The sequence below is a fragment of the Heloderma suspectum genome, chromosome 6, assembly GCF_057233095.1.
Source record: "Heloderma suspectum isolate Gila_16-S chromosome 6, 16-S_ref, whole genome shotgun sequence".
Taxonomy (NCBI): Eukaryota; Metazoa; Chordata; class Lepidosauria; order Squamata; family Helodermatidae; genus Heloderma; species Heloderma suspectum.
In genome coordinates, this window is record NC_139463.1 from 12484224 (window position 1) to 12769998 (window position 285775).

The 285775-nt window shown below is 46.9% G+C and overlaps 7 protein-coding genes and 1 long non-coding RNA gene across 17 annotated transcripts in view; 4 read left to right on the forward strand and 4 right to left on the reverse strand.

Annotated features, from left to right (window-relative positions):
- Positions 1-51778: 51778 nt before the first annotated feature.
- On the forward strand, positions 51779-72705 carry B3GAT1 (beta-1,3-glucuronyltransferase 1). 2 transcript variants are annotated; one of them, XM_084803623.1, is made up of 5 exons: positions 51779-51800; positions 51927-52073; positions 58144-58652; positions 69006-69302; positions 72585-72705. In XM_084803623.1, exons 2-5 carry the CDS (start codon positions 51962-51964, stop codon positions 72669-72671), a joined length of 1005 nt encoding a protein of 334 aa, XP_084659749.1. In that variant the 5' UTR covers positions 51779-51800; positions 51927-51961; the 3' UTR covers positions 72672-72705. The 2 variants fall into 2 exon arrangements, with proteins under 2 accessions (XP_084659749.1, XP_084659748.1); XM_084803622.1 differs by lacking the exon at positions 51779-51800 and having other exon boundaries at positions 51887-52073.
- A 5816-nt stretch (positions 72706-78521) lies between these two features.
- On the reverse strand, positions 78522-164161 carry LOC146340474 (beta-galactosidase-1-like protein 2). 3 transcript variants are annotated; one of them, XM_084803620.1, is made up of 20 exons: positions 163888-164137; positions 147433-147630; positions 145302-145370; positions 143214-143309; positions 135778-135886; positions 132928-133020; positions 127212-127293; positions 112436-112500; positions 104693-104777; positions 100415-100552; positions 98881-98961; positions 97526-97632; positions 94423-94569; positions 93357-93428; positions 92108-92186; positions 89807-89894; positions 85151-85265; positions 83381-83497; positions 82020-82089; positions 78527-81097 (listed from the first exon to the last, which is right to left on the reverse strand). In XM_084803620.1, the coding sequence occupies exons 1-19, from the start codon at positions 164097-164099 to the stop codon at positions 82042-82044; spliced, it is 2001 nt and encodes a 666-aa protein (XP_084659746.1). In that variant the 5' UTR covers positions 164100-164137; the 3' UTR covers positions 78527-81097; positions 82020-82041. The 3 variants fall into 3 exon arrangements, with proteins under 3 accessions (XP_084659745.1, XP_084659746.1, XP_084659747.1); XM_084803619.1 differs by lacking the exon at positions 82020-82089 and having other exon boundaries at positions 78522-81097; positions 163888-164161; XM_084803621.1 differs by lacking the exons at positions 78527-81097; positions 82020-82089; positions 83381-83497; positions 85151-85265 and adding an exon at positions 87067-87200 and having other exon boundaries at positions 163888-164136.
- A 166-nt stretch (positions 164162-164327) lies between these two features.
- Positions 164328-169692, forward strand: LOC146340475 (uncharacterized). The gene is made up of 4 exons (XR_014783712.1): positions 164328-164454; positions 165829-165941; positions 166086-166394; positions 166625-169692. It is a non-coding gene; the product is annotated as an uncharacterized LOC146340475 (long non-coding RNA).
- Positions 168477-182074, reverse strand: ACAD8 (acyl-CoA dehydrogenase family member 8). Of its 4 annotated transcripts, none has more exons than XM_084803624.1 (11): positions 181932-182074; positions 180782-180882; positions 179878-180047; positions 179691-179800; positions 178565-178641; positions 175977-176114; positions 175669-175804; positions 175434-175531; positions 173603-173755; positions 169944-170046; positions 168477-169406 (listed from the first exon to the last, which is right to left on the reverse strand). In XM_084803624.1, the coding sequence occupies exons 1-11, from the start codon at positions 182029-182031 to the stop codon at positions 169354-169356; spliced, it is 1239 nt and encodes a 412-aa protein (XP_084659750.1). In that variant the 5' UTR covers positions 182032-182074; the 3' UTR covers positions 168477-169353. The 4 variants fall into 4 exon arrangements, with proteins under 4 accessions (XP_084659750.1, XP_084659753.1, XP_084659752.1 ...); XM_084803627.1 differs by having other exon boundaries at positions 181644-181945; XM_084803626.1 differs by lacking the exon at positions 181932-182074 and adding an exon at positions 181733-181814.
- A 361-nt stretch (positions 182075-182435) lies between these two features.
- Positions 182436-193302, forward strand: THYN1 (thymocyte nuclear protein 1). The gene is made up of 8 exons (XM_084803628.1): positions 182436-182509; positions 184594-184675; positions 186327-186550; positions 187991-188059; positions 189289-189381; positions 190308-190403; positions 192042-192192; positions 193002-193302. Exons 2-8 carry the CDS (start codon positions 184627-184629, stop codon positions 193046-193048), a joined length of 729 nt encoding a protein of 242 aa, XP_084659754.1. The 5' UTR covers positions 182436-182509; positions 184594-184626; the 3' UTR covers positions 193049-193302.
- A 3918-nt stretch (positions 193303-197220) lies between these two features.
- On the reverse strand, positions 197221-221277 carry VPS26B (VPS26 retromer complex component B). Its single transcript, XM_084803635.1, has 6 exons — positions 219848-221277; positions 211122-211278; positions 207675-207839; positions 205886-206061; positions 203002-203144; positions 197221-200953 (listed from the first exon to the last, which is right to left on the reverse strand). The coding sequence occupies exons 1-6, from the start codon at positions 220068-220070 to the stop codon at positions 200807-200809; spliced, it is 1011 nt and encodes a 336-aa protein (XP_084659761.1). The 5' UTR covers positions 220071-221277; the 3' UTR covers positions 197221-200806.
- Positions 221278-221430: 153 nt separating this feature from the next.
- On the forward strand, positions 221431-276895 carry NCAPD3 (non-SMC condensin II complex subunit D3). 4 transcript variants are annotated; one of them, XM_084803633.1, is made up of 35 exons: positions 221431-221517; positions 226434-226588; positions 227215-227377; positions 228144-228316; positions 229079-229249; positions 230057-230118; positions 230365-230452; positions 233883-234016; positions 235164-235236; positions 236249-236374; positions 236549-236804; positions 237276-237338; positions 238443-238523; positions 240556-240629; positions 243556-243690; positions 245571-245791; positions 249168-249363; positions 249459-249552; positions 249690-249805; positions 251416-251523; positions 252127-252241; positions 252326-252433; positions 253503-253741; positions 254533-254612; positions 261015-261152; positions 264114-264247; positions 265169-265368; positions 266011-266121; positions 267518-267694; positions 268554-268711; positions 269873-270000; positions 270145-270222; positions 274464-274538; positions 274652-274709; positions 275915-276895. In XM_084803633.1, the coding sequence occupies exons 1-35, from the start codon at positions 221451-221453 to the stop codon at positions 276024-276026; spliced, it is 4467 nt and encodes a 1488-aa protein (XP_084659759.1). In that variant the 5' UTR covers positions 221431-221450; the 3' UTR covers positions 276027-276895. The 4 variants fall into 4 exon arrangements, with proteins under 4 accessions (XP_084659759.1, XP_084659760.1, XP_084659755.1 ...); XM_084803634.1 differs by having other exon boundaries at positions 268557-268711; XM_084803629.1 differs by lacking the exon at positions 221431-221517 and having other exon boundaries at positions 226239-226588.
- Positions 276896-278632: 1737 nt separating this feature from the next.
- The window catches only part of JAM3 (junctional adhesion molecule 3), a 48821-nt gene continuing 41678 nt past the window's right edge, over positions 278633-285775 (reverse strand). Inside the window, exons 8-9 of the mRNA XM_084803636.1 lie at positions 285255-285309; positions 278633-283443 (exon numbers count right to left, since the gene is read on the reverse strand). Of these exons, the coding sequence (XP_084659762.1) occupies positions 283408-283443; positions 285255-285309 (91 nt within the window). The 3' untranslated portion in view covers positions 278633-283407. The remainder of the gene's footprint in view (positions 283444-285254; positions 285310-285775) is intronic.

The window sequence follows — 285775 nt, forward strand, 5'->3', positions numbered from 1 at the left end:
TGTTAGTTTACCTCATGATAGGACCAGGAGACCTAAAGCCTTTTGGTGGGCCGATTGCAAAGGCTCCCATCTGAGGGATTGAGGGCTGCCTTATCTTATGGAACAGGATCCTGTAATCAGAGTGGCTAACAAGCAGTTAAAAATATGGCTTTTATCAACCATTTCAGTGCATGCAGGGAAGAAATGGTTATTTCAACTAGTGGGTGGTAATGACTGTTGTTCCATTCATGCAAAATGAAAGGGTTTGATCTTGTATAAGTGGCTTACTCTACCTCCACAGGCTTGATCTATTGTTTCACTTCACCCTCTCCTCTTTCTCCCACTCAAGCTTTTTTGGACACAAAACACATCCCTTGCCATCTTTCTTAAGGTTCATTGATATGTACAGTGTTGAATGAGCAATTATGAGTTGTGACAGACAACAGTAATATCAGGCGAAGGCAGCAGTTGGCATCCTGACCAATGAAACAACTCGCCAGAAAGCGAGCACTTGCAATTATTATACATATAGATAAGTGGGGATTGGGGGATTCTCCCCTCCATCATAGTATTTGGAAAGCTTGCTCTGAAAGAGCAAAATAGCTTGCTTTTAAAAAGAGGAATCAGTCTCTCTCTCTCTCTCTCTCTCTCTCTCTCTCTCTCTCTCTCACACACACACACACACAGTAATTGCTACCATGACAATGCCATACTTTGAACTGCAACATCAGTTCACAAAAGCAACATCATTCACTTAAGCGGAGTGGAAAAAGTGGCCCAGTCTACCCATCCAGCAGAATGAGATGGTTGAATCATGAGTCTGCAGACGAGATTATACCATTTCATACTGCAAATAGGTGAGGCCGTTTTTGAATGCTCCACCATGTTCATTTTTTTAAACCTCCCTGCAAGACAAAACTGGTACATTTGGAAGCACTGTGCTCGTTTACTACTTGCAGGACCTTTTTCACATATGGAAGCATTAAAAAAAATATGATTCCCCACCTGATGTCGGAAGCGGTACAATCCATTCACCCATGTCAGAACTCTGCCACCTCATTCCCACTTCATTCTGCTGCATGTTGTAGACCATGAAAGGGCTCAACATAGATTATTTGTTGGGTGTGTTTTATTTTGTGTTTTGTCTCATCCTGAAAGTCTGTTTGCCATAGACATAATAAGAACATCCTTGCTGAATCAGACCAAAGGCCCAGTGACTTCAGCATTCTGTTTCCAGCAGCGACCAGCCAGATAAATCTAGAAATTCACAAGCTTCTAGATGTATGGTGACAGACATTGCCCCAATAACTGGTGTTCCAAGATATCCTGCCTCTGTACATGGGGTTTCCATTTAGCTATCACAATTAAATACTGTTGATGGCTCTGTCTTCTCCTGATTTGTCTAACCCTTTGAAAAGCTATCTTTGAAAAGCTATCATCGCCGTGTCCTGGAGAAGTGAATTCCATAACCCAGCCATCTCCAAGCTAGCATCCTCCAGATGCATTGGGCCACAACTCCCATCATTCCCATGGTGTCTGGGGATTATGGGAGTTGCAGTCTCACACATCTGGAGGACACTAGCTTGAGGAAAGCTGCCATAAGTTATAGCTGTTCAGGTTTAGAAACATATTGTAAATCTAAACAAAGAGAGCTGGTTTTGAAGGATTCTAGACGTCAGGGGCAGTTCTTTTAGATATTAAAAGCCTTCATGTGCTTTAATTCCTGATCTTTTCCTCTTGAAGTTAAAGGCAAGAGCAAGAGGTGAATAATCACGTTTTGGGAGCAAAATTCTTCCAGACAACAAAAATTGTGGCCCAGTAGCCCACCCTCTTTCTTTCCTTCCTTTCCTCAGTGATTTTTTTGCTGTTACATGCAGAGGACTGGAACTGCTTTGTCTCTGTCTGGAACAGAGTTTCAAGGAAACGAACCATAACCTGGCATAGAACAGGGAATGGTTTTTAACCAGACAAGAGCAATGGATTCCAAATGTGCAAGAATTGCATCCATCCTCTTTAGCCAATACAAATTATGTGAATGCCCAGAGAATCAATTTTATGTTCATTCATTTACCTTGCCTCCGTTGAACTCAAACCTTCATCCCTGTACATGACCATTTCTGCTGAATGTGAGCCAGGCTACACATCCAGCAGAATCATACAGGACATTTGTTGGACTGTACCACTTCAGGCTACAGGTGGGAATTGCATGTTTGAATACTCCCCCATGCCATATATTCAGTGAAAACACTCAGCTTCCTCTCAGAAGTCAGTAAGAGCTGCAAACCCTGATTTTGCTGATTGGGTAGTTTGGCTTGGTGGCTCCCAAGAGTTTCAGTTAATTTCTGCAAACTAGCTTTGTTCCTAAAATCTCCTATTAATTCTAATATCATCTACAGGAAAGGTTTCTCTTCTCCCCATCTTCTGTCTCTGTATAGTCTAGTTCAGTTTCCATTGTGCCAAGCAGTGCAGTGAAAACCACCCCCACCCCCTCCACTGCCTGCATTGGAAAGAAACCCACAAGCTCACAGGTTTTGCTGGCAACCAAACCTCCTTTAACCCTCAATGTAGTCAGTTTAATTTTTCTTACATTAGCGTTGCTCAAAAAAGGGGGAATATAAACATGAACACCAGGAAACTAACCCCAAAGCTATGCACCAAAATATCATGTCAAATTTGCAGGCACGAACACAGGGGATTAAGATCTGGTTTGTAAAGGGTCTGGATTTTTAAAAAGATGAACCAAATATTTGTGGTGTAAAGGAGGGGATTCTAAATCAAAGTCGGAGCAGATGTTTGTCAAAAAACTGGCGACAGTCCCAAATCTTCCCAAGCGATGGATTCCGACAATGCAATTTGCATGCACTGCTGAAATCTGACAATTGGGCTCCTGGAAAAAGCTGGCATGGGAGCTGGCGAATGCTTGGAATGGGGGGGGGGCATTGTCTGACTTAAGGCCTTCAAGAGAAGGGACTCCAGAAAAGCCAAAATCAGCAATGACTGGAAATAGGAGACCACTACTTTGGCCTTCAGTGCCAAGTGGGGATGTCTCATCAACTCATATGGAGTGCCTGTAGAAGTCACCCATGTGAAAGGGATTAAAGCTGCAATCCTATATCCACTTGCCTGGGTACAAGGCTGGCCCTAATATTAGGCAGAGTGAGGTGACTGCCTCAGACAGCAGGTGCTAGGAGGTGGGCAGCAGTGAGGTGTTGGAGGACGCCTCCTGTGGGTGCTCTGCAGCTTCTCCTGCATCGCCTAAGATACGTAGCTTGCTGCCCTCACATGTGGTGGAGAATAGGGATGTGCACCGCTTCGGCCCGAGGCCCAAACCCCAAGTCAAAGCAGGCCACTTCAGGCTGTTTCGGGCCCCTTCCGAGGTGAAGCGGAGGGGGCATGAAGCAACCCCAAGTGGGCTGGGGGCTCTCTGAAGTACGCTTTGCAGCTTCGGCAGCCCAGCCCGGCCACCCTGGTGCCTCCGGCTCCTTACCTGAGGTGACTCGCAGCAGCCGCAGCTGCCGCCATCGCCACCGTCATTTTTAAAATGGTGACTCCCTGCCACCAGAGCCGGCACGCATCCAGGGCTCAGGAGCCAGCGGTGACGGGCAGTGATGACGGCAGTGGTGGCAGCGATAGTGGTGGCGGCAGCAGTGGAGGTGGCAGAGGCGGCGACAGTGGAGGAAGAGGAGGAGCAGCTCAGGTAAGGAGCTGGGGGTTTGTGCGGGAGCATTGGGGGGGGGCCCGAAGCATGATTAGGATGGCCGAATCCTGCTTCGGGTTAGGGGCCAAGTCGGATCAGGGGGGCCCCGAATCAGCCCAATCCGAATCAGGCCTGCCTCTGAAGCATGAAGTGGATTCCAAGTCGGATCAGGGGGTCCCTGCACAGCCCTAGTGGAGAACACTGTCCCATCAACAGTGTGGAAGGATCTCCCTGACGAGGCCCGCCTAGCACCACACTGCTATCTTTTTGGTGCCAGGTCGAGTGTTTTCTCTTTTCCCAGGAGTTTGGCAGCATGTGATGAGTTCTAATCAATCCTGGATTCGTTTTATGTAGAGATGTTAGAGAAATCCGCCGTGGATTCAAATGAGGCTGGATTCTTCAGAATCCGGCCTCAGGATTCCGCGGTGGATCAGCTTCACTCACCTCCTCTCCTGGAGGATTCCACACGGGACGTCACGGCTGCTTCGTGTTGTATCGGGAGCCCTTCGCCTCCGCGCCAATCGCCATTTTTTTCCCCAAAAAATGGCAATCGGCTATGTGTCAATATAAGTCTATGGATACATAGACTTATACCCCAAGATTCACAGCTCTATTTTGCATGTAAGTCTATGGGGACATCCTGCTGATCGCCATTTTTTTAAAAAAAATGGCAATCGCCACGGAGGCGAAGGGCTCCAGTTGCAGTTAAGCAGCCGTCAGCTCTGCGGAAACCTTGCGGAGCGGAGCAGCTCCGCGAGGATTCCAGAAGGGAGGAACGGATCACCTCCTCCCCACCCGGAAGATTCCCCACTGGAATGGACAGTGGGGGATCCATACATCCCTAGTTTTATGGTTTGGCTGATTGTTCAAAGTTGTTTTTAGATATTTGTTGTCTCTGTGTATACCGTCTGTTGTATGTTTTTTATGTTTTCAGATTTTGCTTACTGTATTTTAAATTTTGTAATCTTTGTAAACCACCCAGAGATCTCCTGCTATGGGGCACTATATAAATATTTAATAATAATAATAACAATAACAATAACAATAATAATAATAATAATAATAATAATAGAACCAAGATTCAATTATCATGCTAGTTGGCTTCTGTATGTAGAATGGGAAGCAGCACCATTTTATTCTTTGCTTCAAGCAGTAAAATGTCTTGGGCCAGCCCTGCTTGGGAGTAAGCCTCGCTGAACTCAGTGGGGCTTATTTCTGAGTAGAAATGAATAAGATTGTGCTGTAAGATACTGTGTAGGGCAAGCCCAAGCTGAACCTTCTAAGTGATCCCAGTCATAGACAGAAATAGGGATGGATGAACTCACCGGATCCCACCTTGCATGCCACTCACCAGACCCCCTCCGGTCAGCTGCTCTTGTTCAGAGCACTGTGTGAGCTCCTGGGTGGTCTGTGGGCACCCAGCAAGCAGCGTGAGGTGTCCCCGTATCCCATGAGCTGCCATTTTGCATAAACATGGTTGCTCTGCTATTTACATAAATCATCATTTGCGTAAAATGGCGGCCATAAATAGCCCCATCTATGCAAAATTACAGGACTAAATGCATAGATCGGGCCATTTACGGCCGCCATTCTATGCAAGTGGTGACTTATGTAAACAGCGGAGCTGACATTTTTATGCAAAATGGCAGCTCGTGGACAAGCGGGGATCTCTGCCCTTGCCCGACTTGGCACGCACCGAGTCAGAGAAGCACAGGGATCTGCAGACTGGCGTCTGGGAGGCCAAACCGGTGAGAAATTGATGACCTTGAGCCCCAACTGGACTCTCGTGACATCCCTAGACAGAAATCTGGGTTGTGGCAGGAGGGGACATTCTAGGAGGACTTTGTATTTAGCCTCACAATTGTCATTTAGCTCTTCATCATGCTTGCAGGCAAATTCCTGGGCTTAAAAGGACCTTTGTAGGTCTGAATATGAAGTTGCCAGAAGGAAGAAGCCATCTTGTCATCTCAGAGTGTGACCCTAACATACTTGAGGCCCAATTCGCACAGCTAAACTGGCACGTTGAGAAAGAAGGTTGAGTGAATCCAGAGTTTAACATGGACTGGGGGGCGGGGCGGGGCGGGGCGGGGGGTGAAGCAGCCATGTGATTACTTCACTGCATGCCCAAAAGCTGAAACACACCATCAAAAGACTGCACCTTTCAGATACCAATTGGGACATGTTTAAATACGGCCTCATCTATATATTTTTAAAGATAAAGACAAAAAAAAAATCCCCTGCACATAGAAAATTAGCATGTCAAGAAGAAACAGAGCTAGATGTGCTAGTTTTATTATATGAGGAAGGAGATGGTTAAGTGGGGGAGCATCCAAAGACATGAACCTTCCACATGCAGCTGGAGATGTTACAGTTCAGCAAGAGCTATGCCACGTGAATCCCCTGATCCTGTGTTTCAGTGCAAAATCACAGCGCAGCCTATGTTCATGATGCCACCACTTCACTGATTTTTTGGTAGCTTTGCTTTGTCACTGCAAGTGTGGGTCCAGTCACAAGCTGGGCACATGGTGAAGCCATCATAAAAGCATTTAGCCACATGCTGAAGAGATGCCTGTGACTGAACCAGCTTGATGCTTGATGTACCAGTTTGGTTGTGTGAATTCTAATATCATATCCAGTAAAGGATTCTCATCTCCCCATCTTCTGTCTCTGTGAGCAGTCCAGTTCATTTTCCACTGTGGCAGGCAAGGCAGTACTTAAGGCCATGTCACAGCTGCCCAGCATGTAGGATCTACATGTCCTGGATCATGTCCTACCACCCACAGTATTTGGAAGATCACAGAATGCTGGCAAGCACACCACCACACACCATTTATCCACTGCCAGAAAGGTATGGGTGGATCATATGGGTGGTGCATTCATAATGAAAGTGCACATGCCCTGGGTCATGTGTGATGCTCGAAATGGAGTAGTTGCAGGCAAGACATAAGACTTTCTTTCATGCCAGCCCATAATGTGGAAAAGAGACTCTTTGAACTGGCCCTTGTGGGGTGGAGGACCAAGGCAATGTGGCTGGGAGCAGAGACCCAGCTCTTACAAAGCTAGAATCATATCACAGAATCATAGAATAGTAGGGTTGGAAGGGGCCTACAAGGCCATTGAGTCCAGCCCCCTGCCCAATGCAGGAATCCAAGTCAGAGCATCCCTGACAGATGGCTGTCCAGCCTCATCTTGAATGCCTCCAGTGTGGGAGAGCCCACTACCTCCCTAGGTCATTGGTTCCATTGTTGTATTGCTCTAACAGTCAGGACATTTTTCCTGATGTTCCTAGTGTATACCCATATGCTAGGAGCAGCATAGGATGGCTACATACGCACTGCAGCTTCAGTGTACTACCAAATACGTGCCATTGCAGAGCAACAGAAGGAAAGGACTATACTGCCTTCATGTCCTGTTTGTGGCTTCTCAGAGGCATCCCGATGGCCACTGTGCAAAACAGGATCTTGAACTAGTTGCTCAGATGTAGCAGGGCTGTCCCTAAGTTCTTATGTTCGAGTGTGATCTGCCAAGCACGAGGAGCAAAGTTCTCTAGTTTCTTAGACAAGAGAGCAATCCTCACCTGGAAATTGTTGTAAGTAAGAAACACCCCTGATCCATTCTCAGCAGTTGTTAAGAGGTCAGCTTGCTAAGACTGACTGGCTTCCTTGAACTTAGGAATGTAGGAACGCAACCGTCTTATACCAAATCAGAGGATTTGTCCATCTAGCACAGGGGTGGGCAACGTGGGGCCCTCCAGATGTTTTGACCAACTCTATCATCATTGCCTATGCTGGCTAGGGGTGATGGGAGCTACAGGCCAAAACATCTGGAAGGCCACAAATGGCCAACTCCTGATCTAGCCCAATATTATCTACCCTGACTGTCAGAAGTTCTTTGTCTGAAGATGCCAGGAATTGAACCTGGGACGTTCGGCATGCAAAGCATGTGCTCTGCTACTGAGCTACAGTTTCCCCCAACAGGTTCTTCCTGAACATGCCCTCTTTTGATCAGAGTAGAGTAGTGACGCACTGCTGGACTCCCCACGTGGCATCCCTCCAGTCCTAGAGTTACAACGTGCTGCGAATCCAAGTCCTGACACCATCCTGTCCACCTTCCCAGACAGGCGAAGGCCAGCATTGTCTTTCCCCTGTGAGGTTAGACAGCCGCTTGGGGCACGTCCGTCAAGGGCTTTTTTGTCATTCGGAAATTTCTCTCTCAGGTCCTCATGGTACTTTAGCTCTACAGGCAGCTATTTCCAGGAGCCATTAATAAAAGTGACTTATGAGCAGAAAGATTAATTTAATAATTCATTTAGTATGTCTGTGGAAGAGTTAGCAATTCCGACACGCTGTCTTTTAGCAGGCTTGTCCCATAACCTCACTGAGTTAAGTCTTTTCCTTTCCCCACCCTTCATCAGGTAAAATGATTGGATTTTAGTCAATGTGAATGCCTGTAGTTATCCATTCAATGATCCATGAATATATACAGAAAAACATAAGAGCCTAGCTTGTAATTGCATGCATGGTAATAGCGCATCTTGTATACCCATACCCTGGCATGTGTTCATAATTCAGGACCAGTTTATGCAATCAACAGAATTGCATGGGCAAGGTTTTTCCTGGACTGCAAAAGACAATGTTGCAAGTGTGGATCCACATGTCCGAATGCTCCCCCACGGGGAAGAAAATATCCCTGCGCACAGAATACCTGCATGCCAGGGAGCGCCAGACTTCTTCCCAATCTGCTACTATATGGTGTGCAAGAAAGACTGTTGTTATTTACAACAGCATGAAAACTGCTGCATGAAATGGCACAGTGCATTTTAAGCTTTGCCACACAATTCTGCCAATTTGTCCAAACTGGCCCTCATTTTTTATACACATCCCAGGATGCAGAGAGGCGAATAGCATCATGTACTCTGAAGCTGGAGCAATCTGACTTGCGTTACAGACAGGTGTGAGATGTTTAGCCTGGCTGTACCCTTCCAGCCAATGGTCAAAATGCATGTGCCATGACTTGAGAATGTGGCCAGAGCATTAACATTTCATATCTAACAGTGCTGGGGGGGAGGTGTCCCCCCCCCCCGCAGACTCAGCTGTGTGGAGCAGAATCTGGTCATCAAGAATGCAGTGTAATGGAATGGTCTCCATAAATGTTTAATAGGTCTGGCCTGTGGAAGGTCTTAAAATGGAATTTGCGGCTTCAGATGTTTAATTGGGGAACTTTCTCCATTATACACCAGACACCTTTGCAGAGAAACCTGCATCCACAGAGTTCTCCATTTCTCTCATCAGATGGCTTCCTGCTCTCTCCTGAGTGTTTGGCGATCCACTCTTGTCGAGTCACAGCAATTAAACTAACCATCTTGTGTGGTGGGAGCTGGGAAAGACAGCCTGCATTTCTGGCATCTTCCTCTCCAGGGGTCTAAATGGCATGTAAGCGGTGCAACTAGGTAATTTTAAACCCTGGGCATAATGATTGGCGGTGGGCAGGCAGGTGTGTTCTTTAGATGGCCATGTATATTACTTCAGTTGTAAAGCACACAACTCACATTTCTCTCCCGCCCACCCCTCTGCCCTTTCCCACTGCCATTCCGTACTTTAAAACTGTTTCTATATTCCTGGAATGTTAGAAGAGCCCTCTCCAACCATGGGATGATGAAAGTTGTAGTCCAACACATCTGGATGGCTCCAGGTTGGGTAAGGCTGACCTAGGTCTAAAGTGGACATTTATGCATTGCCAAAAAAAAAAAAAGGAAAAGAAAGGAAAGGAAAGGCATCACTCAAAAAGAGAACAAAAGAGGGCATTGATATGCATATGGGCTGTTGTTGTTCAGTCGTTCAGTCGTGTCCGACTCTTCGTGACCCCATGGACCATAGCACGCCAGGCCTTCCTGTCCTGCGCTCTCTCCTGGAGCGTGCTCAAGTCCATATTCATTGCATCAGTGATGCTATCTAGCCATCTCATCCTCTGCTGTCCCCTTCTCCTTTTGCCTTCAGTCTTTCCCAGCATCAGGGTCTTTTCCAGAGAGTTTTCTCTTCGCATGAGGTGGCCAAAATATTTGAGCTTCAGCTTCAGCATCTGTCCTTCCAATGAGCACTCAGGTTTGATTTCCTTTCGGACGGACTGATTTGACCTCCTTGCAGTCCAGGGGACTCGTAAGAGTCTTCTCCAGCACCACAGTTCGAAAGCATCCATTCTTTGGCGCTCAGCCTTCCTTATAGTCCAGCTCTCACAGCCATACGCTGCTACTGGGAAAACCATAGCTTTGATGATGCGGAGCTTTGTCAGCAAGGTGATGTCTCTGCTTCTTACTATGCTGTCTAGGTTTGCGATAGCTTTCCTCCCAATGCATATGGGTAATAGATGCAAATTTGGAACCTATGACTACAATTGAAAGAGCAATATACAATACATCTCTCCATAGTGACCAGGTGAGCTGTGTGCTTGCTCAGTCTGCTGTCCAGGTGTGAAGTGTTGATGGGCTACTTCAAGGCCCCTGCTGCTCTCTCCTCCTGTGGTTCTTTATCTTTAAACCAAACTAGGACTGGACACACCTTGAAATACAGGACACCTTCAAACAGAACAGGGCTGAGCAACCTTTTTTTCTCTTGAGGGCTGCGTTCCCTCATGGGCAATCTGTCAGGAGGTGCATATCAGTGGGGGATGGGGCCAAAGCCAGCAGTGGAGAGTGCCAGTAGCAAAAGTGGGGGTGCATCACCCCTTTTCACTTTCTGTCAGCCTCTTTTCTCTCTCTGTCTCTCTCCTTTTCCTTTTCCATCCAGGTGGCTGCCAAGGAAAGGACAGAGAGTTCTTACCAGAGGTTGGAACTTACTGCATGTACAGGGCTTTTGAAATCAGCCTGAGGGCCACATGAAATCAGCCTGAGGGCCACATGAAATTAGCCCAAGGGCTGCATGAAATTGGGACATCAGTCTGTAGGTTGCCCAACCTTGAAACAGAGGATTGTCCTATGACAGCCTTTCAAATAGAGGACTGCAAAGCTGGACAAGTGGCCACCCTTCCTAGGTCTGTTTGTGCTCAGGCCTCAGAGCCCTCTTCAGCTGCCAAGGGGCAATTGCTAGCCCACATGGAGCCTAAACTTCTATATCAAGAAAGACAGACAGACAGACAGACAGACAGACAGACAGACCAAAAGGAGGCTGGCCTTCTGCCTTTGCCTGGTCAACAGAGCAGTGCCTACTGCTTGCTGCGTGGGATGCTCCAGTTTCTCCACCTGTGGCTGCTGGGCAATGTGACCCTTCAAATGTGCTTTGCATTTCACTCTAGGCCAAATTTGGTGGCAGTTCTACACACATCACAAAGAGCTTTCTGGTGATCTGGTTCTGCTCCCTGAAGATTGTCACTGGATTCTAGCTGTAGCAGAGCTCTCCGCACTTGGGTTTGCTGGGTCAGACATCTTCTTCTTCTTCCCAATAAGCCAAGCAGGCAGAATCTCCAGCCTGGGGGCCAAATCCAGTCCTCTAGGGTTCTCCACATGGCCACACCCATTCCCCTGGTGCCACCCCCTTTTCCCCAACTGCCAATCATTTGGTGCTTTCCCAGCTTTTGTGCAGTTTTTTCCCCATTCTAAAGGGTTGAAATGCCTCTCCCGAGGCACAGTGACTGGCAGGAAGAGCTTTCAGCTAAGATATGCTTGCTTGTTTAGCCCTGCCCCTTTTGCCTTTGGCCGAGCCCCCTTTTTGCCTCTGATCCCACCCACCTGAGAGCTTCTCTGAAATGGAATCTGGCCATCAGGCTAAAAGACATTCCAACACCCCTGCAACAGTCTCTGGAGCACATGTTCAACCCCCCCTGCAATAGTCAATAGACATTCAAAACACCCCTGCAATAGTCTCTGGAGCACACATTCAAATGCCCCTGCAATAGTCTCTGGAGCACACGTTCAAATGCCCCTGCAATAGTCAATAGACATTCAAACACCCCTGCAATAGTCTCTGGAGCACACATTCAAATGCCCCTGCAATAGTCTCTGGAGCACATGTTCAAACCCCCCTGCAATAGTCTCTGGAGCACACGTTCAAACACCCCTGCAATAGTCTCTGGAGCACACGTTCAAACACCCCTGCAATAGTCAATAGACATTCCAACACCCCTGCAACAGTCTCTGGAGCACATGTTCAAACCCCCCTGCAATAGTCAATAGACATTCAAAACACCCCTGCAATAGTCTCTGGAGCACACGTTCAAATGCCCCTGCAATAGTCAATAGATATTCAAACACCCCTGCAGTAGTCTCTGGAGCATACGTTCAAACGCCCCTGCAATAGTCTCTGGAGCACATGTTCAAACCCCTCTGCAATAGTCTCTGGAGCACACGTTCAAACACCCCTGTAATAGTCAATAGACATTCAAACACCCTGCAATAGTCTCTGGAGCACACGTTCAAACACCCCTGCAATAGTCAATAGACATTCAAACACCCCTGCAATAGTCTCTGGAGCACACGTTCAAACACCCCTGCAATTGTCAATAGACATTCCAACACCCCTGCAACAGTCTCTGGAGCACATGTTCAAACCCCCCTGCAATAGTCAATAGACATTCAAAACACCCCTGCAATAGTCTCTGGAGCACATGTTCAAACACCCCTGTAATAGTCAATAGACATTCAAACACCCTGCAATAGTCTCTGGAGCACACATTCAAACACCCCTTCAATAGTCAATAGACATTCAAACACCCCTGCAATAGTCTCTGGAGCACACACAAACATGTGTAACTATCTTATCCTAAGACAGACGACTGGCAGCAGCTTTCAAACAATTCTAATGGAGGTGTTTGCAGCCGTGCTAGCTAAAATCCTTTTCGTTGGCAGAGAATTGAACTCGGGAACTTCTCAATGTATGTCTGTGCTTTTCCACTGACCTATGGCCACTCTCCCATGACTCTGCCATGTAGAAAATCTGTCTCTTTAAAACCAGACTGTGTGGGTTGTATCAATAATAATAAAGCATCCTGCCTCACAGGTAGATCTTTTGCACTGGACCAGGTCGACTTGTACGTCGTACCTCCAAAAGCCTGTGCCGCGATAAATGTGCCGGACTTTAAGGTGTCATGGGACTCTTAGCTGGGGTGGAGGGGTGTGACTAGGGATAGACAGATGTCAGTCTTGGTTTTTCCAAGATTGTTGGTTTTTTGAGGTTGAGTTCATTCCGTCCTGTTTCCACACAAGCTTGCCACTGAAAAAAATCCATACAGAAATTCATATGCATTCTTCGTAATGTGATTTTTGTAATTTTTCACATTAATGTAAGCATTTTTATGTGCATTTTTAAATGTACACATGTTTGGATAAATGCACCCATTGACTAAAGTGTGTGTGATGGATCTGGGCCCCCGGCCTGCAGCACCTGGTGCAACCAAACACCCACTCCCAGATGGAATTGCGCACAGTTTAGGACTGAACGGTAATGCTTACCATTACCCCTTTCCTCCCTTCAGTAGCCCTGGAGAAAGGGGAATCCAAGGTTCCAAGTTAATTTACCTGCCTAAATGGGAAGAAGCTCCCTGGTCCCCATAGGCATGGATCCAATTATGCTGGTAGTGTAGGTGAGTGGGAGGCAAAGTGGGAGGAGGAAATCTCTTCCTTGGTCTTGGTCCGAAATCCACACACTTCAAACCTCAAGTCCAAATTAAGAGAGAACGTTTATTAAAGAGAATATCAAAAGAGGTAGAAAGGGGAGGAAGGATACTCAAAGAAAATAAAACATAAAATGAATCTAGCTACTGCTACCCTTTGCTGAACTCCTGAAAGTCACTTCTTCATGCATAGTGGTCACTGGGAAATATGGCATGTATGACCTCCTGGATTAGGCGGGACTTCAGAGAGGCAGCATGTCCGGTGGAGACAGAAACAAAGAACCTCAGATCCTTTATTAGGTTTGAGCTGGGAGATAGCAGTGACTGACAGCTGCCATGTAAGTCAGCCAATGAGCGTTCAGTCACCTAGACAGGAAGTGCTGGTTTTCACCGTGCTGGGCTGGGACATGAGCTCGCAAGGTGTTAATTAAAGAATGGCTATCTTGCTTATCTCTGACAGATTGGCTGGCTAACAAAGGCATTCTGGCTGTGGATTTAGAAGCCTGGGAAAGATATGACCGAATGGCATGCAACTCATGGAGGTCACTGCTTCAGCTGTTTATAGGGAAAGCTAACATGACATCAGGTTGCAGGGCATTGTGACACTGTGTATGTGTGGATTTCAGAAATGAATGCCTTTTTCTTCACTCATTCTTTCAAATGTGTGCATGCCATCAAACGTATTGGTTTTGTTTTGCGGAATGCCTCACAAGCTCGGAAATGTATGGATTTCTGACTGCAAATTACATTCAAGTCTGGGGGGTGCGAATTCGGTAAATCTATTTAAAAAAAACTTGGAGTTAATTTCTCACACATCTCTAGTTGCAACAACAAGCTTCTGTGGTTACTCTTCTTGGTCATGACTTTGTGACTGCATATGAAGGTGTTCATGTGTGTATGCTTTGGTACTGCTGGGCATAGTTCAGGCTCCTCAGTGTGCCCTTGCATCAACAGATGGAGGGTAGAAGATATGGAGGAAGATGTACTGAGCACACTGTAGAAGTCCATTGTCTCAGAGAAACACTCTCTGGCCTCACGCTGAAAAACCAGAAGCGACAGCTGCTCCAGGCCTGGGTTATCTCGCCCAGGGCTGGGGTATAAATACCAGACTTGGTGCTCAAGCACTTCAGCTAAAATCTTAGATTACTCCTTTGCCCTCTCATTTCCCCATCTGCTTTTCTCCAGCAAATCCCAAAGCAGAAAAGAATCCCATACAAAGCTTACGTTATGCAAAAAACTGGTGACCCCATTGGAACCAAGGCTAAAAGTATAGGAGATGGCTCAATTTGTCCTATGGCAGAAGGATCCAGCTGTTTGGGAAATTGGGATTCAGAGGTCTTGGGAATATTGCTCCAGAGGATGACTTTGGGTGGTACTGAGTAGGGAGATAGGAGAATTTTGTTACATTTTGCAAATCACTCAAAACTGCACTGTTTGCAACCCTGAATGCAAACAGCAGTGCGTGTTCTCCGAAAATGTTCTCAAATTCCTAAACTTGCATTTACATTTGCAAACTGTGTGCTTGAAAAATGCACAGCTTTCTCAAGAGATATTTTTAAATATGGTCAGTGGTATATACATCTATTAAATAAGTTCAATTAAAAAAAACACAACTTTTCCCATTCGAACGAACCAAAAAACGGGTCGCAAATGAGAACAGGAGCAAGCTCAGGCTCAGCTCAGTTTTGAAGTCAATATCAGAGAATTTCAGTGAGCTCAAGCATGGCTGGTTCCCCCATCCCTCGTACTGAGTGACTTTATTGGTGATGGAGTGCTTCTTTCTGACTTACACAAAATATGCCAAAGAACCACCTCAGTGAAGAGGAAGAGAGGCAAAGACAAAAATGCAAGTCCACTATTGGGGGGGGGGGAGTCAGTCCGCAGCTCCATTATTTTATATGATTATTAGCAAGATGCCCACAAAATTGTGGTGTGGGATTGATATTTGGAATCTGCAGTTTGGTTCAGCATGGCATGTGGAGCTCAGACCTTTCAGACGTGCAAATAAGGGAGACAGCAGAGTGATGTGATTGGTCTACTCACCAATGTTACAATGGCCCTTAACAGTGCACAGAGGGAACATTTTCTCTACTGCTGTTCCTAGCGGGAGCTGGCATTTGCAGGTGAAACGTCTCTGATTCTCCAAATGCAGCTTCTATTACCTCCTTGTCCCTCTCAGCTTCCCTCTTCTGCCCACACCAATGAAGCACAACAGGGGGAGAGGAGGAGGAGAAGAATGGAATTACACACTCACGGACATCTGGAACATTACAGAAGATTTTAAAAGTTCAGAGGTCTCTTTTCCTCAAATACATCTTTACAGCTATACAAAAACTTGGGATGGGTGGAGCTTTAAATCTGTAGATAGATGAGATAGATAGATAGATAGATAGATAGATAGATAGATAGATAGATAGATGATAGATAGATAGATAGATAGATAGATAGATAGATAGAGATGGATGGACGGACGGACGGACGGACGATAGAAAGATTAACAACAGAGTATTCAAAAAATATATTTTACACTAAACATTTCGGCTTCCACCCTCAGCAGTAGCTGTGCTGTTAAATGGGTACCAGGAGATGAAAGCTCCTTAGGCGAAAAACAAAAACCAAGGTATGAGTGGTATAATGCCTATGAATTGTCCTCCAGATTAAGTGTGTGTGTGTAATATCATGCTATATTTCATTAACTACTTTCAAGACTATCACCTTTGCAGGCACGTTTGATGGCAACATGAAAGAGGGCCTTCTTGGTGGCCACTCACTAGCTATGGAACTCCCTGCTGAAGGAGGCTAGGTTTGCTCCCTCTCTGTTCTCCTTCCGTAGGAGAACAGCTGGATATTCCAGCAGGCAAAAACAGCTTTATTCAAGTGGGCCTTAGGTGTGTTAATAGATCTATTGAACTGGATGTCCTTTTTATTCTGTTGTTGTGTTTTTAATTGTTTTAATTGTGCTTTAGTGTATTTGCATATTGTTGTTTTTATCAGTGATTCTAAGGTACCTTGATTGTCATTTTTGGTAGAAAGGTGGGATACAAATCAAATAAATAAGTGAATAAATATATTTAATTGTTGTGGACTGCCCAGAGAGCTTTGGCTATTGGGCAGTATAGAAATGTAATAAAGGATGATTGATGATAGATGGATAGATAGATAGATAGATAGATAGATAGATAGATAGATAGATAGATAGATAGATAGATGATACATTAGATAGATGATACATCTGCAACCAGTGGCTATGGCACTTGGAGGCCTAGATGGTCTCCCTGGGAAGCCTTAGTCCTCACCACCTTGCCAGAGGTAACTTTATGGTCTTTTGGGGAGTAAGGGGGCTTGAAGTACTTGTCTCTCCCTTATGGCAGCTGGTTTTCCTGCCACTCTCAGGAGCTTTTACCACCACAATCAGGAATAGGCCTGGGTAGGGATGGGGAAGAAATCCGCCACGGACTCCAGTCCCCCCAAAGTCCATGGCAGAACGGACTGCTCCCCCCCGCCACCCTGCGAAGTCTGGTAGGGACAGAACCTACCTGGTGCCAGCCAGTCTGGGTCCATCCGCTGCCATCCACAGCCATCCACTGCTGGGCTGCGGATGCAAATGGCGTCCAGCATAGCCGACACCATTTGCATCCCTGCCCTTGGCTGTGATTGGCTACGTAAATAGTTACGTAGCCTATCACGGGCAAGGGCAGGGATGCAAATGGCATCTGCTACGCCAGACGCCATTTGTGTGGCAGCGGCCAGAAGCCCAGCTGTGGACGGGCCCGGCCGGCAGCTCCGTGGACTCGCCACGAAGCAGAGCTGGCTGGGAAGGATTCTGGGGGGAGGGACGGATCACCTCCTCCCCCCAGCGGATGCCCCAGACCAGACGGGTGAGTGGGGTTCATACACCCCTAGCCCTGGGCACTGTGGTGCTATGTGAAGAACTGAAGCTCAGCATTCCATACCCCTGTTTTAAAATATGTTGTTATGGTTTTAGATCTTGACAGTGCTGGTGTGTTTATGCTGGTTTCTTACTTTAGTTTTATTCCCATTTTAAACTTTCAAAGGTTCTATATTCTGTTTTATCATGTTATATTAATTTTAGGGTTTTAATTTCTGTGAGCCGCCTAGAGAGCTTTGGCTGTAAGGCAATATAGACAAATAAACTTGCTGTACTCTCCCCAGGATTGGGCATTTGAATAGTCAAGAAAGATTTGGCCTTAATGCGGGGGGGGGGGCAACCTGTGGCCCTCAGCCCAATTTCAAAAGCCCTCTGCATGTCATCAGTTCAGAGCTCTGGCAAGAGCAATCTGTCCCTTTCCTGGCAGTTCACTGGGTGGGAAGGGCAAGGGAGAGAGAGAGCAAAAGGGGGTGGCAGAAAGGGAGAGAAAAGAGAAAAGAGGTGACTTTGGCTCTGGCCCTGCCTTCTGCTGGAGTTGCCCCCCCCCACTGCCAACATGCAGCCCCCAGCAAATTTACCCACAAGGGAATGCAGCCCTCGAGAGAGGAAAGCTTCTCACCACCAGTGGTGTAGTGGCCAGTTTTGAAGTGCAGGTGCTCATCATGACAATACTCATAGCCACGCCGCCAAAATAGCCCAAAAATGCAGGCAGCTGTGTTGACCCATATCAACAAACCAGCTGTAGCAGTTTTCATCTCCACCAGGAGCCGGTCTTTTGTAAAGCTAATGCATCTTAACTGCCCATTCAAAACCAAGACATCCCAAAATACTTTGCATTACAACAATGAAGAAGATATTGTTGCTAGAGAAATTGATTTTCCCCCAGCGACTGTGAGGATCACAGCTAAGCTCAGAGGGAACAAGAAAGTGGGGGGAGGCAGATGTCTTCAGCATCCCTGCTAATAAAAAAAAGAAGGGCCTGTGCTGCATCCCTGTGAGCCCTGATTCCCCTGCAACACTGCTTACCTCTGGGGAATCCAAAGTTGTGAAGTCGGGGTGGGGGATGACAACAGAACACTGGTTGGCTTTGCCAGTGATTTATCTAGAGACAAATCTACCTTGAACAGGGCAGTGACTGAGTCCGCAGCTTAAAAAATGCTCAGGGTTTGAAGTGAACCACATTTAAGATTGGAAAAATTCTTAAAGTTTAGGTCGAACCAAATTTAAGACAGGGAAAATGAGAAACTGAAATTGACAGATTCGTCCATCCTGTTGCCTGTTTCTCTTTCCTCACTGCCCCTTGCTCTTGTTCTTTCGCAGTTCATGCATGGAGCTGTGTTGGTTTCCTTACACCCTTAACCTCCCATATCTCTTCTTCATCCCCCATGGAAGGGAATATGAGATGCTGTGATGAAAAAAGGCCCAAGAGAGAGGCCAGGGTTTGTGGGGCATGTGAGAAAGCAGGCAATGTGCCGCTGTGGCTGTTATTCAGGCACATTAACCAGATGATAAGGGAGAGGTTTGCTGGGGTTATTAATTCTCATCTCTCGCTGGAATACAGCCATAAAACCAACCAGCAAGATCAGAAGCTAAGCAGGGGAAGAGCCAGCAATTGACCTGAAAAAGGAAGTACTGGGATTTCAGGGCCCACTGAAAGAAAGAATGTAGAATGAAGACATGTTTTTGTTTTGCAGAATTTGGAAGCATCCTCACCCCATTCAATCCAAATACGCTTCTTCCTCACCAGAGTCCACCTTTGGGAGTGGGAGGAACAGCCTTGCATGTTTGCAGATAAAATCAGCTATGAACAGTGCTGATTAACTTGCTATGATCAGGTATGGGTGAGACATTGGTTTGGTTCTCATTTCAAGGCAAACTTACCAAATTTGCCCTTGGCAAATTTAAACATGAACTGGAATGCAGTTTGCCACTGAAATTCATGCATTTCTGAAGTTTGCATTTGCAGTTCACCCTCCCCCCCAAGAACAATGCATACAAAAAAGGGGCACCAGAAATGCTCAGTTCAGTCTAGTTCAGTGTATTGCTTGATAGCCAACCTGGCTTTTGTACATACATCAGCCTACAAACACAGAACAAGACAAAACAGAGTGTCAACATACAAGAAAATCAAGCTACATATAATCATAGGAAAATATTCAATAATTTAACAGACCATTAACAGTGATTTGTATACTGAAAATTATTGATTTAAGCACCAAAAATGCATATATATATATATATATATATATATATATATATATATATATATATATTTAAATGTGCACAAAACTGTTCTATTCCATGGGGGAAATACATTGCATACATTTGCAAATGTGCACACAAAAATGCATACATTTGGGAAAAACACATCCCAAACCATGTGAATACACACGCATGCACGCACAATTGTACTTTGCATATACAAGGTCCAAAGTTCAAAACCTGACCTTATCTATTGAAAGAATCTTAGGCGATTGGACTGGGACCAACATGTGCTGGAGACCCTAGAACAAGGGCATGCAACCGTTTTGGTCTGTGGGCACATTTGGCAATTTGAGAAACTCTTTGGCACCAACACAAAATGGCTGACATGGCAGGCATGGCAAAGGATAACCAACCTACCCAAAAGTATGAGTATGAGGCAGAGGTGGGGTCTAAGCCCCAATACATGAAACAACTCCTTTGAACCCACAGTTTTCAGCACCAACAGATACGAATTGCACAGCAACCCTTCTTGCCAGTAAGAACGCATGATTTGCTGTTGTTTTTGAAGTGGGAGGGGTGGGGTATCTTAATGGGTGCCAAGAAAGGTGCCCAGGGGCATCACATTGCCTACATTTGCCCTAGAAAGCCACTGGCAGCCAAAGTAGACAGTGGAATCTGACTTCATATGTTCATAACTGATGGGAACTTTCTTATTTCACACCTAGCCAGGACTGGTATATTTTGTGCCGTTTCTTGCCCTCCTGCTGCCTCATCCTCCCTGGTGCTGCCAGAAAGCACTAGGTGGTCACAGATTTGTTACAACTTTCTAAAGCCTTCAGCCTGTCTTCCCCTGCCAATTTATCTTTTAATAATTCTGCCAGCATTATTTTTCATCTCGGCTTCATGTAGCGCTCTCGGTTTGCGCTGCACCCATCAGTCCCTTTCTTGTGTCACCCAGCTTACTCACACAACGGTGCTCTAATGGGAAGAGACACCATGTGTTGCAGTTAATAAACTTATGGCGCAGGCTGTATCAACCCTGTTTCATGCAACAGATTCGGTGAGTCAGGCCCAGGCTGAGAGCTGGAAATTAGGACAGGCAGAACCCCCAGCCCACCCCCTGATAAATCCCACTCGTCATAGTGGAACTCATTTTCTCCCACCAAAAACCCTCGGATGCTTCTTTTAAGAGGGAACTTCCAAACAGAACTCACTCTTTTGCTTTAGGGAAAATTTGGTACCATCTCTAGACCAATATCTTGCCAACTTTGCACACCACTGGAGAGTTTCTTCACCAGTGCTGGGCCGGGGCCTAGTTTTGTGATAGGCTGCAACAGGGTCTGACTGTAACACAGGCCAGCAATGGTCGAATGGGTCAGAGGCAGGAGATATGTTCATGGAAGTGCTGGAGATTAGAGATTAGATTCGGTAAGGTGGAAGAGTCTGCATTGCTACTCAGAGCCAAAGAATGGGCTTAGCTAGAACAGTGTTATAAGACCTGGTAAGTCGCCATTGGTTTGTCCATCTTCAGGCTATGGGGTCAACTGACAATACTCAGGACAGTACTGTAGCCTGAAGGATGTCTTTGGCCTCGGTGCTAGTCCAAGACATTTTGCTGCCTGAGGTGAAAGACAAGATGGTGACCCCTTCCCATTCCACATATGAAAGCTTCTGGACTGGCTGTTGAATCCTGCTTCAATATTGGCAATAAGACAGTGTCCTTCACCACACCTGAGGCAGTTGGCTAGTTTAGGGACCCCAGGACAGGTTGTGTGGCAGAGGGTAACTATCCAACAGAGGGTAACAGCCAGCAGGCTGCCACCACTGCGCCTCCCCCAGCATCTGCCACCTGAGGTGTTCACCTCACTCTGCCTAATGGTAGGGCTGGCCCTGCTCGGCCCACAGATTCTGGTCCATCTAGGTGAGGGACCAGACCACTGGTGGCACAGGAGGTAAGATACTGAAGGCTAGCAACTGGAGAGCCCAGGTCAAGTCCCCTCTTGGTGCCCTGTAGGCAGCCCTGGACTGCCAGCAGAACACCTAGAGCTGGTGAGAGACAGACGATACCTATAGCACAGGTTGATTAATATATTTGCAGAACTTTTTCTGTGGATTCCAGGTGGGGATGCACAGAAATTTGCCTAGACTTCTCAAAACTTGTAGCGTTTCCAACAAAATCCCTCAGGTGTTCCTTCAGCAGAAACCTCCACATTCACCTCAAGAATTCCGCTTTTGGCAAAATTCCATGGTGACTCCTTTCTCAACTAATAGAAAAGGATGGTATCTCAATTCAAAACATGCTGCTGGTATTAATCCTTGTCTGTTCAGTCAGTCAAGACTCAGGGGCTCCTATCCTAGCATAGTTATTTATTTATTTATTTATTTATTTATTTCTATACCGCCCAATAGCCGAAGCTCTCTGGGCGGTTCACAAAAACTAAAACCAAACAACACACAATAAAACAATTTAAAATATATAGAACATTAAAACCACAATATAACAATACAACCACAATAAAACCTAGCAGCAGTACAGGAGTTTAAAATACAGATTTAAAACAGCAAAGATAAAAATTTAGAAAGCTAAAATGCCTGGGAAAATAAAAAGGTCTTCACCTGGCGCCAAAAGGAGTACAATGTAGGCACCAGTTATTTTCAGATAAAATTCTCAGTCTATAACAACAAGGAATTCCATGATGCTGTCCATTCATGAGTTGTTGCTAGGGTTGCAGCAAATACTTGTGACTTAGTTCCAGGAATGAAAATTGCATCTTCATATCTGCAGATAAGTGTCTCAAACTGAGCAAAAGGTTTCCAGAAATATCTACTTGGGGAGAAAAAAATCAGGAAGATTTGTGGAGTAATAAGTGAATTATTTATTCATTTATTCTTATTTATTTGTTTGTTTGTTTATTTAACAGATGTGTAACCTACCTTTCCTTTAAAAGTCCCGTTTAATTCCCACAAGACAGCCATTGGAAACTCCAATCAGAGCAAGGAATGCAGGGGCTTTATATTCCCTTCTCAACCTGAAAACAAAGCCCATTTCCTATAGGGAGGTGAGATGGGTGTCTTTTACTTCCTCAGCTCACAGTGGTCTCTTGACTTGCTCCCTGCCTCTCTTTGCTGATGTAACAACCCATCTCCCTCCTGTGCCAGGATGGTAGTGACAGCTGTAATAATAGCAATATAATCTGCTGGGTTGATTTGAGATGTTCCATAATTACTGCATGATTACAGTATTCTTACACAGCCCATACCAAAAATACAAAACTCCTCAATAGTCATTTATAGAACCCTGCAAAGGCTCATCTTGATGGCACATGCTTTGTCCAACTTGCAGGAATTCATCTGCTCTAGCGATGTCTGTCTGTCAGCTGCACTGCCGGATGGTCTCTACATCTGACTCATTCAGAATTCCTTCCTTGCACCATTCAATGCACCTCATCCCTTAGGAACATAAAAACATCAGGATTTATTTACAGAATCAAATCAAAGGGCTGCCTGATCCAGTTCTCTGTCTCCATTTATGATGGTATTTGGGATAGACATATGCAAAAGCCTGTCCCTTTATTTCATTAGATATCCCTGCTTTCCTACAAACTGGCATTGTGTGGGATACATAGCTTGTGAAAGCAGATATGCAATTTTGGCAGTGCAAGTCCAAATTATTTTTGTGCATTGTATATATATGAAACATTATCCAAAAATCAGTTTAACATCACATCACATACCACATTCAAAAGCAAATATCTCTCTCAGCGGTGCATTATATTGCTTAAGGGTACGGATGGAAGAGAAATTTGTTCAATTCAAATTTTTATGTGAACTTACCAAATTTTGCACTTCCAGACCACTATGTGAACCAAAACTCAGTTATTCTCTAATATTTGCACTTCTCCAAATTTTGAAAGTGAGTTCTTCAGTTAAAAAATTTGTTGAAAAATGCATATATTGGGGGAATTAATGTTTTAGTAATGCATTATATTAGGAAAATTGTTTACAAAAATGCATACAAAATGGGGAAAATGTGCACAAAAATGCTTATGAATTTTCATGCATTTTTTTTAATCAATGTTCAGAATGAACTGAACTGGAGAAATTATTCTCAAAGTTCAAGACAAACCAAATTTAAGATTGGAAAAATGAGAAACTGAAATGGACAGATTTGTCCATCCCTACTTAAGTGCTCATCCAATTGCACATCCAATTGCTGTTTGTTTTTCCACAAAGCCAATGAGCATTTTTTCAAACCTGCTACCACTCTGGGACTGATCTTCCTCTCCCTGCACCATCAGTCATGCACAACCACTTTTGAGTGAAGCATGGCTTCTAGAGAGCAGTATATGCTGGAGGAGAAGAGAAAGCATACAGGAAGAACTGGATTATGTCCTTGGGTCAAAATCCAACACAGATTTCTGGGCGCCAATTGTCTTCCTGATGATTGAATTCTATTTCAAATATTTTTTTTAAAAAAATGTATGGATTGACCGGCAAAGGGTTTTGCCAAATGTTGAGCAGTTTGTTCTGTGCAGTCTGGAACTCTGCAGACCCTTCCAGTGAGAGAATTTGTTTCAGTAAAAGACATTCCCTCCCCTTGCCCATCTTCCTTGTTTGGCAGGCAGAACATAACGATAGCTGGCTGGAAGAAGAATGTGGGAAAAGGGGCTCTGCAGTAATGGACTAGAAGATGGTCATGCTGGGACTGATCGTGGTGAAAACCAATACATTATTGTTGAGCCATTTCCTTCCTGTCTGCGCCTTCCTGCTGTGGCATGAAAGAATCGGTCGCCCTCCCTCAGCCCCATTCGTGACTTTTGAAGGAGGTCACACATCCAGCACTCTCTGTAGTTAAACAGGGCAGGTGAGCTTGTGTGTTGCAGGGTGGGGAGTGGGATTCTGCTCCCCTGTTGCTGTTGAACAAGTGTGTCCTTCTTCCAGGATACAACCATCATTGCTACAGCCTCCCCCTCTGGTGCAACTCTTGTTTGAAGGGCGTGGAGGAAACAAAAGAACTAATTCTAACCCTCAGTAGCAAATGGGTTTAGCAGGACATGGTCTTACTCCTCAGTGTTTTAGCTGAGGTCATCTGAGAGTGTATCTGTATTGCAGGTTTAGACTGCTTTTCCCATTCTCTCTTCTCACAATACACTGTAGAATATAGTTGTTCTGGAAAGGGCAGGCAATTCTTGGCACCCAACAACAGTTTGGATAGCGCTCACCCAAACATGATGATGATTTAGATTTCTTAGGCACAAGCCTGTGCAGGTTTAGACCCAAAAAAGTCCTACAACTCCCAGCATTCCCCAGCCAGCCATGCTGGCTGGGGAATGCTGGGAGTTGTAGGACTTTTTTCCACCTAAACGTATATAGGATTGCATCCTTAGACGCCTTTCTCACAAAATATTCAAAGGGTCTTACAGCAGGGATTGTATAAGGGACCTCTGCTGACCTGCCCCCTTCCAGAAATGAGTGCTTCCGCTCATTTCTGGGCTTGCCCCGGGAGCGCTAAATTGCAGTTCTGTGAATGGTGGGAGCTGCTTGCGCAATGGAAGGAGTGGGGCTGGCTGCATGCCCAAGGGCAGCATGGGATTCTTCCAGTGATGCCCAGTCAGCGATTCAAGCTTGGGTAGCACAATACTTGGAATAAAAGGGATCACTGAGGCTACTTGGAGCAGTTGGTCTCATGCTCTGAGGTCGCTGAACTGGCACGTAGGCAAGGGAGCTTCAGGAGTGGATCGTTTATCTCGCCGGGACATTTAATTGGCCAATTGACAGGTCTCCTCATGTGTTAGCCAGCTGGGTGGTGGCATAGCAATTAGGTAGGCATTTTCCTGCTTTCCCCAGTTGCAGGGAGACACTCCCTTTAATTAAATCAAAGCAGAGTTGCATATGCTGTATGGTGCCTAATTAAGCAACATTCCAGAGCCCTAGTCTCCTTCTCTGCAGCTATTCAGGCTGTGCTTTCCTGTACAAAATGGATTTCTGAGTCAAGGTTTTAAGCAGCGGAGACTGGTGGCTCTGATGTCAGTCGAGTGAAGCACCTTGGAGAGCTCCTTTAGAGTTCTGACTGGTTCTGACTGAAACCCGGACCAGATTCACGACACCACTGACATCAGAGCCATCAGCCTCCACTGGTATTAAGCCAACCTTCCCCAGCCTGATCTCCTGCAAATGTTTTTTACTTCAACTCCCATCCACCCCAGCCAGCATGGCCAATGATAAGAGACTCTGGGAGTTGTAGTCCAAAACGTCTGGAGGACACCAGGTTAGGGAAGACTGCATTAAAGTAATGTCCAATAAACGGTGCACCTGAACAGAGCCAGAACATCTGGAGCTCTTCTGTAACAAGCTTGAAGTAGTCGTGATCTATCCTGATTGTCCTCTGCACACCCCAGTTATCAGTTTTACTCAGTGTGGGCTGACCCAGGCATGCAGAGAAACTGTCATCCACCTGTTTCACCCCTCCGTCAGATTCATCCCAGGCCCAATCAACCAAGCCACATTTCAACTAGGGATGGACGAAAGTACCTTACCTGTTCTCGAAGCTTGCTTCGCGGTGGGGGGGAGGCGCTTCGGTTCTCCCCCCGAAGTTCAGGCGAGGGGGGGAGGCGCCCTGACTCGCCTGGCCGAAATTCAGGCTGGGGGGGAGGCACCCCATCCCTTGCCGGCGAAATTCAGGCCGGGTAGGAGCGCCCCATCTACCTGGCCGCGAAAAAAAAGTTAAAACACACACACACACACACCCGTGATAGGCTACGTAACGATTTACGTAGCCTATCACGGCTAGATTTCCAAAGTCAGCCGTGATAGGCTATGTAAATCGTCACGTAGCCTATCACGGGTGACTTTGGGGGAAAAAAAAAAGCGCGTACGCAAATGGCGGCTCCCATGGGGACCGCCATTTGCGTTCCTTATTTTGACACGTCTAGTCTGCGTAAAGATTTACGTAGACTACGGCGAAAATAAGGGCAACACAAATAGCGTTCCCTTATTTTTGCCATAGTCTACGTAAATGTTTACGTAGACTACACGTGCCAAAATAAGGAATGCAAATAGCGGCGCCCATGGGCCGCGCTTTTTTTTTTCTTCAAAGTCACCCGTGATAGGCTACATGACGATTTACATAGCCTATCACGGCTGACTTTGGAAATCTAGCCATGATAGGCTACGTAAATCGTTACGTAGCCTATCACGGGTGTGTTGGGGGTTTTTTTTACTTTACTTTTTTTTTTTTGCAATGGCGGCAGCGGCAGCCGGTCAGAAGACCGGCTGCCGCCCCCGCCCCCAATTAAATGCTGCCGAACCACCGCCAGGACCCGCCGCCGAGAGGGACATTCGGCCACGGTAAGTCCCATCTTGGGGGGGGCAGGGGGCCGGCGAAGAATTTCGCCACCAATTTTGGGGGGCCGAATGCGTTGGCATTTGGCCTCCCAAAGATTCGTGGAGAAATTATCCGCCATCCCTAATTTCAACTTGCACAAAGGGTTGCCTGAATTGGGTCCCTTAGAGTTGATTCAAGTGGTGCTCTGCATACAGCAAGATGGGGCTTGGTTTTCCAGACCGGGCAGCATTGTGCATGTGGGGAACAGGTCAGTGGCATCAGTCACCACAGACACATTTGCCGTCTACCACACAACTTTCTAAAGCAATTTAGGGCACGATCCTATGGCCACTGGACAGCAGCTTGATGGCCATAGGATTTTTCGGTTTTCAGGAACCAACCCTGGAGCCAGCGCTCCGAGGCTGGCTCCCAGAAAACCACCTCCCTGCCCCCTCCCCCATGGCATCATAGGTCTGTCCCTAGCTCCATGCTCAGAACAGCAGCACAAAGCAGGGGGAAAAGGGGCGTTCCTGGGGGCAGGGCGGGGATGACAGAAGCACCGTTATGACGCTTCCTATGCACTGTCTGACCACCACCACCACCACCCCCTCCAAGCTGCTCTGGCTAGACAGCCGAAATCGGTCATCTAGCTGCAAATGCAGGGCAGCCAGAGTGCAGAGGAGAAGATCCCCTATGCGCTCTGCCCACCCTGCATTGGATAGTCGGTCGCCTCTGAGTTCGGAGGCAGCCAACTATCCCCATAGGATTGTGCCCTCCAGCAGTGACATAGTCAGAGTGAACAAGTCACCTACAGGCTGCACAATCTAGGCTGAAAGCAAAAAGCATTGGACCATGTACCTAATGGTTGCATGGGTCAGCTGTAATAGGGAATTGCCACATTTTTCCCCAACAGGGCTCCTATGTCTCTCACAGCTACATGACCAGGTTGAAATTCAGCAGGTGCAGCTTCTTCTTGCATGGAACTAGGAAGATGCTTCACCTGTTGAATCTCTGTCTGATATGCAGTTTTCAAAGGCATGGGTACTCTGCCAGAAAAGAAAAGAAGGCATCCCTACCCCACAACTTAATTATAAACCACAAACCTCACAGCCATGAAGGATCAAGTGCTCTTTCTATTTGACAGTGTTTGTGAATTTAAAGGCACAAATGTTGCTGCCAGTATATTATCAGACTCACAAAGTCCCCATTTGGAATGTGTTTGTTTTATGCATGGGCAATTTACTGTTCATCATTCATTATGCCCATGCACAATTAAGTACTATAGCTCCTTTGTGCTACCAAATACCTGACTGCCTATATTAATATTTGTGATTTCCAAAGTCATCCTGTGAAAAATGTGAATGAAGACTCTGCAAATTCCAGCCCGAAGTAAGCTGTTTAATTCTAATGTATCAAGGGGGGGGGTGATATTCAAGGGGTAATATCAAACATTTGAATTTGACTGGTGGTTTGAGCAGGTGGGGAGACACTCTTCACTCCAGCTTGGAAATTAACCCAGTGGGTTGGATCTTCTAGATGGACAGGGCAATTGTATTCATGTTTACTCAGAAGTAAGCTTCAGTGTGTTCAATAAGCCCTCTTCCGGGGTGTGTATGCAAAGGACTGCAGCCTATGTTAGAGTGCTTCCAGACAGATGACTCCAAGCGTGACCAGTCCAAAGGCGCTGTGCAGCTGTTTTGTCTTTTCCTCCTTAGTGGAATATTTGTGGTAAGAAAAAAAGGTGGAAGAAGCAGTGGGGAAATGGGAAGGTTACAAATTGAAGCCCACCCAAGTCAACTTCAATGAATGAGGTACTGAGATGGATTACAAAATAAGGGCCCAATCCTTTCCTCATAGTCATCAGCTTCTGAACTCAAAGGCTGCTGAGTCTCCAATGCAGGACAGGAGGAGAGCAGAGGCGATCATCACCTCTGTGCTCCAGCCACCCTGCGTTCCTGCTGGACGGGCAATTTATCCCATCTAGCAGTGGTGTCTCAGAGAGGAAGGAGGCTGATTAGGGATGGGGGAGAATTTCTCCCCGAAACTTCGGGGGGCCGAGCGCCAACGCATTCGGTCCTCCAAAGGTTGTTCGGGGAGAACTTCTCCGCCCCCCCGCCCCGCCCCCCCGGGATGGGACTTACCTTTCACGAATGTCCCTCCCGGAGGCGGGTCCCGGCGACGGTTCGGCAGGTCTTCGTTAGGGGCGGGGGCAGCAGCCGGTCTTTCGACCGGCTGCCGCCGCCGCCATTACAAGCAAAGTAAAAAAAAAAACGCCCCTGTGATAGGCTACGTAACGATTAACGTAGCCTATCACGGCTAGATTTGCAAAGTCAGCCGTGATAGGCTACGTTAATCGTCACGTAGCCTATCACGGGTGACTTAAAAAAAAAAAAGCGCATACGGCTAATGGCGGCCCCCATAGGTAGCCGCCATTCGCGTTCCTTATTTGGTCCCTGTAGTCTACGTAAAGTTTTTACTGTAGTTTTTTTTTTTCAAAGTCACCCGTGATAGGCTACGTGACGATTAACGTAGCCTGTCACAGCTGACTTTGCAGATCTAGCCTTGATAGGCTACGTTAATCATTACGTAGCCTATCACAGGGGCTTTTTGTTTTGTTTTTTTCTTTTGAAGTTCGCGGCCGGGGAGACGGGGCGCTTCTCCCCAGCCTGAATTTCGGCCGGGCAAGGAGGGAATCCTCCCCCCCCAGCCTGAACTTCGGGGGGAGCAGCGAAGCGCCTCCCCCCCACCGCGAAGCAAACTGCGAGACCAGGTAAGTGACTTTCGTGCACCCCTAGCTGAAGTGGCCTAGGATATGTTGTATGGCCACCACCCCATCTCCTCTCCTCTCCTCTCCTCTCCTCTCCTCCTCATGGTAGCGAATGCCTTTTTTCCCCATCTCCACACTCCATTTCTGGAGTTCTCTCTGTGCTGGCTAAAAGGGGGCAAGGAAGGGGGCAGAGAGTGTGGTTTCCTGGCTCCAAGGTCAATGCCAGGAAACCGAACTACAATCTCCCCAAGTCTATCTTAAGGAGCGCCTCCAGCAGCACCAGACAGGCCGCTTAACAAGATCAGCCTCGGATGGCCTTCTCTCTGTCCCACCAGCCAGGACAGCTAGACTGGTGGGGACGAGGGAGAGGGCGTTTTCTGTGGTGGCCCCCACTCTGTGGAACTCCCTCCCTAGGGAACTCCGTCATGCCCCCTCTTTAATGAGCTTCCGTCGTGCATTAAAAACATTGTTGTTCAGGCAGGCATTTGGGGTGGGTTAGGGTATTTTAGAAAATGATTTTATTGTAGAATTTTATTGATTTAAACTGTTTTTATTGTATGTTGTACATCGCCCAGAGTGGCTGGGTGACCAGCCAGATGGGCGATTAATACATTTAATAATAAATAAATAAATAAATAAAAGTCTCGTCTGGAACCACCCTCCATTGAACTTAGAGTTCCCACTGAAATCGACCGGATTTACGTCAAAACTGATCTATCCCATTGATCTCAGTGGAACTAAGGGAAACTAACATACAGTCTAATCCTATGCATGTCTACTCAGAAGTGAGTCCCATTGGCGTACTCTTCAAGTACTTGAAAGGCTATCACAGAGAGGAAGGCCAGGATCTCTTCTTGGTTATCCCAGAGTGCAGGACACGGAATAATGGGCTCAAGTTACGGGAAGCCAGATTCTGGCTGAACATCAGGAAAAACTTCCTGACTGTTAGAGCAATACGACAATGGAACTGATTACCTGGGGAGGTAGTGGGCTCTCCCACACTGGAGGCATTCAAGATGAGGCTGGACAGCCATCTGTCACGGATACTCTGACCTGGATTCCTGCATTGAGCATGGGGTTGGACTCAATGGTCTTATAGGCCCCTTCCAATCCTACTATTCTATGATTCTACTTCTAGCTGTGTGTGCATAGGATTCAAGCAGCCCTAGTCTGGATTCAACCTAGTGCCCCAGAAGTGAAAATGTTTGTTTTTAATCTTTTATTGTACCTTTTTGTATCTTGCATTTTAATTTATTGTGCACTGCTCCAATATCTTGTGATGTGGAGAGGTTTATATAGTCAGGGCCGGAAATACTGGAACACGGATAACTGTTTTGGCAGTTGGCCTCTGTATACCACCACATTGAAGTTGAAAGGAAACACACCCAGATGGGAGCGAAGTCAGGACTTCCAGCTGTAATTCAAGGGGTTTGACAAAAGTGGGGCACTAACCATTCAGGAAGGACAGCCAGTGGCATCCACACACACCCGTCGTTGCTGGCAATAAAAATACAACAATAATAAATTCAGGGCACAATCCTGTTGTAGGGATCATAAGCCTCCAAACTTGGAGGCTTACAGTCATCCAGTGCAGAGTGGGAGGAGTGGCGGAAGCGATCTTCGCCTCCCTGCTACTCCCGCTGTGCATTTTCACTAGATGGGCTTTTTTGCCCAGCTCACTGGGGTGCTTCAGAAGGGGAGGGAATGAGGATGGGGAGGCCCCAGGATAACTCATATCCTTGCCTCTCCAGTCTCCTCCCCTTCCTACCCACCAAAATGTCCCCTTACCTCATCCTCTGAGGTTGACTTCCCCAGCTTGGAGAGCAGCCAGCGCAGTTCTTTCCATGCCAACTGCAAAAAGGGTGGGGGAGGTCCAATTCCCAGCTCCATGGCCGGAGTGCTGTCTCCAGCCTTGGAGCTGGGAACCTGAAATATCCTATGGTCCCTCAGACGCTGTCTAAGAGCCATAGGATTGCTCCCTAAATAACTATTTTTTTCCCTTTCATGACACCCCAAATCAGCTGCCTGAGGCACCCACCTCACTCTGCCTAACAATACGGCTGGCCCTTAAGGGATTGCACTCTCAGGGGAGGTGCTTATAGAAGGCTCCTATCTCATTGTTGGAAAGCCATAGGCTGCTAGAAGTGCTAATCAGACATGGTAGCCACTGACATTCCTGTGTTCTTGTCACATGGTTAGAAGGTGGCAGTTATCCCAGGGCATGGATAACAGATTCCAGCTGTTGCTCAACTTCAGTACATTTTGCTTATAGCAGGGTTGAGCAACTTGTGTCCTTCCAGATGTTTTGACCTACAACTCCCATCAGCCCTAGCCAACATAGCCAATAGTGAGAGATGATGGAGTATGTAAGCCAGAACGTCGGGAGGGCCACAAGTTGCCTACTTCTGGCTTACAGAATCATAGAGTTGGGAGGCATCTCACAGGTCATCTAGTCCAAATGTCTGCCAGTGCAGGAAATCCACTATGCAGCGTCTCCGAGAGGTTGCTATCTCTGTTGCATTGGACCTGCGTATTTAAATATAACTGGCATGAAATGAACCATGTCTGTTAATTAAGGCTGTCAAACGATTTTTTAAAATTCCAACTTACCGATCATCTGCCTTTTCACTGATTTACTGCCTGAGTGCAGGGATTTGATTTAAATGGGCACATTACCAAATGTAGGTGCCATTTTAGAGATATCAAATCATGGAACAAATAAGAGCTTCCAGCTATTATTTCTGGCATCTCTCTTTTTAGAAGTTCAGCACACCACCACCTCCCTTGACAGCATTCTGGGAACACAGCCCCAAGTATTATTTTTATGTTGAAACTGTGAATACTGATAGCTTATGCTGGCACTCCTGTACCAGTGCTAAACCTTATGCCCGTCCTGCTCCACTCATGTTCATGACTCGTCTAGCCTTTGGCCTTTGTGGAAATATCCAGCTTGCCCTGCTGTTATTAAGTCAGTGGCCATCCTATTATAAAAGATGACTGTCAGTTATTAGGAGCACCGAGTCTTACTACACTGAAACAGTAGAGAACAGCAGCAGTCCAAAAACAGATTCGCTTTTTAAATTGCTGTTGTTGTTGTTGTTGTTGTTGTTATTTTAGGGTGATTATTTTTAAATATTTGACATAAGCTACCTGGGCATGTGTACTGTAATGGAAAAGTGGGATATAAATGTAAAAATAACAATCAGCCCCTCTATTTCTGATGTTCACGTTGTGAGTGCTGTTGTTTATGTAGCAAAAATGGCACCATCCACATGCAAAAGGAAGGTTATAAACAGACTTGGGGGAGCACCAAGATTTGCAATTCTTTCCCAAAAATTATTTGGGAAAAAGCCATCAGAAATAGCCAAAATAGTCAAATGAGGCTGCTCGGTAGCTATGGAACACTGACTGTTCAGGCAGGGGGACAGAAAATGGAAGAGACGGAGGGGGGATGGAGCGGAATGGAATGGCTGCAACGTGCTCTTCACACTGAAAAGTTTTGTTGCAGGACCCACTTGTAATAAATAATAATATATTTGAAAAGCCTTCTAAAAGAGAACAGAAGGCAGTGATGGAGCCAGGAAAACTTCTTTTGGCAACACATTCCTCTAGCTCGGTACTCCCTCCTGCCCTCCGGCCACACCTCAGATGGTGAGGGGACACAAGCAGGATCTCACTAGATGATCTCAAGGATCAGGCAGATCCATATGAAAAGGGCAATTCTTAAGATACACTGATCCCCAGACATTTAAGACCTTGAAATCAGCACCAGCACTTTGAACTATGTCCCAAAACAAAATGGTAACTGGGCCAGTGCAGATGACACAATAATGAAATTGTGCACTCTGATCTGCCACATCCAGGAAGCATTCCGGCGGCAGCCAATCAAATTTAGCAAAAGTAGGGCCAGTGTAGGCATCGTCAGGCACCCACCAAGCAGTGGTGTTGTAAATCTGGAAGTGTCTCCATCCCAGCTACTGTGAGCATTGCAGCTAAGCTCAGAGGGAACAAGGAAATCAGGGAGGGGGGGTAGATGGCATCAATCTCCTCGCTAACCCCAAAGGCCCAGTGCTCCAACCCTGGCACCATGACATCACTGCTGCCAAGAGCCCACACCTGAGCAGGGGCCCACAGACAAGAGACCCCTGGAGTTGCTCATCTTTGCCATTGCAACCTGCTTGTTCACCTGCCTCTTGCTTTGGCCCAGACAATGATGGTGGTGAGAAGGATGAGTAGCAGAGGCCACTGCCTACTTGCCCACTGGCTCTCTGCCTGTCAGGCAAGCAAGCTGTAGTGAGGAGGAGGAGGAGAATGGTGGTGATAAGATAGATTTGCTGAGGGCCTAATGAGGGTGTCTTGCCCAAGGATCCTCCAAAACCTGGAGCCAGTTCTGAGCAAAAGGCACGCGAAGGGCTGGTCTTGGATTAGCAACAGTTACGGCTTGTTTTCATGCTAACACACCTTACATTTTTTATTAGGCGGAGTTCTTAATAAATGTTTAAAATAACCCAAGAGCAGGCTAGTAGTGTTTCTTCCCCACCCACCCACCCACCCCACCCCCTTTTTCACCCTAATGAAAAATAAATGATGACAGCTGGTTACAGCAACCTCCCACAAAAGAGAGTTTCAGGGAAGCTTCGGCAGGGAAGAGAATCTCCCATCTCCCCAGGAGATCAGGTTCATGGTACGATAGGCCTTTCTGGAATCACCAGTCCACCTCAGGAGGCAAAGGGAGGCAGGGAGGCAAACGGCACGGCGGAGTGGGAGATGGGGAGTGAAGGGCCAGAGACACAGCCAACAGGATGCAGGGCCACCTGGGAGATGAAATGAGGGGAGGCAGACCTCGGGGAGGGGAGGACAGGGAGGCGCAGCTTCTGTCAGTGGAGGCTGGTGGCTCCGAAATCAGTGGAGTGGTAAATCCGCTCCGGGTTTCAGTGAGAACCAGTCAGAACTCTAAAGGAGCTTTCCACGGTGCTTCAGTCGGAACCAGTCAGAACTCTAAAGGAGCTTTCCACGGTGCTTCAGTCGGAACCAGTCCGAACTCTAAAGGAGCTTTCCACGGTGCTTCAATCGGAACCAGTCCGAACTCTAAAGGAGCTTTCCACGGTGCTTCAGTCGGAACCAGTCCGAACTCTAAAGGAGCTTTCCACGGTGCTTCAGTCGGAACCAGTCCGAACTCTAAAGGAGCTTTCCACGGTGCTTCAGTCGGAACCAGTCCGAACTCTAAAGGAGCTTTCCACGGTGCTTCAGTCGGAACCAGTCCGAACTGTAAAGGAGCTTTCCACGGTGCTTCAGTCGGAACCAGTCAGAACTCTAAAGGAACTATCCACGGTGCTTCAGTGAGAACCAGTCCGAACTGTAAAGGAGCTTTCCACGGTGCTTCAGTCGGAACCAGTCCGAACTCTAAAGGAGCTTTCCACGGTGCTTCAGTCGGAACCAGTCAGAACTCTAAAGGAGCTTTCCACGGTGCTTCAGTCGGAACCAGTCAGAACTCTAAAGGAGCTTTCCACGGTGCTTCAGTCGGAACCAGTCCGAACTCTAAAGGAGCTTTCCACGGTGCTTCAGTCGGAACCAGTCCGAACTCTAAAGGAGCTTTCCACGGTGCTTCAGTCGGAACCAGTCAGAACTCTAAAGGAGCTTTCCACGGTGCTTCAGTCGGAACCAGTCAGAACTCTAAAGGAGCTTTCCACGGTGCTTCAGTCGGAACCAGTCCGAACTCTAAAGGAGCTTTCCACGGTGCTTCAGTCGGAACCAGTCCGAACTCTAAAGGAGCTTTCCACGGTGCTTCAGTCGGAACCAGTCCGAACTCTAAAGGAGCTTTCCACGGTGCTTCAGTCGGAACCAGTCAGAACTCTAAAGGAACTATCCACGGTGCTTCAGTGAGAACCAGTCCGAACTGTAAAGGAGCTTTCCACGGTGCTTCAGTCGGAACCAGTCAGAACTCTAAAGGAGCTTTCCACGGTGCTTCAGTCGGAACCAGTCAGAACTCTAAAGGAGCTTTCCACGGTGCTTCAGTCGGAACCAGTCAGAACTCTAAAGGAGCTTTCCACGGTGCTTCAGTCGGAACCAGTCAGAACTCTAAAGGAGCTTTCCACGGTGCTTCAGTCGGAACCAGTCAGAACTCTAAAGGAACTATCCACGGTGCTTCAGTGAGAACCAGTCCGAACTGTAAAGGAGCTTTCCACGGTGCTTCAGTCGGAACCAGTCAGAACTCTAAAGGAGCTTTCCACGGTGCTTCAGTCGGAACCAGTCCGAACTCTAAAGGAGCTTTCCACGGTGCTTCAGTCGGAACCAGTCCGAACTGTAAAGGAGCTTTCCACGGTGCTTCAGTCGGAACCAGTCCGAACTCTAAAGGAGCTTTCCACGGTGCTTCAGTCGGAACCAGTCCGAACTCTAAAGGAGCTTTCCACGGTGCTTCAGTCGGAACCAGTCAGAACTCTAAAGGAGCTTTCCACGGTGCTTCAGTCGGAACCAGTCCGAACTCTAAAGGAGCTTTCCACGGTGCTTCAGTCGGAACCAGTCAGAACTCTAAAGGAGCTTTCCACGGTGCTTCAGTCGGAACCAGTCAGAACTCTAAAGGAACTATCCACGGTGCTTCAGTGAGAACCAGTCCGAACCGTAAAGGAGCTTTCCACGGTGCTTCAATCGGAACCAGTCCGAACTCTAAAGGAGCTTTCCACGGTGCTTCAGTCGGAACCAGTCCGAACTCTAAAGGAGCTTTCCACGGTGCTTCAGTCGGAACCAGTCCGAACTCTAAAGGAGCTTTCCACGGTGCTTCAGTTGGAACAAGTCAGAACTCTAAAGGACCTATCCACGGTGCTTCAGTGAGAACCAGTCCGAACTGTAAAGGAGCTTTCCACGGTGCTTCAGTCGGAACCAGTCCGAACTCTAAAGGAGCTTTCCACGGTGCTTCAGTCGGAACCAGTCAGAACTCTAAAGGAGCTTTCCACGGTGCTTCAGTCGGAACCAGTCAGAACTCTAAAGGAACTATCCACGGTGCTTCAGTGAGAACCAGTCCAAACTGTAAAGGAGCTTTCCACGGTGCTTCAGTCGGAACCAGTCAGAACTCTAAAGGAGCTTTCCACGGTGCTTCAGTCGGAACCAGTCCGAACTCTAAAGGAGCTTTCCACGGTGCTTCAGTCGGAACCAGTCAGAACTCTAAAGGAACTATCCACGGTGCTTCAGTGAGAACCAGTCCGAACTGTAAAGGAGCTTTCCACGGTGCTTCAGTCGGAACCAGTCAGAACTCTAAAGGAGCTTTCCACGGTGCTTCAGTCGGAACCAGTCAGAACTCTAAAGGAGCTTTCCACGGTGCTTCAGTCGGAACCAGTCAGAACTCTAAAGGAGCTTTCCACGGTGCTTCAGTCGGAACCAGTCAGAACTCTAAAGGAGCTTTCCACGGTGCTTCAGTCGGAACCAGTCAGAACTCTAAAGGAACTATCCACGGTGCTTCAGTGAGAACCAGTCCGAACTGTAAAGGAGCTTTCCACGGTGCTTCAGTCGGAACCAGTCAGAACTCTAAAGGAGCTTTCCACGGTGCTTCAGTCAGAACCAGTCCGAACTCTAAAGGAGCTTTCCACGGTGCTTCAGTCGGAACCAGTCCGAACTGTAAAGGAGCTTTCCACGGTGCTTCAGTCGGAACCAGTCCGAACTCTAAAGGAGCTTTCCACGGTGCTTCAGTCGGAACCAGTCCGAACTCTAAAGGAGCTTTCCACGGTGCTTCAGTCGGAACCAGTCAGAACTCTAAAGGAGCTTTCCACGGTGCTTCAGTCGGAACCAGTCAGAACTCTAAAGGAGCTTTCCACGGTGCTTCAGTCGGAACCAGTCAGAACTCTAAAGGAGCTTTCCACGGTGCTTCAGTCGGAACCAGTCAGAACTCTAAAGGAACTATCCACGGTGCTTCAGTGAGAACCAGTCCGAACCGTAAAGGAGCTTTCCACGGTGCTTCAATCGGAACCAGTCCGAACTCTAAAGGAGCTTTCCACGGTGCTTCAGTCGGAACCAGTCCGAACTCTAAAGGAGCTTTCCACGGTGCTTCAGTCGGAACCAGTCCGAACTCTAAAGGAGCTTTCCACGGTGCTTCAGTCGGAACAAGTCAGAACTCTAAAGGACCTATCCACGGTGCTTCAGTGAGAACCAGTCCGAACTGTAAAGGAGCTTTCCACGGTGCTTCAGTCGGAACCAGTCCGAACTCTAAAGGAGCTTTCCACGGTGCTTCAGTCGGAACCAGTCAGAACTCTAAAGGAGCTTTCCACGGTGCTTCAGTCGGAACCAGTCAGAACTCTAAAGGAACTATCCACGGTGCTTCAGTGAGAACCAGTCCAAACTGTAAAGGAGCTTTCCACGGTGCTTCAGTCGGAACCAGTCAGAACTCTAAAGGAGCTTTCCACGGTGCTTCAGTCGGAACCAGTCCGAACTCTAAAGGAGCTTTCCACGGTGCTTCAGTCGGAACCAGTCAGAACTCTAAAGGAACTATCCACGGTGCTTCAGTGAGAACCAGTCCGAACTGTAAAGGAGCTTTCCACGGTGCTTCAGTCGGAACCAGTCAGAACTCTAAAGGAGCTTTCCACGGTGCTTCAGTCGGAACCAGTCAGAACTCTAAAGGAGCTTTCCACGGTGCTTCAGTCGGAACCAGTCCGAACTCTAAAGGAGCTTTCCACGGTGCTTCAGTCGGAACCAGTCCGAACTCTAAAGGAGCTTTCCATGGTGCTTCAGTCGGAACCAGTCCGAACTCTAAAGGAACTATCCACGGTGCTTCAGTGAGAACCAGTCCGAACTGTAAAGGAGCTTTCCACGGTGCTTCAGTCGGAACCAGTCAGAACTCTAAAGGAGCTTTCCACGGTGCTTCAGTCGGAACCAGTCCGAACTCTAAAGGAGCTTTCCACGGTGCTTCAGTCGGAACCAGTCAGAACTCTAAAGGAGCTTTCCACGGTGCTTCAGTCGGAACCAGTCCGAACTCTAAAGGAGCTTTCCACGGTGCTTCAGTCGGAACCAGTCAGAACTCTAAAGGAGCTTTCCACGGTGCTTCAGTGAGAACCAGTCCGAACTGTAAAGGAGCTTTCCACGGTGCTTCAGTCGGAACCAGTCAGAACTCTAAAGGAGCTTTCCACGGTGCTTCAGTCGGAACCAGTCCGAACTCTAAAGGAGCTTTCCACGGTGCTTCAGTCGGAACCAGTCAGAACTCTAAAGGAACTATCCACGGTGCTTCAGTGAGAACCAGTCCGAACTGTAAAGGAGCTTTCCACGGTGCTTCAGTCGGAACCAGTCAGAACTCTAAAGGAGCTTTCCACGGTGCTTCAGTCGGAACCAGTCCGAACTCTAAAGGAGCTTTCCACGGTGCTTCAGTCGGAACCAGTCAGAACTCTAAAGGAGCTTTCCACGGTGCTTCAGTGAGAACCAGTCCGAACTGTAAAGGAGCTTTCCACGGTGCTTCAGTCGGAACCAGTCAGAACTCTAAAGGAGCTTTCCACGGTGCTTCAGTCGGAACCAGTCCGAACTCTAAAGGAGCTTTCCACGGTGCTTCAGTCGGAACCAGTCAGAACTCTAAAGGAGCTTTCCACGGTGCTTCAGTTGGAACCAGTCCGAACTCTAAAGGAGCTTTCCACGGTGCTTCAGTCGGAACCAGTCCGAACTCTAAAGGAGCTTTCCACGGTGCTTCAGTCGGAACCAGTCCGAACTCTAAAGGAGCTTTCCACGGTGCTTCAGTCGGAACCAGTCAGAACTCTAAAGGAGCTTTCCACGGTGCTTCAGTCGGAACCAGTCAGAACTCTAAAGGAGCTTTCCACGGTGCTTCAGTCGGAACCAGTCAGAACTCTAAAGGAGCTTTCCACGGTGCTTCAGTCGGAACCAGTCCGAACTCTAAAGGAGCTTTCCACGGTGCTTCAGTCGGAACCAGTCCGAACTCTAAAGGAGCTTTCCATGGTGCTTCAGTCGGAACCAGTCCGAACTCTAAAGGAACTATCCACGGTGCTTCAGTGAGAACCAGTCCGAACTGTAAAGGAGCTTTCCACGGTGCTTCAGTCGGAACCAGTCAGAACTCTAAAGGAGCTTTCCACGGTGCTTCAGTCGGAACCAGTCCGAACTCTAAAGGAGCTTTCCACGGTGCTTCAGTCGGAACCAGTCAGAACTCTAAAGGAGCTTTCCACGGTGCTTCAGTCGGAACCAGTCCGAACTCTAAAGGAGCTTTCCACGGTGCTTCAGTCGGAACCAGTCAGAACTCTAAAGGAGCTTTCCACGGTGCTTCAGTGAGAACCAGTCCGAACTGTAAAGGAGCTTTCCACGGTGCTTCAGTCGGAACCAGTCAGAACTCTAAAGGAGCTTTCCACGGTGCTTCAGTCGGAACCAGTCCGAACTCTAAAGGAGCTTTCCACGGTGCTTCAGTCGGAACCAGTCAGAACTCTAAAGGAACTATCCACGGTGCTTCAGTGAGAACCAGTCCGAACTGTAAAGGAGCTTTCCACGGTGCTTCAGTCGGAACCAGTCAGAACTCTAAAGGAGCTTTCCACGGTGCTTCAGTCGGAACCAGTCCGAACTCTAAAGGAGCTTTCCACGGTGCTTCAGTCGGAACCAGTCAGAACTCTAAAGGAGCTTTCCACGGTGCTTCAGTGAGAACCAGTCCGAACTGTAAAGGAGCTTTCCACGGTGCTTCAGTCGGAACCAGTCAGAACTCTAAAGGAGCTTTCCACGGTGCTTCAGTCGGAACCAGTCCGAACTCTAAAGGAGCTTTCCACGGTGCTTCAGTCGGAACCAGTCAGAACTCTAAAGGAGCTTTCCACGGTGCTTCAGTCGGAACCAGTCCGAACTCTAAAGGAGCTTTCCACGGTGCTTCAGTCGGAACCAGTCCGAACTCTAAAGGAGCTTTCCACGGTGCTTCAGTCGGAACCAGTCCGAACTCTAAAGGAGCTTTCCACGGTGCTTCAGTCGGAACCAGTCAGAACTCTAAAGGAGCTTTCCACGGTGCTTCAGTCGGAACCAGTCAGAACTCTAAAGGAGCTTTCCACGGTGCTTCAGTCGGAACCAGTCAGAACTCTAAAGGAGCTTTCCACGGTGCTTCAGTCGGAACCAGTCAGAACTCTAAAGGAGCTTTCCACGGTGCTTCAGTCGGAACCAGTCAGAACTCTAAAGGAGCTTTCTACGGTGCTTCAGTCGGAACCAGTCAGAACTCTAAAGGAGCTTTCCACGGTGCTTCAGTCGGAACCAGTCAGAACTCTAAAGGAGCTTTCCACGGTGCTTCAGTCGGAACCAGTCAGAACTCTAAAGGAGCTTTCCACGGTGCTTCAGTCGGAACCAGTCAGAACTCTAAAGAAGCTTTCCACGGTGCTTCAGTGAGAACCAGTCAGAACTCTAAAGGAGCTTTCCACGGTGCATTCTGCTTTGCGCCTTGGATAGCTCCTTTAGAGTTCTGACTGATTCTTACAGAAACCCAGAGCAGATTCCCTGCCCCACTGACATCAGAGCCACCAAACTCCACTGGCTTCTGTTGATCTGTTTGCACCCTCTCCTCGCCATTCTGGTGAAAGGCAGCTGGCCCCAGCTCTGGGGCATTTTGATCTTCTCCAATTTAGGGTGCCAGGGTGCCACCCGGAAATTGGCTGTTTACTTTTTTAATCCCCCAGTGAAGCAGGAGGCGCAGCAGTGGTCATATCCGGCCACTCTGCACCCACTGATCTGCACCCATTCTCCACCTGTTGAGCAGCCCACCCAGGGATGGGAGACCCAGCCATTTTCAGCCTCATCTAAATGCTCCCCAGATCCCTTTCTGAGCTTGTTTCAGCTTGTTTCCGACCTCTTTTTTGGCTCGTTCAAACAGGAATAGTGAGCATTTCAAACAGGAAAAGTGCACATTTCAGTGCACATTTTTCAGAAGTGCACACTTTCCCCCCATCAACTAAAAGCATGAAAAAGCTTTTTTTTAAATGCACATTTCAAAGAGTGCATTTTTAACAAATACACATTTTACAAGCATGATCACAAATCCTGGAATTTGCAAACATTTCTCGGGAAAAAAAGCGTTCCTGCTCACGTTCGCATTCAGGATTGTGAATGGGCCATGTTTGCATGATCTGCGAACAGAAGCAAAATTCTCATACATCCTTAAAAACCCGCCTGGTGGCCACCTTATTGCTAGTCAGGTGTTCTCTGTCAGATCGTTTTGCCTGCCTTGCTATCGGGCTATCTAAAAAAAAAATTGTGCCTTTTCTATCATCCCACTCCCTCCCAGAGCAGCTAACAAACCCTCAGGTTCATCCCCACCCCACAGCAACCCTGTGAGGTAGGAGAGGCTGAGAGAGTGTGACCAGCCAAGGACATCCAGTGAGCTTTGTGGCTGCAAACATTCAACAAGAGCTGGGGTGAAGTAAGTCATCCTGGTTAGCCAGAAGTCAGTCATTCCAGTGAGTTCATTGAGACTTACTCCCCAAATAAACATGTATAGGATTGCAGCCTAAAATACCTGACTCAAAAATAGCCAACCAATGACAAAGCATGTGTTGCTCCTGCTAGTGGCTAGATTTTCATATATTTTGCATGAATTAACATCTGTGAAAGATTGATTGCTAGTGTGTGAGAGTTTCCGTTCTTGAAATGGCCTTGCCCAATGGCAGTGGTGGTTCAAATCTTTTTCCTTTGCTTCTTGGCTGTGTCATGGCTTTCTGTCCCTGGCAGACCTTGCATAAGAATCATTTCAGGGTGAAAGGGGCAGGGGTGCAAAACCAAACAGTTCTTGGGCCAGTTATTGGCAATGAAAAACCCTAGCAAAAGTGCTACTGTTCTGTTTAGGGAGAGTGGGACAGATATCAGCCATATTTATTGCAGGGATCCAGAGGAGAGGGCAACGTGTCTATGTGCAGACACATTGCACCCCTCAGTGGCATCTTGGTCAGTGGAGTCCGAGTCTATCCATGCAACCGAATGAGATGGTAGGATGGAGGACTGTACCACTTTGAGTTACAGTAAGGCAAAAGCAATTTTGAAGAGTGCCCCACCTATGAAATTTTCTGCAGATAGAAAACCAGCACCTCAGGGAGAAAGATTCTAATCTAGCCCTTGCTTGCTTTGGGGGGTTTCTACTTGCAAGGAAGTGTTTTGGTTTGTGTTTTTTTAATGCACAAGCACATTTAAAACTAGTGCTGTGCCAAAAATTTCTCCCACTTTTTTTACCATTCTCGTGCAATTTGATAGAAGAGAAATTGCTTTCAAAAAGAAATTCAATGGTGGAGAAATTTCGGAGAAATTCTCATGGGTTGGGTTTGGGCTTACCTTACCTAGGAGGTGGCCAAGGAGTGAGCACAAGTGTCCTGTCTTTCATTGCATGATCATCTCTCTGGCAGCCGGCAGCCTCCTCAGCTTCCTACACTTCAATTAAAGCCCAGTTTAGGGCACCATGAGGAAATTCCTCCCATAGGACTTCTTCAGATCAGGACGTGCAGGCAGCCTGGGAGGCTGGCTCTGATTAGGTAAGCTCAAAAACACCACAAAAATACATTCTAAAACATCCTGAATGAGGCAAAATAATGGTGGCCTCTTTCATGGGGGGAGAAAACTTTCTGGAAATTGAAGGACAGATTTTGTCAGAGCACTAACTCCACCTCATCCCTGGAGCTGGACACAACACTACCCCCAACTGCATTGCAGTAGATGCAAACGGGGGGCCAGCCTGCCAAGACAGTTGGTGCTGTTGCAGCATGAAAACCCCCAAACCTTTTAGGAAAAAAAGGAGGAAGCTGTGCTACAACCGCTGCCAATGGGGAGCCCTACCTGAGAGAAACTGCCAATGGGGAGCCCTACCTGAGAGAAACTGTTGAGTATTTCCCCTCCCCCTGGAAAAATTTGGTGAAATAGTCTCCCAAAATTCTCTGCCCACAAGTAAGGTGGAGAATTACAAGAGGCCATTTGCACACAGCTCTGTTTAAAACTGTGCTCCTCCCACTGGAATCAGGTATTGCCACAGTGCATCCTATCACCTCAGCGGTCCACCATCTCATTCTGCAGTCTAGGTAGACCAGCTCTAGCAACCCTCTGTAAAGGAGGAAGGAGTTTATACAACCACGACAATGGTGCTCAAGACCAGAGAGCTTAATTCTCCCCCATAGGAGTGAATGGCAGCCATTTATATGTCAGAGCAGTGCAAAGGAAATGGGGAGATGTCTACAGCTGTCCTGCCCAGCTGCTGGGCAGTAAGAATTATGCCAGGCAGAAAAGTTATTACTGTGCACTTTGGTTCGGTTCCCCTTTCAAGGCAAGTATGCCCGTTCCGTTGCCTGTAATAACTGCACAGTAATTAGTTTCACAATTTTGCTGCTATACTTTATAATAGCCTCCATTAAAGTTATGGGTTTTTTAGGCAGTAATGGCTTACAGAGTAATTAATGAGCATGAAGCTTTATTGCTACCTTTATTTTTGGCGGTTTCTCCCATTTTTTCCTTCTCCCTCAGTTACTGCCTCTGCCAAACTGTGAAACCTGAAGCAAATCTCTCCTGTGGTGGAAAAATCCCTGGGTCCTTTCCTGTCTTTCCACTGTGCACGCCTGCCTCTTTTATGGACCGTGTGCCTTGAGCACACCTTGGAGTTGCATGATCCACTATATGAGGCTCGTTTTCTGACTATACTGTGGGACAAGGCAGTTTAGCAATAAGACAATAAAATGCAAAGTCAAATCAATAAAACAAAAGCAGCATTGGGTGCAAAAAATAGTACAATAAACCTGAGAGTTTCAAAGCTGGGAGAAATGAAAAGATCCTCATCTGGCACCTGAAGGACATCAGAGGAGGCTGTAGGTGAGTCTCCCTGAGGACAGCTTTCCACATGGAAGTGTCACCACTGAGAAGGCTCCCCCCCTTCACCATCTGCCTGAGCTGAGGTGATGAAAAAAGCCAGATGAGAGCCTTAGAAGATGATCCTAGTGAATAGGCAGGTTCATACAAGGGAAGGTGATTCTTCAACTTGTCTGGGACCCAAGCTATTTAGGGCTTTAAAGACAGGCACTAGCACTTTTGAATTGTGTCTGGGGAAAACACTGGGAGAAGGTGCCATTGTTTAAACATCACCAGGTCCCTGTCATCAGCCTGGCAGCCATACTTTGAGCTAACTACAATTTCCAAACAATCTTCAAGGGCAGCCCCATGCACAACACATTACAGTGGTCTAATCTTCAGGTTACCAGAGCATGGATAAGAGTGGCCATGTAGCTGTTTCTCTCCAGGAAGGGATTGCTGAGCTGTGTGTCCACAGACTGCTGAAGCTGTAACAAGGAAGGATTTGAACGCAGGTTCCATATCTAGGTCTCTGCCCATCCTGGCTTTTGTTTTATTTTCTTCCTAAATGAAAAGCTCCAGGTTCAAATTGTAGTGGTGCTCCATGTCATCAGCAAATCCTGTATAGTTGTACTTCTATCCTGAATGTTTTTACCTCCTTGCTGCTGCCCTTCTTCACAGCATGCTCAGCCTCGACATGTCAGCAATCTCTGACCACATAAAATAACCCCCCACCTGCAATTATACCAAGGCTTGGAATTAATTAGACAAGGCCATCACCCCTTCCTGCCAAAGCATTTACATTGCAGATGCTAAGTGGCAGCATCCATTGCTCCCCATTCCACCCTGCCAAATCCCTGGATCTGTCTGCTTTTTTGCTGCTAAGAGGGCATGATAACAAATGAGGCACCCAGAGTGGAGTGGACTGCATAGGCCCCTCCTTTCTGGGAAGCTGGACTGGCAGACAGTTGACCAGGGAGCAGTTAAACATTCTGGACCCAATCAAAGGAAATCAATACTGCATGAGGCCAGGCAGAAACAGGAAGGCCTCCCTCACTGCCCCTCTCTTGCACAGAATGGGGAGAGGAAGCCCTCCTCTTTTCTTGCCTGCAGGAAGTCATATAAATTCTAGCATCTGTCCACCCATAGGAGGGTAAGGTAAGGTGCAGGGAAATAAGATCGAGGGCAGGAGTGGGGAACCTGTGGCCCTCCAGAAGTTGTTGGATCACAGTTCCCATCATCCTTGACCATTGGCCATGCTGTAAGGGATGGGGGAGAAATTCATTCAGTTCACATTTTCATGAGAACTTCCTTCATTTTGCACATCTGAACTAATACGCAAACCAAAACTCCATTATCTTCCAAAATTCGTGCTTCTCTGAATTTGGTAATCGTCTTCTCCATTAAATAATATGCATACAAAAAAAAAGTGTATATTGGGAAAATGCACATATTGGTGAAAATAGTGTAAAAAATGCATTCTACTAGGAACAATGCTTGTAAAAAAATGTGTATATGAGGCAAATTTGCATATAAAAGCGTATGTATTCAGAGAAATGTGCCCAAAATTTTTCATGTGCGCTTTAGAAAGAAATCTTAAGTTTGGGTTGAACGGACCAAATTTCAGATGGGAAAAATGAAAAACTGAAAGAAACCAAAAAGGAAAGATCCATCCATCCCTTCCTTGCTGACTGAGGCCGACAACATCTGAAGGACCACCAGTTCCCCAACCATGACCTAATCAAATATTCTCTCAAAGGTGGTTCATGACCTCCACACAATATCCCATGGGTAGATGGCAGTGCTCACGTGCATTTTTCAGCATCTGTGGGTCCCTGTCTGTATCTAACAGTGGGCAGGCTGCAATGGCAATTTAGCTAGCATTTCTTAAGTGATCAAATTCAAATGACTTATCTTCTTTGTCTTGGAAATCCTCATTGCAACCCAGTAAGTGAGGCCAATCTTATTATCTTCATATTGCAAATGGAGGACTAAGGCTGCAATACAGGAGCTTTGACTAAGGCCTCCTGAGGAAGTTCAGCAGTGAGATGAAATTTGAACTCGCAGCCTTGAAACAGAAGTTCCTTTGGGCTGAACATGGTGCTGTTTGTGCTGCAAAAACAGCAACTTAGGTCTGAGCCTTCTGAACATTAGCACCTTCATGGGCAAATAGCAGTGAGGATGTAGGATGGGGGAACATTTTCGTCAGGAAACTAACATGGCATCCTAATCCAGATCCATAGCACATTCTGCATCTGGTCCTTGCAGCAACACTCTCTCCCTTTAAAAAGCATGAATCACATAGTGTGTATTTTGGCCTTACAGCCCTGGAGAGTTGCTGCCAGTCAGCGTAGACAATATTGAGCTAGATGGATTAATAGTCTGACTGGGTCTGAGATAGCTTCTTATGCCTCCTATATTCTGATCACAAACCCAAAAATCTTGTTCCCGATAAACAGGCACTTATACTAGTGGGTTGTACCGGACTTGGTGGATCGCTGTTTGGCAGCTGAGCATGCTTGTGCTCAGTCTGTCGTTTGTTTCCTGAAATTAAAGCAGCCCTTGCTTCTTTGAAGGTGTCCCCCAACCTCTGTGTGATGTGGTCCCCACTTCTTGGTGCCCCTTGCCGCCTGCAATGCAGCAGTGCCGTGTTTTAGGCAGCCAGCAAGCATCTCCCACTTTCCCCGTTCCCAAGCAAGGGAGCTTAACGGCTTTTCCGTGTTTGCAAACTGTCCACCCCGCGCGTTGCCATCTAAGTGATGTATGCCGCTTGCCAAGATAACCCCTCGATAAAATATGGCCTGCTTAAATCTTGTGCGTGTTCCTGTTAGAATTGGGAGTTAAGCGTCTATGGCAGCTTAATATACTCCAGCCTTGGCTACTTCAGGGAGAAGAAATGGAAGGAGGTGAGGAAAATTGCTTGAGAAAAGGAAGCAGGGAACAATTTCTAGCAGAAAGCTGGAAGGTTGATCTTATTTTAAAAAGTAATCATGGGGCTTACCCAGAATCCTCGGAGGATAGTAGAAACCTACTGAGAGGTGATGTGGTATAGTGATAGTGTGTTGGACTTGGACCCGGGAGACCTGAGTTCTAGTCTCCACTTAGCCATGAAGCTCACTGGGGGACTTTGGGCCAGTCACTGACTCTCAGGGCCGATCTACACTTACAGGTTTTTTCACTTCCAATGAGGTTTCACCACCTGTCTTTCACACTACGCAGTACCTGGCTCGAATTGGAACCAAAATTTCCTGCTTCCGTGCTCCCGCTTTCAATACCCTGATATCCCGATATTTCCCCTTAATGTGCTCTGATTTTCTGCATTCGCTACTGTATCTGGTCATAGTCCCCTCCCCCGCCTGTCCGTATACGGCGGTGTTTGTATTTCCCTCCTGTCCAATCACAGCTCTCGATGGCTCCATGTCGTCTTCCGGCTACTGATCGCATAGCTTCCTCAGCACTCAATGTTTCCTCAGCAACAAGCAAAGGGCTGGACGTGCGCGCACTTGTCTGATCTCGGAAGCTAAGCAGGGTCGGACCCGGTCAGTAGTTGGATGGGCGATTGCCTGGGAATTTTCTCCATGATTTTTTTTTTCTAATTTAGGCATGATCTTTGAAGATTTGAAGATTCAACGCTTCACATCTTCGAATCTTCAAATCTTCAAAGATCATGCCTGAACTAGGGAAAAAAATCATGGAGAAGCCACAATTCTTCGAAGATAACACCTTAATTAAAAAAAAAAAAAAAAAGCTGAAGCAGGGGATAGAAGGGGGTAAAACTTGGTCTCATTTGAAGGGATAGAACAACTAGGGATGTATGAATCCCTTACCTTGTTTTGTTGTGGGGCTTCCACGGTGGGGGGGAGGCGCTCCGTCCCTCCCCCTGGAATCCTCCCTGGCCGGCTCCGCTCCACGGCGGCTCCACGGAGCTGCTAGCCAGGGCCGTTCGCAGCCAGAGTTCCACCATTTGCGTGGCTGCCTTTACCGTGATAGGCTACATAAATACTTACATAGCCTATCATGGAAAGAGCAGCGGCGCAAACACCGTAGCGGCTGCTGTTTGCGTCCCTGCTCTTTGCCGTAATAGGCTACGTAAATACTTACTTACTTAAGTAATAAATACTTACGTAGCCTATCACAGCAGCTTGGCAGGATACAAATGGCAGCCAAAAGACCAGCCACTGCCGCCAGAGCCCCAGGTAAGTTTCGTTCCGGGGGGATTCCACGGGGTGGCGGGGAGTGGGAGGCCGTTCCGCCACAGGTTTCGGGGGGCTGAATGCCAGTGCATTTGGCCTCACTGAAATCTGTGGCAGAATTCTCCACCATCCCTAAGAACAACCCCCTGCTCATTGCAGGAAGCCTGATTCCCCGGCAGTCACCCATCCAACTACTGACCAGGCCGACATGAAGCTTCAAATCTTTGAAGATGCCAGCAGCCCCACCCCAAACATGAGTGCTGGGTTCCGCCACCACTGCCCTTTCCCTCGCACCAGCTGTCAAGGGCTGGCACAGGGAAAAGAGCATTGGCAGACACCCTCCAGCCGCTCACCCTGGCCTCCAGCAGGTGGGGGGGAGAAGAAGATAGGTGCCTCCTTCTTCCCTCCACCCCCACCTGCTACAGCAGCGGCGGCAAGGGAACAAGCTGGTCGTTTTCCCCAAGGCCAGGAAAACATGAGGAAAATGACAAGCCTCTCCCGCGTCACTGCCATGTGGTGGGCGTGGAATCAGCAGAAACAGGAAGAGTTTCTGATCCTCCAATGAGAGCCACCATCTTTAAGAGCAGGAAAACAGCACAGCACTTGAGTGTGAACTGAGCTTGCGCATTCGATGAAGCACCGCAATGGAGAAAATGGCTGAGTGTGGATAATCACATTTTAATGCAAGAACATTTAACCCAACAGGACACTGAATTCATTGCGATGGCAGGTGCAATGTAGATCAGCCCTCAGCCTAAACTACCTCACAGGGTTGTTGCGATAATTAAAATGGAGAGAGGGTATCATGTACACCACCTTGGGCACCTTGGAGGAAAAGGGAGGACCTAAATAAATGTCATGAAGAAATAATACAGTGACAGAATCCATTGTAACTTCTTCCCTGTAAAGGACGTACAGATTAGTCCTTGATAAGGAGGAGTTTCTGGATGAGAAATCTGAAAGAGGCTGGACCTAAAACCTCCATTAGTCAACTGGCCAGAATTTTATTTCCCTACCCAGCATTTCCTGTTTTGAGCTGGTGGCCACAAGAGTTGAATTTTAAAGCCCAAGCTGTGTGTGTATGGGTGGGGTGGGGATCTGCGGTAGGGATGTAGAAGAAATCTATTGTGAGGGATGGAGTTCTATGGGTTTTCCTAGGTTTGGTTCACTGGACTTTGTTCTGGTTCCCACTGTGGTGCCCGACTTCATCTGTAGAGAGATGGGCCAGTTCATGGATTTTCCAGGCATTTTCTGAATTCCCCCCCCCCGCCCGCAGGTTCTGCAATTTGCACAAATGCCGCCACAATTTGCACATATGTGGCCACAATTTGTGCAAATTGCTCAGAAGAACCTGCAGGGGAAAAAATCCTCAAAAAAGTTTCCTGGAGTTCAGGGGAAAGGCCGCAGCTCACCTCACAAACACAAATTGAGTCGTACGTACCGCAGAACTCCATCGAGTCAAAAAAGAACCAGATTTCCCAGTGACGGATATCCCTAAACTGTGAGCAGTGATGCAGCTAGGAATCAACCTTGAGGCCAAAGTTCAGGGGACCCCACATGAGCACCCAAAGGGCAGCAGATGATGAAGGTATCAGGACAGCAGTTTTATTCCTGTAACGTTTTATTCCTGTAACGGTGGTATGATTTGTGAGTTTAAATTGCAAAACTGGACATGCTCAGAGAGCCTTTTTAAAATTAGGATTGGCAAACAGTTTCATTGTCGCTGCTGTCCGAACATATCAGGAATGTGGAAGCAGTTGTAAAGCATGGAATGACTGTTGCGATTGGAAGAGAAACATGAGCTGTGTGCTTCATGACTGAAGTGATATAGGTGGCCATCTAAAGCCGCCCCCACCCCCTAGGACTATTAGGTCCAAGGTCTAAAATTACCTAGCTGCACTACTGTCTGCGGCTGGGCAATGGTAATATTTACTATAAAATGTGCTTTACAGAAAAAATGGTACACTGAAGAGGAGGCCTTCCACCCATGGTCAAGAGCATTCTGGTCTTTGATAAGTTGTTTGTCACAGCTGTTTCCTATCCAATGGGAAATGCATACCATAAATGCCCTTTGTTTTACAGAAGCACTCTGCATATGCTTAGAGGCACATGGCCTGACATACCTTTTTTTGAAAAATGTCATAACCACTGTTAACACCCAGTTCCTGAGTATATGGCCCAAGCAGCCATGATCAAGCCCACTCACCTTTTTGGCTACTGGAACTACCAGCCACCACCCCACGAGTAGTACTGCCACTTCCCCTGCCCACTCCTGTTTCCTTAATTCCCTTCCCTACTGCCCAGCTGAGAATCACCAACATAAAATAAAACTGCCAACATCATGCAAATCTATGGTGTAACCACACTAGGAATATTGTGCACAGTTCTGGTTGCCACATCTTGAAAAGGATTCCATGGCACTGGAAATGGTGCAGAAAACAGCAGGCAAAACGACCAGGGGGAGTTGGAGCAATTCACCTATGAGGGAAGGTTACAATGTTTGGGACAATGTAGTTTAGGAAAAAATGTGAGTAGGTGGGGATACAGTCGTGGTATATAAAATGATACCTGGTGGGGAGTCCCCAGGGTCATCCTATGAAGCTGAATGGTAGGAAATATAAGACAGACAAAATAAAATACTTCCCCACACAGCGGAGAAACTGTGGAATTCGCTACCACAAGATGTAGTGATGTCCACCAACCTGGATGACTACAAAAAGGGATTAGACAAATGCATTGATGATAAGGCTATCCATGGTTACCAGCCATGATGGCTATGGGCGACTTCTGGGTTCAGAGGAAATATACCTCTGAAATACGTTAGTAGCTGGGAAACACGAGTGGGACGGTGCTGTTGCACTTGTGTCCTACTTACGGGCTTCCTGTTGGAGCATCTGGTTGGCATCTGGGCAACAGGATGCTGGACTAGTTATGCCTTGGGTCTGGCCCAGCAGAGCTCTCGTGTTCTTAGTGCAGACTAGCGGAGAGGCATCTGTGGATTGTGCCTCAATCATGGATCAAAGAAACCGGGGCTGCAGTTACTCAGTGCAGCGGTGAAAGAAAGGCCCTTTGCGCATGTTCAGAGTTCCTCCCCTGTAGCCAACAGGTTCCAGGGCTGAGCCACAAGCCAGATGAAGTGCAGGCGTATGTTGTGACTGCCAGGCAGGGGTTAGGCAGTGAAACTCTCACCCTGACCCTCCTCTTAGTGCTTCTTTCTGCCTATTCCTTTCTGCTTTGTGTTGCAGGCTTCCTTCCAAAAGGGACGCTGACGTGCTCGCTGGCGCCTCCCGTGACGTCCCCTGGAGAAGCATCTCCCCCCAGCGGCAGCCTGCCCCCTCCCCGGCGGCAGCTGCCCCTGCAAACCTGCTTGTGCAATGGGTGGGTTGTGAGCGCTGGTAAGACTTGGGAGACGGGTCGCCTTGGCCGCTGCCTTTCTTCTCTCTCCCTTTGTTCCTTCTTGCCCATTGATTTCTGTCTCTCCATGTGCTCTGCCATTCTGCCTCTGGGGTTTTTGCTGTCAGGTAATGAGGAGCTGTGGTCCCCATCAGCCTTGGAGATGCCGAAGCGAAGAGACATCCTGGCTATCGTGCTGATAGTTCTTCCCTGGACCCTGCTCATCACCGTTTGGCACCAGAGCACCATTGCTCCGCTGCTGGCAGTGCACAAGGGTGAGGAGAAAGCCGCCGGCCCGTGCCAACTGTGCCCACCTACTGCCTCCACCACCACCCACCGCCATTCCCATCTCCCCCCCGGTCATCCTGCTCATTCCATCATCCGGCAGCCTCTGCTCACGCATTGTCCGTCGAGGGTTGTGTGGCAGAAGACATCCTGGAGGCTGTTTGGCTTTGACTTTGGGTGCTTCTAGAGGAGGATTTTATCCTGCAAGGGCCCTGCCTCCAAGACAGAATTTTACAGGGATCTTCCACTTGTACCTAGGAATGCTATGCTGGAGAAATTTGAGACAGACTAAAATGAGCTCGGATTTCTAAGTTTAGGGATGTACGGAAGTCCCTTACCTGAACCCGAAAGTTGATTCGCAGTGGGGGGGAGGTGCTCCATCCCTCCCCCCGAAATTCTGGCCGGGGGGGAGGCGCCCCGTCACTCCCGCCGCGAATCCTGTCCTGCCAGGACGCAAATGGTGGCGGCCGTAGCGGCCGCCGTTTGCGTCCCTGCAGTCAGCTGTGATAGGCTACGTAAATGTTTATGTAGCCTATCACAGCTGAGTGAAAAGAAAAGAAAAACCGCACGTACGCAAATGGCGGCGCCCATGGGCACTGCCATTTGCATTTCTTATTTTGGCACGTCTAGTCTATGTAAACATTTACGTAGACTACGGCGAAAATAAGGAGAACGCGAATAGTGTTCCCCTTATTTTCGCTGTAGTCTACGTAAATGTGGCCAAATAAGTGCCAAAATAAGGAATGCAAATGGTGGCGCCCATGGGCGCCTCCATTTGCATATGCACGGTTTTGTTTTGTTTTTCACTCAGCCATGATAGGCTACGTAAACATTTACGTAGCCTATCACGGTGTTTTTTAAAAATCTAGCCGTGATAGGCTATGTAAATCTTTACGTAGCCTATCACGTTTTTGTTTTTTGTTTTTTTAACTTGGAAATGGCGGTGGCGGCAGCAGGTCGGAAGACCGGCCGCTGCAGCCACCGCCGCCACCGAACCGCCGCCGAACCGCCGCCGGAGCCGCCACCACCAGGGACATTCGCACAAGGTAAGTCCCATCCCGGGGGGGGGCGGGGGGGCAGACCGTTTCTCCACCAATTTCGGGGGGCCAAATGCGCTGGCATTCGGCCTCCCGAGATTCGTGGAGAAATTCTCTGACATCCCTACGTAAGAATGCAACATTCGGAATCCACAGCAGAGCAACCCCTTCAGGCTGTCCAGAGTCGTGGCCTTTCAGAACTTTTTTATTTTAACTTTCCCAAAATTTCCCCAAATTTATTCGTAGGAAAATATGCACGCTTCTGCTGAGAAAAGTTGAATGGAATGGGGGACAATACACTAAATGATACATGCTAAAGTAAATTATATATTACAGAATTATCTGCATATTTTTCCGCATGATGAATAAAAAATTCACATCTCTCTGTGAGCAGATGATGGAACAAAAGGCTCCTGGCAATCAGCAAAACACAGACGGAGCAGATTTTACACAGTCCATACATCCCTACATGTAACCGTCCTGTGGTTTTTCTGCCACTTCTTACATCTGTTTTTCTTACTGTGGGGAAAAGAAATCTGTTAAGGAGGAACAATGCCTTTTGGTCGGTGGCACTGGGATCCCTCCATCTCAAAGCACCCTGAGACCTATATCTCTGAAGTCGCACACTGTGAGAATCCATGGAGTCTGGTGGCTCTGACTTTGGTGGGGTTGTGAATGCACTCCAGGTTTCAGTCAGAACCCGCCAGAACTCTAATGGAGCTATCCATGGAGCTATAGATAGCATCTCTAGAGTTCTGGCTGGTTCTGACTGAAACCCAGAATCAATTCACAGCCCCACTGAAATTGGAGCCACCAGCTTATAGGACTTGCCTTCTGTGATCAGCCCGACACCCCACAAGCTCATAACTGGGAGCCATCTTATGATTTTGATCCCTTGCTATTCAACAGTAGGGATGGGTGAGAATTTTGCTCATGTTTTACCCTCCCCACCAATCACAAATTTCTACATAAGGGGGACAGAAAGAATTTGAGATTTATTTTTTATTTTTTAAACTGAATGTGGGAGGAAGCAGACCTGATAGATTCAGCCATCCCTATTCAAAAGTATCCTGGTGCCCAGTACAGGAAGTCTCTTGTAGAATGGAGATTTCCAATAAGATTGAAATCTTGCACACATTTGTGAAATCAATCTGGGCCAGTGGAAGCTGGTGGTGCCAATGTCATGGGGCAGTGATTCCACTCCAGGTTTCAGTCATAACTCTAAAGGAGCTATCCAGGGTGCTGAATCTATTTGGGTGTGGGTGTGTGTGTGTGTTTTAGTACCTTGGCTAGCTCCTTTAGAGATCTGACTGGTTCTAAATGAAACCCAGAGCAGATTTACCACCCTATGACATTGGGGCCACCAGCCTCCCCTGGCCTGGACATCAACAGCAGCTTGAGGTTGAGGTCAAGGTTCCATCTTGAGCTTGCCCAATATTCTCTTTACAACAGTGGCTATCCAAATGCTCCTGCAAGCTCACAAGCCAGGCTGGGGGGCAATGGCAATCTCTTCTCGCTTGGTCCCTTGCTGTTCAGAGCCCTTGTAAATGAAGGTTCTGTGTAGCTACGACCTCATGAATTGTGTAATCTGTGACTGTCTGAATTGGATTATCTGGCCGAGAACAAGGTCCCATCTTGTCCAATATTCTATTTGCATCAACTAGCAGCCAGCCAGATGCAAGCAAAGTGCAACGGTAATGTCCTTCTGCTGGCGCCTTGTCCCAAACATCTGATGTCCAGAGAAAGACTGCCTTTAAACACAAGAGGTTGCATTTAACATAGGTTAACATAGGACACTGCCTCATAATATACCAGGTCAGATTATTTGTCTGTTGAGCCAAGTCTTGTCTACTTCAGGGATGTTGAACCTTTGTCAGGCTGGATTCAATTTTGGAGAAGCTCTCAGGCTGCATTCCAGTCGTGGGTGGGCCCCAAACACCCCCAAACACTAGCTTACCTTAGCTTAAATTCTTATTGCCAGCATTTCAACAGTTTGGAATTGGGGGGTGGGGGGGAGAGAGACCAGCAGAGGCTGGTGGCTCCTATTTCAGTGGGGCAGAGGATCCACTCTGGGTTTCAGTCAGAATCAATCAGAACTCTAAAGGAGGTATTCAAAGGGCTGGACCATATCCCCACAATGGGTTCAGCACCTTGGATAGCTCCTTTAGAGTTCTGGCTGGTTCTGACTGAAATCCAGAGCAGATTTACCACCCCACTGACATCAGAGCCGACAGCCTCCACTGAAGAAAAAAAACAAACCTATGCCAAAGTCTGGAAACCTGAGGTCTGAGGTTCAACACCCCTGGTTTACAGATGTCAAGGATCGAACCTGGCCCCTTTGTCCACAAAGCATGTGCTCTCCCACTGGGTTATGGTTCCTCCCCCATTTATCTCTCCTGGCTAACAGCCTTTGATAATTCTGTCCTCCATGACTTTGACTCGTCTTTTGTTTTGAAAAGCCATTTAGCAAATTCCATGAGTTCATGGGGTCTTGCTTTGGGGGACCTGGGGAGCTCCAACAGCCATAAAGGAACTCAATGATGAGCCAACCGAGACCTGTGCCCATAGCCTGGCCCACTGCTGTAACTCTGGTCGGCAACTGATTGTACTGACAGACAACTTGGGATTGGGGGGAATGGTGTCCCACACACACATAGTGGCAGGGCCACACGTTTAGCCACATCTTCCTCCAACTCTGCCCCTCCTTGAAATGGGATCCTCCTTCTGTTGTTCGCACACTCCTCTGGGTCCCTTGCTAAGGCACTTCCCTGCTGAAGGGCATGGAGACTGTCAGACTGCACAAAGAAGAACCAAGCTGTTGTTTTTCTTCCTCATCTTTTGCTCTCTCTCATCTTTCTCAGTCAAGGAATGCCTTAGAAAGATGACAAAGAAGATCTCTCTCTCTCTCTCTCTTTCGCTCTCTCTCTCTCTCTCTTTCGCTCGCTCGCTCTCTTTCTCTCTTTCTGATCACTCTCTCGGAGCATTTTCCAAGAAGAGCAGAAGGGAGAAAGAAAAGACAATGTTGCTGGTTCTAGTATATCTCCTTTTTCTAAGGTCTCAAAAGCTGGTGTTTTGTACTTGTGGAAAACTCAATACTTCAGGTTTGGCCTAATGCTATGCACATCCCTACTTGTTATTACTGTATTTAGTCTGTGCCGTAAGTATACCCAGCATTTCACACATTTCACAAGTTCAAGAATAAGTGTGTTCCTGACCCCAGGGAGCTTACCATCATAGATAGACAATGTATTTTCATTTGTACATTCTTGCTAGGATACACGAATTGCTACAATAATGCTGGCTTCTTTTGCATTACGGTCTGACATTTCCAAGCTCTGCTTTTTCATGCTTCTTTCTCACATCCCCTGGGTCCAGTGGAAACCCCTTCTAATTTTCCTGATTGGCATTTTTCAGTCAATAAGCAAGAGCTGTTCCTCTAAAGATGGAGCAATGCTTTGTAGATAGATCTGGACTATAAACTCTAAAGGTAAGCAGAGGCAAATGGCAGGCAGGCACTGCTGCAAGGCAGATCTAGTGATGTTGTAGAAATTCACAATGGAAGCAAATGAGTTCAGATGTTAATGAATCTGTCCCAGAGATTCCTTAGAAGACCAGCTTTTCCCTTCCAGGTGGATTCCATGGACTTGCAGACCATTATTTTTACTTTCCAGAATTTTATGCAAATTCTGTCATAGAAAAATATGCCAAAAAAAAAATTCCCCCCAAAATGTGCATTTCCCCCATCGGGTAAAGGGCAGGGGCTGCAATTTTAGGGGAATTTGCGCATTTTGGGGGGATTTGTGCATTTTTGCACATGTGAATTTGCATAAATTCAGAAACTAAAAAAAAATCCAATTCCGTCAATGGGTGGACAACAGAACGAAAGGTGCCTGACAATCCATGAAACACAGATGGAATGGATTTTACACAATCCATACATCTCCGCTTCAGCTGCTCCCCTCCAGATCCGGCTAACTCCATCTAGAAACCTTTGGCTCTGCCACTGCCTTTCTGCTTTCTGAACACCCAGCTCTTGTTTATCTACTCTCTCTCTCTCTCTCTCTCTCTTTCTCTCTCTCTCCCTCTCAAACCTAACCCTCCTCCAAGCTCCAATGGCTATCTCTTTCAAAACATTCAAGAGAAATCTCAAGGGCAGGAGTGGGCAGAAGGTAATCTCCAGATGTTTGGGACTTCCACTTCCAGAAGCCCCTGCCAGCAAGGCCAATGGCCAGGAATGTTGGGAGTTGAAGTCCAAAACATCTGGAGATCTACCTTCTGCCCACCCCTGCTCTAGGGACCAAGAGACAGGTCCTTGTCACTAGCACTCCTTGTCATTAGCCTTCCTTGATGAAACAGCAGCTGACCATTGTGGGCTGTTAGCCTAACAAAGGAATAATCCACCAGCAGCCCTGAGGATACAGTAAGTGTTTTGCCCAGATCTGGCTGGTTCCACTTTTTGCCCACCACTCTCTCAGGTACATCATCTGATGACTGCAGCCTTCTCCCATGGGGTATGGTTTGCTGCTACAAAAATTAATCCTACATCAGAAATAACTTTTATGTTGTAAAAATGGATAATGGACAATGATGACGATGATGACAGTGATGATTTATATAGCACCATCAAGATACATGGCATTTTCCAGAACATAAGAGGACAGGTCCCTGCCCCATGTCACTTACAATCTAAAATTTGACACAGGGAAAACAACAGATGAAGCTGGGGGGAGGGGAGGGGAGATGGGAAACATGCAATTATTTCAGTTACAGAGTGCAGAATTCAGATTATCTCAGTGCGGACAACTGAATATGCAGGCCAGTGATAAATGTCCATGTTTCTGTCCCCTTTCTACCATTTCCTGCTTATAGCTTCTGCTTCCCTAGCTAGCTTGCTTTACTGTCCCTACCCTCACCCCCATCTCTCTCCCCCCAAATTCAAGGATGGATTCTTGCCTTGGAGCTGCCTTGTCAGTTGTTTTCATCATTTCTTCTCTCTCCTTTTCTCTCCCATGTGCTGCCACAGAGGATGGTGGAGATGCCCGTCGCGACTTCCCCCAAGGCTCAGACTCCAAGGAGTACTGCCTGTCTGACCGCGACATTGTGGAGGTGGTTAGGACAGAATACGTCTACACCCGCCCACCTCCTTGGTCAGACGCCTTGCCCACCATCCATGTCATCACGCCCACCTACAGCCGGCCAGTCCAGAAGGCGGAGCTGACCCGTCTGGCCAACACTTTTTTACATGTTCCGAACTTGCACTGGATCCTGGTGGAGGACTCCCAGCGGCGGACGCCTTTGGTCACCCGGCTCTTGAGGGACACGGGGCTGAACTACACTCACCTCAATGTGGAGACCCCACGCAATTACAAGCTGAGGGGGGACATGAGGGACCCGCGGATCCCCCGGGGAACAATGCAAAGGAACCTGGCCCTACGGTGGCTGAGGGAGACCTTTAATAAAAACAACAGCCAGCCTGGGATTGTTTACTTTGCGGATGATGATAACACCTACAGCTTGGAACTCTTTGAGGAGGTAAGCGGCCGCTGGATGGCCTTGCTGGTTGGGTTGCTGCTCTTGACCTTCAAAAGAGCAGGTTCCATTGTTCTAAAGCTTTGGTAGGCCTCTCCGCTGCCATGATTGACGTCTTTAATGCTTGCGGCACAGAACAGAGGGAAGGTGAGTGAATACTCTGGCACTCGATGCATGCTCAGAGGCTTCAGCTGGCACGGACTGTGCCAGCCCATCTCCTGGCAGGGAAAGATCCCTGGCCAAAAGCATGTCGTTCACCAGTGCTGTGGCTTTTATACTGGATCCTTCCATGTCTTTTTGGCGCAACTGCAGGTTTTGATTTTCACCTCCAGAAACTGCCATTTCCTCGATTCTCCTCATGACCTAGAACCCATTATGTGCACAAAAGTGGCACAAGGTTTGTGTTGCAGGAGCAGGTTGCTACTCACAGGGCACCAATGATGGCATAGGGCACCGGATTATCCTGTGGTGGTTGTGCTGAACTGGCAACAAAAGGTTGCAGTGTCCTCCCCTCTTCTCAGGAGTGCTTCTGTTCAGGGTTCCAGAAAGCCAGTCATGCCCTCCTCCAGGATATTATAAAGCTGCAAGGGGCTTGTGCTTGGCTTTTCACTTCCCCTCATTTTCATTTCCCAGCTGACACACAACATTCTGCAGCTACTGAGCATACTTAGTTCTTATTGGGTGGATTTGCGTGGTGAGTTGCCCCATTAGGATATATGCCCTGTATACAGGGCCAGTGTCAAGGGTAAGCATGGTTGGGCACCTGCTGAGGGCCTACACCCCAGTAAAGGCCCGCTAACAAAAGCCCCCTGGACTTGCTCCTCCTCTTCACCATTGCAGCCTGCTTGTTCATCTGCCTCTTGCTCTGGCTGAGACAACAGTGGTGGTGAGGAGGAGGAGGAGGAGGAGGAGAAGGAGCAGGAAATGCCACGGCCTCCTTGCTCACTGGCGCTCTTCCTCTCAAGCGAGCAAGGCCTAGAAAGAGGATGAGGAGCTACAGCGGCTGGTGACAATGGCAGTGAGAAGCTAGACTCACTGATGGAGGGGGCCCATGGAGGATGTCTTGGCCAAGGGCCCTCCAAAACTTGGAGCCGGCATATATATAGGAACTCTGGAGGACCCAAGGGAGGCTGAATTTGGCCTGCAAGCCTGAGGTTCAACACCCTTGCTTTACCTGGAGGTTCCAGGGGCTGAACCTGGATCTTTTGCAGACAAAACAGGTGCTTTGCTACTACACAGGTCCCTTGATGCAAGGTGCTTTGAATCTATATGATGATAACTGAGGGGGTGACGATAGAAGGAGTGGGGAGAGGGGAGGTGACAACATTTATTTGTTTATTTATTATTGCATTTATATCCCACCATTTTTCCTCTTGCAAGGAACCTAAGGTGGCTTACAGTATCCTCCTCCTCTCCATTTTATCCTCACAACAACCCTGTGAGGTAGGCTGGGCTAAGAGCCCATGACAGACCCAAAGTCACCCCAAGTGCTTCCATGGCTGAGTGGGGACTAGAACCTGGATCTCCCAGCTCCCAGTCCAACACTCTCGCCACCACACCACACTGGCTGTCATGGGGTGAGCCTTCAGTTGGCACGGACTGTGCCAGCCCATCTCCTAGCACAGAAAGATCCCTGGCCAAAAGCACATCATTACACCACTGCTGTGGCTTTTACACTGGATCCTTCCATGTCTTTTTGGCTCAACTGCAGGTTTTGATTTTCACCTCTAGAAACTGCCATTTCCTCGATTCCCCTCATGTGCACATCCCATAATGTGCACAAAAGGAGTATTCCCCACCCTGCAAATCCATGCAATAAGAACTAAGTATGCTCAGTAGCTGCAGAATATTGTATATTGTCAGCTGAGAAATGGAAAGGGGGGGGGGAGTGAAAAGCCAAGCATGAACCCCTTACAGCTTTATAATATCCTAGAGGAGGGCATGACAAAATGAACGTGAGCAACCCCACTTACGTGTATTTAGGTTTCTTTTCATTTGGTGCAAGGTCAGAGGGGTTAAAAAGCCAACTGCTTCATGGAAGAGGTGGATTATGAGAAGGGACTCAGGGGGAAGCCAAAAGGTGACATCTGGGAGGGGTTCCGGGAGGGGGTTCCAGGCATGAGAGGCAGCAAGGGGGAACGGTCTTTTTATTTGGGCAGATCAGGGTGGTGGATTTAGAACAGCTAGCTCCCTATGCTGAGGTGTGCATCTTTCTCTTAAAACAGGAGTGGGCAACTTGTAGCCCGCCAGTTGCTTTGGCCTACAACTCCCATTAGCCCTCACTGTTGGCTATGCTGGCTAGGGCTGATGGCAGTTGTAGGTCAAAACATCTGGAGGGTCACAAGTTGCCCACTCATGGATTAAGGGCAAGGTTTTTGAGGTTGTCTTTTAAGGTTGTTGTAATGTTGTGTGTGAGAGAACGTGTGTGTGTGTGATGTTTTTAAGGTTATTTTTAATATTTTCCTGTTTTTATTTGATTATTTTGTTTATTTTCTGAATAAAAAGTTTATTTTACTTTTTGTAAACTGCCTTGCTTGGCTGCCTTCAGAAATGGCCATACAGAAATACAACAAATAAGAATGACAGGTCATGGCAAGGCCAGCCCTGCCATTAGGCAGAGTGCGACAGCTGTCTCAGGCAGCAGATTTGAAAGGGCTGCAAATGGTTAGCTATTTAATTTGCTAGTGTATTTTTTTTACTGCCAGGGACAGGGAGAGGCACTTGAGGGAGATTTTCTGCTTCGTAGGCCAAAATCACTTGCCTGGCTTTGGTCTCTATGCATCTTGACTAGGGGGGGGCAGTGGGAGCAAGTGTTGCTGGGGGGGGGGTTAATTAAAAAAAAAATCTTCTGGGAGGCAAACACAGCAGCAGCGGCGGCCCCACCCACCCCTGAAATCCTTGCTCATTTGCATACTACTGCAGTTAAAGGGTATTAACTCTGATTCATTGCCAGCGGGGCGGGGGAGCTTTTAAAGAACACAGAAATGACACACTCCTTTCCCGGGGGATTTACAAATGAAGTCATTTTCAATGAGGGCTTTGGTGTTAATTAATTTAAACGCAGGGAAATTAAACATTGCCCATTGCCCAAGCGCAGAGTCCGAGCTAATTTGCAAAGACCAACAGGCGGAGCGAAATTTGAAAAAGGAGATGGAGACAGGAACTGACAGATTGCTCTGTAACTGGCCACGAACCAATCCTAGACTTAGCAGTGGAAACAGGACTGAAGTCCTATTCACACACTGATGAGAACGGTGACAACGATGATGTCAGGGTGGACACTGAGCCCATAGAATCCCAGAGTAGTTCTGATTCGGAGGAAGAGCAGTCGCTCCTGGGAGAGGAGAGCGCCCCTTTTTCCCAGGGCCCGCAGCTGACAGAGATTCCTCCCACCCACATTCCTAGATTAGAAAGCAGTCCAGGGAGTGACCCAGCACCGATAGCAGACTGGTTGGATGCGCGGCGCAGACGCAGAGAGCGGCGCCAAATGGAGAGCGCGGAAAGGAGGCGTAGCACCCGGTTGGCACTCAAAGAACGGTTGCGCCCAGAGGATCCAAGGGAAAAGGGGAGGGATTCTCCCTAGTCCTTATATTCAGGGGTCTGCCAGTAACTGCCCTTCAAACGGGGACCAACTGTTCCAACTTAGGGCATAGGGATGCTGCTGCTCAGATCTAGTTGCTACCTGTAGAGCTGTTAAGTTGTAAAAGAAGAATAAAGCTTTGAAAAGAGTCCCTTTGTCTGTGTCTGGACTTGGCTACTGGATTAGACTGAGAGCCCTCCAAGGAGCCCTTGACAGCCAACAGCAACCAAATAAGAATTATTTCAGGTTATTCCAGTTTGGAAGTCAAGCTGTCCCTATGATGCTCTTGCAAAGCTGGTGCTCTTGCTCATGTGGTATATGAAAGTTTATGTAGCTGCCACAATTACACAGGAGCACAAAACAAATCCAGTAGTGCAGCATTGGTTGCACAATGCAGCACCCGAGACTTCCAGCTTTCATTGGCACACGCAAAAAGGGACAACTCCCCACTCCTACTATGCTTTTGCACAGTTTCAGTTCGTTTCATTGGGGCTCATACAGGAGAACAGGACGTTCTTCTTCACACCTCGCATACTTAGATCATGGAACTCACTATTGTAGGATGTACTGATGGCCGCCAGTATGAATGGCTTTAAAAGAGGATGAGAGAAATTCATAGAAGATAAAGCTATCAGTGGTTGATAGTCATGATGGCCATATATTACCTCCAGTATCAGAGGCACTATGCCTCTCAAGACCAGTTGCTGGGAAACCCAAGTGGGAGGATACTATTATACTCATGTCCTGCTTGTGGGCTGCCTAGGGGCATCTAGTTGGCTTCTGTGAGAAACAAACATTCTAATAAATTAGTTTTTCTAAAAAATAAAGTTTCTATACAACCCAGTAACTGAAGTTCTTATGGTATGTAGTGCTCCTCAGAGGCAGTATTCTGGGGAACATGAGCAGGAGGGTGCTATTGCACTCATGCCGTGGTGGTGGGCTTCCCATTGGGGTATCTGGTTGGCCACTGGGAACAAAATGATGACCTAGATAGGCCTTGGGTCATCTGATACAGCAGGGGTCTTCTCATTTTTTGTAATTGCCTGGAGGAGGAGGCTATCGATGGCTACTAGTCCTGATGGCTCTATGCTACCGCCAGTATCAGAGGCAGCATGCCTATGTGCACCAGTTAGTGGGGAACATGGGCAGGAGGGTGCTGTTGCACTCATGTCCTACTTGCAGGTTTTCTGTCAACAGTCGGCGGGCCACTGTGTGAACAGAATGCTGGACTAGATGGACCCTTGGTCTGATCCAGCAGGGCTCTCCTTACATTTGTATGTTCTGAGGTTGTGCCCCATTGACCAGATATGTCACAGGAAGAGAAGAAGCTGCCTTATACCAAGTAATGCCATTGGTCCATCTTGTTCAGTATCATCTACACTGACTGGCGGCGCTCTCCGGGGTTTGAGACAAGGATCTTAGACCTTTCTGGAGCTGACAGAGATTGAACGTGGGAGCGTCTGCGTGCAAAGTCCACTGAGCTATGCTCTTTTCCTGCTCTGCTGCTGTTTGTTAATTTATATAAAGCATCTAAAATATCTCAGCAGTGTACAAAAATGGGAAATAATACAGGCCTTGACCCCAGGCTTACATCAAAAAGTTAAAGGTGTGACAGGTTAAGGAGGAAAGAGGACTCACAAGGAAGGGGAATCATTGCAGCAAGCCAGCAGGAACTGCAGTGAAAAGAAGCTAATGGGGGGTGGGGTCCCCTTCTCCCTCTGTCACATGAACAGTGGCTGTCTACTGTTGGAAGCCAAGAAGACAGAGGCTGGATGGCCAGGGCTGCTGTCAGCACAGCACTTAGAGTGGCCATGTGCCCTCTTTTACAGAAGACAGACCCCCCATTTGAAGGACTGCCAGAGGACCATCCTCTATTTGAAGGGGTGTCTGGCCCTGGTCCAGTTTAAGGATCAAAAACCATAAGAAGGGAAGCACAGGGGCCTTGAAGTTGCCCATCAGTACTTAGCACCTGGGCAGAAGACAGAATGAGCAGGGAACCTGGCCACAGAAACATCTGCACTATGGTGAGAGATACTGTAGTTCTATGTAAATTATAATAATTGTGTCTAAATTTGCATCTACATATATAAATTAGCATATGCAAATTGGATGCAAATCCATGTCCTCTTCTTTGGTGATCCATAAGTTGCCCCTCTAAACTTGCCTCTGCACATGGAGGCAGTTTCCATCAGCTTCCGCACCAACTGTTTATGCGAAGAGGGCCTCTGTCTTTCCAGTCTGCCCTTTTTGTCCCTTGCTAAATGGAAGCAGCATTCCATCCTCAACCGTACCCCTAGAGGACCTCTCATCTCTATCCTGTCTCTTCTCTCCATTTTTCCCCCCGCTTAGCATTTTTCTCCAGTGCTCCCTCTGGCTTTCACCTTTTCTCTTGCCACTTCTTGCAGCCACTGCCTGTCAAGAACTTGGCTTCTATCGGGTAAAGGGAGCTCCGGCTGGGTGCTACCATATTGGCAGGATGTCTCGCTCAGAGGCACAGGACATGCAGTTGTTTCTTTGAGCCATGGCACTTGCATGAGGACCAGGCAATTGTCAGTACTTGGGGGAGGGGGGTTATATTCAGGAGAAATGGCTTCTGCCGTGGTGGCCATGCTCGAAAGATGTAGGTGCAACACCACCTTTTGAGTGCCTTCAGCCCCAATAGCTGGAATAGGATGACAGACATCTTGCTTCTTTGAAGTACTGATACGCTTGTGAATGGTCCTGGGCACAGAGGATTATTCTGGCAAGACCTGTAACTCTGGACTCATCTCAGCTCTGTGCGTATGCCATGGCCAGTTCCTGGCATGATAAAGGCAATGGCCTCCAGCAGCAGAGGCTGGGGCCTCCCACATTAGTGGGGCGGTGAATCCACTCTGGGGTTCAGTCAGACCCAGTCAGAACTCCAAAGAAGCTATCCAAGGTGCTTCACACCTTTTAGATTTCTGACTGGTTCTGAATGAAACCCAGAGTGGATTCACCACCCCACTGACATCGGAGCCACCAGCCTCCACTGGCCTGCAGCCTGTGGATATTTAAGGGCTTGTTGAGAATGGCTCTAGGTAGGGGTGGCCGTGTGCCCTACTTTACAGCAGACAGTCCACTTATTTGAAGGCATCCTCTATTTGAAGGCCTGCCCAGTCCAAGTCTGGATTAAAGAGAAAGAACCATAAGAAGGCAGAGTAATGGCCTTGAAGTTGTTCATCAAGAGTCAGCACCTGGACAGCAGACTCAGCAGGCACACAGCTCACCTGGTCCCAGTCTTCCCCACTATGGGGAGATGTAGGGATGCTCAAGGATTTTGTTTGGTCTGCATTTTCCAGCGAACCTACTTGATTTGCACTTCCCGGACTAATCCTTTGTTTGTTGCATTTCTCTGCATTTTGCGATTCAAAACACAGCTCCAAAAACATATGCATACAAAATGTGTATTTTTAGGTGAAATGTGTACACAAATGGGAGTTTTCTGAAAAATGCGCTCCAAAATCATGCGAGTTTTCATGCAGGTGTTTTTTTTTAACTGCGGATTGATGTGGAAATACGGGATGGAACAGACTTCTGTGTGAACACATGCAAACGTAGCCTGGATTTGAAATAAACTGATCCCTCCCTCCCTAACAGTGTTTCTATTGATATAGCAATTATTTCTAAATGTGGATATACCCATATAAATGAGCATATACTGTTTTTATGCTGCCATGTGTCACCTTTGGTGCTCTTTTTCGGCGAGGCGTCAGTGGCCACCTTAGCTCTGGGCCAGGCGTAAACCGTCATCAGCCTACACTGCTAGTCTCACTTTAGGGCTGAACAAAACTTTATGAGACAAACGGGGAGCTTGTCTTGTTGTGATGCAAATGTGGTGGTGAGGCATTTGCAGGGGGGAAATAATAAGCAGCTGGGAGGGTGTGCTTAATCTTTCCTATCCACACCAAAAGCAAGCACCGCTTCATACCCTGCATCATTAACATATGGAATGCGCTGCTGTGAGATGTAGTGATGGCTACTGTCTTCGATGGTTTTTAAAGGGATTGGACAAATGTATAGAGGAGGAGGAGGGCAGGTCTACCACTGGCAATAAGCCATGATGGCTAAGTAAAACCTCCATGTTCATTCCCATCCTGGAGGAAATGGCTTTAGGGGAGCAAAGGTCACAGGTGGGGATATGACTGGGGTATGACAACAGGGAAAGGAGAGCCGTGGAGGTCTTTAAAGGGAACGGCAAAAATGGCAGTGCTGAATGTGGCCTGTGGGGAAATACAATACCTCCCTGCAGGTTGTTCATCAGACTTTTGCGTTTTGCTCCTATTGCCGTCGCCGCTGCCATCAACGGATGTTCTTGCATGGGGAAGGCATGAGCAGAGAGGCTTTGCAAAGGCGTGCAGCTGTGTCTCGTGGCACCTCCATCTCCCCTTCCTGCAAAGGCTAGGCTGCATCGAGGGGGAGCGGAAGCCAGCAGGGCCTTGTGCAGAAGAGGAACGGCATAATTGGGATCCTCCCCCGACCCACCCACCCGCCACTGCTGCCCCAGTGGGTTGAGAGAGCGGGTAGCAAGTGCACAATGTGCACGAGCAAGCACCCTGGACTCTTCCAGGCCATCTTGCTGTAATTAGCAGTGACAAGAGAGATGCTGGGAGATCTCAGATGAGAGAATCTAGCCGAGAAGCAGGGGTGGCGGCGGCTTCGGCGGAGACAGAGCTCCCGCCTGTGGCCCTCTGGTGTGGAATGAAGAACAGCGAACCGTCTTTAGTGATCATAGAGGAACCTGCAGAGGTTTCTTTGAGAATCCGAAGTGCCACGCCTCTCAGGACGATGCCCTTACCTCTTTTTCATTTGTCATAATTTAGGTGCCAGATCCGTGCCGCTACTCCTTTACCTACTTCAGGACCCAGAACAACTTGAGGAAGAGTCGACGCTGAGAATCTTAGCTGATTTGACACATTTAAAATAATCACATAGTACGGCCCTGTTGGGCCTGTTCTACTCCTGACTGCAGAAGGGAGTAGAACAACACGCATTATTCAAAATGCATAGCGCATTTTGAATAATGCTCTATGCAAAAAAAAAAAAAAAACCAAAGCATTCCCTGCATGTAGACAACTAGCACTTCAGGGAGAGTGTTGCATTACAATCTTTTCTCATTATTTGGAACACAGGAAGCTGCGTTATACCGAGTCAGACCCTGCTAGCCCAGTATTGTCCACACTGACTGGCAGCAGCTCTCCAGAGTTTCAGGCATGAATTTTTCCAGCCCTACCTGGAGATACCGGGGATCGAACCTGAATCTTTCTGCATGCCAAGCATGCACTCTACCACTGAGCAACATTGCCTCTCTAGTTTTACAAATGCAGGGTTTTTTTAAAAAACAAACATGGGTATAGCATTTAAACATGCAAATATACTCACACACACCCTGTAGAGTTGCCATCACTTGCAGTTAAAAAATCCTGGTATCTGGGCAGAGCATGGGAGCAGAATTGTCTTTGTTATGGAGTTGAGTCCAGAGTGGTTCTGGTGATGGATGGAGCCAGGGTAGGGAGCCTGGTCACTTTTGGCAGGTCCTGGGAGGAGTCCAGCAGTTTTGCATGTCTCAGTGAGCAGCCCTCCAGCCCCCAAACTGGCCATTCACCTAAAGCCGGAGTGGGCAGTTTGTGGCCTACAACTCCCCTCAGCCCTAGCCAGCATAGCCAATGGTGCGGGATAATGGGAATTGTAGGCCAAAACATCTGGAGGGCCACAAATTTCCCACCCCTGACCTAAAGGATACAGCTTTTTAAAATGGGCTATCCAGGGGAGGGGGTGGCTTTGGTTTTAGGGTTTTTCCCTGTCAGCTGGTCCAAAAGATCCCCCCCCCCCAGATTCTTTTTGATCACTGGTACCCTTACCCACCTGTGTTCTGAAGTGGTATAGCCCCAGCAGGATTATACACTGTGATTATTACCAGGTATAGCTGGCCCCTCCTTGCTGGAAGGGAAGAGTGCAGATAAGCAGCAAGGCCAGCCTTCTGTGCCCAAGCAGCACGTGATCCCATCCCTTTGTCCTTCCCTCCGCAGCCAGCCCGCTAATTCACATAACCTCTAACAGAGTGACAAGCAGAGATCAGAAATGTTGCCATGTGTTTTCCTCACCCCCTAATGGGAGTGTTCCTGATCAGGGTTCCTGCCAGCCACATCTTCCTCCACGATACTAGAAGCAGAGAGCAGCACAAGCAGGCCAGCCTCTCCTTCCTCCCACCTCCAGTTAAATGACACTCATCTGTGGCTCCTAGAGGCTACTGAGCATGCTCAGTCCTCACTGGGGTGTTTTTTGGGTGGGGAGGGTGGGGAGAGTTTAAGGGCACAATCCTATGCATATTTAGACAGGAGGGAAATAGCCTACAACTCCCAGCATGCCCCTGCCAGCATGGCTGGCAGGGGCATGCTGGGACTTGTAGGCCTTTTTTTCTGTCTAAACATGCATAGGATTGCACCTTAAATGTTTTATAATTATGCATATCTCAGGGTTCACTGCCTCTTGTTTTTCCCATCCTGTTGGCCCTTGACTACCTACAATTGGTATTAGAAGGAAAGGCGATGGATAGAAACAGACAGACAGACAGACAGATGAGCCTGGGTCCCCGACCCTAGTGGGGGTGTTCAGCTGATGAACTCTGCATTCTGGCTTCCTTAAGAGACAACGGGATAGTTCCACTGTCCTAACAGCTGTGGCATGCTCCTCCTCCTGCCCTCCAAGGGACGCCCTCTTACCATGCTGCTGCTTCTCTCTCTCTCTCTCATCTCCAGATGCGGACCACTAGGAAAGTGTCGGTGTGGCCCGTGGCCTTTGTGGGAGGCTTGCGCTACGAGTCGCCCAAAGTGAACGCTGCTGGGAAGGTGTACGGCTGGAAAACAGTCTTCGATCCCCACCGGCCTTTTGCCATCGACATGGCTGGCTTTGCGGTGAATCTCAGGCTTATCCTCCAGCGACCTCAGGCTTACTTCAAACTACGAGGGGTGAAGGGCGGCTATCAGGAGAGCAGCCTGCTCCGGGAGCTGGTGACCCTGAACGACCTCGAGCCGAAAGCTGCCAATTGCACTAAGGTGTGGCTTCCTTCTGGTTTCACGGCCAACGGGCCTATTTTTACATGAGGTCTTCTCTGCAGGACACAGCATCCCCTGATGGTTTCAGCGTGAGTGGGTTTATCCTAGTGGCACTGCACAGTGGTGTGGGGGAATCCCTCAAACATCACCGTGGCCCAGAAAATATGGTCCCATTTCCGTGCCCTCCATAACTGGGCAAAGGGCCAGTAAGATTAAGAGCTTTATTGTTCCGTTGGCAGGAGGCTTGCTTGGCCTCTGTTCTGGACGCTGCTTAAAAACTATATCTCCTCCTTACCCAGTCTGGTGGCTGCAAATGTGTTGGTGGACTGCAACTCCCATCATTCCCAGTCAGCATGGCCAATGGTATTGCTGGCTGGCACCAGGTGTGGGAAGGCATGTGCTTGTGCATGCATGTGTATAGAGCAGCCTCTTGCAAGATATTTTAACTCCCCTTCATGTGGTCTCTCAGATTTACAATTGCCTCCAATTGAACAAACAAAGGACACTGACATGCTTCAGAAAAAGGAAAACTTCTGGATCTACAGACTCATAACACTTAGTCCAATGGCCTTAATCTGGAGGACAATTCATGAGTATTATACCAGGCATATCCCTGGGTTTTGTGTCCTCGGGAATTTTTATCTCCCAACATTCCAAACTGCCACTCTCAGTATCCATTTAACATCACAGCTACTGATGAGGGTGGAAGCCAAAATGTTTCGCTATAAATATATTTTGAAATTACTCTGTTGCTAGTCTGTCTTTCTTACAGATATAAATAGATATAGATACAGATATAGGAACAGACATAATTATATATCAGGATTGCAGAACCTCCTTTTAGCCCGAGGGCCAAATTCCATTTCAAAGAACCTCTCGGGGGCCGCATTGGCCAGGCCAAAGGCAAAGTGGGGAGGTAAAAAAATACCAGCATATTTGAATGTAAAGCTCTTCCTGACAATAACTAAGCCTTAGGAGAGGCGTTTCAACCTTTTAGAATGGAGAAAAATTCATACAAAAGCCAGGAAACCACCAACATGATTGGTGCTCAGGGGAAAGGAGGTGGGGCATGGGAAAGGGGCGGGGTCATCTGGGAAACCCCAGAGAGCCAAATTGGGACCTCAGGCGCACCAAATTTGGCCCCCGGTTCTGAAGTTCAGCACCCCTGATACAGAGATAGATGTGGAGATATATATACATGCCCACGCCCACACATATTGAGTGAGGCAGGTGTTCAATTCTAATTAGGGAGGGAGGAACTCAGCTTCCCAGATTTCAAAAGTTGGGAACAGTGGATTCCGCCCCACAGGCCATCAGAAAAAGCACCGCTTTTCATCCTCCGTAAGCAGAACTGGCTCTCATTTCCAGCCAGGCGTCTTTCCAGCCAGGCAAAAATGAGCACGGCTTTGAGCATGAAATGGGATCGATTAAACTTGCGGTTCATTGTCATAGCAACAAGACAAGAGGCTTGTCAAGGTGAGGAGAATCAAGGGGACGTGTTGATGAGGAGCAGGAGGGTGTCGCTCCAAAAGGTTGTAATGTCCACAGGAGAGATGGAGAGCAGGCAGAGAAGGAAGCCTTAAGAGAAGGCCTAGGCAGCTTGCAGTAGACATTTGTAAAGGGAGGGGTACAACTGAAGTGGGTGGGCTTGTGGATTTGGCCCAGGGAGGTCATGTTGCTGTTTGGAAGAAACAAAATTTGCTGCCCTGTATCTGCTGTTCCAACACACAAGCTTACCTTGGCTTTCAAAAAATGTATATAAAAACACAGCATTCCTCTCTGTTACGTACAAAGTTACAATTTGTTTTTCAGTGTGATACAAACGGAGTCTATTTTCCAACCACAGACACCAGTTTAGCACCATTTTTGGATCTTGTCTTGTCTGTGTCGGCAATCTTGCATTACTTTTATCAACCATTTCTTAATCATAGGCAACATTGGTGATGTCCATTGCTGAGCACAGGGAGTCTTAGCAGCTCAAAAAAGATTTTGAGGAGACGATCCAGTACAGAGTTAACAAGTGTCCTCAGTTTGGTTTGATAACCAAGATAATGGTTCTGACAACTCCTGTAATTGGAAAGGGGGTATGTAATGGCAGAGACCAGTGGGTGTGAACGTAATTAAACTCCACTACAGAGGAATCAAGTTAGTGTGATCTGCCAAACTGTATGAGCGATTCAGAAACAGGAGGGATAGGCAACTGGCAGACCAAGTGCTCAGCCTGGCCCTCAGAGGCTCCCCTTCCTTTTGGCTGCACATCTGGGCCTACAAAAACAAGGTAGTAGGGGGTGAGAGATAAAAACTGTAGTTTAGTTCAGGCTGCAGCCATAAAGATAGGCCTCCCTCTGAGTGTTCTAGAACGTTGCCCCTTTTGGGAATGTGAAAATGCATTGTAAGCAGATAAGGAGGATGTGCTGGAATGTTGTAAGTAGATACGAAGGGTGTGCTGGAAGGTTTTGTTCCCTGTGCATACATGCTTCCACTGTAGCAGCCCATACTAGCATGTCAGTATCTGATTGGCTGACAGCTATGGCACAGTAAGAAATTCATGAGTATATAAGTATTGTTGATCTGCTTTTGGGTGTGGTCCTCCTGTGTGTGTGCAACCCACCCATACTAGTATACTCTGCTCAGAATCTGCTTAATGAAGGCTTATAGTGTCAGAAGACCCCCAGCCTGCTGTGTTCTTTGGGAAGGTCCAAAAACCTTTCCTCCTCAGGGGCCATCTGGCAGGCCCCAAATCACGACTGGTGGATACATCTCATATGTTGGTTCAAGTTCCACAGATCATCAAACTTGTTGCAACCCTACCTGAGGAATGGATCAGTGAGTGAGACTTTTCTCCCCTTGGCTAATCACTCCACTGGAAAAAGCCTGACAGCCTCCTGCTTAACGTGCTATACAGCTGGTGTCGGTATTGCAAAGTACATGTTAAAGAATAAAGGGCATGTGGAATGGGATCGGGGAATGGATGTATAAACTCAAGGAGGATTGTGAATCTTGATGAGGCAACAGAATAGGTCAGTCAACCAGTGTGCCAAAGGACTGGGTTAATTCCCTGTAACACAGCACCATAAAATGGGTCATTTCTGCCCACGCGTTGTTTCTCTATCTTATCGGCTCAGGATAAGGGGGAGAATTGCCACAAAGCTTTTCACCAACCTGCTCTAAGGCTTGGAGATGCATTGTTAGCCTCTGGGGAATATGGTTACCTGTGCTATCAGTTTAATAATGTACAATGACAGACGGATTTAAATTTCCTTTTCTTTGTCTTTTATTCAGATCCTTGTCTGGCACACAAGGACAGAGAAACCTGTGCTGGTGAATGAGGGAAAGAAAGGCTTCACAGATCCCAACGTGGAAATCTGACATTACACTTCAAAAGCAGAGAAAATATTAGCAGGTATGTTACTACCAATTCCTCTTTGGTGGGGGAAAGAGAAATTTTGGTGCATGTAAAGTATAAACATGACACACACACACTCCTCCATGGTTGGTTCCATGCTCCTTGGTCCATATGCTTTGAAAGGAGAGTGCTGATTTTTAGATGTGTTAAAACATCAATTGTGTCAAGGTGAAAAACAAAACAAAGACTGAATGTTATAGTGTCACATTTGAAGTGTGAACCCAAATATCTATCATGTAGCAAAAATTTCATCGGACAAGTTGCTCAAGTACCCAAAACTAAATCCAGCTAAAACACATTTATTACTTCTCATGCATAGGGATCCTAAGGGTCTTGTGTACCCATCATGAGGTAACAAACTCATTAGCTGAATTTGGATTTACCACACCTTGTTGTGTCATACTAACTGGGAACTGTGGATAATCTTCACTATGGTTAGTTTAAACAAACCAGCTTCATAACCGCAGGTTTGAATGATTATGATTGTTTGAAACTAATCATAGTTAATATTAACCACAGTTTCCCAGATTCAGATCACATATCACAAACGGTGGTTAATCTAAAGTGGAAGCAAAAGCTTTTGAATTCTTCTTCATAGCTGTGCTGGAAAAGTGAGGACCACAACTCTGGGGGAAGATTCCATTTCCCTTAACCAGGGATTCCCAACTTGCGGTCCTCCAAATGTTTTGGCCTACATCCCTCACCATCGCTATGCTAGCTAGGGCTGATGGGACCTGTAGGCCAAAACAGCTGGAGATCCACAAGTTGTCCACCTGCATCCTAAATCATAGTGTAGTGTGTGATGTGTAAATGCACCTCTTGTCCTAGTCCTTGCTGTAGATGGAAGGATTATGGAACTGGGTTTCTGTTATTATTTCTGAGTAAGTGAAAGGATAAGAACTTATTCACACATACACATATTTAGCTATTTAAAGGGGGGGGGGAAGCAGAGCAAGGGTCTGAGTCCACTTCTTCACACAGTGCATAGTTAAACAATGGAATTCGCTACCACAAGACATGGTGATGGCTACCAATTTGGATGGCTTTAAAAGGGGATTGGACAAATTCCTGGAGAAGGCTACTGATGGCTACTAGTCCCAATGGCTGTATGCTACCTCCAGTATCAGAGGCAATGCACTTATGTACACCAGTTGCTGGAGAACATGGGCAGGAGGGTGCTGTTGCACTTGTGTCCTGCTTGTGGTTTCCCGTGGGCAGCTGGTTGGCCACTGTGTGAACAGACTGCTGGACTACATGGACCTTTGGTCTGATCCAGCAGGGCTCTTATGTTCAATCGAGGACTGGTCAGAGCTCAGTGACAGAGCACGTGCTTTGTATGCAGAGGGTCTCAGGTTCAATCCCCAGCTCCTCCAAGTAGGGCTAGGAAAGAATCCTGCCTGAAACCCTGGAGAGGTACTGCCGGTCAGACAATACTGGGCTAGATGGACCAATGGTCTCAGTATAAGGCAGTTTCCTATGTTCCTGTTATAGTGGGGTGGGGGCAAGGGGGAATGCAAGAAATCCATTGTCTTAACCATCCCTCCCCCTCCTGGAATCTGCCCCATCCTCAGGTGTCTAAAATTTGGTACACTTGCAAATGCTGGAAATTCCATACAAATTTTGTGAATGAGTGAAAAAAGGGTATCTCAGGTTTCCACTTTTGGGATGCAACTGAGTAAATGTTGACAGTCACATTTGGGCAACTGCTAACTGCTCTTAATTTTTGTCTTATTTGCAAAATGCATGTAGGACTGTCAACATTCATTCACCTGCGAATCTCAGCACAGCCATGTGTCTGTCTCCCCGTCTCTGCAGTAAGGCTTAGTACAACTTGCCTTGGGTCATGATGCCACAGGGCTGTGTTTCCCCATTCCCTGATGGGGGTGGGGAAAATAACACATACCATTGTGATGTCATGACAACAGGTGATTTGCACTAGGTGTTACAGAGGAGAGGAGGAGAATGAGACACATGGCTACCATTGTCAGTGGTAGCCATGTTACACACGCAGCTGCAGCCAGACTTGATGATGATGATATATAACAATGATGATAACAATGATGTTGATGATGTAGGCTTGGAAGCAGGAGAACATCATCTTGCCATAACGCAGCAAATGTGTGACATTCAAATTGATGTTTTAATTTGCAGTGAATTCCCTCTTGCGGTGTCCTCGAGTCAGGTACCCAGTCTCCAGGCACAAGTCTGGACACTTTTAACAAACTGAGAGTAACCAAGCTGAATTACCAAACCAACCGAAACTGCTTAGACTCTCCTGAACTTCCTCGCAGACTCTTGAATGAAGAAGGAAGACAACACAACTGATCCTCTGGAGACAACCCAGTTAAAAAAAATAAAGCAAAGGGGGGAAAAAAGCACAGAAGCTGTGGATTGGCAACATCACTTTTGGCTGGAGGTGCAGAGACCCATGGGATGCTGTGGGTGGAAAGTGCGGAAGATGCACACAGAAGGAAGTGTGCTGGAAAGCCTCTTCCAAGAGCCAACATCCAAACCAAGAGGCAGACTTCCACAGGACATTAATAAGGACAAGGGTCGTCATTTTGACCCTTGACCAATTTTTGTTTTTCTACTCCTCTCCCATCCCAATAGGCATGAACTACTTCTTTGGGCACAACCAGACAGAGCAGCCCTTGAGTTAGCGAGAGACACTGCCTTTGGCAGTGGCACTTTTGCTCTTATAATTATATTTATTAAACTGTAAAAGATGGTGGGGTTTGGCCAAGGCATGGGGAGCAAGTCAGGAAGAAAGAAAGAAAAAAAAAAAGACTGCCACTTTTAAACTAGCAAATACCCAGCAAAGCTTCCTTTCCTGCAATCCGTACCTCTTTCATCAGCTCCAGGAGGGCAGGGAGGTGGTTTTGGCCTCCTATGTTGGGTTTAACCAAACCTATATTAGAGCCTTTTCTCATCTGAGGTGCCTACTCAGTGTTTCGATCGTTGGGCTGATAATTCTGAACTTGGCCTATCCCAGCTGCACATATCAGTCGATGCATCAGGGTTTCTCAACTTGAATGCCAAACTAAGGTTATAAGATTTGTGAGCTTGCTGCCCCTCCCCTCAAACACACACAGGCTGTGTTTTTGGGTAGTGCTAAGCCCAGCCTTCCCTAACCTGGTATCTCAGAATCTGGGAATTGTAGTCCAACACATCTGGAAGGCACCAGGTTGGGGAAGGCTGTGTTAAGCCATGGCTTTTGTTAAACATGATTTGTTTGCTTTATCCATGAATTGTCTTGCAGACAAGCCAACAAACCACAACTTGCTTTCCCTTTTTCTGGTTTATTTCTCTGCTGTCCATTTTGCCAGTCTTCAGAGTGGTTTTGTTTTCAGGCTGCTCTTGCGGGGCGCCTCAGTTTCAGGGTGGACAGCAGTGCAAACAAGCCAGCGATAAATCACAGTTCTGGGTCCAGTCTTCATGGCAAGCCATGGTTTAGACAAGCCACACTTCATAAGCCAACAACAAACCATGGGCTCTATTTGTGGATTGCAGCTGGTTAAGAAACTATAGTTTGTCTGGGAAATGGGTTTGGACATAACAAGCCAGCTTTCTACAACCACACCGTGGCTTAGCGTTATGTGCAAACCAGCACCTCACAAACACACACAACATCATCAAACAACACTGCAAGGGATCCCAGGAATTGGCTGAAAACCATGTTTTGGCCCTGCTGAAACTTTCAAGGGAAAGATGTTTTTAAAATGGCAGCAGATTCCATCATATCATGAGTTCCTTGCCAAAGTTCTGTAGAGCACATTGCATTGATTTCAGGTGTGTGTCATCCACTCCCAGACAGTTTTGCAACCTTATCATGCTATTGATAGACTGCTGAAAAACAAATGCGGGTCAGGAGGCCAGAGGCCAAAGCCACAGCTTCAATTCATGAATCATCAGACCTGCCACCCTAATGCAATCTGCTATGGGAGGTAGATGGGATCTGGCAACAAAACTGAGGGGGGCAGGTTGGTGCAAACACGTAAACAGTCATCGTAGAGCTGATCAACACATCTGGCAGAATCTATGTCTGTACCGCTTCAGATTGTGAGGTTTGTCAGATTTTTGGATGTTCCCCCATGAAAAAATAATCAATCTCCCCAAATGTAAGCACCAGGGAGAGGGCTACATAAAACTTTTCTCTCCAATGTGCTTCACATCCTACATGCAGTCACCTGCTTCTGCAGAGGAGTGTTCAACAATGCAAATGCACCTGTATTCTGAAGTGATATAGTCCACATTTCTACCACCTCATTTTATATCATGTAGATTGGCACTTTAAAAACATATATCTGGAAGTAGGTGAGAATGTATAACAGAATGTGATGTCCTGTGGCACTAATGAGGACCATCTTCCTTTCTGAAACATCCCCGAGTTACCTTGGTTCGAAAATGGGGACTTTTGTAGAGCAGAGTATACATGGTGCGGCTCAAAGGATGCTGCTCGTGGTACTCAACCACATAAGATCTTTCTGTGTGCCTCTTCTATGAAGGAGGTTCAGTCAAATCCCAGCAGAGACAGGTAGTGCTTTGCTCATCCCAGAGTTAAAAACAAATACGGCAGTCCATTTTTAAGGTACACCAAACAAATTCGGCCCACCAAAAAAGAATCTAATCTGTCTCTAACTTACATGCAGGTAAGACCAGCAGACTGATGTAGAGATTAACAAGAGAAGACATATGGGGCTGTTTCTCTGGTTTATCTTTTTTCCTGCCTGCTGGAGCCAGTGTAGGAGCATCAGAGTAAGTTATGAATTGTGGCCGAGGGTTGTACAAATCCAGCACTTGGAAGGTGTGAAAAATACATTTGTACCCAGGTTATACCTCTGCTCTAGTTTGGTTACAGGAAGCAGGTTTCGCTACCTGCTCCTGGCTTGCCCAAAGATCAGAGAAGGGGATGGTCTCCACAAAGAGAACAGTATGTAGTCCTGGACCACACTAAAGCAGACTGTAAGGTGAGGTATGCCTCCCCACCCCCCACCCTCAACACAAAATCCTTGCACAAAGAAAACTAGAACATTTCTCTCCAAATATCTTATTTTCTATGACTGGTAAATTTGGTGGGAAATGTTATTGTTAATTGGGAAAGCAATTTATTGGTGATTCTGGCATCTACAGGCTAAAGTGGTACAGTTCAGGAACAGCTTGACCATATGAGATGCTGGTGGTGGTGTATATTAGCACTTCTACTTGCTGAGTTGCAGAGGGATATTCCCATGATTCAATGCACCACTATATATAGATGGCCCCAAATGTCTTGTTTAACTTTCACTGCCAGCTAAAGATGGGAGAAATAAACTAATCCAAGCTATGCCCCTATGCAGGATTCAAATAAAGCCATATGTGGTATGATGTGAGCAGGGTGGCGGGCTCTAAGGGAAGTTATCCGCAACTCAATGCATTCTTCTTTGGATATCGCCTGTGTCAAGCTCAACACATTCCTTTGTGGGTATTGCCTGTGCCAATCTTCTGTAAAATTAAAGACCAAAGAGAGATCCACCCATTCTGCCTGCCCCCTCCAAATTTTCTTTTTAAAAATGGCCTCTCTAAACTCTGGTTTTCTTCAAACATCTAATCAACCCCACTGTATCTTGGCTTTCCTTTAAAAATAAAATAAAAAAGCACAACTGTACCTGTCAGCTGAAGGGAAAGTAATGTAAACCTGTACAGGAAAATGCACTTATTTTTTTAATCCTTAACATAACTAGCTAAGATGCATAGACAGTGTGGAATCAAACCATTCTTTGAACTAATACCAGATCTCTATATATTTCGTGATATTTAAAATAATAACAATCATAAGCATAACAATAATAGAGACTATTTTTATTTTTTTTGTCAATTCATGGCACTATTTATCAAAACAATCAACTAGAAAAAAACTGGCCTTTAAACCGATAAGGCTCTTGTTTCCAACTATGAAAAACTGTCATCACTTTTTTTTGGTGGTGGAAAGCATTGACTAAATTTCAGAACTTGACAGCATGAAATTTGAATGTCCAGAACATCTCTCTTTTACTCAGTTATGGCCTGGAGCCTTCAAAAAACGCAGCCCAGATCTTGCTTATAAAGGGGAACTGAGAGACATTTATTTTTCTTTTTTTTTTAAGACTTCAGTTTTGACAGCACGGGAGTCGTTTCCAATGGCTGTCCTCTCCTATTTGCATGTCTGCCTCTTTTATTTACAACTACAATAACCCAGCCAGGTTGCAGCGAATCATGGAGAAAAATAAACAAATCAAAAGGACACATCCTGAGAACCCCCCGTTTTTGCAAAGGCGCTTTGCTGACAGTGGGCTTCAAGCACCCGGGCCTGTGCCATGGATGCAGCAGGAACACATGGGCTCCAAGCCTCTGAAAGTCAGGCAGGGGTGGGGGGTGGGTAGAAATGTTGTGGGCCAGCAGCACAGTCCAGATGGAGGGGGGGGTTGTTTTTGTTTTTTTTACAGCTGCACTGTCTGTTCTCAAGTTTTAATTCAACTGTATTTAATTTGTTAAATAAAACTAAATATGGTTTTTAACAGCCAGAATCCCCTTGAAATCTCTCATGGCTGCGGTTACCGGGTGGTTGCTCTAAGAAGGGATATGGAGCCAGGCTGGGGTGGTGGTGAAAAGGCTTGTTGGATGATGACCGGAACAGCAGTTGTGAGCGCAGATGTCAAATTCAATTTTTTCATGATGAGGGAAGGGAGAGGCAGCCTGCAAGAGACAGCCAGTTACAGGCTAGCAGCAGGAGGGACTGAAAACCATATTTTGAGCAAGAGGAGAAGGAAATATTCCCCAAACGGTCACTAATACCGCTTCTGGTGGTCTCAAGAGGTTGGCCTACTGCAGCATTTGTGCGTATGAATAAAATCTTGAAGGGAAACCGAGAAGCTCTTGGGAGATTTCTATGGGGGAAGAAAGCAGAGATCAGAAAGAGTGCAATTTATCCCTTACACCTTTCCAGATTCTTCCTCCTTCTTTACATTAACTAAAAGCTACTTTTTTACAAATGGCCTGATGTTGAAAACTGCCTAGTGTTCCAGCTGTGAAAGACACTGCCTCCTCTGCACTGCCTTCTAAGGCTATTTTAAAGAGGGTGGGGGGAATGCACAGAAGAAGAACTTCCCCTTTCAAACTGACTGTCCAGGTATTCAGTACTGCTCCAGTCCCAATGGTACCAACAGAATCTGGGCAGAGACTGGTTGAGAACACACACAGGATCTCACTCCCCATGCATAGTATACGAACCTGAGGAATATGTGGAAAGTAGAGCCAGTCAATAGATGACGCAATGCAAGGTGGTAGAACTGAAGCTCTAATGTCCAGAATTTTATCACCTTGTTCTGCGGCATATGTAGATAGGTTCTTATGTTCCCCATAGCTGCCTACAAAGAGGTGCACATCCCTTGCACACAGCACAGATGACTATAGGAGCCCTACAAACTGGCAGCACTCAGGATTACATGCGTCGGTTTTTGTTTGACTGGGTGCATCGAACGCAGCTCCAGCAAGTGTTCTGCATGTCCGGAGGACATCTTGTCGTACAACCTTAAGTGCACAAACCACCTATGTGCTGTTCGAGCGCAACCTCCATCCATTTCCATATGGCTTGCATGGGTCTCCTCGCCCATTGCTGGCATTTATCTGACAAAACATACGGTGGCCTTCAGTTAACAATAAAGAACCTGTGTTTTGAACTCTTAGATTAAGCAAAAATTACAATGACCAAACCAGGCACCTAAGAATGGAATAAAAGTTTCCCTTTTTTTCACAGTAAGGAGGGCTGCAATTGCCTGAAAAGGCCAGCAGGACCCAAGTTCAGCCATTCTAAGTGCCAAAGGGAACATTCCTTTCAAGACCGCTATCAAGCAGGTGCCCAATTCAAGTCAAATCATTCGAGATCAGCTTCTTGAATCCAGTGGATCCTCACAGGCTCTTGCACATTCATTCCCTTGCAAGATTCTCAGCATCTTTTTCTGGGGCAAGAGAACTGGCGGCAGAGTTGAACTCCATGAAGAAAAGATTCCTCGGCATTCTTGGTTTCTTTCCCACTTCAGGTATTCAGAGTCAGCCTCCTACATTTACTGACAAGGTGAGCCTTCACTGACCAAACTCTACCCGGAGCTAGGAAATCCATTGACAAGGGGCACATCTTTCACAAGGGTCTAGAGGAAGAGAGGATTCGCCTGCATCGAGACCTCTGTACCCCATCACCCAAATTCATTTCAGATGTACACCCTCAACCGCTGCTTAAGAGGAACCAGTTGGGGGAGGGGGCAGAACAGCCAGGGAGACCCCCCCTGGCTCAGCTCACATACTGGATCCTTCCTAGGAAAGGCAAGTCTGTGGACTGGACGATCCGGCCCGCAGCACGCTCTTCAAAAACGATGATCTGGGGAAGAAATGGGAAGAAAAGCAATAGCCCTTGCACAGATGTCAGAACATCTCTGCACGTGCACAAAGAAATGTACACGCAACAAATGCATGTGGGCAAACAAATGGAAGGTAGGTCCACAGCGATTATTAAGAGGTAGTTTACTTCTGTGTAGGGGGTGGACAATACTGTCCATTTTGGTTTCTCATTTTTCCAGTCATAAATTCAATTTGTCCCTTTCTTCACCAGTTTGCAATTATTTTTGTCCCTTTCTTCACCAGTTTGCAATTATTTTTTAAAAGTCCACACAAAAATTGGTATGGATTTGCATGTGCATTTCTGCTAATATAAGCATTTTTGCAAGCAAGTTCCCCCCAATACATTATTTTCACTAATATACACATGCATTACAAAATCTAGAGTGTAAATACCAAAGGATAACTGCATTTCAGTTCGTGCATTGGTTCAGGAAGTGTGAATTAGGCAAGTTCCCATTAAAATGTGAACCCCATCCCTACTTCTATGTGGTTCACATATGTTTAATGTTCACAAATACATTCCCCACATCTTCCTCACAAGGAAGATCAGGTTCAATGAAGTCATGGTGAGGGCAGGCTAGTGTTCTCGTTTTCCCACAATTCCATGTAAGCTTTAACCAATCAGATCTGATCCACACCCTGGAAACAACCACCTTAGAGTTTGGGAAGAAGTCATCTTCCCTATGGCAGTGGTCACACAAATAAAGATGAACTACATTAGGTACTTCTGTAGATACAATTCAGGTGTAACAAATTTTTACTGTTCACATATCCTTTATGTAAAAGACATAAATACGCTTCAGAATTCTTCCCCACTAAATCCTTTCTTGGTGAGAAAAGGAGTTAAAGCTGCAATCCTATACAGTCCTGGAATAAGCCCTATTGAGCTCAGTGGGACTTACTTTTGAGTAGAAACGTATAGGATTATGCTGTAAGTGCTGTGTGAACATGGGCTATACTGCAAAGGCATCCCTGCAAAATAATGGAAGGGGCCACATTCTGGTAATACAGATAAACTGTGCAAATGTACAGACTTTCATGTTCTCTTCTCCTCCAGTGAGAACCAAACAAGAGTTAAAAAGTTAATGAAGTATTAACAGCTGAGCTACACAGAAAGAAACAACATGCTATACATAAAATAAAATGAAAAGCAGCCTAGAGAGGCTGCAATTTGGGGCTGAGGAGCTGGGTTGAACTCTTTCCCTGTTCAACACTACCACCCACCTGTGAAGCTGAGGTCCATCTGTGTGTTCACCCTTGGAAAAGCTGCTTTTCATAAAAACAACAATGCTGAGGCTTTGTTACATGCACTTACATGTAACCTGCTGTTTGCCCCATAATGAGTAGAAATTATGTGAAGCAGGGCTTGCTGGACTGGACTGCTTCAGAACGCAAAAGGGGGCTTACAAGTTTGAATGCTTCCCTCATCTTTAATGCCTGCTCTCTGCATATATAAAGCTAGTATGACTGGAAGAAGGCTGGGTTAAAACCGTTAGGAATACTGTTATACCAGGTCAAGTTATTTGTCCATCTAGCCCAGTAGTCTACTCTGAACGTCAGTGGTTCTACAGGGTCTCACTACCCATCTCCTACTACATGATCTTTCTTTCTTTCTTTCTTTCTTTCTTTCTTTCTTTCTTTCTTTCTTTCTTTCTTTTTCCTTCCTTCCTTCCTTCCTTCCTTCCTTCCTTCCTTCCCCCTTCCTCTTCTTTTTACCGACATGCTCGTTTTCAGTGTGCAGGGAATTAGGTTGGTTTTAAAAATAATGGGGCAAGGCATTTAAATGTGTGGCCCCTTTCTCTTGCACTCTGACGTGCTGCAATCCAACAAGAAGTGCTCTGTGCGATTATGCTGATTCCACAGTTCAGCCCTGAGCCTATACCAATAATCTTAAAAATTGTGAGCCCTGTATAATAAGGGATGCATGGGCAAGTCTAAGTTAGGAATTCAAGTCAACCCAGCAGAAACTCTCAGCATTCCCATCCCCTTCCACTGCATCAAGGATTCAGCAAAGTGGAGGACTTTTTACTGACCATTCACACAAACACAAATCACCTGTCACAGCATCTTGTTTATTTAAACATGCTCGTCTTTTCAAAGTCAAGCTGCACTTGAATGGAATCCAAAAACCAAGAGGTGCTAAAACTCCTTTCTGGTAGATGCACTGCTGATGCCAAGGTAGGTCAGTACAAGAGTTGTGAGCTCCTGGCTGTATTTCAACAGATGCAAAGAAGGAGACTATGTTTCAAATCAAGCAACTCACCTCATTCTGCCCTTGCTGGAGCCATGTTCCTGGGAGGTAGAGTGTTTCCTGAGGACCAATTTTCCAGTAGCGACCAAGGTTGTGCCCGTTCACAAACACAACTCCCTTTTCCCAGCCCTAGGAAAGACAAACAGGGCAGGGCTGCAGCAGAGCAATACCTAGGCATTTGACCATATGGCCAGTGCTTTTATATATAGCTTCCACCACTCTAATAAGGCAAACACCTGAGAATAAAGTCTTCGTATTCTTCTCCAGTCCTAATACCATGCCTAAGGAGGCTTGTAGGACCTCAGGTTCAGGATCCCAATCCGACCCTCTGTTATTCCCCAGATGGCCATGCCCCTTTCCCTGCAACCACTGATAGTTTGGTGGTTTCCCAGCTTTCGTGCACTTTCCCCCCCTCTTCATTCTAAAAGGTTGAAATGCCTCTCCCAAGGCTGAGTTACTGGCAGGAACAGCTTTAAGCTACCATAGGCTGGTGTCTTGGCCCTGCCCCATCTGCCCTCAGCCCCGCCCACCACTGGAATGTGGCTGTCGAGAGGTTCTCCGAAGTGGAATGTAGCCCTCATGCTGAAAGAGGTTCAACACCCCTGGGACAGGGTAAGAAACTGTGCTGCAACAATGTGTACAAGACCTAGCCAACCATCAAAATCACTTTGGGCCATGATTGGTGCTGTGCTTTTCTACTGCCATTGCAAAAACTATTTTTTTTTAATTTAAAACCCCATAGTCATTGTTGCATGTAAGTACCGTGAACAGGGAGTCAGATTGAGGGCACAATCCTATCGAGATAGTCAGTCGCCTCTGACCTTGTCTGAAGTCGAAGGCGACCGACCGCCTGTCCAATGCAGGGTAGCCGAAGCACAGAGGAGAGGGTTCCCTCTGTGCTCCGGCTACCCTGCAGTTTGCCTTAGATGCCTGATCTTGGGCATCTAAGTGCAGCTTCGGGAGGGGGCAGGAACGGGGCTGGAGACCACATAGGAAGCTGTCTAAAACAGCCTCTGCAGTCTCCTCCCTGCCCCCAGGAACACCCGTTCTCACCCTCTCCACGCTCCATGTTACAAGCACGAAGAGACACAGAGGGGCAGCTGCCGCGGTTCTCTCTGTGCTGGCTAGGAGGGGGAAGCAGGGATGGGGAGCGCAGTTTCCCGGGTCTGAGCTTGTAGTGCTGTCTATGAGCTCAGAGGTGGGAAACCGAAAAATCCTATCTCCCGCAGACACTGTCTAGGGGACATAAGATTGCTCTCCCCAAATATTATCATCAAATCATATCAAATTATTTTTAGAAAATATTTTCTGTGTAGCAAAAATGTTATAGCTTACAACAATACAGAAAAATAACATCAGCTTGTCCCCCGTTCCCCTCTCAAAATTGGGGACTGGTCGCACAAGCTGATGCACGACTAAGACCATCCCACCTGTAATGCACAACAGATTCAGATGTACATTACAGTGTTGTTTTGAATCAGGATCACGATACACGATCAGGCCAAATTCAGAGCATAATAGTCATGCCAATGCACTGCACAGCAATGACTTTGATCTGCATTGCGAAGATCACCTCAGTTTCCCAAACAGCGTGCAGGAAGGTAAAAATATCTGCAAAGGAATAGGTTTCGCAGATCTCTGGCCATGATAGTCCAATATCCTTGCTGCCAAAGGGCTTGGCTCTAAAAAGAGCCTGCAATCTACCTTCCAGCCCAAAGGCCCCCTTCTCCTACATCTCTTTTTAAGGCCTCTGAAAAAGAAAAAAAAGAATCAGCAACTTACCTCGAGCTTCAAGAAAGTGTCCTGGGGCATATGTTGCACTTGCAGGGTTCCTCGGAAGAATGCAGGGCCCATGGCGCTGTCTGGGACGGCACTCCATGAAGAGGACCCACGCAGACTGTTGGGAGACAGAAACGGCTGAGAAAAGAGAAGCAGACGCTCCCTCAGAGCAGTCAGTGACCTCCAGTGGGGAGAACTCTGTGGCCATTCACACAACCCATTTTATTTATTTATTTACAATATTTCTTAGCCACTTTTCAGAGCTGAAGCCTTCCCAAGGTGGCTTAGAGCAATACAATACATAAAACCAGAAAAATATCAATAAAAACAGCAATAAAAGCGAGTCAGCATGTCCCAGCTCCTGTCCAATTTTAGAAGTTGAGATCCAGCCACCGGTCAAAGATACTTGGAAGACTGACCTAATACACCTAGCGTAAGTCAAAGGAAGTCAGCTTCTTCACATGTACAACAGTTGGGTGAATCTGGCCCTTGTTTGGCTTTCAAACAAACACTGCTCTTTGAGAGCAATCGAACCAGGGTGGCTGAACGCATACTGGTTTGGAAGTAAAACAGGGCCACCTAAAAATAAGGGAGAAGGGAGAAATGACCTCATCAAACCCCTGACAGTATACTGTGGGGATTAGGGTTGGGGGATGTGTGCCGTGATTTTTTTTTTTAAAGCCTCCTTACACTAGGAGGAAAAGAAAGAAAAAGGACCCAAGTTATCTGGCCATAAAATGCTCACATTTGGGGCTGGCGGCCTCAGACTTGAGCCCTCTAGGGCTATATATAGCAGGGCTGCAGAACCAGGGCAGGGGTGGGGGTGTGTGTTTCCAGTCTAGTCCTCTGGGCTTCCCCAGATGGCCACACCCTTCCCACATCCTCCCCGGCCACAGATTGTTTGGTTTCCCAGCTTTTGCGCAGTTCCCCCCCCCCCCCCCCGGCCACTCTAAAAGGTTGAAATGCCTCTCTCGTAAGGCGCGGTTGCTCACAGTAAGAGCTTTAAGCTAATAGAGGCTGGGAATGTTAGCATTTGACTCCACCACTTCTGCCTTCGGCCCGGCCCACCACTGGAATGTGGCCCCTGAGAACTTCTCCGAAATGGTATTTGGCCCTCGGGCTGAAAGGGGTTCTGCGCCACTGCACTATAGGGACTTAGGAAGCCACCTGATACAAGCTTGGACTCGTGTCCATCCAGCCCAGTATACTCTTCTCTAACCAGCAGCAGCTTTCCAGGGGCTCAGGAAGAGGCAATCCCCATCACCAGCTACCTGATCCTTTTAATGCAGGAGGAGGAGGTCTTGGTGGAGGGTGGCAGAGAGACAAAGGTTTCCCTGCCTCCAGCCGTCCCCTTTGACCACCAGGCCTGAACAGGACCACAATACTCCTGTTCCAAGCTGGCCAGAATCCCAATCAGGGGCACTCCTCTCGGGGGCTGGGAATACACACTGCAACATTTTGTTGCAGGTCCCACTTGTTCCTTCTGTTCTGGAAACAGGGAAATGAGTGCACCCTCTTGCATCAAGGAATAAGTGGTGCAGTGCATGTGTGTCTTCAAGGAAGGCTCTTACAACTTGCATTCCCTTGATGCAGCATTCTCTCCCCCTTGTATTCAAGGAAGACAGCACCCCCAATCTTAACTTCACCGTATTAGGTATTCTAGATGCTGTCATTTAAGTGGAACAGAACAGATTTTGCGCATAAAAAGTTATTGCTCCCCATGCTACGGACAAGTAGTAATAAGCTTATCTGGGTATCCTGGAAGAATAATTCCTCATCCCTTTTCTTTTCTACCTCTGCCATTTCTGACACCACTACCAGGTTAAAATTCAAATCCCCAGGTTACCACCTTGATAAAAATTATGAAATAATTTATTGCAGTCAGCAGACCACAATAGGTAAGCATTATGGAACTCCACCTTGGCAGGAATTATGCCATCCATAGGATATCCTGAGAATTTACGCAGGAGCCCCAGCATCACCTTTCAGGGGACAGAAGGAGCATTCTTAAAAAGAGAGAGAGACACGCACCCTCAGCAACCAGCATCCCCATCTGCAAGAAAGCAACGGGAGATGGTCGTGTTTCTTCGGAGGGCTGGGGAATGTCACTTCACATCTAATCTAATCCATTTCAGTTCTCCGGGGCTGTGTGTATTTTCTTATTAAAAGGCCTCATACATGCCCAGAGGCGACAGATATGTAACCAGCTCCAGGGCCCTAATCCAATAAAGGGCTTCCCCTGAATATGCTAAGGCTTGCACTGGCAAATTGGGAGATGCTGCTAGAGGTGTGAGGTGTCTGGCTCAGCAGAATCTCAGCTCCTTGGTGCATTTGCAACACAAACAGGTTTTTAAAACTGTGAATGGATAATCTAAGTTAATTCTGGAGAGAAGAGAACACAGTTGGGCCTTGGGCACTGAACTGATCCTATATTCGCATGCCCCACAGTCGCCACTCCCCCTGTGCTCCTCTCTCAGGACCAGTGTAAGAAAACAACATTATTTTTTATATATTAAACAGTTTAAATGGTTAAGGAACACCCAGTATGGAACAAAAAGCAATCTTCTTATTCTATTAAATGCTATTTTTTTTTCTCTTGAGGCAAGAAGCATTTTATCCAATTCTGTTAAATTTGACTCATTTAACAGAACTGAATGGAAAAGCGAGACTGGTGTAGTGGTTAGAAAGTTGGACTAGGACTGGGAAGGCCCAGATTCAAATCTGGGCCAGTCATTCTCTCAGCCTAACCTACCTTGCGGGGCTGTTGAAACATGTATTCCCCCTGAAAGCCTTGGAGGAAGGAAGGGACAGAATGTAATAAATAAAGCTTTCCCCGTCTGTCCCCGTTTCACACTACAAGTGGGCAGTTGCAGATTTAAACATTCCCTAACTAATTCTCCAATATTCCTGAATATCAGGGAGATAACTAGTCTGAACACTTTATGCTGACATGCTCGTTTTCTGCACGTGGGGAGTTTTCATGGGGAAACAACATTCAAGCGTGGACCGCTCCCACTCAAAATGGTAGAGTTCAGGAAATGCTGTGCCACTCGATTCTGCTGGCTGTGTACACTGACCCTTAATGTCATGGTTCTTGCATGTGTGAGCCGGAACTCCCTGGTATTTATTTCTCCAGCAAAAGCATCATCAAGGGAGTCTACAGAAGAGGATCTGGTGCACTGAATGTTACAGAGCCTTCCTAGAATGTGCCATCAGCCACATGGGATGGTAAACCCCCTTTGATTCAGGGAGAATTACGGGCCCGATGCAGCTGAAGGAATAGTGGCTGCATTTATTCAGCTAAGCCCGGGACAATCATGCTTCAGTGCTATGTGTCCAGCCACCCACGTAGAGATTTCCACCTTATTATATTTCTTTACTAATAGCCAGCACCAGGTAAGCAATCGCACCACCAGCTAATCTGGCTTTCTTTCTGCACAGCAGCTCTCTCCCCCCATCCCCCCATTTCCTTCTCACATTTTCTCTGGCCAAATGCAACTGCGAACAACTTAACAGTTAGGAAGTTGACAACGCACCATTTGTTGTTGGGTTATTTCTCTGGCTTGTCGGGGGAAAGAGAAGCCAGAGTTCCTGGTCTGTATTTCATGATAAGCAACACAGGGACGCTTGTCCTTGGATTGTTTAGCTGCTCCCTTCTAGCAGCGGGAGCAATTGTACAGCATGCTCATACACAACCATCAGGGTTTTAAAACACCTGGGTTGTTGTGCTGTGCGAACTGGGCCATTGCCTTCACGCCCTGCTTGCAAGCTTCCTAGATGCACCGGACTGGCTGGCCTAGATGGACCTTTGATCTAATCCATCAGGATTCTCCTTATATTCTTATGGCCACAATGCCTATTTGGAATATCTGTGTACAGAGTCAGTTCACAGACGGAGAGGGCTATTGCCTTTAAGTCCTGCTTGCCTGCTTTCCAAAGGCATCCAGCTAGCTAGTGTGGGAAACAGGATGCTGGACTTGGTGGACCTTTGGTCCAATCCAGTAGGAGACTTCTTAAAGAGGGAATTTCGAGGCAAGGCCTGAACAACATACGAACCACCAAGTGAACTGCAGCTCACCAACCTTGCACTGTGTCCTGCCAGAATGCAACTGCATGTTTCCCCTGACAGAAGGCCCGCTTATATTCAACCTGTTCTGTGTCAGCTGTGTTGGTTCCCTATTTGCTGCCAGGCCCAGTTCAAGGTAATGGTCATGACCCCGAAAGGGCTTGGGAACCACATACTGAAAACGACCACCTCTCCCTGAATGGCCCACAAATAAGTTGAGATCAGGTCAACAGGTGTTGCTCGCTGTTCTGTCCTTCCAGCATGTATGTTTTACCCATCAGAGTGTTCACAGCTTTGGTGGCACTGGATGCTAGAACCCCCAGCCAAAGCTTGCTTATTGGCTCAAATGAAAACGGGAAAAGACTGAAGTACAGGTATGAGTCAGGACCGGCAGCTACAGTGCTCTGCATGTTTCCGCTTGAGCTCTCTGGTGGTTGGAATTTGTCAGCCTGATCCTCTGCCAGATGCCGGCCTGCTGGCAGGTGGAGTTGCTAACTAGGTTTTGTACCTCTGCCAAAGCATTTGCTGTAAATGAGGGAAAGAGAGAAACAGATAACTACAACAGGGAGGGGGAAAAATAACACCATGCAAACCTTTCCATGAAGCTGGGTTTCATCTCCAAGCTGTAAATCTTGAAGTTCCTCAAGGAGGAATTGTTGAGAAAGATGTCGCCAATTAAGCCTGCAAGAGAAACAAGAGTAAATGCTGGGCTGAGCTGCAGCGAGGCTGATGGATCGCCTTTGGAAGCAGAGGGAGCAGAGAGCGGCTGAGAGCAGCAGCCCTCCTCGACGGGAGAATTAGGGACCTGACAGTCCCCAAGGTTCATACAGATTGAGAGGGGGCTCATGCCTACTTTGGGGGCTCTTTTGCTTCAGCCTGAGCATGAACCACACAGCAAGAGACACTCCCATGGTCTTTTACACTCCCCAGCTGGAGAATAATTGCTGGCACCTAAGCTGGATTTTGTGTTCTGCTATTGGTACACAGGATTATGCCTCTCTTAGAAGCAGCAGATCAACTGGCTAACCTATCAAAAAGAGAACACAGAGCCACTGCTGGCATCCACAGTGCCACTTTAACCCAAACACTTGAGCATACCCTAGTGGGGATTTTCAATTTTTCCTGCCCTTTAAAACAACAAGATTGCTCTGCCACATCTCAAACTGCTTCAGAAACTCTGTCAGGTTTCAAAAACTGTTTGCTATGCAGCATGGGCAGTTGGGGGGTGGCAGCGGCGGTGGGGGGAGAACGCTGCTGTACAAGGCCAAACCCTCTTTGCCATGAGCACCTAGTTGTACAGTTCTTTGAATCCGGGATCTTGCTCTCTTCCAGAAGTCTCCAAGCCACTCTAAAGAGTAAATTAGTCTCAGAAGAAATATGGGCTTGAGAGCAAGTGTAGCCATTGCCCCAGACAGGGAAAATGGAGGTGAGGAAAAAGGGAGTTTGGGTGCAAATCTGAAAAACAGGTTAAACTTTGCCTAACTAGATAAATCATAAATCACTCATAAAGACAGTAGCAGAGAAAGAAATAATCCCAAGTTTCCTTGCTTTTCAAGATGGAGCAGAGTTAGACAACACTCTGCTCCAAGAATGGATCTTCCACACATTCATTCCCCACCTCAAGGCAACCCACATCATCCAAAAAGGCAACCAAGGGGCTTCATGCCTAAAGCAGGCTCAGGATTGTAGCAAAACACTTGAGAAGAGCCACAAACAACCTTCACATTAGATCACAACAAATTGGGCATCACAATGCAAGCTGTACCAAAATCCCCAAGTGAGCATCTCTGTATGGCTTGCCATTCTCTGGACTGCTACGCATCAGTTTTCATAGCCAGCTGCAAAAGCTACAGCATTGACCAAGTGTTGGGTGATGAAAGCAGAAACAGTGAAAAAGCAGATCTGGTAAGCCTGCCAAATCAAACCTTGAAAGGGCCTTTTCTGTGGTGATGCCCTGGTGGTGGAACACCCTATCATGGGACATCTGCCTGGTGCCTTGGATGCCAAGCCAAATCTATCCTGTTTACCTGGGCCTTTGGTAGGTCATTTTAGTGTTAATTCTGATTTGCTGTTTGGGAGTGGGGGCAAGTTGTACCTGGTCTGACTTTATGAGTAATTCAATTTCTCAGGGTTGAATTATTTTGATTGCTGCTTTTATCTATATTTAGCATACAGACATCCACAAGTGAATGGCAAAAAAAAGCTCTGTAACCTGTCTAACACTGTTAGATGGAGACCAACTGTGGCTGTGGGCATCATAATTGCTGGGCCTCAGTTCTCTGTCTGTAAACTCCACAAATCATGACCTACTTCACAAGCCACGATGAGGCAATCGGTGCCATTATCATTACCGTCAGGTAGTTACAGTATGAGAAGGGTCACTGTATGCTGGCATTCTGATAAAGTGCAGGAAAAGTGCAGAATGTTATATCACGCATAGCATTCAGCTTGCTAAACATTTCAGCCCTGTTATTTATTTTTAATGAGAGTTTCTAGCCCTTATGAACACAAAGATATTGAAGGCATGTGGGCAACATTTGCTGAAACCTCAGAAGCCAGAGAGCGGGTAGAATAAGATTTCCAGTGGCTGGGGACAGGGTTTGAACGCTTCTTGCTACTCCCTTATGACTAGCATGAGCAGAATAAATTATGCAAATTAAGAGAAATTATGCAAATATGCATGAATTATTCGCTTCATTTAGGGCAGGGCGCAAGATTCAGCTTTGAGATTGCCTGGATACAGAATTTAATGCTTTAGGGGTTTTTTTTTTAGCATGGAGTAAAACAGAGCCCTGCTTATTAACTATTTGTGAGGGGAAAAGTATTGTGAAATGCTGCTGTAAACATGATTCTTTTGTGTTAAAGTAATGATGGCAGAAAATAGCATAGCCCACCTTTCCGCTGATCATTCAATTTACGCCCATAGTTGACTCGCCCACAGTTCTCTACTAGGAGTCGAAGTTGCCTGTATCCCTGTATGGAATGGAAAAGGACAGAGTGGAATCCAAGAAAAAGTAGGTAGAGAGATAAGAAGAAATATGGGCAAGGAGCAAAGCCAGCTAAATTACTCTAGAGAGGGGACAGCACCAGATGGTTTTCTGCAGCTTAGAGTGAAGACAGATGTTAATATTGGATTGATCTTACTGGGGGTATTCAAGAGCTGTCTCACTGCACTAAAAATTTTATATTTGCCTTCACCCTAATGAACGTAAAGCACTACATCTATCTTCACCCTACCATACCTATTGAGCTCCAGGACTGAGCAATAAAATTCTGGAAGCTTAAGACATAAGCTGTCTGTGCACGGCACGGAGTGGTTTTGGCCACCATGTTATTGCTAAGAAATGTCTTCTCTCAACTCCAATTTGTGGAGCAGTTTTGGACTCAATCCCCCACCCCCACCCCCACCCCAATTTTCCTTTTTTTAAAACAAACCAAAAAAACACACTAATCTGGTAACAAGTGAAGGGATCAGTATATGAATGTTCATGCAGTGTTTTTAAAAAATTAAAAAAGAAGGTGGACAGCCTGTCTGAAGCACAAGGGACTTGCATGACTGATGGCTGAGCTGGTACACACACCAGTTTTTTCAGCACTTACAACGGCGGGCCCACACCTGCAGCTATGGATCGCGCTGTGGTCTCTCTTATATTAAACCTGTCTTCACATTTAGAGACTAGAATGAGGGGGCCACAGCAGCAGACACTATAGAATTTAGACTTGGGCAGCAACCTTTAATGGGCTGAAATCGGGAAATTGACCAGCAAAGTGTTTTGCTAATTGGTTTTGGGGGGGCGATGTTAATTGGGGATGGGGACATTGTAGCCAGTGGAGTTTAGCTGGATTAAGTCTGCAATCCTAAACACAGTTACTAGAGGGTACATCCCAGTGAACTCAGAGGGCCTTCCTTCTGAGGAAAGTTGCTTAGGATTAACTGCATGGACACCATGTTTCAGGGGGATCTTTTGCTTTTGTTACATCTAGTTTTACTCCAGCTTCTCCTCCTGCCACAGATCCTGATCCATCACTAGTCTGAACCGACCTGGCAGCAGAGAGATGCCTTGGCACAGAGAACATTTGGGTAAAAGATACAAACGACACTTTTGCCGGTAACTCACACACTGCATTCTCCCAACTGCTTACCTGTCCATTAGGAATTGACAATTCCTGCGTGGTGTAATCAAGGTAGCCAATATACAGGGTATTAAGAAACACCTGCAGGAAAGGAACAGCCAGAGCCTCATTTGTCAATCATAAAAAGCCAGAGGATTAGGGGAGAATTTAGGGGCTGTAGTGAGGCTGGAGCAGGACTACCAGACATGAATTGGGATCGCTGGTGCTTCTTCCAAGCATTGACTCTAAGCTTATTATTATAATCATTTTAACAGCAGCATTTACAGAGAGAAGATTTTTTTTTAAATAAAGAATCCAGATTATCCGGCATCAATAGTTACATCTAGATGGCTACATCTATCCAAGGCCATCCATCAAAGAGGACAAATATTATTTTTTTTACCATTCACAGCATCCCTCTGAATCATTAAACAATATCCTTTGTTTTAAAAACATACATAGATGGTGCTTTCCAAACTATGCTCCGAGGCATCTTGGGTTTCCTCAGGAGTTGAAGGATGGCTTTTTTAAAAAGGGTGTTGACAAATTCATGGTGGATAGGTCTACCGACACCTGCTAACTATGATACCTAAATGGAGCCTCTGCATTCAAAGGCAAGGTATATTTGTCCCCAGAATCTGGGGACAAAGCACAAGAAAAGGGTGCTGTCTTCAGGAGCCATGTTTGTGAAGTTTATCTTCATAAACTGTGTCTTCTGCGCTATCTGGATGGCCACTACTTGGAAACAGACTGTTGGACCAGATGGTCCTCGGTCTGATCCGCTACACCTGTCCTTACATTCATGCCTTCTGTGCAGTGGCTGTGCAGCAACAGCATGAGGATGCAATCAGTTTAGATCTGTTAAAATGATGGCATTCACATGCTGATGTAAGCCTAGCTTCTACACAGAATGGAGGGAGCCATGCGTGCAAAGCCAGCAGGACATCAGTGGTTCAGCACATCTTTACTCCAAGAGAGTCACCTCGATCCAGTGGTGACCTTAAGAGTTGCTAGGTTAACAAAGATGAAGTCAGAATCTTTTCCCCTCCCTGACCCACAGGATAAGCTGTTAAGCAAACTGTACTATGGTCACCACCTGTGCTCTGTCCCGGACGTGGTCTCGTGAATGCAGTTTTCCTCCACCAGGTATGACAGCCTCGTAGAGTGTATATCCAAAGGCCTGCCCGTTACCACCGTTCACCGGGAGGTTCTCCATGTTAATGGGTTGCTCCGACTTGATGGGCTGTGAAGCAGAAATCACAAACTCACAACAGGATCCTAAGCATGTTTACTCACTCAGCTCAATGGGAATTACTCTCAAGTAAGTGTGCATAGATTTGCAGCCTTATAGCGCCCCATTCCTGGGAGAGGGGAGAGCAGTCAAAATTGAAATGGACCACTCCATTTGCTTGGCTCACATGCTCAGATAACTGACAAATCAAACCAAATACTTGAACGATGACTGGCATGCACACACATACACTCACCCCTCTCTCCCTTGTCACTTGAAGACTTGCGGCCCAAAGTATGAAACAGGAGTACTGTGTTTGAGGAGATGTGGATACAAAAGAAGTTCTTTCTGTAGTGTTTGCAGTGGCCTGTTCACACATGCACACCATCCTTTGCTGCTAGTCCTCAAGCAATGAACAGGCATATCTGAAGAGGGTTGTACCATGGACTCCTTATTCACACGATGTAAAACAAGAGACCTGGTTCTCTCTTCTGAAAGACTGGGTGAGTTCCAAGCTCAGGATGGCAAGAGCTAGAAAATGAACGTTCTTTCTAAACTTTGCACAAACAGCCTCACAGCTAGTAGGGACTCAAAAGCATCATTCTGCTCACCCCTGAAAGGATCGAGCCTTTGTGAGTGTTCTAAGTGAACGCTCGCAAAGTACCCATCTCCACTGGCCTGGGACTGCGCATCCCAGCATCCTCACCAAGAAAACAAAACCTCTCGGGAGTCTTCTCCTCAGTGAGAATCTCACACAAAGTATCATTTCTCCCACACATGACGGTGGGACTGGCAGTCCCAGTAGAGTACCTGATGGGAAGAGATCTCTGGCAGGGACCAGGAAGCTGCTGCCTCCACCTTCCCCATGTTTCTGGGCTGCCTTACAGAAGTGTGAGGTGGTGGCAGCAGCAGAGACGGGCACTTTGCAAGGCAAATGCTATTTTAAAAGGTAAAAGCTAAAGGTGTCCCCAACCAGTCGTGTCCGACTCTAGGGTGTGGTGCTCATCTCCATTTCTAAGCTGAACAGCCAGCGCTGTCCGAAGATGCTTCCGTGGTCATGTGGCCGGCATGACTGAACACCGAGGTGCACGGAATGCTGTTACCTTTCCCGCCGAAGCGGTACCTATTCATCTACTTGCAATTTCTTGCTTTCGAACTGCTAGGTTGGCAGGAGCTGGGACTGAAGACGGGAGCTCACTCCGTCACGCGGCACTCGGGTCTCGAACTGCTGTCCTACCGACCTTCCGGTCTGCAGTTCAGTGTCTTAACCACTAAGCCACCGCGGCTCTGAAAAATGCTATTTTGCACTGCATTAATAGAAGTATAGCTTCCAAATCCTGGGAAGTACTAGTTCCCCTCTACTCAGCACTGGTTAGGCCTCACCTGGAGTACTGTGTCCCATTCTGGGCACCACACTTTAAGAAGGATGCTGGAGAGGGTTCAGAGGAGGGCAACAAAGATGATCAGGGGACTGGAAACAAAGCCCTGTGAAGAGAGACTGAAAGAACTGGGCATGTTTAGCCTTGAGAAGAGAAGACTGAGGGGAGATAGGATAGCGCTCTTCAAGTACTTGAAAGGTTGTCACAGAGAGGAAGGCCAGGATCTCTTCTCGATCATCCCAGAGTGCAGGACATGGAATCAGAGGCTCAAGTTACAGGAAGCCAGATTCCGGCTGAACATCAGGAAAAGCTTCCTGACTGTTAGAGCAATACGACAATGGAACCAATTACCTGGGGAGGTGGTGGGCTCTCCCACACTGGAGGCATTCAAGACTAGGCTGGACAGCCATCTGTCAGGGATGCTCTGACTTGGATTCCTGCATTGGGCAGGGAGTTGGACTCAATGTTCTTGTAGGCCCCTTCCAAACCCACTTTTCTATGATTCTAACACTTGCAAAGGCTCATCCCCTTTTGAGAGTGAAGAGAAGGATGCTCGTGGGTCCCTACTAAGTGAGCACCTGAAGCCGCCTCTGCTACATCCACCTTCCCTGTGCCCCAATTTAACTTTCTAGGCAGCATTGGGGCAAGGGAAGGGGCTCACAGGAGCAAGGCAAGCACAGCCCTGCTCGTAACAGGCTGTGAATAGGGCTGTGTTCTCCCCAACCCCCAATCCTGTGCTCAGTCAGTGATCAAAGGCTTGAGACATCCTTTACCAACTCGCGTTCACTGATGTGTCTGTGTAGTTCAGAGTGTGTGGAAAGGTACCAAGAGCAAAAGGATTCAGGACTGGTTCACACATGCAAGTTTAACTGTTACATCAAGCCGTGACTCACATGCATATATTACTCGCGTGCATATATGCAAACACACACTTATATCACTCAATGTTACAACTGACAAGTTCTAAGCATGCATGTAGTGAACTGATCCCAAGCCTCTTCCCTGTTGGAAGGAAGACCTTTCCGTATAGTCTGAACTACACTGCACTGTGGAATCACATCCGTCTGGAAGGCCAGAGATGTCCATGTATGCATACTGACTGGGTTCGCATGACACCAGGGTGGTTATTAGGCCACGGTGGCTTATTAGCCATCCCCACGCATGATGGTCACATGTCGCACAATTTACCAAATTACCATTACCAGGCATGGCTTGTTATGGTGTCCGAACCCGGACAGTGTGGGTGGTTGGAGTGGTTAACAAACCACCCAGCAACCCTAGAACAGGCCATGGGTTCTGGGTGGTTTGTTACTCACTTCAGCCACTCACCCTCGCTGGGTTCAGAAGTCACAACAACCTGTGTCCAACAACAGTAATTAGGTAAATCGGGTGGCACGTGACCGGCACACACAGGGGTGGTTAACAGCCAGCATAGCTTATTAATCACCCTCATGTCATGCAAACCAGCACAAAATGTTAATTCTGAGACCTTTCATGTTAAATGGGGCCTTAGTTCTGGATTAATTCCCCACCACCAAAACCTGGAAAAAAAGAACCCACTAACCTCTCCAGAGTAGTGCAGTACTTACCTCAATCAGAGATGGCAGCACGTCCCATAAGGAGATATACTGCTGCATCAGGATGGCCGCGTACGAGGCCTTATTTAAAACTAAAGGAGGCAAAGGCTGCAAGTTCCCTTTAAAAAAAAGGAAAGAAATAATGTCCTTAGTCAGATGTTGTATGAGCTGGGTGGCTTCTCAAGTCTAGGGCTGCACGAAATTGCTACTGGCTTGAAATCAGCCTATTTGACCTACCTGGACTAATTAGCATAAAAACAGCTTGAAACATTTGTGTTGTCTTGATGCTGTCCAGAATCCTTTTGTTTCCCGTCTATGCACACTGTGCCATTTGCCTTCAATCGCCTTTGGCCTCAATTGCCCTCACTACAGTTTAATCCAATAGACTGTGTAGACCCACATGCCTTTGTTTACAGGCATCCATGGTGCCATCAGATCAAAAGCAGTACCTATAATTTTGCCATCACTAGCAAAAGGCACATGGGCTCACTGCAGGCAATCAAATTAAAGGGCAGGGAGGGCAAATGAAGCAAGGAACACCGAGGGTAGAAAAGAAGAAAAATGAAAATGGCAGCAAGCAGAAGCAACAGTCAGAGGAGCAAAAGGGTGCTGAACAACATCAAAACAGCACATATGCATGTAAAAAAATGCCCCCAAATGGAAAGTGCTTTTAAAAAAATGAACACTCCCCCAAATTATCATAAGGGGCAGAATCCAACGGTGACCACCCACGAGTGGCCAGCCTTGCCAATTCCATTCCGCAAGAGGCACCCACCACTCGCGCCACAGAGATCAGTGCTTCTGGGGGCAACGCGTAACAAGCGGAAATGCTTGTTTCTGGATGGGGAAAGGTCAGTGCAGCTCGCACAAGCAGTGGGGGCCGGTTGAACAATGGAATCAGTGGGGCTGGCCACTCACGGAACAGAAGCAGCAGTGGGCCCCGCCTGCGGATGGCCAGCACTGAATGCTGCCCATTATGAAGTAAGTATTTTCAGTTCAGCACTAACTAAGAAGGAGGGGGGGAATATGCAAAGAGTTTCCCTCTTTCCGATTTGCATTTGTTTTAAGTTTGCTGGCACGGAACCTTCCCCAGCAGCCAGGTGCTGTTATTAGCACACACACCTTTAGCTACTGCTGTGAAGTCAGCTGAAGGGCCATTTCCATAGCAAGACGGATGGCCTCCCTTTGTCCCCTCCTTACGCTTCAGAGGCGCTCCCTGCTCATCAACAGGATATAGCTACACGGAGTGCAGCAGATGTACGGCACACACACCGGTAAGCCCATTTTGAAGCTTTTTGCACATGGGCCACTGGCTGGTGCTTAAGAGGTGGCAGAGAGGCCTCTGCTGGCTGTGTCCATATAATTACCCACGACTTTGGCGAAAAGCTGGCGCAGTTTGAGGAACTTGGAGGTGTAGTCTCCAGATTCAGTCAGCACAGCATCGTAGTCTGGAAAAAAAGGGTGGAGCTGTCAAGGGTGGTGGTGGTGGGGAACCTGGTGCAAAAGAAATGTTTAGGAGGCACTCTCAGACTGCTTTTTTCTACATGTCATTGAAATCACTGCAAGACGGGGGGGGGGGGACTGAAACCCATAGATTGACTCTCAGGGGAGGAGCATGCTTTGCATACAGAGGCAGAGGTCCCAGGTTCACTCCCTGGCACGTCTCTTAAAAAGATGGGGGTAAGACTTCTGCCAAAGGTCCTGGCGAGCTGTCACAGCTAGCCAAAGCAGACAATAGTGGGCTAGGTGAAGGAATAGTCTGAACTGGTATTAGGCAGTTTCCTGTGTTCAGTGTCTGGTAAGGAAAGTTGGTGGCCTGGGAATTTCCATTCAGATGACAAAAATCAGTCCAGAAAAGCCCTTTGGGAAAAATAAAAACCTGAGCGTATGAAGCTGACTTAGATGTGGTCAGATCTTTGGTCCAGCTAGCCCAGAACTGCCCCTCCAAGAAGCAGTGAGGACTAGAAGTCTTTTCCAGCCCTGTCACCCCAGACCCTTTTGCATGCCAAGCAAGGGCTCTGCCCTTAAACAATGGCCCTACCCCATGGGGTGGGCTTATTTATTTAAAGCAGAGACATTTTTTTGTTCTGTGTTTTAAAAAAAGAGAAATTAGGTGTTCCCCACCAAGACTTTTACAGGAATCCTCCTGGGCTAAAGTCTGTTCCATGATCAAGGAACAGAGCTTGGAGAACAGGGCTTTCTTTGGATGGGCCAGAGCGTCAAGAGTATTCCACTTCTTGCCCCCTCCTCCCCCTCCTTCCAGACCTGTGGACCGAATTTTACCCGGTTTGGGGCAAAGCATCTTAAGTCAATACGTAACAGCAGCCCACCCTGCCACCCCCGGTAGCTAAACGCAAGTTGTTCAATATATTTAAAATCATTTAATTTATTGAATAATATCCCAGGGTTGCAGGGAGGGAAGAACTGATCCCTGGAGCCTCCCCACCCCCCCGGTAGCTGCATGTTTCCTCCTGACCTAAGCCATCCTAAAGCTCTTTATAGTAGGTCTGCAGGAGGTATGCATGCAGAGAATACATCTGTTCACTTATTACATTTATATCCAGCTTTTCCTCAAGGAGCTCAAGACAGGACACATCATCCCAACTTCCATTTTTCATCCTTACCACAACCCTGTGAGGTAGATTAGGCCGAGAGGAAGTAACTGGCCCAAAGTTTAGGTGGGGGATCTGAACCTGGGCCATCTCAGTCCTAGTCTGACACACAAACCCAGCCTTCAGCAAACTGGTGCCCTCCAGATGTGTTGGACTACAAATCCCATCATTTCAACCAGCACAGCTCATGCTCACCCCAGTCTAACTACCCCGACTCTTCTGCCTTTGCCAGAGGAGGAAGCCCCAGTGTCCCTCACAAGCTGGTCCAAGCCGGCCAATGTAACCTTACCATAGCTGGAGATGGTTGGCTTGTACTCCTCAAAATGCAGCGCGCCATTCAAAAAGCCGAAGTTTGTGCCTCCATGGAACATGTAGAGATTGATGGATGCTCCCATCTTGATGACCTCTTCGACCGTTCCCACCATTTCTGCACAGGGAAGCGAAGGATTTAGAGTGCCTCAGTGCCAGCAGTCACTCTGTGACGTGTAACCGCACAACGAACAATGGGAGCCCATGCAGACATTTGCAGCAGGGGATTCCCAGTTTGCTATGTGACACTGCCAGGTGACCCCCAATGCAGGCCCAACAATCTGTCTCACTGAATGATTTCCAGTGCTTACTTTGCATTCAGTGTTTTGTCCTTACTTGGCAAAAACCAAATTCCTACAGCAAACAAAACCGAAAAACCACCAGTTCCTCTTGGGAAAAGATCTTACCTTCTCTGCTTACTTTGAGCAGCTGTATAAAAACTAAAATGTTATTTTATTAAGGCATTTTTACTCACCTTTCAATGCAAGGGTCTTGTAACATTGCATTAAACAAACTAAAACACAGAACAACAAAACAGAACAGAGTGCTTCAGCTACTGGGCAGTATAGAAATAAATAAATAAATAAAATGGCTGCTCATAACAATTTAAAAGTAGAGGCAAAAGCTCAGGAGTCATTAAGAGCCATTGTTGTTTATTCAGTCAGTCACTTCCGACTCTTCGTGACTTCATGGACCAGCCCACGCCAGAGCTTCCTGTCAGCTGTCGCCACCCCCAGCTCCCCCAAGGTCGAGTCCGTCACCTCCAGAATATCATCCATCCACCTTGCCCTTGGTCGGCTCCTCTTCCTTTTGCCTTCCACTTTCCCTAGCATCAGCATCTTCTCCAGGGTATCCTGTCTTCTCATGATGTGGCCAAAGTACTTCAGTTTTGCCTTTCATATCATTCCCTCAAGTGAGCAGTCTAGCTTTATTTCCTGGAGTATGGCCTGGTTGGATCTTCTTGCAGTCCAAGGCACTCTCAGAATTTTCCTCCAGCACCACAGTTCAAAAGCATCTATCTTTCTTCGCTCAGCCTTCCTTATGGTCCAGCTCTCGCAGCCATAGGTTACTACGGGGAATACCTCTGCTTTAACTATGTGGACCTTTGTTGTCAGTGTGATGTCTCTGCTCTTCACTATTTTATCCAGATTTGTCATTGCTCTCCTCCCAAGAAGTAAACGTCTTCTGATTTCCTGGCTGCAGTCAGCATCTTCAGTAATCTTTGCGCCTAGAAAGACAAAGTCTGTCACTGCCTCCACGGTTTCTCCCTCTATTTGCCAGTTATCAATCAAGCTGGTTGCCACAATCTTGGTTTTTTTTGAGGTTTAACTGCAATCCAGCTTTTGCACTTTCTTCTTTCACCTTCATCATCAGGTTCCTCAGCTCCTCCTTGCTTTCAGCCATGAAAGTGGTATCATCTGCATATCGGAGATTGTTAATGTTTCTCCCAGCGATTTTAACTCCAGCCTTGGCTCCATCAAGCCCAGCACGTCGCATGATGTGTTCTGCGTACAGGTTGAATAGGTAGGGTGAGAGTATGCAACCCTGCCATAATCCTTTCCCAATCTTAAACCAGTCCGTTGTTCCATGGTCTGTTCTTACCGTTGCTACTTGGTCGTTATACAGATTCCTCAGAAGGCAGACAAGATGACTTGGTATCCCCATATCACCAAGAACTTGCCACAATTTGTGATGATCCACACAGTCAAAGGCTTTAGAATAGTCAATAAAACAGAAATAGATGTTTTCTGAAACTCCCTGGCTTTCTCCATTATCCAGTGGATATTGGCAATTTGGTCTCTAGTTCCTCTGCCTTTTCTAAACCCAGCTTGTACATCTGGCAATTCTCGTTCCATGAATTGCTGGAGTCTACCTTGCAAGATCTTGAGCATTACCTTACTGGCATGTGAAATAAGGGCCACTGTTCGATAATTTGAACATTCTTTGGTGCTTCCCTTTTTTGGTATGGGGATATAAATTGATTTTTTCCAATCTGTTGGCCATTCTTGTGTTTTCCAAATTTGCTGGCATATGGCATGCATCACCTTGACAGCATCATCTTGCAAGATTTTAAACAGTTCAGCTGGGATACCGTCATCTCCTGCTGCCTTGTTATTAGCAATGCTTCTTAAGGCCCATTCCACCTCACTCTTCAGGATGTCTGGCTCTAGCTCACTGACCACACCATCAAATCTATCCCCGATATTATTATCCTTCCTATACAGATCTTCTGTATATGCTTGCCACCTTTTCTCGATCTCTTCTGCTTCTGTTAGGTCCTTGCCATCTTTGTTTTTGATCATACCCATTTTTGCCTGGAATTTACCTCCGATGTTTCTAATTTTCTGGAAGAGGTCTCTTGTCCTTCCTATTCTATTATCTTCTTCCGCTTCTTCACATTGCTTGTTTAAAAATAATTCCTTATCTCTTCTGGCTAACCTCTGGAATTTTGCATTTAATTGGGCATATCTCCCCCGATCACTGTTGCCTTTTGCTTTCCTTCTTTCTTGGGCTGCTTCCAGTGTCTCAGCAGACAGACATCTTGCCTTCTTGGTTTTCTTTTTCTTTGGGACGTTTTTTGTTGCCGCCTCCTGAACAATGTCGCAAACTTCTGTCCATAGTTCTTTCAGGACCCTATCTACTAAATCTAGTCCCTTAAATCTATTCTTCACCTCCACTGCATATACATGAGGAATATTAGTGAGCTCATATCTAACTGATCTGTGGGTCTTCCCTATTCTCTTTAGTCTAATTCTAAATTGTGCAATAAGAAGTTCGTGATCTGAACTACAATCAGCTCCAGGTCTTGTTTTTACCGACTGCATAGATGTCCACCACCTTTGGCTACAAAGGATGTAGTCAATCTGATTTCGGTGTCGACCGTCTGGTGAAGTCCATGTATAAAGTCGTCTTTTAGGTTGTTGGAAGAGAGTGTTTGTTATGCACAGTGAGTTGTCTTGGCAAGATTCTATCAGCCTATGTCCTGCTTCATTTTGTTCTCCCAGACCATGCTTGCCTGTAATTCTAGGTGTCGTTTGACTACCCACCTTAGCATTCCAGTCTCCTGTAATGAAAATAACATCTTTTTTTGGCGTACTATCCAGTAGGTGCTGCAGATCCTCATAGAACTGATCTACTTCTGCTTCTTCAGCATCTGTGGTTGGGGCGTATATTTGGATCACTGTGATGTTAAATGGCTTACCCTGAATTCAAATTGAGATCATTCTGTCATTTTTTGGATTGTATCCAAGCACTGCTTTAGCCACTTTATTATTAATTAAGAAGGCTACTCCATTTCTTCTGTGGTCCTCTTGTCCACAGTAGTAGATCTGGTGGCCATTTGATGTGAAGTGGCCCATTCCAGTCCATTTCAGTTCACTGACACCCAAAATGTCTATATTTAATCTTGACATCTCCCCAATAACCACATCCAATTTGCCCTGGCTCATAGATCTTACATTCCAGGTTCCTATGGTGTGTTGATCTTCAGAACATGGGATTCGTCGTTCACCACCAGCACCATCGGCTGCTAGCCGTCCTTTCAGCTTTGAGCTAGCTGCGTCATCACATCTGGGGCTAGTTGAACTTATCCTCTGTTCCTCCCCAGTAGGGAGTCCCATCTTCCAATAGTATACCGACACATCTCTGGTTGTACTGATCCATTTAGTTTTCATGGCAAGAATACTGGGGTGGGTTGCCGTTTCCTTCCCCAAGGATCGTATTTAGTCTGACCTCTCTGCCATAACCTTCCCGTCTCGGGTGTCCCTTCACTGTTTAGCTCATGACATCACTGAGGTGCTCCAGCTCCAGCACCACGACAAGGTAACGATCTCCTTTGCTGAAGCATTAAGAGCCATCCAAAACCATTAAAAAATAAAACTATCCCCCCCACCCCCCTGGTGCCTAAAACTCATGAGATTCAGTGTGTGGCAAACAGATATGGGAAGGGAGGCCCACGCCTGAGGCACCACTACCAAGAAGGCCCTGTATTACGTGTAGTCACCCACTTCAGCTCAGGAGGTCAAGCTGTTAACACATTTAAAATATATGCAAATATGGCCTCTGTTAACCTGGGGCAGTGCTGTGGAGGCTGTGCCTGCAAACCTATCCTGCTGCTGCTAGTTTGGAGCTAGGAAAGATACCTGGGATGGACAGGTAGGGAGGGTCACTGACAGGTGTGTGGGGGGGAGCAGTACAGAAGACATATAAGAGGAGGAGGAGCAGAAGCACCAGTGAGCAAGGCAGAACAGTGACTTACCGTCAGCGTCAAACACATTATGAGGTCCTCCCCAACTATCAAACCATCCAGTCCAGTATTCCATCACCATCTTCGGCATGTCGTGCTGTTAAAAGGCGAAACACAAGAACTGGCTGGGTAAAATCTAGCAAGTGCAGATTTGCCTCTAATTTGAAAGGAAGAGAAAACCAACGAGGGAAGGAGTGTGGCATGCGATGAAATCGCCTCATGGCCCAACTAAACCAGTACTGTCTGCTCAGCCCACGGTGGTTTTCCAGTGCTGCAAGCCCTGATCTTTCCCAGCCCTGCCACCCAAGATCCTTTAACTGGAGATGCTGGAACCTCCTGCATGCTGTACCCCTGAGCTACTGCTCCAATAGCCAGTGGTGTAGGAGTATGCATCCTTTGGAAAAGGAGTTTTCCCAAACTCTTTTCCCTCAGCAAATGCTTGCCTGCTGAAGAACTTCTGAACAGCTCCTGTGGAACTGCTGAGTGCTGCAGAGGATTCAGGGGCACCTTATAGGGTGTGCGGGCATTTTACAGAACTTCAAAGCACTGGCCTAGCATGCCCCACTGTTACCCCATCTGGATCTTCTGGAGCTGCAGCCGCCGCCGCCAAGCTGCTCTTTAGGGCCCTTATCCCCGATAGGGATGTCAGAGAATTCCACGACGGATCTTGGTGAGGCCGAATGCAAGGGCATTCGGCCGCCTGAAATCCATCGCGGAATGAAGCCCCCGCCTCCCCCAACCCACGAAAGTCGGGCAGGACGAAGCCCCCGCCCCACCCCACCCCACAAAAACCGCGTGAAACGGAGCACTTACCTGCTCCCATCGGCACCGACTTGCGAATGGCAGCCGCCCTGCGGCTGCCATTCGCTTCTTCTTTCATGCCATGATAGGCTATGTAAATACATACATAGCCTATCACGGCTAACGCAGGGACGCCTTTTGCATCCCTGCGGAGGCCGTGACAGGCTACGTAAGTATTTACGTAGCCTATCACAGTAGGCTAAAAAAAAAAAAAAACGCGTACGCAAATGGCGGCGTCTACGGCCGCTGCCATTTGCGTTCCTTATTTTTGGCTGTCTTAGTCTACATAAATATTTACATAGATTATTACGGTGAAAATAAAGGGGAACGCAAATAGCGTAGCGGGTGCTATTTGCGTTCCCCTTTATTTTCGCCGTTATAGTCTACGTAAATATTTACGTAGACTAAGACAGCCAAAAATAAGGAACGCAAATGGCGGCGGCCATAGCTGCCGCCATTTGCGTACGCAGTTTGTTGTTGGTTTTTTTTTACCCAGAGCCCTCCGTGGCTGGAAATCCGGCTGTGGACGGCTCTGGCCTGGGCCTGGCCAGGTGCTCCGCAGAGCCACCGCGGAGCACCGCTGGCCGGTCGAGGATTCTGGGGGGGAGGAATGGAGCGCCTCCCCCCGCTGTCGAGGATTCCGGGGGAGGGACGGAACGCCTCCCCCCCCCACCATAAACATAGTCCGCGGAAAGGTAAGTGACTTTTGTACATCCCTAGTCCCCAATTACCGATCTTCTCATCCAAGAGCCACTGAGAACATCGGAAGCCGACTTATACCAAGTCAGACCATTCATCCAGCTAGACCAATATTGTCCACAGCGGTCTTCCCGAACCTGATGCCCTCCAGATGTTTCAGACTACAACTCCCATCATCCCCACGCACTATAAAAGCCTCCCAAAGTAACTTACGAAGATTAATAATGAGACAGTCCCTGCCCTCAGGTTTACAATCTAAAAGACACATCCCAAAAGGAAAAGGGATGGGGAGGGATGAGAGGGGGAGGCGGGGAACTAAGGCACCAGTTCTTAGTTTCAGAGTTCTTATACGTGTTCTTTCTGGCAGTGAAGGGTGAAACAAGCTCCCTACAGCTGTTACTTCTCTGGCCAGTGCAGGGGACTAGGCTGGTCTCCCCCTTGCCGTAATGTTTATTCTGGGAGGGGTGGGACACAGCCTCCCACTGACCCTTGGTTCTCTGGCCAATGCACAAGGAGTAGGCTGGGAAATGGTTGGTCTACGATGATTGGCAGACTCTCCAAGGTTTCAGACAGCAGTCTTTCTCAGCCCTACCTGGAGATACCAGGAATTAAGCCTAGGACCTTTTGCATGCAAAGCATGCGCTCTGTTACTAAACTATCGCCCTTCCTAGAAGCCTGGCTCCCCAGGAATACAGCCTGAGAATGTCTGCTTTAGAGATCTCTTTGTTGGGAGTCAGAGCATTCACAGCTATAGGGGCAGCAAAGCAGATATTTGCATAAAGGCCACACTATCTACCAGAAGCGGCTAATTCCAAAGAGTTAAACACCTGAAATGCACTTCATGCAATATACTGGTCATAGGGATGTTAAGCAGGTGGCTAGTGGGGAGACGGGGCCTTTTCTATGGTGGCACCCAAATTCCAGAATTTTCTCCCTCGACATGTTTGCCTGGTGGCACCCTTGTTATTATTTTAGGCAGCGGACAAAGTCTGTGCAGTTTTCCCATCTTTTAAAACAGTATTGGAGACCCTTTTCTTGGTTTTTAGCTACTGTTCTGTTCGCTGGCCCCACTGCTTTTATTTTGTGGTTTTACTACTGCACAGTAGCATATTATACTGGTTTTACTTTTGTTAATATTAAATCCAAGAGCCACACTCAACTCAACAAGACAGACTTAAGGCAAATAATAGGAGCCTTGGCTCTGTCTGGTTTGACAAAGAAAAGGGGGGAAAAAACACTGATTACACAGCAAAAACATCCAACCACACACACGCGCATATACCAAAGTCAACATGCAGCAGATTTAGTCCTAAAGCCCCATAATCCCTTGAATATTTAGTACTAGTTCAAGACTTTCTCTCTCTCTCTTTCTCTCTCTCTCACGCACACACACACCACCATCCTCTTCTACATAACCCTCATGGATGAGATCTCCCAGCTTTCCAAGACTGCTGACTATAATTAATCTTTACAGGAAGGAGAGAGGCTCAGGACTGAGCTGTGCTTGAAGCTGATTTTCACTGCCACATTGCCTGCAGCTGGGAACCCAGGCGAGGTTTGCTCCTGCTGTCCTCCTACCCACTTGGCAACTGTGGCCAAGAACCCCCACCCAAGAACCCCCTCTTGCAAATCCAGAACCCGAGGGAAGAGGTAGTGGTGGCCATGCTGCCATCTTGTCAGACTACAGGCGTGTGTCTCTCCAACTTCTGCATGCCTTGAGAAGCCATCAAGCCCGTACGGTAGGCCTGCCCAAGCCGTGAGCCAAGCTGAGCAGCAATCATCTGTGGCGGCCCTCCAGGGGGCTCAATAAAACTGCTCAGGACTACAAAATATCCCCTTAGGGTGTGTGTGAAGCACCTAGCCAGCCACAATATGTGGCTGATGGGCTCCTCTCAGCTTAATGGATCACCAGACATGCAGGCCTGCTTTAAGGCTAAAAGAGAGCTAGGGGAGCACCGGGGTCTCTCGAGATGCAGATGCAGCCAGCAATACTGCCCAGCCTGCTATATAGCCAACTCTGCTTCAGCTTCATTTGCCACTTGTGTGCTCCCCCAAAGCCAATTCCTTCTCATCCCAGGAAAGCAAGCAAGTGGCATGTTACAAACCTGCAACAAGCCTACCTAGAAGCAGCAGTGAGAAAGGCAGCAGGATGTGTGTGCAGCCCGCATCTACCCAAGGTAATCTCTGCAAACCCATAATGCAGGTGCATGATAAAAACTTAAGAACTATCTTGCTGGAGCAGAGACCCAGGTCCATCGTTCTGAATCCAGCAGCAGGCAGTCAAATGCCTCTAGCAGGGCACAAAGGCAATGGCCTTTCTTGGTTCTTTGTCCCCATTCAGAAGTATGTGGCCTCTAAACATAAAGCCTCCACTTAGCTGTGATGGCTAGTAGCCATCGACAGACCAAGCCTCCATGGATGTTCCTAATCATTACTTTTTTAAGCCACCAAAACCAGTGGCCACCCCAGTGTAGTGTAGTGTAGTGGTGAGAGTGACGGACTGGGAGCCGGGAGATCCGGGTTCTAGTCCCCACTTGGCCATGGAAGCTCACTGGGTGACTTTGGGCCAGTCACAGACTCTCAGCCCAAACTACCTCACAGGGTTGTTGTTGTGAGGATACAATGGAGAGGAGGAGGATAATGTAAGCCGCCTTGGGTTCCTTGCAAGAGGAAAAAAGGCGGGATATAAATTCAATAATTAATAAATAAATAAAGTAAGTAAGTAAGTAAATAAATTTTGGGAGAGTGAATTCTGTGAGTTAATTGCGTGCTGCTGAAGGCTGGAACGGGGTGCCCTGGGAGACTGTGAGAAAGGACAGCTGCTTCAGGCAGCTGGAGGTTTTGGTGTGCACAGGGGTCAAGTGCCGAGAGGTCTGAACCAAGAGCCCTGCGGATGGGGCACTGGTTCAATGCATCTGGTCAGAGGAGGAAACTGCAGGCTACTCCAGCCAGCAGCTTGCCACAATAGTCTATGTGATCCTCCTGGCCTGGGGAATCAGGCGATGGCGAGGGATATGAACGACTTGCATTTCTGCTAACTTCTCTCTGGCTGAGCAACTCATTGCAGGGGGAGGCTGCCCAGTTCTTCCTCAATGCCTCCAGCTAGTCCAGCTTTTCTCCAGCCTGCTTCCTGCCCGCCTGCCTCTGGTCTGTTGCTAAGGCACCTGTGCTCTTCCTGGACCATATTGGTTTTTCCCATGTGGATCAGTCTTGGCAAGGATTGCTATGGCCTATGGCTAAGACAATAAACTGAGCTGAACTGGGAATGGCAGGAATTACGGGACCGGAGAGAACTAGTACTGGAATAATTAAATAGTAGTCCGTAGTGAAAGACAATTTGCTTGTCAGCCTCAGGGTTTGGAAGGGCCCTCCCTGCTTCCTCTGTCTCCCCCTCCCCTGTCCCACCATCCCAATCACACACCAAAGCAGGCGATGAAGGGCCCGCCTGCCAGAAAACAGAAACCACATTGACCGGCCTTCTCCTGCCAAGGCTTGTTCCCCTTAATTGCTTCATCGATTGTTCAGTATTAGAAAAGGAATTACCAGCCACTCAAATATGTTAAGCACTAAAAAAGGAGAGACAAATGCAGGCTTCATGCCGCAGATCCGGCTCAGGCAAGGGGAATGATTTAATCACACCTTGCTGATGGCTTTGTGACATAACCCAACAGGCCAGTGCTCTGCTTGTCTGCTGTGCGGGCTCCTCCTGTTGCCCAAATGGCTGAGAAGGGGAGGAGAGCCATGATCCAAGAATGTACTATATTCCAGTTGACTTATTTTCCTCCTGTACTGCCCCTTTAAGGCTCTCTACTGTCCAGGAAGGGGGTAGAGCAGCCTTTCCCCAGCCTTGCACCCTCCAGATGTGTGCCACTTGTAGGGATGGGAGAACCAGCGATTTTCAAGCTCACCTAAATTCTCCAAAATTCACTTCGATACTCGTTTCGGGTCACTCCTGTTTTCGTTTTAAACCTGTTTTTCAGCTCATTTGAACAGGGAAGGTGCGAATTTCTGTGCCTTTCATTTGCCAAAAGTGTACACTTTCCCCCCATTGACAAAAGTCCCAAACCAACCTGACCAAACCACCCCAAAGCATCCATCCTACCCTGCAGGTTCCTGTGTTGTGGTCAGGCTACGCCAGGCCAGAGGGCTTGTAGACTACAGGGATCACTGGCTGCCGTTACACTGAAGGAAAAACCCACAGTCCTCCCGTTGTGGAGCCTGTCTGCGTTTACAGTGTCGACCACGTGACAGCTGAGAGTGAAAGCTTTCAATTTTCAAGGTTCCATAGAATTCAATGAAACTGCACAATCTATTGGCTGTTTTAATAGCGCAACATCCCGACTTAAATAGATAGTTCATTATTTCTGGATCTTTTTGAGATGGAATAACCAGGAAATACCTCTAGATGTGCCCTGGAGGTTGACAACGTCATGAAAAGGACCCACAAACTTCCATGACTGAGCAATCTTAACAGCAGGATAAAAGCTGTGTGGAGAAGCCCATTGTCTGTGCCCATGCCAGTGCATCTCTGAGTGCTCAGTGCCTAGAGACACATTTCATGCTCATGCACACACAAACACACACACACACACAGCCGTGAGAACTCATGTCAGTGAAGGTCAGCTTCACTTATCTTGCTAGTGTTAGAGCAGTAGGCAGGTTTTACCCCACAACAGTTCCCCTCGCCCAAGGGCATTACTTTAATGGCAACCATTCAGGAGAAAGTAAATGATTACATTCAAGAATATCACTGGGATGGAAGGAAGTTAAACATATATCCCACCCTAGTGGGCCTCTAGCCATTACATATCAAGCTGCCAGCTCCTGTCTACATAGCTCCATCGTGGGATTTGTTTCTTGGTCGAGCTGCACCAGAGGGATATGGGAAACTGATTAAATAAGGCTCTTCCTTCAACTGTCACCTTGCAAGCAGCCATTCCATCAAGCTGCAGCAGGAGAAGAAGAAAGGAAGCAGGGCCATTACATCAACTTTGCAGAAAGGCCAGCTTCATTGGGCTCCTCTGTGCCTTGAACTGTTTCCCTTCCAGCTGGTCATTATAAGAACTGCTTTTTAACTTTAAGAATTGGTGCCAGAATGTGCTTTTTTCCTCTTCCCTCCCCACCCTTTTTTCTTTTGTGTTGTGTGTTTTAGATTGTAAGCTTGCAGGCAGGGACTGTCTTGTTCTATCAATTCTATGTAAGCCACTCTGGGAGCCATTGGGGCTGATGAGTGGGTTAAAAACGATTTGAATAATTAAATGAATTGTGTGTGACAGTCTGTTGGGGAAGTGATACAGAATGGTGGGGACTGGCTTTTTTTACCCTGCTCTTCAGCCAAAAAAGGCTCCCAGAGCAGCTTACAAAGATTGATCCCTGGCTTACAATCTAAAAAAAAAAAATGACACAAAAGGAGAAGGGATTGGGAGGGAAGAGGAAGAAAGCAAAGCTCGGGCACCAGTTCTTAGTTTCAATGTTCTTATATGTGTTCTTTCTGGCAGCAAAGAGAAAAAACAAGCTCCCTGCAGCTTTTCCTTCTCTGCCTGATGTTTCGGGCCAGGCTGGTCTCCCCTTGCCATGATGTTCTTCCAGGGAGGCAGGGAGTGCAGCCTCCAGGTGGCCCTTGAGTCTCTGGCTGCTGGATGAGGCCAGACTCTGCAGTCCCAGGGAACTGTCCATTGGAGCTGTGTGTTCATTCCTTCTGACAGGGAGGGATGCTGCGAGCTCTGTGCAGCTGCTCCCTCTCTGGCTGATGTATGGGGCGAAGTTGGTTTCCGCTTTGCTATGATGTTTATCTTGGGAGGCAGCCTGCCAGTGGCCCTTGGTGCTGTGGCCACTGGGGTGCCTGCACTACATGAATCCACTTGAACAGTGATGTAACGCTGAGCTGTTCAAGTGGATTCAAATAGCGCAGGAAGCCTCTGAAGGAGACTTTTCTCCAAAATGGGAAGGCAAGGCGCATAATAAATAGGCACTATTATGACTTTCTCACTTCTTTTTCTCAGTAAAGGTATTGCCCTATTATGGATTTTGGAATATTTCTCATGGCAAACATGGCTACTTTTGCTTTTTGCCTCTTTATAGTTATATATGAAACTCGCCAAGCTCAATAAACACATCTCTAAGCACCCAACGCCTCCCTTCATCTTTCTCTTATGTAAGGTGCCTTCTTGTTTTGTCAGAGTCACCAGCAGACCATGCAGCATATAACAAGGACATTAGAACAACAGGCCTAGACTTGCAATCCTTCTCCCTTACCTGCATCCTGTCAAGATTGAGGAGGATACCCTGCTCCATCTTCTGAAAGTTAATAGTGGCCAGAGCTGGGGGGCAGGGGGGTCAAAAAAGAGAGAAATTTCAAGTCGGCTTAAGCAGCGAGACATTCCTTAATTCACAAAGACATCTCTCAGACTAGCTGAGACACCAGCTTGGTCTACAGCATTAACCCCAGGAAGGAATTTGCCCTGGGCACATCGTTCTCTCCATGTTCTTCTTGCATGTGATTCACACATGCATGTACATCCCTGGATTATGATGCGCTGGATAACTAGCAGCAGGAAACATCGGTCGATACCACAGAAAAGTTTGCGCTGGAGGTGACAATTGATGTCAGATTGAGGCATTCAAGCCATAAGTTGATGTCGTACTTGTCAAGTGATGAGTATCCATGTGTGAACCAGCCCAGAGAAAATCCCAATGGGAAATACAACCAAATATGAAAGGTACTTTGGACAAGGGATCTCGATTGGGCTGTATCTATCAGTTTTATTCCAGTTTCCCCTCACCTCTCTGCCCTGAATACTACAAATTATAGTTTGGTGAAGGTACTGAAAGTCCTGTTATAGATTCTCCCCTCCCTTGCTAATCTACTGCTCTCAGGGTGTGTCTGTAGTGTAGCTATGCCCTTGTCATTCTAGCTTAAGATGTCCAGTGTTGCAAGCTCCCACATCGGGGTGGTGGTGGGGGTTGGCAGAGGTGGATGCCACAAGGCATAATTAGCACTTGTGGAACAATTAGGGTTGATGGGATAAAAGGCTGCACACCAAAGCAGCCCATTAGCATTTAAAGTTGTATGCAGGTGCCACACCAATCTCATTGGCTTTAGCTGTGGCAATATCTGTTGGTAGCAAGGGCTTCTTGAGTCTGTGCATGAACGTGAGCAGAAGGAAGTGGGTGTAAGAATCACAGAATAGTAGAATCACAGAATAGTAGGGTTGGAAGGGGCCTACAAGGCCATCGAGTCCAACCACTGCCATAGGAGCAAACTGGCTGTCATGGGCTCCTTGGAGGCCTCTCTCAGTCTAATCCAGTAGCCAAGTCCAGACACAGACAAAGGGATTCTTTTCAAAGCTTTATTCCTCTTTTACAACTTAACAACTCTACTGTTAGCAACTAGATATGAGCAGCACAGTACCTATGCCTTAAGTTGGAACAGTTGGTCCGCATTTGAAAGGGAATCACTGGCAGACCCCTGAACTTAAGGGCTAGGGAGAGTCCCTCCCCTTTTCCCTTGGATCCTCTGGGCGCAGCCGTTGTTTGCACACCAACCGGGCACTACGCCTCCTTTCCGCGCCCTCCATTTGGCGCCGCTCTCTGCGTCGGCGTCACGCATCCATCAAGTCTGCTTCCTGCGCTCTGTCACTCCCAGGACTGCTATCTAAGCTAGGAATGCTGGTGGGAGGAATCCCTGCCAGCTGTTGGCCCTGGGAAGGATGAGCACGCTCCTCTCCCAGAAGTGACTCCTCTTCCTCAGAATCAGAACTACTCTGGGATTCTATGGGCTCTGTGTCCACCCTGACACCGGCTGGCTCTCCCGGTCAAAGTGTGTACACACACGCACGCACGAGCAACCAATCTGGTGCATTTACAACCTGTTAGTAAGCATGTGCCTTTTTACAAGCCAAACAATGGCCACCCATTTTAGGCCTATGAAAGAGGAAGCCAGCACATCTTGTGACCTATCAGACTGAATGTAACCCACAGACATGTATTGTGGCCAGCCGGGGCTTGACCACAGGCAGGCAGCAAGAAACCCCAGGACACTTACTGAACCCCTGGCGAGTCACCAAGCATGGCTACTGGCTGTAGCTGGCTTGGTGGGATTCAAGCTGTGCAGGCTTTCCAGAATCTAAGTTATTCTACCCAATGTAACAACTGCAGAATGGGTCAAAGGAAGTGTTTCATTTCATTAGATTTCTTTCCCACCTGATTCCAAGGTCACAGAGTTGGCTACAATATATCCTTTTTCTTTTTTAATCCTCACAACCACCTTGCTGTTGTTGTTGTTTTGGGAGGGGGGAGAGAAGAAAGTGAGTTTTGCCCATGGTTTCCCAACGGCCTTCGTGGAGGTGCAGAAGTTTGATGGGTCACTGGAAAACAAATCCAGTAGTGAATCTACTGTGCCACACTGGCAATTACAACTGCTTAGGCCTGTTCTCTGACCACAGTTTATTCTTGCTGTTTGTAAGAATATAAGAAGATGCTTACTGGATCAGACCAGAATTCAGTTTCCCATAGCAGCTGATCAGAGACTTCCAGGACATTCACAAGCAGGGCTTGATGGCAATAGTGCTCTCCTGCTATCGCTCCCCAGCCCCTGGCAATCTTTGGCATACTACCTCTAAACAGGGAGGTCCTGATGCAGCTGTCACAACTGACTGCCACCTTCTCAATGGATTTGTCTCATCCCTGTTTAAAGCTATTGAAGGCCATGGGCCATCGCATCTTAAGGCAGTGAATTCCACAAATCAATTGCCTATGGTTCTGCATCTCTGAAAAACAGACATGACCTTCTAAAGCAGGGGTAGGGAACCTTTTCCAGCCCAAGGCCACATTCTCTTATTGGTAACCTTCTGGGGACCACAGCCACATAGGCATACCATTCACACACACCTATCTATCCATCAGCACCTAGTCATTTAAGGGAACCATCCTAGGCATGTTTAGACAGAAAAAGTCCTACAACTCCCAGCATTCCCCAGCCAGAATGCTGGGAGTTGTAGGACTTTTCTGTCTCAACATGCATAGGACTGCACCCTAAACCTCCTTTCATCTCACTTCCCTGCCCTCACATAATGTTCTGTCTCCTCCCCTTTCCTTCTCTCCCCACCCTCCCACCACCATCCACCGGCAGCAATCAGGATTAGAAAACTGGTTCCATTCATGTGAACAGGACCTTTTTTCCTTAATCTAATTGCCATGTGTGTGTGGGGGGGGGCTGTTTTCAGGGGGTGGCAGTGTGGGGAGAGGGAAAAGTCAAACCTCCCCAGCTGCCAGACACCCCCAGAAATGCCCCCATGTGTGGCAATTAGGCTTAGGGAAAAAGGTCCCATTTGCATGAATGGGACCTTTTGTAAAACAACAATGCCTAACTGGAATGTGGGGGATGGGGCTGTGGAGGGGAGGCCGGGGGTGCATTCAAAAGGCTCCATTGGACACATCCAGAACAAGGGCTGGAGGGCGCCCTCCACCCCCATTTCAAAGTGTAGCAGAAGTGGTTTTGACACACATTATCTGCCCTAAAAACACATGCCTCAAAGTGCGGCAAATGTGCGTTCAAGCCACTTTTACCAGCCTTTGGAATTGCATGTCTGCCTCCATCCTGCATCTGCTTGCACAGCTCAGGATACTTCCATCTTGCATGCATGGCTCATACAGAGCTTCCCCTGCAAACACATAGAGGACTACCCTCCACAGTACTCATGTTGAGGAGGATCCACTGGTGCACCACAAGGCAGATGGGCTGGGAAAGGTGAGGTGGCCCATGAAGAGAAATAAGGACGAAGAACTGTTGGCATCAAGATGAATTCATATGCCGAAAGCTGGGAGGAGAGAGAGAGAGAAAGGAAGGGCTGGCCAGAGGATGGCACAACCAGTTAGGTGTTCTAAAGCTGTTAGGAAATGAGAAGAGAGGACGATGGCAAAAATGTGGAGCGCGCCAGAGAGAGGGGCTGCAGCGAAGCCTGCATCCTTCACGTGAAGGAGACCCCAAGCAACTGACCTGCCTTGAGACTGTGGCCAACCGCTGACTGCCACGAGTAGACAATACTGGACTGGATGGGCCAACGGGCAGCTTCAAACGCTCATGTACGTTCCGAGGGCAACAACTGAAAACAGATCCACTGCTGTGAGCGCTAGAACCCTGACCATGAACAACCCTGAGCTGGCTGCACTCCAAGAACAGCCGTCCCCAACCTGGTGCCCTCCAGACGTTTTTGACCACCACTCCCATCAGCCCCAGCCAGCATGACCGATGGTCAGGGATGATGGGAGTTGTGCTCCAAACCATTTGGAGGCACCAGGTCGGGGAAGGCTGCTCTAGAAGATCTAGAGAATAACTGACGAGGTGGTGGACTTGCCTCTAGTGCATTCAGTCTGAAAGTAGATTCTGCAAAGTGGGGCTGGAAAGATGGGGGACAAGCCTAGTTTGTGAGATGCATTTCCTTGACCTACTTTACAGTCACCCACCCATCACCCCGCGGCAGCAGCTCAAGCAAGGTTGTGCAGTGTCTATTCACGCACCCTGAATGAGACATCCGTTATATGTGGAATGCAGTAAGTGGGAGCAGGCAGCGCTCAGAGACAGAGCACGTGCTTTGCATGCAGAAAGTTCCAGCTTCAATTGCTAGCATGTCCAGTTAAAAGGGTTTCAGGCTGCAGGGCTGCCAAGGACTGTAGAGAGCCACTGCCGGTTGGAATGGAGAGTACTGGCCTGGATGGACTAACTGCCGGACTCATAAATCAGCTCTGCATGCTCCTATCGACAGCATAGAGCACAATGCACCTTCTCGGTGGGTGGAAACACAAAGGACTAGAAGCTTGCTCTTAAAAAGCAAATACTGCTTCTAAGAAAAGTTGATTTCCATGTAAACTAAACACGCTCTGGTTCTAACACTCAGGGCCACTCAGAAGATGGCCTTGTCTGCAAACCCCGTGGAGCCAGTGACAATCACTGGGATGGGCAGCAGAGGCAGAACCACACCTGAGCCAACAAAGCTGGCATCTTCTTCCTGCAGGCAGCTGGCAACCAGCGCTTCTCCTCTTCCTTCCTCTTCTACGCGTGCATTTTATTACCTCCGCTCTTTGCGTGTTCTCACCGCCACCTTGCCTCCTCCACCACTGCATCTCTCAGAGCCCTAGTTATTCCGCCTTCCTGATTACTTGACATGTTGACTCTAATGAGCAGATTGTTGTGACATCTGAGGCACGAGCTGGGATCAAGGCACTCTCGTCATACAAGCCCGCCGGAGAAGACAACTCCAAACAAGAGAAGGAGTGAGCACGCACAGGCAGTAAACACATCCAGGCAGGAGAGGGAGTGGAGCTCAGCTGCTTCCCCCCTCTTTCCCATCTCCTACTGGAAGGGAAGGAGCGACTCTGTGTGGACAAGGCCTGGAAGTGCTGTGGCTTAAAGAAAGAGAGGGAGGAGAGGCCAAGCCCGGACGGAATGCCACAGGATGCCAACCCCAGCCAGGTGAAGATTCTGTCATCGGTGCTGGGATGTTACAAAGGCAAATGCAAGAGGAAGGGCTGCTACGTTTTTTATTAATCATATAAGCACACAGGGATCTCAAGCAATCACATTTTTCAGCAAACACATGGAAACCCAGGGCTGGATCCTACAAAGGCTGATCCAGGTAAACTCCATGGTTTTTGAATTAAATCTTCTGAGAAGGCTGGGGCCAGGAAGTCCTGATACAGCAATTTCTGACAATCAGTCAAGTGCACCCCAAGAAAGGGGAAGGAGTGAGTGAACCACCTAAGAGATCCTGAAGCCTAGCTGCTTTTCACAGCCTGGCAACATATTCACTTCAAGGACAGCCTGCTCCCACACAAACTTGTCCCTCTATTAAAATCATCATTAAAGACCCTTCATCGGGTGGGTTGTTGTTCAGGCAAAAGGATCTTTTCTGTGGTGGGACCCTGACTTTGGAACATTTGCCCCAGGGCTGCTCACCTGGCACCCAGAGTAACTGAGTGTTTGGCATCAGGCTCAGACTTCTTTCTTTACCCAGATTTTTAACATTTCATAAATCTGTTGCTGCTATTTTAGCTTTTAACCTATTATTTTTATTTAGAGTGTTTTTGGATCGCCCCTCCACTCAGAGTGCTCAAGGCGAGGAACAATAAAAAGAGTTCACAAAAACACTAAAAAAATCATTTAAAACTGGGGATTAATAATAAAAAATAGAGAGTGGTGTTAACTGTTCAAAGCTCAGTAGAATAATATCGGCTTCACCAGCTGTCTAAAGGACACTAGAGATCAGAGCACTCTGTATATCCTATGCCCTGCAGGCAAAAGCCAGGCACGGCGGGAGAAACAGCAGAGGTGATTTTGCCTCCTGTTCCTGCTCCTCCTCAAAAAAAATTCATCTGGACGGCCTCTGAGCCCACCTAGCTTACTTACCCATGGTCGGTGGGGTTGGCAAAGGAAATCCTGTAGATCCTGGCCATTCCCCTCCCAGCCCACTGAAACGCTCCCTTCCGAGGTCGCTGTTGTGACCTCAGAAGAGCAGCCACCACAGTGCTTTCTACGGTGGCTACAAAGGGGCAGGGAAGGTCATAGGAGTGTCCGCAGCCTTGGGAGGAGGAATTCAACAGATCCTATGGTCCCTGGGATGCTCTTCTGGGGACCACAGGATAGCTCTGTAACTCACTTTATTGCTGTTTCTTCCATTTGGGGTGGGAGGTGCACATCTAGTGACAGTTTTTAACTTTATTCATTTTGCTGCTTTTATTTTAAATTAGAGTAAGCTGCCTAGGAAACTTCTCAAATTATAAAGACAGGGTATGCATTTAAAAAAAATAATAAGTGAAAAAATAAATGTTTGGCAATGCCTGGATGGGAGAGGGACATAGTTTTGGTCTCTGTGGAAAGAAAAACAAAAGGAGAGCGAGTCCAGTTAGAAGAACCTGAAGCCCAGTATTTATTCAGAATCATCTGGAGCTGACACCCCCACTGAAGTGCAGGGGGAAAACAGATTCTGGGGAGGAGCATTGTGTGAACACTGCCGCCTTCACACCTACAAGAAATGACTAGATCAGGAGGAGGGGAAGTCCGCTTCTGCACGACCAAGCACAACCAAGCACAGCTTTGGAGAAATAACCCCCTCCACGCCTGTTCTTCCTGCTGATTGCCTTCACTTTTAGACCCTTTGAAAGGAGGTGAGCCATTCTCTGCCTGCAGAACTTTAATTAAGCCTTTGGGGGATGCACTGAGTTGTGTTTTTTTTTTTAGACGATGTAAGTGACTTGCACATGAAGAAAATAGGTTTGATTTTAAAATACAAAAAGCCATTTCAGCTCATCAAACTTAATCCAGAGAGCTTTTGAGGACTTCAGCTTCTCCACTAAAAATCAGCATGATACAGATACAGATTATGTTCAGTTAAGACAGTATTACTCACTTTTTAAAGAAACATAATAGCTCATTATTTGAAATGTAACACAGATGAAATAAAAGGATTTCTATTCCAAAACATCCAGTCCATATTGAATTTCACCTTTCCTGTCCCCAAGTCATCCAACTGTTCCTCATGAAACTATGGCCTTACACCCTCCCAGTATTCCAAGCCACATAAGACACAATTAACAAAATGAACAAACAAGTACGTGGAATGAAAGAGAGAAGAATTAAACAAAATAAAATAATAAAGAGCAGGAAGAAAAAAAAGGGCATTTACTGCATTTTTAAAAACCTGATATAGACTGTTCTATGAAAGGAGAGATCTACCCCTTTTGGGGTAGATTCAGACAACCAGGGACGTGTTTGTGTCTCCTGTACTACAAAGGGCAGGTAATATTGATTTGTTTAAACCACTGGACCATGACCAGTCATGAAGCAGTTACAACTGCTAGACAGCTCTAATGTGAATTATACCTAGACAGCTCTAATGTGAATTATAAACAATGGGGCAATCCAGACTTAAGTCATACTTAGAGCAGACCCACTGAAATCAATGGGGCAAGTTAGTAATGACTAACTCAAGTCCCACTGATTTAAATGGGTGTACTCTAAGCATGATGAAATCTGGATCCAAGCCAATGCATTACAATAAATAAAAGATAGCAACATTCATTAACTTGCTACTCAGACCACATCTACCCCCTTACGATGAACCATCAGTCTGGGCAGAAAATCTGATCTAGCTATAGCAGCACAGCAGCGTGAACAAGATTTGCTACCTAATATGTTAACCAAAATGTTTTCTCTGTGCCTCCATTTGAACCATGTGAAGGCCAATTATGAGCCTGCTGTTGTTGTTCAGTCGTGTCCGACTCTTCGTGACCCCATGGACCATAGAACGCCAGGCCTTCCTGTCCTGCGCTCTCTCCCAGAGCGTGCTCAAGTTCATATTCATTGCATCCGTGATGCTATCTAGCCATCTCATCCTCTGCCGTCCTCTTCTCCTTTGGCCTTCAGTCTTTCCCAGCATCAGGGTCTTTTCCAGGGAGTTTTCTCTTCGCATTAGGTGGCCAAAATATTGGAGCTTCAGCTTCAGTATCTGTCCTTCCAATGAGCACTCAGGGTTGATTTCCTTTAGGATGGACTGATTTGACCTCCTTGCAGTCCAGGGGACTCGTAAGAGTCTTCTCCAGCACCACAGTTCGAAAGCATCAATTCTTCGGCGCTCAGCCTTCCTTATAGTCCAGCTCTCACAGCCATACATTACTACTGGGAAAACCATAGCTTTGATTAGACGGACCTTTGTCGGCAAGGTGATGTCTCTGCTTCTTACTATGCTGTCTAGGTTGGCCATAGCTTTCCTCCCAAGGAGCAAGCGTCTTTTAATTTCATGGCTACAGTCACCGTCTGCGATAATCTTGGAGCCCAAGAAAGTAAAATCTGTCACTGCTTCCATTTCTTCCCCTTCTATATGCCAGGAAGTGATGGGGCCAGATGCCATGATCTTCGTTTTTTTAATGTTGAGTTTCAAACCAGCTTTTGCACTCTCCTCTTTCACCCTCAACAACAGGCTCTTGAGATCCTCTTCGTTTTCTGCCATTAGGGTGGTATCGTCTGCATATTGGAGGTTGTTGATAATTCTCCCAGCAATCTTAATTCCGACCTCTGATTCATCCAACCCGGCATTTCTCATGATGTACTCTGCATATAAGTTAAATAAGCAGGGTGACAATATGCAGCCTTGTCGTACTCCTTTCCCAATTTTGAACCAATCGGTTGTTCCATGTCTGGTTCTTACTGTTGCTTCTTGACCCTCGTACAGGTTTCTCAGGAGACAGGTAAGGTGGTCTGGTACTCCCATCACTTTAAGAATTTGCCACAGTTTGTTGTGATCCACACAATCAAAGGCTTTAGCGTAGTCAATGAAGCAGAAATAGACGTTTTTCTGGAATTCTCTTGCTTTCTCCATGATGCAGCGGATGTTGGCGATTTGATCTCTAGTTCCTCTGCCTCTTCGAAACCCAGCTTGTACTTCCGGTAGTTCTCGGTTCGCATACTGCTGAAGCCTAGCTTGTAGGATTTTGAGCATCACCTTGCTGGCATGTGAAATGAGCGCAATGGTGCGGTAGTTTGAACACTCTTTGGCATTGCCCTTCTTTGGAATTGGAATGTAAACTGACCTTTTCCAGTCTTGTGGCCACTGTTGAGTGTTCCAGATTTGTTGGCATATTGAATGCAGCACTTTAACAGCATCATCTTTTAGGATTTTAAATAGCTCGGCTGGAATACTGTCATCTCCGCTAGCTTTGTTGTTAGTAATGCTTCCTAAGGCCCACTTGACTTCACTCTCTAGGATGTCCGGCTCAAGTTCAGTGACCGCACTATCATGGCTATCAGGGACATTCAGATCTTTCCTGTATGGTTCTTCTGTGTATTCTTGCCACCTCTTCTTAATCTCATCTGCTTCTGTTAGGTCCCTGCCTTCTTTGTCCTTTATCATGCCCGTCTTTGCACAAAACGTTCCCTTGAGATCTCCAATTTTCTTGAAGAGATCTCTAGTCTTTCCCATTCTGTAGTTTTCCTCGATTTCTTTGCATTGTTCATTTAAGAAGGCCTTCATGTCTCTCCTTGCTATTCTCTGGAACTCTGCATTCAGTTGGGTATATCTTCCCCTTTCTCCCTTGCTTTTCGCTTCCCTTCTTTCCTCAGCTACTTGTAAAGCCTCATCAGACAGCCACTTGGCTTTCTTGCATTTCTTTTTCTTTGGGATGGATTTCGTTGCTGCCTCCTGAACAATGTTACGGACCTCCATCCATAGTTCCTCAGGCACTCTGTCTATCAGGTCTAATCCCTGAAATCTATTCCTCACCTCCACTGTATATTCATCAGGGATATGATTTAGGTCATACCTGAACGGTTTAGTGGTTTTCCCGACATTCTTCAATTTAAGCCGAAATTTTGCAAGAAGCAGCTCATGATCTGAGCCACAGTCAGCTCCAGGTCTTGTTTTTACTGACTGTATGGAGCTTCTCCATCTTTGGCTGCAAAGGACATAATCAATCTGATTTCGATATTGACCATCTGGTGACGTCCATGTGTAGAGTCGCCTCTTGAGCTGTTGGAAAAGAGTGTTTGCTATGATCAGCATGTTCTCTTGGCAAAACTCTATTAGCTTTTGTCCTGCTTCATTTTGTACACCAAGGCCATGCCTGCCTGTTATCCCGGTGATTTCTTGACTTCCTACTTTAGCATTCCAATCCCCTATGATGAAGAGGACATCTTTTTTGGGTGTTAGTTCTAGAAGGTGTTGTAGGTCTTCATAGAACCGATCAACCTCAGCTTCTTCGGCTTCAGTGGTTGGGGCATAGACTTGAATTACTGTGATGTTGAATGGTTTGCCTTGGATTCGTACTGAGATCGTTCTATCATTTTTAAGATTGTACCCCAGTACTGCTTTTCCCACCCTTTTGTTGACTATGAGTGCTACTCCATTTCTTCTAAGGGATTCTTGCCCACAATAGTAGATACGATGGTCACCTGAATTAAATTCGCCCATGCCTGTCCATTTGAGTTCGCTGATTCCCAAGATGTCGATGTTCAATCTTGCCATCTCATGTTTGACCACCTCCAGCTTACCTTGATTCATTGATCTGACATTCCACGTTCCTAAACAATATTGTTCTTTACAGCATCGGATTTTCTTTTCACCACCAGACACATCCACAGCTGAGTGTCCTTTTGGGTTTGGCCCAGCCGCTTCACTCTTTCTGGCGCTACTTGGAAATACCCTCTGCTCTTCCCCAGTAGCATACTGGACACCTTCCGACCTGAGGGGCTCATCTTCCGGCGTCATCTCTTTTAGCCTTGTGATACGTTCCATGGGGTTTTCTTGGCAAGAATACTGGAGTGGGTTGCCATTTCCTTCTCCAGTGGACCACATTTTGTCAGAACTCTCTGCCATGACCTGTCCGTCTTGGGTGGCCCTGCACGGCATAGCTTATGGCTTCACTGAGTTACGCAAGCCCCTTCGCCACAACAAGGCAGTGATCCATGAAGGGGGAGCCTGCTGTACCACCTGTAATTTCCAGCCATGCAGCATCACTACCCATCTTGTTCCTCAGTTTCCAAGGGGGTATGAAGAGGGGTGTGTGAATGAGGGGGATCTCTGGGTTCTACTACAGGGTTGAAAGATATGCATTGCTGCTTTCCCAAAGGGTAATGACTTAAACAAAGAGAGGGGAATCTTTTTTTCTGTCAAAGGCCATACTCCCTCAGGGGTAATCTGTCAGGGGCTGTGTACCAGCAGTGGGCAAAACCACTCTTCTCTCTCTCTCTCTCTCTCTCTCTCTCTCTCTCTGCCACCCCTTCTATCTCCCTCCCATCCCTTCTTTGTCTTTCTGCCACTGCCTTCTCTCCCTCTTTCTGACACTCCCTTCTCTCTCCCCCCTCTGCCTTCCACCCCCCTCTCTCTGCCACCCCTTCTCTCTCCCTCCCACCCCTTGTCTTTCTGCCACCACCTTCTCTCCCTCTTTCTGACCCTCCCTTCTCTCTCCCCCCTCTGCCTTCCACCCCCCTCTCTCTGCCACCCCTTCTCTCTCCCTCCCTCCCACCCCTTGTCTTTCTGCCACCGCCTTCTCTCCCTCTTTCTGACACCCCCTTTTCTCTTCCCCCTCTCTGCCTTCCACCCTCTTCTCTCTCCCTCGCACCCCTTCTTTGTCTTTCTGCCACCGCCTTCTCTCTCCCCCCGCCGCCTTCCACCCTCTTCTCTCTCTCTCTCTCTCTCTCTCTTTGTCCCTCCAATCCCTCTGTCACTCCACATCCAGTGTTCTGTTGTGGTTGCTTCAGGCTCAGTCCAGAGACAGTCTATGGGACCAATCCATCAAAGGCCAAAAGGCAGGCAGAGGCCAGAAGCACAGGCAAACAGTCCAAGCACAAGCCAAGAAACAGGGTCTTATCAGGAATCCAGGGGTCAGCAGCATGAGAGATCAGTCTGAGGAAACAAGATCAGGAAAGCTAGGGTGTGAGATACTGGGAACTGAAATAAAGGTGTCATTCCAGCAAGCAGCAGGTCTCAAATGAGAGCTTATATGCTGGAGTTTCCAGTGCCCCACCCCAGGACTTAGCTGCAGCATATCACAGGCTTCTGGAAGAAATCCTTGTGAGGAGTGCCCTACTCATGAGAAATCCTCTTCTCATGAGGAGCCTCCCTCCACAAATGGGCACTCCTCACAGGGGTTCTTTTGGCCTGCCTCTTGAGACACCGCTGCTCTCAGGGGCTAGGGGGTCACTCAGCCTCTGCCTCAGAGGCACAGTTCCCCTCCTCTTGCAGGGATGGACCTGCAGCCATCTCCCCTGCAGTCCCAGATTCCTCCTAGTCTTATAGCACGGGCTGCTCTTTGATGCTGTTTGTCTCTGGGACCTCGAACTCCTCCTCTGAAGAGGATTTCTCCAGCGGGGACAAAGTCCCCACTGGTCTGCCAGGGGAGAGGCAGATTACTCTTGCCAGATATCTGAAAAGTTCACTTGCAGAAGGCTTTTGAAATTAGGCCGAGGGCCACGCATTGCCCACCCCGTTTTAAACAGATAGAAATTGTCTGAGTCCTCTGACTAAAGACCCCGAAGGCCTACACTTATGAATGGTGACATCATCAAGTGCCCCAGCAGTGGGAGATGCCAAGGAGAGCCTCTCTTTTGCTGGCTGCTGACAAGAGGAGCCAGCTTTCCCTTTTCTACCAGATTATGATGACTTGTAATCATAAGGTACTTAGCGTTCCTTTTATCATTTCAATTTGATTTAGTGTAAGTGCTTTCTGCAATTCTTATTGCCTTTAGCATGGTAATGGAATGAAGAAATCTGCATTTAAGAAATACCCCCTTTCCTTTTTTTAAAAGGGCACTCACATTCTGGAACCAGAAAGTACAAATTACACACACATCATTCACATGCATGGCTAGCCATCTAAGGAACTAGGGGAAATAGGAACAGAGTGTCAGAAGCCACTGGAAGCAACAGACGGAAGTGCAGAGGCAATGCACACATTAGGGGAAGAGAGTCAGGTGGCAGGATGAGGCTCACAGCCCAGCAACTGAGGACAACAGCCCTAAAAGCTATACCCAGACTCTCTTGCTTTTAAGCCATGCACCAACTAGAGCCTTAAGGCTTGCCAAGGTCCTCTGTCACAAAGAAAACTATGCACTTTCTTTGACAAAAAACGAAATGTGAGATTCTTGGAATTCCAGCAAGCCCACCACATTCTTTCATATAATGTCAAATTTCATAAGCAGTCACAACTATACAGAATTGGAGACAACACTGTTTGGATTCTAGGGGACTTGCCTTTATCCCTCCCCCACCCCACTCTCCGGAACCATTTCCCTGCCCCCTCAAAAGCAGGCAGCAAAGCAGGTGATGTCTGCTTATTCTTAATCTCACCACCAAAGACCTCAAGACTATAGGGCATTCATTGACTCACTGAGATCTCTTGCTTTAATAAAATGAACACTTCGAAGGGGACCGATTATCAGGAGAAGGAAACCATTTTGAGTATTTTGTTTAAAAAACAACAACACACACACATGCAAAAAAACACCCCTGAACACAAACTGCCTGAAAAGCGAGGGATTAATCTGTATGAGAGGCTAGCAAATGAAAGCCGAAGAAGGTGAAGACCAAAGAAGAGCTTGGGCAGTCCAGAGCTGGGCAAAAGAAGGTGGAAAGCGAGCTGAGGTCAATTATGAGATCATGAGAGTGAGGGACAGGGAGCCTTGAAGCATCGAGTGTGACAGGCCCTCAGCTCTCAAAATATTCCATCAGAAGAGCCATAAATTCAAAACCTTCCCAGGGCGAGTACTGAACATGCAGTCTGGCCCCAAAGAGATAAAGTAACATCAGAAGCCTCCCTGCCCAGACAAGTGCAAACCGACAGTGTAATAAACCTGGTAAAAATACACACACACACGCACACACAATGCTTCCATGCATTCATGGTTGCACAATAGTTATCTTATTCCCATTCCCTTTTCTAAAAACTGTTCTATTAATTGTTCTAGAGCTGGGTTCTCCAATGTGGTACCAGTGTGAGCCAGTATGCCCATGGACACCTTTCTTGGCACCTGCCAGACTCCTTGCCTCTCCTAATTTTTATTTTATTTCTTGCAATTTTTTATTACTTTTTTAAAAAACTGGGATGCTGGCATGCTCAAAGCAAAAGGCTGCCTTCCATCACCATCTTTATTTGGGTTTGAAAGAGTGGCTTTGTGCTTTGGAGCTCAGAATCCACCTCTGCCTTGTACTTAGCTTCTTGGGTAAGTTACTTTTCTTTTAGTCTCATCAGTTTGCCTGCTGGGAAATGTGTGTTTTGTGACTGGCCACACCCATCATGACAGCCATTTTGTGAAAAGGCAAGCCCCCCCCCCATGACAGCCATTTTGTGAGAGCACCTATGGCACTCTCTCAAAATTCCAAATGTGCCCGCCAACCGAAAAAGGTTGGGAGCTTCTATTCGAGGGGGGGGGGGGAAATAGTCTGTACTAAAGACGCAGTTGACACACTGTCCACCAGGATATTCATGGCCTCAGCTGCGGCTTTGCTCTGCTCCTCCAATCCCAATGCACCACAGAGCCACATACCTCCTTCCACAAAGCCAAACGCCAGCCCATCTTTATTGTCTGAGGTCATCAACAGCTCCACAACGCTCCTCTTCAACAAGGCCTGTGCAAAGATAACAATTGCTGTGTTGGGGTTCAACGGTAATATATCGGAGGGAGCTCACATCAGGAGCTGGCCAGGGCTCTGCAGTAACTTAAGAACATAAGAAGAGCCATGCTGGATCAGACCAAGGGCCTATTTCATCCAGCATTCTGTTCACACAGTAGCCAACAAGCTGCCTGTGAGAAACCCACAAGTAGGACATGAGTACAAGAGCACCCTCCCACTCGTGTCCCCCAGTGTATTCCCCAGGCATACTGTCTCTGATACTGGAGGCGACATATAGCCTTCAGAACTAGTAGACACTGATAGACTTATGCTCCATGAATTTGTCTAATCCTCTTTTAAAGCCATCCAAATTGGTGGCCATCACTATGTCTTGCAGTAGCAAATGCCATAGTTTAACTATGCACTGTGTAAAAATGTACTTCCTTTTATCTGTCCTGAATCTCTCACCAATCAGCTTCAGATGGCAGGAGGAGACAGAGCCAGGGATGCAGCAGGCAGGGAGTTCTCTGTTGACCAGAAGGTATTTTTACCTAGCCAGGCCAATTCAGAGGCCAATCACTTAGGCTGATGTTGCACACCGCAATTCCCTTCTGTGCTGCCTTCTTCTTAAGTTACATGAAGGCTTAACACAGAAACATAGAAAGAAAACTTGCTAATACCAGGCAATTGACAGGATGAGTATACATTTTAGGTTTTGCTGGGGGGATGACAACATATTGAGTCAAGGCATTATCTTCAGTAGTGTATTCTCCTACTATACTATATCTAATGATTGGACCCCATTGCTACCCTTATAGGTGACATCTCTTTATATGGCTTCCTATGAAGCATTAATTATACCAATTTAATCATTTCCCACATTTTTAATAAAGCTCTGGTTATCCTGATGCTCAAGTTCTTTATTTTCTACCAGTATAATGCTGAGAGCATCAGACCATATTCAGCCAGGACAGTACTTGCAGACTAAAGCACTAGACTTCTCTTTCATTTCAGCAGCTTATATCACAATATCATTCAGCCTCCAGGTAAAATTAGATGAAGCATCCACCTGCTGCAGCAGGAGAAGTCCTTCACTTCTTTGCCGCATTGCATCACTTCATTCCAAGGAAAGAAACGGATGAAGGGCGTATTAGTGAGCAAATACCCAACCTATTCCCTATCACTATCTCGTAAACATTATTGGAGCCTCTGCTGAGGCTGGTTGTTCCAACTATCTCCTAAATCACAAAACTGCAAATGAAGAGCATTTGAAACAACAACCCAACTGTCCTGCTACCTCCATCTGCAACTGGAATGTAGGTAAAGGAAGGGCTGATGAACTAAAGACGAAATCCTATGCACACTTACGTGGGTGCAAGTCCCACTTAAGTTAGTTAGAACTTTATCCACATCTACTCGGAAGTCAGTTAGGACTGCAGCCATGATGCCTAGGCACACATACTTGGGAAAAAGCCCCACTAGACTCAGCAGGACTTACTTCTGAGTAACATGCATAGAACTGTGCTGTAAATTATATACAGCATGAATGTGGAACCATGAGTCCATGGGCCTAATCCAGCTTGCAGAGGTTCCACGTCTGGTCCGCAGAGCCTCTCTGAGTCCCTCTAAGGACCATGGCTATTCCAAGTGGCCCTCAATTGCTTTATCTGTACAATGGGAATAGTAACAGTCACCTTCCTCATATGAGAGCTGTGGCTTCTGCTGACAGAGAACCACTCTCTGTTGGCTACACACAGCACAGAAAATGCATTAAAAGACAAAATTTGCTCATGGTAGTAATATCAGCCAAAATTCAAGATTTTATGACAAGGACTGCAGTTTTTCATGAAAGCTGTGATTCCCTAGGATTCTTTCTTATATCCAAGTAAAGTCACAGAAGATGGAGGTGTTCGATATCGGTTTACAGATGCACTTGTAACTATTAAGACATAAATGTAGCCATGAACAAATTTCATTACTTACAAGAATTGTGGCATTAAAAAAACCCCAGGAGTGTTCCATTTACGTTGTTGTTGGGTATAAGACTAAAAGACTGAGCCGCATCCTCAGCTTGCCAGGTGATGCAAGAAAAACAAAAATAGAAACAGCCGTGGGAGGCCCAGGTGTGCCTGTGTGCTTAAATCATTACATCTTGAAGTTTATTTGAAGGCTTGCTCACGTTTCTTGTGCAAGGTTGATGTTGGGAGCAGGGTGGTCTCAGCCAGAGGCTGAGACATCCAGGAACTGAAAATATGAGCAGCAGAGTATGTGGAATATGTCTGGCATGGAGTCGACACAGCCTCCAGGCTGACTCAGATGAATACTCTTTGGCCCACTGTGTGGAAGGAGATCTTTTCAATCTCCTTTAGACAACCTAGCTTCATGTAGAACCAACTATACAATAACGGGGAAAGTGGGTCTCTCAATCCAGTCCACTTTAAATCGGGCTGCTTCTTGATGTTGGGTAGAAGAGACTGTGAGCAATGTAACTCATCCCAAGCAGCATTTTTTTTCCCATTCAACTATGCAACGGTAGAAGCACTGGGAAGAGGAAGAGGAACCTCACCATGTGACTCCTTTGGCTGAATGTCTGCAAACTATTTAACTGGAAGAAAGGAGGTGGCTTTGACCAGATTTAATCCTGCTAATTCAGCAGTAGCCTTTTAACACAAGACACCTAAAAAGGTCAGGAGGAGCCTTATTAAAGGCCCAGTTTTGCAACTGAAGACCGATTTTCACATTGCATTTTTAGGTGTCCACCAAAGATGTGTAAGTGTACACATGAAAGTGTGAACAAATAGGGCTGGGATCTCCAATGCGGTGCTGGTGGGCAAAAATGTGCCTGCAGACACCTCCGTTGGCACCCACCGGGCTTCCTGCCCCTCCCAACTTTAATTTTATTTCTTAAATCATGTTTTATTTTTTAAAAGCAACATGCTGCCCTCTAGCACCATCTTTGTTTGCATTCAACAAAGTTGTGTGTGGGGGGGTGAAACTCAGAACCCACCTCTGCCTTGTCCTTTCACTCTTGCTCAAGTTACTTTTATTTAAGTCTCACCAGTTTGCCTTCTGGGGAATGAGTGTTTTCTGACCAGCCATGTCCACCATGGCAGCCACTTTAAGAATGACCAAGCCCCCTTCCACGGCTGCCATTTTGTGAGAGTACCCATGAAACTCTCTCACAATTTCAAATGTGCAAACCAACCCAAAAAGGTTGGGGACCCCTAAAGAAGGGGTAACCTTCCATTTCCAAGCATGTGCATTATATATATACACACACTTATTAGGAAGCCAGAATTGGCTGCGACTTCCTCCTGTCCAGTGGCAAACCCAAGTTTAAGGGCCTTTTCACACGTTATGCAGCAGCAAATCTGGGTCCACTCCTGAATAATATGTGAAAAAAAAAATTAAATGGAACAATGAATGTGAGTGAAAAATCAGAGGCTGCAAGGATTCCGGAGGGGTTACATCTACTAAAAAGTCAGTTCTCTTTAAGATAAAGTGAAGAGTTCCACTAAGTCTCTTGGGGCAGCTGATAAATCTAGAGATCAGAAGCTAGTCCCTCAAAAGGGTTGACACCAAGTAAGCCTCTGAGGAAACTGTAGATTCAAAACATGCTCAGCATGTCAGTACCGATTCCGTGGGTAACAAGGACTGATTTTATGAATGAATGTGGTCAATACTTAACTATATTGCTTTGATTTACTGTATTTTAATGTTTTCCAGAGGGGAAGCTGCGTTGGTCTGTTCAGCAAAAACGACGCATAGCCTTTTTGCACCGTTAAGACTAAGAAAAAGCCTCTGTTGTACCTTAATGTGAAACTCAAATAATTTTATTGATTGTATATGGTAAGTTTTTTTTCCTCTTAAAAAAAAAATTAGAGTCCCCCGTTTTTTTCTCTTTTTTTGTCTGTGAACTATATAACCCAAGGAGGGGAGAGGAGGCGGGATGAACTGTCTTCATTCCATCTCACTCAGGATGTCCATATAAGACAGGCCAATGGGCCATGCTGGTTGGGAGTGATGGGAGTTGTAGTCAAACACATCTGGAGGGCACCAGCTTGGGAGAGGCTGGCTGTCTTACACCAAAAGCAGGATGCTCAGCAAACAGCTCCCTCAGAGAGGTCTCTTGTACCTAAAGCAGTCACTGTTTTCCCCCCAAGTCAAGCACAGGAAAACAACTTGCACGGATGAAACAAGGCCCCTGGCAATTATTCTTCTGCAGCAGCACTGCATTTGAACCAGTCAAGAGAAAAAACCAGGTGCGGCTCGAGGAGGATTTGCCAAGCTAAAAATGGTCTTCTCTGGGTGCCTGCCAGCCCTAGTTGCCCAGATCAATGCAGGCAGAGCTATGCAAATTTCTTTGCTGGATGAGGCAACAGAGGGAGGCATTTGTAAAATTAGCCTGTCTCAGGCTGAGCGTCAGATTACAGGGGTTTACAAGGCAGCCTAGGTCTGGTTTGGAAAATAATCTCTCACAAAGAAGGCTTTAAGTATGCCCACTGTGCCAAATGCTCATTTCATTGCTTTTAACCTACTTGGTTTAAAAAAACAGAAAGGGGTTTGCCGGATCAAATCTCTTCCCTTAAACGAGGGGTGTCTCAATCCCTCTTTTTGGCTGAGCTTACTTTAAAAGGTCAGACATTATGGGATCCCCCGGCTTCTAACTTATTCCAACCTGGCATCCTCCAGATGTTGTTGGACTCCAACTACCACCATCCCCAGCCAGCATGGCCATTGGGGATGGTGGGAATTGTAGTCCAAGACATGTGCAGGACACCAGGCTGGGGAAGGGTGCTCAAATGGAACAGTGAAAGTAAGGCAAAATATTTCATGGCTAGTGATAAATATTCATGGATGGTGATAAATTGCTTTGCCACTCAGCCCTGCCCCCATGTTGTATTCTTAGTTGTTTTGTTGTGTTGGCTGTGTTTTTTTGAAAAGGGATGATGGTAAGCAATCTCAAGCTGACAGAGAGGCAGAACAGACATTTTTGTAATAAAATAGTCATAATCCTCATCATGGCTGCAACTTTAGCAAAATAATCGGCTAGTTTAGGATGCAATGCTATCCATGTTTAGACCAAAAAAAGTTGTATACCTCCCAGCATTCCCCAGCCAACCATGCTGGCTGGGGAATGCTGTGAGTTGTAGGACTTTTTTTCAGTCTAAACATGCACCCTTAGTCAACTAAAAAAGCACTTCTCTAATAGGCTAAAAAGATAACCTAATTAATGCAGAGGAAGATTGTTTTTAAAATGGTATTATTTTTAATAGACGTGCTTATTAAAAAAAACTGCAGATGCTATCATTTTAGGAGAGACATTCCTTGGTTCTCACTCATAGAATAGAATCCATCTTCTAAGATGGTGCCAGTCACAAAACTATGGAAGGCATAATCACAACTATTGGTTTACTGAAATGCAAATTTACAATGCAACCCCTTACATGTCTACTCATGTAGTAAGCACCATGCAGTTCAGTAGGACTTACTTCCAGGTAAGTGTGTATAGCAGGGCTGGGCAGCACACAGCCTAGTCTTCCAGAGCACAGAGGAAGAACTGGGGGTGGGGGGAAAGAAGGGGGGAAGGAAAGAGAATAGAACCAGAAACAGCATTAAAAAAAAAGAGAGGCAGACAGAAAATGTTACCTTTTTTATATGTTCCATGTAATTTTGGTCTTCAGCATAGGAGCCGTATTCATTCTCCACCTGCATGGCAATGATTGGGCCCCCTTTCTTATACTACGAAAAGAGAGAAGAGAACATAAGCTAATTGTCTGAAACCGGAAGGTCTCGTCCAAATGCAAAGATTTACTGAGAAGGAGAATATGACGGTAATGCTGAGGAGTTGTATGACCAGTTTGTTCCAGTGGGCTTGGCCCAGGAAGGCCTGGTTTGAATTTCCAGCTCGGTACCAGTCTAGAAAAAGTCCTCCTGGCTCTGTACCTCTTCAGATTATGGGAGGAAAGTGGGCGTCTGAATGCTCCACTACAACAAAAACACTGCCTGCATGCAGAAATTTAGCAAAACACAGAGAAGCACATTCTCTGCCTCCATCTTGCCTGCTAACATTCTACTTGTGGGAAGCTTTAGGCCCCGGGGAACATCCACCCACGTGATTCTGAAGTAGCATCACAGGAAGGTAGGACCACATGCTTGGCCCGAGTGTGCAGGTTGGCCCCTCCGCCACAAAGGCTAGATAGTTTGGGACAGGTCAACAATCCCTCTGTCTTGGTTACACGCACAGAAAAATTGGGACTCTCCCCCAGAGGGCTGCTGAGTTTGGCGCGCGCACACACACACACACGCGTGCACACACACACACACACACACACACACAGAGTCTAAAGGGCTTTGCTACCTCCCAGGTTTGCTGTGAGAAATCAGAAAATTAAGATACCTTAAGTACAAAACAAGTAAAGGCTGCACATTACTTGGATGTTGGGGGCATCAGGCAATTACTGGGGAGCAGGGATGTGCTCCTGGCCTCAAGACATCCAAGCATTAGCATGCTTATCTGCAGTGAAGAAGCCTATGCACAAGCAGCAGCTTCCATGCAGGCTTCCGCATGATCGGGACAGCCGACATGCCAGGGTCCTGATTGTGAGGAAGTGTATGTGCAAGCAGCTGTGCAAGCACATACATTTCTTCACGGTAGACGACGATGCTAACACATGGACATTTAGAAGTGGGACCAGGTACCATGCCCCGCTATCCCATCACCATTTGATTCCCCCTTCATGCAAGTAACATACCAAGGGAGCTAGAGTACTGACTGCTTTTAAACAGGCTCTAAAGGCCTGGTGGTTTGCAGCTGCTAGCCTATGCTTTTAAGCTGTGATTTTAAAACTGTCGCTATCTTACTTGCTGGTTGGTTTTTTTTAACGATTTGCTTGTTCTTAGTGTGATTTTTTTTTAATTGTGTGAACCGCCTTGAGAGAGCTGTATAGGCTCTGAAAGATGGTATATAAATACTTTCACAGATATCGTAAAATGGCACATTTTTCAGCTCAGCTATGAATTCTTTTTGTGGCCTTGGAAAAATCACCTTCTCACAATCTAGGTTCTCTAACTATGTGAAAAAAGCCATGCTATAAATAAAATAAGGGCATCAGACAGCAGTGTGCATTCATCGTATCACATTAATCCTATTTGTAGCACCAGTGCAATGACCACAAATGTGTTTTTAAGTTCAACTACATCGGGGACATAGAACTTTGGACCAACCATGCTTGGACAGTGTCAAGGCCGGTGGCAGCATACAGCATCCTAGTGCAGCTGGCTGGGGCCCAAATAACCTGGCAGAGCCCACCCATTATGCCATTTGGCTGTCCCACTTGCATGGTTCCATGGCTGAAAGCTTATGGCAGCAGCACCTGGGAAGCCAGCTGATGCTTCCCAGCTGGCCAACAGAATGTCGCCAGGTAGCAGCACATATGTGGGCCTTCTCAATGGCGGCACTCACTCTCTGGAATACTTCACCACATGTAGTTCAAGAGGCAGAAGTGGTGGCTAGTTTGAAACGCCTCTTGAAAACACACTCGTTCACACAGGCTTTCCCGTGACGGACTCTGCTACTATCCACTTTTGTTTATGGTGCTGCAATGTTTGTAATGTTTTTAATTATGTATTATTTTTATCTTGTTATCTTGCATTGTATTGTGAACTGCTTAGGGTTTTTAATATATTAAGCGGTATTAATAAAATAAATAAATAATACATTCAGATTTTTCCACAATGTCCTAGAGACTGGCACAGCATCGCTCCAGAGTGCTGCAGGAAAACAGAAGGGCAGGTGGCTTCCCAGAGCCAGTCACTGCTGCCAGGCAAGTCCACAGCTGGGAGGGGGGGTTGCCCCGAAGCGGCACCAACCCTGGCAAGTGTCAAAATCATGTGTGATGGAAAGCAGGACCGGCACCTCTCGAAATCCCCTAATGAACTGAGAAAGTATCCCTCCTACTGGTCATAGTAATGAACCAATATTTTATGAGATTGTCACAGTCCGCTGAAAAAAACAGGCCCTACAGCTGAGACAAATGGAAAGATCGCTTTTCTTTTCTGCAAGGGAGATAATCATGCTGCACAGAGTGGATTGCCTCCTTTAAAGTAGTTCTAACAGCCGCTTTAGAAGAGGCACCATGTAAAGCCCACCCCAGCAATTTGCTGAGACGATCAGGCTGTGTATCACCTCCTTTCAAGGGGCCTTTGCAACTGTCTGGAGTGAGGCAATCTACATGGGACGGCTAACATGATCCCCCCACCCCTTTGGGAATTGCTTCTCCAAGAGAAAGGGAGGGTTCATGAGCTTGAGGTGAAAGGAAATTTTTCTAGGGGAGTAATGCTCTTTTCGAGAGAAAACTAAACTGTGACTTTTTTGGTGTGAAACCCAGAACCCAGCATGCCCTAGAGAAACAAAACATGTTTGGCAGTCAGCATCACAGTGCTGTCCAAAATGCAGGTGACTTAGCAGGGGCTGTACGAACCAGCTATCTTATTTACCTGAAGATGGACCACCTCGGGCATCAGATGATCGAAGTAGTCATATACTGCGTCCATGAAGCTCTTGTAGGTTGTCCTCAACTGCATCTCAGGGTCTTGGAGCAACCAGCTAAGAAGGAAAAGAAAGGAGGAAGACTTGTAAAAACTTAAGACCTGTGCAGCTTGTTTGCTAGCGTGGCCAACCAGAAGTCTATGGGAAGCCGACAATGAAGGGAATAGCCCTCTCCCTTTGTTGTTCCCTAGCAACTGGTATTCAGGGACATTCTACCTTTGCACCTGGAAGCAGCATGTAGCCATCATAACGAGAAGCCACTGATAGACTTTTTCTCCTCCTCCATGAATTTGCTGAATCCCCTCTTAAAGTCACTTCAGCCGGTGACCATCACCATGCCTTGTGGTAGCGAATTCCATAGTGTAACTATGCGCTGTGTGAAGAAGTATCTCCTTTTGTCTGTCCTGAATCTCCTTCCATTCAGCTTTGTGGGATGAACACCATGGGATGGTGCTGGTATTATGGGAGAAGGAGAAAAACGACTCTCTCCCCGCACAAGGCATGATGCTATACACCTCCATCCCAGCCTTCCCCAATCAAGTGCCTCCCCAATATGTCCCAGTCATGCTGGGAATGAAGGGGGTTGCAGTCCAGCACATTTGGAGTGCACCCTGCTTAGGTGCCCTTTCGTGTCATCCCTGATGCTCTCTCATGTCCTTATTCGCCCTTTTTTAAAAAACCGAAATAACCCCAAACATTGCAGACGTTCCTCATAGGGGAGGTCCTCAGGCCCCTGACTGTTTTTATTGTCCTTTTCTGTTTCTTCTCCAGCATTACAATATCCTTTTTGAGGTACAGCGATCAGGACTCTGCACAGTATTCCAAGCACAGCTGCACTACAGATTTGTATCAAGGCATTATGACACTACCAGATTTATTTTGATCCCTTTCCTAATGATCCGTAACAGGGAATGTGTCTGTTTTGCAGCAGCTGCACACGATACCACTGTTTTCACTGAGCTCTGGTCTACATCATGATGACCTCTAGATCTCTTCCTAGATAGTCACCGTTGTCTGAAAAGCAGGACCAAAAAGAATAAATAAGCACCCCTGGGCAAGTCAGCCTGGCCTACGCTGCTCAGCACAGGATACAAACCTGGCTGAGAGATCATCCTCTAACTTCACATTTCCAGGTTATTGTGCCAGTTTTGTCATACGTATACAGTTCTTTGCTATCGCCCATATCAGGCAGAAAGAGAAACCCCTTCACCATAATGTGGTTTAATGGAGGTTCAAAATGCCAAACTGCAATGACCCCGTTAAATGTTAGCTGCCAAATTGGGGTGGCAGAGAAATATCTGGAAAAGTGCAAGTATTTTGGGCCCTCCAGATGTTTTGACCAACAACCCCCATTATCCCTTACCATTGGCTATACTAGCAAGGGTGAATGGGAGTTGTAGGCCAAAATCTCCAGAGAGCCACAAGTTGCCTACCCCTCATTCAGAAGGAGGGATTGTGAACAAAGTTGAACATACTCCATGGATAACCAACAAAATTTTGCATTGAAGTTAGCCCACTTCTGCAATTTGCAAACATTATGAAAATATGCTTATATTTACTCTTCTGCCATTACTGATTTTACTTCCACCACTGCAGGGATTGGCAACGAGATGCATACTCCCCAAGTCCCATCCCTTGACCGCTGCTCAGCCCTGCCTCTGTGGTACTATCACCATATGCTGAAAGCTAGTGTCACAGCAAGGTGTTACGAGAAAAGACTCCCATTCTTGCAGGAAGATGTCTTAATGGCCCTCAACAACCTCATCTCACAGCAAGATTACTTTCCTTTCTGGAAGCACATAAGAGGGATTCCTGCTATGCTGGAGTGTAGAGGGGAGGAACATAAGCAGAAGGGGCAGAGCATGAAGCAGATGGCCACGGACATGTGCATGAATGGGTGGAGCACAAAAGGGAAAGACAGGCATGAAACCAAAAAGACAAGGATGCAACGTTGTTTGCTTTTATTGCAAATCTTAGAGAGTCTCTAATATCTTTAGGAGCCTGCTTGGAAGAAGGGGAAATTGGAGACCTGGGTGTGACAATGACAGGGAGATCCTGCTCTTGCCGGTGTGTTCTGGTCTCCCTCTGCCCCTCCTTAGAAACATAGCAAGCTGCCTTAATTTGAGTCAAGAGTGATGGTCCACCTAGCCCAGAATAGTTGACAATGACCAGCAGCGGCTCTCAAGGGTTTCAAGACAAGACTTTCCAGCCCAGCATGGAGATGCCAGGGATTGGACCAGGGACCTTCTGCATGCAAAGCAGATACTCTACCACAGAGCTATGGCCCTTTTCTCCAGACAGCCTTGAATATATTTATTTATTTGTGATATTTTTAAACCCCCCAATAACTAATGTTCTCTGGGTGGATTACAAACAGTTGAAAAGAATAAAATACAATACAAAGTGACAAGTACCAGGGCTCAAGAGTTAGAAACCCTTCCTTCAAAGAGTGGCTGCTCGGTTGTGAGGGAAAAGCACTCTGCATACGCACAGAGCCACTCTTCTTACCACTCGTGCTTTGTGTTTGCCACAGCCAAGCGCTGGGCACTGAAAGAGGTTCTTGAGCGGCACCTCAGCCGAGAAGGTGAGCAGACTAAAAACAGGGGAAGAAACAAAACAAGGAAGGAAACAGGGAATGGAAAAGTGGAGGAAAGACAAATAGAGGGAGAAAGAAACAAGAAAACTGTGGCAAAAATAAAGAACGGTAAAATGGGGATGCGGGGGGAGAGGAGAGGACAGCAAAGGAAAGAATTGTATGAATAAAGAAAGCTGCCAGAATTAGAAAGGGACAAGAGGGACTTGCAAAAAAGAGAGAGAGAGAGAGAGAGAGTTGCGTGGAATGCTCCTGCTCAGGGTTCTCATCCGCCAGAAATGCCCTTTTTCATGGTATTCGGCTCCATTCCTCCCCCCACGCCCAATGGCCACTGAGCACGCTCAGTCCTCATTGGGGGGAGGGGGGATAACCACTTAGATGCTCCCCCCCCCCAAGAGATTGTTTTATACTTCTACTTTGGGAGTTCCTCTGAGCCTGCTGATGTCTCATCTCTTATAAGTGCTGCCTTTTGGCCACATAAGGATCCACATTCTGAGAATGAGTTTAAAAAAAAAGGTAAGGGTGTCCCCAACCAGTCGTGTCCGACTCTAGGGTGCGGCGCTCATCCCCGTTTCTAAGCCGAAGAGCCAGCGCTGTCCGAAGACGCTTCCATGGTCATGCGGCCGGCTTGACTGAACACCGAGGTGCACGGAACGCTGTTACCTTTCCCGCCGAGGCGGCGCCTATTCATCTACTTGCAGTCTATTGCTATATGCTAATAGAGGAGAACTGATCAGGACAGAAAGGAGGGAGTGACTCAAGTCAGATGCTGTCAGCTCCCCTTCCTGGCCTGCCCCCACCCCCCCCACCCCCCCAGCCCAGGGGCCGCTCTCTAGAAACCACTGCTGAGGGGAAACCCGCTGGGTTAGAAGGGACTTGGAGAGGAAAAGGAAGTGATGGTGGCCAGAGCCCCCATGGGCTGCTAGCCCCACCGTTCTGCAACCCATGAGGAATGTAAGCCAAGCTGCACAGTGTGGTAGAGCAGCAGAAGGAACCAAGAAGGGGCTAAGCGGGGAAGAGAAAGCTGCTGCAGCAGCCAGGTCTTACGAACAAAAAGCAAGGAGAGGCAAATCTCAAACAGGTGCCAAGAAAACAATAGCGCATTGAGTTGTTCAACAGATTCCGACAGAAATATTTAACAGACATGAAAACATCAAGTTCTTCTGAGGTAAAAAAAAATTTAAGAGGCTTTCAAAATATTTAAGTTAACACGGCATGTTAACTCGCACTGTTTCTGGCTACCTGTCGTGAAATCCAGGTTCCCTTTTCTTTTTTGCTTTTGCTGCTGCTGAAGAGGAGGATGCAAGAGGAGGAAGGAGAAATCTGCTTCCTGCCCTCTACAGCAGCCCAAGGACCAGTCACCATTTCAAAGATGGGGCTTTGCATCCCTTCCTTAAGCGGATAGGAGGTAAAGGATTGAAGCAGACTGGAAACGGGGCTAAAGGAAGTGGACAGGCTATAAGGAGGGGTCTAGCAACCAGGTCTGGGAGATCTGATGTAGGGGGAAAGATATTTGAATGGGTGGGGGGAGATAAAGATGGGAAGCTGTGATTTCATGTAGCTACTTACTTCAAATATAGTTTGGTCTGAGGTATTTGTTTTTAAGAGCTTTGCTTTAATTGATCCTGTAAGCTGCCTCAGACTGCAGGTGAGGCAGAGTATAAATATTTTAAATAAAATACGCAACTGTATTCAAATGGACAAAACCTGCTCACCACTTTACTGCAAAGGGTAAGAGAAGGCGTGAAAGTCTAGCAGAGATGTGCAAGGGAAGGTTGGCCCTCAAAACCTGCATCCAAGCTGAGCTTCTCTACAGAGGCTAAACCTCTGGTGGAAAAGACAAGTGGAGAAAAATAAATAGGCGGGACCGGCTTGTGTTGGCAGCTCCCCTGAGATCTGGTAACTGGGAGAGTTTCTCAGTGCTTGCACTGCGCTCTTCAAGCCTATTGCTTTAGGCCATGTTGATTCAAGGTCCTGGGGAGGTACAGGAGCTTTGCATTCCCCATCTGCATCAACAGGAAGTCCCCACAGGAGGAATGAAATGAACCAAGGTACAAAACTAATCTAGAAAACAACCTGAGAAAGTTAATGATCTGTTCCTGCATCTGAGGAGGAGGATGGAGGCAACTGGAAGGTAAACCAAAGTCAGAGTGTAAACTCAGCGGACAGGATTCCGCAGCCTAGCTAAGGGCTCCTTCACACATGGCAATATTCCTGTATGGGTGGCATTTTTCAGGGAGGAAATAACATGGAACCTGTATGTGGGCCATCACGGCAGATGACTGCAGCTTCCCAGAATGGTACATACAATGACAACAGCCAAAGCCCATGTGTGATCCTCACAGGCAGCTTGTTGGTGGACCATTTCTTACAGGGAATTTTATAATACGCAAAGAGCCTGCAAGGTAGCCTTCTACAACCTGGAGCTCTCCAGGTATGTTGGACTACAGCTCCCATCAGCCTCAAGCCAGGTGGAAGTTGTAGTCCGACGCATCTGGTGGGTGCCAGGTTGGGGATGCCTGCCCTAAGCCAAGCATGGACAACCTGTGGCTCATCATTGCTCACCATTGGCTATGTTGGCTAAGGCTGATAGGAGCTACAGGCCAAAACATCTGGGGCCACAAGTTGCCCATCCCTGCCCTAAAGGATCCAATACACAGGGCTCCTCTCTGGTGAATTTCTGTATGCAGAACTCTTGAGGAGGACACAATACTGAAGACAGATTCCTTGGAAACTCTCTGGTTTCATTTCCAAAAAGTGTTTAGGCTTGGTGATTGTGAGGACGGGCTTACAACCGTACGGGTGGAATCTGCAAAAGGCTGCAACATTGCGAGGACATCGCGATTGCGCTTCATTGCTGCCTACGCCTGAACTGGAGTCTCCAGCCAAACTCCCCAATCCATTCATTGCTACTGGCCAACACTGTATTACCTTTATCCCTGCAACCAGGCTACTTCTCCCCTCCCTGAGGTCCCAAACAGGAGGTTCATACTAAAGTGTGCAAGTTGAACAAATTTACGTGAAAAATATAAATAAAAACCCACCCTTTTGGTACTTAGACATTTTTAATGCAAAGTGTGAACAAACATGCCATGTTTATGTTGCCTCCTCTTATGGGTATCCAGAGCCATTCTCCCTGGAACATTATCAACCTCTTTTGTGCAGAATGCAGGGGCGGGGGGAGATAAATGCTTTTGCTCTGAACAAGTGAAACCAGAAGAGCAGAATCCATGAACAAACGTTCCTTTTATTCTTGGTGGCAACTAGGAGAAACACTCTGACATTAGACTCCGTTTCGCTTCCTCTACTCTGCAAAAGCCTGTCTATTGTCACCCCCTCCCTCCTGCTGCCTCCTTCACGGCTAATCCCTATCTCCATGAATTCTTATTATGCTGCTCCTAAGGCCTGAAACAGCCTTTCCTTCTCCACTGATCAGGTCACTTCCCTCTTTCGCTTTTAAATCCTGAAAAATTGCTTCCTGTAATGTATGGGAGAACTATGATGGAGAGGACTTTAAAAGAATGCAAATCTTCACAGATCCATGTATTGTAGCAGTTTGACTGTTGTGGCTTCCCCCAAAGTAACCTGAGATGGATGGATCTGTAAGAGTGTTGACAAGTTTCTTACAGAGCTTCCTGTGGGGCAGCTGGTGAGCGCTGGCTGGAACCAGTGTCTACCTTGTAGGAACTGGTGGTGGAGGGTGGGAGGAAGCTCTTTCTGACTCCAGGTTGGTGTCTTTGGCCCTGGATATAAAGGATGTTTCTGGGGCTGGCAGAGAAGGGATACTTCCAGCTAAAGCAGGGGTGGAAACCTCCAAATGTTCTTGGACTTCACCTTCTTTCATCCCTGACAATGTGCCATGCTGACTGGGGCTGATGGAAGCTGGAGTACAACAACATCTGGAGGGCCACAGGCTTTCCTCACAGGAGCTAAAGGCTTGGCAGTTTGTGGCTGTTAGCTATGAGGGGAATAGATGAAGAAATCTCTTCTCCCTCCCTTTCCTGCCATTTCCCTTTTTTCTTTTCAGGGAACAGGACGGCAGAAACAGGCTCAAAATCCTTGCCACTCCTAGTCCTCACACCTGAACTACAAATCTCAGGGTTCCCTAGGGAGAGGAAATATCTATTAAACCACTTTAGGTCTGTAGTATAAAGACACCTCAAGTCACAGGAAGGCAGTGACAGGCGAACAGTTTTAAAATACTTCAATGGGGATTTAAAAGAAAGACGACAACGATTTGCTAGGGCCACCAAGGGAAGGATGGAAGGAAGTTGTACAAGCTGCAGCACAGCAGCTCAGCCAGGAATGGGCAACTTGTGGCCCTCCAGATGTTTTCGCCTAAAACTCCCATCATCTGTCACCACTGGCTATGCTGGCTAAGGCTGATGACAGTTGTAGGGCAAAAGATCTGGAGGGCCACAACTTGCCCATCCCTATCAAGAAATTTATTTATTTTATTAATGCATTACACAAATGTTTCCTAAGTCACCTAACTGAAAGAAATCAGGGCTCTGAGACAGGTCTCTGGAGCTTTCCAAGATGTAGACTGTGGAGGAGCATCCACTGGTATTGGCTGAAGCCTCCTGCTAAGGAGATGACCCCTGAGATACCTTAGGATCCTTTAATTCTACTTAGAGGCATCCTGCAGCCACCTCAGACTCCTCATCCTGTCTATAGGCAGATCATTTTGTTTCTGTTTCCTGAAGGCACTGGTGGACAGCAAGAACTGAAAGCCGTGGAGCCAGTGTGGACTTCAATTTAACAAGACAATCACAATCCATACAGCCTTACCTGGGAAGACCACCAAGGTCCCACTCAGAGCAAATATAAGGACCTGGACGCAGAATCACCCACAGCCCGACCTCTTCAGCTGTCCTAATGAAAGCCCTGGAGAATCACAAAAGGGTTAGGCAGCAGAGCGGTCAAGAGTACACGGGGACTGCAGCGTTGGTAGGGAAGCTGCAACAAACACCTAGAGATAAAGACTAGCTTTCTGAAATATAGAGATCCCACAAAGGCTAGTAATAAAAGCATGGACAATGGGGAACAGAAGGGCCACAATACAATAGTACTCGTGGGCCAGAGCCAACGATTTAGCTGGTTGTTACAAATCAATCTGAGAACTTCAGTCCTCACTTCTCCAGCACCTCTCCTGTCCATGCAGTCTTTCTCCCCTTTCCCGTTTCTTCATCCCCTCGTTCCTCATGACTACTTCCCCTTCTAGCTCCTCCTGTCTTGATCCCACTGTGGCTTGTTGGCCCACTACCTCCTACATTTCTAAATCCTCACTTTTTCTTTTGGTTCCTCTATCACCCAGGTCTTCTGTGACATCTTGGCCAATTACTGCAAGCATTTCACTCCCACCGCAAAATCCCGTAGCGCTGGGGTTTGAACCTCAAGCCCATGGGCCAAACCCAGCCCTTCGGGGTTCCCTGGATGGCCACACCCCCTTCCCCGGCCCCATCTCCTTTCCCCGCAGGTGCTGATTGTTTGGTGGTGTCCCAGCTTTTGTGTGTGTTTTCCCCCACTGGAAAAGGTTGGGATGCCTCTCTTAAAGCTTGGCTACTGGCAGTAAGAGCTTTAAGCTAAAATATGCTGGTATTTTTGGCCCTGCACTTTTTCCTTCAGCCCCACTCATGACTGGAATGTGGCCGCTAACAGTTTCTCTGAAACTGAATTCAGCCCTGGGGCTGAAAGAGGTTCGAAGGCTTAGCATATTAGTACATAGGCAATTCCCACTGAATGCCATAGTCCATCTTCTACACATGTCCAGCATTCTGCCTCCAGCAGAGGCCAGGCAAATGCCTTGGAAGCTCAGAAGCAGAACACAATGCTTTTTAGAAACACTCAGAAACAACCAAGTGGGTAGGGAATACGGTACAAGTACAGGCACGCAATTGCTTTTCTGTGCTTTAACCACATGCCCAAGAGTCCTTTTCCCGACAATATTTTACTGTACAAGGGCAAACACATCCAATATTTGGCATGACTGATCTGATGGAACACAAGCCTGCAGTAAAATGGTGGGATCTGGGCCAGATGAAAAACAACTGCACAAGCCTTTCACCATGGGCCCAACTCAGCCTGTAGTCACTCAGGACCTTTTCAAGGTTGGAGAATCAACCTCAAGACAGCCTCTTGCCAAGGATGCAGTGAAAATTTCAGATGGACAGAAACTGAAAATGATTGACAACAGATGGATTATTCCATTCTTTGTGCCCTGTGGTTTTATTATACCTCCTTGGTAATCACCCTAAACAGGCTAACGCAAGAAACAAGATTTGGGAGTGGTGACCTTTGGTCTGTTTCATCAGGGACTGAACACAGAGCATTAAAGAGCCTCTCTATCCAGCACAGAGATGATTCGGAGTCCATAATCCAGAGTCTGCCTTGCGGGTAAAGTCCATTCAAGTTAAACTCTTTTCAAGTTTGATTGACAACTGGAGTGGTTGAGGAAGCAAAAGTTATGCATGACACATGCCCAAAGAATTTTAAGATCAAAGAGCCCTTAGTGATTCACCTTCTATAAAAATGGGGGGGAACTATTAAAAGGGATTCCACAGGACTGTCCTGTCAGCTAATTTGTGTTGTATTTATATGAAAAAATGTGCAGTTGTCAGGTGGTAGAAGACTGCTCCCTCCCCAACCCCCACAACCTTGGTCCATTAATACCAATGCAAGCCGTGCCCCAAGCTTTCGAATTCTGTAAGCAACACACACCCCATTGCAGTATTTTGTAATCATGGTAAATTAAATACAGGTGTATTGTCTCAATTGAGTAAAATTATGTAGCACAATTTTCACAATTATTTAGCACGGTTTTCAGATTGCAGGATTGGGATTTTTAAATGACAGAATGTTATATCCCCTGATACATACTGCAGATCCAAGTTTCCACTAAAGTCGAATATGCCTCTTTCTGCCTCGTGAAGATTCCACGGTACATACCTGGAACACAGAATGAATGGGTTGAATGTCTAAATGCTGGCTTCAGGGGCCAAGATGACAAAGCACAGAATTGGCAGACTACTCCCACCCCCTTGTCACGTGAGTCTTTTAGAGCAGAAATCCACTCGCGAGCAGGATCTGGCTCTCAAAGCAATTTGAACTGGCCCCTGGAGGAGGTAACAAATTGCAGACAGAATATGGCAAAAAAGTTTGCCAATGGCTTCATTCAAACAGGAAAGAAAACCAGCTTGTCAATTTGTAAAAGAGAAATCGCCCGTTTTTAGCATCACATTTTTCCTCTGAATGTCGTATGCAACACACACACAGTATGTAAATAAACACAGTTGCTTGTAATCCCTGCATGCACGTCTGCCAGAATTTGTGAGCTAGATGGGGCCAAATTTATTATGGAAATGGAGAGGAGATCTCAAAAGGTGTATGGAGAACGATGTATTGGCCCAAACCATTTCAATCAGTTGTCTCTGTAGAAGAGTCATAAGACTTGAAATGTACGAGGCTAATAAATCATTATCTGTGCAACTTGGTGTAGGGATGGATAAATATGTCTGTTCCTAATCATGTCACAGATTCTTACCCATAGCTCTGTTCTGTTTCTACATTCACTGTGATTTTTTTAAAAAAGAAAATCCTCTCAAAATGTGTATCTTAATACCTATATAAATGCGAACTGTCTCTCAGAATATTTAAATACATATTTTGAGAAGTTTAAACAGCAAGAACTTTGTCACAACATTGGAGAAGCATGAAATCCGGTGCATAGCTAAGCTCAGATCTGCACATTAGTCCAAGGGACAAGTTATCAGATCATTTTGTATCTAACCCATAAAGACTGAATTCTCAAGCATCTCTACCTCTGAGGTCCTCCCCGCCCCCCTTTTTGTACTGGTAACTTCCCTTCTTTTCTTTTCCAAGTTCATTATGAAGCCTGATGACTCACAAGTAGGTCAGTTTGTGCAGCCAAACATACTGTGATGGAGCAAGAGCTTACCTGAGCCCTCTTATGCAGCAATTCCCCCTTCCAGGGCCCAAATCAAATGCCTTGGTAATGTTTCTGAGTGGTTGGGCCATGTGGGAAGAGAAAACCCTTTCTCTGGGGTCCTGGTCAGAAACCTCAATCACATACTTCCCATCCAAATTGGAAGAAAAAATACATTAATTATCAAAAGACCTTTCACGAAGAAAAAAGGATTCAGAAAACAAACCTAAGATTTTAATCTAAACAGACTCCAAATTTACTTCCACATGACAGTCACCAGGGAATACCTCACACCTCTGCCTCATCAGGAGGGAAGCCAGGGTTCAGAATGATAACATATCCAGTACCAATGAAGCCCCATTCTCAAAGGAGCAGGAACTTCACATCCTTTTATCAGGGCTTGTCAAAGGAGGAGGGCAAAGGAGACTCTGACGCACGCGTGCACACACACACCTCATATCCATCGTCAAGTGGAAATCACATACACAGCAAGCACATGCAGGCTCCTGGTTAGACTGGAACGAGAAAGGGGCCATCTAAAGAGTTTAATCCTATGCATGGTTAGACAGAAAAAAGTCCTACAACTCCCAGCATTCCCCAGCCAGCCATGCTGACTGGGGAATGCTGGGAATTATAGGACTTTTTCTGTCTAACCATGCATAGGATTGTGCCCTAAAGGAAGGATACTCAGCCCAGTTCCAATGACCTGACTACCTCAAAAGAGATTTGATAGAAGAAACTGGGCATGAGAAGACACCCTACGCCACACATACCTTGGACCACAACGTGGAGTGGCTCCCGAGTCTATAACAACAGTCCATTTCCATCTTGGGAGCAGTTAGGCCAGGGATGTGCCAGAGCTCCCAAGTTTAATCCTACCATCTCCAAATAAATAGGGCTGGGAAAGTCCCCTGCCTGAATCCATGGAGAGCCACTATCAGTCAGCGCAGACAATATTTAGCTAGGTGGACCCATGATCTGACCTGACAGAAGGCAGCTTCCTATGAAGCCAGCTGCGAAAGTGGGACAAAACTGGACTGAGCCTGCAGCCAGGGCAAGACTTACGTTGTGAGGGTGTTCAGGCCACAAGCCTTCATCTTCATCAAGCGGTCCCTCCAGTATTCTTGGGGGACACGGAAATAGTGTATCGAGCCACCAAAGATGCGAAATGGCTTGTCCTCCAGCAGGAATTGTGAGTTCTTGGCCTGCAAGCCCAGGACTCTTCCCCTCAACCGCATGGGGACCATATCACTCAAGTTAAACCTAGGATGGGGAGAAAAAGATTAGTGGGAACACAGCCAAAGGTAAGAAGTGGAGATTTCCCTGAAAGCAGTAACCATTTTAACCACTCATCAAGGTCAACTCAGTGCTGCGGATACAATGAAGTCAGATAACTGAGCGGAAGGGTCTTCTATGCACACTTATAGTTCTCACTGTGGTAAGCTGGTTTCTGTGATACCACATCAGATGGTGGGTAGGGGCTCACATGCCTGCTCTTCCATGCAAAAAAATTCCTTGCATGTAGAAAACTAGTACATCAAGGAGAAGGCTAGGAGGGAACCCTTCTCCCTGAGTTTCTGGCTTTCTGTGAACAAATAATACAATTGCATGGATTTAAAAGCATTAGCCTCAGTGCATTCAATCAAATACTTATTGCAACCTTCCTCCAAGAGCTTAGTATGGCCTATATCAGTGGTGCACAACCTGGAGACCAGGGGCCACATGCAGCCCCCCACTCCAGGCCTTTACTGCATCTCCACAACAGTGTGCCATGACCCCTGCCCTACCGAATTCCCTACCACCTGCACTCTCTACTGCCTCCCCCAGAGATCCTCATACAGAATACTCTTTTCCTGCTGATAGAAAGGAGGAAAGAGCAATATGTATCAGGATTGCTGGGTGAGCTTGTGGACAGAAGGCTTTCTACTGCTGCCTCCGAGTTCCTCACATAGATTGCTGGGATGTGTGCATGTGTGTATGTGACCCTCGGGGCCAAAAATATTATGTACCCCTGAGCCACATGGTCTTCCCCCTGTCCTCACAACAGCCCTGTGAGGAGATCAGGCTGAGAGACAGTGGCTGGCCATAACTCACCCTGTGAGCTTCATGGCCAAGTCAGGCTTTGAACTGAGGTCTCGGTCTAACATACTAACTGCTACACAACACCGACCTGCCAGGTGCTTAACACACACCGCTTTCCATTTTTGCAGTAATCCAAAACCTTTCGTGCACCTCATCGGGTTGCATTTGGCTTGGTGGTCTAGTTATGCAGCCGGGCTTAAATGTTCTTAAATGCAGGTAGATTTAATGGCCACAACAGAAAAAGACAACTTAACACCATTGTGTACATGTACAGGTCACTGGGCTCTAGGACAGAAGCAGGTAGAAGCTAGATCAGGATCTACTGGGTGATTTGCATCAGATCAGTAAAAGTTTCTGGCTCTCAATCCTCTAACAAGACTTAACAACTAAAGGGCTTTTTTCTTTTAAATTAGACTGCTGACAAAGAATGGTTGGGGGAAAACCAGATTTTGTGTGAAAGGACTTGGGAGCTTGGTTCTGGTACCGATCAGAACTTCCTGGACTGAGCATATTCTCAGAGGCACCTTGTTCCTTCGTTCTTTGTATATGTCTGCCTACCAAAGCCAGTATTGTCCACCTCGCTCCAGCTGCTGAACCCCAGGGTTCTAGAAAAAACAAAGCAAGCCTAAAGTCTGCCCAAGGCAGGTGATGCCCTAGAACAGCCTTCCCTGACCTGGTGCCCCTGAGATGTTTCACAGTGCAATTCCCATCATCTCCAGCCAGCATGGCCAATGGTCAGGCATGCTGGGGGTTGTAGCCCAAAACATCTGGTTGGCACCAGATCGGGGGAGGCTGCCCTACAAAAATGACTTATTAAACTGAATACGCAGAGCCCTTGCTACTCAGAAGAGACGAGTATTTTACAACTGTAGAATTGCTGAGGACTGATTAAAAAGGGCAGAGAATTCCATACAATGCATTTTCGCATTCCTTTCTTCCCTGCTCACCTGCCTTTTTCCTCATCCTTTCATTCACCTTTTCTTTCGCACATTCAATCCATGCCTGCTGTCCTCTCGGTTCACGGAGTCATTGTCCAACTTCTCCCCTCCAGCCCTTCATTATGTTCTTCCCAGTCTATCATTCCAAGGAACTTTTTCTTCTTTGCTCTGTACCTATTGTACTTCGGCTTCTCAAGCTCACCATCAATCAATCTCTTGCTGTTTTCCTATACTGCCTATGTCATCTCTGAGTCGTTGAGGGGGGGGAAAAAACCCAAACTGACTTGCAGTTCGAGGCCTCCTACCCAGCCTTGAGAAAGGCCACTTGCAACCCACGGAACACGGAGGATAATTTTCAGTATGGCAGATCCCCTCAAGCATGTTAATGGGAACGCTGTTTTCAGTCGCAATGTTTCAAATGTTCTATGTGTGCCTTAGATTCTGGCAGCGCCAACCCACCCTTCCAAACAAGAGGCAAAGAAAAAGACAGAGCGAAGACAGATGCTGGACTTCTGCCACGCTTTATCCTCAGTTTGCTTTTTTCTTGCATGGGACAAAATCACAAAAGAAAGCTAATTAGGAACACGGCCACTGACAACCTCCCTATTTACAACAATAGTATAGATAGGCCAGGATCCATGGAGCTGCAATATAAGCTTCTGGAGTATTTTGCGCATCCTGTTCCAACTGCAGCCTCTTGTGAGTTCCAAAAAGCCTCGAGGGAACCCTACACACTGGCGTCTGATGCAGAGGGAGGAAATGCAATGGGAAGGGTTGGGGGAAATAAGAAAAGTTACTCCCACCTGCCATGGGTCCCAGGAAACACTCTGGGTGCAGAGATGGGTCTCTTTGGGTCCTGACCCTAGTACTTAAGACAAAGCCTTCCCGAAAGAGCTCCACATATTATCAGCAATCCTTACAACAGCCCCTATAAAGGGCAGTAGGATTATCCCCATATTGAAGACAGGGAAGGCCGAGAGAATGCTGATTTGCCTAAAGGTCAGCCAGTATATTCACGGTGCAGGTGAGATTTGAACGGGGGGGGGGGGGGCTTCCGGGCACCCAGTTGCCACCTGAATCTACAGAAGCAGCAGAAGTTACCCTAAAAAGAAGTCCTTTGCAACTGAAGCGTCTGTGCTTGTATTCCTCCCCTGCTCACAGGTTGGTTCCCCGAAGGAACAACCCAAGTGCTCTCCTGAGTGGCAGCATCAAGCATACTTGCTCCAAAAATCTATTTCCACCACTTGTAGGAAAGCCAACAGGACGGCTTTCCCTAACCAGGTGCTCTCTAGATGGGGCTGCTGGCTGGGGAATGATGGGAGTTGTAGTACAACCCATCTGGAGGGCTCCAGCTTGGGGAAGCCTGGTTACTGTGGAAGCTAGGTGGAGTGACCTTCTTTTCAAAGAGAGAAAGAGAAAGAGGAGAGTAAGCATCTGTGTTATCCCACATGTTGTTCTCTTTGGCCTCTAGGTCCCAGGAACTCAAGTCAAATATACACACAACAGGAACAAGATACACTGTACAGTGCAAGGCCTAGACCAAGGTAGAAAAGCTCATTTCTAGGCTAAGCTCACAGGGATTTGGGAGAAACGTCACGTTCAGGGTAAAGCGGAAGAAGCATGCCTCTAGCAAAAGGAGGCTAGCAAGGAGCAAAAGGAACCTTTTCTGGGCTGGGCTGGGGTGAGGGGGAGGGAATACAAGTTCTTAACTACAATGGAAGCTAAATGTAAAACCTAGAAGGGCTGGCTACAAAAGCATAGATAGTACCTCTGTACCATATCATCCTCACAGGCCGCTGAAAGAATAGGCAGGCAGGGGTAATATCTGGAAAAAGGAAGCCTGGATTAAGTATGGCACAGCAGAATCATGATGGGGCTGAACAAGAAGAGGTCCAGAGCAGTTTCAGCTCTGGAGGTCAGACAATAAGGGGCAAATTAGCATTCCCCAGTTACTCAAAACTTTGCCTACTTTCAAGTCCAGCATTCCAGGCGCTGTAGGTTTTGGTGCTCTTAAACCATCCTGGGCCGGTGTTGCAGACCCAGCAAGATCTTGGAGTCAGAATTATTTATTTAAAAAGTATTTGTCCTTTGCCTTTCCATCTTTCCGGATCCACAAACATGACAAGTCCCACAATAAAGAGGAGGCACCAAATAACCCACACAAAGCTGATATACGACAGCTAAAAAGATGCAGCTTTGAAAAAGTGGCAACAAAGACAGCTAAGATCCAGGATAGGGAATGACTGATGGAGGATAGGCATGTCATCCATCAAAGAGTTTTCGTGGCTATATATAAAACAAAAAAAACCCCACCTACGAGCTCCAAGGTCAACCTGAGCTACCATTAGCCTAAAGCAGGAACTGATTTATAGCTCCAGCAATCGGTCTTTCTTTGCCCATTACTTTTTATGATAGACAAGGAATGGCTATATTATGTGTAACACTTATTTAAAGCCTTTAAATCATATCCAGCGAGACTGTGGCATTGCTCTCTGGTACCCTCCCTCCCTTTGAAGCTTGCTGGGGGAAAATCTCCCCCTGGCAATGACTGATTCAGCCTGGCGTTCTCTCTTTCTTTCTAGTTGCTTCAATGCCCCCAGATCATAGCTCTTTGAATTAAATGAAAAACAGACATATACCTTCTTTCAAAACCTGCCTGGAGATACCCATTTGTAAATGTAAACTTTCTGAATCATCTTTGTTCAACTGCAAATCACATCACTTGCTCTGCTTAATGACGTAATCGTAACACTTAGAGTGCAATCCTACGCCCTCTTACTTAGCAGCAAGCCCCCCGTGAATACAACAGAATTTACTTCTGAGCAGACATGCATGGGCCATGCTGCACATATTTATATAGCATGAAGGCATATACTACACAACCAGTAATACCTATGACAATCCCTGTATGGTAGGCCCAGTATTACTGATTACATTTATATCGTGCTTTTCTTCCAATGAACTCAGGATGTTGCCATGCGGGACTGCCCCAGAATCAACCAGTGTATTTCACAGCTGAATGGTGATTTGAGATTGGACTGCTCCACTCCTAGTCTGACCCTCTATTAACTACCCCACACTGGTTCTCAGCCATTATCCCCATATTATAGCTGAGGGGAACTGAGGCATAATAACAGCTTCCAGAGGGGTAGCCATGCTTGTTTGTTGCAGCAAAAACAACAAAGTGTCTCGTGTCACCTTAAAGACTAACAAACCTATCCTGGCATAAGCTTTCGTGGATGCTGTCCACTTCATCAGATGCATCTGCTGAAGTGGACAAAGTCCATGAAAACTTATGCCAGAATAGATTCACTAGTCTTTATGGTACCACAAGATACTTCATTGTTTGTGAGGCATAATAATTAATCTAATGATGCCCAGTCATTTTCCAGGTAAGCTGAGAATTATGCCAGGGATTTCCTGACTCAGTCCATTTCTTAATGTCTACAGCAGCTTTCCCCAACCTGTTGCCCTCCAGATGTGAGAGTTACAGTCCAACACATCTGGAGGGCACCAGACTGGGGAAGGCTGGGTTACAGTATAGTAGCTCCAAGGACATAGCTGCACAAGAGACTTACTGATACCAGCAGAACTGCCATTTCTTCCTCCAACAAATCCCAGGTTTGGTGAGATTGCTGGGAACTCTCTGTTACCGATCGTGAGTCTCCCCCTTCACAGAATTACAGTTCAGATTCTTTGCAGAATGTGTTTAAGGGAACGATGGAGAGATGGCAACAGTTGTCATGTGCTGCCTGCAAGCCAGCTTTGGAAGACAGGCAGTGTGGCATAAGCTGCCCCAGGAAAATGTACCATGCTAAAACATTTAGAAAAAGCAAATGATGAATAGAGTGCTGGATGTAAACCCAAGAGACGTGGGTCCAAATGTCCACAGCCAGGAAGCTCAGTGCATGACTTTGGACCAGTCACCAGATCTCAGCTTCACCTATCTCACAGGGTTGCTGCAAGGATTAAATGCAGGACAAAGACAACAGATGCCACGCTGAGCTTCTTGGAAATAAAAATGCAATATGAAATTCTACTGATAAACCACAAACACTAAACTGCCCAATCTTGCTATCCAAGTTATTCTCTCTCTCTCTCTCTCTCTCTATCTCTCTCTCTCTCTCTCTCTCTCACACACACACACACACACACACACACACCATTTAAACTTATATCAAAACAAAATGTAATTAACAATGTTAATCAGAATGTTTTTTTTAAAAAAAACACATTCATGCATATTGAATGTGTTGGCAGCCATCCAAGTACAGGAATGTACACATGCTTATCTAACACTCTGCAGTGGTTGATACCCCCAGGGGCATAACAGCACCGATCAATTTTTACTTACGCTCTGGTAAATCTTGACCCAATATACATTACTCTAAAAGTCTTTATAAAACACATTTCCCCACTAACCTCAGGGCTCTGCTTATTACTCGCTTTAACAGGAGAACACAGATAAGGGTAACTATGACATCCTTCCTTGGAGGAGAATAAATCCAAAAGCAAGAGGTGATGACTGGCTAGTAAGTGCACAAGCAGGCTAGGAGGTGACGGTAGATGACGAGGAAGAACCAGGGCAGAGTTTGCTCCAAGAATATGCTGAGGATTGTAACCTCCCAAACTAGCTAAGGAAGGAATCTACATGAATAAAGATATTTATGCACACATATCAACAACTGGATCTGGAACCGCTGGCACAAATCAGATATGCACCCATACACATGTCTGAACGATGATACAATCTACCCACACTGTTTTGCTCTGAATAGAATATGCGTTCAAACAGAGGCACATCTCCATTACCGATCTCAAGCACACTGATATCTCATTTACATGATGTATCCGCAGATGAATTGAGGCGTTAAAGTTCTAGGGAGGAGGGTAGGAAGGGAAATCAGAAAGCTTATAATGCAGCACTATCCCAGACCATATCATGCAATGGAGAGGAGAAGGACTATTTACACTGCCCAGGGTTCCTTGCAAGAGGAAAAAAAGCAGGATATAAATGTAATAATAAATAAATAAACTGAACTATGTTGCTAGCAGCTGTCTCTCCCATTCTGTTCATGTATAAATCTTTCTTTGGCCAGGTTAAATCTAAGTCCCCAGGGTCTTAAAGACAGGCCAGCCAATTATTAAAAAAAAAAATTGAAGGAAGCACACAAATTAATGTCTTCATCCAGAAATGAGGCTATGCCCAGAACATGCAGCTCAGAAGACTGGGTTCAGGGGATAGTGGCCTGCCTTTTCTATTTATGTTATGACACACTGGCAATATTGATGCAGCTAAATCTTCCTCCTCTTCATAAGCACTTTTCCAGTACCAGACAGCAAGTTCAGAAAGGCTACTTCAAGCTTCATTAAAACACTAAGGGTGAAATCCTGTGCATATTTGAACAGAGAAAAGTCCTCCAGCTCCTAGCATTCCCCTAGCCACCATGGGGAATGCTGGGAGTTGTAGGACTTTTTTCTGTCTAAACATGCATTAGGATTGTGTCCTAAGTAACTTATTTTACAATGACTCTTTATTTCTTCACATGCATGTGCTCATTTCCTTGATTCCTTCATGGCTGACTTGCTGTTTTGTTTACACTGGGCAGGGCTAATGGCAGATATTGTTCACCCTGCTGAATCATTGGAGAAGATAACAAATTTAACAGAAGACGTTATGCTACTGCATCCTTAAGCTAATTCTGTTTTGAGGGTGGGGAAAGAGTAATTAAAACATGGTTTAAGAGTATATGAAGCCAACCCTATAATATCTGTTGCTTGGTTCTGGTCAAGACCTCTGGGTCCTGAACACCACCAAACCTCTAAGAAGTCATTTAGCCCCCAAAATAAAAACTAGCAAATCATCTAGCAAAGAAAAGGCAATAACTTGTACTATTTATTCATTTGTCACATTTATATCCCACCCTTTTCCTCCAAGGTGGTGTACATGATCCTCCTCTTCATTTTATCCACACAACAGCCCTGTGAGGTAGGTTAGGCTGAGAGTCAGTGACTGGCCCAATGTCACCCAGTGAGCTTCATGGCCAAGTGGGGACTTGAACGCAGGACTCCCCAGTCCAACACTCTAGCCATTGTGCCACACTGGCTATAGACAGTTAGGATTCCATGCAGGCAACTGGTGGAGGAGGAACAAATCATTCTGTGGGGCTGTTCACACAACACGCTAACTCACACTCAGTGGTTGAGTGTGGGTTGTTTTGAACTGCGGGTTGCTTGCTGAACTTGTCTGACCACAGCACGTTTTTTGCAGGGTGGGTTATTGTGTTGTCTGAACGCAGCAAGTGTGCCTGTTTAACCACGCAGTGTGGCTTGTCAACCACCCTGAACAGCCTAACAACAAACCATGGATTCTCAAAGTGGCTTGTTCGAGAAAACAAGCCACGCTGCATGGTTAACAAGCCATGGTTCAACAAACAACCCACACTTAACCACTGCTTGTGAGTTAGCATGTTGTGTGAACTGCCCATACCTCTCCTCAGACAGTCTGCTCAATTTCTATGCTAGCTATAAGGAAGGAAAGCCCCTTCCTCCACAACCACCATGGAAACCACGCAAACTGGTGGAGAAAAGGCAGGACAACTCTCCTTTGACAGTCAGCTTGGCAGAAGCCACATTTTCTCCTAGCCTGCCTTTCCATGCTAGCAGTAGAGAAGGGGTCTTCCCTTCTTCTACAGCCAGCCTGAAAACAAAGCCCTACTGGCTTCTTAGTGGGCTAGTAATTTTGTGGACTCATTTACAAGGTTGTACTAGACTAATATATTTATTATTTATTAATTAAATGTATTAATCGCCCATCTGGCTGGTCACCCAAGAAGCAAGATATAAGAATGCAATTCTACAAGCCATACAGAACTGTTCATCAGGCAAACTCATATGTAGTTTAAAAAGTAAGGAAATGAGAGAAACCCATCTAGAAAACTGAAAGGGGTGCATCATACACCATTCTGTCCAAATGCTTCTTTGATAGAAACCATAGCTTATTTGGACTGTGAACAGGATCTCCATTGCTATGCAAAATGATGACAGGAACATTACAAGTTATCTGCTAGTATCTGTAAATGGTTTGATCTGAGACAGAACAACACTTTAGTGACGTCATCTTGTAAAGCTAACCTGCAAATCTACAAAAATATTGTGCAGGTCTGTCATACAGCAGCTGGTGAGAGAGAAATCTGCTTAAAAACATCACTGAAAGATGCCAGAAATAGCAGGATAACACATGCCCCTAGCATGCCCTGTGCTTTAAAATGAAGTACTCTGAGCAACCAGTGATCGTTCTGTAGATGGATTTCTTAATTTCAGTGCTGCTAGCTGGAAACTTGTAAAACTTCAACCAAGGTGATTTACTAGCAATCTCTGCTTTAATTACAGCTAGGGAAAACATATTATAAACCCAAATAATCAATAAGCATAAACTATCAGACCATAAATAACTTCAGACACCCATACAGACACACACACACACACACACACACACACACACGTCTTTTCTTTCATCACCCAGCCCCAATGGAAAGCGGGCTGACTCTCTGGATTCATACACGAGATCCCATGCCATTTTATTTCAGATTAATTTAAGCCGAAGTAGCTACCATCACAATCTCATAACTCAGTTTAGAGTCACACTCCACAAACAGGCTCTGAAAGAGGGCCGGGGCCAGGGGGCGGTGGGGATGATCCCTCTTTCCCAATGTGATTACCTGAAGTATATTTAAGCAGCAATCCTATGCAAACTTATCTGGGAGTAAATCCCTTTGAAGTCAATGGTGATTTTCTCTGAGTATTTAGGATTGCACTGTTAATATGTTTTAAGTGTTAATGGAGACACATCCTAGAAAAAACTGACCACTTGTGATACCCAGTTGGCAGTTTCTAAAAGTTGTGCATGAATTTAATTTGGCTGCTTATATGGATTTTTTCTATGTTTGGCTCAGGTTAAAGCTAGCTAAGTTTGATCATGTCAATGTAAGCGGTCATATCAACCTCAAAATGCAGTTATTTATGACCCCAAAAGAAAGTGAATACACTGAGATATATTAAACCTATGCATTTCCCCCAGTATGTCATAAAGATGCAACTCCCAAAGAATTATAACTTTCAGAATGACAAACGGTAAATATAAAACTAGGTAAAGAGGCTGCCAGACCCCAGCTCAGGAGATATTGCTTGTCACTTTCAACATTCTGGTGCAATGGAAGAATCTGTAGGTGCTGAGCCACCCATTCCACTCACCCTCCTTCCCTGCCTGCTGTTTCATAAAACCAAAATCCTACTTGCTACAGCAGGCAGGAGAGGAGAGCAAGGGCGAGGATATACAACAGGTCAACGTTTGAAAGGGACAGGAAGGATTTCTGGGCTGCAACTTGGATGGGTGCTAAAAATGAAAACACAGGTACACATAACAATGAAAGGCAACCTTGTATTTAACAACTCACCTGGTGGCCACAGGTGACAAGGAATTCCAGGCAGGCAAGTGGGATGATGGATGAGAGATAGCAGCCTGAGTTTATTTATTTATTTCATTTATTTATTGCATTTATACCCCGCCTTTTTTCCTCTTGCAAGGAACCCAAGGCAGCTTACATTATCCTCCTCCTCTTCATTTTATCCTCACAACAACAACCCTGTGAGGTGGGTTGGGCTGAGAGTCTGTGACTGACCCAAAGTCACCCAGTGAGCTTCCATGGCCGAGTGGGGACTAGAACCTGGATCTCCCAGCTCCCAGTGCAACACTCTTGCCACTACACTACACTTTCCATGCTGGCTGCAGTGTGGGAAAGGCTTCCCTGTGGGCAGCATGGAAACACAGACAGCTAGCTCCTTTGGCAGGCCGGGGGGGGGGGGGGAGCAGGCTGGCAACTTTTGTGGGCTTACTTGGAGGGCAGAATGAGACGTCTTGTCCTAAGCAAAAAGTGTCAGGTTATTTTTTGATACAACATTGTGTTGGCAGTAATCGAAGTGAGGAACAGGATGGCACCTGCTGGCCATACCTGACACTCAACATTAGTGAGAAAAGGCGCTCATATTGATTTCGTAGCTCTTACTAAATTGAAACTTGGAGCTGCTTTGAGTAGTTGGATCTAGAGAAGAACCACATGGAGGAGGGGGAGGAGGAAGACAACAATTTTAAAAAATCCATGGGCCCTGGAAACTCCTACTCTAGGATGGATTGGGAAGAGGGGAATGCACATCTTTGGGAGAGGGCTGCTGAAGGAATGGAAAGGAACAGGAATAACTGCTTTAAAAGGACCCATTAATCCAAGAGAAATCCAGGCTGTTGCAAATGCTCCAATAGGGCTATTTTCCACCTTGTATACGTTGAAGTCATTTACTCTGGAGCAGCCTCTCCTGCACTGATTTAAAAGCAAAGGGGATGTTTCTTCTTTTGGTTAAAGATATACAAGAAAACCCCTATTCTTCTATGATTCTCAAAAGGATCTGCCCAAGCTGAAGTTGCAGTGCGCTTGATAGTGCCTTCGTGTTCACGCATGTACAATGGAATCAAGAATACATTCCTCCTCCTCCCCAATTCAGTTATTTAACTTCTAGAGTCCAAGGTGCAGATAGGCAAATGAAGCCTGAAAAAGAGCAATCTGGCCTTCTCAGACATTTTTTTAAAGCAGCCTACAACACCATCTTTTCAGCCCTACCTGGAGATGCTGAGGATTGAACCTAGGATGTTCTGCATGCAAAGCAGGTGCTCTACCCCTGGGCTATGGCTCCTTTGCTTTTTAACAAAGGTGAGAGCTATAACAACAACAAAACAAAGCTCTTCCTGACCTAACGATAGGCATGTTCACCATAGGTTGGCCAGGTGTCCTATATTAAGACAGAACAATGGAACTACAGCAGCAAAGCAAAGTTCAGAAGGCTTGTCTGCACGCATAAAGCCCACTGACAGGTATCCCTTTCTTCTCATCCATGTGGGAACAAATGATATCTCCAAGCAGAGTTATGAAAAAATCATGTCAGACTTTGAAGCTTTGGGAAGAAAACTCAAGAACATTGGGACCCAGATAGTTTTGTCATCCATCCTTCCAGTAGTTAGAAGGGAGATAGAAAGGGAAAGAAAAATACTCCGGGTGAATGACTGGCTATGAAAATGGTGCCGACGCAAGATATTTGGATTCTGGGACCACGGGCTATACTTCCTGGAAGATGGACTGTTGGCAAGGGATGGGTTGCACCTCACAAGGGCTGGGAAGAATGTGTTTGGCCACAGCATGAAGAACTTCATCAGGAGGGCTGTAAACTGAATCCTACAGGGGAGGAAGATGTAAAGTTGGGGGTAACAATGGACGAAAGCTCATATACCACACCACAACGGACACAACAGCAGCTCTAATAGCGCCCAATAATAGTCTTCAGAAACATGTAGGAAGAAAGCCAGACTATAAAGCACATGGTCTTCGATGTCTATATACTAATGCCCAGAGTATGGAAAACAAACAGAACGAACGTGAACTCTTAATACAGGAGGGAAAGTATGACTTGATAGGTATAACTGAGACTTGGTGGGATGACCCTCATGACTGGAACACAGCAATCGAAGGATATAACTTGTTCAAAAAGAACAGAAGGAACAGAAAGGGAGGTTCAGTTGCACTATATGTTAAAAATATCTCTGCACAGAAATACAAGAGAATGAGCTTGGTAGCCCCCTCAAGAGCATCTGGGTGAAAATAAATGGTGCAAAGAATAAAAGGAACCTGGTGGTCGGAGTCTACTACTGGCCACCCAATCAAGGAGAAGACGAGGATGAAACTTTTGAAAAGCAAATTGCCAATGTTTCAAGGAAGCAAGGTGTAGTAATAATGGGGGACTTCAATTTCCGCAATATTTGTTGGGAGACAAATTCTACAAAACATGGCCCCTCCAAGAAATGCCTGACTTGTGTTGCTGATAACTTCCTCATACAGAAAGTGGAGGAAGGAACTATAGGATCAGCTATCCTTGACTTGATCCTAACAAATGGAGATGACTTAGTGGATAAAGTAGTAGTTAAGGGAACTCTGGGAGAAAGTGACCATGTTATACTTGAGTTCTTGGTTCTAAGAGCGCAATCTTATGGCTACTAGACAGCGGTTAGATGGCCATAGGATATCTAGTTTTCCGGGAACCAACCTCCCCCCACTTCTGCACTGCCTCTGAGGGAGCGCGGAACAGCCCCGTGCTCCATGCTCGCAAGACGAGTGCAGGTTAGCCGAAAAGGGGCATTCCCGGCGGGCGTTCTGGGGCAGGGAGGGCAGAAATGCCTGTATGACAAATCCAATGTGTCGTACAGTGGCCTCCTCCCCCGCTCTGCCCTCCCGTGGCTAGACAGCTGCAATCAGCTGCCTAGCCGAAATTGAGGGCAGGAGAAGCACGGAGGGGATCATCCCCTCTGTGCTTCTCCTGCCCTTCATTGGATAGGCGGTGGCCTCCGAGTTCGGAGGCAGCTGCCTATCTGAATAGGATAGCAAAAGAAGCAAAAGCCAAGTGTAGCCAAACGTGTACCCCGGATTTAAGGAAAGCCAATTTTAATAAACTCAGAGCAATGATAAGTAAGGTTCCATGGCAAGTGACTCTAGTGAGAAAAGGAGTCTAAGATGGGTGGGAGTTTTAAAAAAAGGAAATTCTAAAGGCACAATTACAAACAATTCCTACAAGAAAAAAAGGTGGAAGACAACAGAAGAAGCCAATGTAGCTTCACAAAAAGTTTAGAGGTGACCTGAAAACAAAACAAAACAACACATATAGGAAGTGGAAGGAAGGCCAAGCTAGAAAGGAAGAGTACAGGCAGGTAGCACAGAATTGCAGGGATGGCGTCAGGAAGGCTAAAGCTGAGAACGAACTGAGGTTAGTGAGGGATGCTAAAAGCAACAAAAAGGCTTTCTTCAGCTATGTGCATAGTAAAAGGCAGAGGAAAGAAATGCTGGTTCAACTATTAAATAAGGATGGCAAAATGATAACCAATGACAAAGAAAAGGCAGGAGTGCTCAATTCCTACTTTGGCTCAGTCTTCTCCCAAAAGAGGGCTTATGAGCCCCCTGGCAAAGGTGAAGTGCAGGCTGAAGGGGCAGGATTGCAGCTTGAGATTGATAGGCATATGGTCAAGGAACACCTACTTACTTTAAATGAGTTCAAATCTCCAGGGCCAGATGAACTGCATCCTAAAGTAATAAAGGAACTGGCAGAAGAACTCTCAGAACCACTGTCTATTCTCTTTGAGAAATCATGGAGGACGGGGGAAGTGCCAGATGACTGGAGGAGGGCTAATGTTGTCCCTATCTTCAAAAAGGGCAAAAAGGAGGAACCTGGGAACTACAGACCAGTCAGTCTGACATCAATCCCTGGGAAAATTCTGGAGCAGATGATAAAGCAATCCATCTGGAAGCACCTTGAAAACAATGCAGTGATGACTTGAAGACAACATGGATTTGTCAAGAACAAATCCTGCTAGGCGAATCTGATCTCATTTTTTGATCAGGAAACCTCCCTTGTGGACTGTGGGAATGCTGTGGATATAATATACCTGAACTTCAGCAAAGCTTTTGACAAAGTGCCCCATGATATCCTGATTAGCAAACTAGCTAGAAGTGGGCTAGATGAAACAACTATTAGGTGGATCCACAGTTGGCTACAGAATCGGACTCAAAGAGTGCTTATCAATGGGACCTTCTCAAACTGGGGAGAGGTAACGAGAGGGGTACCGCAGGGCTCAGTCCTGGGCCCAGTGCTCTTCAACATTGTTATTAATGACTTGGAGGAGGAGGTACAGGGAATGCTTATCAGATTTGCAGATGACACAAAATTGGGCAGGATAGCTAATACCTTGGAAGACAGAAAACAAATTCAAAGTGATCTTGATAGACTGGAGAATGCTGGACAGAAAACAACAGAATTAAATTTAATAGGGATAAATGTCAAGTTCTGCACTTAGGAAAAAAGAAACCAAATGCACACCGACAAGATGGGGGATACTTGGCTCAACAATACTACAAGTGAGAAAGATCTTGGAATTGTTGTAGATCAAAACTGAATATGGGCCAACAATGTGATGTGGCTGCAAAAAAGGCAAATGCTATTTTGGGCTGCATTAACAGAAATATAACTTCCAAATCACATGAAGTACTAGTTCCCCTCTACTCAGCACCGGTTAGGCCTCATCTGGAGTACTGTGTCCAGTTCTGGGCACCGCACTTTAAGAAGGATGCTGGAGAGGGTTCAGAGGAGGGCAACAAAGATGATCAGGAGACTGGAAACAAAGCCCTATGAGGAGAGACTGAAAGAACTGGGCATGTTTAGCCTTGAGAAGAGAAGACTGAGGGGAGATAGGATAGCGCTCTTCAAGTACTTGAAAGGTTGTCACAGAGAGGAAGGGCAGGATCTCTTCTCGATCATCCCAAAGTGCAGGACACGGAACAATGGGTGAAATTACAGGAACGCAGATTCTGGCTGAACATCAGGAAAAGCTTCCTGACTGTTAGAGCAATATGACAATGGAACCAATTACCTGGGGAGGTGGTGGGCTCTCCCACACTGGAGGCCTTCAAGACAAGGCTGTTCAGCCACCTGTCAGGGATGCCCTGACTTGGATTCCTGCACTGAGCAGGGGGTTGGACTCGATGGTCTTGTAGGCCCCTTCCAGCCTTACTATTCTATTTTGCTAAGAGGACAGTCCTCTGTTTTGGAGACCTGGCAGAGGACAGTCCTCTGAGTGTTCTCTATTGGATGGGCTGTCCCATCCAAGTTTGTTTTAATTTAAACTCAAAGAACCTTAAGGAAGTTCCTGCCCTTTTCGGTGATCACTTCGTGCATCTAATCAAGTGGACTCTGGCCCACAGGAAAAAGCATAAGCCTCACAACGTTTTTGCCAGGGCGCTGGGGGCGGGCGGGCGACATTTGTTTTACAGTGCTAACCTCCTGTGTCCTGCCAGTATTCGCTCTTAATATACAACCCTGAATAATGCTTGCGACGAGGTGGGGTGGAGGGGGACAGAAAAGTTTGCTTCCATTTATTTATGTTGCATGCTCAAAAAGAAGGAAGAAAACTAGTATTTTTTTATAAAAACGTTAATTAAAATCAATTAAAAACAACACATGCACAGATGTGTCCCCCCTCCCCCCCCCAGTTGGCAGTCTTCCCACTGGAGCGTATGTCATTCGGGAGTGGGGAGAAGGAGGCGTCCAGAGGGTGAGAATGAAAGGGCGACTCCAGGACAGACTGGGGGGGTCCTCCTTCACCCCCACCCCACCCCCCCCAGGAAGAGGGGGGAAGTCCGGACCCGAGGCCCGCCCCGCGGACAGCCCGGCAGCGGGTCCATAGGCGACCCTGCTGGTGGGCGGGGCGGGGGTCTCCCCTGAACGCGGGCAGGGGAGGAGCCCCCCAGCGGCCGGCGGGCGGGGCGGGCGCGCCTGGGGGCGGGGCCGATTAGCGTACCGCCCCGGCCCCTCCCCTCCCCTCCCCTCCCCTCCCCTCCCCTCAGCAGCCGCTCACCTGCGCAGGACGACAGCCGCCAGCAGCAACAGGAAGAGGCCCGCCAGGAGCCGCCGCCGCCGGCGTCCCCCGCAGCTCCACATGGCCGGAGCGACGCCCGGCCCGGCCCCGGCGCCGTTACCAAGGGCTCCGGTTTCCCCCACCATTGGCGCACCGTTGCTAACACGGGCTCCTCCCATTGGAGGGAGGCGGGCCCCTCGCTCGACCGCCATTGGCCGCCGCCGACGGATCGAGCGGGGAGGCGGGAGCTCCGCGCGGTTGCCCGGGTCGGCCGCGCGAAGGGGGCGGGGCCGCGCGAAGGGGGCGGGGCCGCGCGAAGGGGGCGGGGCCGCGCGAAGGGGGCGGGGCCCCACTCCCCCCTCTCGATTGGGCGGCGCCCCCGCCTATCATCCTTCGCGCCCCGCCCCGCCCGCTTTTCCCGCCTGTTCCCTGAAAGCGTCGGCGTGGCGCGAGGCGAGCGAGCGGGCGAGGCGGGCGCGCGCGGCTCTCCATTGGGGCTGGCCGCAACAGCGCACTCTGCACATGCTCAGCGGCTGGGCTGGAGCAGGGGGCTTTCCCCTGGACTAGGTTCGGTAGTGCACTCTGCACATGCTCAGGAGCTGGGCTGGAGCAGAGGGCCTTCCTGGAGTGAAGTAGTACACTCTGCACATGTTCAGAGGCTGAGCGCAGCTGCCGCAGTTGACTCCCTTGGGGTGGCCACAAAAGTGCACTCCGCATCTGGTCAGGAGCTGGGTCGGGGCAGGGGGCTCTCCCCTGCAGTGAGTGCAGTAGTGCACTCTGCACATGCTCAGGAGCTGGGCTGGAGCAGAGGGCCTTCCTGGAGTGTAGTGCACTCTGCACATGTTCAGAGGCTGAGCGCAGCTGCTGCAGTTGACACTCCCTTGGGGTGGCCACAAAAGTGCACTCCGCATCTGGTCAGAAGCTGGGTCGGGGCAGGGGGCTCTCCCCTGGAGTGTTTGCAGTAGTGCACTCTGCACATGTTTGGGAGCTGGGCTCAGCTGGAGCAGGTGACTCTCTCCTGGGTGGGTTGCAGGAGTGTATTCTGCTCAGAGGCAGCCTACCTATCACCAGTTCAGGACAATGCAATCCGGCTAAGCATGTTTACTAAAGCAGAGGTCAATGGGACTCGAACCCAGTTGATCCAGTCAACAGAATCTCATGGCAACACTTTTCCTGGGGAAGGCTAGCCCAGTGAGGGAATGGCCTGGTTGAACATACCCCTCCCAAGACAACAACATCCAGTACACAGAACTCACCTCAAGCTATCCCAGAAACTTTCAGCCTTAACATGCTAGATGTCTCTGTGTAGAGTGCATTTCATGTGTGTGAGAGCATATGCACACGGAGGTATTTAAATACGCAGTCTCCTTACTCCATCCTCAAACACGCCTTCTAGGAAAAGCTTTTCCAACCTGAAATTCCTAATTAAACAAACTGGTCCTCACTCCGTAGCAGGTGTGCTTAGGATGGGGCAGTGCATCTCTGCTGCCCTGAGGAAGCCATTCCTGAAAGAAATAGAGAAGTCTTACTTGATGCCTCAGATTTTGGCTGGTAATTCACAAACACACTGTCTTGCACCTTCTTAAATTCAGGAAATTACCAGCCCATGGTACTGAATTGACACTCACTTCTGCATATTCACTTCATGTCTTTACTCAGTTTACTGCTTGAAATCAATGTTTTTAATTGTTAGCTGCTCCAGAAATCCTTTTAGGATTGAAGAGTTGAATAAAACTTGATATAAATAAAACATGAGATCTGGAACAAAATGTTGCAGTACGGAGTGTTTCTGTTCAGGATCTCAGCTATGCCTTCTTCCAGCATACTCCATTGCATCTCCCACTTCCACCACGGTCTTCATCCCCTGCTCTACATAATAGTCAGTATTCTGTGCCCACTGAGCATACTCTGCCTTCATCAGACTGTTTTGCTTCCCCACAGTTAAATATTTGTTGTCCTTCTGCAAAACTTGAGCTTCCTCCAAGCCTTGAAGATACCTCCCTCTTGTGCATGGATGGTGCCATTCTGGATACATAAGGATCCATTCTCAGACAGTGAGTTTGGTATCAGTATATAGGATTCTATATGTAAGCATCCTGATTGTGTTGGGAGTGGCAGGGGTGGGGGGAGACTTAAATCATGTTAAGGCATTTATTCATTTTTTAATTTATTTAAAATATTTCTTGGATGCTTTTCAGGGTAGAAGCCCTCCCAAGGCGGTGTACAGCAACACATAAAACCAGCATGATATTAAACACATTAAAAACGGAAGAAAACAATAAAAACCACAATAAAAATAACAAAACCAGCGATAGAAACAGCAATGAGAACAATAATGAAGCAATCGTATTAGGAGAAGGCCAGAGTAAAATATGTTTTCAAGGCCTTCTTAAAAGACTGCAATGATGGAGCATGGTGGACCCCAGATGGCAACTAATTCCAGAAGCGTGGGGCCACTGCAGAGAAGACCCTGTCATGTGTGGTCGCCCACCTAGCTGCTCTCACAGGTGAGCAACTGAGAAGGTCCTCTGTTGTTGATCTTACAAGTGTGGGCAGGCTGACATGGATGAAGGCGGTCCTTCAAGTAATTTGGTCCCAAACCATTTCAGGCTTTAAAGGTCAAAGTCAGCATTTTAAATCAGGCTTGGGAACACACCACTACCCAGTGCAGCGGGCGCAGTACAGGCATTATATGATCAAATGTGGGAACCAATTATTTCCTTTTCTATTGGGCCAGGTTGATGCATCACTGGAAGCTCCTTTGGATCAAGCACCTGCAAATCCCGTCTCCTTTAATAGGTTTGTTGACAAGTGCAAACAGTATCAGCCCAGGTCAAACTCCAAGAAGGCTCAAGAACACCGTCCTGTTTCAAGGCTAAAAAACAGCCATTGGTTTTGACCGTCTTACAACCACTCTGTGTGGGAAGGGCAGTGGCAGTGATGGAGCATGCTTATGCTCAACCTCCAAAAGTTCTGAGATACACTTAAAGCTGCAGGAGAGGGGAAATCTAAATTTAGTCCAGGGTCTGGACTTGGTCACTCTAATGCAGCCTTCCTCAACCTGGTGCCCTCCAGATGTGTTGGACTACAACTCCCATAATTCCCAGCCAGCATGGGCAATTGGGAGCTGTACAACTATGGAAGTTGTAGTCAAACACATCTGGAAGTCACCAGGTTGGGAAAGGCTGCCCCTAATGGATGACCTGTGTTGGGACAGAAGCAGGGGGAATACAACTTTGTTGATTCTCCTTGATCTCAGCAGCTTTTGATGCCATCGGCCGCGGTATCTTGGTACTCTGACACTGTGGGTTGGGGGACCTTGGTGATAAGGTGGTTCCACTCATACCTGCAGGATCAGTTTCAGAAAGCAGTACTGAGGGATTTCTACTTTACTCTCTGGCATTTGAGCCACAGAGGGTCCATTTTATTCCCCCATACTATTTAACAGCTATGAACCTGCTGGGTGCGGTCATTCGAAATATTGGAGCGAGATGTAATTTCTTGACAGCATCAGAACCAGCTGAGGCTAGGGAGATGCTGAACTCTTGCCTGGACTCCATCAAGAGATGGATGGCCAATGAACTGAATCTTGACAAAATGGAGACACTGTGCGGAGGTGGTTTCCATGTCTGGAAAGTCGATGTATTACTGTTCTGTATTCCATCTAATTTCATCTACAGAAAGGGGGGGCCTAATTTCAGAGTACCCTGCCGTGGGGTCATACACCTGATGCAGCCATCATACCCTTTTAGGCGCTGGGTAGGTAAACACTTTTTTTTCATATTTGCCCAGGCATTTTAAACTTGTATCATTTAGCTGGTTGAAACAGTTTTTATGTCACTCAGCATTGTACTGATGCTTAGGTCTGATGCTGTTTTTTATTGCACTGAATATTTGTTTCTTGTGTATACCTCCCTGAATTCCTTTTTTTTTGGGGGGGGGGGTGATTAAAGATATATATAAAAATAAAATAACTAAGGTCAATCAGTTTGGCAGGTACCAAGGACAGGGTCTTTTCGGTTGTTGCTCACCCCATTTGTGGAATTCCCTCTTCCAAAAACCTACTCTTGGGGCCTTACAAACAGATCCTAAAACCCATTTTATCCTGCTAAATCCTTTACTGATTTTACTGCTGACTCCCTATACATTTTTCTCTGATGCTGGTTTACCAAAACAAAACCATTTCTTGCATTGTCAATTTTGTTAAAAAAAAATGTAAACCTCGCTCTGAGGGTTTCGCTGTAAAAGATGGGACATAATTAACATATTTATTTAAGTATGGAGCTAGCAAGCCCCTCCAGTGCCTTCCGTTGTTAGAACACTTCAGATCTCCATACCAAAAGGGGAAGCCAGCAGAGGACACAGGGCCCCAGTTCCAAGTATGCAAATCCTTCAAATCTGGAACAAGACATCTAGGACAGAGAAAAACCAGGCCTGAGTTGGTCTCTTGTCCCGAATCCTAGGCCCAGGGCAGACTGAAAGCTCTGATAACATTCTCAAGGCAAAAACACAGAAGATGGCAGCAAAGACAGCTGCTTCATTAGCAGAAATTATTGCTTCAGGCAAAACAAAACTAAACAAACAGAAGAAAAAGATCAACATCTCCATTTATTGAATCCAGCATTAAGAAGGAAAGGAAAAACAATCCAGATCAGCACCTCTGATTCATTGCATTATCGGATTGTCGGAAATTGCCGGGATGGGATTCTGTTGTGCATGAAAAGATTTTTGTGCTGTGATCCAATGGGTCTGATAGTAAGAACCATGAACACTGTGTGAAGGGATGGTGGCGAATTCCTCTTTCACTGGGAATGGGGGCAGGGTGAGCGCAAGCAAAGAGATCCACCCTCCCCAATGCCTGCCTCCTGACCTAAAAAAGAGAAGATACATCTTGAAGAAAAAGGCGGAGCTTAAAAGGCCTTTGTGGTTTTGTGGGCCCTCTTTCAGGGGAAAAGCATAATCTCCAGGAAACGTGGATTTAACAAGAAGATTATCCATTTCCCCAACCTGTGCAAAATCCAAAATGGATATATTTATTTGCAGGTGCCCTGAGTATCCATCAAGCCCATCAACAGAAGATATCCATCCTGGATGCAGGGCTAGCTGGGGAGCTAGCATACAACGCTGGCAAGGATCCAGGCTGGGCAAACTGAACCGGCACTGTGTTCCTTTCAGAGGAGAAGCAGCAAGTCAGACCAGATGGCCTAGAGTCAGGATTTCGAGCACAAACGGCTCTATTTAGATTGACCATCCCTGCCTAACGGGGACAAATTCTACCAGGCACGGCCCAGCACGGAAACACAGTGTGTTTCTAGCTGTGTCCATCCCATCGTGGCTTAGGCAGGAGAGGGGTGGGCAGGAAGAAAGCAAGCCCCAGTCTGTCTTCATCTGTTCTTCCCAGTCCATGGCCACCAAAGCAGTGTGTAGCTACTGGAGTGCATCGAGTCTGAAGACCAGCTCCAGACATTACGCCTGTAACAGAGACCTGGCCACAATCATCCGCATCACTTCATTGGTACCTACGGCCAGAAAAAGAGAGAGATGTGTTTGTTAGCAAGTAACGGAATTGTATATATTTGTCACATGTGTTGTAAAAGTGGGGAATCCAGTCCAGGATTTGGAATACTAAGGATCTCAGCTTTCTTGCCGTTTTTCTTTTCCTTTTTTTAATATAAAGAGAGAGCAAGCAAGTCTGTAGTCCTCATGGATGCAAAGGTTGAAAGCATGCAGGCAGTATCTGTTTTACTAGCTGCTGCCAGGTGGCAGCAAGACTTTTAAAGCAGGAGGTTCTATAGCAATTGTTAACTCAGAATCAAACATCCACAAGTGCCAAGTCACACGTTCAAGAGCATAGTTTGGCAGCTCTGTGCACAGTTAGGAACACAGTGGAGCTATTATTCAATTAGTTCATGGCATGATTTGGTTTGCACTTAACGCACATTAACCCAACTCTCAACACAGATCAGAACTAGAGAGCAGGGCTAAAGTGTGCGGGATTCCAGCGACCCATCAAACATCATGGGAATGAAGGTTGTAAACAGCATTCTACAATTTACCTTCCAAAATCTGGTGCACTCTGATGTCTCGCACAAACTGCTGCACGGCATAATCCTTCAGGTACCCATAGCCACCGTGCATTTGCAGGGCCTGGTTACAAATCTATGTAGGAGAGAATACACTAGAGTCAAGCCCTAGAGCAAGAGAACATTGTCTGGGACTCTGCGGCAAAGTAGAACAGGGACAAGAAATCTCAGGATTAAATTAAACACTGAAAAACAACAGACCACTCTTAAAGCAGAGAATGGTGCTCAAGAGTCTTTTGAGTCTTGCCTTGTAAACTGCCCAGAGAGCTTTGGTTAATGGGCGGTATAGAAATGTAATTAATTAATTAGTAAATAAATTTGAGTCCTCTGAAACCCACCATTGCTTATATCCCATTAGTTTTGTTTTTTAAAAGATGCTCTATTGTAGCCTTCCTGAACCAGGTGTCTTCCAGATGTGTTGGACCACAACTCAGGGCTGCTGTCTGAGGATTATGGGAGTTGCAGTCCAATCGATCTGGAGGTTACCAGGTTAGGGAAGCCTGTTCTATTGATAACTTTACAATTTAGGGACATTTTTTTTCCAGCTCCCTTTAAACCGAACCGACAGCTCTAGATGAAAATGCAAGATTGACATCTAGTGGCCAAGTGCATTAACTACCAAACAATCAATCTTCACAGGACTAAAATGTATATATTGTTTTTTCTTCTGCTCTGCTTGCTCTAGAGCAGCCACAAGAAAGACAGGCAGCAGACAGAAATGGTGAGCTTAGCACTCTTTACGAAGGTTTCATGGCTGCTGTTGCCTGCTACTGCTTACTGTAACAGCTGCTGTGGTGAGCGGCCGCAAGCAACTCTAGTGAGCAAAAGTACAGTGCCAGCAAATCACTGCAAGCTTAAGACTGTTCACGGCTTCTGTTGCTTGCTGTTACAATGTGTGAAACAGTGGGAAGAAGATGAGAGACAGGCCGTAGCTCAGTGGCAGAACACATGCTTTGCATGCAAAGGGTCCCAGGTTCGATCCCCGGCATCTCCAGGCAGGGCTAGGAAAACGAAACCTGGCTGAAACCCTGGAGAGCCACTGCCAATCAGTGCAGGCAACACTGAGCTAGATGGATCCATGGGTCTGACTCAGTGTATGGCAACCTCCTATGTCCCTAGAAAATGAGGAAAGGCAGATGGCTACTGGGGACAGGGCCTTTTCAATGGTGGCACCCCAGAGGGACTTGCCTGGTGCCTATGTTGTGGTCCTTTTGGCACCTAGCAAAGGCCTCCCCTTTCCAGCTTTTTAAAAACTTTTAAATGGTTTTGGTGATCTACAGAACTTGGGACATCTTAAGAGTTTATGGCTTTATGAAATTTCCAATCCCATTGCGAGTTTTAGTATAGTAGTTTTAGCCTCCTGCTGCTGGTTCTGATGCTGTATTTAGATGGAAAGCTGTTTTCTTCTTTTCTGTGCCAGTTCTCATAAGCTGCCCCAATACGTTTTGTTAGTGGGAGGCATTCTAAAATGAAGTGAACTGAATAAATAAAACATAACATTGGTTAAATCCAGGGCTGGGCAACTTTCCCAGGTCGGGGGCCTGCATTGCCTCCCAATGCCATCAGCAACCACATCCCTGCGCTCGCCACTGCAGCGAGGCAAAATAGCAAGCTTTGAAAAGTCCAATATGCAGTTTGCAAAGAAGGGGCTATTTCACTTTAAAACAGCCCCTTTTTGCTGCTGCAGAATTTCAGCAGCAAACTGCACTTTGGGATTTTAAAAGCAACTTATTTTTCCTCACAGCCACCACGCCACACAACTTTGGTGGCAAAGTGGGTTCCACAGCAGCGGGTTGGGGGGTGCAATATAGTCCTGCCTGCTTTAGCTCGTGGCTGTTCCCAGCTCCCGTCACTTGCAGCTGCTGTCTTTTGCCGCTTCTGAAGATAGGATAAGAATTCTCCCCCCTCCCCACACCCCCAAACAAAGATTATATATCAAAACACATTCAGAATTGAGAACAATCCATGATGCTTTTTAATTTCTCGATCCCATGTGACTCTCTCTACAGCTATGCATAGCAGGAGGCTATCAGTGTGGTAATAGCCAAGCTGTTCTTTTATTCTTTTATTTCTTTTGTCTGCCAATGCTCATCTTTGCATTGCGGGACCCATGATATTGTTCTGAGGAAATCCAGAGTTCCCCAGAACACAATTCGAAAACCACAGATTTAACCAAGCCAGTCAAATCAACAGGTCTCTCATTTAAGGAAAACAATGAAAAAGCGTTTCCTAGGGCACCAGGTAGCCCAGCCAGGATGCGCCCGATCTCAGAAGCTAAGCAGGGTCAGCCCTGGTTAGTATTTGGATGGGAGACTGCCTGGGAATCAGGCTTCCTGCACAGAGCAGGGGGTTGGACTTGATGGTCTGGTAGGCTCCTTCCAACCCTATGATTCTAAGTATACTAACTATGGGCACAATCCTATGCATGTTAGACAGAGAAAAGGCCTACAACTCCCAGAATTCCCCAGCTAGCTAACATGCATAGGATTATGCCCTTAGTAAGACACCTCCAGGAATCACACCCACAAAAGCCTTCACCTTATATGGATATTCGGTCTGCTTTTGTTGAAGTTTATATATAATTCTTAGAAAACCATATTTTCATACACACACACTGTCTTCATATCTGTGCACTGAAACTGATATATTCAGAAAAACAAAAATTAACAAAGAAGTTACGACTAGTGAAAGGAAGTAGGAAACAAGTACATAATAATTAATATTCATTATTTTTTAATTATTATAATAATTAAATTATAATTAATTTTACACCTAATTTAGACCTGCTAAAATTATAATTAATTTTTGTGAACCGCCCAGGCAGCTTCGGCTATTGGGCGGGATAGAAATGAAATAAATCAATAATAAATCAATAATAATAAATTGATACCAAACTACAGTAAATGTATGTTGGCAATACTCAACTTCATAATACTCTGACTGCATAATATAGGTCTCTCCGGTTCATGTGAACAGTGTATTCTGTATTTTTCTGCCTTGACCTATTATATTTTTTGATATGCCTGGACTATCACATGTAAGGGAGTAGGAGGGGTGAAAATATAAGGATTTTTTTTTTTAATGATATATTCCAATTTTGTTGTTGTTCAGTCGTTCAGTCGTGTCCGACTCTTCGTGACCCCATGGACCATAGCACGCCAGGCCTTCCTGTCCTGCGCTCTCTCCTGGAGCGTGCTCAAGTCCATATTCATTGCATCAGTGATGCTATCTAGCCATCTCATCCTCTGCCGTCCCCTTCTCCTTTTGCCTTCAGTCTTTCCCAGCATCAGGGTCTTTTCCAGTGAGTTTTCTCTTCGCATTAGGTGGCCAAAATATTTGAGCTTCAGCTTCAGTATCTGTCCTTCCAATGAGCACTCAGGGTTGATTTCCTTTAGGACGGACTGATTTGACCTCCTTGCAGTCCAGGGGACCCGTAAGAGTCTTCTCCAGCACCACAGTTCGAAAGCATCAATTCTTCGGCGCTCAGCCTTCCTTATAGTCCAGCTCTCACAGCCATACATTACTAATATTCCAATTTATGTAGCTACAATTTCTGTTCCTTTTTTTTGCTGTGTTTCATTGAAGTTTTACAATAAAAATTGTATGTGTCCTTAAAAAAAGGCTCCACCTACCGCGAAGCACTCGTCCGTGGCGAAGAGCTTGGCCATGGAGCAGAGAGCCACAGCAGCCTCCCGCTGCTCCTGCAGCGCCTGCGCCGCACTGCGCACCATGAGCCGCACCGCCACCAGGCGTGTCGCCATCTCGGCCAGCTGGAACTGGAGATACTGTTGAGAGACACAGAGGGAAGCGAGCAAAGGCTTGTTCTGGGGACGCATTCGCCAAGTGGCCCCCCAGGAAGGGACCCAGCTTCTCCGGCCATTCATATTCCTGTCCTGTCCTTCCGTTTCCCCCCGGAGTTGAGTCGGAGCCTGCCCCACTGTCAGTAGGCTGTACTGCAGTGGTAGAGCACGTGCTTTGCAAGCAATATGCCCCAGGTCCATTTCCAGATATGGCTGGGAAAGACCGCAGAGTGAAAACACGAAGAGTCTCTGTCATCAGTGTAGATCCAGGGACGGGCAACTTGTGTCCCTCCGGCTATCAATTCCAGGTGCCATTCCCAGCATCCTCACCGTTGCCTATGCTAGCTAGGATGCGTTTTGGTAACCTCCAGGTTGTATTACAGCAATGCACTCTACGTGGGGCTGCCTTTGAAGACAGTTCAGAAGCTGCAGCTCATGCAAAATGCAGTGGCCAGGTTAATAACTGCGACTAGAAGGTCTACATGTATAAGACCAACTCTGGCCCACTTGCACTGGCTGCCTATATGCTTCTGAGCACAATTCAAGGTGCTGGTTTTAACCTATAAAGCCCTATGCAGCTTGGGACCGCAATACCTGATGGCATGCCTCTCCCGAAATGAACCTACCCGTACATTCAGCATCTAACAGCCTCCTCCAGGTGCCTCCTCTGAGGGAAGCTCAGAAGGCGGCAACAAGGGAGAGGGCCTTCTCAACTGTGGCCCCCCATCCATGGAATGAGCTCCCTGATGAGGTCCGCCTGGTGTCAACATTGTTATCTTTTTGGCACCAGATTAAGACCTATCTCTTTTCCCAGGCATTCGGCAGCACATGATGAGTTTTAATTGCTCCTGGATGTGTCTTTAGTTATGCTCACTGTTCAAAATTGTTTTTAGTTATATGTTGTCTGTGTATATTGTGTGTGCTTTCACGTAAATGGCTTTTAAACTTGTTATAGAGAGCTTTGGCTATGGGGCAGTATAGAAATGTTTAGTAGTAGTAGTAATAATAATAATAATAATATATTAAAGGTAAAGGTGTCCCCAAGCAGTCGTGTCCGAGTATAGGGTGTGGTGCTCATCTCCATTTCTAAGCCGAAGAGCCAGCGCTCTCCGAAGACGCTTCCATGGTCATGTGGCCGGCCTGACTGAACACCGAGGTGCACGGAACGCTGTTACCTTTCCCGCCGAGGCGGTACCTATTTATCTACTTGCAATTTCTTGCTTTCGAACTGCTAGGGTGGCAGAAGCTGGGACTGAAGACAGGCGCTCACTCTGTCATGCAGCACTCAGGTCTCGAACTGGTCTGCAGTTCAGCGTCTTAACCACTAAGCCACCGCGGCCCTCACTAAGCCAGTAGTAGTAGTAGTAGTATAGTAGTAATATAATATAGTAGTAGTAATAGTAGTAGTAGCAATAATAATATAGTAGTAGTAGTATTATATAGTGATATAATAATGTAGTAGTAATAAAACAACACATAGTTATATAATAATATGTAGTAATAATATAGTAGTAGTAGTAATAATAATATATAATATACTGCAGCATCAGCTGTTCCCAGCAAAGTGGCGCTGTGCTGATGGGCAAGAGAGCCCAGGCCCACCGCCCCATTGCCAACAGAGGTGCAGACTCAGGAGCAACGGGTTTTTGCAAGAAGAAGTCACCTGATTGCTGGCGAGGAGGTCTCCAAACTGCTTGCGTACGTTCAGGTGATCCCGAGCCAGAAGGACCGAGGCGTGGGCCGCACCCAGAGAACAAGAAGCTGGAGGAAGAAACACAGGGGAGGCCTCTGTTACACGCGGGCCCCCGGAAGCTCATGTCTCCCTTTCCGGTCACTCTTACCGCCATAAAGGCGGCCTCAAAATAACTGCAAATAAATAAAAAATGTAATGCCGTTACCAATGTTAATCCTCCCTCCGTTCAGGCCTTTCATGGCGATGTTAAAGCCCTGTCCTTCCTCTCCTAGGCGGTTGGCTACCGGAACGGCGCAGTCCTCAAACATCACAGCCCGGGTCGGCTGCGAGTTCCAGCCCACCTGTGGGGGGGACCAAAAACCTCATGCTCCACTTGTCCCTGGATGCCACCGTCATGCCTGAAGACAGCAGGCCACTGCACCTTTGCCGTCCCATGGTGCAGAACTGCTTCTATCGCTTTCAAGCAAGCGTGGCCACGAGAACTTCTAACTGCCACCACAAGCCCTCTCTTACCTTCTTCTCCTTTTTGCCGAAACTCAAGCCCAGCGTCCCTTTCTCGAGCACCAGGCATGAGATGCCTTTGGGGCCTGGTCCTCCCGTGCGGCACATCACTACGTACAGGTCCGTATCGCCGCCGCCACTGATGAAGGCCTGGCAGTAGAAGTCCAAGACAAAAGTCGTCGCTCAGAGGAGGAAGTGAGACTGCAGCGGTGGGCAACTTGTGGCCCTCCAGATGCTTTGCCCTACAACTCCCATCATCCCAATGCTGAGGGATGATGGCAACATAGGAAGCTGCTGTATACAGAGTTAGACCCTTGGTCCATCTAAGCCCAGCACTGTTGACACTGACTGGCAGCAATGGCTCTCCAGGGTTTCAGGCGGGAGTTTTTCCAGCCCTACCTGGAGACGCCGGGGATTGAACCTGGGATGTTCTACATGTAAAGAAGGTGCTCTACCACTGAGCTACAGCTCCTACCCAAGACTACACTCGTTTCCGATTTGTTTCCAAGCCCAATCCAAAGTATCATTTATGATCTTTAGAGCACAATCCTTTGCAAGTTCACTTGGAACTATGTTCTACTGTATTCAATGGAGCTTCCCCTAGGAAAGTGTGTATAGGATTGGAGCCCTAAAGGCCTAAATGGTTTGGAGCCAGGATACCTTCTGAAAAGCCCATTGAGTTAGGAACGTGGCAAGCTGCCTTATAGTGAGTCAGACCCTGGGTTCATCTAGCCCAGCACTGTTGACACTGACTGGCAGCAGCGGCTCTCCAGGGTGTCGGGCAGGAGTTTTTCCAGCCCTACCTGGAGATGCCGGGGATTGAACCTGGGAACTTCTGCATGCAAGGCAGGTGATCTGCCCACTGAGCTACAGACCCTCTAGGCCAAAACACCTGGAGGGCCATATGTTGCCCATCCCTGAGTTAGGGACTTTCCCAATGGCTGGCCAGCCAGCCAACCTTGGAATTGGAGAACAGATGGCAGCAGGGAGAAGGATTAGAAAGTGCACAAACTTCTTTCTGTTAAGGGCTGCATTATCTTTGGGATAATCTGTCAGGGGCCACATACTGGTGGTGGGGAAGGGAGCAAGGCCAGCGGTACGCAGGGTCAGAGCCCAAGGTGGGTGGGTCACCCCTTTTCTTTTTCTGCCACCCCCTTCTCCCTCCCTCCCTCTTTCTTCCCACCCAGCAAGCTGCCAGGAGAGTGACAGATCACTCCTGCCAGTGATCTGAACTGATTGCATGCTTTTGAAATTAGTCTGGGGGCCACATGACAGGAGGCCAAGGGCTGTATGTGTGTGGCTCCCACCCAGTGGGACTCCAGTACTTGATAGGCCTGTCCTATCATATAACACCAGTCATAAAGGAATTGCACTGGCAGCCAACAGACTTCTGGCTAGAATTCAAGGTTCTGGTGGTGACATTTAAAGCCCTAAGGGGCTTGGGACCTCGATATTTGAGGGAGCGCCTCACCCTATATATGCCTGCCCAAGGACTGAGATCTGTTGGAGGGGCCCTCCTCTGCATCCCACCAGTGCGAGACATACACTATGATGGGGCGTGGGAGAGGGCCTTCTCTGCTGTGGCACCCCGGTTGTGGAATGCCCTCCCCTTGGAGGCCTGATTGGCGCAGACATTGGTTTTATTTCAGTGCCAAGTAAAAACATGGCTTTTCACAAAAGCCTGTAAGGGCTAAATGCATTCCTTAAAGTAGGATACTGTTTAAAGTGTTTTATTGTTTTAGATTTTAATTGGTATTAGCTTGTTTAATGTTTAATATGTTTTTAGCTGTTTTAATTATTGTTTTATACTGTTTAAACTGATTTTATCTATATGCCACCCTGAGATCTTAATGATATTAAGATCATTAATATCTTAATGATATAGGGCGGGATATAAATGTTTTAAATAAAAATAAATAAATAAAAATAAATGTCCGCTTTGAACTGATCCAATCCTTCATCAAACACCATCTAAGCCAGACAGCCATTGCCACAGCTGTAAGAGGACTGCAGGCTGCCTTACCCAGGGCAACGTTCAGGGCTACATAAATTTTGTGCATAAAGCAGGGACGAAGGGTGGGTGGGTAAGAAGGGATGAGCACCAGCCATTCCAGCAGGCTGTACAGAGCGAGGTGAGAAGCAAAGCAGGACCATTCCACCAGCCCTGCTGAAAGACTCCTTATTTTTCCCCTCTTCCTTCCCCTCCTTTTTTCCTTGTGTGTCGTGTCCTTTGAGATTGTAAGCCTATGGGCAGGGACTGCCTTGTTTTACTGATTGCACATAAGCCACTCGGGGAGTCTTTTTTTGGCTGAGGAGTAGGGTAACAATACTTTAAATAAAGGAGCAAATGGAACCCTGCATCCTGCCCATCTGCAATTACAATTGTTTGGAGCACAGGAGAAACTCCTGCTAGAAGCTGCCAGGGAAGGGAGTGTGGTGGTCCAAAAAGAAAACGGTGCAGAGGGTTTCTCACCGGCGAGGATTCCGAGAGGGCAGACTCCCAGTTCTAGGGGCTGAAATCATTATGGGAGAGAGAGAAGGAGAGAGACACGGAGCTTCTCCCACAGGGAGGGATTCCAGTAGAGGAGGAAAGCTGGTACCTTGGAACCATTAAGGATGTAAGTGTCGCCTTTCCTCTTGGCTGAAGTTAGCAAAGAAGCAGCATCACTTCCACTTTCTGTTTGGGGAAGGGAAAGAACAGCTACATTAAAATTCAATTAAGACAGCAGAGCCCGTTCCGTGTTCCGTATGATTCTTGCTACTCCTGCTAAGATTCCTAACTGCATCTTTCCCATCGCCCTTCAGATCCGAGCTTTGCAGACAGAACTCTTGGCTACCATCCTTGGCCTGGATCCCAGTTTCTCACCTTTGGGCCAGTGTAGGCTGGTGGCTCCGTTGTCAGTGGGGCAGTGCATCTGCTCCGGGTCCAGTCAGAACTCTAGAGGAGCTATCCAAGTTGCAGAAGCACCTTAGAGAGCTCCTTCAGAGTTCTGACAGGTTCTGACTGAAACCCGGAGTGGATTCACTGCCCCACTGACATCAGAGTGACCAGCCTCCACTGCATTGGGCTGGTCACCTTGTTTGGTGACTGCTTGTTTGGTCACCACCCTGCTTCTTTTCACCATGCTGTTAGGACGCCTTGCTTGCCCTGCACTGGATTGAGCATTGCAGCTACAGGGGCTGAGCTGCGAATCAGTAAGTCCCCAGTTCAAATCTCATTGCTGCCATGAACTCACTAAGCGGCCTTAGGTATGCCATTCTCTGTCTCGGCCTCAGTCCTCCCATCTACAATATGGAGCTAAGTATACCAACTTACCTTACAGGGTTGTTGTACGGGTTACAATTAGATGATGCATGTGAGGAACTTGAAAGTTAACAAATGTTTCTATCATTATTATTAATATTATTATTCGTCTTGCTATTCCTCCAAGGGCCTCAGAATACCGTACACCCTCCCCAATTTTGTCCTCACAACAACCCTGTGAGTTAGGTTAGGCTGAGAGAGGGTGACAGTCCCATGGCCTCCCAGGGAGTATTGTGGGGATTTGAACCCAGATCTCTCTTGTCTAAACCTAACACTCTCATCCCATATCCCACACAGGTTCAACCAGAACCCATAAATAACTGTGCTAGATCTAATACTGAGGGGTGGAGGGGGGGCACGCCTCATTCAGGAACATCCTAGCTAGGGTGGTCAGGGGCCAGATTTCCCCCTGCATCTCTCACCTGGCTCAGTCAGGCAGTAAGAGGCGAGTTTTTCCATGCTGCAGAGCGAGGGACAGTATTTGTGCCTCTGCTCCTCTTTTCCAAAGGTGTCGATCATCCAAACGCACATACTGCAGCAGAAACAACGACAAAACGGATCACCATGTGGACGTCCCAGCCCCAGTTCCAACCCTAACCTGATACTCACTTGTGGATGCTGATATAAGCTGTAGTGCTGACACATCCCGTCGACAGAGCCTCAAAGATGATGGAGGTGTCGAGCCGGGACAATCCGGAGCCCCCCACGTCCGGCCTCACATAGATCCCGCCAAACCCCAGCTGGGCTGCTTTCCGCAGGGTTTCCACAGGGAATATTTCCTGTTAAAGCAGAGAGAGGGAGGGAGGCGATGGGATCATATCCACTGGCATAAGTAAAAGTGGTTTTATGTTTTGAAACAGATTGGCTTTTCTCTATTCTCAGTGTTCTGTATCTCAAACATTTCATAGAAGCGGCAGATAAAAAGCTACACTTCCCAACACTGCCTTACTAAAATAACCGTGTCAGACTGCACTCCTATACACACGTCACTGAAAATAATCCCCATTGAACTCCATGGGATTTACTTTCAAGCAGACGTGCATATGTGCCTTTTGGTGATATTGAAGAAAGCATAAGATAATTCCAAAGCCAGGAAAGGCCATATTTACCACTTTCCTTATATTTTCTAGTGACCAGCAGCAGCTAACAGCAGAAGTAAACAGAGTTAGAGATGTGAAGGTGTGGGCGGGGGGGGGGGGGAGTTCCCCCACGCCCAAATTTTCCAAAGTCTTGGGAAAAAAACATTTTGTTTTTTTTTTAAACAAGTTTTGGGTTCTTCCTTCCCCTCCCCATTTTTTCTCAGTTTTTTTTCCCTAGGCCTCCTCCACATCTGTAAGCAGAGCCAAGCAATATCAGCAAGCAGCAGCAAGCTCCCACCCCCTTTTTTGGTAGGTGCAATCCTATACATGTTTAGACAAAAAAAGTCCTCCAACTCCCAGCATTCCCCAGCCAGCCATCCTCAGTGTTCCTCCTATCAAATTAAATTAAAGGCTGCAAATAGTTGCGCTCTCACCTTTTCATCCCATTCTGCCATATGTGGGGCCATTTCTTTGGCAGCAAAGTCAAAGGCCACTTTTTGGAACTCCTTCTGTTCTTCCGTCAAACCCACAGAGGCTGGGAGACAGAAGAGAAAAAGCTTTCAAAGAAGACCCAAGAAAAAGGGAAGGTCCCAAGGTTCGTTTTAGGCTCCACTCCATCCCACCCCACCTAAGGATCATGCTTAGTCAAAGTGACCTGGTGTCTTTAGGATTTTTTTAAGACACAGCAAAACCAGGTCAGACTCATTCCACCTTTGTTACCAACAGGGGGATGCACTGGACACTTTAGCAGCATCTCATAAGGCAGTCGCTGCATGTAACACAATCAGGTGCATGATTCCTTGGAAGTAAGTTCCATTGTGTTCAGTGGGGCTTACTCCCTAGCAAGTACGTTTAAGAGTTGCAGCCTTACAGCGCCATCCTATGCATGCCTACTCTAGTCCTGATGGCTTTACGCTACCTCCAAGTATCAGAGGCAGTATGCCTATGTACACTACTGGCTGGGGAACATGGGTGCTGTTGCACTCATCTCCTGCTTGTGGGTTCCCAGCTGACAGCTGGTTGGACACTGTGTGAACAGAATGCTGTACTGGATGAACCCTTGGTCTGATCCAGCAGAGCTCTTCTTATGTTCTTATGCGAGTCCCCTATATGGGGTTTACTCCCAGGTAAGAGGATTGATTTCCTCCTCCTTCTCCAAGCTGCTCACATCAAGGTCTGTTTTGCTTATATACACAAATCCCTGAAACCTCCCTAAGTACACCCTGGAATGATGGCATTGGAGTTAACACTACACACACACACACACACTCCTTCTGGCAGGGCTCCTTGAATAACCTCAGGGCAGGCAGGCATTCGATAGGCGAAGCATGTCCCCATCACAGTACTTCCGTGCCAAGAAAGCAGCACCTTCCCTCTGTCCTTACAGGGAGGAATTCAACGGGTGAAGGCTTCCCCCTGCGGGTGCATCTCCACGCAGAAAAAGAAGGAGCAGCTGCTGCATTTCTCCCCGTCGCCAAGCAGAAATGCAGCCGGTGAGGACTTCCAGTACTGCGTATCTCCCTGCAGCGACAAGGAGAACCGGTTGAATGTCTGCCTGCGCACACATTTGTGCATGCTTCTTACGGTCTATGCAGGAGACGAATCCTCGGCGCCCCCACGCCTGTTTCCGCCCGGGCCCCCTCCTCAGCAGGGCCCCCAGCCGGGACCAGCCTCTCCAAGCCATGGCGAGCGGCTCTGCGGCGACCAAAAGCTCCCTCCCCGAAGAGACCGTGCGGCCGCGCTGCATGGCGGGAGTTGTAGTTCGCGGCTACGCGTGCCGCCATCCACCCTCCTTGCGATAAGCGCGCAGTGAGGCTGCAATTCCCGGGAGCGGTCGCGAAGCGCCGCTGGTCGCTTCTGAGAGTTGTAGTGCCTTTTCCCCTGCCGGGTTCTCTTGCTTGCGGCTGGTGTTCAAGGCGTCGCTGCGGTTTGCATGACCCTTATTCGTCCGCCGAATCAAATGGAGCTGAGAGCGAGGTTCGCACTGGAAGCATTTTTTTTTTCCTCGCTGGGATTTGAAGCCCTGCAGCCAACCAAAAGCTCCGCTGTGTAAAATTCGGGAGGGAGCTGCTGGTGCAGGCGGAAGCTGGAGAAAGGGCGTCGGAGCGGCAAGAGCAAAGGAAATCTGGGCAGTTGCATACTTAGCAGTAAATATTTAACAGGTACAGTCTGTAGCCGTCCCCGCTTCCTTGTGTTTGGTTCGCGATGTGCGTTCACTTTTTCTCCCCTAAAAAGTGAAAAAGTGTAAAAAGTACACTTGCCAACTATATACTATCTGAGCAGGATGCAGCTTGGCTCATTTGCTTGAGTTACCTGAACCTTGTTGCTCTGTGGCTTTCTGCAGAAATTGCAGCTGTCATGTTGGGCCCTGCGGGAGTGGGGAGGAGGAATCCGAAAGCCCCTGGTAAGGTAATATCTTTTTTAGGACTGGCTAAAATGCTGTGAAATACTGAGCAAGCTTTTGAGTTTATCGGACATCTCCTCAGGAGGTGGGTGCTGAGTGAGATTTTATTTATTTATTCACTGCATTTATACCCTGCCATTTTTCCTCTTGCAAGGAACCCAAGGCAGCTTACATTATCATCCTCCTCTCCATTTTATCCGCACAACAACAACCCTGTGAGGTAGGTTGGGCTGAGAGTCTGTGACTGGCCCAAAATCACCCAGTGAGCTTCCATGGCTGAGTGGGGACTAGAACCCGGATCTCCCAACTCCTAGTCCAACACTCTTGCCACTACACCACACTGGCTCTCTATAACGAATAATAACGAAGGGGGCAGAGAGCAGACCTGAACCACAGTGCTGAGTGTTTCTTCAGAAGTCAGACACGACTGAACAACAACAGTCCCACTGTGGTGTGTGGAGCTTTACTCCCAAGTAACTGTGTGTCAGGTTGTCACCTGAAATAGATGAGACCATTGTTGTTGTTGTTGTTCAGTCGTTCAGTCGTGTCCGACTCTTCGTGACCCCAGGGACCATAGCACGCCAGGCCTTCCTGTCCTGCGCTCTCTCCCGGAGCGTGCTCAAGTTCATATTCATTGCATCCGTGATGCTATCTAGCCATCTCATCCTCTGCCGTCCCCTTCTCCTTTTGCCTTCAGTCTTTCCCAGCATCAGGGTCTTTTCCAGGGAGTTTTCTCTTCGCATTAGGTGGCCAAAATATTGGAGCTTCAGCTTCATTATCTGTCCTTCCAATGAGCACTCAGGGTTGATTTCCTTTAGGATGGACTGATTTGACCTCCTTGCAGTCCAGGGCACTCGTAAGAGTCTTCTCCAGCACCACAGTTCGAAAGCATCAATTCTTCGGCGCTCAGCCTTCCTTATAGTCCAGCTCTCACAGCCATACATTACTACTGGGAAAACCATAGCTTTGATTAGACGGACCTTTGTCGGCAAGGTGATGTCTCTGCTTCCATACTAGGTACAAAACAGCTTTTATTAATTTTTATTTTACAGCTTTATATATTGCTTCCCAACAAAATTATCAAAGTGGTGAATACAGTAACAACTTCAACAATAGAATAATAATCATTCTACTGATCAACAATAACACTGTAACTGAGTTATCACCTCTGGGAAAGCCTGTATAGTCAAGGTTGTAGATGCCTGTCTGCTGCCCAGTCATGGACAGGAGCAATAATATATATATTATTGCCAGTGTGATGTAGTGGCAAGAGTGTTGGACTGGGAGCTGGGAGATCCGGGTTCTAGTCCCCACTTGGCCATGGAAGCTCACTGGGTGACTTTGGGCCAGTCACACACTCTCAGCCCAACCCACCTCACAGGGTTGTTGTTGTGAGGATAAAATGGAGAGGAGGAGGATAATGTCCGCCTTGGTTTCCTTGCAAGAGGAAAAAAGGCGGGATATAAATGCAATAAATAAATAAAATACAGGGCATTGAAGAGCTGTTCCCCCCAGCAGTGGGAATTTTATAAGTCTGCAGTCCTATACCCACATGGGAGTAAGCTGCATTGAACTCAGCGGGACTTGCTTCTGAGCAGACATGTATGAGTTTGCACGGTTAGCCACAAATTCTGAATTTTCAGCACGTATTAGCCACATGTATTCAAGCATGTCTTTGTAGCCATGAAGGGTAGAGACTTTATCTCTTTTTTAAAAGAAAAAATGAAAAAGAAATGAAATCTGAGAGCCTTAGGAAGCTGAATCCTGTGTTCCACAGCACATGCTATGCATTTTCTATGCTCCCATGGAATTGCACCATGACACATGAGATCCTTTTCACAGGTGCTGCCCAGCACACTTCAAGGCAGAGGGAGAATGCCTTGGCCTTCACGCGGCAAGAGAAGAGACAGAGCGGCCTCAACAGGTCAGTGGGGGAACTAGGCTTGGTGGCCATTCCCTGTGTTTAGTTGCGCATTCTGGTTTTCATAGAAAGTATCGTAGAATCATAGGGTTGGAAGGGGCCTACAAGACCATCGAGTCCAACCCCCTGCTCAGTGCAGGGTTCCCAGGCAGTCTCCCATCCAAGTACTGACCAGGGCTGACCCTGCTTAGCTTCCGAGATCAGACGAGATTGGGCGCACCCAGCCCTTTGAAACAAAGAAAAAGCCCACTTGGAGTGTATTGGTATGTGGTTGTTTTAGACCGGGGGTGTCAAACCATTTTCAACAAGAGAGCCTAATTCCATTTAAGAGGAATTATTGGGAGTGGTGGGCGGTGCTGAAGGCAAACAGGGTGGACCCAAAAATACCAGCATATTTTAGTTGAAAACTCTCACTGCCAGTAACTATAATCCTTAGGAGAGGTGTTTGGACTTTTAGAATGGGAGGAAAACTGCACAAAAGCCGGGAAACCACCAAAGATCGGGGGTGGGGGAGACGGAGCTACCTGGGGAGCCCTGGAAAACTGGATTGGGACCTCAAGAGGGCAGATTTGGCCCCCGGGCCTAAGGTTCTAAACCCCTGTTGTAGATACATGCAGGTTCTGGAAACATAAGTTGCTGAAGATGTGAAGCCAGCGAAGGCTGGTGGCTCCTATGTCAGTGGGAAGGTGAATCTGCTCGGGGTTTCAGTCAGAACTCTAAAGGAGCTATCACACCTTGGATAGCTCCTTTAGAGTTCTGACTGAACCCCGGAGCAGATTCACCTTCCCACTGACATTGGAGCCACCAGCCTCCGCTGCGTGAAGCTAAAGATTTAGGTCAGTGTTGGGAAAACTTTTTCAGACCAAGGGCTGATTTCCAATCTGGGAAAGGTCTTGGAGGCCACATTCCATCTGTGGGTGGGCTCAGAGGCAGAGAGGGCAAACAAATGATGACTATTCTTGTGGGAAAGGTAGGTGAGGACAGTTCCAGCTTCAGCAGCTGCTCAGCCAAGGGACTGGGAGCCCCAGTGCCAAGTAGCAGCTGAAGGAACCTCCCACCTCCTCACTTCTTTTTTCCTACTGGAAAGAGAGGTGGGGAAACTTGGGGCTTTGAGCCCAACTGCTGAGCAGCGGCTGAAAGCCTTGTCGCTCCTCATGCTCGCCAGAGGGCATGCCGTGCTCACCGTGGCGAGCATGGGGTATGCAGTCGTTGAAGCCGGCTCCCAATCATAAGCCATTTACTTGCCTTGCAGGAGGTGCATGGTTCAGTTGCTGACACATTCTGCCTGAGCAGTTGGAATGTTCAGATATCTCTCATGACATCACAGCAGCACAACCAATGACTAATGCATCTTGCAAGTACCATCTAGGGAATTGCCAGTACACCGAAATATGTACTATGCCTGATGACAAACACCCTGAGAGAAAGTGAGACATTTACGGCAGGGAAAGTACAATATCTAGAGATGTTCCAGACTTGCTCTCGCCCATCCAAACTTGCCTTTCCCATCACTTATGAATTGTTTAGAAGGGGTGAGGTTTTTAAAGCTTAGCTTAAGCCCACTGAGTTGATATTCCTCTTCTTAAAAAAACCAAAACCAAAACGAGAAGGTAAATCTCTGTGATATTCTCTATTAATTCCTGGTTGCTTCAAGCTATAAAAGAACCTGATTTTAAAGTGGCAAAATCTGAGATCCAGAAGGACAGTGAGGAACCCAGGACGTCAAGAGTCGAGACGAAACGTTTTGCAGCGAGAAATGCTGGGGAAAGCTCCAAGGGAGAAGCCCAGGCTGAGCAACAGGGGAACAAGAAAGTCTACACACATTGGCTTTTGAAATCTGAGCCGGAGAGCCGGTTTGAGAAGGGGGTAGATGTGAAAGTAAGCAAGCAAACTTCTGTAATAGTGTGTGTGTGTGTGTGTGTGTGTGTGTGTGTGTGTGTGTTGACCTAACCCAGCCTGTGGCCCCCAGGTGTTTTGGACTACAAATCCCATCACCGCTGATCACTGGCTATGCTGGCTGGAGTGGAAGGGAGTTATAGGCCAAAGCATCTTGAGATCATTAGGCTGAGGAAAGCTAGGAGATCTAGATCTGGATATGTGATGTTGCATGAAAAATACACCTCACTTGCACTAATGCACCCTGCTGGATGGAGACCGGAGCTACAGAAGCTGCATATCAATTCACCGCAGAACAGAGATGTGGAATCTCTGGCCCATGGACTGAATTGGGCCACCAGGTCAGATAATCCGGCCCACAGGGGCCCCTCCTTGAAGCCCTACTGCTCAGAGGAGGGGGCAGGATAACAATTGACCCATGACCACACCCGTCTCCTTCCCTGATGTGGGAAAAGGCAGGAGAGCAAAGCCGACTCAGGACCTGGCGGGCTTTCTTCCGTGCCTCTCTGTGCACCAAGAAAGTAAAATGGGGTCAGGTGATGTCAGAACATAGGAATCTGGGAAGGGGGGGGCTTCAGGGGAAAGGTCCACCCCTTGTTGTCATTTGGCCCTCCTGATTGGTCCTGGGAGGCATTCTGCCCCCCCCCCCCGGACCAATGTGATTTCCCACACTTGCTGTAGAGCTTCTCTTCCCCCTCTGCTCGCTTGTCCATTCCACCACCAAAAGGGGGAGGGAGGATCAGTGAAGGAGCAGCTGGGGGTGGCAGCGGTGGCGGCAGCTGCTGTGTGATGCCATCCCTGAGCGTGATGAGCAGCAGCAGTGAGTTGGGTTGATAGGGGCCCTGTCCTGCAATGCCGGGGCCACGGCGGCTGCCGGAGGACGCCGGTCCCTGACGTTGGCTCTGCCTACCTGTGCCAAATATCCCCACTACAGCAGCCAAACATGTTATTAAAAATCTCTGCAAATCTTTGCTGTCACCACAAATAAGGCAGCTTCTCTGGTTATTTGTTCCAATTCAGTTTACAAGAATTTAATCTGATGTGGCAGGGGTGAGCGACACACAGGCCATGTGCAGCCCCCGGAGGAGACTGGTCATGACTAACTTAAGCCCCATTCATTTAAATGGGTCTACTCTAAGTAGGACTTAGGTTGGATTTTACCCTAAATTTAGAAATAGCTTTGTTTATGTAGGTATCATTCCAAATTTAGTAGTTAACAGAGTAGGAACTTTGGTGATCAGAGAGTGCTATGTTGAGTGCAATCCTGTAGTTGTCTACTCAGATGCAAGACCTATTGAGTTCAATGGGACTTACTCTCAGGTAAGTCTGTGTACAAGACTGCAGCCTTCATCAGTAAAATCCTAACACAGAAATGGCAGCGCAGCCTCTCTGGTAATGTATGTTTTTAATCTGATTCTCCAGTTCAGCATTGAAGACCTAAAAGCTCAACCCAATCAAACAGCAGGCTGGGATGGAGTCAGGAATTATCAGGTAAGGCATCCAGAACATATGTCTTTTGGCTTAAAAAAGCAAACCACAGAAGAGATGAGGTTACATCTCAAAACCTCTGCTAAGTTTTTCTTCCTTCCTTCCTTCCTTCCTTCCTTCCTTCCTTCCCTCCCTCCCTCCCTCTCTTCTTTCTTTCTTTCTTTCTTTCTTTCTTTTCCTTCCTTCCTTTCTTTCTTTTTCTTTCTACAAAGGAACTGAGCAGTAAATGCAATAGCTAACCTCAATTAGATGGATTTGAAATTGTTGAGTTCAAAACAATTTGTTTTCAGATCAAAGCTTGCAGTGGGAAAGCTGAGATTTGCTTTTTGCACTAAATGTATTTTAAGTTCTTGTAAATATTATCCCTTTCCTCTCTCGTCTCCTGTGGAACTGGAATTTAGACTGTAAGCTCCATGGGGCAAGGAATGTTTCTTCCCCAGCCCACCCTTTTCAGGGCACCAGTGTGATATAGTGGCTAGTGCCATAGTGGTTAGTGCTACACTAGGACAGGGAAGCCCAGATTCCAGTCCCCACAGCCATGCAGCTCAGTGGATGACCTCAGGCCAGCCATAATCTCTCAGCCTAAACTACCTCACAGGGTTGTTGGGAAGATAAAATGGGGAGAGGATAATTTATGCTGCCTTGAACTTTCTGGAGGATAGGCAGGATATAAATGTAGAAATAAATTAAATAACACCTGCTATGAGATAGAAGGGAAATAAGACATGCACATGAAAAACCATTCAGTTTGGTTCAGATGTCACTCGAAATCATGGTTAAGGAATCTTAACTACAGATCAGTATGATGTTCGGATTAACAAATTATAGTTTGCATTCAGCTGGCAAAACAGAACCAGAAACAGTGGTTTGTGAACTGTGGTTCGAGAGCTAACTATGTTTGGTGCAGTGTTTGAACTGGCAAACCGTAATCCACTTGATGCTCTGCTGAGTCTATAGACAATGAAAGCAGTCAAGCAGCTGTAAACTGTGATTTGCCTTGTCGTACATTTGGGAGTTCGACTCCATGGATTGGGTTCTAAACTAGGGTTAGCACAAAGCATGGCTTGGCACGATACCTGAATTGTGCCTTTGTGTCGACTGCTTGGCTGGCATCCTCTCAGATCCGAGGACCCCCTGGCAGTAGTGTGGATTATCTGCAGTCGAGGCATGCTGTGTAGCCTCTTTTCCTTGAGGCCATTCAAAAGGTGATCCCTGCTCTGTTCCTTTGTCAGGCCCGGAATTTCCTGAGGGATATGAAAGTTGGCCAGGAGGCCTTCTTCTACCACAGTAATTGTAAGGTGCCTGGGATTGCTGGCATTGTCAAGGTGAGTGTGGATTTCTAAACATGCACAACACCGCTGCAAAAATATGTCCATGCTAGGCTACCGGGAACAAGAGGATATTGGCCTGAATTGCAGAGAGAAAAGAGTGGTGAATCTCGATTGGGGAAATGTCTAATGCAGGGGTAGACAATCAGCACCCCTCCAGAACTTTCTTGGGATCCAGCTCAAATCCAATGGTCATGGGATGATGAGAGTTGTAGTCCAACATCCAGAGGGCCACAGGTTTCGCCCCGCCCCAAGCTAAAGCCATAAATCGCTGGCTGTTGTAATCCACAAGGGATAGATCAGCCCTTCATTCCTATATGATAGATGCACAGGGTTTCTATATCCACACTGCCGACTTCAATGAGGCAAGTTGTTTTTTCATTGCAAAAAATTCTGGGAATTGTAGTTGTGTTATGGATATGGGCAGCTAAGGTCGTCTTGCAGAGTATTCCTGGCCCTTGCCAAGCTACAGTTCCCAGGATTCTTTGTGGGGAAGCTAGGGCAATGAAGTTGGGAAAGTACCCATCTAGGTTTTGTAGAGTAGACTAGGCCAGGTTACAGGCTACTGTCCTAGGTTACTGGGGCTGAGGCAGGATTTGCATATGGGAGCCTTGAGTTCACAGCATCCTTTAGCCCTGGGGCTGAAGGAGAGAAAAAAAATGGAAGGCCCATTCCTACATGCCTGTCGAGTGGTGACTTGCACATGTGAATCTGTCGTTCCAGATGATATGGAAGTTCTTAAGCCAGACAGAGAACTGGCATATTGCCTCCATCATCGTGGTTCTCAGTGGGGTTGGTTCACACATTTAGCTGCGAGTCATTGGCGTGTGTGAGCTGACCCTATCTTAAGGAAGAATCTACTCTCCAGTCTCCCTTGGTTCATGACCTGCGTTCTCTGTCCATGCTTCTCTCCCAAATCCCAGATAGTGAAGGAGGCCTATTCGGATCACACCCAGTTTGAAAAAACAGATCCTCACTATGATGCTTCCAGTATCAAAGAGAAACCCAAATGGTCCATGGTAAGTCCAAAATATCCGGAGGGCACCAGCCTGCAGAAGGCTAGCATATACTGCCCTTTTTTAAAAAAAATGGGTTATCATGTGCCATTTCCTTCTCCAGTGGACCACATTTTGTCAGAACTCTCTGCCATGACCTGTCCGTCTTGGGTGGCCCTGCACGGCATAGCTTATGGCTTCACTGAGTTACGCAAGCCCCTTCGCCACAACAAGGGGTCTTCAATCCATGAAGGGGTCTTCCAAGAGAGGGGACTGTTAAATAAGCTTTTCACTCTCCTACCCATTTTGCTTTTATATTAACTCCCACCACCCAGCACGGGCCAGAGAACCGGCTGAACTCCTTCTCTCATTCAGGAGCCCACATACAAAATTCTGGTGACTATCCAGTTGAACAGCTGGTGCGGCCAGAGATCACAATCTGACAATAGCAATTCCTGAGATTCAAGAACAAATGTTAGATCTACACATGCAGGGAAATGGAAGGTGGAGGTGGTGCCCCATTTTCACACTGTGGGTGTGGTGTTTGTCACGGGGTGGGGTGGGAGGCAGAAGTCCTGTAAGTAGAAAACTAGCACATCAGGGAAGAAGGCTGGGCTAGAACCTTCCAAGCACTGATGTGCTTGTTTTGTATTTCCCTTTGCAAGGAGTTGTTGCATAAAGGGAGCATTTAAAATGGGTATATCCCCAACATGCAAACTGAAATGGTGCAGACCATTCTGCCTGTCCAAGAGCTGACCTACACAATCAGTCAGTTAAGGAGATAGAATTTTGGATTGTACCACTGTGTGTGTGGGGGGGTGTGCACGTGCGCATCTGTCTTTGAATGCCTCCCCCCACATTAAAAGCACTTCCTGCATATAATAAATTAGCACAGTGGGAGGGCGGGCCATGCTAAATCTGTCACTGATATGCTTGTTTACTACATGCAAGGAGATGATTTTGGGGGGCGGGGAATATTTGGAAGGGCATTTAATAAATGCAGTTCTCTCCCTCAACACTGTTTTAGGGTGCAATCCTATGGCTGCTAGACAGTGGCTAGACGGCCATAGGGTGTCTGGTTTTCCAGGAACCGACCTCAGAGCCCATGTGCCAAGGTTGGCTCCCGGAGAACCAATCCCCCCCCCCTTCCGCAGAAGAGCCCCATTGTCCACGCTCGCAAGAGGAGCGCGGAGCAGCCGAAAGGGGGCGTTCCGGGGCAGGGCGGGCGGAATGCCTATACGACACATCCGATGTGTCGTACAGCAGCCTCCTCCCCCGCTCAGCCCTCCCGCGGCTAGACGGCCACAATCGGCCGTCTAGCTGAAAATGCAGGGCAGGAGAAGCGCGGGGGGAATGATCCCCTCCGTGCTTCTGCTGCCCGGCATTGGATAGGCGGTGGCCTCCGCGTTCAGAGGAGGCGGCCTATCTGGATAGGATTGCGCCCTTAAATGATTTTAGTTTCTTTTTTTTTAAGTACAGCACTCACAAACTTCCCTTACACTCTTGAAATCCAGAATTCTGCTTCTCCTGTCTGCTGCACTTGATGTAGTTTGGCTCTAAGAGGGGCAGCACCGAGTCTCACTTTGGCTACTGGTAATCAACAATGCAGCTCTTTAACTCAGCCGCCTTCTCAGATACGACTTTCCTCCCTTGCGTTTACAGGTTGACGTGCAGTTTGTGCGCATGACCAAGCGGTTCATCCCCCTGGCTGAACTGAAAGTTCACCACCAGGTGCACAAAACATCAGGAGGGCCCCTGAAAGAGATGACTCTTTTCACGAGGCAGAGGCTTTCTGTCCAGCCCCTAACCAAAGGTAAGGACTAGGAACCAGCAACTTTTGCTACTTCGCCAGGTGGAAACATAGGGCCTGTTCACACAATCACAGAGGGGGAAATAAGCCACGGTAGCTTATTTCCCCCACCACACATGCCAGTGGGATTTGTGTAATTACTCTCACTGGTGTGGCTTGCTGTGTCATGCGAACTCAGTGAGGGTGACGTCTTGCCGTGGTTAACAAACCACCCCAGAACCCATGGGCTGTTGCTGGGTTCTGGGGTGGCTTGTTAACCACGGTAACAAGCCACACTCACTGGGTTCACATGACACAGCAAGCCACACTGGCGAGAGTAATTATGCAAATCCTCCTCCCCGGTAGCAACCCACATGCACGGCAAGGGAAATAAGCCACCATTACTGGGTTTGCACAACATGCTAACCCACACTCAGTGGCTGAGTGTGGATTGTTTGTTGAACCGTGGGTTATTGTGTTGTCTGAAGTTGCCCCCCAACACCTGGGCCACCTACCTGTAAATCCAAGCCTAGGCAAACATTAATGGAAGTGACAGCAGCAGCTTCCTTCCCTGCAGCTTCCTTCCCTTTCAGTTGCCCCCCCCTCCTCCTGCCCCCAAATTAGAACTATAGGCTGCCCCTACTAAGAGGGATTCATCCCCAGAGCTGTGCCTCTTTCAGGGCCAAAGATGTAGAAAAGCATAACTTGCAGGACAACTGAGCTATGCTTGCATTAACTTGGGTGCCACATCCCAGTGGGGAAGTGGGTAAAACAGAGAGCCGCAGAGCTTCGGTGACTGGTCCTTACCCTACTGTTTTCTTTCCCCTTTCAAGAGGAATTTGAGTTCGTTTTGAGCCTGGAAGAGGAAAAGCCGCAATAAGACATGACTGCGACATGCTATAGAAACGGCTGAGCTGTTAAAAAAAAAACCATATTGGGAAGGAGCAAATTGTTCTTCAGCAGTCTGAGAGAAGGAGCTGAAAGCCTACCGATGCAGTTTTATATTCCCAATCGGTTGCCTTGCTTTGAAATAAGTAGTATTTTTCCTCAACAAAGATATATGTATCCATTTTATGTGGGAGTTTGTTTATTTATTGGGGAAATAAAAATACACCCCGCCCTTTCAGCCCTCCCAAGGACATCCTTGAAACGTGGTGGTCCCAAACCTTTCAGGGTAGGTGGGGGGAACATTTTTGCTATCTAGACCAAGGGTAGAATTCAATTTCGAAGCAGCTCTTCAGGGCCATGTTCCCGTGGTCTGCAGGGTCACAAATACCAGCCTATTTTAGCTTAAACCTCTTAATGCCAGCAACTAAGCCTTAGGAGAGGCATTTCAGCCGTCTAGCCTGGGGGGAAAATGTACAAAAGCTGGGAAACCACGAAACAACCAGCGGTTGGGTGGGAAGGGGGTGGTGCCATCTGGGGAGCCCCAGAGGGCCACATTGAAGCCCAAGGCAGGCCAGGTTTGGCCTGTGGCCGAGCCTCAGCATCCCTGCCCTAGATTAGGGCCAAATCCCTAGGGTGGTCATCTGTCAGAGGCCACATGCTGGCAGGGAATGGGGCCAGAGCCAACACTGGAGAGAGGACACCCCATTTTATATGTAAAATTATCTTAGGGTGCAATCCTATGCAAGTTTAGACAGATAATCTGGGGCATGCTGGGAGTTGTAGGTCTTTTTCTGTCTAAGCTTGCATAGGATTGCCCCCTTAAAATGTTTAATTCCACCTTTCTGGGCACACTGCCCTCACAAGGCAGCTTACATTACAAAAACAAGCACACACACATTACAATTAAATGCACACACATACACATAGCATCAGCAGAAGCAAATTATTTTTAAGCAACAAATGCAGACTAGAACGTATCTTACGGGGTTTTTTTTAAGGCAGCATAGAACTAGTCATTCATATGTCCCTTGGGAGGGAATTCCAAAAGTGTGGGGCCACCACTGAGAAAGCCCTATTCCTAATACCTTCCAGCCTAACGGCTCCTGCTGGTGGGCAGAAGCCAGGGCCTCCAACGCCAATCTCAGAGCTTTTTATCTTTACTCTGAACCAGTTGCTTACAGAGGGCTTCTGAAATGCAGCAGGGGGCTGCATGCACTCTATATCTGGTCTAGGGCTTCGTAGGTTAGAGCCAGCACTTAAAGGGTGAGGAAAGCTTGCATATACGTAGAAAGCCATTGTATTGCTCCAATGCTAGAGAAGCAGTTTGCAGGTTCAGCAGGGTGTGAAGTGTTCACAGGCACATCAGCTCTCACTCACCTGCCTGTAGGATATATCCAGGTGGCCATCTTTTTAATTATTTTTACCCTGCTCCACTGCCCCCCGCCCCTGGATTCGCTTACAATCAATCAGTAAGACAAGACTGTCCCTGCCCACAGCCTTAACTGTCTCAAAAGACGCATGGAAAAGGAGACCGGGGGGGGGGGGGGAATATTTAGCACTGGAGGTATGGTTCACCTCTCATTTCCTGGGGGTGGGAGCAGTCCAACTGGAACAGGTTCTGATGTTCCCAGCTTCAGCCTTCCTTGTTCTTTTTAATGCAGTTACAGTTTGGGCCCATCAGCTTTCACACAATAGAGACATCTCTCGCTATGCCATTCCCAAAAAGCAAAATAAGAGGTCAGAGATCATTCCTATACTGTTAAGTACTGCAGGAATATCTGAAATGCCTCTGAGCAAATGCACAGTACCTTTTCTTCTTCCACCACCACTAAGTACCTACACCCTGTAGGCATAGTTGCAAGACTGATCCCACCAGCAAGGTTGATGGCTCTCAGGAAGTCTTTTCTCCCCCCCCCCCCCCCCGTGAAAGGTTAACCACTAAAAAGACGGACACAACCGTCTACACAACCAAAGGGGGAGAAAACACCCATCACTCAACCTTTGAAAGCCTAGAATGGCCCCTTTTTAATTGGAGACAAAAACAAAAAACCTCCCAGCATTTAAAAATACAACCATTTAAAAGACAATGAATTAAGAAACATGTAAACAATGCAGAGGCTTAAAATTTACAAGTTGCACTGCTTAATTTAGTACCTGTAGACTCTTCCCCCCCCCCCCCCCCCGCCACCACCTCAACAAAATGTGGACTTTCCTAACAGCCAGATCTGCATGGGCTGCCTTTGCAGCTGCTCCTACAGTTCTGTTTGGATTTTTCTCTTCTGTGCTCAGACTGAAGATGGACTTTAAACATGGCTTTTTCCAAGGCTGGCCAGATGCAAAACAGGCCTATAGATGCCACTAAGGCTTAGCAGAAATTGAGCTTCGGGAAACAGATAGTTCGAAAGCGAAACAAAAACAAATGTTCTGCACTGAGACAGGCTGAATCATCTGTACAAATTGGGCCAAATCAGCACAATATTTTCTAAAGTGTAATGTTTGCAATTTTGCACCACTTATTCTTCTCAATTGTGGGGGAGAGGAGAGGATCTACAGGAGGGCCCCCGAGCGCCACCCCGTCTTCCTCACAATCTTTTTTAGCCAGCCCTCCAGCTTCCAAGGTCTCTCATTGTATTGGTAGCACAGCTTGAAGCATAACTTGCAACCACAAAAAAGGAGGGGTTGGAAAATGAAAGCTTAAGGGTGCAATCCTATGCTTGTTAGGCAGAGAAAAGGCCTACAACTCCCAGCATTCCCCAGCCAGCCATGCTGGCTGGGGAATGCTGGGAGTTGTAGGCCTTTTCTCTGTCTAAACATACATAGGATTGTGCCCTAAGATTCTTAAGAAATCTGGTTCTACACTTGCTACCCCATCCTATGATTTGCTTTTTTTCTGCACTTCTATGGCATCGTCATACATATGCATCTCAACGTACAGCTTCATTGGCTCACCAACATGGAAGACAAACCCAGTAGTTGAAAGCTTTCACACCTTTCTTTCCTGGTAGTTGGGTAAGGTAAGCAAATGTGGTGGTGCAACAGAGATCAAGCAGGCCCAAATAGTGGCCTTAACACAGCAAAGTTTCAGAACCACTGGCTCATATACGATACAAGCATGTGGGATGAGAATATTGAAGGATTCCTCACAAATTGTTGACGAAGTCTGCCTTCTACTTCAGAGTAGTCACCAACCATTACATACAACTAGAAAACATTTGCTTTTAAAAACAAACACACACCTCATTTCACATCTTTGAAGCAATTACATTTTCCGTGATCAGAAATGGCTGAGTGCATCTTAGACAATCAGCTCAGAAACTTGTAAATGGGCAGCAGTTCGGCATTGGACAATCAGTGAGCTGTGTATCTATTGGACTGAAAAGAATGGTGTTTGCCGTTAGTTCTGGCATGGCAAGGCCATCACAGCAAAAGGAGAAGCTCAAGTTGGACAGTGGAGGCTTAGAATTACCCAGTCTGCTTTCCAGCGAGATCCAGAGTACATTCTCTCTTCCACGATGGCACAGAGCTGTTGCCTTTTGCTTCCGTCTGTGGAAGAAGACAGCAGGCGTCCACTTGCCCATCTTCCTTGGTCTTTGCATGCAAGAAGTCAGCATTGCATCTTCCCCGCTTAATGAGGGTGTGGGGGGTTCACACAGTAGGAGTCAGCAATTGGTGACCCCTGGAGCATTGAAGGATACCCTACCTAGACATCCGAACAACTCTATGCCCTCACCTGTGAGTAGAGAGTGAAACTAAAATTCATTTTGGCAAGCAGAAGAAAAAAAAGCTATCATTAGGACGATGAGGGGGGAAAAAAGGAATTCAGCATTCCCCTATTTATTACAGCCGCCAGGGCATTGTCTCCTGTGCTAAACAGTGTTTATGGTTGAGTGTAGGACAGCAGGATTTAAATCCTCCTGTCACCATGTGAATCCACTGAGCCGGCCTTGGGACAAATCCTCTTGTAGCTTCCATTCCTGGTTTCTCAAAATGGGAGTCACAGTCATGCTACCTCATAAGCAGAGGTAGTCAAGTTGGCCATAAGAAAGATTCCAAAATCCAAAGGTTGTTGGCAGAGTAAAGGCAATAACACTACTTGCTCTGATCCTGATGGGTAGTGCAGAGTACTTATTTGAAACATAGAATGCATAGCATTCTTCACAACACAGCCCAGCATGAAGGATATGGCTCTGTACAACCTGGATCACATAATCTAGTTAGTCCTTACTGAAGGCATTACACTCCTCCCCCACACCTCAGATAGACACAACCTCTAAACTCTCCTTCAGTATGTCATAAAGCAATGAGGCAATACTTTCCAATAATGCAAAGGTTAGATTATTGAGGCAACTCTTTTCACCAGCTTTCTGAAAGGGCCGCCCAAACAGGGAAAGCATTTTTGAGTCATCTATATAGTGAGGTGTGCATACTAAATATGCAATTTCACCATCCAGGTAATCCAAATTCTGCACCAAGAAAAGCTGAAATATTGCATCCATGATGTGGATTAGGCCATTCTGTGCAATGCAGTCTACAAGTTTAATATTTTTGCACAATTTATTCTGGCTTTGCTAGTTAAGGGCTTCGTAGGCCACTGGAAATTTTGTCAGCCCTCTGCTTTCAAAATTTTTAGCAGGCATGGCCCACACACTTTTGGTCATCACAGCCATGAGGGCTAGAAACTCGCCTCTTTTCTAAAATGAAAGCTGAGATTGTTTTGGCCTTCTGTACTTTTACAGAGGTCCTATGGAATCTCAGCACAGACACAGTCCTAACTACATCACCAAGAATGAGAGCTGCATTTATATGTTAAAAAAGAGGACTGATATGGTTGAGGGGATGATTAGATATATTAATAAAATGAAGGTGGTGATGTATCAAAGAGCCTATGTTTGGTCTCAGGATTCCCTTAAAACAGTGGGTAACTTTTCAGGGGGAGGTGGGGTGTTCAAATTTCTAGTTTTCATCATTTAAAAGAGAGGGTAGAAGCTTAAAACAAATATTCCTAAACATGCTGAACTCGGAAGGCAAATTAGAGAAGTATTTACTAATGCTGTTAAATTACATGTAAATGGTTCTTTTAGAAGGAGGAAGAGTAGCTTGATTTGCAAATGTCCAAATATTTGGAATTGACATTCAGTATTTTAGGCCCACCTCTACAGAAAAAAAGTGCAGATTTATCACAAAACAGGGCTGGGGGGAAGTGACTGTGGTTAACCTTAGTCAATTTCAAGGATGAGAACTAAGCTATAAAGAAAGAGCAACCCATGTTTATAGAACAATACACATCTACCTAACTCTGTACATTTGAAGTGTTCAGACAAACGTCAATGCTCACACCAGATTTTGTTTGGGGAGCTCTGGCTCTAGGGACAGGGAGGAGGGGAGCCTCTCCAGCATTTAGGAAAAAGTGGCCAAATGGGATCAGTACTTCCCCAATTTAATAATACCAAGATAGGCTTTTGGGCACAGTTCTCACTTGCACACCCAGAAAGGTTCAAGCTATGAAGGTGAAAAAGTGTTAAGAAAACATCAAAAAGGAAAAAAAAACCACAAAGCTCCTCCGAGTATGGACTGTTATTATTTATTATGCAGATCTCTAAAATACTCGTAGACTATAAACATGTTTATAATGCAGATCTCTAAAATGCTCAACGTGTTTCGAGACCAGGTCTCTTCCTCAAGAGCAATCGATCTCTGAGACGACCCTGCTTCTGTTTCTGTTGGAATTCGTCTGTTCTATCGGCTGCGACAGAGACCTAGTCTCCAAACACACTGAGCATTTTAAAGATCTGCATAATAAACATTTTTATAGTCCACGAGCATTTTAGAGAGCTGCATAGTAAGTAAGTTATTATTACAGTCCGTACTTGGAGGCGCTTTTAGATCTTTCCCCCTTCTTGATGTTTCGTGTGCGCAGCACCTTCCCTCTCAGTTTTCGAAGAGCTAAGAACCACCCCTTGCAGCAAGGCTGCCACTTTGGTTTCCAAGAAGGGGCACTGCTCCGTAATGGAGGACACCCTTGGCATGAAGATAAGCTCCATCTCAGACTTCGCTGGCTAAAGGTTCTCAGGTAATGGGGCCAAGGAAGACCTCTCTCTGCCAGAAACCTTGGGGAGGCAGTGCCACCCAGAGCCAATAATGCTGGGCTAAGGTGGGCCAGTGGCCCGTTTTCCGTATCGGGTCCATTCCTACATGAGCTGCTGCTTCGGCTGTGCCTTCTCCAAGGGCAGGTTATTCTGCTTTACTTTGGAAGTGGTGCAACAGAATTACCCCACCCCAGAAGGAAGCAAGTTCAGAACAGCATATCATACAGAGATGTAGCAGTGACACTCCTTCCGAGGAGCGGTTGGGCTGACAGCAGCCTTTGGATTCTTTCGTTTTCTTTCTCTCAGCACATGATTTGAGAACATGCAAGCTGTATTGACTCATTAAATTCTTGTAAATGCAGCAGAGTGCCTGGGGAAAGCAGGGGAGAGAAGGAGAACCCTACAGAGGCCTATCTGAAAAGTGGGGTTCTCAAGCACAAAATGTCTGCCTTGCTTATGGAATCCCACGCTTCAAACAAAAATGCTTGAATTTCGTCCTTGCCCCCACTCTGCAAAGCTTCCTTGGCAGATGTGAAGGGCTCCACAGGACAGGCCGACAACAGGTGTGATGCTATGTGGAATTGATTTTGCCTGATTTTACTAACCAACCTGAAAGTTTTAAGGCAGCAATTCCCAAACCGTGTGCCGCAATTACCAAGTTAAGTAACAAACCACTGCTGCGAGCCCAATCTGCCCAGCCACAGAGGAGGTTCCCCATTGCATCTCTGAAAGATCCAGCTGCCTGCACCCTCCTTCCATTCAGGTGTGATTGGCTCATTTAAATCACAGACAATCCCAGTTAACCTGTCCTCAGGTTAACTGAGGTTAACTTGCCACGTGTATGCCAGCGGCAATACTCTGCACTCGCTTTCTTCCCATTCGGAAGATGCTTTCGGAAGAGAGACCCGTGCATAAACTCAGGGCACTCTCTTCCTCCAAGGGGGGGTACTCCTTCCTCTCACAAACCTTAAAAGGCAAAATGAGTTGCAACTTCCCATTTTCATTAAAAAAAAGGTGTTCCCTCAGCAGTCAGGAATTTGGTGAATGCTGTACAAAAGGCGTTTTCATACATGAACACTAAGTGTGCCTTTGAGCCTCTCTGGCACTATGTATGCGTATGTGTGAATAATGCCAATGAGGGAGGGGCAGCGGGAAAGCTTTAAAAAAAAACAAAAAAAAAACTTCAAATGTACAATCAAACCAACAGGGGTCTTTACATTTGAAATACAAAAAAACGCTTTTAGCGTCATGTCTGGGAACACCGACACTCTTTCCACTGTTTCCCTCATGCCTGAAAAACAACTGACCCAGCTCTCCCACCCCACCCTAAGGAATATTGAATGTAGAGGAAGGAAGGATTTCTTGCTGCCACATGCGTCGATTCCCTCCCCATCCTGCAAGTTGCTAGTCCTCCGGAGAAAAGGAACAAAGGAACAAAGAAAGAGAGAGAGAGAGAGAGAGAGAGAGAGAGAGAGAGGAAGGAAGGAAGGAAGGAAGGAAGGAAGGAAGGAAGGAAGGAAGGGGAAAGACCACAAACACAACCCAACAGATAATTTGTGTTCGCAAGTCTCCGGTGAAAGGTTTGTTTTGCATCCTCCTTCCTTTTCCAAAGCTCCAAGCCTTGACCCCAGCCACTCTTGAGAACCTCTTGCTGTGCAAGCCTCTCACTGCCGACCGTTATTCTCTGAAGGCTGGCTGGCCGTCCTGCTCTCCGTCTGGGAGGACGTGCCTTCGAACCGCTGAGAGGCGATGGCAGCCTGATGGGACATGCTCTTCCTCACAATGTCTCCCTTGCGCCATAACACCACCTCCTGACCAAAAAGGAGAGGCAGAATGACGTCATTAATTTGTTTGATTGTACCGGATCAAACGGGGGTCCGCTATGCATAAGAACCCAAGAAAAGCCCTGCTGAATCAGACTAAAGGCTGTTCTAGTTCAGCATCCTGTTTGCCACTATGGGCAGCCAGATGCCCCAATGGGAAGCCCATAAGTAGCACATGGAGAAAAAATGCCCGTCGCTTTAGATATCTCCTTCTCTCTGGCCCAGTAACTAGAATCTCTGTTGCAAGGAAGCTTCCTTATGCATTTCATGCATCTGTCAGATACGCAGGACAAGAACTCCCCTGGATGAGTCTGTCTACCAGTAATGGATAGGAACTCTCTCCCCAATTCACACTCCTTATCCTGCCAACCTGGGCTGTTGGAAGCCATTAACAGTTCACTTCCACAAGTCCTCTGATGGATTCTCTCCCCGCTGCTGGCTCTGCCTGCTGCTCCCCACCAGCTTTTGAGATACAAGGATAAAGATGGGGCTGTTCCCCTATCACAGGGATGGGGAACATGTGGCCTTCCAGATGCTGTTGGACTGCAACTCCCATCATCACTGGCTGCAATGGCTAGGCCTGATGGGAGTTGAAGTCCAACAAGATCTGGAAGGCCACTTCTTTGCCATCCTTGCCCAATGAAATCTGTCGTAAGAACTTAAGAAGAGCCATGCCGGATCAGACCAAAGTGTCAGGGTTGTATCTGAGCCCATAGAGTCCCAAGGAAGCTCTGATTCTGAGGAGGAGATACCATTTGTGGGAGAGGAACTCTCTCAGACTTCAGAGGCACAGCTGGAGGGGGAGCCCCTCCCTGCTCATATCCCTGGGAGCAACAGTGACCCAGGCATGGCAAGGGAGGGACAACTTGAGCTTTTAAACATGAGGCGCAGGTGCAAGCGAGAGATTGCAGGAGCCAAGCTCAGGCACTCGGCCCAATTGGCTCAACATCAACAGCTGCGCCCCGAGGCCCCACAGGAAAGGGGGAGATCTTCCCCTCCCACCCCTTTAAGTTCAGAGAGTTGCTGCGTTTTTCCCAAATGGAGATCAACTGATGTCCTAACCCTTAGAACCCCCTAGATGGCTGTTCCTTTGTCGTTCCTCTGAGTCGCAGGCAATGAGCATCTGTATGCTTCATTAGGTTGAATGGAATTAAAGCCTTGGAAAGCAGCCCTTTTGTCTGGGTGTTGATTTTGGCTATTTGGAGGATTCAGTAGGCAACAGGGGCACCCTGACACACAGGTCCATCTAGTTCAGCATTCTGTTCAGAGTGGTCAACCAGCTGTTGTCTGGGAAGCCACAAGCAGGATGCAAGTGCAACAGCACCCTCCCACCCATGTTCCTCAGCAACTGGTGTACATAGGCTCACTGCCTCTGGTGCTGGAGGTAGCACATAGCCATCAGGACAGGTAGCCATTGATAGCCTTCTCCTCCAGGAATTTGTCCAACCCCCTTTTAAAGCCATCCAAATTGGTGGCCATCACTACATCCTGTGGTAGCAAATCCATAGATTAACTGTGCTGTGTGAAGAAGTCCTTCCTTGTATCTGTCCTGAATCTCCCACCGATCCGCTTCATGGGATGACCCCACTGGGTTCTAGTATTATGAGAGAGGGATGTCCTTTTGCCATCTTGGAACTCATGCTGACTGGGAATGATGGGAGTTGCAGTCCAACACATCTGGAGGGCACCAGGTTAGGAAAGACTGCTCTCTAAACTTTGCAATCAGGGCAAGCAAATGGGTCCATTATGCTTCTGGAGCTCCCTACCAGGGCAGTCTGGCGGCTCCAATATCGGTGGGGCTATGAATCAATTCTGGATTTCAGTCAGAATTCTAATGGAGCTATGCAAGGTGCTGGACTCATTTTGGGGTTAGGATTCAGCATCTCAGATAGCTCTTTTAGAGTTCTGACTGAAACCGAGAATTTATCCACAGACCTACTGAAATCGGAGCCACCAGCCTCCCCTGCTTCCTACCGTAGGATTTCACTTTTGGGACCACGTCTGGAAATCCAGGTGCGTTCCCCCTTCCACCTCACCTGCTGTTTAAAATAGCGGCGCTCCTCTTCGTCAATCAGCACCAGGTTGAGGTAATAGCGCACGGAGAACTTCTTATTGATGTCCCTCATGGTGGGCGTCAGCTCATAACCAGCGAGGAAAAGCCTAATAGGGATGGACTCCCCTGCAAAGGAGGCCAAAAAGCTGAACAAAGGTTCTAAGCTGATAAGAAGACATGACCTCTTCCCCACAGAGCAGTAGCCAGTGTGATGTAGTGCATAGGTGGGCAAAAGACTGATCAGGATCTACCACCCGCGGATAATGATTTCATTATTAGTATGGAGTGCAAAAAGTGTGCCTCCCCAGTACCATCCCACAGTGCACAACCCCCCAGCCAAAAAAAAAAGAGGGAAAAGAATCATTCCAGGAATGAACTCTATGGTTCCTGTCATAGAAGCTTTGTGAAAGTTTGAGGCCAACAGAGGCAGAAAGAAAGAAGGTGAGGCCTACAGGCCTGGGTTTTTTTGTTGGGAGAGGTACCCTGAGAAGAGTAGTTTCATTTCCCCAGCTAAGTTTCATTTTCATTTCTCCAATTAAGTTTCATTTCTTCAGATTTGAAGCAGTAATTTTGGTTCGGGGGGAGGAGGGTATATAAAGAGAGAGTCAAAAAGACCAGAGCAGTAAGAGCAGAATCAGGAGACCAGAGCCGGAAGAGGGAGCAGGAAGAAGCAGCCTAGAGGAGTCTAAGTACAGCTAGGGTAAAGGAACTTGCATTTTGCAACTTTTATTTTCTTTTAAGGCCTTTTGTGTCACTCAGCTCTACTGTATAAATACCTATAGTTGTGATTGCTTGCTTTAGATTTACCAGTAAACTGCTGTAAACGGTAAACAATAAACTGTTAAACCCCAAGAATCTGGTGTGTCAATCACCCCAAATCTACAGCCCAAACCCCACATTGTTGGGAAGGGGAAGTTTAACAGAAGGAAGGTGGGATTCCTAAAGCGGCAAGAGATCCTTAAGGAGATGCTCAGGGGGTCCAGGTCATAAGGGAAACCCTGACAAGCCCCATTCCTAGATCATCCTAGGAAGCAGCGCTAGAAAGCTCCTGACTGCTTCCTAGGATATTCTGGGAGATGCTCTATGGCAGGAACCACAGAGCCCATTCCTAGGGTGTGTGGTTTTTTTTCTTTTGCTGTGGAGGGAGGATAAGGATTAATGCTGTGAGCGAGTAGGGGGATGTGTCTATCAGCAAGTGGGGGTAGTTTGCACGTGGATGTGAGTGGGGGTAGTCTGTGTGTGAGTGGGGGACATATGGGGACCCCAGCCCCTGACAGATTACCCCCAAGGAAATGCAGCACAACTTGCCCAGTTCTGTTTTAAACAGGTTTTTAAATATTAGAATGCATACAAGACAAGCACAGTACAAATAAGTGATGTATATGAGTTGTATGTGAATGTGTGTGTACACACGTATGTGCATGTGTGCACGTGTGTCTCCCCCCCGCCACCCCAGCACACACCATCAGGGCTGAAAAGGTTCTGCAGCCCTGGTATATGGGCTCTGTAAATGAACGGGATCTGTACGCAAGACTCTTTTGACAACCTTGCTCTTGCCCAAAACCTAACTTAAAAAGGTGTGATGATGAGGGCCCAAAGCTCAGTGGCAGAGCTCACACTTTTCGTGTGTAACATGCCAGGCTAACCCTGAGGAATCCCCAGTTAATTACAACCTCTGGCAGAAGGGCTGGGAAAAACCTCTGCCCAAGACCTCAAAGAGCTGCCACTGGCTGGACTGAAAAGCACCGGGCTGGATGGATCAAGAATATAAACCAGGGATGGGGAACCAGCAGCCCATGGTGCTTCCTCAACCCCCTCCCCGCAACTGCTGCCAGAGCGGGGGAGGAATCTGTGTGTGTGCGTGCGATGTGCATGAGAGAGAGAGAGAGAGAGAGACAGAGAGAATGAATCAATATGAGGGAGGGAAATGGCATAGTGCAGGGGTTCCCAGCACGGCACCCACAAGCACCTCACTCCCTGCCCCCTTCAAAAGGAAAATTTAAATTAAAAAATTGCAAAACGTTAGGGCACCAGGTTCTCCTTCCTGCTCCTGACCCTGCTGCTCAGTGGGCAGGAAAAGAAAGCAAGGCAAAGAGGTAGCGGGGGGAGAGACAGCGAGGCTAGGGGCTAGAGGCGGGAGAAACAGCAAGGTAAAGAGATGGAGGGGAGGGAAATATTGAGGCTGGAGGCTGGGAATGGAGAGAAACAGCAGGATAAAAGGGTGAGTGGGAGAGAAAGAGCACGACTACGGGCTAGGTAGGGAGAGAGAGGAGGAGGCCAGGGACAGGGAAGGGAGAGAAATAGCGAGGAAACAGGTTGTGGGAGAGAAAAAGTGAAGCTAGAGTCCGGGAGTGGACAGAGAGAGCAAAGGGGGAAGGTGTGTGTAGATGGAAGAAGACTGGGTGGGCCAGGAAGTAACTCTTTCCATCCCCCGCCCCGCCTCTAGCCTCACTATTTCTCTCTCCACAACACCTCTTGACTAGCCAGGCCCCCACAGAAGCCATCCATCCATCCATCCATCCATCCATCTATCCATCCATCCCATCCCATCCCATCCCATTCCATTACCGCCCAATAGCCGAAGCTCTCTGGGCAGTTCACAAAAAATATGTGACTAGCCACATCCTCTATGGGAGCCATTTTGTGGTGGTGCCTGCAGCAGTTTCTCAACTTCCCAAATGTACCAACGGGCCCAAGACGATTGGGGACCCTGACATAGTGTGTCAATGCTTTGGCCCCACCTAGTCCCACCTCTTGCACGCCCACCCCCTCACCCAGGAAAGGTTACCCATGAGGAAAAGTGGCCCTCAGGCTGACAAAGGTTCCCTCCCCTGGTTTAAGGCATCTTCATAGGAATTCCTCCTCACCTCTCACTGGCGCCCCATCCATGATCTCGTATTTAGCTATGGTATCGTTTTCGTGGTAAACGTTGGGCCCAGTCCCCGTGGTCTCCCTCTTGATGATGTCGATCTCCATGTGTTTGATCTTGATCCGCACTAGGAGAAAGTAGATCTTCCCAACAATCACGTCTTTTAAATGGTATCTGGTAGAGAGGAGAAATCAACAGAGAATTAGGTCAACAGACTTCGAGAACCTCTCTTCTTACTGTACTTAGCATTGAGAGACGTTACTCTTTACAGGAAGCTGAGCAGAATAGCTGTAAACAGCAGCATCTTTCTCCCCTAACTTTAAGGGAGGGGTCAGAAGCCTGTGGCCCTCCAGATTTTGTTGAAAACCAATTCTCGTAAGCCCCAGCCAGCATGGCCAATGATGGAGGATGACGGGAATTGTAATCCAAAACCACTTAGACTCCCACTGGTTCCCCAACCCTGTATTAAGGCAGTGGTGCAGAACCTTAGGGCTGGGGGCCAAACATGGCCCTCTTGGGGTCGCAAACCAGCACACCGGGTTCCCCACGTGGCCACGCCCCCTTCCCTTGGCCTCACCCCCTTTCACCTGATCACCAATTGTTTGGTGATTTTTTAGCTTTTGTTTTGTGCAGTTTTTTCCTCTGTTCTAAAGGGCTGAAATGCCTCTCCTAAAGCTTAGTTACGGGCAGGAAGAGCATTAAGCTCAAATATGCTAGAATGCAGCCCCCGAGGGCTTCTCCAAAATGGAATTTGGCCCTTAGACTGAAAAAGGTTCGGCACCCCTGCTTTAAGGGACTGGGTGCCAATCATAAGAGGAAACACACAAGGACAGAGCCAGTTTCCCTGCAGCAGCCTTTCCCAGTCTGGGCCCTCTAAGTGTGCTGGACTACAGCTCACATATTCCCAGCTACTGCCTGTGTTGCCTGGCGATGATGGGAGTTGTAGTCCAGGACATCTGGAGGGCCCTCGGTTGGAGGAGGCTGTCCTCGGGGCTGGGCACTTGACTGCATTACCTCATACAAGCCTCAAACACCTGATACATTTATGTATTTAATTTATATCCCACCTTTTTTTCCATTGTGGAACTCAAGGTGGCTACGTATGGTTCCTAGGTGGTCCGCCCTCCAAGCACTGACCAGACCCGGTGTCAGGAGCGCCCTACCGGTCTCTTTCAGTCTACTCCAATAGCCAACTCAAGACACATACAAAAGGATTCTTTTCAAGGCTTTAATCCTTTTACAACTTAATGACTCTTTCAGATGCTAATCACCAGCGACTAAGCAATGAACAGCAGAGTGGCCTATGCTCCGGGTTAGGCAGTTGGTCCCCGTTTGAAGGAGAGTCACTTGCAGACCCTGAACTTATGGGCTAGGGAGAGTTCCTCCCTCTTTCCCTTGGGTCCACGGGACGCGACCGTTGCTTGCGCGCCAAACGGGCGCTACACCTCCTTTCCACACCCTCCATCGCTCATCGCTCCCTGCATCTGCATCGAGCATCTAGCAAGCCCCCCTCCCACACTCTCTCACTGCCAGGGTCACTATCTCAGGAATGCTGGCAGGAGGAATCTCTGCCAGCTCCTGTGCCTGTGAGGGATGAGTGGGCTCCTCTCCCACAGATTGCTGTTCCTCCTCAGAATCAGAACTGCTCTGGGGTTCTATGGGCTCAGTTTCCACCCTGACACCCGGACCTGCTTAGCTTCAGGAAGGTAGCTGCTTCATGTGCCTTCAGACCATGCCTGGGACCATAAGGCCCAACACTCAATGGGAGGCATTCGCAGGATGCTTACTTGGATTTATTGTACTCGAACTCAATGTGCAGGCAATCTTCGATCCCCACCTCCATCTTAATGGAGGAGTTGAGTTCCGGGTAGGTGCTAAGTGTGTGTACAACAATGTCCATCTCCTTCACCACATCGTTCAGTCTGCGGCTTATGGTGGCGCGGAGGAAATACCTGCAAAAAGGAGAAGAAACGCCCATCAGCCTAGCGAGTCTTCAACAACTTTAGAATTCGTGTCCATTAAGCATCCAGGTTAGACAGAGGCAGCTCCCTGTCTGTTTTGGATTTCACAATTGCTTTTTGATGATTGCATTTGGATTCTACACTTTCACATTGCACGCAGCCTTAGATAGAAAGTGTGAGTAGAGAAGTTTTAAATAAATAAAATCTTACTGTTGGACTGTTTAGTTCATCAATCAGTTAGATCAACAGATTAAAAAAAAAACCTGGTTGCCTAAATGGTACCCCTGATTAATCCAAAAGCAGACTTAAAATAATAATAATTTTGTTGCAAGTTTTTTCAAGATTATGATCAAGAAAATAAGAAGTTATAACAGCCTTGTATTTAACTACTCACCTGGTCACCACAGGCAACAAAGGATACCATACAGGCAAATGGGCATGGACCCATCTCCCTTTTGCCAGCCCTCTTGGTTTCTGTGCTGGTCATGGAGGAGAGCAAGCCCCTTCCTCTTTGGCCAGCACAGAATCCAAACAGGCTGGCGGAGGACAGGCGGAAAGATTTGTTCCTCCTTGGCCAGCCCACTATCGACAGAAGGCATGTTTTTTGTGACTAGCCTCGGGGAGAGCAATCCTATGGGGATCGACGGTCTCCTCCGAACTCGGGGACGACCACCTATCCACTGCAGGGCGGGAGGAGTGGTGAGGAGCGCATCTCCTCCATGCTCCCACTGCCCTGCTTTCACAGCTAGACAGCTGATTTCGGCTGTCTAGCCGCGGGACCTCGGAGCACCAGGTGGGGAGGCCAAACAACACATAGGAAATGTCGTACGTGCACTTCCGACCTCCCCGGCCCGACCCCAGGAACGCCCTGTTTCCCCTGCTCCGCGCTTCTCTTCCAAGCGTAGGGCCAATCCGCACTGCCAATCCTATGGCTGTCTAGCCGCTGACTGCCAGCCACAGGATTGCGCCCTAAGGAGGCCAGTAAAAAAATACCAGGCTAGTAACTTTGCTGGCCTTACATCCAGAGTACAAAAAGAAATTATTTTTAATACTGTTAACGTTCTGCAATATACTATATTATTAGCATTTTTATTTATTTCATTTCTATATTGCCCAATAGCCAAGGCTCTGTGGACGGTTCACAACAATTCATTAAAAAATACAAAAATACAACATTATAAATGTTGTAATACAGCATTATAATAAAACATGTTCTAAAATGATCTTAAGATACAAAATGTAAAACAATTAAGGCAGCAATCCTATGGCCGCCAGTCAGCGACTAGACAGCCGTAGGATACGTCGGTTCCCAGAGAAGGCAGCTCAGAATGACGACGCGCTCTGAAGAGGAGTGTGGAGTGCTGAAAATGGGGTCTTCCGGGGCAGGGAAGGCGGAAATGCCGGTATGACACATCCAAACTGTCATCCGGCAGCTGCTTCCCCCGTTCCACCTTCCTGCGGCTAGACCGCAAATGCAGGGCAGGTGAAGCACAGAGGGGACAATACGAGTTTGGAGGTGGCCGCCAATCCCAGTAGGATTGCTCCCTCCATAGCCAAAAACAATTTCAGTGGGCAATTTCAGTAACAGACCTGTTCAAGACACCTCTTGATCCTAGAATTTGTTTCTTAACTTATTTGACAGATGCAGTACCAAAGAACAAAGAAAAACTCTTTTATATGATGTTAGCAGCACATTATCTTTATGCAAAATATTGGAAAAGAAAAGGAATTCTTAGACTAATGGAGTGCTATATTAAATATAGTAATATAAAACTTTTATACTAATATAAAATAGTGGTATAATTAAAATGTGGGATTTGACAACCTTAAGCAAAATTATATGGGTTCTCTAGGTTAAGCAAGAAAGATACAGGATAAATTTTAATAGGAATGGGAGCCATTTAGGAGATTCTGGAATGAAAAGAAAGGGATGATACATGGTAATCCATTCCCTTTATTGTAAGATCGAAGGTTATTTATGTCTAGATGTTTTATTGTTGCAAGATATTTCATGGGTCTCACTGCTTTTCAATGTTGGTAATAGGTTTATTGTTCACGATGTCAAAACAAACAGAAATGTCTGAGGGCGCAATCCTATGGCCACTAGACAGCAGCTAGACGGCCACAAGATTGTTTGGTTCTCAGGAACCAACCTCGGAGCCAGCGCTCCAAGGCTGGTTCCCAGAAAACTGCCTCCCTGCCTCCTCCCCCACCACCTCGTGGGTGGCACAGATCGTCCCCATTCTCCATGCTCGGAAAAGTAGCACGGAGCAGGGCAAAAGGGGGGCGTTCCCAGGGGCGGGGTGTGTGGAAGTGCCAGCACGATGCTTCCCACGCGTCGTCTGCCCACCCCTCCCGCTCCAAAGTCCTGCGGTTAGACAGCCAATAGCTGCGAATGCAGGGTGGGCGGAGCGCGGAGGTGAAGATCCCCTCCGCGCTCCGCCCATCCTGCATTGGATAGGCGGTCGCCTCCGAGTTGGGAGGTGGCCGCCTATCCCCATAGGAATGCTCCCTCCATGTTTACAGTGATCTGTTTTGTAAAGTCATTAGTTTTTTTCAAAAAAATTATTAATAATTTTTTTTAAGAGTTCAAAATTGGAGGGGGAGAAGAGTGCAGAATCTCCACCCTGAGGCCAAATTTGGCCCTTGTGGTTCCCCAAAAGGCCATGCCCCGTTCCCCTGACCACCAACTGTTTGGTGGTTTCCTGGCTTTTATGCAGTTTTTCCCCCACTTGAAAAGGTTGAACCCCTGCTACATAGCCCTGCTATTACCCCAGGAGAACTGCCACTATTATCTCCAATTAGAGGTGACACTGGGATGCAGGGTGGCAGGACTCAGCCCGCGTCCGAGCTGCCACCCTCCCTGCACAGGCTGAGTGCCGCTACTCTGAAGTCATCTCCAATCTGAGATAATAGTGGGGATTTATTTGCTGGCACAGAGGACACAGGGGAACCCCCACTGTTATCTCCAAACGGAAATTGGAAATAACAGTGGAGGTGCGCTCTGACGCGATTCCTCCAGGGGGCAGGGCTTGGAGGCTAAGCCTTGCCCCATGGAAGAACCCTGGAAGGCCAGGCTGGGGTGGCCTGCAGGCCAGAGGGTCTTCATCCCTGCCACAGGTGACGCTCCACCACCAAGTCTGGTGTTTCAGCTTTCTAGCATGGCCATATTCTGGAGATTTAAACTAGCGGTATTTGAGCTATAGTTAATTGCTGGAAAAAATACTGGGAAGATCTGAGAGGAGAAATCCCCAATGAGAAGTCAGAACTCACCTTAACTTCACATTCTGCCCAGTGTAGGACTCGTATGGCTTTTCCACGTGTGTGAATTCAAAGTCAAAGGTCTGCGACTGGGTGAACTCGCCAGGACGGGCCAAATCCTTCACCAGGGACACAAATTCATGGTGGTTCCCTCGGTCATAATATAGCTCTAGAAGTGACAAACTCTTGGTAAAGCAACATTACTCTATACTTTGCTTCCAGCAGACATTTGAATGGCCATGACATCCTGCCCTGAAGCAGAGACACAGGGTGGAAATGTTTCCAAAACAGAACATTTTTCGGAAAACTTCCCACTGAGATATGTTCATCAATTAGAAACATAATGAATAACTATAATACAAGTCAAATTGGGTAACTGGAATGGACACAATATTAGTCAAACATTAAAAACCAAGTTGTAAATTAGCTTCCCCATTCCCAGGCGATTTCCCCCAAGAAGTACACTTTTAAAATTTTGTATGCTGACTTGGAAGGGATTCCCCTAAAAGGGAGCCTATAAATCTTTGAAATAAAGAAGGGTGCAATCCTATGCATTTTTAGACAGAAACAGATCCTATATGTTGGCTGGGGAATGCTGGGAGATGTAGGACTTTTTTTTCCCATCTAAGCATGCACAGGATTGTGCCTTAAATCTATTTATGCACATAGCTCTTCAGGCACGCTAATTTAGTATGCTAACAGTTTTCAGTGCCTTCATTTCCCCCATTAGAATCTAAATAATGTAAGGGAAGTAAATGCTATTGAATTGTCACGTCTTAAAATATTTACTATTCCAATAAAACAATGTCCAAGTAAAGGTTTGCATTTGTTTGCATATAATGTTTAAGCACACTTCATTGATTCTCCATTCCTCCAATCAAATATTTCAGTTCAACTACTTTTGGCTATTGGGAAAACTTGTTCAGATGTTTATGCAGCATATAATTCCAATTCAACATTTTTGGGGGAAATCCACATCAAGGAATCCCGACTGCTGTAGTTTTGCAAAGGAACTAAGGATCTCTAACAAGCACAATTTTCATCTCCCCCTTAAAGTTTGGTCGGTGCACGTCCAGGCAATGCCTGAGGGATCATGAAGAAAACAATAGAGGGAAAAGGCTGTTGAGGTTTCTTTGCAATTTCCATCACATACCAAAGAAGCAACCCACACATGCCAAAGAAGCAACCCAATCTACAGTTTGAACATTAAAATAGAAACGGAAAAGCAGCTTCCGTCTCCAAGCAATGGAAGTGGCTGCAATGGAAATGTCAAATAAATGCCTTGTTCTTTTCTATATATGTGCTGGATCATGGCCATAGAGGGGGCAAAATGTAACAGTAGGGTTAATTCATGAGAATTTCAAGCTTCTTTTCAATGATGGCCAGAAGGTAAAGAAATCTACCTTGGAACGCGCAAACCAGCATAGCGGCTTTCAATACTGTCTGGGGTTTTAAGAACTTCTGCTCCATATAAGACTTGGGTGTAGCAGAGGATGCGTAAAATGCAGCTCACACATTTCTTTCTTTCTTTGCTAAAACAACTTGCACAAATAAAATTTAGAATTTTAAAAATTAGGCACCATAAACTCCATAATCCCATATGATATGCCATTCTCCCATAACAGTGAATTGCAAGGCTTTGTCAAAAGGAAGCAAAACTGTAGGCATATTCAGATGAATACCCTCCAAACATTGAAGGGGGGGAAGGGAAGGGCCACACACATGCACATCCACACCCGCCAGCCAAGCATTTGGCGAGCATGACAAGAGGCCCTAGACGTGTGCTGACATATATGCATACAGCTCTTCTGCTCTGGGTCAGTCAGGATCCCTCCTTGCATTGCGGAGCAGCATGCACATAAGGACCCCTTCTCCTGCTGTGGCCAGCGCACGCATAGTTTTAATGCATGAGGGGATTCATCTGAACCCCCAGCCCCCTTTTTAGGTAGCCCCTTGGCCTCAGAAAGGCTCTCTGGCCCGAGATTAATCAAAACCTTGCGGCCACAAACAAGCTGCTGCCACACTGACTATCTCCACATCAAAGTGTGGTCAGGGGGTAACTCACACTTTAAGCCCTACCAATGAGCTCCTTGTTAACAAAGTGGGGAATTTGCCTCTGCCTCTGAAACAGGAGAAGGGGAGGAAGAAAGCAGAGAGTCAAGTGGTGTTCCTCAGGCCAGATTTCACCCAGGAGTTCCCAGCTGCCGACCCCCATTATACATTTCGAACTGCGGACCCAGAGAAGCTGTCATCATATGCTCTCAGCTAGAACTAATTTTTAGAGGCAGAATTCTGGGCTGGCTTCATAGTTAGCCATTTTTTCTGGTTGCCACCATCCCTGTGCTGAATGCTCTGGCATGGGATGGCTCAGATTCTCAGTTCCCAGGGCAGCAAGTGTCAGTTTCCCACATGGTGAGAATGTGACCACACTCCTAAGTCAAGTTCTCAAATTTGGGAGGAGTGGAAGGTGATCTTTGGTCTGGCAATCAAATTTGTCAACTCCTGTTTAAAGAGATGCCAGCAACTAATGACACACTAAACCAGGGGAGGCAAATGTCTGGTCCTCCAGATGTTGGTAGACTGCAAATCCCATCAGCCCTAGCCATCATAGCCATTGGTGATGGATGATGGGAGTTGTAGTAAAACATCTGGAGGGCCACACATTCCCCATCTCTGTACTAAACAATAAGGCCTTGTAAAAGCAAGGGTAGGTGAACAGGAAATTTCCTTAAATCAAGTCAGACAATTTGTTCCTCTAGCCTAGCATTTCCTCCTCTGACTGATAGCAGGTACCTAGGGTCCCTGGCAGAGGTCTTCACCATCAGCTGCTACAAGATTCTTCTTCTTTTTTTAAGTTGGAGATGCCAGGGACTGAACCTGGGATCTTCCACTTGCAAAGCAGGTGGTCTACCACTGAGCAATGGTACTTCTCCAACACACCAATACCCTCCTGGCCAGGGGTTTCCAACGTGGTGCCCACAGGCACCCACAACACTTCTATTTTTTTTTTTAATCTTTTTATAAATATATGTACATGGATTTGTTTATATCCATAGCAATGAATACATATGAAATGCATACAGCTTTCTACAATTATACATAGACTTCAACAAAAGTGGACGAAAGATCCAAATAAGTATCCATTTGAAGGTGGCATCTATATGCCACCCATTCAAATATTGAAAGTGTCATAAGGTCCTCTATCTATTGCATTATAGGAGGTGAGCGTTTATCTTTCCAAAGTTGTAATACTAGTCCTTTAGCTGTCAAAAGGGCACAGAGAAGCCATCTATGCTATTTAATTTCTATGAAGCAGGTAAATAATTTAAAACAGCATGTACATTAGTGAATATTAAAGACTGTTCCAGTACAAAATGTAGCTGTGTAATAACCTCCTCCCAAACAGAAGCAACTACTGGACATTGCCAAAACGTATGTTTAAAAGAAGCATTAGCTATACTGCACCACCAGCAATTAGCCAAATTTGACAATCCCTTATTAAAGATATGTTGTGGTGTTCAATAAACATGAAGCAAATGATTTTGCTGAATAAGACGCAGCCTAAGATCCACGGAAGTGACAGGTAGATGCCAAAGCACTGATGCACTGATTAGGCATTTTGTGGTGGTGCCCACAGCAGTTTCTCAAATTCCCAAATGTTCCCATGGGCCCAAAAAGGCCAGGGACCCCCGCTCCTGGCCATTAAGAGCTGCTGATGCCACCTTATTAAGATGTCTAAATATTATACCTGGAAGGATGAATCAGGATTAAACTGGTATCTTCAAGCATTCAGGCTCTTTCTGATAAATAGAGACAGGAAAACCAGGTGGATGGAGAACAATGGCCAGGGAAGGCTAAGAACTTCCCCACCACACGCCCAAGCTCAGGGAACGATCGGAGCTGACCACATAGAACGGGGGATTTGAAATAAACATCAGATACCCAGGATAATTTTTCAGCGTAATTAACAGGCATTTGGGATGCATGTCCAGTTCTGAGATCACAGGGATGTCTAGCAGGCAAGGATGCACCACACACTGAGAACAGATAATGGATACAGGACCTTGTCAGCTTCAGCACTTGGGTTAATAACAGCATTTAAATGCGCAGATCCGGAAGGCATCACACTTGGGAGGCACCCAACAGCCAATTCACACAACCAGACAAGGGCATCAATGACACAAGTTGGCCTTACAGAATTTGCTGCGTGACAAGACTGTCCTGTGATTGCGAATCAACCGGGGGGAGGGGGGGGGGCTGGCTAACAAGAAGCTGTGTGTGCCCTGAAGCCCTCACAACCTCTGCCTTTTCAGCTTGCCAGTTTTGTCACCAGAAAACTCCCTAATTTCTGGACCTATTCTCGTATTATTTTTCCCTGTGCGCATGCAATGCAAGAATGCAAAGATAATGCAATGCAAGACTGGTTGCATGGGCACTACATATTAGTCCTCCTACACTGGTGAGGAAATGGGTGAGTTTACAGACTTCCCAATGTATGCATTACCATCAAATATAGGCCATTTTCAGGTCAACATTATGCACCTGGTGCATTGTCTTTGAAAAACAAGCACACATGGTCTATATATAAAAGTAATGTGAGCATCAACCCAGAAGGAAGGAGGGGGAAATCAAATCCCAGCTGTAGAAATAGGGGAAAGAAGAGACAAACCCTAAAATAGACAAGCTGTGACTGGAGGAAGGATAATATGCGGGACAGAAAAATGTGTTGTATAGTATTTGGGAAGTGTACTGACTTCTCAGGAGTGTATAGAGCTGGTAATTAACCATTAACAGGAGGCAGTGAATCCCACCGTGCTGAGTACCATTTCTGCACTTTTGACCATCCAGATTCAGATTACTGTGTCAGTTCTGAGAAAGAAGATTATGCTGCAATCCTATGCACACCTACTTGGGAGGAAGCCCCATTGAAGTTAGCGGGACTAACTTCACAGTAAACCTGCACTTGTTTAAAGCTCTAACCAGTGGCACCATACCAGTTTTCCCACAGGTCCTACCCTCAGGGAACCCATCTGTTTTTGTTTTTTTCTGTGTAGGAACCCCTACACATCTGCCATGGAACACCTGCATGTTGCAGGGAATTCCTGGAAACGTTTTCTTTCATGCACAGCCCAAACCAGGCCCGCTGGGCCTAGATATACATGCTAGCACTTACCCAATGCTCCCCCTGAGATATGCATCACAGGGGAAGATCAGCAAGAGTGGATAAAATGATGGCCATGTAATATTTCCTGTCATTACTTATTTTCTTACTCGTGTATCCCCGACAACCTTCAAAGGAACCCCCCGGTTCTCAAGGGCACATTTCAGGAACCAGCATCCTGCATTATTGACAATTACAGAACTTACTGGAACTCACAGCCACAGAGTGTCACCATATGAGATGATTAAACACGGCAGGCACCGTTGCAGGCTGCTCCAATGACACAAACACAGACTTCCCCAGAGTGGGACCTGTTCATCCAAAGATCTCATATGCTTTACTCCAGAGCTGCAAATCAATGTCCGATGAGATGCAAAGGGCTTGGTTACGAGCCACTGTGGTGTAGTGGTTAGAGTGTTGGACTGAGACTTGGGAGAGCCGGGTTCTAGTCCCCACTCAGCCATGAAGCTCCCTGGGTGACTTTGGACCAGTCACTGACACTCACCCTCAGCTACCTCACAAGGTTGCTGCAAGGATAAAATGGAGACGACGAGGACCATGTAAGCTGCCTAGGGTTCCTTGCAAGAAGAAAAACGGCAGAATATAAATGTAATAACAATGACAATGGTAAGAAGTCCTTGTATTGTCCACACCTGATTCATTGGTTAATGTGGGCTCACCAGAACATGGGCCTACCATGGTCTTGCACCATTCACTTCTAAGGGTCAGCTTCAGCTGTGGCTGAAACAGGAGGGGCTATTGCTCAGTGGTAGCAAGTGATGGGAAAGACCTCTGCCCGAGACCCTGAAGAGAGGCTGACGATCAAGTGTAGACAATACTGGCCTAGACCTCTTTTAGCCAGAGGTCCAAATCCCACTTTGGAACTGCTCCCAGGGGCCACATTCCAGTGGTTGGCGGGGCTGAAGAGAAAACAGGCAGGGCCAATATGCCAGCACGTTTTATTTCAAACCTCTTACTGCCAGGCGCTAAGCTTTAGGAGAGGCATTTCAACTTTAGAATGGGAGAAGAAAATTCACAAAAACTGGGGAACCACTAAACAACTGATGGCTGGGGAAAGGGGGTGGAGCCAGGGGAAGAGGCGTGGCCATTTGGGGACCCCCTGGAGGGCTAGACTGGGGCTCCCAGTCGGCCAGATTTGGTTCCCAGCCCTGAGATTCTGCACCCATGGCCTATGCAGCCCAAAAGCCTGACTAGTATTGAAGGTGAAGGTGTCCCCAGCCAGTTGTGCCCGACTCTAGGGTGCGGCGCTCATCCCCGTTTCTAAGCCGAAGAGCCAGCGCTGTCCGAAGACGCTTCCGTGGTCATGTGGCCGGCATGACTGAACACCGAGGTGCACGGAACGCTGTTACCTTTCCCGCCGAGGCGGTACCTATTTATCTACTTGCAATTCTTGCTTTCGAACTGCTAGGTTGGCAGGAGCTGGGACTGAAGACGGGAGCTCACTCCGTCACGCGGCACTCGGGTCTCGGTCTGCAGTTCAGTGTCTTAACCACTAAGCCACCGCGGCCCCCTGACTAGTATTAGGGAGTTTCATATGCTCCAGTCAGAGGCCTATTAAAGGATATCAGTCCTCATAGCCAAAGACGTAACTCCCACTCCCACCTTTTTTTGTTTTGTTTTTAGGGACAGTACAAGCACCAGATTTTGGAAATTAACATGGATGAAAATTGCCCACATGCATTGCTTGCTAACCTCCCTGAGGCCTCTTATCTTGTCCAGTGTCACCGCAAGGATGTTGAGCCACAGAGACCATTTCACAGATGGCATGACAACTTTTAAAAAACGATGAGCTTCGAACAAGCCCAACGCCGAAGAAAGGTGGGAGGGATTGGGGCTGTTGCACAGATATTAGGATGTGCGTGCGAGGAGCACACAGAACGCTGGCCCTCTTAATCCCCCTGCTGCAGGGGTGCAGAACCTCTTTCACCCAGACGGCAGCATTCAACTGGGGGCCGCGCTCCAGTGACGAGCGGCACGAAAGGCAAAAGCGGAAGGGCCAAAATGCCAGCATATTATAGCTTAGAGCTCTTAATGCCCGTAACTAAGCCTTAGGAGAGACATTTCAACCTTTTAGAATGGAGGGGAGGGGGGAATGCGCGAGGATGGAAAACCAGCAAATGAGCAATGATTGTGGTAAAGCAGGTGGGGCCAGAGAAGGAGGCATAGCCATCTTGGGAACTTCTTTTCGGCACCAGGTTAAAACTGCCCTCTTCTCTCAGGCATTTGGCAGCGTTGAATGAGTCTCTCGATTGTCTCTGGCTGATAGTTTTTGTTGCAGATATATGTTGTTGTTGTGTGTGTTATTTGTTCTATGTTATTACATGGATGGTTTTATATTTTATGTAATTATTTTAACTATTTTAATTGTTGTGAACTGACCAGAGAGCTTCGGCTATGGGGCAGTATGGAAATATAATAAATGAAATGAACGAACTTCAGAGGGCCGGACTGGGCCAGGAGGGAAGCGGATTTCTGGCCCATCAGCCTGAGTTTCCCCTACTGCTTGCACCTGACGTTTAGGGTGATGCAACAATCTGCTCTTCTACGGTAGGGCAAGGTAACACTACCACTAGGCTAACTCAGTGAAAAGGCACAAACCTTATTTATTATTATGTTAGGCCTAAATGCTGGCATTTTTTATTCATTTACAGAAAACATTCCTATTTATTTTGGCTTTTCCCCAGCTGTAAGCTATCTTTGAACCAACCTCATAATATTGTATATTTTTTGTATTCTTTTGTAAACTGCTTTGGGATTTGTTCAATGAGAAGCGGTACATAAATATTGATAATACATTTTAATGTAAAAAAGGGGGGTTCTCTCGGCAATTTAGATGCATTGTAACAAACGACGGAACCAAATATGATTAAGAAATTCCACCATCACCTGTACATCTTAAGACGCAATCCTATGCATGTTTAGACAGAAAGAAGCCCTACAACTCCCAGCATGCCCCAGTGAACCTTGCCAGCTGGGGCATGCTGGGAGTTGTAGGACTTTTTTTCTGTCTAAACATGCATAAGATTGCACCCTTAATGACCCATGAGCTGCCTTGATAGTTCAGAGTCAGAACATGGTTCATCCAAACCAGAATTTTCCAATAGGATTCAGCCGGATGCCTCTGGGCATTAAAGAGCCACCCTTCCCCAATATACAGCAGGGGTGCAGAACCTCTTTCAGTCCGAGGAGCCAACTCCATTTTGGAGAAGCTCTGGGGGGGGGGGGGTCCTGCATTCCACTGGTGAGTGAGGCCAGAGGCAAAATGGGCAAGTCTGAAAAAACAAAACCACCTGCATATTTTAGTTTAAAGCTCTTACGCCGCATGAGAGGCATTGCAACCTTTTAGAGTGGGGGGGGGGGAACACTGCACAAAAGCTGGAAAACTGCCAATCAGTGGTTCGGGGCAGTCTTAAGGTTCTGTACCCCTGATATACTGCCTCTGTACACAGCACTTACAGGGCCTATCTGCTTCTCTTACCAAGAGGTATACCACCCCAGTTCGTGGTTCAATTTACCCACCATGAGCAGCAGCTGTGGATAGACCTATCCATCTTACCAATTTGTCCGATGAACTCAACCTTGATGCCCTGGTGTTCCAGCCGCCTGCTTGGGTGCTTGAGGGTGAGGATGACTCTCCCAGAAACCGTCTCACCATCGTAAAAGAGGAAGTATTTCTCCTTCTTGCCCTCCTCAGTCTTATGCTCTGCCCGGCGCCGGCTCTCCGCATCGCTCAGCACCAGTTCCAGCTCCGCACTCTGTCCAAACCCAAAGAAGCTCATCTCGGCGTCGGGGAGAGGGGGCGGCACCCCAAAGAGCGAAGGCGGAACAGCGAGGGCAGGCCAGTACCCTGGATGGCTGTGCAATTCTGGTTCTCCAACACTAGGAAAGATGGATTGTGCTCGTGGTGCCAGAGATGCTGTCTTCTCTCATATGGCTAGGGAGCAATCATTAACAATAGGAGGAAGCCCCAGAAGGTGGGAATCCTGGATCATAGGGAGACCTGGGTGCTGGAGAGATGCCCACGGTAGTATCAAGGCTGCAGGCGACTAAGCTTCCATTATGAGAAGGGTCTCAGTGCCAAAAAAATAATCGGCGGCTGATTAAGGAAATAGGAGGGGTGGAAGGAAGGGTGCATTAGGAACGCTGCTTGGACCTGATGATGATGATGGTAATAAATGATGCTCGACAACCTGCAGGTCCACAGGTGTGGAAATGCTGGAGCCAGGAATGGAGTGGCTCAAGGCAGCCCCGGGTTGGGGCGGCTGCTCGCTCTTACCTCCAATCGCCAATGCAGGAAAGGTGGGCGCGCAAAGGGAGAGGAGAGGGCGCGCACAGCTGGCCACCAGCGGGCAACGCTGCAAGCCGAAGCGGGGGGGGGGGTATTTTGTGGAGCGCGGCAACGAAAAGGGTTTCGGGGGTGGCGGGGAGGGAGAACGCCACGCAGCCCGAGCTCCGCCGGAGGGCGGAAAGAGGCATGCAAAGAAACAAGAAGGGAGAAGGAACCTGCTGCCGGGGGTGGGGGTGAGGGGGGGAGTGCAATGCACGGGCCCACTTTCCTAGGCTTTAAGAAAATGAAATAAAAGGTGCGATGGGGAAAGAGATGGAATAGGAGGTTCAGAAGACCGACGGGGGCGTTGCACCTTGGGGGCAAGAAAGAAAAGAAATGAGAGGAGGAGGAGCGGGAGGTGGCTGGTGCAGCAAGGCCTGAGGCTCCCGAGCTCAGTGCAATGCAATGCAGCGCAGCGCTGGAGCCCGCACAGCCCGGCCTTTGCAAAAGGATGACAGCAGCCTCCGCAGCAGCAGCTCTGAAGCGCGCGCTCCCCCCTCGCCTCGGCTGCGCCCGCGGGTGGCTGCGGAGCTCGCGCCGCGTCCCGGGCCAGGGTCCTTGGCACTGCGCGTGCGCGCCCAGCCGGCCTGGGGAGGGAGGGGGGACGGGGGAGGAGAGGCCGCCGCGAGCCGGCGAGGGCGCGCGCCGCGCATGCGTCCCCGCCCTCCTTCCCTCCCGCGCGGGGAGCGGGGCGAGCGGCCTCCCCTCGCGCGCAAGCGCGGCGCCGGGAGGCCGCCTCGCGCGTCCCCAGCCGGCGATGATTGGCTGGCGGGAAGGGGACGCGCGGATTGGAAGGTTCAAAGGCGGCGGCGGGGGTTGGGGCTCGGCAGCGATGGCGGAGGGGCTGCTGCTGCTGCTGCGCGCTGCGGAGCGGTGGGGCCTCCGGGACGTTAGCCAAGGTGACGGCTGGGCGAAGGTCGCGATCTCTCTCACGCGCACGACGAGGAGGAGGAGGAGGAGGAGGAGGAACAACAACAACAACCAGGACTCCTGGGTCTTTTTATATATGTATACACACACACACACACACACGGAAGGGGGAGCCAGGACTCCTGGGTTCTATATTTGCACCTACTCTGTGTGTCTGTGCTGGGGGGGGGAGCCAGGACTCCTGGGTCCTATGTTCTCTCTCCTGGGGGGGGCAGGAGAGAGCCAGGACTCGTGGACCCTATGTTCTTTCTCCCTGGAGGGTGGGAGGGGAGAACCAGGACTCCTGGGTCTTTTTATATATATACACACACACACGGGGAAGGGGGAGCCAGGACTCCTGGGTTCTATATTTGCACCTACTCTGTGTGTCTGTGTTGGGGGGGGGGAGGCAGGACTCCTGGGTCCTATGTTCTCTCTCCTGGGGGGGGGAGGCAGGAGGGAGCCAGGACTCGTGGACCCTATATTCTTTCTCCCTGGAGGGTGGGAGGGGAGAACCAGGATTCCTGGGTATTTTTATATATATATATATATATATATATACACACACACACACACACACGGGGAAGGGGGAGCCAGGACTCCTGGGTTCTATATTTGCACCTACTCTGTGTGTCTGTGCTGGGGGGGGGAGCCAGGACTCCTGGGTCCTATGTTCTCTCTCCTGGGGGGGGCAGGAGAGAGCCAGGACTCGTGGACCCTATGTTCTTTCTCCCTGGAGGGTGGGAGGGGAGAACCAGGACTCCTGGGTCTTTTTATATATATACACACACACACGGGGAAGGGGGAGCCAGGACTCCTGGGTTCTATATTTGCACCTACTCTGTGTGTCTGTGTTGGGGGGGGGGAGGCAGGACTCCTGGGTCCTATGTTCTCTCTCCTGGGGGGGGGAGGCAGGAGGGAGCCAGGACTCGTGGACCCTATATTCTTTCTCCCTGGAGGGTGGGAGGGGAGAACCAGGATTCCTGGGTATTTTTATATATATATATATATATATATATACACACACACACACACACACGGGGAAGGGGGAGCCAGGACTCCTGGGTTCTATATTTGCACCTACTCTGTGTGTCTGTGCTGGGGGGGGGAGCCAGGACTCCTGGGTCCTATGTTCTCTCTCCTGGGGGGGGCAGGAGAGAGCCAGGACTCGTGGACCCTATGTTCTTTCTCCCTGGAGGGTGGGAGGGGAGAACCAGGACTCCTGGGTCTTTTTATATATATACACACACACACGGGGAAGGGGGAGCCAGGACTCCTGGGTTCTATATTTGCACCTACTCTGTGTGTCTGTGTTGGGGGGGGGGAGGCAGGACTCCTGGGTCCTATGTTCTCTCTCCTGGGGGGGGGAGGCAGGAGGGAGCCAGGACTCGTGGACCCTATATTCTTTCTCCCTGGAGGGTGGGAGGGGAGAACCAGGATTCCTGGGTATTTTTATATATATATATATATATACACACACACACACACACACGGGGAAGGGGGAGCCAGGACTCCTGGGTTCTATATTTGCACCTACTCTGTGTGTCTGTGTTGGGGAGGGAGCCAGGACTCCTGGGTCCTATGTTCTCTCTCCTGGGGGGGGAGGCAGGAGGGAGCCAGGACTCTTGGACCCTATATTCTTTCTCCCTGGAGGGTGGGAGGGGAGAACCAGGACTCCTGGGTCCTGTATTTACACCTGGGGGGTGGGGGGGAGTGCTAGGGTTCCTGGGTGCTTTGGTGGTCAGAGGGTCGGGCGGTGACTTTTTTTATCACTTCTTATGGTGCTAGAAGTGTGTGGAAGAAAGAGGCATCATTTTCATAATTGGTGGGGAGAAATGACAGCTGGGTTGGCAGTGACAGCTGGGGCAGGGCTCCTGAGGGGATATGGGAACACTTTATTGTGTCCTACCTTGTGGTTAGGATAGCTGGGATCTTAGAGTGCTCAAAGTTTTCAAAGTCTACTGCCGAAATTAAAATTGCGACAATAGTATTAATTCACCAAGTCCCATCTATGTATGTGGTGCTTTACAAAGAACAGGTATGACCAGTTGCTACCCCAAGTTGCTATTATTGCCCCCATGTTGCAGGCACTATGTTGTGGGGAGTGATGCTAAGAGAGATAAATACCTGCAGTGTGGTGACATTAGTTTTAGTCCCATATTGGGGAGCTGAGGCTAGGTAACGTGACAGTTAAAGGTGCAATACAATGTAATTCACTGTTGCCAGTGAATGGAGGAGGGGGTGTTGCAGCCACCCAGTGTTATGATCTTTACATTTTATATAGGAGCTGAGATAGTGGCTTTTCACAACTCTCTCATAAATGCTTTAAGAGCTGTCACCTAATTGAATTTTACTGGTGAAATACAACATCACAGATACCAATATCCACTGCAACACTCCACGGTACACACACATTGTCAAGATACAAACAAATAAAACATTATTTATTGTTTTATAAACTATAAATAATATAGGGCACAATCCTATGCATGTTTGGACAGGAAAAAGTCCTACAGCTCTCAGCATTCCCCGTGGCTGGAGAATGCTGGGAGTTGTAGGACTTCTTCCTGTCTAAACATGCATAGGATTGCACTCTTACATAATGATGATCAGATGCTTTGTAAATGTATTTCACTAATATTCCCCATCTGGTATAATTGCAATGTTGTGCTGAAAATAATCCAGCAAAAGAGATTGCGAGCAAAATATTAGTATTCCGAAGCATCAAATGGCGATCCCAAATAAAATGGGAAAGCAGAGAGCGTTTATTACACTCCTCTTAAAAAAATACAAATCTCTACAGTCTTGTATTAACTCTTAAAAGCAGAAGCTTTAATTTATTTTGTGACATTTCTCTAGAGCAGGGATGTGGAATGGGTTGGCCCTCCACATGTTGTTGGACTGCAGTTACTGTAATCCTTCTCCATTGGTTATGCTGACTAGGGCTGATGAGAGTTGCAGTCCAACAACATCTAGTGGGCCACATGCTCTCCACCCCTGCTGTACAGGTGTCATAATCTCTATAACCCTGCCTCTTTGATTAAGGCATCTTTGGTGTTTTGCATGCATGCATACACACCATGTCAATTGTAGGAGCATTTATGTGTCATTGCCTTTCTCTGTAAAAGGATTGACCACCATTCAACAAGGGCTGCACTTCTGTTTACATGAGTCCAGAGGCTCTGATCTTGTCAGGGGCTGTTCATGCTCTGCCAGCTCACAGCTCCTTCTCTGAAAAAATAAGCAAAGCTGAGGATGCAATATAATGGGGAGGGGGTATACTAGTATATTATAAATTGCCCTTGAAGGAGCAATCGTACTTCCATTGAAGCCATCATTGGGTAAAACATGAGTTGAGATGCATTCTGAAATGACTATGTTATCCTTTGGGGTAGAAGGATCATAAGCCTGGCAAGTAAAAAAAACTTTTCATGTGGCCCTCTTTTAAATTCAGATGACTCAGACATGTTCTAAAATGTAGGGAAAAACTGAGCTAAAACTGGTCGTCGGCTGCCATCCTTGTGATAACCAGTGCTGAATGAATGAATGGATGCTTAAAAGTATGAGGGTTATTGTTCCCCAATGCTTGCAACATATAAATAGAAACATGTTTCAATGTTTGCCCTGGAACTGTAGAAACTGATGTACCATAATTAGTTTTAATAAGAGGTTCTAATTTATGCTTCAGGTCGTGTGTGTCCCCCGCCCAAATTCCATAGTCATTTAAAAAGATAATGACATAGGGAAGCCTGATTGTTATCCCAATGAGTCAGATGTTGAGTTTTTCTTAGGCAAGGAGAACACTTCTTAAAAGTAGTGAGTACATTCAGAAGAGTGACATATCCTTTTGATCTTCGGCATCCAAAACTTCCAAGCGTTTGTCATACTTGATGCCTTTTAAAATGTGAGGATCTTCCTGAAGCAAAAACACAATAGCTGTGTTCAGCTGTGTTTATGAGTTTGCACACTCTTTTGGCCTATCTATTCTTCAAAGTTATATATAAATTTTATACCAGTTCAGCTGTCGTGGTTTCCCCCACAGCTTCCTCACAATTATAGTCTGGTGAGGGCGAGGATAATGATCTGTTGGAGATCTCCAGTAGAGAATTGTAGTTCCATGGCCAAAGGAAATCCTCAGAAATCTCTGTGGTGTAGAAACACTCCCTGGACTGTACACAAATTGGAGATCTGGAACATATTAATCTGTTTAGGTTTATAGCTCATCCTAATTTTAAAAAATATTATTTTCTCCCCGGTCAGATTTATCGCTATTGCTGCTGGCTGCTTTCCATGTGTTTAATGCTGTTCCATTCATTATGTTGCTGTTTCAAGATAGTTATTTTATTTTACAAAATCCATAGTTGGGCAATACCTTTCTTAGGACCAGCCAAAATGTCACAAAGTAACTTGGTAACTTTTGAGTTCTCTAGATCTCTTCATCAGGCTGGGGGGTACAAAAAGCAAGGGAGTGTGGAAAGAGGATTTTTTTAAAAAATAGAAAAATTAGGCTAGATGTTGTAGCTATACTGTCTGTATAAACCTAGTCTCAAGATAGGGATTGCAGACGGAATGAATTAGCCTCTGCTAGGTCCTGCAGGTATAAGGTTACACCTAGGATTCTAGGATGAAACCACATTGGCAGACCCCCTTTTTTAAAAAACATAAAAGTCGGGCTTTTACCCAGATCTGTCTCTAGCCTTAAGTGAAACACACAGGCTCTTGGTTAGGTTGAGAGCAGAAGCAAAGAGAAATATGACAGTCTTCATATTAGCAAAGCTGGAAAATAACCTTGAATGGTGTATTCGGTTAAAAGTCATTTATTTCATAATTGTTGTAGGTATAGACCCCACCTTCTTGCCTGAAAAGCACCTTATACATTGTAATAAATTATATTTTCTCATTTCAGCCTGGGTTGACACAGCTTGGGAATTAGACTTCACTGAGACGGAGTCTTTGGATTCTAGACTAGAGGGCTTGATAACGGACGATGGTTTGGATGCCTTCTCTCAACTCTACAAGGCTCTCTACCCCTTCTCTGCAGATGACCGTGAGGCCACTGAGGTAAGATGCACATTTATACTGACAGCAAAGATTGATCTGCTTTATTCTGATTTGCTGATGATGATTTTAGATTTTAATCCTTAAGGGAATGGCACTAGGAGAGCATCTTGGAGCAACATATACCCCAGTCTGATGCTGGGTTATGCTTCCCTAAGGATTAATTTAAACTGACTTAGGGCACAGTCCTATGGGGATGGCTGTAAGCCTCCGAACCCGTAATGGTGGGCTTACCTGTGGGGCAGTCTGCCCACCACCACTGTTCTTCCTTGCCATCATGCAGTCACAGAGAAGTGTTGGGAGTTCTCTAGGATGGGCTCACAAGTCACATGATGAGCCCCAACAGGCCTAGCCAGCGAGCATGAGCCCACACTCCAGAACATATCTCAGAATCCTCTGCTCCATGCAGGAGTTCCTTAATAGGCAGGCTAATTTGGAAAGCATTCCTTGAAGGTCAAAAATGGTGACAATGCCTGCTTTGAACCAATCACACTAGTGAGAAAGTCTAACCGATGATGCTTTTCTCTTAAAGACAGAGCATTCACTTGGCTCCTGCATGGGTATTTGATGTCATGATATGGAATGGGTTGTGTTTCCTCCTCCTGTCAGATTTTCTTCTTTTGTTTCAGAGCATCTGGCCTCTCTTTACCGACAACAATATCTCCCACAATGCTATTGTGGCCGTATTGTATCACTTTGTCCAAGAGGCCCAGAGTAAAAAAGCCAGTGTTCATCAACGGTTGCATGCGCTTCATGCTGCTGGGTTGTACTTCTTATTGGTTGAAATTCCAGGTAAGCATAGCACTTCCACCTGTGGTTTGTGCAGGTATCCTAAGTACACATCATAAAAACTACACCTTGTTGATATCAATGGGGCTTTCTTCTAAATCTAGCTGGGTTGCCTGTGGCGAATAAGCATTAACTCCAGATGGTCAGCCTGGGGAGTTTTACAAAAATCGACTTCCCTGCTCCCCCCGCCCTTTATGGGCCATAAATGATTGACCTAGGCATGTGTGGCGCTAGTAGGAAAAAAAAAATCAGCTAGTAATTGTTGTGAACTTATTTGCAAGGCAGCCTGAAGCTGTTACAAATCGTTAGAATGCCACAGTAGAGGGCCATCTATGTGTTTATTTGTGTACGGGGGCTGCTGCAATGCCAGTGCCTAGGAGTGACCTGCAGAGGAGCAGGGGTTCAAGCTTGAGTGGTTCTAGTGTCAGGGGACACCTGGGTTCAAATCCCCACTTAGTTGTGACACTTACTGGCCTGTCTCAGTCACTCAACGTAACCTACCTTGCAGTGTTGTTGTGAGTATAACATGGCTGTGTATGGGAGAAAGAGATTCTTAAAGGGAAGGTATGATTAAAAAAAATATAAGCGGCCAGTGAATTGCTGATTAAACTGGCAGGCTGTTTTAAGGTTGCTAAATGTGCATGCACGCACACACTGCCCCCAATTGGCCTGTCCCATTCTCTGATGCTTACATTGGTTTTTGGTGCTCCAGTATTAAACTGCTTTTTCCTTAATGTGCAGGTTCTTATCCATCTTTTCTTTTTGGCAGGTAGTATAGCCAATCGGGTGTTCCATCCAGTGATGTTTGAAAAATGTCTTCAAACCCTGTCTAAATGCTGGCCCCAGGAGTCAAATTTGCCCAGAAAAAGGAAAAAAGACAACAGTAAAAACTCTAAGGGTGATAGAAAGAGAGGAAGGGTGGCAAGAAAGGAAAACACTCTGGTAAGAGAGTAATCCTGGATCTGCTGGCAAAAGATACTATAAGACCCTAAGAATTTTGGACCCTCTACAAAAAAAAGGTTGTGATTCTTTTAGCACAGGGGTGGTTAATACTGTGGAGTGGAGACCAGTCTAAGCTCCATGCAGGAATCTGGGAGTCAGAAGTGCATCTTTCCACACAAATGTGCACCCTTTTCAGCAGTCAGCCTCTTGCAAAGTTGATACCATCCGTTTAAAGCTTCCCAAATACATTTCTTTCTGGGATTTTTCTATGTAACACTCACATGTAGAATATCCCACTCATACAACTTTTGGAAGTCATTTAAATTTCTTTCTTATGAAACTATGATCAGACTTCTTATTTCATATTGTTTAAAATCCGGTAGTTTTTTAGAGCAGGCTTGGTTAATGTATCAAATGTATTGATGCCAGCTCTCTAAATTCCAGCGTGTTTCAAGGCAATAGCTTTTCATTGGGGGAATCTCATTTCTTAGATGACCTACTTCTAAAAGTGCTGCTAACCGCCTACATACTCTTACAATGGTAGCTCAGTGGGATTGATACGAATAGCGTGAAAACATTTGCCTCCTGCGCCTGTTGACTTCTCTTTTGTTCTGCTTTGTGATCTGCCCTTTTGGTGTGTTCTAAAGTTTGGTAGGGCCAAATAGAAAATTGCTCTTGATATTGAGTGAGTTATTGGCCTGGATGCTGCCAGCTGGACCTCCTTGCTCTAGCTGATCCTTAGTCTACTTCCTGCTATTCCAGGTGGATGAGAACTTTGAAGAGGAAGAAGACCAGGAAGAAGAGATTTACTTCTCTGCACAGGAGCTGCTTCAAATTCGGAATGCCCTCTTCCTTCTCCTGAAAAACCTCCTGCGGCTGCTTTCCAAGTTCTCCCTGAAAGAGAGACCACAGTGCATGCAGACTTGCATTCAGGTGACCAGAACCATCAGGAGTGAAACAGTCTTGTGTCAAAGTAGTACGAGTGTGGATCTGCCTCAAGCTGATGGTCTCTAGCTTAGCTGGCTTCTAGAGAAAGGATTAATTAAATTTGTGGAGAATAGATCTGTCTGCACCTATGAGCCATGATAGCTAAATGAAACCTCCATGTTCAGAGACTGTACACCAGAGACTGAATACCAGACACCAGAGACAGAGAACAGGGAAGGATTTTGAGCTTCATGTCCTGGGTTATGAGGTTCCCAAAGGCATCTGGCTGGCCACTTCCAGAAGCAGGATGTTGGACTTGGTCTAGTTCAGCAGGGTGCTCTCTCTTAAATAGTTATTTTTACAATGTGAGTGGCATACAGGGTCCCGCAGGAATAAGCTGGCCTTCTGAGAATCTGCTAGAAGGACCTGTGGTCACTTACTACCTTCTGGATCCAGTTACAGATGCTTTAAAAAAAAGTGGGGGACACACATGTTGATCCTGTAGAAGCAAGGAATGCCAGAACATTCCTCAGGACCCCGTGTTTTACTTCTGTGCCTGTGAAGTATTTCTTCCCTTGCTGTAGAAGCATTGGCCACTTCACAGGTTTCCTATGAGCTTCAGCCTCCTGTAAGCCAGGAGAAATTTTCCAGGCACATAAGATTTTGGCATGGTATGTGCTATTCTGTTCTTGTCTCTACCACTAGGGCTATCTTTGGGTTGGGTGGCTTACCTGAGGTCATAAGGCAGTTTAGACAAGACTATTCTCCCCACCATTTGATTTAACTCTTAACTTTGTATTGCTTCTCTTGTAGATCTTCGTAAATTTAACGGGGTTTGAGCCCTGCATACACACGTTTGAGCCTTCAGAGAGGATGTGAGTTCTTGCTCTTGGACCTTGATGTACTTTGAGGAATGTGAAACATTGGGGCGTGGGGAGAGAACCCTATAAATGTTTGAGTAAAGTCAAGCTTTTCCCACTTCTCTAACCAGACATTACCTTTCCTGTTTGTGAACAAAGTATGGGGATGTTTAGCTATATGCATGTTCAGACTAGCCCTTGGTTGTAACCCTTGAATAAAATAGATCCAATAGAGAGCCTTGAACTTGTCTCTTGGTACAGGACGATTGACCAAGCCAAATATGTCCCAGAACTTGCCTACTTTGGCTTACGACTGCTGTGTTCCCCACTTCACAGCCTAGAAGATAAGGTAAAAATTATGCATGCTCATGTTGGTGTCTTTCGCCTTTGTGTAGAATTCTTAAGGTGTACATGGGTAAGGCCCTCCTGATAGTAAAAGTGACTAATGACAACAAACTACCTTGAGCAGTGGATTTGGGTGCAACTTAAAGGAGGCTTGTATATAGCTTGTAGAGTGACCTAGAGGTGGCCACGTAGGAAAGCTTTTGTAACTTGGAAGGGGGTTCATTCTCCCCTGACCCTGTTCAGATATCGCCAATTTCAGAGGCTAGATGACCAGCTACCAGGAACAGATTTCTCTCCAGGATCCATACCCCTCACCACTTGTTGAAGGGAGATGGTGTGTGCACCTTACAGTGTTCTCTTCACTATTTAAACATGTGCTTTTTCTTGAGTGCATGCCTTTTTTTGTTCTGCAAGCCACTTGATCTGCACCCAGTCGAACTTGCTTCCTTTCTGGGAGAAGATGTCACTTGGCATGCTTTTTTACATTATAAATAGGGTAGCAAGTGGGTCCTGCAAAGAACTGTTGTAGTGAACCTTCCCCACCTCCTAGCAAGCAAGCACATGTTCAGGGTGCTAGCTAGCCAATTAGCCATGCCTCTTCCAAGATACTATAAGCCAGTATTCTTCACTATAAGACCCAAGGGCTACTGACAGCTCCCAGTCACCTCAGCTGTAGCCCTCCACACTGTGCATGCGCTCTCTCGCACTCTCTCTCTTGCTCTGCAGTAGTTGCTCACTCTCAGCAGGGGCTCTAGCATTGCCTTGCTGTTTGCCTTAGCAGTGGGTCAGTTGCTGTGTGATCTGGGTTACCAGAGGAGGCTTCGGGGTGGGGAGTCAGGAGATCTGCTGCTCATCAGCTGAAAGGTGGGAGGGGGCTGGGAGGAAGAGGAGAACATAAGAGCACTCCGGCATCTAGCTTTGGTTGGGGAGGAACCCAAGAGACGAAGAGCAACGTGGTTAGCTAGCTGCAGTGGTGCAGGTGCTGGGTGGAGGCGATACCGAATTCATGAGCAGAGAGAGCAGTGTGGATCTTGCGTCAGTGATTTTGCAGCTTTGAGTAAACAGAAGCACTCAGTGACAAGAAAAAGATCCATCCCAATCCAAGGACCAAGTGAGCCTGTCAGAATTTGCTTGCCTAGTTACTTGACTGACTGACTGACTGACTGACTGACTGAGGCCTTGCTCAGTGGAGGACAATGTGGAGGAGAGGCCTGAAAAGGCCTCCAACCAAGTCTGGTACACAGTGTTACTGTTTGATGGAGCAGTGGGGGTGGGGGGGATGAGAAGCCCCCCTCCATGGCCCAGGAAAGGCCCCCAAACGGTCTCAGTGGCACTACCTGGAGCCAAAGTGGCTTCTGCTTGAAAAATAGCAAAGATCACCGCTATAAGCTGTCAGGGGCTCAAGCAAGGGATACCACCACCACCCTTCCATTTTGCTTTTCCATCTTACACTCAATATTCTTTGGCATTGGAGGCCACTGAGTATTCTCAGTTCTCACTATTATGTCTTGGGTTTTTAAAGAAGTTTTTTATAGTTCTACAAATGTCAGGGTTTTCCCGAGCATGCCTGTACCTCCCTCTTGTTCCTCGGTGGCCCCATTTTGGCTCCAATCCTGTTGGCACTTCCCACCTATGTTTGTTATTAGAGGACTTGTTATCCTTGGCTCTTGGGGGGGGGGGGGGACTAGTGGCACCGGTCTGCTGACAGAAAACAGTCTTGGGCAGAAACTTAGTAGAGGTTGCTTGAACTATTGTCTGGTGCATGGCACAATCAAACTGATATGCTGCTGTGCTATGAAAATTTCTATCTACCTAACATGGCATCCTGACTGCGGAGTGCTCTTCCAGATAGATTTTCCATATGCCTACTTAGCAATCGCTTAAGAGTCAGGTAAAAACTCTACACTCTCAAGCTATTAGTATTTCATTTTGAGCTGTTGAGATGATTGGCTGCCTGTTTTCTAGCTGATTTTGTAATTGTTTTTCAGATGTGATACTTATTTTCTGTATTGGGGACACGTAGAGAAAGGGTAAAGGTTTCTTGAATAAAAATTAAGGGAGTCAGTGTGTCACAAATTACTAAGATAAGTTTTGGACAAGTAAGTGGGCTGGTAAAAATTTCCTTCTAAATTGTGTGTGTGTGTGCGTGTGCGCGCGCCTGCACACACCATTCTAGACTTTCCACCTCTGGTCCTGGACCAGCCATTTGTAAGGGCTTCAGTCTCTAACATTTTTCTCTCCAACCTTGTTTCTGCAACACCCCCCTGCCCCAGATACGCGCGTGCACACACGTGTGTGTACATGTGTTTCTGAAGACCTTTTGGGGGGTTTCTTTGCAGGTTTCCTCAGCCTGAAAACAAAGTATACCTCTGCCTGTTTCCATTCCCAGACCCACAAACATTTGGGCATAATTAATCCTACAGTTCTCTGGCTGGCCTGCTGGGGGAGTTTTAATACTGTCGCACATGGCTAACTGTGGCATTTCATGATGAGGGAGGGTAGAGCAAGTTTCATGAAAGCATTTTTGCACTGTTTGAACTGGGCTAAGACAAACCCCCAGCAAATCCTTCCCTTTGATTTTCACAGTTCCCTGAAAGGCTGAACCTTTTATGTTTCTGTTTAATTGAAACTATTCTATGCAAAATTTCCTTCCCGTAGGGTTTAATTTAGCACACCACTTGGATGAACTGAGGTGGGAGCGTGTGTGTGGTATGTGTATGCATGAGAAAGCATATCAAAGAGGAAGTTGAATCCAGAACTGGATTCTGTTTATATCCCCCCTATTCAGTCAGGCAATGGGATAAGAGGTACAGCTTGGCAGCTAAAATTTGCCATGCAGGGCATGCTAAAAATATAGCATGCAATCCATCTTCTATAGAAATAGGCAACAAACCCTTAATTTTGATTTTCAACTGAGGTGGGGCGGGAGTTGCACTCTTGTGTGCACGGTGGAGTCTAGGAAAACTGGCAATCCAGTATTAACTGAACCTACTCCAATGGGGTATCTTAAGTTCCTTGTACTGGAGGAAGGGGCATGTTGTGTGTGGGACTTCTCAGTGCGCTGGTGTGATATGGAAATGTGTTCCACTAGTCCTGTCATGATGTAACCTAAGGCGCATATTTCCTATGGCCAGACCTGCTTTCTCCAGAAATGGTTGTAGCATCATTTCAGAGCCACTCTGGGAAGGAAGAATGGTGGGTGGTGTTTCAGGGTGGGGTGGGGAGTGGGAGCTGTCTTGAAAGCCTCCCACAAATTCATGCAAAGCCCCAGAACAAAATAAAAGATGACCAGCTGAAGTTTCTAGACATCATTATTTGAGTTCAAGATGCACATGCTGGGTACACTGATTTTTGTTAGCAAATGCTAGCAGCATGGGGAACTCTTTGATGTCTACCAACTTGCCAGTGCCTTTTTTCCCCTCTCTCTGTTCTAGGTTCTGCGCCAAGTGTTCCATCAATTCCTGAACATCATCCTCATGTTGGAAGGGAGAGAAGGATCCAGTGGTGCATCAGCCACAATTCCATCTCAGGTCATTGGTGCTAGGGACCAGGCCATCAAATTCATCAGGTGAAGCTCAAAGTGGCTGTTTCTTGGCTTTTCTGCTTCTGCATCTGTGCAGAGCTGCATTAAAACTGTAACTAATTGGCAGCTTCTCTTGGATGGTTTTAGTATTGCATCTTTCATACAAGTGGTCTGAATCCCTGCTGACTGAGCAAGCTCCAGGGTCTTCATTATGCACCATCTGTGGGTTAACTTGCCAGAACTGTGAGGACTAGCAACTTTAAAAGAAGACATTGTTTTCCAGTTACACATTTTAGTAATATAGATGAGGCCTAGTAAATGTTCTGGGAACATGATGCTGTAGCATTACTGAAGCTAAGCAGGTGTGTGGACCTGGTGGGGCATCTAGATGGGAGACCACTGGGAGTGTGTGTGTGTGTGGGGGGTGTTTAAGTGGAATATAAGTATATATTCTTTAAAAATAAAAACTGACAGCAAATCCTGGATTGTCATATCCATGGTGGTAGACAATGGCCTCTGATGTATCACTTTCATGTCTGACCCTGCTGCATTTAAGCTGTGAAATTGCACATGGAACGCAACCTTGCTGAAATAACAAGGATGCATATGTTAACTGGCTGGTTACCTGGAGGAAATTCTTCCTCACCACAGGTGACCAGGCAAGTGGCTATTTACAAGCCTAGCTTAGTGTTGGATTTGGATGGGAGCAATACAGGTTTAGATCTCAGTTTTGGTTGTGAAGCTCAGAACTCGGTGTTTCTAAGACTAATCTACTTCATACTCTAAGATAACCCCATATTTCCTTCCTTGATCTTATAGGAAGGGTAGGATGGAAATGCAATGAATGTGTACAAAGGCACTTGGTAGTTTCACAGGGATTCCTCCTGGCAAGGCCTATGGAGGGCCACAGCTCATGAAAGCTCACATACCTTGTATGTAGAAGGCCCTAGGTTCAATCCCCAGGACCACCATGAGGGAGAGGGAAAGGTCTGGCTAGGGGGTTGGGAAAGACCCCTGTCTGAAACTTTAGAGAGTTGCTGCCAGGCAATGTAGATATTGACCAAGGCAGATCAGTGGTCTCGCTCTGTCCAAGGCAGCTTAATGTGTTCGTACGAAATCTCTTGCAAAATGTGAGTTTGCGTCTTGCCTGGGCTTTTCCCCAAATCATTTGTCCATATCCTGTTTTCTGCAGCTTTCTCACTGAGGAACTGAAAGTAGTTGTCTTCCCTGTATTGCGGATCTTACTTCAGCATATTTGTGTCAAGGTAGGTTATGTATCTTACACTCCTCTGTGGCTGTGTTGAATCCTGCCTCCCTTTCTGGAAAAAGGAGGGCTTGTTTTCTTAAGCTGGCTGTGAAGTTGCAGCAGTGTCAGCTGCCTGGGAAGGCAGCTAGTGACCTGAGGCAGGTGTTTGGAGCTGGTTGACCAGCTAGGACTTCACTCAGGCTGGGTTTGGCCCAAGGGTTGCCAGTTGCTGACCCCATGTTTAGCATGAGCATAGTGTTGTTTTTCAGCAACATATGAACATGTGGCATTTTGGAGTTCATTTCTGCTGCATACTGGGCATAAATGTGTGTGTGTGTTTTAATCCAGATCTTGTAGTCCTCTACTGAGGGCACTTGCAATAACTGAATGTCATCATTTGCCTGCTGAGGCATTCTTTCAGTCGGCCTTCACGAAGTAACAGAACTTTCTGCTGTCATTCATCATACTGAAGTTGTTGTACCTATCATGGGTTGTTCCCTGCTTTGCTGTTTGGCAACCCAGGGTACTCGTTCGCTTGTGTTGGTTGTTCAGCTGGGACCTAACTTGGGCTGGGTCTAGCCCAGAGGTGCAAAACCTCAGGCCCTGGGCCCAAATCTGGCCTACCTGGGCTCCCAATCCCAGCCCTCCAGGGTTCCCCAGATGGCCTCGCCCCCTTCCCCTGGCCCCACCTTTCCCCCAACAGTGATCATTGGGTGGTTTCCCAGGTTTTGTGCAGGTTTTTTCTCCCATTCTAAAAGGTTGAAATGCGTCTTTTAAGGCTTAGTTACAGGCAGTTTGAGCTTAAGCTAACACATGCTGGTATCTTTGTTATTTTGGCCTCACCCCTCCTAAATGGAGCTTCTCCGAAATGGAATGTAGCCTTCCGGCTGAAAGAGGTTCTGCACCCCTGATCTAGTCCAAGGGTTGTCTGTTGCCAACCTTAACCCAGCTCCTGATGTTGAAGCTATCCTTATGGTGGGTCAGCCGACTTCAATCAGCCTTGATGGCTTCCTGTATCTGTTTCATCCCAGGTGCCCGATAAGTCGGAATATCGCACGTACGCAGCCCAGTCTTTGGCGCAGCTGCTCTACAAGTTCCCGTGTGCAGAACATGCTGACTTCATAGCGTGGCTGTATCGATATTCACGCAATGACAAGGTGAGGGGCACAGTGGTTTGAACTCTGTGGCCCTGTGGGGTGCCAACAAGCATCTCTGATGCACAGAGTGTCATTGGAGCGGTAAGGGGGATCCTTAATCACCTTTGGTAAATGGTGTGTCCTTCTGGCACCAAGCCTCTCAGCTGCATGACATCTTGTGTGCTTCTCCAACAGATCGCCTACAGGGTGTTTGCCCTTGATGTAGCCTTGGCCCTGCTGGACCTTCCCGAGCGGGATCAGGACATTGATGCCTTGTCTGAGGAGCAGCAGGTCTTCCTGAAACACAGATTCTTGGTGCAGGTCATGGTCTTCGGCCGGTGCTCAGACAAATCGCCGACTGTCCGCAGCAAAGCGCTTTCAAGCTTTGCTCAGTGTCTGGAAACCAAAGCCACATCAAGCACAGAGACCATCCAGGAACTGTTGCAGGGTGGTACGTAGGTGCGGGGGAAGAAGGTAGTGTTGCTAATGGCCAGAACCTTCATGATGTTCTGGCTGGATTGTCAGGCTTAGGCTCTCAGGGTCCTGAATCAAATCCCTGCTTAGTCGTGAAACACATCAGTGACCTGGGGCCTGTCACTATCTCTCGGCCTACACTCCCTCACCTGGTGGTTATGGGGGGGGGGGGTGAGAAATGTGGGATAACCCAATTTAAGCCGTTCTGAGCTCCTTGAAGGTCTCCATAGCATGCTTCAGTGCAACAGCAGCCCCAGAGAGAAGTGACCTGCTGGTATTTGAAATGTGTTCGGTTGATGGCCTTACTAAGGGCCCCGGCTGGACAGGGTCTAGCTCAGAGGTTGCCAGTTGCTGACCCCAATCCAGCTTCAGGTGGGCTGCCGTTGCGCGAGGCCTTCATAGACTGTCAAATTGCATTTAATCTTCTTTGCTTGACTACCCCCCACAGTTGCTGTTTCTATAGTAATGGATTCAGACATGCCTGCTGGGACATTCCTAACAGATACCGAGGGTAAGTAAAGCAATCTGATAACTGTGCCACTTTTAAGGTTGCCATGCCTGTCCTTTACTGTTCCAGTGGAGCTTGGCATCTGCTTAAACCCGTTAGAAATTATCGCTGGAGAAAAGAGGATGACAACAAAATGTCTTGGGTGCCCTGAAAGATGGCATTCTTCCATATGAGCCTGCCCCAGTTTTCAGATCGGGGGGGGGGGGGCATTTTTCTTGCCCCACCGATGCCTGAAGCATGTTTGGCGGGAATTGAGACACCTGTCCTTCTCCCTCTGTTCATTTTCCACATATGAGCAAATATTTTTTATCATTGTTATTATAAATATTATTGTTAGTAATAAGATCAGTAATATAATAAAATAATACTCAGACAGACCTGGTGAGCTGACTTGTTTATGGTCACTGTGTATCAGTTTTATTCATTTTTTTATCTGCTCCGTTCTTACGTTGCAGTTGGTGATTGCTTTATTTTGTTTTTTTAATTATTATTAGCTGCTTCAGCAACATTTGGTGGAAAGGCAGGATGCAAATACATACACAAATGCCTCTTTGTTACGGGAACACGCCTTTGCCAAGGCTGTGATCCTAGACATTGCAGAGGGAGTTCCACCAGCTGGTCACTTCTTCAGCCGACGCCCCATTCAGTATACACCCACAAAAGGGAAAAGGGGGTGTGCATGGAGTGTTCTAAAAGGCCTTCTTTTGTCCCTAATCATTCACCAGATCTATTTGGTTTAATGTCATAGAGTGATTTGAGCGAAAGTCTGTAGACTGGCCAATAGATGATCCCCCTGCATCTTTATCTCCCCCCCGCCCTTAGCTGTCTCCCAGCTTCTGCTTGCTTTCCTTAAAATGCCATGCCATTGTGTCATCATAGCATCAGGATGACATCACATTTTCCCCCAGCCTCTATGTGATGGCTAACATCAGTCTTCTTTCTGATGTCACAACACAGCTGGCTGCAGCATTGCCCCTTGCTTCTTTGGGAATCTCTCCTGAATATGTGATCCCTGGACAACCCTTTCTGTGGTGGCTATGGCTGAAGGGATCTTGGCACACTTCTGTGCACTCTGTGATATGTGACTCTGATTTTTTTTTTTTAAAGGTCCCTTTAGCCGTCAGAAGACTTTCCCAACGTTTAAAACCATTGAAGTAACAGCCAAACGAGACACCACTCAGTTTGATGGTATGCTGGACCCATAATTGAATTTTCATTTTTCCTTGCAAGTTCTTGCATTCCTGATCTTCTTGTTATATATATTCACTTCTTCCTGTTAAAATTAAGAAAATAATTGCCTGTTTGGAATATTGAGTGTGAGTGAGTGTGTGTGTGTAAAAGAGAGACTTCACATACTAGGACATTCTTACACATAAGATACTGCCATCTAGGAATTGTGTATCTAGCCCACATAGCAATTCTGTGTGTGTGTGTATAAACACCTCTGTAGGAATGTTTTAACATGGGGAGTGGCCCTATGATTACTTCCCACGAAGAACCTTGGTCATTGAAGTTCTGTCTAGAATCTGGCAGTTCTTAAATGTGTCTAGCCCCTTGATTAGAACTTCCGTTCCCAGGATGGTTGGAAGATGAGGAGACTTGGGCTACAATCCTAGACCCATTCCTGGAAGTAAGTCCTATTAAACTCAGTGGAGTTGACTTTGGCGTCGATATGTATAGGATTGCACTACTAAACTGGCAGTTGAACAAGGGGGAAATTGAGATTGGATTCTATCTGCTTGAATTTTGGCTCTGCAGGTATGTGGAATACAGGCAGTTGTAACTTTAGTTATCTTTTGGGAGGTGCTTATGTAGCCACATACATGTACACAACTGAAGTAGCATAGTGGCTTTTTTATCCGTTTCTTTAAAAAAAAATGTACACTGCCATGGGCACTTTAAATTGAAAAGGTGACTTGACAGGTTTATAAATAAAGACTGAGCTGGAAAGGTTCAAATCTCAGCTCAGCTGCAGATTTATTAAGTGGCCGTGGCCTTATTAAGTTGTCTTGACCCCTCTGCAAACCCCCCCCCCCCGACACACACCTACACCTGTAATATGGCATTGATGTTACTGACCTACTTTACAGCACTGTGTAATCTATTGCAGTTAGAACTCTGTCCCCAGCCAATAAGATACCAAGGTGTGAGCTGAGGGAGTTGCAAGGGGGGTGGGGGACATTTTGGTGTATGTTTGAAGAAAAGAAAAAGGACTGGAAAAGGACAGTTGAAGGAGGAGCTCGAAAGAGATGTGGCTGGAGAAAGAGAGTAGAGAGGAGTGAGGGAGAAGAGGCAAAGCCAGCGGTGAAGACAGAAAGGCTGCCCAGCTTCCTGAACTAGGAAGCGAGCAGGGAAGGTGCAGCCTGAGGCAAATATCGATTTGAAGGAGCAAAGCAAGAGAGGCTTGGACTAAGTTATTGCCATGGAACACGGAAGGTTGGAGTGAACTAGGCAACAGAATTGTGACGCAAGTATTCAAAGGTTTTGACCCTGCTAAGGACTTCAGCTAGGAAACAATACAGGTTACTTTATGTACTTGTCTGGTGTGAGCTCCTGCAAGCACTGGCTAAGATTCGTCCCTTTGCACGCCGCCTCAGTTGAGATGGCGAGCGGCACAGGAATGAGGTGCCTGATGTGGCTGGCGCTTGGAAGAAACACTCCTCCAAGTGCCAGCAGGGTCACTTTCTCTGTGCAGAGAGCTCCCTGTCTCTCTGCACAGAAGAAGGAAAATGGGCAGGATGAGGGCAGATGACATCAGGGGAGGGGCTTAAGGGAAGCGGGGCTCACCTCCTTGACATCATCCAGTCCACCAGATTGGGCTGGGGGGCAATCTAGCCCCTGAACCAAAAATAGTATCCCGTCCTGGTTCATAGGAGGAGCCCTGCTGGATCATAACAAAGCCCTATCTAATCCAGCATCCTGTTTCATAGAGTGGCCAACCCAAAGCCTCTAGGAAGCCCACAAGCAGGGCTTGAAGGCATTAGCCTTTTCCTGCTGTTGCAGTACAGCAACTGGTCTTCATTTCATGTAGCCATGATGACAGACTATAGTGGCTTTAAAAAGGCGGGATTCCTGGCTTAAAGTGACATACAGCCAATGAATGCAGAACAGTTTGGATGCTTGAAATGCTTTTGTTAAATGCTGAATTCTTGTGATGTTTTGCTGAGCATAAGACCATTCCAGAACTCCTTCCTTCCTCCTTTTCCGCTTACGCCAACAGGAAAGGAGATCATGACCATGTTGAGGCTGAGATCTGGGGATCAGAAGACAAATGTTCGGAAATCTGCCCTTCAGGTATGTTCCTAGCCGCCTTCTGTGCTCCCAATACTGTCAGATGTTCTTTTAAAAGTAACCATTTGTGCCACAAATCGAAAAGGGATGTGTGAGAATTCCACCGATGCTATGTGCTTCATATAATTGCTCCCTCCAAAAGCAATTTGCAATCTGTTAGCAATTTCAGGCAGCATGTGCTGACAGGACTGTAGCTAAAATGGAGCCACCGAGAAACAAGAAACCCAAGTTTTGCAAAAGTGCAAAAAAAAAAAAATTTAGGGCAAAACAACAAGCCCGCCCCCCCCCGCCCCCCCCGTTCTTAGCCCAGTGAGGTCTGAGTATGCTTAGTGGCCACAGGAAGCTGAGTGTCTGCTGAAAGAAGGAAAACCTGGGGGTATCCCTGGAGAGGACATGGCTGAAACACCAAACTGCAGACTAGAATATCTTGTTGCAGATCCCAATAACGAAGAACAAGATTTCTGGATGTTAGAAAGAACTGCTTTATGCTGCATCATACCGTTGGCCCACTTACCACAGCACTGTCAACCGTGACTGTCAGCAACTCTCCAGAGTCTTAAACAGAGTTCTTTCCTAGGCATGTGCTCTGATCTTCTTGAACTGGAGATGCCATGGATTGTTCCACCTCTCTGAGTGTGTGCTTTTCAGGCATAGGGAGCTCCTTTGTGCCAGTTCATATCACAGAATCATAGAACAGTAGGGTTGGAAGGGGCCTACAAAGCCATTGAGTCCAACCCCCTGCTCAATGCAGGAATCCAAGTCAGAGCATCCCTGACAGATGGCTGTCCAGCCTCGCCTTGAAATGAGATGATTTCTCCATCTAGCCCAGTATTGTCTACTCAAGATTGGCAGCTGCTCTTCATCAGATTCAGCATCAGAGCAGGGGGTTGGGCTCGATGGTCTTATAGGCCCCTTCCAACCCTACTGATCTACGATCACACACAGACATTCCCAAGGGTCTATGATGTTTGGCTGGCCTTGCCAGACAAGGCAAAAATTGCAATTGCACTGCGGGAAAGGCAGGTGGGAAGCGTTCTGGCTTCCGTTGCTGCCACTCAGCGCTGGGGCTCTGAGCCCTAGCATTGAGCGGCCGCTCAAAGCCCCTTTCTGTTCCTTGAGAGACAGGAAGAGTGGGGTGTTCAGCTGGTGCGCAGCAGCTGAAAACCACCCCTCTCCAGTTTCCCCAGGAAAGACAGCGGGTTTCTGACGATGCTTGTTGCTGGGGCCCTGAGCCCCAATGCCAAGCAGTGGCCGAAGCCTTCCCAGTTTCCCTCCCTGCCTCTCATTCCTGTGGAGAAAGTCTCAGAGAACCTCTGGGTTGGGCTGATGCTTGGATAATAGTGGTCAGATCCTTCCTGCCCACCTAGGAGCTGGGGACGGCGGGAGGCTCATTTGCCAGGAAAATCCCCACCCACCTCCACGGCTTCAACGTTGGGAGAAAGGCTCGTCACTCATTGTGCTCCCCAGAGGGTGGTGTCATGGTCACCCTGGCAAGCACAGCAAGTGTAATTGTTGAAGCCTGGCTGTTTGCATCACCTGCCCCTTGGGATTGAACCTGTATCTTTCTCCATGAAAAGCAGATGCTCTAACACTGAGCTATGGTTCCTCCTTGCTGAGCCCCATCTTCATCCTCCCTTTAATTTGAAAACATATGCAATGCAGAGCAGGGCCATTGGGTTTGGGTAGGCTATACTTCTAAATAAACCAAATTATCCCAGATTGGTATTGATAATGACTGAGAGAGAGTTCCTGTCCCTGGAAGCAACATCGAATGATAAATGACTATGAAATGTGACCTTAACTGGGGCAAATCCTGCTGAGAGATTTATTACTATGTAATGAAATATGTAAGCCTGAATAAATCACTTTTTAACATTTAAACCCTCATGTTTAGAATATTTATAGTGGCATAATGGATTTGTGTGGCATGGTAATGAATTAGCGCACATTTAAATGCAGAACCTACGCAAATGGCAGTGGTGCTGAATATTGTCGCTTTCTGTAACTTATAACGTCAGAATAATCAACTTGTTCCAGCCCCCCCTCCACAGAGGGTGGCCGTCATCTGGGGAAAAGGAAGGCCACTGGCATGTTGGGTGTGGAATTCAGAGCTCAACTTGCTCCCTTCCATCACCACCCCTTTGTGTTCGCCACGATGGGAGTTTGCATGCAAATGCTACACCTCAAAAGCAAGTTGTTACAATGATCCAGATATTCTGAGCAGCATGTGTTGGGGAGATGGGGGTAAAGTACGTTCAATAAAAGGCAAGTCATTTCCTCCTTAATACAAAATGAGTCTTGGGGCTGCTGATCAGATTTATAATCCCTATGGGAAACCTGCCACAAACATCCTCCCCATGACACGTTATGCCTCTCCCAGCTATAATGCTTGCTACGAGGGCCATCACTATCATGGTCTTTCCTCTGATGGCCCCCCATAATAGTGTCTTAAGTAGTACAGCCAAAGCTGGGATCTCTGCATGGGAGGCATCTCTGGGGCAAATATAACATATTCTGGCCTTGCGCCCCTCTCCCTTCCCATCTTCCAAATCTTCCTAGTGTGTTTGGCACATCACTGTAAATACCCTTCTTTTGCCTTCCACTGGTTCTGTCCTATGTTGGGAGAATGAGTTCGCTATTCCAAGAGGTTGCACAATACGAGAGCGGAGGACAGGAAGGCCTGGTGTGCTATGGTCCATGGGGTCACGAAGAGTCGGACACGACTTAACGACTGAACAACACACAAATCCTTTTGTGGTTTTTTTGTTGACCATATCTTGTGCTTTTCCAAGGTTAGCTTTAGTCAAAGCTCACTGTTTTTTAATTGAATGCAGGTGTTGTGGATCGGCTTTTCACCAGATGTGTACGTACCTCTCTTGCATGACAGTGTTTTTCTGTGTTTTTGACACATGGCTTGTCTGCTGTCTAGGTATTGATGAGCATCTTGAAGCATCATGTGATTCCGTGCAGCCTGGAAGACTTGGCTACACTTCAGGATCGATGTCGTGATCCTGCCATCTCTGTGAGGAAGCAAGCTCTGCAGTCTCTTACAGACCTCTTAATGGTGAGGGAGAACTCACTGTCTTTGCTCCTAGGCAAGGCTGGGTAAGAAACTAACCCCCGCCACGTGCACATGAAATTTGTTGAATTCTTCACCTGAGCAATCCTCGTTCTGCGCTGATAAAAGATGAAATATGCAGACTGGGTAAACTTGCGTAACTTTCCCTAATTCTTTTTGCAGTCTTTATTCTTTTGACAACTTTATTGCTATTCATGGGGAGGATTTTGCTATTCATGGGGAGGGGCAAGGAGTCTTCCAGGAAACTGAGGCTCCATTCCCAACCATGGGAAATCTTATTCTGCCATCTCACTGGGTTTTGAAATTTCAGCCCACACACTCCCAGCATCTCTTTGCACAGCCATAAAGGCTAGAAACCTGCTTTTAAAAAGAAGCTGAGATTTTCAGCTGAATTCTGTTGCCAGGCCCTCCCATGTGGCTCTTCTCTTAAAGAATGGAAGGCTTTGACATGCTTCTTGCAGAGCAGACTTCCCTCTTTCTCCAAAACTACCTAATAAATTAAACTTTATGTGTATTGTATATTGGGCTTGGACCCAATGGTGTTCTGCCAGCGGAAGGGAAACCACTATCTGCTCCAGAGCATTGAGGGACTTCCCAGGGAAGATTTGGGGAGTGCAGGGTAACCGGGGGGAGGAGGAAAAGAGACAAGTCCCACTGTGTAGCTGGAAATCCCGTTGCACGAGGACCTCTGCTCGTGTGATGTTGGAGCCAAGCCTGTGTGTGTGTTCTGGCTCCCCACTATAGCTGTGATACTCATTTTTGGTTTCGTAACTTGGAAGAAATTTAAATGAAGGATTCTTGTGGCTTCTCTGTTTCATCTCAGACACCTGATAACATGGCATCTGACCATAAATCAGCTTGGACACAGCTTGCTATTGTAAGGTCTGCTGCAGCTCATTCATTCAAACATCAGAGCTATTGCTACGTCACTGCTTCTGAAAGGAGGAGGCAAGCCATCCTAGGCCAGCTGGGTGGCTGTGAAGTTCCATCTTGCCCCCCCCCCCCCGCCCCCTCAAGTCATGCCAGGGATCAGAACTGCCACTCTTACCAGATACATTTAAAGTGAGCAGAAGGTGGATCATAATCTACTGGTAGATCTGTGGGTGATCTGCAGTAGATCAGGGAGGGCTTCTGCCTCCCAGTTATTATTACCCATCAAGATTTGTATCTCACCTTTCAAGATCCAAGGGTATATAATAAAGCAAAATGATAGGCAAGGGCCATGTTCGCATGCAATGGTAGGCCAAGATTCCAGACAATCCTGGCTTACACTCAGCCTGTTGGCTTCTCCTTTCCTCCTGCTTTTAGTACAACCCACTGAGCTAGAAACATAGGAAGCTGCCTTATGCTGAGTCAGACTATGGATGCATCTGGCCCAGTACTGTCAACACTGACTGGCAGCAGCTCCCTAGAATTTTAGGCAGGATTTTCTCCTAGCCCTACCTGATGGCAGGGATCGAACCTGGGGGCTTCAGCATGCGCAGCAGGGGCTCTGCGCAGCGAGCTGCAGACCCTCATAACTGGTTAAACAAACCAGAAATGCTTTGTTCTGCATGTCGTCTGAACCCACGTGTCTCCCTTTACAAGCCAGGATTCATAAGCCAAGAACACTGCTTTACACCCCAGGTTTGTAAAGGGAACAACACACAAGGATCCCTGTTTCAAATGACATGCTAAAAAAAAAAAAAAAAAGACATTGAGGGAGCCATGAAGTTTTAGATCAAACTTCAAGGCTTTGAGACATCTTGGCCCGTTCATTATCATTTGGAGAGGGGAGTTTGCAGCTGCTTGCTTGTGGCATCTTAGCCTCTGAAATGGCTGTCCTCGCCTTCAGCTGAGTTCTGACAACATCTCGCTCATTTCAGTCTCAGCCAAACAGCGTCCTAATACAGAAGGCCTGGCTGATGGGAGTCATCCCCGTCATCATGGACTGCGAGAACTCTGTGCAGGAGAAAGCCTTGGACTGCCTTGACTCTCTCTTCCTGCAGCCCATTAAGCACTGTAACAGATTCAGCCATCAGGACAAAAGCCAAGTGCTGGCCTGGGATCTCCTCACGTTGTTCACCAAAGAGTGTCAAGAACTGAGGTAGGGCATGTAGCATCTCAGCATGTACAGGGCTGTGTCTAATCCTACACCCAGCTATTTGCATGCAAACCCTATTGAAGGTTTTGGCATGTACACGTATGTAAATTCCCAGCCTTTGATCATGGGAGCCTATTATGTCTGGGGCTGTTCCTTGAACACTGTGATTCTGTATTAGAGGAAAAAACACAACGTCTTACTGGGTGTGCGGGATTTGTTTTATTTGTTTAAAATATAAATGTCTATACCACACTTTTATAGAAATTCCCAGGTTGGTTTGCATAAAAGGGAAATACAGCTTCCTGCGAAGCTTGGCTTTTGTTTTTTAACAAGTAAAGTTTCTAACTGTTCAGAATGTGAGGCTATGTGTGTGTGAGTACATTTTAAGTGCTTTGCATGATTTCTTGCCACTCCCTGTGATTAGGAGATGCAGGATAAATAATAAATAGAAGGAATTTGTGTCAATAAGGAAATCGTGAGAAGCTGGAAATTGAGCCTGGGAACTTCTGCGTGCAAAATATGTCCTCTGCCTCTGAGCAACTTGGAGCAGCTTGGAGGCACAGCGCAACTGTGGGCATGCTTTCCACCCCACTCTCCAGCTCCAAAATAGAGACAGGAGGGTTTGGGGCTTGTTCTGCTACAGTGTGATTGCAGAAACAATCTGCTTCCCAGGACCTGGGGAGTGTCCCTGATCGTGCACCAAGTTTCAGAAGCACAGTGAAAGGTCAAGATGCTGCGCCCTGAAAAAGGGGACAGGATCCTGGCAATTACAAATTCCTAGTTGGTTACCAAGGCCAGTCAAAATGTGTGGACTTCTGATGATAAGGGGATCTGGGCCTACTATAGTGTCAAGATGGGAACTGCTGACCTGCTATTTACTATCTTTTAATGTAGCCCATTGCTTTTGAAAGGGCAAAGATTGTTGAATACGAATTAGAATCATGTAAATAAGAGAAGCAACCCCCTGTCGGTCTTTTAGAATGAAGCATTTGTCTTCATTCTGTTGCGCAACATGTTTCTTGTCCATGACTAAAAGCATCTGTGCTTGTCTTTTTCCAGACCATATAGGAAGCAGCAAAAGGGATGAGGTGATGCTTCTAGAATGACAAGAGCACATAATGTTGATTAAAGGCAACATATGTTTATTAGTTAATAGCATGTAACAGTTTTTGAAATAGAACTCTGGTCCATTGATCATGCTGCCTTACATTTTGCAGTACTGTCATAAGTCCTAATTTTGGCCCTTGGATAATATATTTGGCATTTCCATGTCGCCTACTGGATCTCCGAAGCGCCTCAGTATTTTCTCCCCATCATGAGACAGGCAGAATAAAATACACATATATACAAACAAGTTTTGGCACTGTAAAATAGGATGCTGGAGGCTGAAAAGCATGGAGGTAGCATATGGCCAAGATGAAGGAATAAAACCAACTTCTCCAACACGCCTTTATCCAGAAAAATCTTTGTCATCTGGGGATTGCATAGAGAGCTGTTGGAAAGTTTTGCTGTGCTAAATTTAGTTTTATGTAAGATGTGAGTTTTTCAAATCTGCCTCTGTAAAGTTTTCTGATAAACCCTTTTTGTTTGAAGCCACCACCTCATCCGTTCCTGAATTCCAGGCCACTGCTTCGACCACCCTCAAGTTTTCCGATAACCTAAAATGCATGCCTGATGGAATGACTTTGTCTGGGCATAACAATAAGCTATGGTTACACGAGCAAGCCTGGGTGAGCCCTGGATTTGTTCATTCTCCTCTCCTCTGGTGCAGCCACAAGGAGGAGAACAGCTTTCGCTTCTGTTTTCAATTAGCCACAGTTTAGTGTTGCATCTGAACCTTAAACTGCAGTTAGTCTTGTTGTTCAGTCGTTAATTGAAACATGCCAGTTTCATACACCGAAGGTTGAACTTGGCTTGTGTTCATAAAGCATAGATAAGACTAACTGCAGTTTGTCTGGATTTGGACATAACTGTGTCTGTAAAAAACGGAAGTGAAAGCTTCTGATATGCTCCTTGCGGCTGTGCAAGTGCATGGGGGCGGCCCTGGAGACCAAGGGTTTCCGTTGCATCCAAATGAGGCTGTGTGTGGACTACATTCTCCATCTGTGGGACTCTTTTCCTAAGATACAAAATATTAGACTCCTAAGGGGGGCTGGAGGGATTTCCAGATCTTGCAGGTAAGTGGACAATGCTAACCCTTCACATGGCATCAGGGCTCGTGTAGTAAAGTGTGAGCTAAGAAGACTCCAGTTCAATCTCAGCTTAGTCATAAGAAGCTGTCTTATTCTAAATCGATGAATAGTCCACCCAGCCGTCCCCAACTTAATGCCCTCTAGATGCTTTAGACTAAACTTCCATCAGCCTAGCTAGCATGAACAATCGTTGGAGGTTATGGGAGTTTAGGTCCAAAGCATCTGGAGGACACCACAGTGGGAGGGCTGTTCTAGCCCAAGCTGCTGTCTCTTGACCCGCCTGTGTGTGAGATTATAACGATACTGATGTACCTGTTTATTGTAAGGATTGGCAAACCAATTATATGAAGTGCTTCAACACTATACAAGCTATTTAAATGTCATGTAGAATGAGAGCTGAGTTTGGATGTAATGGTAAGCTATAGTTGAGTGTTTACTTGAACAAGCCTCAGGCTCATGAGCTCTCCTCTTGTTTTCTGATGCCATTGCAAGGGGATTTGAAGCTTTTGCTTCCGTTTTCAATGAACCACAGTTAGTTCAAACCCGAACAAACTGGTTAGCCTTGACGATGGTGTACGGAAACAAACCAATTTCAAAACATGGTTTCTGATCCGGCCTTGCTTCCCCAAACCATAGTTAAGACTAGCCACAATTCACACATAACAATGTGAGTTCACACATAACAAACCCCAGTTGGTTGAAAAGGGGAGCAGCTTGTGCCTGCACCAGATGAGTCTTAGCCTTGTGCACGCAACATGAAACTATGGTCTAGCGGTTGCGTTCAAACCCAGCTATTATGGTACAGTGAATAGCACGTTTGAACTAGGGAGACCCAAGTTCAAATCTTTCCCCTCCTGTGAAGCTCAGTGGGCTACCTTGGGCCAGTCCGTGTTTCTCTCACAAGGTTGTTTTGAGGCTAATATGTGAGAGTCCCATGTATGTTCCTCTTAAGCTCTTGAGGGGGGAGGTGTCGGGCGGGGATGATTTTAAGCTTACCTTATACTGGATTTTTTGTGCCCAGTGAGAGCTGAAGTGATGTAAAGTTAAGCCCCATATTTATAATGATGCCTCTTTGATCCATGTCACACATTACACAACACTTAACAGGCCCTGATGTTTAATACAAATTGGAAGTTGGCATCCTGCCCGACGGCAGTAAGGGCTGTTTGTTTTGTCCTCTCTTCCAGCCGTTACTTGAGCAAAGCATTCCACATATTGTCCAAGAAAGGCAGATTCTCCTCCTCGTTTGTTAACAGTGTCGTCTCCCACACGGAAACGGGGCGTGCTGCACCTGCTTGGATGCTGCTGGCAAAGGTGGCTGGCTCATCACCCAAGCTGGACTACTCAAAAATAATTGAAGCCTGGGACAGTATTGGCAGGCAAGTGAGAGCGGCAGCTATGTGTGTCCTTCAGAGGAGAAGGACTTTTCTCTTTAGCTGACTTCCAACTAAACATCTTCCTCTGGGTTCTCCAGGCAGCACGAAGCCAGTTTGGAAACTACAGTGCACATCCTGTGTGTGATCGGGAGCATTGCAAAACACCTGCCTAGCAGCATCCAAAACAGGCTGATGGGTAAGTGCCTCTCGCAAAGCCATGTCAGTGTCGTTTGGGGACCAGCTTTGCTTGGGGTCTGACCTGTGTCTCTCATCTCTGGAGAATCCTTTAGCTCCAGCATCCATTCACACTAGGTGTTTGGCCTCTGTTTTCAGATGATATCAAGTGTTGGCTGCAGGACTTCCAGTGTCCTCTCGAGGCAATCAGCCCAGCTGTCGAGACTCTACAGAAACTTTGCTTTGCCTCCACAGATGCCCCAAAAGAAACACTGGTGAGGTTCAGAAGGCCACCTTCTAAGCTGTGGATGTCACACTTTTTTCCTAGTGGTTTCCCTTCTTGAAACAGCAACTTCATCAAACAGCCTTTGTCTCTGCATCTGTGTTCCCATTTTCCACCTTCAGTGTAGGGCCAAATTAACTATTGTACTATGTACTCTACAGAGCACAAGCCCAGTGAAATGGGCCCCTTCAGTGGCTTATTTCTTGAGAGTTTCGCAATTTGAGGGGAGAGAAAAACTTCACCCATTTGGGGTTTTCTATGCAGATATTTCTCAGCTTTTTATTGGTGGTTCTTTCATCATGAATAGTGGTGGGAAAACGTACCCCAAATTGTTATTTTCTTGGAAAGTGATGAATTCATCTGTGTGATCTCGGATTAGAGTTCTCCTGTAATTCGAGATCCCGTTCTGTGTATCCGGGTTTTTGTGCGCATGCTGGATCAAACTGTATCTTGGGAGCTGATGTTTGGAATCTACTGCATCAGGCTGTCATACATCACCACGTGATGTACCCCTTCCTGATTAGTTTCCACATGGCCTTTCTACATAATGTTAACTTGCTGTCGCTGATCAGAACAAAGATATAGATCAGTATATGGAGATGTATACAACCTACATGGCTGTTTCTTCGAACATGTTTGGTTTTGTGGAAAGAGTTCAAACACCAGCCTTTTTAAGCTTGCTACAACACTCAGCATTATGAAGGCACAAGTTTTGACGAACAAGCTGAATAATTAAGAAATCCAGCGACATCACTATTCATGAAACAAATACCAGCTATTGACAGTTCACAAATGAAGGGGTAGACTGGTCGTTGTCAGCTTTGGATCATGCCAGGATGTTAAATCACAGTTTGAAGTTGACTTAATATCTTGGCTTGTTCCAGTTTCGGTTTGAACAAAAGAGGAAACTACGGTTAATTAGAAGCTTCCTGGTTTGATTGCTCATGAGACGAAAAGGCTGCGTGCTCATGCAAAAGGCTACTTCGTAGCATGTTAAGCTGACAGATCATCGCCCAAACCCGGCCAGTGCTGGGCTAGTTGGACAAATCATCTGACCTGATATAAAGGCAGCTTTCTAGTAGCCACAGAGAAGTGTTTGACCATGCTCTCAGTTCACAGGGAACAATGGTGAGTCCTAGCCAGCACACTTCAGTAACAAAGTGTATTGCACATCCCAGGACTCTCTGAAATATGCAGAGGTTCCATGATAACCATACCAGGGGTGGGTGGGAGGTCTTGGCAGACAAGTTGATGTAGAGAGGTTTCCTGGAAGCCAAACATTTTTGAAAATGGCTGCCTTGGGGTTAATGATACCTTGACCATTGTGGAAAACAGAAAATTTTATTACAAAATAAGTAATTTGATACCTATAGCTGTGTTTCCATATAAACATGCATCATTCTGGAAGGGGCTTCACAGCAAAGAAAAACTGCCAACCTTGAGAGTATGGTCAGGGATTTTTCTCAGTGGTGCTTTGAGAGTGCTTTTCTCTTTCAGTTTTGGGACTTCCATGTTGGGTGGGGAAGAAGGGGGGTGGTGAGGGGGAGATGTTCTGTTTCCTTTGCAAATGTTAAATTATCTCCCTCTGTCATGTTTCAACAGGAGCTACTGAACAAGATATTTGGAGATATTGTATCCGCATGTGAGTGCTGCATCTCGAGCATCATCCTCCAAGAGCATGGAGCAGAGCAGCTTCAGGAGGACATCTTGGTAAGTAACACCAGACCAGGGGTGTACAGACCATGTAAAATCCACTCTGTTTGTGTTTCGCGGATTGTCAGGCACCTTTTGTTCCATCATCCACTCACAGACAGATGTGAATTGCGCTTTTTTGTCATGCGGAAAAATGCACAAATTACGTAAGAGGCTTTGTAACAATTTACATAATTTACCTTAGTTCGTAACATTTAGCAGATTGTCCCCCATTCCATTCAACTTTTCCTCAGGAGAAATTTGCGCATTTTTCTACGAATAAATATGCGAAAAAATTCAGGAAAGTAAAACAAAAAACAAAACCCCCATCCGAAAGTCCATGGATTCCGTGTGGCCTGAGGGGGTCACTCCACAGCAGATTCTGCAGGTCGGATTCTTACTCCGAGCTCATTTTAGTCCGTCTCAAATTTCTCCAGCATCCCTAGACCGAACAGAGCACTAGTGTTCTTAAATTCTGTGTGTAGGTTTTGTTGATTTTTTACTAGCCCAACCTACACGCTAAACAAGGGATGGTACAGAGCTAGCAACTTGTACTGCAAGCTGTTTTAAATCTCCTTAACAATATTCTCCTTTGACTACGGTACGTCTTCTTTTTGGCAGGTGAGACATCTCTTCACCTTGGGTGAGGCTGCCCAGCTGTGCCCAGCCAAAGTGGAAAAACGTGTCTTCTTGTTGATACAGTCCATTCTGGCTAGTCCTGACATCATGGAGCAGAGTAAGGCCTACCTGCCCCTTTGGCTTGCTATTATCTACTGACATGATCCTCTGCCTACTTTGAGTCCCCTGTGCTGTTTTCTAGTGTCCAGCCCCTTGGATAATGAGGATCTTCTACCATCTCAACCACTGTCCCAGTTCAGAGGCTCCGTGATGCCTTCTGTTGTCCGAGCACATGCGTTCATCACGCTAGGTAGGAGTTTTCCTTTTAGGCACAATGCCTTGCCATCTGCCATTTCTTCTCCTCCTTCCCTGATATACACTGATACCATGTATGGATTTATTTTAAGTAGGTATCCCCCGCCTCTCCCATCCATCAAGGTTCCCCAAGGTGCTTTAACGCCAAGATCAAAGCAGTCCAGTTTTAAAAAACCACAGTAGAAACAGCAGTATAGTAAAAAGTGGCAGCAAATTATACAGTGCAGCGAGAACAAGAACATCAGAAGAGCCCTGCTGGATCAGACCAAGGGTCCATCTAGTCCAGCATTCTGTTCACAAAGTGGCCAGCCAGCTGCCCACAGGAAACCCACAAGCAGGACAAGAGTGCAACAGCATCTTCCCATCCACGTTCCCTGGCAACTGGTGTACATAGGCATACTGCCTCCAATACTGGAGGCAGCACATAGCCAGCAGGACTAGTAGCCATTGATTGACTTCTCCATGAAAGATAGGGCAACGAATGTTCTGAGACATCAGCTGCCATTGAAAGGGTATTCACTGAAGTTTCAGGCAAGTCTGCCTTGGAAGGGAGTTCCACAATTTAGGCAATCCTACGTGGCTACCCGGCAGTCTCCAAACTCAGAGGCTGCCAAGTATCCAATGTAGAGCAGGAGGAGAGCCCAGAGTACCCGTAAGGGAACCTGGCTTTTGACAGGAAAAAAAGTTGCCCACTCCTGGTGTGGTCTAGAGCTAGCACCTAGAAGGAGCGTGGTAACTGGTTGTGTGGTTCCACCCTCTGCATTCTGAATAAGCTGGCAGTATAAGCCCCAGTGAAGCAGTAGATCCCTTTTTCCCCCAGAGAGACAGCGTAAACCCTTGACTGGAAAATCTAGCTCCTCTTTCAAAATGGTAGATGGTATTTTTTACTCCCGTTTCTCCCTGTGGTCCTTGAGCTGCTCAATCCCAAGGACCTATTATTCCTGGTTCACTCCTTCTGTCTTGGTTTTGTTTGCTTTTGTGTTGCTTTGGCTGTGCTTGCAGCATTGACGAGGGGACCACCCTGGTCTCTCAACCCTGATCCTCTTCTCCTTACTCTGTGACAGGTAAGCTTTGCCTGCAGCATGAGGACCTGGCGAAGAAGTGCATTCCTGCGCTGGCCCGAGAACTAGAAGTGTCGAAGGATGTGGCCGTCCGCAACAACGTCATCATTGTGATGTGCGACCTCTGTATCCGTTACACCACCATGGCGGACAGGTACATCCCTGATGTCTCCATGTGCTTGAAGGACCAGGAGCCTTTCATCCGGAAGCAGACACTCATCCTCCTTACCAACCTCTTGCAGGTGAGTAGAACAGATAGACACCAGGGGCGCTTGTCTGTTGTCCAAAATCTTGATGGGCTGCACACTGGTTCTGATGTCGACTACGATGTATCGTTGCGGTATGCTACAATTCCATTAGAGAGCAAGAAAATTATGTAACTCAGTTTCCTGAGATTCTCTTTCATCTTGTTCTGTAAAACAGAACAGGTTCCTAGCCTTCATGGTGTGAAATGAGAGCCAGTGTAACTGAGTGCAGGACTTTGGAGAGATGTGGGGTCAATTCCCCACTGCCACCTTGAAGCTCAGTGGGTGATAGTTGCTAACTCCTGTTTCCCAGCTTAACCAACCTCACAAGGTCATTGTGAAGATAAAACTGGGAAAGGGACCAAGGGTGAGATGAAATGTATTCTAAAAGATTAAAGATATGCTTGAGAAATGCGTGGGCAATACCTGCTGAAGTCTCAGAAGCTAAAAGGTTTGGCTGGATATGATTTCCAGTGCGCTATTTGACTCCTCCCTAGAGCTAGCCAAACACAGGGTAAAAATTGCAGAATAAATTAAGACACTGGACAATGTATACGGGTCATAGGGTTCAGCTGTCCTTGGCACAGGTTTTGGATTGCCATTACCCAGTTCATTTAGCATTTTGTATGTGCAACCCCTGAAAATAACACGCAACTTCATATGTTGCCAAAAAGGGCAAATCCAAGATTTACAGTGGAAGTCGTCAGGTTTGTACATATGCTGTGACTTCGGGTGTTCTGTCATCTGAGTTGTAACTGAAGCATGTCTGTTCTCTTGTTTTGGAATAGGAAGAATTTGTGAAATGGAAAGGATCCCTCTTCTTCAGATTTGTCAGTGTTCTGGTGGACCCAGATGAGGACATTGCCAGGTAAAGAACCATCCCCCTGATGCAGGCCATGGTTAGAGCTCAGCTCCACTTCCATATTCTGTTGAAATCTGAATAAGAGAAGATCCTAACTAGGTCTTTTGATACTTAGCTACTCTTCAGAACAGCTTTGAAAGTGGGAAATGTTCCTTTTGTGCTCCAGCATCCACAGTCTCTCCCAACAATCACAGGAATTGGCACTGCATGACAGATTTATCATCCTGACAATGTTTGCTGCCTTGGTTCGTCTCAAAAGCCACACTTCTAGTCCTCCAGGTTTGTGAAGGTAGACGTGAAAGTGGGTGGTGAAATCTCACCAGTCAGATTTTAGGGGTTTTTTTACTCTTTCCTTTTGTTTTTTAACACCTCAAGCGCATTTAGTCCTTTAAGACCATGGGCAGGCAGACATCAGACTTGTGGGATCTTACTTCTTTACTCAAACCCCAAGATACACCAACCGGTGCCTGGTGCAGAGAACATACAGTTGGAATGAACAAATGTGTTTTGAGTACTGGAACTGAATGGAGCTCGGTGTTGCCCCAGCCGTGGGCATTGAACTCTTAGGTTAGAAGTGCCAAGATAGTGATAAATCAGACTCAAAGGTTTATTTACAAGGAGTACTTTATTGGGTAACTTACAGCACGCAGGCGTACCCAGTGGTTGCATCAGACAGCTTCTCTAAACCCCGTGCCACTGGGTCAAATGGGTTTTATACCATACATGTCAGCAACGAGGCAGCGCAACACTAGCAAGCGCCCCTCGCGTTCATTCCCAGCATAGGCTAGAAGTGTGCGGTTCTCAAGCACAGCCACTGTAAACAAACTTCGCTTCCCAGGCAGAGTGCTTGATAAGGCTTTCTACTCATTAGTGAGGAATGCACTGAGAAGGCTGTTATCAGCCTTTTGATGCATCTGCACATGCTCAGAGGCTTACTAGTATGGGAATTGGAGCACTAATGAACTTCAGCAAGCATTATGGATCTCTAGGCCGCTCTAACACTACAGGTGACTTGGCTATGCTCCTGGGCCCAATACAAGCTCGCAGTCCTTATGCAGAAAAATCCACTCCCAGTTACCCCAAGCTTTCTTTGCTTCAGCAGTATAACTTAAAAGGGGGCATCATTTTTATCAGTTGCAGACTTGGAAGCAACTACTTTACACCCAGCTTTTTTTCCTCTTTTGCCAGCCCCACATTTTGTTTAACATCCAACTTGAAGAATTCTGGAGAATTAGTGGCATTTTAGTTGGTCCTAATAAAGGTATTGCCAATAAACCAACATGGCTGCCGGGCGTGGGGGCATGCACATCTCCAAAGTGCCGAGATGCTTTTGGAGGGACTTATGTGAAAAATGTCGCAGCTGGTGGAAGCGTAGTATCCCTGGAAAGTCCATGGGAATGTTCAGTTACATCTTTTAACCCTTTTCCCCATATGTATTGCCTTGAGAAAAATCCCAGAGACACGCCTATGGAGGAAAACATGAGGTTGGAACCAGCTTATAGAGAAATAGGCCTAAAACGATTGTGTTTCAAAGGTGGCAACCTACTTTGCTTTCCTCACAGGGTCTGAATTTGGGATAATATTTTCCCAGGTTTCTCCAGCAGGTGGGGGTATTGCCTCATCCTACTTGCAAGTTCTTCCTAGGCGCGCGCGCGCACACACACGCACACGCACGCACACAATGTGTGTATGTATAAAATACATTGGTACTTGTCACTTTATGTTGGGGCTGTCCCCTGGTTAAAGAAGTAGTCTATTAATTGTATGACTCTTAGGCAATCAATTAAATTTGCATATGAATAAAAGCAATAGTTCTGGAGCAAAGCTCAAAAGACTTCCTTCGTTTTTGGGTCCTGCACATATGCATTGTAGCTGACATTCGCTGAGAAGATGTGAAGAGAAGACACCTCTTCTAAGGTGGCATTTATCACTTGTAGTTTTTTTATAACTGTATTAAAAGTATTCCTTTAAAAAAAAATTGGGCTGCTTAAAATGAGGCACTTTTTTGTTGGTCAGAAAGGTGTTCATAGATTTAATTTAGCCAATTAAACATGATAAAAATGCCTGCAACCAGATTAGATTAAAATAATAACTAAGCGCGCATATATGTATGTATGTAACAATTTATTGGATAACAGCAAACATGAATAAGATGGTCATACGTGTGTATCTTTAGTATCTCACTGAAGAGTGTTGCATTGCCATACAAAGCCCAAAGTGTCTTTCTACAATGTGCTGTGTATGCTTGGTAGTCTCATATTCTGAGTATTGTCACTGTCTTGCGGTAGGAGGCGGCGGTCCCAGCTTAGAGGAGGTCCCTACATAGAGTCTGAGGCAGTCCAGGATCAAGCAAACAGGGTTCACATCAAGATCACAGCACCAAGCAAGGATGCGTACAGATATGAAGTCACAGAGCAATCCGGCGTCTAGGCCAGGAAGGTCAAGCAAAGAATATACAGCACCAGGCAGGGAAGAGTCCAAGCTCAAAGTCACTAGGCAACCCAGTGTCTCCTTACAGCAGGGCCAGTGGAGGGAGGGCCAGGTAGTCAGAGACAAGGAGATCAGGGACTAGAGCTGGTATAAAGATGTTCTTCTGTCAGCCCTCCCTGCAGAGAACTGAGGCTTATAAGCAGATACTTTAAGAGCTCCACCCAAAGCTCAGCTGCAGCACATCAGAGGCTTCTAGAAGTCCTCATGAGGAGGGCCCTATTTCGTAGGCTTTTACTCATGAAGAGCCCTCTGCAACCAGGCCTTCATTCTTACAGGGATTGTTCTGGCTTGCCCCTTGAGACGTCGCCACTCTTGTGGGCAAGGTGGTCACTCAGCCTCCACCTCAGAGACAGAGCTCCCCTACTCTTGCAGGGATAGACATGTGGCCATCTCCCCCAAGGGCCCAGGCCCCTTCTGGTCCACCCCCAGTCTCCTGGGATGGGCTGCTCCTCAGTGAGGTTTGTCTCTGGGAACTCTAGCTCTTCCTCTGAAGAGGATTCCTCCGGTGGAGGCAGGACAGTCATTGTCCTAGCTGATAGAACAGCACCAAAGTCTTCTAGACTACTGTTAAGATCTCAAACTGGCCATGTGTTTTTAACTGTCCTGCCCCAGGCATTAATCACAGCATAAGCTGCAATTCATGGCACATCTGTATGAGCAGCTGCTGATCCGCATTCCCCCCCCCTCTCATATATATGAAATCCCTTCCATCAATCAGATCCTTAACAGTTTCTTGTATATTTTCTTCATTTGGATAGCCTGCTTACTTGGGGATAACATCTGCAGGATTTGTTTGATGAAATGGGGTTAAGAGTAACATCGGGGGATTTCTCTCTTCCACTTTCCTCCTTTCTAATGCTGAAAAGGGATGTTCTGTGTACATGGAGGGCCCTGTGTCCTTGTTCCTTCTGGACATATTGGTCCAGGATCCCATCCCTTGTTGTGGCCAGATACCACATCAGCACAGGGATTGCAGGAGTTGTTCCCTGAGGCTTCCAGACTAAGGTTAGAAGGTTTAATGGCTGTATGGATGGTCTCAGGATTTCATTGATTAATCAATGGGCTGTGAGTTAAGGACCACTTCATAGGACTTTAATTACAACATACACTTCTTTACATAAGAAGAGCTCTGCTGGATCAGACCAAGGGTCCATCTAGTCCAGCATTCTGTTTGCACAGTGGCCAACCAGCTGTCAACCAGGAAACCACAAGCAGCACACAAATGCAACAGCACCCTCCCACCCATGTTCTTGAGCAACTGGTGTACATAGGCATACTGCCTCTGGTACTGCAGGTAGCACATAGCCATCAGGACTACTAGCTATTGATAGCCTTCTCTGGGTATTTATCTAACCCCCTTTTAAAGCCATCCAGGTTTGTGGCCATCGCTACATCTTGAGGTAGCAATTTCCATAGTTTAACTATGCACAGTGTGAAGAAGTACTTTTATTTTTCCTGGATCTCACACCAATCAGCTTCATGGGATGCCCTCGGATTCTAGTAATATGAGAGAGGGAGAAAAATGTCTCCCCCTCCACATTCTCCACACCATACATAATTTTGTACACCAATACCATGTCTCCCCTTACCCTCCTTTATTTCCAAACTCAACAAGCCCAGCTGTTATAACCTTCCCTCATAGAGGAGATGCTCCAGCCCCTTGATTATTTTAGTGGCCTTTGTTCTGCTATTGGTTCTGTTAACTAGAACGTCTAGTAGGTTGATGTTCTGAGCATGAATAATCATGGCAAAAGACACACAGTTTGTGACCGTGATGGTGTATGTTGGGCTATGCCTCTTCCACTGCCACCACCCCATCTCCCATATAGAGGTTCCATCGCTACGTAAGACAAATATCTTCTTTGGACTCACCCTTAGCATCACTTGTGAACATGCCCTTAAAAATACCCAGGATTATCTGGAGATAGGCATGTGTGAAATGCACTTGAGGTGTTTGCATACCCAGTGAAATGGTAGGAATTGCCTTATTGGGTTAGATAAAGGTCCATCAGAGTCCTGTTCTTTCCAGCAGCCATCTAGGGACTTCTGGATGAAGGCAGTCACCATTCCCCTATTTGTCTTCAGCATCCAGGACTCATATATACTGCTTCTGAATATGAAGGTTGCATTTAGTTGACCATGGCCAATTGCTGTTGTTGGACTTCTCCGTCAGCAATTATCTTAGCCTTTCTTAAAGCCACCTAAGTTGATCACTGTTGCTACATCTTGTGCCCAAATGTTCCAGAAGTTTAATTACACATTAATTTGTGCGACTTTAATTTTACTCCTCTGTATCTCAGTCATTCTTCAACTGGCAGGTTTTTTTCCCCCTCCATAGCAGCCTGTTTTATATTTATGCTGAGATCATAGCAGTGAATTTATTTTCCTGTGGAGCTCATCAACATTGCAACAAAAAGCTGCCCAGCTATTCATGGGCTACTTTCAATAAATACCCACACATAGGGGGCAGGTCATTTTATTAAAAACGCTCCTAATCATTGTGAATTCCAAACTGAGACTCGGGCCGGAAAGACCAGATCTCCTTAATAAGATCTTGCTAGCACGAGCGACTGCTAGTTAATTATCACAAACACTGTAATTACTGTCGGTGTTTACTGTTCAATTGAGTTATTTCTCTTTAATTATGTTGAATTATAATTAGAAGCAAAATTGCAGGATGGGCCCTGAAAGCTTTTCAAAGGAGTCCCGGGTAAGAAAACGGCATAAAAATAGACCCTGTGCTTCTTAAACATTTTGGCATTTAAGCAAGACTCTAATGTGAGAGGGGCTACAATCTGAAAGGGGCCCTTGTTTCATTTGGTGTTAGTTTTGGTGCTTCTGTGTCACTCAGCCGGTTACTTGCAAAATGCTAGGAGTTCACAGTGTCATCAATCTATAGAAAGGTTGGCCATCAACTTGGTCACAGTATTTCAAGACGAGGGTTAAGTGCCTGTTAATCAATGTGTGAACTGTGCTAAGAATCAAAATTTTGCACCGATAAGATTGGATTCACATTATGCAAATGAAGCAAGCTTGCATACATTTGCATGATGAAGCAAGCTGAGGGGAGGGGCTTCAAGCTCTGAAGGCACTGAAACATCACCCTTGGAAATCTTTCTTGGCCTCCTCACCTTGTGTCCAAGCTCTCATTAGCCACTTCCCTTGGACTTTGGAGACTATTTATTATTTTATTATGACATTTATATCCTGCCTTTTTCCATTTTGCAAGGAACCCTGGGTGGCATACATGGTCCTCTTCCTCTCCATTTTATTCTCACAACAACCCTGTGAGGTAGGCTAGGCTGAAAGTCAGGGACTGGCCCAAAGTTACCCCATGAGCTCCATGGCCAAGTGGGGATTAGAACCCGGATCTCTTGAGTCCCAGTCCAACACTGTAACCACTAGCCACACTGGCACTCAACTGTGCCACCTTAGGAGCTAGGAGCTTGCTTTTAAAGAAAGAAAGAAAACAACAGCTGCAGTTCTCAAGACACTGAATTTTTCACCCTCTGTGCTTAGTACCAGTAGCTCTGATTGTTCATAGTTCAGCCTTTTCTATTCCCCTGATCAGCTTAAATTAGGGAACTCTGCACCAGGTACATTTTTAATGTGGATGAATAGATACCATATATCTGGGCCCTGGAAGATCATGCAGTCTCTCTAGGCAGCCTGTCCTGTTGCTGTACTGATCTGATGATTAAGACGTTTTTCCTGTTTTAAGCCTGTTGATCATTGGGTCTGAGTAGGCCACTGGTAGCCAAGGGCCCAGTGTCCGGCCCTAACATAGTCGCTAATCCCAAACATTCCCCCACCCCACCCCCAATAGATTTGCACTGCGTACGGCCCTTCTATAAAAAAGTTGCTGCCTGGAGCCTGCAGACAGGCTTTCTGAACCACTTTTCTCGGTTTCCTGCACAGCTTCGCCAAATTCTGCTTAGTGCACCTCCTGCTCAAGAGGAACCCGGTGATGTTCTCCCAGCACTTCATCGAGTGCATCTTCCACTTCAACTGCTACGAGAGACATGAGAAGTACAACAAGTTCTCCCAGAGTGAGCGGTCCGTGAATTTGCCTCTCTTTTCCTTGACATTAATGGCTTTAGCGTTTAGTGGTGAGCGGGATGGCTTGCTGCTGCCAGCAAGTTTTCCAGTGAGAATGGCCGACAATTTATATGTAGTTCCCCTTTTATTAGGTAAATGCCAACTCCCACAGTTCTGTCGTACTATTGTGTGACCAAGAAACAGATCCTGAGCTGAGGCTACGCAGATGAAGAGGGAGGGCTTACGGAGACTGGATCAGGGTTGATTCTTGATGGTCATGGCCCCGAGGTGTAGGATGCAGGGTTAGCCCCACCCCAGGGGGCTGTCCTAATGCACCCACCCCCAAAGTGAATGGCTGGCATTTGCTCTTTTGGAGGAAAGTAAAGCACTGCGCTTGGGGACACCAAGCAGCAGGGCCCAACTTGCCCTCTACCCCTCACACTGGGTGACCGGCATTTGCTGACTGGGAAGGTTCAGGGGTGGGAAATGCATCTTTCTTGTACGCATAGACGCATTATTGCTTCTTGCAGTACACAAGCCCTTTGTCTCAGCATTTTGCTAGCAGAATGCCAGTGCCCCTGTCATTGCGGAATGTGAGGCAAATGAAGGGCCATGGAAAGCTGAACAAAGTAAGGGGAGGAAGGTGGTTTGGTGACAGTTGGAGGGAGAGAAAATGCTGAAGAGAAGGAGCTGAGGCAGAAGGAAGAAGAGAAGACATAAGAAAGAGGAAGAGAGTTAATATATTGGAGGAAACTTTATGATCAGGACCGACTTATCCACCTAATTGTCAAGTCACTAACACCATTCCCATGTAAGGAGCAGTGTTTCGGGGCTGGGTCGCTTGTGGGTTGGCTGGTTTGTTCATTGTTAAAATTGTTGGCAGGACTTGTATCCAATATGAGATACTGCTAGTCGTGAGCGTCAATTGTCAATCTGCCTCACCACCTCCATGGTTGAGAGTTGTGTGTATTATGCTAGCAGCCTCTCTTTCTCCGCTTTGAAGGCAAAGTATGTGCTAGCCCTGAAATCCCTTCTGCATCGATTGTGCGTGTTGCACGCTCTGAATAGATCCAGAAGATGGCTGTCTGTCTGCATGCAAGCAGTGTGTTGTTCCCCCAAATGTCATTTCCCCTAATGGGGGAGGTCATTAGGGGCTTGGGGGTGGGGTGTCACCAGTACACTGATGATGCTCAGCTCTACTTCTCCTTGTCATTGGAGTCAGCTGAGGCGGGGAAGGTGATGGACCAGTGCCTGGAGGCTGTAATGGGCTGGATGAGGGCCAATATACTGACACTAAATACTGACAAGACGGAAGCTTTATGGATTGGTGGTTCCCAAGTCCGGGAAGTAGGTAAGCAACCTGTCCTGGAGGGGATTGCACTTCCCCTGAAGGAGCAGGTGCGTGGCTTGGGAGTACTCCTAGATCCATCCCTGTCACTGGAACCCCAGATGGACTCTAACCCGGAGTACTTGGGGCCAACTTCGGCTGATCTGCCAGCTACTGCCTTTCCCGGACAGGGATAACCTAGCCACAGTAGTACATGCACTGGTAACTTCCCGATTAGACTACTGCAATACACTTTATGTGGGGCTGCCCTTGAAGAAGACTCAGAAGTTAGAGCTAGTGCAAAATGCAGCAGCTAGGCTGCTGACAGGAACATCTCATAAAAATCATATAACACCAGTTTTAAAGGAATTGCACTGGCTGTAGGGATGGCGGAGAAATTTGCTGTGGACCTCAGTGAGGCCGGATTCAAAGATATCTGGAGTCCACAGCGGAATGGCACCACTCACCTCCGACTCCCTCTGGAATCCTCCAGAGCCGGATCCTCCCCACGGTGTCTAGGTTAAGCGCCAGCGATACGGCCAGCCACCATTGCTGTGCGGTATTGCTAGATTTAAGGGCTGACTCCGGATGCATCCACTACACCATTTGCGGCTGTAAAGCTCTTAGATTAACCTAAATGCAGCCGTAAATAGATGCATTTAGCTTAAACTAAGGGCTTTACGGCCGCAAATGGTGTCCACGGTTTTTCCCACGATAGGCTAGCCTATTGTGGGGGAAAACACAGATGCAAATGGCGTAGCGGACACCATTTGCGGCCGTAAAGCCCTTAGTTTAAGCTAAATGCAGCCATTTACAACTGCATTTAGGTTAATCTAAGAGCTTTATGGCCGCAAATGGCATAGCGGACACCAATTGCGGCCTTAAAGCCCTTAACTTAGCGATACAGCATAGCAACGGCAGCCGGCCGTATTGCTGGTGATACAGAGCTGGCAGCCGGCTCCGCAGAATTGTCACGGAGCAGAGCCAGCCAAAGAGGATTCTGCGGGAAGGGGCGGATTGCCTCTCCCCACGGGTGGATTCCCCCTCAGAGCAGCAGGTAGGGAATCCGCCCATCCCTAACTGGCTGCCAATACGCTTCCGGTTGGAATTCAAGGTTTTAGTGATGACATTTAAAGTCCTAAGCAGCTTGGGACCTCGATATTTCAGGGAGCGCCTCTCCATATATATGTCTGCCCAAGGACTGAGATCTTTTGGAGGGGCCCTCCTCTGCATCCCACCAGTGCGGGACATACAGTATGATGGGATGTGGGAGAGGGCTTTCTCTGCTGTGGCACCCGGGTTGTGGAATGCCCTCCCCTTGGAGGCCTGATTGGCGCAGACGTTGGTCTCGTTTTGGCGCCAAGTTAGAGCATGGCTTTTCACCAGAGCCTTCGAGGAATAAATGCATTCCCTAAAGTAGCACACTGTTTAAACTGTTTTATTGTTTTAGATTTTAATTGATATTAGCTTGTTTAATGTTTAATATGTTTTAGCTGTTTTAATTATTGTTTTATGCTGTTTAAACTGATTTTATCTATACGCCACCCTGAGATTTTAATGATATAGGGCAGGATATAAATGTTTTAAATAAATAAATGTCATGCCCTCTGCGTGTGTCATTCCCCCTAATGAACTGTGTTCCCTTGCTACAGTGAGAAGAATCTCTTTTCCCTGAAGGGCAAAGCAAACAAAGAAAAGCGGATGCTGATTTACAAGTACCTGCTGGAGCATTTTACTGACGAACAGAGATTCAACATCACCTCGAAAATCAGCCTGAACGTCTTAGGTATGGCTGTAGCTTTGGATACAGAATGCAGACATGAAGGGTGCAGTGAGGTCCATGTGAAATTAGAGGGTCCTTCCAAAGCCACCATTCTTTGTGCAAAGGGTTAGGTTAGTGTAGGGCCCAACAGTGGGACCCTGCAGAGTGGCTAAAAATGTGAGCTGGGAAGTTAACTCCTCAGTCATGAACTTGCATTGTAGGGCTGTGGGAAGGGTTGCTGTGCAAGAAGCGCCTTGAACCTTAAAAAATATTATGTAACTGCTAAGTATTATTATCACCTATGCATCGTTATCAGATTGCACATTCCCCAAAATAGGAGCTAATGGCTTATCTACTTACGGCTAATTTTTCCCTCCCTTTTAAAATTCCACAATGTGGTTGTTGGTGCCTGAGATGAATTAGCCTTGTGAAGTGGACTTGGGTGTTGTGCTTGGTGCACTTGCCATTCTTAGAGTGGTGCTTTGGCAAATAAATAGTTTTGCCCGGGACTCAAATCCCTGGGAGTCACTGTTTGAAGATCATTACCTTCTTCAGTTCATCCTTCGGCTGAGCTTACATGATCACTTTGTACAGGGAACACTCGCCAAGAGGTGGAAAATCTAGTCCTCTTCTGCAGTTACCCTTTCTTCCGAATGTGCCAGGTGAAATTCTTCCATTGATAATCAATGCCTTTTGCATGAGAATATCTCTGTTTGATTGGCTGAGGCACATACACAAGAACGAGTAACCACAATTCTTTGAGTGGCTGCATTTACATTCCCAGAGGTGAGATTTGGGTTCTCTGTACAGATCACTCTTAACGAATGGGGCTTTAAAAGCAAGCACATCGTTTTGCATCTCCCAGTAAAACAGCTTGATTGGGCAAACCCTCCCTTGGAACAAAGTAACTTTTAGAAGTAACACTTTCTCCGGCATTGCTTCCAGCCTGCTTTGTGGATGGAGTCCTCCCTCTGGACCTGGAAGCCAGCGAGCTGCTCTCAGACACCTTTGAGATCCTGAGCTGCAAGGAGATCAAGCTGTCAGCCATGAGATCCAAACCGGAGGATGACATCCAGCCCGAGGAGGATGAGCTGGCCATGGCCAACGCTGTCATGCAGGTGGCCCAGAAGAAACTCATCTCACAAGTGAGTATCGCAGCTCCAACGTTCTTGGCGTGAGTGGGCTCTGTGCCAGGCCTGGAAATGTGCTCCACATTCTCCTTCAGGGCTGGCGGTTGTCTAGGAGTGGGTTACTCCCCGCCCCCACTTATTTTGGGGGCAGGGCTGTGCAAATGACTTTGTGCTTTGTCCCTCTCAGTAGAAGGAGCCTCCACCACTTCCAGCCCTTCCTGCCATGCAGCAGCATGGCTTCCATGGAGCTCCAGCTCCATCAACCTGTTGTTGTACAGATTCAACAGGTGTTGATCTAACCCTGACAAGGGAAGCTTTTGCCCCATGGAGGACAAAGCCAGAACTGGCCATATGGAGGGGCACTGCTCAGAGGGGGGTTTCTGGCAAGGATAATCAGGGGGCAACCTCCATTCAGTGCTGATTTTTAAAGACTAGTGTTGAATGTTTAGGAGCTTGAGCAAATAGATATCTGGATTGTTTATTAATTTATTTTGCTATTTAGATCTGCATATGGGTAGTGTCACAAGTAAGCAAGCCTTTGAATTTTGTCTCTCGGACACGGTTGTGCGCTCCCTTTGCAGGGCACCGAACCCCTCCAATTGGTTTGCGTGGAGCTAGTCCTATTCTCCTGAAGCCATTGCTCTGTTCAATCCACAGGTTCAGAAGAAGAATTTTGTAGAAAACATCATTCCAATCATCACTTCGCTGAAGACCTTGTTGGAGCAAAGCCGACTTCCAGCACTGAGGGACCTCATGAACTATCTCCGGGTAATGATTTGTGCCAGTGTCATGCGATTAAAGTGTGAGTCAGAGACAGCCCTGCTCACCGCGTATTGTTGCCCAGTCCTGGTTGCCATGTTGCATTGTGATGCTGCGCATGCTTGCTGTCCTAAGGTAGCGGAACAGCTGAGATAAGAGCAGCAAAGAGGCGTGGGAGTGAGGGGAAGGACATGGCTGCAAGCAAAGGCCTTGGCAGGCTGGTTGGAGGCAGCAGGCCTGATGTAGCCTGCAGGATGCCTATTGAGGAAGAGGGCTGTGTTCTCAGGTTGGGTGTTTAGGGCTCACTTCAAGAAAGAAGCTTTGAACTGTTGGCCTAAATGATGGATGGCCAACTTGCGGTATGGGTACCTAGTATATCTGGACAGGAGCTGGAGGTTCTCTGGGTCTGGTTAGGTCAGGGGGTACAAAGACCCTCAGGCCAAATCCAGCCTGGGGTCACAAGATGGCCCTGCCCCTTTCCCCTGATTGCTTGGTGGTTTCCTGACTTTTGTGCAGATTTTCTACCCGTTCTAAAAGGTTGAAATGCTTCTCTTGAGGTTTATTTACTGGCAGAAAAAGTTTTAAGCTAAAATATGGCCCAACCCACTGGAATGTGGCCCCCTGAGGGCTTCTCTGTAATACAATTCAGCCCTCAGGCTGGAAGAGGTTCAACACCCCTGGGCTAGGATTAGGATATTGGGCCTCCAGTCCAAACTGCCTCCCCAGCACAGCTTTGCTGCCTGCTCCCTGGCTCAGCAGACTGGAGTAGGAGGAATCGCCACTCCATATGTACTGCAATGTAATGTGCATCTAAGAGAGGCACTTTGTCCCACACTTTGGACTTGACTTGCTGCATGCTTGGAAAAAAGGATTGGCAACCACTGGCATATCTTTTAAACTGAGGTAACTGGGACACCAAAAGACACCGGTAGGATGCCGAAGGTTGGGTTAGGAGCACAGGTCATACTCGGAGATAATTCCCTTCCTTCCATGCTTGGTTCCGCAGACTAGAGCAGTCTCCACTGCCTCCCTCAGGACTCTGCTCCAGTTTCTCTCCACATTAGCCAAGGGCTGCTGTACATCCTCCCTCCTAATGTTCACTCCTACCCGGCTCTTCCCATATTTGTCTCCAGCTTGACAATACACAATGCCATGGAGCAAACTTGCATTCAGAGTTCTCTGGCTTTGACTTACTGCAGGCTTGGGAAAGCAGTCAAGAGGCCTTTGTCCTGTCTATCTTGTCAGTCTCTTGAGATCCTGGCTGAGGGTTGGGTGCAGTAACTGGCCATTTCCTAGACCAGGGAGTCAGTTTGTTACTTGCTGCTTTTTGACCCCGGGTGAGTTGGTTTGAAGACGGGCAGAAAGCGTAGCTGGCTAAACCCTCAAACTCCATTCTGTCTTCCAGGAGGTGATGCAAGATTATCGGAATGAGATCAGAGAGTTCTTTGCTGTTGACAAGCAGCTAGCAGCTGAGCTGGAGTATGACATGAAGAAGTACGAAGAGCAACTGGAGCGGGAATCTGAGCAAGGCCAGGAACTGCCTGGAGACACGGAAGCCCTTAATGCTCTGGCAGCAGTGCAGGTACCAGCTCCCACCTCAGCAAGCAGGTGGTTACTTTGCGGTTGCTGGCAACTGTAGCCTTGCCCCTACCCATTTTGCCAATGGGCCAATGGCCAGGGCTCTTCAAAAATAGCCTGCCGGCAAATCCAGCTGGTGCTTTTTGAATGTTTGCAATTGCGTCTCTCCCCACACCCTTTTTAAAAAGAAAAGAAAAAAGGAACAGTTTAGGGTGAGTTTTTATTTTGTTCGGGGAGGGGGGGGAGCATGTCAAATGACCACTTTGCTGTAGACTGAGGCGGCTGAAAACCGGTGCAGGCTGGCCAGGGAGAAAACATGGCCATTGAGGAGCAAAAACAGCTGCATTTGGTCACCTCTATACCACAGACTCTTAGGTTGGTTTTCTCTTAGTTTTATACCACTTTCAGGCTTCTACCGGCCCTCTCCTAAGAATCCTGGGTGTTGTATTCCTAGCAGAGACTTCTCAGCACTCTCTTTGAACTCTCCAGCTACCCCATCCCCAAAACCAAGCCCACCTCAACTCTCTGAAGAGGAGAGAAGACTACTGAAATTAGCTTAAAATCGGTGCCCTCAGACCATCCGTCCCTCTTGCTAGACCGTGGAGCCTCTCACTGGGAGTCACTGTTTCTCAGCCTAGCCCTGTGTCCTCCAAGGATTGCAGGATAAAAGCTCCCAACCTCGCCACAGGCTGAGTGGCCTTGGGGAACTTTATGCTCAGCCTCAGTTTGCTTGTCTCTAAAATGGGAATAATGATGGCTTGCATTGCACAGTCATCATGATACCAGGGGACAGGGCAAAACACCCTGTGTACTGGATAGGCTTCATAATGGCATTTAAGCCCTTCATTTTCTCCTTGACACAGCAGTCTCCCACTTCAGAACGAGCGGCATTGTCAGGCGATCGAACTCAAGTGGCTTCTCCAGCTGCCAGAAGAGATTCCTCACTGTTGAGTTCTCCTCCCCCTTCAGCACCTGCTGGGTTTGCTTCGCTCGGACCAGGCATCTTGACACCTAGGCCCAGGTACACTACTCAGCAGACTCCATTAGTAGATGTTCTCCTTTAAACGCAGCATTCTTTCCTCTCAGTTTTGGACCTGAAAACCACCATTGATGCTTCTGCACCTTTCGGCACATAGACTACTGCAATGCGCACTCTGTGGGGCTGCCGTGGGCTGTTCCAAAGCTTTATTGGATGCAGAATGCAGTGGCCTGTTCCCTGGTGGGGTTATGTCCATCCCCTGCCACAGCTGAGAGTGCTAGTTCTCACCTGCAACCCGCCCCACTCCCCAACAATGTACACACCTTTTGGTGCAGTATTGTGCTAGACAGACTGAGCTGTGAATCAGGCCTCCCTGGTTCTGAATCTCACCTCCCGTCATGCTCACTAGTTGGCCTTAGGCAAGCCCTACAGTTTCTCATCCTCAGTAGTTCATTTGCAACACAGGGGTGATGACCTGCCTTCCAGGGTTGTTGTAAGGACTGTAACCTGCTAATGTATGCGAAGCAGTTTGAACCCTTGAAGCTCAGTTGAAATGTGAAGTATTATTATACCTTATAGCAGCCTTTCCCAACCTGGTGCCCTCATTCCCAGAATCCCCCAGCCAGCTGGCTGGGGGATTCTGGGAATTTTAGTCCAACACCTCTGGTGGGCACACTAGTTTAGGGCAGGCTGCCTTAGAGAGACTGCTTTCCAACCTGCATCTCACCTCAACTTCTTTGCTCAGCCGAGAGTGCCCATGCAGCAGCAGATACAACTGGGGGCCCTTGCAGAGATCATAGAATAGTAGATTTGGAAGGGGCCTATAAGATCATCGAGTCCAACTCCTGTTCCTCTGGAACTGTCTTCCTCTGATATTTGCCAGATCCTTAACTTGAGTATCTTCTGTGGGTTTTCATAGTAGATCTTCACGCATGTGTGTGCTACTGTAAACTGATGGTTTTATGGTGTACTAAACTGTCACTTCATTTTATAAGGTTGCTACCGGCCCCAGGCTTGTGCCAGTACAGCTACTTACAGATCAAAGGCATAGATGCACTGAGTTGCGCATTTCCAAGCGGCTCGTTCTCCAGCGATACGAACACAGCCAGCACCATGTGATGCTCAGTGGATGACATTTCAAGCTTGCTTACTCTGTAGTGACTGAAAGCTCCAGTGATGTTTCTGTCCTTGTTCTCCCCGCAGGAACATGTCCCTGAATACTTTTGCCATCCTCAACTCTGCTAAAAAGGCCATGGAAGCTGCTACCAAGCAGCGCAGCAGGAGCGTGGGAGGAAGGCCCGCATCTCCAGGGAGCAGGCAGAGCAGTAAAGGCAAGCCGTTCACTAGTACATGGATCTTCTGTCGCAGAACAGGTTTAAACGCAAGCAGCTCTGGAACCAAACTAACACTGTGGGCCTAGAGCTGTCTTGCTGGAGACGTCCCCCGCATCTCATGCTTGTCTCCTGTTCTTCTAGCATCCTTTGGCAGTCTCAACCAGCCACCTTCTGGAGCCACCATTCCCCTGGAAGGCCGAGCAATCAGCACCCCCGAGAGTAAGTTTCCACAACAGTGGTGCATTTCTGGAGTGGGTGGGTTATTTCCTCCCTTGAGGAAGGGAGGCAGAGCTGCTTTCAAGGGTCTTCTAGTCAAGCCTTCCCCATCCTGGTGCCCTCCAAGATGTGTTGTACTACAGCTCCCATCATCCACAGGTTAGGGAAGGCTGTCCTAGTCCAGCTGCTCTCTTGCTGGTCCAGCTCATCTGAATGCTGCTCCCAGTGCCAGCACTAGTTAAAAGTGCTGGTGCTATAAGCCCTCACTCACTGGTCCCTTCTTCTCTGGCAGTGTCTTTCTCAAACTTCCAGGTCCCACTTCAAAATGTTAATCCACCTTCCGGGCATCTGCCCCAGGCCAGCACCAACTGCCTGTTCTGCAGAAGAGTATATAGAGATTCTTGCAGTGCAATTATTATTATTATTATTATTATTATTATTATTATTATTATTATTATTATTTTGCCATTATAACAAAACAAACAAAAAGGGGGAAGGAACTACATACAGTAACATCGATATCAAGAACATAAGAAAAACCAGAACAAAAGCATATTCAGCTGCAGCGGCAGGTGGAAAGTGCAATTCCACCTGCTACTGTATGTATAAGATCTTCAGTTTGCAGTATTGGTTCTGACTCCGATCTTGGAAAAGGAATAGAATGGAATCTCTCTGGCCATGCACAGGGGAGCATCTGGACACTGAAGTAAACTCCTGCTATTGACAAACCTGTGTTCGTATGTAAACAGCTCTTTCCGAGACCCTCTCTTCCCAAATCACATTGGATGAGACAGCAAAGGAGCTGTTTCTGGATTCAACCTGTGTTGTGCTACACAATACACACCTCTAAACCCTCTTGCAGGACACTAATATAAATCTAGGGCAGTGTGTACTCCTGGAATCAAATTTCTGCAGCAAGAAAAGCCAGTTTGTGTAAATTATGCAAATCAAGAAAATGTTGCACCTATTTCTGCATCATTTTTCATTCCACTTTTCTTGGCATTGGACCGGAGTAAAGAGCTGTACAGGGTTCATAAGCCATGTCTCTGGCCACCAACAATCCAACAGCCCACCTAGCTTGAGAGGCATTGTTCACACACTCAAGAGCCTACCTTTTTGGCCATAAGGGCTAGAAGCCTGGATTTTTACAGAATGAGATGAACCTGGGGATGCTGGATTTTGTGCTGAAGACCAAATAGTTTTTCTGTTGCACAGGATTGTGGAATACCACTGCCCTGCTTGTATCTTCAAGCAGTTCATAAGTGGTGTGACTCTAATGCTAAAAGTGGTCCTAAAACATGTATGCATGCATTGCTTCTGTGAGGTCATGTGTTCAAATTCTAACGGTGCCAGCAGGAGCCTGTGCCTTTATTTTGGGTGGACCCAAAGCTTGCTGATCGAGCACATACTGTGCAGGCAGAAGGCACAAGGTTCAGTTTCTCATATTTTCAGTTAAAAAGGGATCCCAGGTAAAGACTCTCTCTGAGGCCTCTGGCAACCAGGCTAGTGTGTCTTTTCAAAGCCATGTTGCCATGTTGGCAGCAGGCAGCTGCAGACATCTGACCAGTGTGCCATCCTTTCCCGAACTTGGCTGTGTCGACAGACTCAACATTTAATACCAGATGTCCTCAACTTCCCCTTGTCTGCTTTGCGAGAAGCCTTGGGATGCCACTGCCGTGAAAATCGTGCCTTCCTCCCTGGGGGCTTGCACTGATGCTCCACTCGAGTGACATATGCTGGGGAGGGAGGGGCCTGTTAATCCCACTGTGGGCCAAGGCTTAGAATTCCAGCTTTGCTTCCTCGCAGCGACACAAGCTGCACATCACATTACTGTTGCCTGAGCTGACCAGGACTGAGCTGTTACTGCCAGGCTGGCTCTGGGTTCCACTGTCCTAAAGCAAGAGCGAAGCACTTTTCCCATCTGTTTTATTTCTATTTAAATGACAGTAAGCACAGGGCCACGGTGGCTTAGTGGTTAAGACGCTGAACTGCAGACCGGAAGGTCGGCAGGTCAGCAGTTCGAGACCCGAGTGCTGCGTGACAGAGTGAGCTCCCGTCTTCAGTCCCAGCTTCTGCCAACCTAGCAGTTCGAAAGCAAGAAATTGCAAGTAGATAAATAGGTACCGCCTCGGCGGGAAAGGTAACAGCGTTCCGTGCACCTCAGTGTTCAGTCATGCCGGCCACATGACCACAGAAGCGTCTTCGGACAGCGCTGGCTCTTCGGCTTAGAAACGGGGATGAGCACCGCACCCTAGAGTCGGACACGACTGGTTGGGGACACCTTTACCTTTTTAAGCACAGTTCACCGCCAGTGGGGGAATGCCCTGGGTGGGGGCATTCACCTTTAAAATAGCGACCATGTCTTGCCTCTGCTGCTTCAGTTTTGTCTTGAAATTTCAAAGACAGCATGCTCAAGAAGCACTGGGAAAGAGTGAAGTGCCTAATGGTGGCTTGGAAACGCATTGAATCCACTAGTCCTGTCTGACAGAGAGGACTTGTTCGCATGTCATGTTAAGCCACCGTGGGTTAATTAAACAACCCTCGGATAACCTTAGCACAACGTGCGGGATGTTTAACCCTCGAATAACCCACGATGCCCGGGTTTGCACAACCCAACAAGCCACACTGCAGCTCACATATTCAAAATGGCAGCTGGCAAACACTGCAACCCACCGTGGCTTAAATAAGCTAATAAAAATTATGTAATTAGCTATACAATTACGTAACACCCTGACTGGGTTTGCATGATCACTTCAGCCCACTGTGGCTTAAATAAGCCAGGGTGGGCTGCGGTGATCATGCGAACCTGGTCAGAGTGTTACATAAGGCTATTTCACACACTACATCAAGTGCGAATGTGAGTGAGCATTCTACAGGTATGCTTCTCTGAGAGCCGGTTTGGGCTGTAGTTCCTTGCCCAGCCTATACTGTGCAAAACCTGGTTTGTTCCCACGTGATGTGCAGAATGGCCCTTAGCCTGAGAAGGTTTGTGAGTTGCATATTAGGCTTGCTGCATCTGTTTATGTTACTACCAACCCAAGCTGATGGATGTCTGCTAAAAGCTGCTCCTGTTGCTCACCCAGCAGAAGCTGGTCAGTATCCTGAGGTCTGTTTACACCACAGTCCATTCAGATGTAATGCCAAACCTTGGGTTGCCACTGCATGCATGAGCAGCCACAAGCTGTAGTCCCTCTGTTCTCTTCCCCCTTGCGCACCACAACTTCTGAACTCACTTTTGTGTTCTCTGTAAATGCCGGTTTGCTACTGTTTCCATGCACAGTTTGGCATTGCATCTGAATGCACCGACTGTGTCAGTCTATTGATCTATCTATCCCAGTACTGTCTACTGTATGTGGCAGCAGCTCTTCAGAGTCTCAGGCAGAGGTCTTTACCATCACTTGCTACCTGATCTATTTTTAAATGGAGATGGCAAGGGTTGAACCTGACCTTCCATAGGCAAAATATGTGCTTGACCATGGAATCTGGTCCCTCCCCCAAAGCACCAGCATTTTATTAGCCTGCTTGGCTACACATACCTACATTAAGCCGTTAGTGGTACATCAGTAGCCTTGAAAAGGAGAGGAACAGTCTTCCATCTTTAATAAAGCTCTTTGATGGTCATCTGGAAGTGATTCTTTGCTCGCCCTAGGCAAGCCATTCTTTGCATACCTGGTTAATTTGCCTTGTTTTGTCATTACAACATTGCACCAGTGTGAGGGGGGACTCCTTGGTCCTACTGGGAGGAGGATTTCATTCACTGTTGCGGCTCCCCTATCTCTTTCCTCTTGTGTGCCCTCTGCTCTAACTTCAGTACTACAGCACCTTGAGTTGCAGCACATGAACAAAGTCTTAATTACTGAGAGGTTGCACGTCTACACTTGCATTGCACAACAGGCCTTGGGATGAGGCTGTAAGAAGATGGTCTGGCTAATGTGAGCTGAAACTTGTTGGGTGCCTGGACCAATCATCCTTTGCCCACATTACTTCATTAAGTAGCCTGTCCATTGATGGTGTTAAGTAAAATAATAATCTTTGCAGGCTGCATCTCAGGGCAATTCAACAAAGCCAGCCTTGCAACTAAATCCCGAAAAGTAACTGTTGCCCTTCTTTCTTACATATCCCTGCTGATTAACTGTAACTTGAAAGGAAATAAAGAAGCATTTTGGGAATGCAATTCTTAACTCACCATTAGCATCCAGGCTAGCCGGTACTAATCCTTGTGGTGTGTGTGTGTTTTCCCCCAGAGTCCATTGACAACGTGACCTTTGGCGCTGGAGTCAGCTATATCAGCCTGATGCACACACCAGCGTCGGCTCAAGGTAAACTGCTACTGGTCCTCATCCTGATGCATGCAGTATCTCTCTCTCTCTCTCTCTCTCTCTCAAATGGGGAAGAGTCCGGCATCTTACTATTTCTGCCTTTCCTCTTGCAGAAAAACAAGACCAGGATCCGCAGAGACAGATTGTCTGCTTGGCATCACCTGATAAGCCGTGAGTATAACTGATGGCTTGGCCAGGGACAATCCTGCAGCCACAAGTCTGCTCCTGCCAAATTCACCGCTGACAAAATATAGATTTGTATTTACTTGTTACATTTTTGTCCAAGGAGCTCAGGGTGGCCTACATCATTCTACCCTTTTCTCTCCTCTCAACAACGGTGCATGGTAGGTTAGTCTGAGTGTGTGTGACGGACCCAAAGTCACCCAATGGGATTTGCGGCTAAGTGGGGATTTAAACCTGTGTCTCAGTTCTAGTCCAATGCTCTAACCACTCTGCCACACTGGCTGTCAAATCATAAATGTAATCCATTTGCAGGCACCAATGCTGTAAGTAATTGGCAGAAGTGGTAACTTGTGAAGCCAGCACTACCAGTCCTTTGGTGCTGGATATGGTCCCGTTTGCAAAAGGGTGGAAAGAGAAATGACATGTGTACTATTGTGACGGAGTGAAGAAGCCATTCTTGTTTGTCTTTGGAAAGCCATCCAGATAACCTTGAGTCTCGGAGCTGAAACCCGTGATCAACAGACTGGCATGATGAGAATCTGCTAGTAGACTGTATCACTGTAAAATGTAGATGGAGGAGCATATGTCTGAATGCACCCCCATATTTAAAACCAAAAGCACATCTCCCTCCCTGCACACAGAAAACTAGATGCTAGGGAGATGGATTCTAAGCTAGCTTTTTCCATCACATGCTAGAGATCTGTGTGCAGGGGTGGGGGCATTCAAGAGATTCCCCTTTCCCCACCTATAGTTTTAAATCATATACTCCAGCAACATCCCACGAGTTTGCTGATCATATAAGCTTTTCCTCTCAAGTGTGACTTGTTAAGGGAGCAGAGTCTATGTGCCCACACAATTCCTTGGTCTCTAAAGGGTATCTCACTAATTTCAGTGTAGGCAGCAGCTAAACATAGACATTCCTTTGCATGTAGCCATCTGCCATCTCTATTGAAATTAATTGGGCAATTCACATGTGCAAGAGCTCCCTTTGCACACTGGAGCATTCGCAGGATTCTGGATATGGACAAAGCCTTCGGTAAATCTGCCTCCACCTTTTAAAAAACTGCCATCAACAGTTTTGTGCAGATTTCGGCCATGCAGTAAACCTCTGCGATTGATTTTAGAGTATAATAACTCTAAACACATTCTCTTGAACCCTTTGTTTAAAAACAATGTTCTGCATCATCTTGTAGATCGTCGCAGCCTCAGCAGTGGAAAATAAACTCTCCAGCAAGGGGAAATGACCCACCAAATATAGGCCTGAGGCGGTCCAGCCGTAGGACTCCCCGGAAACCAACCAAATGATGGTTCGTGCTTACCCAAGGCACGGCTCGTACGGAAGCATAATCATGTCTTTATTCCCTCTCTCCACATGGTTTTAATCTCTTTGAAGATCACTGCTTGCATATGTGTAAATACTTCTGTATTCTTGGTACGTCAAGCTTGTTTTTGTAACTGATCTATTGTAAATATCTAGTTCAGTTAGTAGAACTCATTACTGCATTGATTGGGGCAATGTCTGCCCACAGCCTACCCATTTTAGCTTATTTTCTACATGGAGGTCTCTTCTGGACAAATCAAAATAAAACACTGAGGCAGTCAAACCCAGGTCAAAGGGGCTGCAGGTCTGTGAGTTCCTCCTGTTGAACAAACATGTATGATCACGCTCTGAATCTTCCATCACATAGCTAAAAGCACAGCAGTTAGGTCAATTTGCATCCTTGGCCTGTGCCCCATGAGTGATACTCGTGTTCAGTCTTAAATGAAAGAGATAGACTTCCATGGATGAGTCAGTCTGAATCGGACCATACAGTGCTGGAAAAGCCTTTGAAATTATTTCCACGGAAGATTAATACACGTCAAAAAGGGCACACTGCAGTCTATCATCCCTAGCAGCGGATCCTATGCATTTTTCCTTGGAAAACCTAGGTGCGTTTTCTGTGCTAATTTCCACATACAGGGCTTTGAGGAACCATGCCAAAAACATTTCCAGAGAGGAAACTTCCCTTGATAGGAGAGCTTTAGTCAAATAATCACAATGTTTGAAGGACTTTGTGTATACACAGCCGTTGTGTTCTTGGCTTAATAGATTATTTCCTGCTTGTGGACCATGTTAACTCCCGCTGTTATCACTGTGTACACAATAAATGCTTTTTCAGATTCCATGCACAATCACTTGCTTTGACTCAAAACTTATTTGCCTCCTGTAGGTTTTTTTCTTGCTTTGAGTCTTTCCCTCCCTTCTGTAATAGTTTTGTTTCCTTCATAGGTAAATAGCGTAAGGGCCAAAGGTAATCTTGCTTGGTGCAAAGGCACCAATAAAGTTGTGAGAATCTTATTTACACAATGATTTCTAGCCAAAGGCAATAAAGATGGCCTAAGAACATGGCTGTTGTGACCTGCAGAGCCCAATGCAGAGGTGCCGTTCCAGTCCTCCCTGCTTCAAAGGCAACAGAGTTTTTACTAAGCTCCAGCAGCCTGATTCAACCATTGTTTTTGGTTTTGTGTTTTTTAACCTGGACAAGGTAGGCTTCTGTTGCATGGAAGAGAGGCAGATCTAGATGCAAAGAGCAGTACCAGCTCCAGGTTTTTGAGGTCCCTTGGGCAAGACCCCCTCAATTTGCATGCTTATCATTGTCACCAGCTGCTATTGGTCCTCATCTTTCTCACTGCTACTGCTTGCTTGATCAGCAAAGAGCTGATAAAACAAGTAGACTGGCATCTACTGCTCCTCACCACTGCCCCTATTGTGTGGGCCAGAGCACAAGGTCGGTGAAAAAGCAGGCTGCATTGAGGAGCAACTCCAGGGGGCTATTGTCAGTTGGCCCCTGCTGGGACATAGGCCCTCAACAGGTGCCCAGCCATGCCTACCCTTGATGCCGGCCCTGGCAGCAGAGCAAATCTTTTGGAAGGGTCTAGCACTGATGATGCGCCCCTTAGGTGGCAATGGAGCCGATTCTCTTCCAGAGAAGAAACATTTCTCATCTGGCTGCAAAGAGGGCAACCACTGGCTGGGGAACACATGCTTTCAAGTCTAAGGGCTACACGCCCTTTTTTTAAAGCAACAAGGAGGAAGCTGAACTGCGGTCAGTAACATGTTTCTTTCCTGCATTCCTATGCCACTGCAGCATAGGCCGATAACCCTGGGTGATGCTCCCCTTGTGGTTTCACATATGCACTGGTATAGTGCAGTGGCTGAGTTTTTAAAAAAGAATGGGCATCCAGTTCAAAGCTTGCCTCCACCATGAACTCAAGAGGTGGCTTGAAGTAAGCTGCCATTCTCTCAGGCCCATCCACCCTCCCACATCTGCCATGTAGAGATAAGACCTACCTTACCTATATGTGAGGGTTGCCAAATACTCTTTGAGGGGAACACTTCGAACTCAGAAATGCAAAGCACTGTGTCCAAGAAAATTCAAATGCTTTTCTCTTTCCTGGCATCTTTCAAAAATAAGTGTCCAACATATCCTTAGAAGACAGGAGAAGCAGCCCTAAATGGAACGAAGGAACATCTAGCCCATCTCTGAATTTAAACAAGGTCCAGAGCTGGAAGGTTACCTGGAAACCTCTGTCTGTGATGTCAACTTAAGTCATCAACTGATGATGCAGCCTGTGAATGCACATGTGAGCTTATGTCATGATGACAAAAACAATGGTATGCCTTATTGTGCAGTTTGTATTCAGAGGTCCTGTGAGGCTCCTAGCTCTTGTCTCACATGGATTTCAAGCAGGTGTTGGGTAAATCCTTAATTCCGCCCAGGAACCTGAACAAATACAACAGCACAGCCCTTGGGCAGGCCCAATGGTAATCATGCCTTAGCCATCCAAAAGCAAACTACCAACTTGCCATATCCACCATTCTGTGCAAAGTCCCCCTTTGTACAGAAACCCACACCACTGCAAAGACCACTCACACATGCCTTTTTGATCTTTATGTAAAACATTCTTGGCAAAGTTAAATGCAATACATTAGTACAAACTGGTCAAATATTTACAAAGAGTTCTGTGAACCTATTTCAGGGGTGGAAACCCCTGTCTTGTGAAAGAGATGCCACTGGTGCATTTTTGAGCCCCCAACAGACATATTTTTCTTTAGGGGTGGAGTATCTTGGTAGAATAGGACAGCATCCTTTTAAGTGGGAGGGTTTAAGCACCTCTATGGTACAAATTTAATCTGGATGAACTGATAGGACTTCCATCTAAGGAGTTCTAGTGGCATAAAAAGGAGGCAACCCATCAGTCCGTTCTGCATGAAGTTCTTTATCCCTTTTCACATTAAGAAGGCATTCAAGGCAACAACATACACAAGAGCAGACTTCCCACTGGCTAAAGCTCCTACCATCCTTTTCTGTTCTCCCAATATTCTGACACACTTTCGCACAACCTCCCCCAACCTGGTACTCTCCGGATGTTTTTGACGACAACTCCCAGCATTCGTGATGTTGGCCATGCTGTTGAGAATTTAAACCCAAAACATTGGAGGGTGTGGGATGAGCCAGGCTAGTCTGGGTAATTCTACCACCTCATTCTGCAGCAATGTAGACCAGGCCTGTTTATCGAGCTAAGAGAAACGGGCTAAAACTGACTCAACCTGGGTACGTTCAGTGCTAGCATACACTAAATCCCTCTGCTGCTCAAGTAACCCGTTCCCCTCAAAGCCTACTGTAAACCAAATCTCCTGTCCTCATTATACCTAACCCCCAACTGATATCTGACAGTGGCAGTTTTGTGAAGGTTATGAGCCATGTTAGATCGTGAACCCCTTGCAGAACTACAATTTCCAGGTGGCAAATCATGAACGTTAATCCAGATTACATGTGTAGCACAGATGTACTTCAAATGTGGGAAGTGCTGGTCCTTCATTCTAATAAATTATAATACTGCAAGCCTTTTCTTCTCTGTCGGGTCATACACACAGCCTAGGAAAGGGACAGTGGACAAACTTAAGGCGGAAGAGGGAGCCATTTTGATTCTGAAGGCAACCCTATTCTATCATAATTAAGGTTTACAGGGAGGAAAATGTTTTGGCAGTGGATGAAACACTCTTACTTTGGTCAAATGCCTCTTAGAGGTAGCCATGGTTAAATCCAAACAAGATGGTGGCAGTGTAACGCATTAGTACGGCTTTCCCCATATTGTCTCCACCTTAGCTTGAAAGGAGAGGGCAAAGACTGAGGCTCCTGCACAGAAACAAAATGTGCCAATGACATCTCTTCTAAACCTCCTTTTAAAAACAACACGTAGTGTGCTGGATATTCCAAAGCAGATTAATACAGAACATGAAGAAACTTAACACAAAAAATCCAGAACGCAACGAAATAATACTGTCTGCACCCAAAGTTAAGACCATTAAATTTGTAGTTGAAAAACAACACCACTAAAAAAGTATGCTATGCTTTTCTAAAGAACCACACTTTTTTTCCATCACAGCAAAGAATTGCTCTTGCGACGCAGTTAAGTATCTTGCACTGAATGGCACCACAGCACCCTTCCAGGCTGTAAACAACACAGAGCAAGAAACTCGGAATCATCTGCTTACAGCCAGATGAGTCGGCAGCCCCCATCACTATGCAAAAGCAAAAAAGAAAGCTGTGCATTTTTATGTGCATCAAGCACTCTTGCATCACCCTCTTCTTTCTAGTTTGCAAAAGGAGCTTTTTGCAAGCTGAAATTGGACAAGTTAAAAGGGAGCTGATGGGGGAGAGAACTGCTTTACCTGCCTTAGACTTGCTAATCCGTATGGCTTCATTTGACAACTTAAAAAAAAAAATTAAACCGTTGCCAGGATCCAAAAGACCCATCCAAAGGCTTACAGCTACCTTAGGTGTGCCAAAGGGCTTGCACACACCTGAAGGGATTTGGGGCTTTGTTTCCAAGACCACATTATCTTATCACAAACTTTGAAACTCCCAGCAGTCTCAAAAGTAGTTTGTCATGACACAGCACAGAGGGGTGTGATTTGAGAAAATACATCCCCTCTTAGTTTCCTGGAGCTAGTTTTGCAGTTCTTTTGATCCTGGCTATTATCTTTCCGCTGGAAGAGCAGAAATATTGAGAGAGAGAGAAATCATTGTTCCTGAAGATTACAAAATCTCTTTAGGTGATTCTCTCCTGCTCCTACTGTCACTATTATTTCCCCCATGAAGGAAAACAGGAAGGGAACATATTTCCTCTTGCTTGTTTTGTGCAACTGTATCTGTTCTATGCTCTTTGTTAACAATACTGATATGGTTTGAATCAGCACAGGAGCTCCGGCCTGTCATTAAACAAAACAAAACAAAAAACGCCTTAAAAATAGCGACATTATTATTTAACACTGTTTGGCCTACCAACCTATTTACATTTTAAATAGAAACATTAACCACTTTTTTGTTGTTGAAGTAATCAAAATATATCTTTGCAAAAAAATCAGAATGCAGAATTCTACAAAAGAAGGAATGGGAATAGTAGAAAAGCTTTGCCTTCATCGTGATACCACATTGGAATTCTCGCCCTGTGCCTAAGAGGGCTCGACTGTTGCGTTTACCCAGCCAGGGTGACACTGAGGTGATTAGACTGGCATGGAAAGGGGCACAAGATAGGCAAGATGGCATCATGCAGATTAGACTGATTAGATGCTGTGTGAGCACAGGGGATGTTTTAGGTAGAGCGAGGAACACTCCTTCTCTTGGTTTGAAAAAGGCCAAAATTTGGCGGGAAATCTACAAAAGAGCAGCTGTGTCTCTCTATGCTGTTTCTGGGGGATTAGTTGTTTTGCTGTGAACCATGACACCCTGAGTTGGAAATCCAAAACACAAGGAGGAGTGGGGGGACCGACTTGCGGGCATCCTGTGGCCCTGGCAGCTGACAAGGTAGAACTGACGAGACATCATCTGTCTGATAAGCCTACCAGATAATTAAAAGTCAGAAGGACACAGGATCCTCCAATGCAAATACAGTAGATTCTCTCTGTCTCACACACACACACCTGCAGTTCTATTCCCAACTTACATAACTCCCAAGGACTAGACCTCACAGAGGTGGGTGACTGTGCTGTACCCCTTCCTCATGCAAGGGGGGGGGGGTCATCACATGACCGAACAGTCTTCCAAACAAAAAATCCTATATACAGAAGGGTTTTAGCCTAGTCTTCTTCCTGGCATGCTGGTTTTCTATGTGGAAGGATTTTTTGTTGTTGTTAAATGTAGTTTGGTATGGAGAAACACTGTCCGAATTAAGCCCAAATTATGCCGGTATTAGTGAAGTTGTCATGGTGTGTTTCATTGTCATAACTTTCATGTTAATAAAAATACTATGCCGCCGTTGCTAAGGGGAGTGGCGAACGGGGGGAGAGAATGTGCAGAGATGGCAGAGGATATGAGGAATGCCTAGCTGAGTCCAAATCTCCTCCTTTCCCTGAGCTAAGCCCTGCTTCCCTCACCAGCATAATGTTCCACAAAACAAAACACCTTGTATTTTGGAGACCAAGATGGCTGCCCCACCACCTTCCTTTCTGCTGAACCCCCACCAGACACAATGGAAGATAAGATTACAACCAGCTCAGGAACAAATCACAGCATAGTGTCAAGAGTACATCAGCCTCAGCAAGAAATGCAGTTCATATGTACATGAACCATGCAGAACCCATCATGTTCTTTGCTCTTTTTGTACATGTATATGTGTGTGTGCGCGCGCGCATGTATGTATATCTCCAGAGACAGGGCTACTGCCCTTGTTTCTCAAGAACTCTGGCGAAACAGCACAATGCACAAAAAGAGCAAAGAACACAATGGGTTCTATATGGTTACCTCTGTTAACCCCTGGAGGTGTTCATGGGGAAGGTCTTGTAGCCTATTCACAGCAGCCTATTTGTGCACTGTGTGTGGGTACAGAGACTGGATTCTAGAACATCATCATGCTGTTCCTGCCATCGCTATTGGGCTCTCTGTGGGAGCGTTTGTTGTTTTAGGTGTGCTCTTTAAAAAATAAAATGTTATTGTGGTTTTAATGTTGCTGCGGGGCAGGGGGAGGAAGTACAGGATCCCAACTAGTTACTTTGGCATAATAGAGGCCATCTTCACTACTTCATAGGATTGGGCTGCCAGCCACGCTGCTGGAAGGTAAGGGCTTTCTACTCTTCATAGCCAGAATTTCATTCTACTTCCACTGTAACACGTGTGTGTGTGCGTGCGTGCGTGCGAGAGAGAGAGAGCGAGAGAGAGAGAGAGCAAACCAAACCAGTTTTGAAGACTGTTTTCCCCTGTTCAGCTCAGATCCCTGGCAGTTTGTAAACCCCAAGCAGAAAGCAGTCCAACAACCTCCAACAGCACGGAAGAATATGATCCCAGGGAGGGGCACTCATCCTTCTACAGAATCATTTTCTCCAGCCAAAGGTGACAGAGATGCTCTCCTTGCCACCAGGAAGGACTGCAACAATCCATGTGGTACCTTCTAGGGAAGAAGATATCGGTTTGGTTGTTAAACATCATCGCTTGACTTTGGCCAAAAAAAGGAGGGAAAAGCCAAAATCAGGTATGCGCACATGTACGCACGGGTGGGTCTTCTCGTCTGCTTGGGTTTTTTGATTCCTCTAAACACTTCCGCACACTTGGTTCATTATCTGCTCTTGCATAAAGAGTTCCAGAAGGAGTTTCCCCCCCTGCCGTTCATCCTTGCTGGTGGGCAAAATCCAAATTCCTCCGCCATTTCATATCACAAACGAAGACTTGTGCCTAAAGTCACCCTGGAATGGAGACATGGAAAAGTGTGCCAGGGTATGTTTCAAGAAGTCCTCTCTGTGCCTCCCACAACCCACCTGACCCAAGCTAAACTGAACCCTGGTGGAAGGAAAGTGGAGTCATGACAAGCTGTTTTGGTCTCCCCCACCTAAGGCTTGTGTAGCACCCCATGGTTACTGCTGTTGCAGCAGAGAGGCTTAAACCCGGCCTCTGCTCCATCTCCCTCTTTGGCCCTCCTGGATTCTCCTTGGTCTCAGAAAGGGAGGTGAAGGGGTTAACCGGCACCTGATTCTGCCTGCTCCTGCTGCTCATCTTTCTCACCCAGCAGAAGGAGGGTGAAGGCCTGGCCTCTCCCTTCATCAGCCTCCCCACAGCCCTGCATCTCCCATATGCATTGCTTATCTTTCTTCAAATGCATTGCTTATCTTTCTTCAAATGCATTGCTTATCTTTCTTCAAATGCATTGCTTATCTTTCTTCAAATGCATTGCTTATCTTTCTTCAAATGCATTGCTTATCTTTCTCCAAAATGCAGAAAATGCACATTTTGAAACAGAGGACGCTTTGGAAAGTCTTTCTGCAACTTAGCTGGAGGAGGATAAGTGGCCCCTGAGGAAGGAAATTCCTTTCCGAAACATGTTGGGCATAATAAAAAAGTTTTCTCAGACACTTGAGATAGTTTTCTCTTCTGTTTTGGGAAACAAAAGAGCTTTCTCCTCTTGCTGTTTCCATATGTATTGCTGCAACGACCACATATCTTATGAGACTTCCCCGGCCTCTCGTGAATCTTCCTGTAGGCAGCTACACTCTGCCACTGGTGTCTCTGGAACCTAAATATGTTATGCAAATTAAGGGAGCGATCCTATGCATGTTTAGACAGAAAAAAAAGTCCTACAACTTCCAGCATTCCCCATCTGGGAGGGGAATGCTGGGAGTTGTAGGACTTTGTCTGTCTAAACATGCACAGGATTGCACCCGAAGTCAACTTCCGTATTTAATATATGTATAATATATGATATGAGGAACATCAGCTTATGGACGCTTCTCCCCATGAATTTCAAGGCTGGAATGAATCACGGTAAATAGTTCTTGGTGTTTTTTTTAAATGCTAATAAAGCATCATGTATGAGTAAGAGAAAATTATGCAAATCCACTCAATTTGCTTAATTTATAGAAGTTACAGAATCCAGCATTTCTCAGGGCAGACCCAGAATGTTAAATTTGTTTAGCCAGAGGATACATAGCCCAGAACTCTACCCTAATGATTAAATGGGCACAGTGAGAGAGAGGTTGCCCATTAAAAAACAAAAATGAACAAAAATGAACCAGGAAGCTTTAACAGAGCCTCACATTTAACTATTCCACGCAGACGACTGAGTGGGCTAGCGGAGGACGGATGGATCATTTGCATGCTAACTGCAGAGGAAGGAGAGAATTTCCCCAGGTAGAAGGCTTTTAAAAAAAACTCACCTGCTAGCAGCCTGCAATTCCATGCTGACCGCAAAGGAGGGGACTTTTCCTCGGCAGCCAGTATGGAAACACAGCCTACTAGCCTTTTAGCAGGTGAGTAAACAAAAACAAAAACCCTGCAGGCTAGTCACTTTTGTTGGCTTATTTGCAAGGCTGCTTTAATGTCTCATCTTTGTGTTAATGTTTGTCCAGCCTCCTTCCCTTGGCCACTTCAAGGAGCCTTCTGGTCTGCCTCCTCTGGCTCATTTCAAACAGAAGAGCAGATACAGTGTCCGCAGCCTAACCTTCCCCTGCCCTGCTCTTTTTTAATGCACTTCTGGACTTCTAGCCCAATCAGACCCTCTTACCTCTTCATCCGTGCGGATGTAGTTCACGCCATCTGGTTTCGCTGGAGTCTTGTAGCTGAAACGAGGGAAGACATTATTTACTGGGGGCAGGGCTGTGAAGGCAACAAGCTGTTCAGCTGACAGTACCCAAAATTTCATTGCTGCTCAGGTGGCTCTCCCACAAATGACATTTTTCGTCCTCACTTTAGTCCTACCACTTTGACCCTGAGGCATGCAGCACAGTGCGGTGGCAAAGCCGTGGGGTGGCAGAATGGACCGTACCATTTCAGATTGCAGGGGCAGGATACCATTTTTAAATGCTTCCCCCCATGTTTAGAAAACACACATACACAAACTAAAACCTCCCCGGCAGAAGAGAAGTAGCACAGAGAAAGGTTCTAGCCCTGTTCTCTGGTCTAGCAGGGCTGGCCCTACCATTAGGGAGAGTGAGGCAGCTGCCAGGCACAGCTGATTTGGGGTGTCATGAAGGAGCAGCAATTGATTGTTTGCTTCATTTATTATTTTTGTAGTCTTACTACCAG

Bases quoted from the DNA above. Each gene is read 5' to 3' on its own strand.
- B3GAT1 (XM_084803622.1), top strand. From the start codon at position 51,887: ATGTGCTCTGCCATTCTGCCTCTGGGGTTTTTGCTGTCAGGTAATGAG. The intron at 58,653-69,005 runs GTAAGCGGCCGC...TCTCATCTCCAG, and splicing joins GCTTGGAACTCTTTGAGGAG to ATGCGGACCACTAGGAAAGT. The intron at 69,303-72,584 runs GTGTGGCTTCCT...TCTTTTATTCAG, and splicing joins AAGCTGCCAATTGCACTAAG to ATCCTTGTCTGGCACACAAG.
- LOC146340474 (XM_084803619.1), bottom strand. From the start codon at position 164,099: ATGGCGGTCGAGCGAGGGGCCCGCCTCCCTCCAATGGGAGGAGCCCGT. The intron at 83,498-85,150 runs GTAAGTTGCTGA...TGTCTTTCCTAG, and splicing joins ACACTTTCTTGAAGCTCGAG to GGCTGGGAAAAGGGAGTTGT. The intron at 81,098-83,380 runs GTGAGTTGCTTG...TTTCTTCCCCAG, and splicing joins TCCAGCAAGGGCAGAATGAG to ATCATCGTTTTTGAAGAGCG.
- ACAD8 (XM_084803624.1), bottom strand. From the start codon at position 182,031: ATGGCTTGGAGAGGCTGGTCCCGGCTGGGGGCCCTGCTGAGGAGGGGG. The intron at 180,883-181,931 runs GTAAGAAGCATG...TCTGTCTCCCAG, and splicing joins ATTCGTCTCCTGCATAGACC to CCTCTGTGGGTTTGACGGAA. The intron at 173,756-175,433 runs GTGACTTCTTCT...GTCTCTCAACAG, and splicing joins ACCTCCTCGCCAGCAATCAG to TATCTCCAGTTCCAGCTGGC.
- THYN1 (XM_084803628.1), top strand. From the start codon at position 184,627: ATGCCTTGGCCTTCACGCGGCAAGAGAAGAGACAGAGCGGCCTCAACA. The intron at 184,676-186,326 runs GTCAGTGGGGGA...GGTTGCTTCAAG, and splicing joins AGACAGAGCGGCCTCAACAG to CTATAAAAGAACCTGATTTT. The intron at 192,193-193,001 runs GTAAGGACTAGG...TCCCCTTTCAAG, and splicing joins TGTCCAGCCCCTAACCAAAG to AGGAATTTGAGTTCGTTTTG.
- VPS26B (XM_084803635.1), bottom strand. From the start codon at position 220,070: ATGAGCTTCTTTGGGTTTGGACAGAGTGCGGAGCTGGAACTGGTGCTG. The intron at 211,279-219,847 runs GTAAGATGGATA...TGTCACTTCTAG, and splicing joins TGAGTTCATCGGACAAATTG to AGCTATATTATGACCGAGGG. The intron at 206,062-207,674 runs GTAAGCATCCTG...CCTCTCTACCAG, and splicing joins TTCGAGTACAATAAATCCAA to ATACCATTTAAAAGACGTGA.
- NCAPD3 (XM_084803629.1), top strand. From the start codon at position 226,280: ATGACAGTCTTCATATTAGCAAAGCTGGAAAATAACCTTGAATGGTGT. The intron at 253,742-254,532 runs GTGAGTAGAACA...GTTTTGGAATAG, and splicing joins TCCTTACCAACCTCTTGCAG to GAAGAATTTGTGAAATGGAA. The intron at 266,122-267,517 runs GTAATGATTTGT...TCTGTCTTCCAG, and splicing joins ACCTCATGAACTATCTCCGG to GAGGTGATGCAAGATTATCG.